The sequence below is a fragment of the Pseudophryne corroboree genome, chromosome 2 (genome assembly GCF_028390025.1).
Source record: "Pseudophryne corroboree isolate aPseCor3 chromosome 2, aPseCor3.hap2, whole genome shotgun sequence".
In the NCBI taxonomy this organism is placed as follows: Eukaryota; Metazoa; Chordata; class Amphibia; order Anura; family Myobatrachidae; genus Pseudophryne; species Pseudophryne corroboree.
In genome coordinates this window covers 116,245,707-116,534,064 of record NC_086445.1, presented here as the reverse complement: position 1 = coordinate 116,534,064, position 288,358 = coordinate 116,245,707, and the positions used below count along the sequence as shown (strand labels likewise).

Genomic DNA, 288,358 nt, shown 5'->3' with positions numbered 1-288,358 from the left:
CGCCGTAGCAGGTAAGTCACTGCTAGACCAGCAAGCACGATTTGTCTACATTATTACCATGTCAACATTTCATAAGTGTCGACGTGGATATCTCCAGGGTCAGTGTCATCACTGTGAACATGCTGACATGCTGTCATTATTCTCATGTTGACATCTGCATACATACACTACCAGACAGGCGACTGCCAATAGACGCTGGTGTCAGTGAATCAGGCCCTATAAGGCATACAGTACAGCATAGATTAAAGAATGTTATCCAACATGCAGGAAAATATTCATTGTATTGTTAGTACAGTGTTTATCAATAAAATAGGGAAATTTCCAGCCAGGAACAGAACTGTAATAGCTGGAATTGCCCCTGGGAATAAGATACAACTGATAACTACAACTTTACCCCTAGGAAGCCTGCTGTACACAGAGCACGGTGCTTCCATGGCCTGCTGTAACGGTTGAGTATATTTTCTCTTCGCCGTAAGGACGTGGTCTTTATGATGAAGAGAAATTATCTCAATCTATGCCAGTGGTTCCCAAACTTTTTTGAATCACGGCACCCTAGAGAATCAGAATTGTTTTCACGGCACCCCTAAGCCAATAGTTTCTTATTGAAAAATTTAGAAATAAATATTAAATTAAGTAAATTGTCTTTATATGTCATCCTTAGGGTACCTTATGTGGTGAGGGACAAGATTTGCTTCTGATTGTCAATATATTTTATGATTGGCAGCCATTAACACTGGTTTTGCTTTTTACATTGACCATGCAGAATTTGAATTGGCTCTGGACGACCAACCCAAGGCACCCCTCCAAGTGTCCCGAGGCACCCCAGGGTGCCACGGCACACAGTTTGGGAACCACTGATCTATGCAGAGCAGTCTACTTTACCTTCGTGATAAGGACCTTTTTGCCACCTAGTGGTCAGGTCCTGCACATGAAAGTAAATCATCCACTTCTACTAACACTTGGCTATTTTCTCTTCATGTAAAGGACTTTATTAGTTTATTAGCCCTCTCATGGTTATGTCCTTACGGCGAAGAGAAAATAGCCAGAATATGCAAAAATCAGCTATTTTCTCTTTGCCATAAGGACATTATGGTCACGTTCTTATCCGAAAGGACCTTATTAGCCCTCTCATGGTTATGTCCTTACGGCGAAGAGAAAATAGCCAGAATATGCTAAAATCAGCTATTTTCTCTTCGCCATAAGGACATTATGGTCACATTCTTATCCGAAAGGACCTTATTAGCCCTCTCATGGTTATGTCCTTACGGCGAACAGAAAATAGTCAGAATATGCTAAAATCAGCTATTTTCTCTACGCCATAAGGACGTTATGGTCACGTTCTTATCCGAAAGGACCTTATTAGCCCCATCTCATGGTTATGTCCTTACGGCGAAGAGAAAATAGCCAGAATATGCTAAAATCAGCTATTTTCTCTTCGCCATAAGGACATTATGGTCACGTTCTTATCCGAAAGGACCTTATTAGCCCTCTCATGGTTATGTCCTTACGGCGAAGAGGAAATAGCCAGAATATGCTAAAATCAGCTATTTTCTCTTCGCCATAAGGACATTATTGTCACGTTCTTATCCGAAAGGACCTTATTAGCCCTCTTATGGTTATGTCCTTACGGCGAAGAGAGAATAGCCAGATAATCCTAAAATCAGCTATTTTCTCTTCGCCATAAGAACATTATTGTCACGTTCTTATCCGAAAGGACCTTATTAGCCCTCTCATGGTTATGTCCTTACGGCAAAGAGAAAATAGCCAGATAATCCTAAAATCAGCTATTTTCTCTTCGCCATAAGGACATTATGGTCACATTCTTATCCGAAAGGACCTTATTAGCCCCATCTCATGGTTATGTCCTTACGGCGAAGAGAAAATAGCCAGAATATGCTAAAATCAGCTATTTTCTCTTCGCCATAAGGATATTATGGTCACGTTCTTATCCGAAAGGACCTTATTAGCCCCATCTCATGGTTATGTCCTTACGGCGAAGAGAAAATAGCCAGAATATGCTAAAATCAGCTATTTTCTCTTCGCCATAAGGACATTATGGTCACGTTCTTATCTGAAAGGACCTTATTAGCCCTCTCATGGTTATATCCTTACGGCGAAGAGAAAATAGCCAGATAATCCTAAAATCAGCTATTTTCTCTTCGCCATAAGGACATTATTGTCACGTTCTTATCCGAAAGGACCTTATTAGCCCTCTCATGGTTATGTCCTTACGGCGAAGAGAAAATAGCCAGATAATCCTAAAATCAGCTATTTTCTCTTCGCCATAAGGACATTATGGTCACGTTCTTATCCGAAAGGACCTTATTAGCCCTCTCATGGTTATGTCCTTACGGCGAAGAGAAAATAGCCAGAATATGCTAAAATCAGCTATTTTCTCTTCGCCATAAGGACATTATGGTCACGTTCTTATCCGAAAGGACCTTATTAGCCCTCTCATGGTTATGTCCTTACGGCGAAGAGAAAATAGCCAGATAATCCTAAAATCAGCTATTTTCTCTTCGCCATAAGAACATTATGGTCACGGTCTTATCCGAAAGGACCTTATTAGCCCTCTCATGGTTATGTCCTTACGGCGAAGAGAAAATAGCCAGAATATGCTAAAATCAGCTATTTTCTCTTCGCCATAAGGACATTATGGTCACGTTCTTATCCGAAAGGACCTTATTAGCCCTCTCATGGTTATGTCCTTACGGCGAAGAGAAAATAGCCAGAATATGCAAAAATCAGCTATTTTCTCTTCGCCATAAGGACATTATGGTCACGTTCTTATCCGAAAGGACCTTATTAGCCCTCTCATGGTTATGTCCTTACGGCGAAGAGAAAATAGTCAGAATATGCTAAAATCAGCTATTTTCTCTTCGCCATAAGGACATTATGGTCACGTTCTTATCCGAAAGGACCTTATTAGCCCTCTCATTGTTATGTCCTTACGGCGAAGAGAAAATAGTCAGAATATGCTAAAATCAGCTATTTTCTCTTCGCCATAAGGACATTATGGTCACGTTCTTATCCGAAAGGACCTTATTAGCCCTCTCATGGTTATGTCCTTACGGCGAAGAGAAAATAGCCAGAATATGCAAAAATCAGCTATTTTCTCTTCGCCATAAGGACATTATGGTCACGTTCTTATCCGAAAGGACCTTATTAGCCCTCTCATGGTTATGTCCTTACCGCGAAGAGAAAATAGTCAGAATATGCTAAAATCAGCTATTTTCTCTTCGCCATAAGGACATTATGGTCACGTTCTTATCCGAAAGGACCTTATTAGCCCTCTCATGGTTATGTCCTTACGGCGAAGAGAAAATAGCCAGAATATGCTAAAATCAGCTATTTTCTCTTCGCCATAAGGACATTATGGTCACATTCTTATCCGAAAGGACCTTATTAGCCCTCTCATGGTTATGTCCTTACGGCGAACAGAAAATAGTCAGAATATGCTAAAATCAGCTATTTTCTCTTCGCCATAAGGACGTTATGGTCACGTTCTTATCCGAAAGGACCTTATTAGCCCCATCTCATGGTTATGTCCTTACGGCGAAGAGAAAATAGCCAGAATATGCTAAAATCAGCTATTTTCTCTTCGCCATAAGGACATTATGGTCACGTTCTTATCCGAAAGGACCTTATTAGCCCTCTCATGGTTATGTCCTTACGGCGAAGAGGAAATAGCCAGAATATGCTAAAATCAGCAATTTTCTCTTCGCCATAAGGACATTATTGTCACGTTCTTATCCGAAAGGACCTTATTAGCCCTCTTATGGTTATGTCCTTACGGCGAAGAGAGAATAGCCAGATAATCCTAAAATCAGCTATTTTCTCTTCGCCATAAGAACATTATTGTCACGTTCTTATCCGAAAGGACCTTATTAGCCCTCTCATGGTTATGTCCTTACGGCAAAGAGAAAATAGCCAGATAATCCTAAAATCAGCTATTTTCTCTTCGCCATAAGGACATTATGGTCACATTCTTATCCGAAAGGACCTTATTAGCCCCATCTCATGGTTATGTCCTTACGGCGAAGAGAAAATAGCCAGAATATGCTAAAATCAGCTATTTTCTCTTCGCCATAAGGATATTATGGTCACGTTCTTATCCGAAAGGACCTTATTAGCCCTCTCATGGTTATGTCCTTACGGCGAAGAGAAAATAGCCAGAATATGCTAAAATCAGCTATTTTCTCTTCGCCATAAGGACATTATGGTCACGTTCTTATCTGAAAGGACCTTATTAGCCCTCTCATGGTTATATCCTTACGGCGAAGAGAAAATAGCCAGATAATCCTAAAATCAGCTATTTTCTCTTCGCCATAAGGACATTATTGTCACGTTCTTATCCGAAAGGACCTTATTAGCCCTCTCATGGTTATGTCCTTACGGCGAAGAGAAAATAGCCAGATAATCCTAAAATCAGCTATTTTCTCTTCGCCATAAGGACATTATGGTCACGTTCTTATCCGAAAGGACCTTATTAGCCCTCTCATGGTTATGTCCTTACGGCGAAGAGAAAATAGCCAGAATATGCTAAAATCAGCTATTTTCTCTTCGCCATAAGGACATTATGGTCACGTTCTTATCCGAAAGGACCTTATTAGCCCTCTCATGGTTATGTCCTTACGGCGAAGAGAAAATAGCCAGATAATCCTAAAATCAGCTATTTTCTCTTCGCCATAAGAACATTATGGTCACGGTCTTATCCGAAAGGACCTTATTAGCCCTCTCATGGTTATGTCCTTACGGCGAAGAGAAAATAGCCAGAATATGCTAAAATCAGCTATTTTCTCTTCGCCATAAGGACATTATGGTCACGTTCTTATCCGAAAGGACCTTATTAGCCCTCTCATGGTTATGTCCTTACGGCGAAGAGAAAATAGCCAGAATATGCAAAAATCAGCTATTTTCTCTTCGCCATAAGGACATTATGGTCACGTTCTTATCCGAAAGGACCTTATTAGCCCTCTCATGGTTATGTCCTTACGGCGAAGAGAAAATAGTCAGAATATGCTAAAATCAGCTATTTTCTCTTCGCCATAAGGACATTATGGTCACGTTCTTATCCGAAAGGACCTTATTAGCCCTCTCATGGTTATGTCCTTACGGCGAAGAGAAAATAGTCAGAATATGCTAAAATCAGCTATTTTCTCTTCGCCATAAGGACATTATGGTCACGTTCTTATCCGAAAGGACCTTATTAGCCCTCTCATGGTTATGTCCTTACGGCGAAGAGAAAATAGCCAGAAGTTGCAAAAATCAGCTATTTTCTCTTCGCCATAAGGACATTATGGTCACGTTCTTATCCGAAAGGACCTTATTAGCCCTCTCATGGTTATGTCCTTACGGCGAAGAGAAAATAGTCAGAATATGCTAAAATCAGCTATTTTCTCTTCGCCATAAGGACATTATGGTCACGTTCTTATCCGAAAGGACCTTATTAGCCCTCTCATGGTTATGTCCTTACGGCGAAGAGAAAATAGCCAGAATATGCTAAAATCAGCTATTTTCTCTTCGCCATAAGGACATTATGGTCACATTCTTATCCGAAAGGACCTTATTAGCCCTCTCATGGTTATGTCCTTACGGCGAACAGAAAATAGTCAGAATATGCTAAAATCAGCTATTTTCTCTTCGCCATAAGGACATTATGGTCACGTTCTTATCCGAAAGGACCTTATTAGCCCCATCTCATGGTTATGTCCTTACGGCGAAGAGAAAATAGCCAGAATATGCTAAAATCAGCTATTTTCTCTTCGCCATAAGGACATTATGGTCACGTTCTTATCCGAAAGGACCTTATTAGCCCTCTCATGGTTATGTCCTTACGGCGAAGAGGAAATAGCCAGAATATGCTAAAATCAGCTATTTTCTCTTCGCCATAAGGACATTATTGTCACGTTCTTATCCGAAAGGACCTTATTAGCCCTCTTATGGTTATGTCCTTACGGCGAAGAGAGAATAGCCAGATAATCCTAAAATCAGCTATTTTCTCTTCGCCATAAGAACATTATTGTCACGTTCTTATCCGAAAGGACCTTATTAGCCCTCTCATGGTTATGTCCTTACGGCAAAGAGAAAATAGCCAGATAATCCTAAAATCAGCTATTTTCTCTTCGCCATAAGGACATTATGGTCACATTCTTATCCGAAAGGACCTTATTAGCCCCATCTCATGGTTATGTCCTTACGGCGAAGAGAAAATAGCCAGAATATGCTAAAATCAGCTATTTTCTCTTCGCCATAAGGACATTATGGTCACGTTCTTATCCGAAAGGACCTTATTAGCCCTCTCATGGTTATGTCCTTACGGCGAAGAGAAAATAGCCAGAATATGCTAAAATCAGCTATTTTCTCTTCGCCATAAGGACATTATGGTCACGTTCTTATCTGAAAGGACCTTATTAGCCCTCTCATGGTTATGTCCTTACGGCGAAGAGAAAATAGCCAGATAATCCTAAAATCAGCTATTTTCTCTTCGCCATAAGGACATTATTGTCACGTTCTTATCCGAAAGGACCTTATTAGCCCTCTCATGGTTATGTCCTTACGGCGAAGAGAAAATAGCCAGATAATCCTAAAATCAGCTATTTTCTCTTCGCCATAAGGACATTATGGTCACGTTCTTATCCGAAAGGACCTTATTAGCCCTCTCATGGTTATGTCCTTACGGCGAAGAGAAAATAGCCAGAATATGCTAAAATCAGCTATTTTCTCTTCGCCATAAGGACATTATGGTCACGTTCTTATCCGAAAGGACCTTATTAGCCCTCTCATGGTTATGTCCTTACGGCGAAGAGAAAATAGCCAGATAATCCTAAAATCAGCTATTTTCTCTTCGCCATAAGGACATTATGGTCACGGTCTTATCCGAAAGGACCTTATTAGCCCTCTCATGGTTATGTCCTTACGGCGAAGATAAAATAGCCAGAATATGCTAAAATCAGCTATTTTCTCTTCGCCATAAGGACATTATGGTCACGTTCTTATCCGAAAGGACCTTATTAGCCCTCTCATGGTTATGTCCTTACGGCAAAGAGAAAATAGCCAGAATATGCTAAAATCAGCTATTTTCTCTTCGCCATAAGGACATTATGGTCACGTTCTTATCCGAAAGGACCTTATTAGCCCTCTCATGGTTATGTCCTTACGGCGAAGAGAAAATAGTCAGAATATGCTAAAATCAGCTATTTTCTCTTCGCCATAAGGACATTATGGTCACGTTCTTATCCGAAAGGACCTTATTAGCCCTCTCATGGTTATGTCCTTACGGCGAAGAGAAAATAGCCAGAATATGCTAAAATCAGCTATTTTCTCTTCGCCATAAGGACATTATGGTCACGTTCTTATCCGAAAGGACCTTATTAGCCCTCTCATGGTTATGTCCTTACGGCGAAGAGAAAATAGTCAGAATATGCTAAAATCAGCTATTTTCTCTTTGCTATAAGGACATTATGGTCACGTTCTTATCCGAAAGGACCTTATTAGCCCTCTCATGGTTATGTCCTTACGGCGAAGAGAAAATAGCCAGAATATGCAAAAATCAGCTATTTTCTCTTCGCCATAAGGACATTATGGTCACGTTCTTATCCGAAAGGACCTTATTAGCCCTCTCATGGTTATGTCCTTACGGCGAAGAGAAAATAGCCAGAATATGCTAAAATCAGCTATTTTCTCTTCGCCATAAGGACATTATGGTCACGTTCTTATCCGAAAGGACCTTATTAGCCCTCTCATGGTTATGTCCTTACGGCGAAGAGAAAATAGTCAGAATATGCTAAAATCAGCTATTTTCTCTTTGCTATAAGGACATTATGGTCACGTTCTTATCCGAAAGGACCTTATTAGCCCTCTCATGGTTATGTCCTTACGGCGAAGAGAAAATAGTCAGAATATGCTAAAATCAGCTATTTTCTCTTCGCCATAAGGACATTATGGTCACGTTCTTATCCGAAAGGACCTTATTAGCCCTCTCATGGTTATGTCCTTACGGCGAAGAGAAAATAGCCAGAATATGCTAAAATCAGCTATTTTCTCTTCGCCATAAGGACCTTATGGTCACGTTCTTATCCGAAAGGACCTTATTAGCAGTCTCATGGTTATGTCCTTACGGCGAAGAGAAAATAGCCAGAATATGCTAAAATCAGCTATTTTCTCTTCGCCATAAGGACATTATGGTCACGTTCTTATCCGAAAGGACCTTATTAGCCCTCTCATGGTTATATCCTTACGGCGAAGAGAAAATAGCCAGAATATGCTAAAATCAGCTATTTTCTCTTCGCCATAAGGACATTATGGTCACGTTCTTATCCGAAAGGACCTTATTAGCCCCATCTCATGGTTATGTCCTTACGGCGAAGAGAAAATAGCCAGATAATCCTAAAATCAGCTATTTTCTCTTCGCCATAAGGACATTATGGTCACATTCTTATCCGAAAGGACCTTATTAGCCCCATCTCATGGTTATGTCCTTACGGCGAAGAGAAAATAGCCAGAATATGCTAAAATCAGCTATTTTCTCTTCGCCATAAGGACATTATGGTCACGTTCTTATCCGAAAGGATCTTATTATCCCTCTCATGGTTATGTCCTTACGGCGAAGAGAAAATAGCCAGATAATCCTAAAATCAGCTATTTTCTCTTCGCCATAAGGACATTGTGGTCAGGTCCTTATCAGAAATTAATTTCTTAGTCCTCTGATGGTCATGTCCTTACGGCAAAGAGAAACTAGCCAGATTAATGAAAATAATGCTATTCTCTCTTCGCCATAAGGACCTCTTTGCTACTTATACCCCTTTCAGACATGCTCTAAATTCCCGGGGTTTTGCACATGAACGCTCATCAACCCAGGAATTTGGTATGTCTGAAATGCACCGACCCAGGAACGTGATCCAGGTCGCCAACCTTGCAATTAACCAGGGTTTTTCCCGGAACTCAAGTCCCGGGAAGACAACCCAGTTTAGATCTGAAAGGTGCTCCCAGGTCGCCCATGATTGGCGTGGCGGCCTGAAGGAGGCCGTAGTGAAGAGAGGGCGTGCGCCGGCTGCTGTAGTCCGTGCTGCTGGGAATAGTTGAAGCAGCCGGCGCAACCAAAAACAGGCCTGTTGGAGTGAGTGAGAGTGTGTGTGTGATTGAGTGTGAGTTTATGTGTATATATGAATTTGGCATGTGTGTATATATATATATTACATGTATGTGTGTTTGAGTGTGACATGTGTATGTGTAAGATGTGTGTAAATGTATGAGTGTGACGTATGTGTGTCTGTATATAAGACTCGTACTTTCCCGCCTGAATTGGAAACTCAAACGCGGCAAAACGTCATCATCCCACTGTCGGATTCTCACGGGATTTGGATTCCATATAAGGAGCCGCGCGTCGCAGCTATTTTTACTCCAGTCTCTGAGAGTTTATTGAGAGGACGTGTTCTCAGTGTCCAGTGTCTGTGCGGGGGCGGGAAAGTGGGGTGGTGAGTCTTGTGCTGTGTTGTGCTGCTCAGTCCAGTGTAGTCAGTGTATTATGCTGCATCAGTCCAGCCAGTCACAGTGTTGGTGTACTCTCCTGCCAGTGTAGCTGTATAAAGTGGTGCTGTGTTGTGCTGTCCAGTTCAGTGTAGTCAGTGTATTGTGCTGCATTTGTCCAGCCAGTCACAGTGTTGGTGTTCTCTGCTTCCATATATCCAGTGTAGCTCTATAAAGTTTTGTTGTGTTGTGCTACATCAGGCCAGTGGTAGTGTCCTGTTCATCACATCAGTCACTCCAGTGACGAGGCAGTCACAGTGGTATACGATGCTGCTATATGTCCATTGCTGCTATATAATAATAATAACAACAACAACCACAAGTCCCTTAAAGTGTTGTTGTGTTGTGCTGCATCAGACCAGTGGTAGTGTCCTGTTCATCAGTCATTCCCGTCATTCCTGTGCCGCATATTGTCTCATAACTCCCAAAAAATTTAGAGGATAAAATAGTGAAAGATCAAGAAGAAACACTTCCTCCTAGTACTGAAGCTGCTGCCACTAGCCATGACATAGACAATGAAATGACATCAACGTTGTCTGCCAAGTCCGATGCCCAATGTCATAGTAGAGGGCATGTAAAATCCAAAAAGCCAAAGTTCATTAAAAATAAAATAAAAAAATAATGAAATCGTCTGAGGAGAAACGTAAACTTGCCAATATTCCATTTACGTCACGGAGTGGTAAGGAACGGCTAAGGCTCTGGTCTATGTTCATGGCTACTGGTTCAGCTTCACATGATAATGGAAGCCCTCATCCTCCTGCTAGAAAAATTTAGAGTTAAGCTGGAAAAATCACAGAAAAGAACTGTGCGTTTTGAGATGGTATCACAAATCCCCAAGGAGAGTCCAAATGTGTCGGCAGTTGCGATGCCTGACCTTCCCAACACTGGACGGGAAGAGGTGGCTCCATCCACCATTTGCACGCCCCCTGCAAGTGCTGGAAGGAGCACCCACAGTCCAGTACCTGATATTCAAATTGAAGATGTCACTGTTGAATTACACCAGGATGAGGATATGTGTGTTGCTGGCGCTGAGGAGGAAGTTGACGATTAAGATTCTGATGTGGTTTGTTTAAGTCAGGCACCGGGGAGACACCTGTTGTCCGTGGGATGAAGAATCCCATTGTGATGCCTGTGCAAACTACCAAAAAATCCACCTCTTCGGTGTGGAATTATTTCTACACAAATCCGGACAACAGGTGTCAAGCCATCTCTTGCCTCTGTCAATCCGTAATAAGTAGGGGTAAGGATGTTAACTTATGTGCATTACTTTACACATATCTGTATTGAAGTGCATTCTCCATTTCGCTGCCCAAGCTTCTAATTTAACTAAGTCATTCTGAAGCGACTCAGCATCCCCCTCCGCATTTATAACTTTACACTGTCACAACTGAGGGCCTGAGCTGACGGGAGGCAGCCTCAGTTGTAGGGGCTGAGATGTACCGGAACCTGGGAGGTTGTATCAGACCCCTGGACATGTAAGTAACATGAATAATAACTGCCCGAAGGCGTGACCACGACAACTTGGATAAAAGTCAATGATGTTTATTATGACAACTCCGCAACACAGCAGCAGTAAAAGAAAACGTAAAAGTCAGCAAAGAATAAATACAGTTCCTGGGTACTACAGGATGGCAGGAGCCACAGGGCACTGGTAGTGTGAGATAGTTCTTATGATCTTCTAGATGGAAAGTCCTTACCAGGCCCGACTGTAGCAATGGAGATAACCCAGGATTGTGCCAGCTGGTGTTCCAGGAAAAGCTGGGTTGCTGAAGATAAAACAGCTGCTGTGGATACTGGCTGGAACCAGACTGTTGTTAGCACGGAGTGGATACTGGCTGGAACCAGTTAAATAATAAATGAACTTGGGAGCGATGAAATATGAACTGAAATGTAGAACTTGAGAGCGGAGAAATAATAATACCGGTGGAGAGTGGTAAAGTGTAGAAAGGACACCGGCCCTTTAAGGGAAGCTGTACTCTGCTGGAAGCTGAGCTGGAAGCAGGTAATGTTGTAGCTGGAAACAGATGAATCCACAATGGATTGGAGAGTCAGGCTACACCGCAGGTGGAATGCTGGTGCGGGTCTCTATGGTGGAAGTCTTGAGACAGGAGCTGGAACCTGGAAGACAATCACAGGAGAGAGACAAACAGGAACTAGGTTTGACAACCAAAGCACTGACGCCTTCCTTGCTCAGGCACAGTGTATTTATACCTGCAGCAAGGAAGGGATTGGCTAGGCAATTATGCAGATTATCAATACTGAGAACAGATTGGTGGAAATGATCAGCTGACAGAATCCAAGATGGCTGCGCCCATGCAGACACTTGGAGGGAAGTTTGGTTTGTAATCCATGTGGTAATGAAAACAGTAATGGCGGCGCCGGCCACCGGAGACAGGAGGCGCCAGGCTGACAGATGCACATCCAACCACGCGGACACAGCGGAGGCCGCGGCTGACGTAATCGCCACTCAGACACTCTGCATGCAGAAGTTCAGGGACGGCGGCGGAGGCCGCGGGAGACGCCATGCCAGGTGTAATATGGCGTTTACTGTGACAGCGTCCCAGAGTGACAGGAGAGGATACAGGAATGTACACATCAGGATAACAGATGGGATCCGGTCCTGGAGCGCTGAGCCAGCCTTAGGAGGCATCTGATGGGTAAGAAATGGCGTCCAGATACCCGGATCGTGACAGCACCCCCCCCTTTAGGAGTGGCCCCAGGACACTTCTTTGGCTTTTGAGGAAACTTGGAATGGAATCTCCGGACCAAGGCAGGAGCATGGACATCAAAAGCATTGGTCCATGAACGTTCCTCAGGACCATAACCCTTCCAGTCAATAAGATATTGTAGTTGACCGTAACGGTGACGTGAGTCCAGGATCTTGGCCACTTCATACTCAACGCCTCGTTGAGTTTGGACTTTCGGAGTTGGAGGAAGTGAGGAATGAAACCGATTCAAGATCAGCGGTTTCAACAGGGAAACATGGAATGTCCTGGGTATTTTTAAGAAGGGAGGCAACTGGAGTCTGTAAGCAACAGGATTGATGACTTGTTCAATCTTGAAAGGACCGATATAGCGAGGTGCAAACTTCATACTGGGAACTCTTAACCTCAAATTCTTCGTGGATAACCATACCCGATCACCCACCTTGAGAGCAGGAACTGCTCGACGCTTCTTATCCGCAAACTTCTTGTACCTGAACGATGCCTTGAGCAGAGCTGATCGTACGCTCTTCCAGATATTGGCAAACTGATGCAAGGTGATATCCACTGCGGGAACAGAAGTTGCTGGAAGCGGTTGGAACTCAGGGACTTTAGGGTGGAATCCAAAGTTAGTGAAGAATGGTGTTGAAGCAGATGAAGAATGATACTGGTTGTTATGACAGAACTCGGCCCAGGGAAGTAATTGAACCCAGTCATCTTGAGAGGAGGACACATAGATGCGGAGGAAGGCCTCCAAGTCCTGATTCACCCTCTCGGTTTGACCATTGGTCTGAGGATGGTAAGCCGTGGAAAACTTTAGCTTGACTTGGAGGACTTGACATAAACTTCGCCAGAATTTGGCTGTGAATTGAACTCCTCGATCTGAGATAATTTCTTCAGGAAGACCGTGGAGTCGGAAGATCTCTTGTATGAATACTTGAGCCAACTTGGAAGCTGACGGAAGACCGGTGAGAGGAATGAAGTGTGCCATCTTGGTGAACCGGTCAACTACCACCCAGATGGTATTGAACTTGTTGCACATGGGTAAGTCTGTAATGAAATCCATTGACAAGTGGGTCCATGGTCGACGGGGAACGGATAGTGGAACCAGTTGCCCCGCAGGCGACTGGCGGGATACTTTATGTTGGGCACACTTTGGGCAAGATGCAATAAACTCCAAGACGTCCTTTTTCAGAGTTGGCCACCAATAGGACCTAGAGATAAACTCCAGGGTTTTTTGGATACCTGTATGTCCGGCAAAACGGGAAGCATGGGCCCAATGCATGAGCTTCTTCCTTAGCATCGGCTTCACAAAACTTTTCCCTGATGGGGGCGTAGAGTCCATCCCTACCGTGGAGAATGCCAACGGATTTATAATAGGATGCTTGTCTGAAGACTCTGACTCATTTTCTTGCTCCCATGAGCGGGAAAGGGCATCGGCCTTGCGATTCTGAGAGCCCGGACAGAACTGGAGTTTAAAGTCGAACCTGGAAAAGAAAAGTGCCCATCTGGCCTGACGAGGGTTGAGACATTGTGCGCCCTTCAGGTATAAAAGGTTCTTGTGGTCTGTAAGTATGGTGATTGAATGAGAAGCTCCCTCCAACAGATACCTCCACTCTTCTAGAGCGAGCTTGATGGCTAGCAACTCCTGGTCGCCAATGGCATAGTTGCGCTCAGCTGGGGAGAACTTCCGGGAGAAGAAACTGCAAGGGTGTAAATGGCCATCTTTAGCCCTCTGAGATAACACCGCTCCTACTCCAACGGAGGAGGCATCCACCTCTAAGATGAAAGGAGAGTCGATGTCAGGCTGTTTCAGAACAGGCGCAGAGATGAACCTTTGTTTTAAAAGATGAAATGCTTGCATGGCTTCTTCAGACCACTTGGACGGGTTAGCACCCTTCTTAGTGAAAGCAGTAATAGGCGCCACAATGGTGGAAAAGTCTCGTATAAACTTTCGGTAATAGTTGGCGAACCCTAAGAACCTCTGGACCCCTTTGAGGGTTAAGGGTACCGGCCAATTTTGGATTGCTTGTAGTTTCTCAGGATCCATCTCTAGTCCGGAACCGGACACAATGTACCCTAGAAACGGAATGGACTTGACTTCAAAGACGCATTTTTCTAATTTGCAATAGAGATGATTGACACGGAGACGGGACAGAACCTCTTTAACCCAAAAACGATGTTCCTCTAAATCGTTGGCAAAAATGAGGATATCGTCTAGATAGACCACGACATGACGGTATAGAATGTCTCTGAAGATCTCATTGACAAAATGCTGGAAGACAGCTGGAGCATTGCTCAATCCGAAGGGCATGACGAGGTACTCATAATGTCCGTCACGGGTGTTAAAGGCGGTCTTCCACTCGTCACCCTCACGGATCCGGATGAGATTGTATGCACCTCGCAAGTCCAGCTTTGTAAAGATGGTAGCTCCGCTAACTCTGTCAAAGAGCTCAGTAATCAGGGGTAAAGGATAACGGTTCTTGATGGTAATGTCGTTCAAACCTCTGTAGTCGATGCACGGCCGCAGACCACCATCTTTCTTTTTTACAAAAAAGAAGCCTGCGCCGGCTGGAGAAGAAGAAGGTCGAATGAACCCCTTTGCTAGGTTCTCTTTAATATATTCCTCCATAGAATGCGTCTCAGGCAGAGACAACGGATAAGTTCGGCCTCGAGGTGGAACCTTCCCTGGAACGAGATCAATCGGACAGTCCCATTCTCTATGAGGAGGAAGGATATCAGCAGAAGCTTTACTGAACACATCCGTGAAATCTTGATATGGAGGAGGTGGAACATCAGACGACCTGGGGGAGGAAGAACAGACAGGCAATACTTTAAACAAACATGTCTCAGCACAGGAGGAACCCCATGCCAGGATTTGCGTAGTCGTCCAATCAATTGTAGGATTGTGAAGACGGAGCCATGGAAGGCCCAGGACCACAGGATGTGTGGCTCTTGGAATCACTAAAAAAGAAATAAGTTCGGAATGAAGAACTCCCACTCTCAGACGAACTGGTAGAGTCCTTAAAGAAATAACTGCATCAAAAATTTTGCTGCCATCCACGGCAGTTAAAGAAATGGACGAAGGAAGTCTCTCGGTGGGTAGGGACCACCGTTTAACATAGGCTTCGGTAATAAAGTTCCCAGCTGCTCCGGAATCAAGGAGGGCAATGACGTTCCGATAACGTTGAGCAACTTGAAGCGAGACTGGGAGATTACAATCTTGAGGAGATGGAGAGGAGATCATTACTCCTAGCCGGCCCTCTCCTTGGCGAGCTAGGATTTGGAGTTTCCCGGACGTTTGGGACAGGCATTAATGGTGTGAGACGGAGCTGCACAATAGAGACAGAGAAACTCGGAGAGACGTCTTCGGCGCTCAGCAGGAGTTAAACGGGAACGGCCAAGTTGCATGGGCTCATCTTTAGATGGTGACAGTTGACGAGGAGGAGGAGCAGAAGATTTTGGAGCAGATGATCTTCCACGCTCAGTTGCTCTCTCTCTGAAACGTAAATCAACTTTCGTGCAGAGTGAGATTAGCTCATCTAACTTAGAAGGTAAGTCTCTGGTAGCTAACTCATCTTTAATACGCTCAGATAAGCCATGCCAGAATGCAGCATACAGGGCCTCGTCGTTCCATGCCAGTTCGGATGCCAGGATCTGGAACTGTATCAGATATTGTCCTACAGTACGTGACCCCTGGCGTAAACGGAGAATCTCGGATGAAGCTGAGGTTACCCGGCCTGGCTCGTCGAAGATGCGCCTGAATGTTGACACGAAGGCAGTGTAGGAAGATAGCAGGGTGTCGGACCTCTCCCATAACGGTGATGCCCAATCAAGGGCTGAGCCACTGAGAAGAGAAATAATGTAGGCAATTTTTGTACGGTCACTGGGAAAATTGCCAGGTTGTAGCTCAAACTGAATCTCACACTGGTTGAGAAATCCCCTGCAGAATCTTGGAGATCCGTCAAATTTTGCTGGCGTTGGAAGATGAAGACGTGGAGCAGAAATGGGTAAGGTGGGTGGGGTTATAGCTGGAGTCACTGTGGTTGACGCACCAGACGCGCCTGATCCACGGAGAGTTGTCTGAATCCCATCCAGCCGAGTAGAGAGATCCTGGAGACAGCGGATGATGTGGCCCTGTGCAGCCTCCTGATGTTCTAGTCGGGCTGCCAGTTCTTGCATCGGCCTGGCCGCTTGATCCTGGTCTCCGGCTGGATTCATTAGGTCAGTGCTTACTGTCACAACTGAGGGCCTGAGCTGACGGGAGGCAGCCTCAGTTGTAGGGGCTGAGATGTACCGGAACCTGGGAGGTTGTATCAGACCCCTGGACATGTAAGTAACATGAATAATAACTGCCCGAAGGCGTGACCACGACAACTTGGATAAAAGTCAATGATGTTTATTATGACAACTCCGCAACACAGCAGCAGTAAAAGAAAACGTAAAAGTCAGCAAAGAATAAATACAGTTCCTGGGTACTACAGGATGGCAGGAGCCACAGGGCACTGGTAGTGTGAGATAGTTCTTATGATCTTCTAGATGGAAAGTCCTTACCAGGCCCGACTGTAGCAATGGAGATAACCCAGGATTGTGCCAGCTGGTGTTCCAGGAAAAGCTGGGTTGCTGAAGATAAAACAGCTGCTGTGGATACTGGCTGGAACCAGACTGTTGTTAGCACGGAGTGGATACTGGCTGGAACCAGTTAAATAATAAATGAACTTGGGAGCGATGAAATATGAACTGAAATGTAGAACTTGAGAGCGGAGAAATAATAATACCGGTGGAGAGTGGTAAAGTGTAGAAAGGACACCGGCCCTTTAAGGGAAGCTGTACTCTGCTGGAAGCTGAGCTGGAAGCAGGTAATGTTGTAGCTGGAAACAGATGAATCCACAATGGATTGGAGAGTCAGGCTACACCGCAGGTGGAATGCTGGTGCGGGTCTCTATGGTGGAAGTCTTGAGACAGGAGCTGGAACCTGGAAGACAATCACAGGAGAGAGACAAACAGGAACTAGGTTTGACAACCAAAGCACTGACGCCTTCCTTGCTCAGGCACAGTGTATTTATACCTGCAGCAAGGAAGGGATTGGCTAGGCAATTATGCAGATTATCAATACTGAGAACAAATTGGTGGAAATGATCAGCTGACAGAATCCAAGATGGCTGCGCCCATGCAGACACTTGGAGGGAAGTTTGGTTTGTAATCCATGTGGTAATGAAAACAGTAATGGCGGCGCCGGCCACCGGAGACAGGAGGCGCCAGGCTGACAGATGCACATCCAACCACGCGGACACAGCGGAGGCCGCGGCTGACGTAATCGCCACTCAGACACTCTGCATGCAGAAGTTCAGGGACGGCGGCGGAGGCCGCGGGAGACGCCATGCCAGGTGTAATATGGCGTTTACTGTGACAGCGTCCCAGAGTGACAGGAGAGGATACAGGAATGTACACATCAGGATAACAGATGGGATCCGGTCCTGGAGCGCTGAGCCAGCCTTAGGAGGCATCTGATGGGTAAGAAATGGCGTCCAGATACCCGGATCGTGACATACACAATTTGGTATCATCTGCAAAAATTTACACCATGCTCTCTAGACCTTCTGTTAGGTCGTTAATGAAAATATTGAACAATAGCGGTCCTAATACTGAGCCTTGCGGCACACCACTTAGTACTTCAGTCCAAGTTGAAAAAGATCCATTAACCACAACACGCTGCTCCCTATTATCTAACCAGTTTTTGGCCCAAGTGCATATTGTGCTTCCTAGCCCTGAATCTTGCAGCTTATAGAGAAGTCTCATGTGTGGTACAGTGTCGAACGCTTTGGCAAAATCTAAAAAGATTACATCCACCTCTTTACCCTGATCTAGGTTTACGCTTACTGTTTCATAAAAGCCAAGTAAGTTGGTTTGACAGGATCTGTCCTTCATAAACCCATGTTGATTCCTTTTAATGACCTTATTGACTTCAAGGAACTTCTGAATACTATCTCTTAGAATACCTTCCAATACTTTCCCCACTATAGATGTAAGACTAACTGGTCTATAATTACCTGGTTCAGCTTTACTTCCCTTTTTTAATATAGGCACTACTTCCGCTATACGCCAGTCTTTGGGAACCATACCTGATATTACTGAATCCTTAAAGATCAAAAATAGCGGTTATGCAAGTTCAGAGTGAAGCTTCATTAGAACCCTTGGGTGAATACCATCGGGACCTGGTGACTTATTAATCTTTAAATGTTTTAATCGGTCACAGACTATTTCCTCACTTAAATAAGTACCTATCAGTGGGATATTCTCATTATTGAGATTATGTGTTAGTCCCTGAATTGGGTCCTCTCTAGTAAATACTGTTGAAAAAAACTCATTTAGTGTGTCCGCTATGTCATTATCATTTTTGCTTAAGACTCCCAACTTGTCTTTTAAAGGGCCTTTACTCTCCTTCTTTAATCTCTTGCTATTAATGTATTTAAGATTTTTTTGGGATTCGCTTTGCTTTCCTTTGCTACTAGTTTTTCAGTTTCTACTTTAGCCTCTTATTTCCTTTTTACATATTTTGTTACATTCCTTATAGTGCTGAAATGACTCTGCTTCCCCGTCAGATTTGTATTTTTTTAAATGCTCGCCTTTTCTTGCCCATAAGTTTCTTAATCATTTTGTTAAGCCACATCGGTTTATGATTTTTATTCCTTTTTTTGATGCTGGTAGGAATAAATTTGAGTGATTTTTTAGCTAGCAGGAATTTTACTACCTCCCATTTCTCCGTAGTTTTTTTTCCTAAAAACAAACCTTCCCATTCAATATCCCTGAAAAATACCCTCATCTTTTCAAAATTCGCTTTGCTAAAGTTTAGAGTCCTAGTTGAGCCAGTATAGGGCTGTGTATGAAAACTGATATTGAATGTGACCATATTGTGGTCGCTGTTTCCTATGGGTTCTCCTACTATAATACCTGATACCAAATCCCCATTGTTTGTTAATACCAGGTCTAAGATTGCATTGTACCTAGTTGGTTCCTCAATTAGTTGGACTAAGTAGTTATCATTAAGTGTGTTTAAAAACATATTGCCCCTAGCTGTATCACATGAATCGTTTTTCCAGTTTATCTCTGGATAGTTAAAATCTCCCATCACTACTATGTCTCCTACTCCTGCTGCTCTTTCAATTTGCTTTAGTAACAATTCCTCATAAGATATGTTGATACCAGGCGGCCTATAGCATACACCCAATACTAACTGTTTTATTCCTTTTTCTCCGCATGTAATTTCTACACATGCTGTTGCTGCCGCTGCTGTTGTTGCTGCTGGGAGTGGATCGTCATCCCAGAGGGGAAGTTGGAAGACCACTTGTAATACTTCCAGTAAGCAATTGACTGTCCAACAGTCCTTTGTGAGGAAGATGAAATATGACAACAGTCATCCTTTTGCAAAGTGTATAACTGAGGCCTTCACAGCTATGTTTGTGTTAGATGTGCGTCCGGTATCGACCATTAGTTCAGTGGGACTTAGAGAATTGTTTGGCGGTACTGTGTCCCTGGTATCAAGAACCATCTAGGTTCCAGTTATCTAGGCAGGCGATACCGAGAATCTACACAGACATCAGAAAAAGAGTCACCAATGTCCTACAAAACGCGGTTGTATCCAGTGTCCACTTAACCATGGACATGTGGACAAGTGGAACAGGGCAGACTAAGGACTATATAAACTATAACAGCCCACTGGGTAGATGTATGGCCTCCGGCAGCAACAACAGCAGCGGCACCAGTAGCAGCATATCGCAAACGCCAACTTGTTCCTAGGCAGGCTACGCTGTGTATCATCGCTTTCCTTAAGAGGCACACAGCAGACAACCTCTTACGGAAACTGAGGAACATCATCGCAGAATGGCTTACCCCAATTGGACTCTCCTGGGGATTTGTGATATCGGACAACGCCACCAATATTGTACGTTAGTTACATCTGGCCTAATTCAAGCATGTCCCATGTTTTGCACATACAATTCATTTGGTGGGGCAGATTTTTTTGAAAAATGACAGGGGTGTGCAGGAGATGCTGTCGTTAGCCCGAAAAATTGCGGGGCACTTTCGGTATTCTTCCACTGCGTGCCGAAGACTGGAGCGCCAGAAAACACTCCTGAACCTGCCCCGCCATCAACTGAAGCAAGAGGTGGTAAAGAGATGGAATTCAACACTCTATATGCTTCAGAGGATGGAGGAGCTGCAAAAGGCCATTGAAGCTGACAATGCTAAATTCCCTTGTCGTATCCTTTATGAAGCTAAGAACACTGTACGCTGTTTACTTAAGAAGTACCGTAATGGTACGCTAGTTGCGTAACGATCGCTCAGCCGTAGGCGAGACGCTCAAGCGTCACGTTCGCTCACGGCCCAGCGATCACAGGACACGTTATTGGCTATGACTAGAGTAATGATTCGCTATGGCGTAGCGGACGCTCGAGACCACGAGGAGATCACCAGCGGCGCAGACGCTCACAACGCTATACCTTTATGTCTAAACCTTATACCAATGAAGTACACGGAATACCTTAATGTGAATACAGGGTGTAAGTGCAACCTTGTGTAACCTGACTAACTACAAAGCTGCTTGAGCGTCACCGACGCTCAAGTGAACACTTAACACTATAGGAAATACACAGATACTGGTTTAGGGTCCAAAGCCTATTAACTGTATTATATCTAGTATACTTGTAAAAAGGGGATAACAGTACAAATGATACACTACAATATAACAAAGACTTCCTAACCAAAATACAATACTATCTAATACAATACAATACTAGTCTAGGGGAGATACGAGAGAAAGAGAAGGGAAAGAGAGAGAGAGAGACGGAGAGAGATGAGAGAAATTGGCTCACAGAAAGACAATGATAACGGAGAGAAACTTACGCACAAGGGTAAACGATCGCATGCGCCTGGACATCCAGCACCCGATTTTCAGCAATGAGAACCGTTGAAGAGTGAGAGCTGGATGTGGTCGGCCTGCCTATTTATGCCCCACACACAATGCAATCCTACAGTCCCTACAATCCCATTGTCCATTGGACGTCGGAATTCGGCCCTGCATCATAACAAAAGGTCATAGGTTGATTCATACAGGTGGGCTGTGATGATTTCAAACAGCTCAGGTGGGTGGGGAACTAGGTTTCCCGCCGCATACCTGAGTATGAGTAAATAGTAGAAATGGACATAAACTTCTTATGTCCATAACTATTCGCACGAGCGATTAATACGCTCCAAACCAACACCGGAATATTGCTAATTAAATACTCTTCCGATGGGTACCAAACACTGCTGTATGATTCCTGTTAGACCCTTCGTACGATACAAAGAGGGATTCCTTAGCTCAGGGACCTTCTATATTAACCAAACTTTCAGAAACTATCAAAGGGACCATGATCTATAAACTACATTAATTGTGAAAATATGTAACGAATGAGTCGCACGCTACGACTACATAAACTCTACCGTAAATACGCATACCGCGCCTGCGAGTGCACGCTATTGCGGGTATGCGCCTTCACGGGAGAGCGTACGCATGCGCAGCACGGACCAGTGTGCGGTGCAAATATGGCAACGTGCATAGAGACATTTTTCTGACTTTGACAGTCCACCCTTTGGCAGTCAATAATAACTGCCACAAAACATTTAAGGAGAAAAATGCAAGTCAGGGGTTAGTTGATTTCCATGGTGGGGTAAGGAAGAAGAGAGGAGTAGGTGTGAAGAGGGTATGACCTAGTGAGAAAGTAGAAGCATGTGTGTATGAGTCCATGTTTGGAGGGTCATGTATCATCGTGCCGTACGTGTTGTAAATCAAGCTTCGAGGTATTGCGAAGTATACATTTGAATTCCTTCTTATCCTGTGGTACAGGTCTGTGGATGGGCTGTCAAACTTTACCGAGCTCTTTTCGGATTTTGAACAAAATGGGGAGCACATTTTAGTTGATGATACATGAATGGGGGAGGTATGTGATTGCTGATATCTGTGCCTGTATTCCCTATCGTCTATGTGTGTCATTACCTGAGGGTTGTAGAGATGAAGATAAAGAACACTTATGGAAAATGCAATGATATTCTATGTCAGGGAAATGTACATCTGTCGTCGAAGTTGTGTTCGGTATCTGTTGAGAGTCGTCTTCTTTGCGCTGTATTGCTCCTTGGGCATGAGCAAATAGCTTTGTCTGAGCCATCAGATTTACAAAAAATGTTGGGCTAGCGTGAGTTTAAAAGTACTAGGGAAACTGGGGATCCATGGCAAAGTTCATCAAGTGTCCATATTTAAAGTTGTCAAATCTTCTTCTTTGGTCAATCCGTTGTCTGTATACATCTCGTTTCGTCAGCTTCCTCGTCCAAGGGGGTCTTTGTATCTGGGAGAAAAGCAGAAAAACAGGTGAAAGAAACGGACCGTATAATCGCATTTTCATCACATCCTGGTTTCTATCATTGGGTCATAAATCAAATCCAGGTTAATTACTGTTTCCTCACTCCTCAAGCTCATCACTCTTGTACTTTGTTTGCACCTCATTAAAGCCTGCCCGCATCTAAATATCAATCCAATCGATATAACGACACCCAAGATACATAGTAGAAACTTTCCAACATCCATTATGACTCCTTGAGCCCAGTCTCCTAAACCGGAGAACCAATTTCGCGGGTTCAACCATGACACCCAACCAGTCAGCTCATTACCTACAGCAGCAAGGGTGAGATTGTGTTTTCGACGAAATTCCCACTTCAATTGGAGAATATCGTCCATCTTTTGGTCTATGACCTCTACCGGATCCTCGGTGCTATTCGTGATATAAGTGCAACACTTTATGCCGTACTGTGTTGCCAATGTAACACAATATCCGCCTGTTACTGCTGTAAGATAATTAAGAACCATCCTATGCTGAACTAGTTCTGTTTTATAAGCTTGAAGTTCTCTTCCAGTGTATCTAAACATGTCATCATACATTTCAGTGATATTATCTAACAAATTGGCGAGTGCGGAAATGTATCTATAATTCATCACTCCTCGAGCGGTGCGAGTGAAATCTAACGCTACCAGAACCTGAATCCCGGTGGATTCATGGATAAGATCGGAGGCCGGATGCTCTAACCTTTCTGACAGTTGTCTTTTAACTCGGTGCTCGTAATGAGTGTGAGTATAAGGAGCTTGGGCACCACGGTGTATGTCCTTCATTTTGTCATGTGTTACAGTCATCACTTCAGGCAATACTTTTCCAATATAACACAATCCTTCAGAGTTTGGGGCAAGCCACTTGTACGCCTTTCTCCCGCATATGAAATATGCGTCATCGGGGAGAACATATGGGACGGAGAAGGACATGACCATGTTACAAACCTTCCAGGTGAAATCTCCTGACCCTAATTCTTCCATCTGCTTAATGCACGTATCAGTTTGTACGATATGTGCACAGTATCCTGGTGATACCTCTCCAACTCTAGTAATCCTATTTCCTAAGGTATATCGATACCGAAAAGATTTTCCTCTACTGGCTATGTGGCGTACCAGCTCTGTATCTGTAGGCATTCTATCTGCTCTGTGTGAAAAGGTCATGGTAAGGTTGCTCCATGACACTTCCCAATTTCCCGGCTTACGGGGGTTGGAGATATTAAAACATAAGAGGGACCTATCCACATGGTATTGGTGGAGCTTCAAACTAGGAGGGCTGGAGATATTAAACCTCCGGTCCACCGGTCTCCCACCACTTAGCTCAAGTACCTCCCCTAACGTTAAAGGAAATGGTACTAGCCCTGATTTGCTATGACCCTGAGGTACTTGAGAGCATACCCAACAATCTGTTTGGTTTAACACATTACCCACTAACGAGTGATAGTCACTCAATGGATGCCGGTCTATATGGATATTAAAACTAGATTGGCATTTCTTTATGCATCCATCTTCAACCAGGTTATCACAGAGCCTACAGATACAATTTTCTTCAGCTAACAATCCATCACAATTTCTTCTATCGGATCGTTTTCTGATACTCGCCTTTGCTTGTTGGTTTGGTTGATCTTGGAAAACTACGCCTCCATCATCATAATCGGAACCCATTCCAGAACCTCTCTCGACCTCTATGGTACTCTCGCCGGAACAGACTGCTCTGGTCAACATCATGGTTAACATCAAAATCCGGATCACAGTCTCTTGGGGCAAGTCCATCTTTGAGGAGGAAATAGAGAAGAATGAGAAGGGGGAAAAAAGAAATTTCAAGGAAGAGGGGATGGGAAGTGGAGAAAAACAATAAAAGGGAGAAGGGAGTCGACAACTGCTTTCGGTCTTCAAGGCTCAGGTGCCGCCTCAGTCCTCCTGGAACAGACACTCCAGTGATACAACCTCTACCGTCTGTTCCTTATCACGGGACTTCTCTGGATCAGCAACCTTTTTGCAGTGGGATGAATGGACCCAAGTCTCTCTCTCAGCCACCTTCAATGCTGTGGTGCTAGTCAATAAGACCTGGTATGGTCCTTCCCATCTATCAATAAGACAACCTGAGCGTAGAAAATTTCGTATCATTACATAATCCCCAGGTTCAATGTCATGACAATTACTATCTGGTAAATCAGGAATCATCAATTTCAGATTATCATTTTGATTCCTCAACTGCTTACTCATGTTAATCAAGTACTTTACAGTTACTTCATTGTTACATTTCAAATCATCCTGGGGGTTAATCATGACATGCGGTTGTCGACCAAACAAGATTTCAAAAGGAGACAGATTAAGAGGGGACCTGGGAGTGGTTCTGATGCTATACAAAACAATGGGTAAAGCTTCTGGCCACGTCAATCCTGTCTCTGCCATTACTTTACTCAATTTATTTTTAATAGTGCTGTTCACTCTTTCGACCTTCGCGCTCGCCTGTGGACGGTACGGAGTGTGCAGCTTGCTATCAATTCCCATCAACTTACACATTCCTTGAAAGACATCACCTGTAAAATGGGTACCCCTATCACTTTCAATGATTCTAGGGATACCATATCTACATACAAATTCCTGCACAATTTTCTTAGCTGTAAACATAGCGGTATTTGTAGCTGCTGGGAAAGCTTCGACCCAATTCGAGAAAACATCTATACAAACAAGTACATATTTCAAATTTCGACATGGGGGTAATTGAATGAAGTCAATTTGTATTACCTGGAAAGGGCCGCCGGCAGGTGGGATATGGGATGGTTCTGTAGGTATTGCTTTTCCAATATTCTTTCTCAGACAGGTAAGGCATGACATTGCTCTTTTACTCGCATGAGAGGAGAATCCTGGGGCGCACCAGTATGCTCTTACCAATTTGCACATCCCCTCCTTGCCTAGATGAGTCAGCCCGTGAGCTGCTTCAGCCAGACATGGAAGGTATGCCCTGGGGGCCACTGGTTTACCATGTCCATCCGTCCAGAGCCCTGAGGACTCCTGGCCATATCCCTTTGCCTTCCAGACTGCTCTCTCCTGTGTGGAACACAAATTCTGCATCTCACACAACTTTTGTGTGTTGATGGTATTAAATACCATCAGTTGTGTGGTGTCTGTCTGTATGGGGGTAGCAGCTGCAAGCTTTGCGGCTTCGTCTGCTCGGCTGTTGCCAAGGGATATTGGGTCTTGGCTATATGTATGTGCTTTACATTTGATAACAGCCACTCTGTCGGGTTCCTGTATCGCTGTTAGAAGCCTTTTTATGTGAGCTGCATGCGCTATCGGTGTACCAGCCGCCGTCATGAAATTTCTGAGCCGCCATAGGGCTCCGAAATCATGGACTACCCCGAAGGCGTATCTAGAATCGGTGTAGATATTGGCTGACTTACCCTTAGCCAATTCACATGCTCTGGTTAGGGCGACCAGTTCAGCAACCTGGGCTGAGTGAGGTGGGCCTAGCGGTTCCGCTTCTATGGTGTCTTGGTCATCTACGACTGCGTATCCAGTACACAAGTCTCCCGAGTCTGACTGTCTATGACAACTACCGTCCGTGTAGAACGTGAGTTCTGCATCTTCCAGTGGGTTGTCACTGATGTCAGGCCTTGCGGTAAAATTTTGGGTCAAATATTCCATACAATCATGTGTATCCCCCTTTGCATTAAATCCTCCTTCCCCATCACTCTCACCTTCCACCCTTTGTGTCTGACCAGGCACACCTGGGAGAAATGTTGCAGGATTTAATGCACTGCATCTCCTTATGGTGATGTTTACTGGGGCCATTAATGCCAATTCCCATCTTGTAAACCTTGCTGATGAGACGTGTCTGGTTTGGGCAGAATTCAATAAGGCAGATACCGCATGCGGTGTATGGATTGTGAGGTTGTGGCCTAGCACGACGTCTTCGCTTTTTGTCACTAGCAATGCTATCGCCGCAACGCTACGCAAGCATGTGGGGAGGGATCGCGCTACCGTGTCTAGCTGGGCGCTGTAGTATGCAATTGGCCTGCTGGCGTCACCGTGTTTTTGGGTTAGTACACCTGCTGCGCACCCAGCACTTTCTGTTCCGTATAGTTCAAAGGGTTTCCCATAGTCTGGCATACCTAGTGCTGGTGCCTGCGTTAGGCACTGTTTGAGTCTCTCAAATGCTGTTTCGGATTCGTCTGTATGCGAAATCCGATCAGGTTTGTTTGAAGAGACCATTTCCTGCAAAGGTAACGCCAATATGGAAAACCCTGGGATCCAATTACGGCAATACCCACACATTCCTAAAAACGTCCTGATCTGTTGCTGGGTTTGTGGCAGTGTCATGTCTCTAATGGCTTGGATTCTATCAGCGGTCAGGTGTCTTAGTCCTTGTGTTAGACAGTGTCCCAAATATTTTACCTTAGTTTGGCATAATTGTAACTTGTCTTTGGAAACCTTGTGACCTGTGTCTGAAAGATGAAACAGGAGCTGTTTCGTATCCTTCAGAGATGCTTCCAGTGAATCTGAACACAGTAATAAATCGTCCACATACTGTATCAATACTGATCCACTGTCTGGTTGGAAAGACTGTAAACAATCATGCAAAGCCTGAGAAAATATACTTGGACTATCTATGAAACCTTGGGGTAGCCGAGTCCACGTGTATTGGACTCCTCTGTATGTGAATGCAAACAAATATTGGCTGTCAGGGTGCAGAGGTACCGAAAAGAAAGCGGAGCAGAGGTCAATAACAGTGAAAAATTTGGCAGTGGGAGGAATTTGCATTAGGATGACAGCTGGATTAGGCACTACGGGGAACTGACTCTCAACTATTTTGTTAATCCCCCTTAGATCCTGCACTAGCCTGTAACCCCTCCCCCCACTCTTTTTAACAGGGAAGATGGGACTATTGGCTGTGCTGGACGTTCTTACCAGAATGCCCTGTTGCAGCAAGCGTTCTATTACTGGGAAAACTCCTAACTCCACCTCTGGCTTCAGAGGATACTGTGGGATTTTTGGAGCTATCCTACCATCTTTTACTTGTACAACTACTGGAGCTACTTTTGCCATTAATCCAGTGTCCTGTCCATCTTTTGTCCAAAGTGACTCTGGTATCTGAGATGTCATCTCTTCTACTTGGGATGGGTTCCTATTTGTCATAATGGAATGTGACATTAATTTTGATGGGGAGTCTAACATGTCTCGTACCTCCTGAGCGTGATTCTCAGGAATGTCCAAGAATACACCTTCAGGAGTACAATAAATGACGCAACCCATTTTACATAGTAGGTCTCTCCCCAGGAGATTAGTTGGTGCCGATGCAGCCAGCAAAAAGGAATGCTTGGTATGCAAAGGCCCTATTGTAATCTCGGCTGGTTTGCTAACAGGGTAGTGCTGGACTACTCCTGTTACTCCCATGGCTGGAATTGTCCTACCAGTGGTTCTCATGCCCACTGTCGAATTTATCACTGACTTGGCCGCCCCTGTGTCTACAAGAAAGTTTAAAGTTTTACCAGCTACATTGATTGCAATCTCTGGTTCGCTTCCAAGACTGGCAATCAATTTAACTGGCTGCAGATTACAGGTGTGGCCACACCCCTATTGGGTATGCTGACCTCCCTGAATCCCATTGGCAGCAACTACTTGTGGGGGAGTTAGCTGGGAACTACCAGAGGCCTGCAAGTCTCTGTTCGGGGGATATCTTTTTGTTTCCCCTGTATGTGGCTCAAAACTCCGCCTCTGTGGACCCTGCTCCCAATGTCGTGTGTTGTGTTGTTGTCTAGGGGGTTGAAAAGATCTTTGTACATTCTTTGTTCTACATTCTCGTGCAAAGTGTCCCGGTCTGTTACAAGAAAAACATGTTATTACACTTGCCTTACCCACAGGATTCGGTGGTACATACGCAGGCTGCCTTGTGGTCAGCGCCTGTATACTTACGGACATCAACTTATCACTTTGCGACTCCCTGTGTCTAGTGATGTTTTTGTCGTGATCAACAGCAGCCTCTCTCAAGGTGGACACTGACAGACCTCGCCAACATGGTTGTGTGGTCTGTACCCTAGCCTTTAATGTTTCTTTCAAACCATCCATCAGTACAGATACTGCTACTTCTCGATGGTTTGGGTTGGTCTTAATGTCTTCTATACCAGTGTATTTTGCCATTTCTGATAGTGCCCGGTGGAAATATTCTGCTGCCGTTTCGGACTCCTTTTGCTTAATGGAAAATATTTTATTCCATTTAACAACGGCTGGGAAATACTCCTTTAGCTGTAAATTTATCCTTTTTACATTATCCTGGTCGTACACATCTGTAAGCGGTACATCTTTATCTAGTCCACAATCAGCCAAGAATTTAACTGAGTCGACATTGGAAGGTAAGCAAGCTCTTAGCACTATCTGCCAATCCTTATTATTGGGCTCTAAAGTGTTTCCTAGATCCCTGATGTATTTTTGGCTTGCCACTAAATCTTTTCTGGGGTCTGGGAATTCAGACACTATGGTCCTCAATTCCATTCTAGTGAACGGGCAATACATGGCAATGTTCCTGACGGGTGTGGCTCCTGATGCATCTGTTTTCCCATTGGGAACTACTATCACCTTTACAGGAGCAATTCTAACAGCCTCATTCTGCGTAGATTCTACAACTTGTGGTACAATTGTTTCAGTGTAGTGCATGGTGCCGTACTTACCCGTTGACACGACCTCACCTATCCCTCCGCTAGGGGCCTTAACTAATCTCGTGGGTGGTGCAGTTCCTACTGTGGTTTCTGATATGGTGGCCGCTAGAGAGAGCGCTGAAATTGTTGCCGAATCTTCTTCTTGATCACACTCCTGAGGAAGGTTCAAAACAGGGTACATCTTGCACGGGTTAATACTTGCATGAGTTATTTGGTTAACATCATTAACATTTACAGGGTTACTAAGAGTTTGTGTTTTACAACCCAGTGCGTTTCTCTCCGTAATCAACTTCTCTCCTGCAATGTATGGTGGAGGTGGAGCTGTGGCTATCAGCTTCCTGACTGCCCCAGATCCCGCCGCCAGAGCCAAACCTCTCTGTATCTCACCTTCCTGGTGCCATAACTGTAAGTAATCATGATGCTGAATTCGTCTCTTTGATGATTTTACGAGACATATCCTCCTCCTTAAATTTTGTAACACGTCTGGACTGAAGCTACCTATTCTTGGGAATTTGTCCCTGTCTTGTACAGTCATTCTCTCCCATTCATCACATAAAGATTCTGTGTGACTTCCGTATTTTTCACACATTACATATCGTGCCGACCCAACTGGTCGGTTCACAGAATCAACCTGAACCAGGGTTGATCGCCCCCTACCTGAGCAACTGGCCCCCATAGTCTGCAGGTGTTGCTTAGTCCTCCTTGGATTTCTGTATCAAGGTTTTCAGCAAGCCTTTACAGACAACCAAATTACTCCACAGTAGGCCGGCGGTGGCGGTTTACCGAGTACCCCACTCACTCGCCCACCTCGACCAATACGACCTGATCACACCGATATGGTGCTGGCGTACTCGATACAGGGCCCCTATGGAACCTTCAGTTTACTGGAACATATGAGGGTTACCCGCAGGACACTTACTCTTTCCAGTAAAGGTGGGGTTGTTAGATAGTTCCTGAGTGACCAGCGAACTTCCCTTCCAAAAATAAAAAATTACACAAATCACGTCAGAATGTACAGATAGCGTTTGTGACCACTTTACTCTAATGGTATTAGGTCAGATTACTAACTACTGCACACAATTACGTGTGGTCCAATCGTTCAGTACACAAGCACTACTTGTCATGTACTGAAAGATCAATGGAATCGATGTTTCCGGCCGCGATTCCTTCAGCAAGAGCTTATGGCCTATATGGGTTCTGCACCAACACCCCAGGCGTTGTGCCACTGGACTTTTATAGCGGACCTCTTAGTACCTTACGACCTCCTGGTCTTGTTACCTTCTGTTAATGACCTCCTGGTCTGTTACCTTATGGTCCGCTATACTCTAATGCTCAAATATTATTTAACCAGGGATGCCTCCCTAGCCACCGTATATGTCACTTACACGTGTGTCCCTTGACGAGTACCCGACTTTCCTTTTGGTTCCACCTTAAAGTTATATAAACTTTTGTATACAAAACCACACTCACTCAACACATGTACACTTTTGTTTCTATATCTATTTCTGCGCAGAAATTGTCTTCAGTCCAACAGTGTTACTAATTAGGAGCAGGATCTGTTAAGCTAAATTTCAGATTTTCCAAAAAATAGATTTGCGTTATTTACCGCGTCGCGTTATTTACCGCTGTGCGTCACTTATCGCCTTTGCGCTAATTATCGCTTTGCGCTAATTCAACTTTTCGTGACTTGAGCTACGTGGGCGTAACCAGACGCTACGTTGCGTAATGTACGCTGCGTGCGTCTGCCGTTTGGATTGCGTACGCAAGTCTTTTGTTAGGGACACGTGTACGCAAAACAAAGATCCACCGTAACACAATTTCTACCTTTATCAATGTAGGTGATCCCTGATCATCTACCGCACACCACACTGACTGTCTTATCTCCCAGACAAGCCGTGTGTTGGTCTATACTTTAACTATTACCTCTACTATGAAATAACAGCAAATCTCTTTTTGCACTTTCTATCAACTATAAAACTTGGCAAACAGGAATAGTGATATACGAAATTTGAAAAAGAAATGCAGATAAATGTATGCGTGCGTGTATACGCAAGACAGAAGAGAAATAAAACAGTTTTAAAAGACACAAGCGTTTTGTTCTTACTTCCGGTTCCCGGATTCCTTCAGCACTCTTTATCTAAGCGAAGCAGACGCTTATCCCGTCAGCACTGCGAGACAACCTCCCACCCTTTGCTGGGGGGATAATGTCTGCTGATCTACCTAGTGCAGATATGAGAAGGATAGGACGAGTCCCCAATTGACAATGCTAAATTCCCTTGTCGTATCCTTTATGAAGCTAAGAACACTGTACGCTGTTTACTTAAGAAGTACCGTAATGGTACGCTAGTTGCGTAACGATCGCTCAGCCGTAGGCGAGACGCTCAAGCGTCACGTTCGCTCACGGCCCAGCGATCACAGGACACGTTATTGGCTATGACTAGAGTAATGATTCGCTATGGCGTAGCGGACGCTCGAGACCACGAGGAGATCACCAGCGGCGCAGACGCTCACAACGCTATACCTTTATGTCTAAACCTTATACCAATGAAGTACACGGAATACCTTAATGTGAATACAGGGTGTAAGTGCAACCTTGTGTAACCTGACTAACTACAAAGCTGCTTGAGCGTCACCGACGCTCAAGTGAACACTTAACACTATAGGAAATACACAGATACTGGTTTAGGGTCCAAAGCCTATTAACTGTATTATATCTAGTATACTTGTAAAAAGGGGATAACAGTACAAATGATACACTACAATATAACAAAGACTTCCTAACCAAAATACAATACTATCTAATACAATACAATACTAGTCTAGGGGAGATACGAGAGAAAGAGAAGGGAAAGAGAGAGAGAGAGACGGAGAGAGATGAGAGAAATTGGCTCACAGAAAGACAATGATAACGGAGAGAAACTTACGCACAAGGGTAAACGATCGCATGCGCCTGGACATCCAGCACCCGATTTTCAGCAATGAGAACCGTTGAAGAGTGAGAGCTGGATGTGGTCGGCCTGCCTATTTATGCCCCACACACAATGCAATCCTACAGTCCCTACAATCCCATTGTCCATTGGACGTCGGAATTCGGCCCTGCATCATAACAAAAGGTCATAGGTTGATTCATACAGGTGGGCTGTGATGATTTCAAACAGCTCAGGTGGGTGGGGAACTAGGTTTCCCGCCGCATACCTGAGTATGAGTAAATAGTAGAAATGGACATAAACTTCTTATGTCCATAACTATTCGCACGAGCGATTAATACGCTCCAAACCAACACCGGAATATTGCTAATTAAATACTCTTCCGATGGGTACCAAACACTGCTGTATGATTCCTGTTAGACCCTTCGTACGATACAAAGAGGGATTCCTTAGCTCAGGGACCTTCTATATTAACCAAACTTTCAGAAACTATCAAAGGGACCATGATCTATAAACTACATTAATTGTGAAAATATGTAACGAATGAGTCGCACGCTACGACTACATAAACTCTACCGTAAATACGCATACCGCGCCTGCGAGTGCACGCTATTGCGGGTATGCGCCTTCACGGGAGAGCGTACGCATGCGCAGCACGGACCAGTGTGCGGTGCAAATATGGCAACGTGCATAGAGACATTTTTCTGACTTTGACAAAGCCTATACATCCACCTATGATATAGGCAAAGGAGGGGTAATGCAACTGACTCAAGCGCAGTGGAGAATGATTTCTGTCTTGTGCAAGGTTCTCCAACCCTTCGAACTTGCCACACGTGAAGTCAATTCAGACACTGCCAGCTTGAGTCAGGTCATTCCCCTCATCAGGCTTTTGCAGAAGCAGCTGGAGAGATTGAAGGAGGAGCTAAGATGGAGCGATTCCGCTAGGCATGTGGGACATGTGGATGGAGCCCTTCATTCGCTTAACCAGGATTCACGTGTGGTCAATCTGTTGAAATCAGACCACTACATTTTGGCCACCGTGCTTGATCCTAGGTTTAAAGCCTACGTTGTATCTCTCTTTCCGGCAGACACAAGTCTGCATATGTTCAACGACCTGCTGGTGAGACAATTGTCAAGTCAAGCGGAACGTGACCCGCCAACAACTCCTCCTTCATTTTCTACCGCCACTGGAGCTGCCAGGAAAAGGATAACATTTCCAAAACCACCCGCTGGCGGTGATGCAGGGCAGTCAGGAGCAAGTGCTGACATCTGGTCCGGACTCAAGGACCTGCCAACGATTACTGACATGTCGTCTACTGTCACTGCATATGATTCTGTCACCATTGAAAGAATGGTGGAGGATTATATGAGTGACAGCATCCAAGTAGGCACATCAGACAGTCTGTACGTATACTGGCAGGAAAGAGGCAATTTGGACGCCCTTGCACAAACTGGCTTTATTTTTCCTAAGTTGCCCCCCCCCCCTCCAGTGTGTACTCCGAAAGAGTGTTTAGTGCAGCCGGTCACCTTGTCAGCGATCGGCGTAGGAGGTTACTTCCAATAAATGTGCAGAAGATGATGTTCATCAAAATGAATTATAAATTCCTCCGGGAAGACCTTTGCCAGCAATTGCCTCCAGAAAGTACACAGGAACCTGTGATGGTGGATTCCAGTGGGGACAAATTAATACTCTGTGAGGAGGAGGATGTACAGAATGAAAGGGGTGAGGAATTGGAGGATGAGGTCGACATCTTGCCTCTGTAGAGCCAGTTTGTGCAAGGAGAGATTGATTGCCTCTTTTTTGGTGGGTGCCCAAACAAACCACTCATTTCAGCCACAGTCGTGTGGCAAACCCTGTCGCTGAAATGATTGGTTTGTTAAAGTGTTCATGTCCTGTTTATACAACATAAGGGTGGGTGGGAGGACCCAAGGACAATTCCATCTTGCACATTTATTTCTTCTTTGCATCATGTGCTGTTTGGGGACTATTTTTTGAAGTGCCATCCTGCCTGACACTGCAGTGCCACTCCTAGATGGGCCAGGTGTTTGTGCCGCCCACTTGTGTCGCTTAGCTTAGTCATACAGCCACCTCGGTGCAACTTTTGGGCCTAAAAACAATATTGTGAGGTGTTCAGAATAGACTGGAAAGGAATGATATGGAGGTTTATAATACCGTAGGTGCAAATTTACCCCCAAATTCTGTGATTTTAGCTGTTTTTGTTTTTTTCCCCAAAAATCATCCAGATCCAAAACACGAAAGGGTGGTTTTCCCAAAACCAAAACACTAACGTGGAATTAGAACCAAAACACGAAAAGTGTCCACCGGACATCTATAGCAGGGACGTGCAGTCAGGGGAAGCAGTGCCTCCCCTGTCATTACTGATTAAAATAAATAGAAGGAAGATACTTATGACACATATTCTGTGTCATAAGTATCTTCATTGTATTATTATATTCATTGTAAGCCCTGGAAGTAGGTTAGGAGGCACCGATAACAGTGCCTCCTGTTGTGAATGAGAATGAGGATAAAGTGGGGGGCGTGGCCAAGCACTGGGCTGTAAAAACCCATTGCAAATCGACGAGAAAGCGGCACTCTAATAAGTGCCTCATCTATAGGGCCAGTGTGATTGGACAGCGGATCCAGGGCTGGATCCGCTGGTCCAATCACCCATACGCTGAAGGATGAGTGCTCACCTCCATTACCCAAGGCGGCCACTTCCTGGTCAGCCACAGTCCCCCTCCTGCCGCATGTTTTCCCTCCTGTGTCTCTGTGTCCGCGCCGGTGGATTCTGAAATGAGCCGCTGGCAGACCTGCTCCCTCCGCCTGCAACAGAAGGCCACCCACACCTGATGCATGTTCCCCCTTCCTGTGCGTCTCTGTGTCCGCGCTGGGGTGTGCTGAAATGAGCCGCTTGCAGACCTGCTCCCTCCACCGGCAACAGAAGGAGCAGCTGGAGGCCGGAATCTACAGCTTCATCCAACGTGTGTGTCTCCCTCTCTCAAAACCTGAATTCTATCCTGAGTGTATAGGGAGGGAAGTCTTTTACAAAGCAAATTGTGTGCCCTCTCTCCTCTACAGGTACCCCTATGGAATTCTACTGGACAAGTGGACGTGATCGGCGTGGGATGTAGGTAAGTAATCTCTCATTTTTACAGGTACCCCTATTGGATTCTACATGGACAAGTGAACGTGATAGGTGTAGGTAAGTATGTGTGAATGCGTAAGTGTGTTTTAATAAATTTGTACTTTCAAGGTGTGTGAGTTGTGTTTTTATCTGAGTATTTTCTTTGTTATAGAACTACAGTTACCAGCGGGCCCGTTATTTCCCTGCATGCTGGTACTTGTTGTTCTCCAAGTACCAGCAAGCGGGGGATGCTTGCTGGGCCTTGTAGTTCCACAACAAAAAAACACACTTATGCCTATCAGCCCGGCACCCACCACCCAGGGGTGCTGAGGTCAGCCTCGGGATTCACTTCTGGCCCTTGGGTGCCTGGAGGGGGGGGACACCTTGATTAAAGGGGTCCCCACTCCTCTAGGGAACCCCAGCCAGGGGTGACTAGTTAGGGGGGGGTAATTCCATGGCTGCAGGGAACAATATTAAAGTGTCCCCCAGCTGTGGCATTATCTCCCTGGCTAGTGGAGCCAGGTGCTGGTTTTGAAAATATGGAGGACCCCTACATCTTTTGTCCCCCATATTTTTGGAACCAGGACCAGTCTAAGAGCCTGGTGCTGGTTGTCTAAATACGGGAAACCCCTCTCCATTTTTCTCCCCTGTATTTAAACAACCAGGACCGGCTCAAAGAGCCCGAGGCTGGTTATACTTAGGAGGGGGGACCCCACGCATTTAAAAAAATAAATAAAACTTTTTACCCATTCACACCCTTTTCCACAGATAAGCATGCACAAATCTCACTGATCCATGAATGACTATCACAACACGCCAGCAAAAAGCAGGTCTATTTGAAAGCTCCATTTTTTTACAAATTCCACGCTTTCCCGGCAGTGTTTGGCTAGTGTCGGCAGTGATTGAGAATACAAATTCTTAGTAAATAAAGAGTTCTATTAAATAACAGCCGTGTTTGACCGATGGTCTATTGATTCGTATTTGTGTGGTCGGCTGTGTATCTCAATACAAATAGCCCCAACACTGCCGAGATTGCTGTTTAGTAAATTACCGAGATCACACTTAGAAAAAAAAAAGCAAACTCAAATGAAATCGGGACCTTAGTAAATATACCCGTCAGTCCAGTCTGGCCAGAGGGGCCACGATCTCCCGCTTCTCTCACTCTCTCTCCCGACCCCAGATTCCTGTTCAGGCTGCTCTTGTCACGGGCGATCCCCGCAGTTCTAGGCCCATGTAAGTAAATACCAATATAATGGTAATTCACTGTCTGTTCCCATCACCCTTTACTTCTCTCTTTTATATTCTCACCCGCTGCTACCCTATCCCTGGCATCACCCTCTCCCTATCACCCACTACAGCCACCCTTTCCCCGGCATCACCCACTGCTGTCACCCTCTACCTGGCATCACCCATTGCTGTCACCCTCTCTCTGGCATCACCCTCTCCCTGGTATCACCCACTGCGGTCGCCCTCTCCTTGGCATCACCCACTGCTGTCACCCTCTCTCTGGCATCAGCCTCCCTGTCACCTTCTCCCTGGCATCACCCACTGCTGTCACCCTCTCCCTGCTGTCACGCTTTTCCTGTCACCCTCTCCCTGGCGTCACTCACTCCCTGTCACCCACTGCTGTCACCCTCTCTCTGGCTATTTTGTTGACCAGGACTTTCATTAACTTAATAGCGCTGCATCCATGGTGCTATTAAGTTAATCGAAGCCCTTGGCAACAAAATTGCATTCATGTCCTCCTCCCACTCCCTTCCCAGTCCCAAACACTAATTTTTATTTTTCTCTAAAAATGTACAATATATCACAAGTATGGTGAGTAGGCAGCGGGCATTGGCGGTAGGGGTCATCGGCAGGATTCGGCGGACATTATGGTTGCAGTGCCTCACCAGCCACTGACCTCACCGCACGCCACTGATCTATAGAGTGAAAATCCCAGGTCTGAAGCAGGGAAATTACCCGGGTCTTATGTCTGAAAAGGGTATTAGTGGTCAGGTCCTGCACATGAAGTGAAATTAACCAACCAAGCACAAAACATGTTCTTTACCCTTTGAGGAAAGGACACTTTTTACCCACCTGATGATTCTGTGCTTATGACTAAGGGAAACTAAGCAGCTATAAAGAAATGCTATTTTAACTTCAACCTTAATGATTTTTTTACACTCCCAAGAGCACAGGTTCTCAAACTCTAGAGCAGGGTTTCTCAAACTCTGGGGCAGATGTATTAACCTTGAGAAGGCATAAGGAAGTGATAAGTGCAAGGTGATAACATACCAGCCAATCAACTCCAATATGTAAATTAACAGCTTCGAGCTGATTGGCTGGTACATTTATCACCTTGCACTTATCACTAGTTTATCACTTCCTTATGTCTACTACAGGTTAATACATCTGCCGTTCTCAGGACTCCACACAGTTCATATTGCAGGTCACCTGGCAGATGCACAGGTGTTTGCATTACTCACTGACACATGTTAAAACATCCACAGCTGGAGAAAATTAGCGCTTTTGATTCTTTGGTAAAACATTAACTGTTTGTAGTCTTGCGGGCAGATTTTCAGAATCACTCTCCTAGAGGATCAGCTCCTACTTGTCAGGTTCTGAAGATGAATGGGAACTAGCTAGCTTCATTTGAAGGCCATTTTCCCTTCAATGTAAGATTTTTTTTTTAGAGCACTAGTGCTTATGTCCTGCATACCAAGGTAGAATGTCTGGCTACAATGTAAAACATGTTTCCAAGTCTCTTTGAACCCCAATATCTCCAGAACCAGGGGGTCTATAAAAATTCAGAGATATACGTTTTATTCAGCTGAGCCCAATCTTGAGTTTCCAGTACCCCAGGAACGTTAGATATTCCGTGTGACTTTTTTGTGGGGGGTCAGTTTTGGGGGGCGATTGGTCGGTCCAGGGGGGGTATATTGAAAATCCGAGATATACATTTTGTAGGGCACTCTTTGGGCTACCCTTGACCCATAGGGTTCTGGGTCAAAGGTTACGACCCCTGACCTGTTTAGCATTCCGAACGATTTGGACCCAATTTTGGGGCACCCCGAAATGTCCTGGAGCTTAACCCCCAATGTAACATAGGTAGCCCCAACTGTGGGCTACCCCAAAATGGTGACACCTAAGTCTCTAGACCCCAAATTGGTGAAACTTGGTAGGCTTGTTCAGATCACCCCTTCTGTCCACGTGCCAAATTTGGGGTCTCTAGCACCCCCAGAAACCATTAAACTCGACTTTGAGTTAGCACCATCTGAGCTAGAGTCAACCTGTATAGTCTGTCTCTGGGACCCCTGTGTTGGCTAGCGGTCAAGCCGGGGACCTCGCGCCCTGAGCCGGGTACCTAGCGCCTGTTTTCCCGGTCCACTTGAAACAAATTATCTTGCGAACCCGGGAACCCAGAAGCACGGGACCGGTGCCATACGGTAGCTTGGACCCTTGTCTCTCGGATGAACCCAGGAACCGGTCTTTGGGCCCAGCAGAACCAGAGATATAGTCGCCCCAACCGGGTGACCCCAAGCCCCAGTTGGGACTTTCGGAATCACCGGTGAATATCTCTGGTTCCTGTGTACCGATTCACCAACGAGAGCCCAGACACCCCTGTCCATGTGGTCAAAATTTGGGGTCAATCGGTTCACAGGAACCGGAGATATCGACCATTTAACCGGGGGCCCCTAGCCCCCATTCAAAGTCAATGGGCGAGTTGGGGTTCAATCGAACCCCGATATCTCCCGATCTAAGGGGTCTATAAAAATACCAAAATATACGTTTTGTTCAGGAGACTCTTCTCTTTCCAACGAGCCTATCCCCAAAATTAAGCATACTTGGGGGGGGGCTAGCTAATCCGTATGACTTTTTTAGGGGGGTCCGTTTTGGGGTCCAATTGCTCGGCCCCCTGATTTTTCATCAAAAATCCGAGATATACGTTTTGGAGAGGAGATTCTGAGCTACCCTCGGTACATAGGGGTCGGGGTCAAAGGTCATGACCCCTGACCTCTGGACGCTTCCAAACACTTTGATCCAAGTTTTGGGGGATCCCAATCCACTTTGCAGCTTAGACCCCAATGGGGCACAGGTAGCCCCAGCGATTCTGTACCCCAATACGAAATTTCTAGTGTTTGGGGTCAAAAATGGGGGTGCTGGCCTCCGGGGGACACTGCCCCCCACCTTATCCGGACCATGCACCCCAAAATTTTGAAACTTGGTGGGGTGATAGAGAAGAGACTCTTCTGTATGTCTGCCAAATTTGGGGTCACTGGCACCCCAGGAACAGAAAATATAGCTCCATAAGTGGACCACACTTGACCTGATCTCTTGCGGGAGAACACGTCTGGCTGGAAGTCATGGATCTCCGGTTACTGTGGAGCTATTTACACCCACTAGTAGATGAGTATCTTCTCTATATTTGGGCCAATTTTGGGGTGATTCGGTCCAGGGGAACCGGAGATATAGACCGGCAAAGTCATGAACCTGTACCCGGGCACTCCCGGGTAAACTAATGGCCAAGTACCGCTGACTGGAAGTCATGGTTCTCCGGTTCCTGTGGAGCTATTTACACCCAATTTGGTAGACTAGTAGAGGGGTATCACCTGCATATTTAAGCCAAACATAGGGTGATCCGGTATTGGAGAATCAGAGATATAGACCGACAAAGTATAAAATCTTTACCGGCGCTCTCCCGGGTAAAGAAATGGCAAAGTACCGCTGAATGGAAGTCATGGATCTCCGGTTCCTGTGGAGCTATTTACACCCATATTACCTCTATAAGTGGTCCAAATTTGGGGTCATTCGGTCCAGCAGAACCGGAGATATAGACCGTCAAACTCAAAAACATGTACCCAGGCACTCATCGGGTAAGTCCAAAGACCAAGTACCAGTGGCTGGAAGTCATGGATCTCTGGTTCCTGTGGAGCTATTTATTCCAAATTTGGTACACTAGTAGATGAGTATCCCCTCTATATGTGGGCCAAATTTGGGGTGATTCGGTCCAGCAGATTGGGGCACTGGCTTTCAACCGGTGTAGCTCCGTTTCCTCGGGAGCTGGTACTTGCCCAGAGAGGAGATCCAGACCTACAAAACGTATATCTCCAATAGTTGATTGACCCCCGGGAACCAGAGATACAACCGGCCAAAGTTCACCCAAATTCCCATAGACTATAATGGGACCCGTTAATTTCTGCCTGAACCCTGATATCTCAGCCGCCTTTGGACTCACATGCTCTGCTAGGATCTCACAAATTAGAGGGGACTCTCGGCTATCAGGGGGTACCAGAAGTTTTATTGTATCTACCCGGGAACCGGAGATATGACCGTTCAAAGTCGACCCCCATCCAAAGTCCACACTTTTTCAGCCTGACTTCCAAGTTGCTCCCCCTTCCACACCAAAATTATGCGGGCGGGGGGGGGGGGGGCTCGTTGGAAAGAGTGGATCCTGAGGATTCAGGAACCGTTGAGTTTCTAGCCCATCCAGAACCGGAGTTATTCTGGATCAAAGACAGAACCGCCATTCAAACATGACCTGGACTTTCAAACGGTCTAGCTCCGGTTCCATAGTCAGTAGAAATATGGGGGATGGCTCCCATGAAAGCCACGTTCCACCTCTGTATATCTCCTTTTTTTATACCGTTCTTGGAACCGGAGATATACCTGCTCAAACCCGGCCAAAACACTCCCATTGAGGCGGTATTTTGACTGCTCAACCGGGCATAACTTGTGATCCCGGGCAACGACAAACTTGGTTCCAAGTTCTCCTAAAAGCTGAGATATTCAGATTTCCAACGGTACCGGAACCAAGTTTCTACCTGCCTGGGAACCAGAGTTCGATTCCAGAAACTGAGCTCAATCCATACAATCATTTCCCAAACTGAAATCCATGGGAAAAGAGAGTGGCGGTAAGTTTAAAGGGGTATATCTCTGGTTCTGTTGGACCGAATCACCCCAAATTTGGCCCAGTGATAGAGGGGATACTAGTGTACCAAATCTCATAAATTGGGCTTTTCTGGAACCGGAGATCCATGACTTCTAGCCACCGGTACTTGATCACTTGCTTACCAAGGCTCTGACGGTTACAGGTTTTGGGGATTGGTCGGTCAATATCTCCGGTTCTGTTGGACCCAATGAACCCAAATTTGGCCCAGATATAGAGGGGATACTCTGCTAACAGTCTACCAAGTCCCATAAATTTGGCTCTTTGGGAACCGGAGATCCATGACTTCCAGGCACCGGTACTTGGTCACTTGCTTACCCAGGCTCAGACCAGGTAAAGTCATCACGGGTGACCGGACGGTTGACCTAGCTCCATACATCCAAAACACCCCAAAATTTGTGGAGATGTTCCCAGGATCAGGCTCCATAAGTGGTCAAAATTTGGGGTAAATCGGCCCCCAAGAAGGGAACCAGCCCCCCTCCAAAAAATATGGACTATTAAGCCCACCTCGACTGGCCCCCCTCCCCAGATTCAAGGCCCACCATCCACCGCCTGGAAGTTGTTGAGGCGCTGATTTCATTGCACTAAGTCTTGTTTCGGTACAAGTTCCCAGAGCACCGACTTATGGCCACAAATATCCTGGTTCCCGACCTGGGATTCACCAAAACGGCACCCACCGGGACAGGAGGGCCTCTTTAAACCCAGGGACCCTTCCATACACCCTGGATCCAAAACATCACTTCCACCGGTGGGGGCCATTATGGGGGCACATATTTTTTCTTTCTGGAGCCCTTTTTGGAGAGTACTTTATTGACAACGGCGCTGGTTGCAGCTCATCTCTGGTTCTTTGAACGGGACCAAAAGTTTCAAATTTGGGTCAAAATATCTCAGGTTCTGTTGGATCCAATGACCAATTTGGACCACATATAGAGGTGATATTCAGCTACTACTGTACCAAATTTGGGGTCAATGGCTCCACAGGAACCGGAGATCCATGACTTCCAGACAGCGGTACTTTGCCATTGTCTTACCCGGGAGAGCTCCAGTAAAAGTTGGGGGATTTACCGGTCTATACCTCCGGTTCTGTTTGACCCAATGACCCCAAATTATGCCCAAATATAGAGGGGATACTCTGCTACTACTGTAACAAATTGGGTTTAAATAGCTCCGCGGGAACCAGAGATCCAAGACTTCCAGCCAGCGGTGTTTTCCCATTGACTTACCCGGGTCTCTCCCGCAGGCGGAAAAGTCAAGTGGGGTCCACTTCTGGAGCTATAACTTCCATTCCTGGGGTGTCAGTGACCCCAAATTTGGCAGGCATACAGAAGAGTCTCTTCTCTATCAACCCAAGTTTCAAAATTTTGGTGTGCATGGCACGGAAGCGGTGGGGGGCAGTGTCCCCTGGAGCCTAGCACCCCCATTTTTGACCCCAAAGACTAGAAATTTCGTATTGGGGTAAAGAATCGCTTGGGCTGCCTGTGCCCCATTGGGGTCTAAGCTCCAAAGTGGATCGGGACCCCCCAAAACCTGGACCAAAGTGTTCTGAAGCGTCCAGAGGTCAGGACCTTTGACCCCTATATACCGAGGGTCCCCAATCAGTCCAAATTTCCAACCTGTGCCCCTCCAGATGCTGTGGAACAACACATCCCAGCATCCCCTGCCACAGTTTTGATATTAAGGCATGTTAAAACGTGTAGTTTCACAAAAGCTGGAGGGTCACAGATTGAAGACCTATGCAGTACAATCAAGCTATTTCCCCTTTGCCGATGTTACTTTTATTTCTATCTTCTAATTGGTCCGCTTCTGTGAATAAAAATAATTTTTATGATATATTGGTCATCTTATTTATTCAAATTACATATGTACTTTGAAGTTAGTTAATAATAGATATATAGCAATGGTTCTCAGACTCTGTCCACAGGACCACAAACCGAGCACATTTTAGAGATGAACTATCATGAACTTAGGTGTACTCATTGCTCACTGACATTTTAAAAGATCAACAGGTGGAACCAACTATTATTATTCTTTGTTTAGAACATGAACTGTTTGGGGACCCGAGGACAGAGTTGGAGTCTGTCCTAGAACTTGTATACAAACGAGAGGGTATAAATATTGTAAACTCCCCTGGGGCAGAGACTGATGTGAATTTTTATAATTTAAAAGGTCTGTTTAAAATACGTGCGTTACTTAAATAATGTTATTTCACATGAAAAAATATTCTGCTTGAAGCTAGAGTTATCTTCCTAGGACAATAGCAGTCCATAAATAATTCGAAATGATGGATGTATTTGATCATTTTCAATTTACAAAGTATAATCTGACAAGCCTGTGGCCTTCACAATTGAGGACCAATATTCCAAACTAGGAATAATTTTCAAGTTTGAAGAAGCACCAATACTGGAATAATAATCAGCCACAATGTAAAACTATTTTCATCTACAAGGTTCATTAATACATTTTCTCTGACGTCCTAGTGGATGCTGGGGACTCTGTAAGGACCATGGGGAATAGCGGCTCCGCAGGAGACTGGGCACAAAAGTAAAGCTTTAGGACTACCTGGTGTGCACTGGCTCCTCCCCCTATGACCCTCCTCCAAGCCTCAGTTAGATTTTTGTGCCCGAACGAGAAGGGTGCACACTAGGTGGCTCTCCTGAGCTGCTTAGTGAAAAGTTTAGTTTTAGGTTTTTTATTTTCAGTGAGACCTGCTGGCAACAGGCTCACTGCATCGAGGGACTAAGGGGAGAAGAAGCGAACTCACCTGCGTGCAGAGTGGATTGGGCTTCTTAGGCTACTGGACATTAGCTCCAGAGGGACCGATCACAGGCCCAGCCATGGAGCTCGGTCCCAGAGCCGCGCCGCCGGCCCCCTTACAGAGCAAGAAGACAGAAGAGGTCCAGAAAATCGGCGGCAGAAGACGTCCTGTCTTCCACAAGGTAGCGCACAGCACTGCAGCTGTGCGCCATTGCTCTCAGCACACTTCACACTCCGGTCACTGAGGGTGCAGGGCGCTGGGGGGGGGGGGCGCCCTGAGACGCAATAAAAACACCTTGGTTGGCAAAAAATGCATCACATATAGCTCCTGGGCTATATGGATGGATTTAACCCCTGCCAGAATACACAGAAAAACGGGAGATAAGGCCGCCGAGAAGGAGGCGGAGCCTATCTCCTCAGCACACTGGCGCCATTTTTCCCTCACAGCTCCGTTGGAGGGAAGCTCCCTGGCTCTCCCCTGCAGTCACTACACTACAGAAAGGGTTAAAAAAGAGAGGGGGGCACTAATTAGGCGCAGTATTAAAAATACAGCAGCTATAAGGGGAAAAACACTTATATAAGGTTATCCCTGTATATATATAGCGCTCTGGTGTGTGCTGGCAAACTCTCCCTCTGTCTCCCCAAAGGGCTAGTGGGGTCCTGTCCTCTATCAGAGCATTTCCTGTGTGTGTGCTGTGTGTCGGTACGTTTGTGTCGACATGTATGAGGAGGAAAATTATGTGGAGGCGGAGCAAATTGCCGGTAATAGTGCTGTCACCCCCTAGGGGGTCGACACCTGAGTGGATGAACTGTTGGAAGGAATTACGTGACAGTGTCAGCTCTGTATAAAAGACAGTGGTTGACATGAGACAGCCGGCTACTCAGCTTGTGCCTGTCCAGACGTCTCATAGGCCGTCAGGGGCTCTAAAGCGCCCGTTACCTCAGATGGCAGATTCAGACGCAGACACGGATACGGACTCCAGTGTCGACAGTGAAGAGACAAATGTGACTTCCAGTAGGGCCACACGTTACATGATTGAGGCAATGAAAAATGTTTTACACATTTCTGATAATACGAGTACCACCAAAAAGGGGTATTATGTTCGGTGAGGAAAAACTACCTGTAGTTTTCCTGAATCTGAGAAATTAAATGAGGTGTGTGATGTAGCGTGGGTTTCCCCCGATAAAAACTGATAATTTCTAAAAAGTTATTGGCATTATATCCTTTCCCGCCAGAGGTTAGGGTGCGTTGGGAAACACCCCCTAGGGTGGAAAAGCGCTCACACGCTTGTCAAAACAAGGGCTCTACCCTCTCCTGAGATGGCCGCCCTTAAGGATCCTGCTGATAGAAAGCAGGAGGGTATCCTAAAATGTATTTACACACATACTGGTGTTATACTGCGACCAGCAATCGCCTCAGCCTGGATGTGCAGTGCTGGGTTGGCGTGGTCAGATTCCCTGACTGAAAATATTGATACCCTAGATAGGGCCAGTATATTATTGCCTATAGAGCATTTAAAAGATGCATTTCTATATATGCGTGATGCACAGCGGAATAGTTGCCGACTGGCATCAAGAGTAAGTGCGTTGTCCATTTCTGCCAGAAGAGGGTTATGGACACGACAGTGGTCAGGTGATGCGGATTCCAAACGGCATATGGAAGTATTGCCTTATAAAGGGGAGGAGTTATTCGGGGTCGGTCTTTCAGACCTGGTGGCCACGGCAACAGCTGGGAAATCCACGTTTTTACCCCAGGTCGCCTCTCAACATAAGGAGACGCCGTATTATCAGGCGCAGTCCTTTCGTTCCCATAAGGGCAAGCGGGCAAAAGGTTCCTCATTTCTGCCCCGTGACAGAGGGAGAGGAAAAAGGCTGCAGAAATCAGCCAGTTCCCAGGAACAGAAGCCCTCTCCCGCCTCTGCCAAGCCCTCAGCATGACGCTGGGGCTTTACAAGCGGACTCGGGCATGGTGGGAGCCCGTCTCAAGAATTTCAGCGCGCAGTGGGCTCACTCGCAAGTAGACCCCTGGATCCTTCAGGTGGTATCTCAGGGGTACAAATTCGAATTCGAGACGTCTCCCCCTCGCCGTTTCCTAAAGTCGGCTTTACCGACGTCTCCCTCCGACAGGGAGGCAGTTTTGGAAGCCATTCACAAGCTGTATTCCCAGCAGGTGATAATCAAGGTACCCCTCCTGCAACAGGGAAAGGGGTATTATTCCACACTGTTGTGGTACCGAAGCCGGACGGCTCGGTGAGACCGATTTTAAATCTGAAATCTTTGAACACTTACATACAGAGGTTCAAATTCAAGATGGAGTCACTCAGAGCAGTGATGGCGAACCTGGAAGAAGGGGACTACATGGTGTCTCTGGACATCAAGGATGCTTACCTTCATGTCCCAATTTACCCTTCTCACCAAGGGTACCTCAGGTTTGTGGTACAGAACTGTCACTATCAGTTCAGACGCTGCCGTTTGGATGGTCCACGGCACCCCGGGTCTTTACCAAGGTAATGGCCGAAATGATGATACTCCTTCGAAGGAAGGGAGTTTTAGTTATCCCTTACTTGGACGATCTCCTGATAAGGGTAAGATCCAGAGAACAGTTGGAGGTCGGTGTAGCACTATCTCAGGTAGTGTTGCGGCAGCACGGTTGGATTCTCAATATTCCAAAATCGCAGCTGGTTCCGACGACTCGTCTTCTGATCCTAGGGATGATCCTGGACACAGTCCAGAAAAAGGTGTTTCTCCCGAAGGAGAAAGCCAGGGAGTTATCCGAGCTAGTCAGGAACCTCCTAAAACCGAGCCAAGTCTCAGTGCATCAATGCACAAGGGTTCTGGGAAAAATGGTGGCTTCCTACGAAGCAATCCCATTCGGCAGATTCCACGCAAGAACTTTCCAGTGGGACCTGCTGGACAAATGGTCCTGGTCGCATCTTCAGATGCATCAGCGGATAACCCTGTCACCAAGGACAAGGGTGTCCCTCCTGTGGTGGTTGCAGAGTGCTCATCTTCTAGAGGGCCGCAGATTCGGCAATCAGGACTGGGTCCTGGTGACCACGGATGCCAGCCTGCGAGGCTGGGGAGCAGTCACACAGGGAAGGAATTTCCAGGGCTTATGGTCAAGCCTGGAGACATCACTTCACATAAATATCCTGAAGCTAAGGGCCATTTACAATGCTCTAAGCTTACCAAGACCTCTGCTTCAAGGTCAGCCGGTGTTGATCCAGTCGGACAACATCACGGCAGTCACCCACGTAAACAGACGGGGTGGCACAAGAAGCAGGAGGGCAATGGCAGTGATAGCACTGTCAGCAGTATTCATTCCGGGAGTGGACAACTGGGAAGCAGACTTCCTCAGCAGACACGACCTCCACCCGGGAGAGTGGGGACTTCACCCAGAAGTCTTCCACATGATTATAAACCGTTGGGAAAAACTCGACAGGTATTGCGCCAGGTCAAGGGACCCTCAGGCAATAGCTGTAGACGCTCTGGTAACACCGTGGGTGTACCAGTCAGTGTATGTGTTCCCTCCTCTGCCTCTCATACCCAAGGTACTGAGAATTATAAGATGGAGAGGCGTAAGTACTATATTCGTGGCTCCGGATTGGCCAAGAAGGACTTGGTAACCGGAACTTCAAGAGATGCTCACGGAGGATCCGTGGCCTCTACCTCTAAGAAGGGACCTGCTCCAGCAAGGACCCGGTCTGTTCCAAGACTTACCGCGGCTGCGTTTGACGGCATGGCGGTTGAACGCCGGATCCTGAAGAAAAAAGGCATTCCGGATAAGCCATCCCTATCCTGATCAAAGCCAGGAAGGATGTAACGGCAAAACGTTATCACCGCATTTGGCGAAAATATGTTGCGTGGTGCGAGGCCAGTAAGGCCCGACGGAGGAATTTCAACTGGGTCGATTCCTACATTTCCTGCAAACAGGAGTGTCTATGGGCCTGAAATTGGGGTCCATTAAGGTTCAAATTTCGGTCCTGTCAATTTTCTTCCAAAAAGAACTAGCTTCAGTCCCTGAAGTTCAGACGTTTGTAAAAGGGGTACTGTATATACAGCCTCCTTTTGTGCCTCCAGTGGCACCTTGGGATCTCAATGTACTTTTTGGGTTCCAAAAGTCACATTGGTTTGAACCACTTAAATCTGTGGAGTTAAAATATCTCACATGGAAAGTGGTCATGCTGTTGGCCCTGGCCTGGGCCAGGCGCGTGTCAGAATTGGCGGCTTTATCCTGTAAAAGCCCTTATCTGATTTTCCATTCGGACAGGGCGGAATTGAGGACTCGTCCTTAGTTTCTCCCTAAGGTGGTTTCAGCGTTTCACCTGAACCAACCTATTGTGGTGCCTGCGGCTACTAGGGACTTGGAGGACTCCAAGTTGCTAGACGTTGTCAGGGCCCTGAAAATATATGTTCCAGGACGGCTGGAGTCAGAAAATCTGACTCGCTGTTTATCCTGTATGCACCCAACAAGCTGGGTGCTCCTGCTTCTAAGCAGACTATTGCTCGCTGGATTTGTAGTACAATTCAGCTTGCACATTCTGTGGCAGGCCTGCCACAGCCAAAAATCTGTAAATGCCCACTCCACAAGGAAGGTGGGCTCATCTTGGGCGGCTGCCCGAGGGGTCTCGGCTTTACAACTTTGCCGAGCAGCTACTTGGTCAGGGGCAAACACGTTTGCAAAATTCTACAAATTTGATACCCTGGCTGAGGAGGACCTGGAGTTCTCTCATTCGGTGCTGCAGAGTCATCCGCACTCTCCCGCCCGTTTGGGAGCTTTGGTATAATCCCCATGGTCCTTACGGAGTCCCCAGCATCCACTAGGACGTCAGAGAAAATAAGAATTTACTTACCGATAATTCTATTTCTCGTAGTCCGTAGTGGATGCTGGGCGCCCATCCCAAGTGCGGATTGTCTGCAATACTGGTACATAGTTATTGTTACCAAAAAATCGGGTTATTGCTGTAGTGAGTCATCTTTTCTAGAGGCTCCTCTGTTATCATGCTGTTAACTGGGTTCAGATCACAGGTTGTACGGTGTGATTGGTGTGGCTGGTGCGAGTCTTACCCGGGATTCATAAATCCTTCCTTATTGTGTACGCTCGTCCGGGCACAGTATCCTAACTGAGGCTTGGAGGAGGATCATAGGGGGAGGAGCCAGTGCACACCAGGTAGTCCTAAAGCTTTACTTTTGTGCCCAGTCTCCTGCGGAGCCGCTATTCCCCATGGTCCTTACGGAGTCCCCAGCATCCACTACGGACTACGAGAAATAGAATTATCGGTAAGTAAATTCTTATTTTTCCTTTAAAATTTAGTTGACGACATAGTGATAGGGTCTATATGATGGTTGCAGTTTGATAGACAGTGTCTTGTTAGACAGCCAATAGATAGACACCATATGTTAGACAGACATTAGGTCGACATGGTCAAAATGTCAACATGAAAATGATTGACCACTAAAAAATAGACACCCTGTTTTTTGCATTTTTGTGGTTTGTGTGGATAATTTTGTCAACTGGGACTCCAATTGTAGACTTACCCTCGCCTCACTTGCCACAAGGTTTATAACCAACTCTATGCCAACATGGATAGAGAAGGTATGAAATAGTCCAAATACATGTTACATTTAAAAATAAATAAAAAAGTAAGAATTTACTCACCGGTAATTCTATTTCTCGTTGTCCGTAGTGGATGCTGGGAACTCCGTAAGGACCATGGGGAATAGACGGTCTCCGCAGGAGACTGGGCACTCTTAAAAGAAAGATTAGGTACTATATCTGGTGTGCACTGGCTCCTCCCTCTATGCCCCTCCTCCAGACCTCAGTTAGGGAAACTGTGCCCGGAAGAGCTGACATTACAAGGAAAGGATTTGGAATACAGGGTAAGACTCATACCAGCCACACCAATCACACTGTATCACTCGTGATAACTATACCCAGTTAACAGTATGATCAAAAAACTGAGCCTCATTCAAAGATGGCTCATCAACAACAACCCTTAAGTTAAGCAATAACTATATACATGTATTGCAGAGAGTCCGCACTTGGGACGGGCGCCCAGCATCCACTACAGACTACGAGAAATAGAATTACCGGTGAGTAAATTCTTATTTTCTCTGACGTCCTAGTGGATGCTGGGAACTCCGTAAGGACCATGGGGATTATACCAAAGCTCCCAAATGGGCGGGAGAGTGCGGATGACTCTGCAGCACCGATGAGCAAACTCAAGGTCCTCCTCAGCCAGGGTATCAAACTTGTAGAATTTTGCAAATGTGTTTGAATCTGACCAAGTAGCAGCTCAGCAAAGCTGTAAAGCAGAGACCCCTCGGGCAGCCGCCCAAGAAGAGCCCACCTTCCTCGTGGAATGGGCTTTCACTGATTTAGGATGCGGCAATCCAGCCGCAGAATGTGCCAGCTGAATCGTGCTACAGATCCAGCGAGCAATAGTCTGCTTTGAAGCAGGAGCACCCAGCTTGTTGGGTGCATGCAGGATAAATAGCGAGTCAGTTTTCCTGACTCAAGCCGTCCTGGAAACATACATTTCAGAGCCCGGACTACGTCCAGCAACTTGGAATCCTCCAAGTCCCGAGTAGCCGCAGGCACCACAATAGGTTGGTTCAAATGAAACGCTGATACCACCTTTTGGAGAAATTGGGGACGAGTCCTCAATTCTGCCCTGTCCATATGGAAGATCAAATATGGGCTTTTACATGACAAAGCCGCCAATTCTGACACACGCCTAGCAGAAGCCAAGGCCAACAGCATGACCACCTTTCACGTGAGATACTTTAGATCCACGGTCTTAAGTGGCTCAAACCAATGGGATTTCAGGAAATCCAACACAATGTTAAGATCCCAAGTTGCCACTGGAGGCACAAAAGGGGGCTGAATATGCAGCACTCCCTTAACAAACGTCTGAACTTCAGGCAGTGAAGCCAGTTCTTTTTGAAAGAAAATAGATAGGGCCGAAATCCGGACCTTTATGGACCCCAATTTTAGGCCCATATTCACTCCTGACTGTAGGAAGTGCAGAAATCGACCCAGCTGGAATTCCTCTGTTGGGGCCTTCCTGGCCTCACACCAAGCAACATATTTCCGCCATATGCGGTGATAATGTTTTGCTGTCACATCCTTCCTAGCTTTTATCAGCTTAGGAATCACTTCATCTGGAATGCCCTTTTCCGTTAGGATCCGACGTTCAACCGCCATGCTGTCAAACGCAGCCGCGGTCAGTCTTGGAACAGACAGGGCCCCTGCTGTAACAGGTCCTGTCTGAGAGGCAGAGGCCATGGGTCCTCTGAGATCATTCTTGTAGTTCTGGGTACCAAGATCTTCTTGGCCAATCCGGAACTATGAGTATAGTTCTTACTCCTCTCCGTCTTATTATCCTCAGTATCTTAGGTATGAGAGGAAGAGGAGGGAACACATAAACCGACTGGTACACTCACAGTGTCACTAGTGCGTCCACAGCTATCGCCTGAAGGTCCCTTGACCTGGCGCAATATATTTTTAGCTTTTTGTTGAGGCGGGACGCCCTCATGTCCACCTGTGGCCGTTCCCAATGATTTACAATCCGTGTGAAGACTTCTGGATAAAGTCCCCACTCTCCCGGGTGGAGGTCGTGCCTGCTGAGGAAGTCTGCTTCCCAGTTGTCCACTCCCGGAATAAACACTGCTGACAGTGCTCTTACGTGATTCTCCGCCCAGCGAAGAATTCTGGTGGCTTCTACCCTCGCCACCCTGCTCCTTGTACCGCCTTGGCGGTTTACATGAACCGCTGCGGTCTGACTGGATCAGAACCGGTTGGTCGCGAAGCAGGATCTCCGCTTGACTTAGGGCGTTGTATATAGCCCTTAGTTCCAGGATATTGAAGTGAAGGCAAGTCTGTTGACTTGACAACAGACCTTGGAAATTTCTTCCCTGTGTAACTGCCCCCCACCCTCGGAGCCTTGCATCCGTGGTCACCAGGATCCAGTCCTGAATGCTGAATCTGCGGCCCTCGAGAAGGCGAGCACTCTGCAGCCACACACAGGAGAGACACCCCGGCCCTGGGGGATAGGGTGATTAACCGATGCATCTGAAGAGGTGATGCGGACCACTTGTCCAGTAAGTCCCATTGGAAGGTCCTCGCATGGAACCTTCCTAAGGGGATGGCCTCGTATGATGCCACCATCCGTCCCAGGACTCGAGTGCAGTGATGCACGGATACCTGTTTTGGTTTTAATAGATTCCTGACCATTGTCATGAGCTCCTGAGCTCTCTCTATCGGGAGATAAACCCTTTTCTGGTCTGTGTCTAGGATCGTGCCTAGGAGAGGCAGATGAGCTGTAGGAACCAACTGCGACTTTGGAATATATAGAATCCAGCCGTGTTGCCGTTTCACTTCCAGAGAAAGTGATACACTGTTCAGCAACTGATCTCTTGATCTCGCTTTTATGAGATCGTCCAAGTACGTGATAATAGTGACACCTTGCTTCCGCAGGAGCACAATCATATCCGCCATTACCTTGGTGAATATTTTCGGGGCCGTGGAGACACCAAACGGCAACATCAGAAATTGGTAACGACAATCCCGTACCGCAATTCTGAGGTACGCCTAATGAGGTGGATAAATGGGGACATGAAGGTATGCATCCCTTATGTCCCGATCCTTTTTAGGCTTGCACTGACCGCTCTTAGCGATTCCATCTTGAACTTGAACCTTCTTAGGTATATGTTCAGGGATTTTTAATTCAATATGGATCTGACCGAACCGTCTGGTTTCGGGATTACAACATGGTCGAATAATAACACCCTCTTGTTGAAGGAGGGGACCCTTGACCACCACCTGTTAAAGATACAATTTGTGAATTGCAGTTAACACTGACTCCCTCTCTTGGTGGGAAGCCCGCAGGGCCGTCTGTGAGGGGGCATCTTCTCACAGTACAGCTTGTATCCCTGAGACACAATATCTATTGCCCAAGGATCTAACAGGGAGTGAACCCACTTGTGGCTGAACTTACGAAGGCGTGTCCCCACCGGGCTGACATTGGTGGATTTTTGTAGAGGCCGGGGAGGACTTCTGTTCCTGGGGACTAGCTGTGTTGTGCAGCTTCTTTCCTCTGTCCCCGGCTCTGACAAGAAAGGACGCACGTCAGACTTTCTTGTTTGTTTATTCAAAAGGCTGCATTTAATAATGTCGTGCTTTCTTAGGCTGTGCAGTAATATAAGGCAAACTAGCAGAATTACCAGCTATAGCTGTGGAGACCAGGCCCGAGAACCCTTCTCCACACAATCCTCAACCTTCCATATGCCTCTTAAGTCGGCATCATCTGTCCAATGCATATTCTACAGGACACGTCAAGCAGAGATCAACATAGCTATGACTCTAGGACCCAGTATACTCATGTCTCTTTGGGCATGCTTTATAATTATATATCTTCACTTAAGACAGCATCTTTAATATATTTATATTAGGGTCTCAATCTGTGCTGATAAGGTACCTGTCCACGCTGCCACAGCGCTATAAACCCATGCCGACACAATCGCCGGTCTGGGTAGTATACTAGAATGTGCACGCTATCTGCAGGATCCCTGAGAATAGCTGTTACGACAGGGCTACCTTTTGTGACACCCTAGGGGAAGATTCTCAACACATCCTGGCCCTAGTGGGGAAAGGATACAGTCTGAGAATTCTCTTGTGGGAAGCTGCCGTCTCTTGTCAGGAGATTCACGCTCTTTTTCCTCATGAGAGGAGGGAAATTTACCTCAGCATTCTTCCCCTTAAACATGTGGACTCTCGTGTCAGGGACAGATGAGTCATCAGTGATATGCAAATCATGTTTCACTACAATAATCATATATTGAAAACCTTTTAGCCATCTTGGTTGTAACTTTGCATTATCATAGTTGACAGTGGAGTTAAACTCCGTGTCTATACCAGTGTTTGTTATTTTGGATAGTGAGCATTGTGAGACTCTGAAGGTCTCTGTGACATAGGGACAGACACAGGTAGATTTCCTGTCTGTTCCCTAACCTTTTGTGCAATGAATTCACCTTAGCACCTACACATATCCAAACAGGTGTCGGCGTTGTCGACGGAGACACCCTCTCACACACATCCGCTCTATCACCTCCTTAGAGGAGCCTTTTACATCAGACATGTCGACACACCACACACACAGGGTATGCTCTATTTGAAGACAGTTCCCCCACAAGGCCCTTTGGAGAGACAGAGAGAGTATGCTAGCACACACCCCAGCGCTATATAACCCAGGGATTACACTACAACTCAGTGTTTACCCAGTAGCTGCTGTATATTTAATTTTGTGCCTAAATTTATGTGCCCCCCCCCCCCCTCTTTTCACCCTTTGTGTATTTGGATACTGCAGGGGAGAGCCTGGGGAGCGTCCTTCCAGCGGAGCTGTGAAGAGAAAATGGCACCGGTGTTCTGAGGAAGATAGCCCAGACCCTTCAGCGGCGGGCTTCTCCCGCTTTTTTATATTGTTATTGGCGGGGGATTTTGCACATACACAGTTTATTAGACTGTATTATGTGCTTTTTTTTTTTGCCAGTAAGGTAATCTAATTGCTGCCCAGGGCTCCCCCCCAGCGCCCTGCACCCATCAGTGACCGGAGTGTGTGGTGTGCTAAGGGAGCAATGGCGCACAGCTGCAGTGCTGTGTGCTACCTTAATGAAGACAGGAGTCTTCAACCGCCGGTATTCAACTTTCTCTTCATTCTTCTGGCTCTGCAAGGGGGACGGCGGCGCGGCTCCGGACGATCGAGGTCGGGCCCTGTGTTTGAACCCTCTGGAGCTAATGGTGTCCAGTAGCCTTAGAAGCACAAGCTAGCTGCAAGCAGGTAGGTTTGCTTCTCTCCCCTCAGTCCCTCGTAGCAGTGAGTCTGTTGCCAGCAGATCTCACTGAAAATAAAAAACCTAACAAATACTTTCTTTACTAGAAGCTCAGGAGAGCCCCTAGAGTGCAACCAGCTCAGGCCGGGCACAGATTCTAACTGAGGTCTGGAGGAGGGGCATAGAGGGAGGAGCCAGTGCACACCAGATATAGTACCTAATCTTTCTTTTAAGAGTGCCCAGTCTCCTGCGGAGCCCGTCTATTCCCCATGGTCCTTACGGAGTTCCCAGCATCCACTAGGATGTCAGAGAAAATTTGTCTTATTTTTTTTGTCGACCACTTTCATGTCAACCTTTTGTACTGTCTAACATATGGGGGAGAATTCAAATGTTTGAAAAGTCAGTTGGGTGTCTGTTTTTTCATATCTAATTTTTAGCATAGCAGTGCTGCACAAGCGTTCACAGCACTGTCTATCAACCGGATACCCTATATGATGGCAGAGTAAAACTTGTGTTTAGGATATATGTTCTATTAGTTTCACCCAATATGGGCTAAGTAAAGTATCTTGAACCATTGCAGTAACAGAGTCCTCAAAAGAATGCACCTATACTATTTAAGTTAGGTATTGTACAATGACTGCAGTTTATATCTAAAAATGTTATCAGGCATTTGTTTCAGAATTATATGATTACATAGGCAAAATTAAAATAAAATTAAACTTGCTTAAGTGATGATGAACCGCTGGTGATGTCCAGGCATGTTAGCGGGTTGGCACAGAACAGTCATTAAGCACGTAATTCACACAGCGTGGTGGACATGAACTCCAAGGCACATTTGGGGGGGGGGGGGGGGGGGGGTCATTGCGAGTTGATCGCATGTAGCAACTTTTTGCTGTTCGTGCGATCAACCTGATGTCACCTATGGGGGAGTGTATTATAGCATAGCAGTGCTGTGAATGCTTGTGCAGCACTGCTATGCTAAAAATGTTTCTATCAAAACAAGACCCTGTGCGACGGATCCATCGATGAAGGTCCCAGTCCTGACGTCAGACATCCACCCTCCAAACGCCTGTGTTTGACTTACCACGCCTGGAAACCGGTGAGTATCCTCCCCGTAACGCCTCCCACTTGACCGTCTTATTGCTATAGCTGGTGCAATCACATTTCTTGTTGGCAGCGTCGTTGTCAAGCGACATCGTCTGTGCGCAATGCGGACACCCCGAATTTCCGCCCCGATTGGAATAACCCCCATGGTTGGGTAGAAGTATACCAATGTTTTATATAATATAATTGAGTATCCTTAGGGTGCAGTTTTCGTCTTCCCAATTCACTACTTTCCAAATTTCCTCTATTATGCCAAATTAAAACTGTTTTTATTCTGCTGTATTTGAACCTGAACAGTAAATTACATTTAAATTTGAAAAATCAATATATATTAAAAATAAAAACAATACAAATTTGCAATAAATAATTTTTATTTTTAAAACAAATTTAAAATCTAGAATAACATTTTTGTAATTTTGTAAACATTTTATATGTTTAAGGCATTTCACTGATACTGAAAAGTGCTGAACAGATCAGCAATAAATCCAACTTACGTTAAATAACAAACATAACCACTTCCTAACATGGACAGCTTTAATCATCATCTAAACTTGTGTGAGTATCAGGGGTGTAGACGTAGCACTCACTAGCATAATGCAGACTGTTCATAGAGGTACCACGCTCTGTAGTGATGAAATGGAAATAAAATAGTCTGCGTTCAGTCTCTGCAGGTGTTCTCACTAATATGGTAACTAACAAGGTGTACACAATAAAATATAGTAGTGCTGCAAATCCTTATTGTAGCAGATAGGCGCGCTGCTCTAAATACGGTTTCATTTGGGCGCTGAATGCCCATGAGAGCAGAAGTACATGGGACCCCTCGTTAGGAACGAGTGGTGGTAAGGGAATGTGGTTGTGGCACTTCTATAGCAGCTGCTGATAAACCCTTATCAATATTCAAAGTGCCAGATTTCATATATACATTTTTTAATTAATCCTATTGCCAAACCCTACCCAATACAGAGTGCATTAACACATTCAAGAAACAGGTATATTCTACAATTGCGTTTTGGGGGCGTTGCCGGACCATGTAGGTGGCGGGCCGCAGCGGCTGCGTGACGCAACATGTAGTTGCTGTGACCATGGGCAGCGACTAGCAACTCCCGTTCAGCCGCAGGAGCTGCGCTGGCCATGAGATGAGATGGCCGCTGTGAGATGCTTTTGTACTTGTGCGGGGGAGGGGGTGGGGCGGGCTAGCACTGTGCAGGGTGTCCACCCGCATGTCTGGGAACATGATCGTAGCGGTGCTAGATTTAGCACAGCTACGATCAACTCAGAACAACCCCCTTAGTACTATATCACCTACTATAGTTCAGGAGAGTGGGATACAGGGAGACTTAACCCCACTTCCAGGATCGATCAATACATTAACGCTGAATGGCCTCACCTGCCTGTCTTTTACACATATCTCTGATCAAAACTCACAAAATTTCCAGGAGTGTATACTGGTGCACCCGTGTATAATGCCCAGATGTACGCTTTGGCTCATATTGTGTGTGAATCTGGCTCTGGTGCTAGCCAGTGCCTCCTGAGCTATTTAGCTCACCACACATCCCTGGACTGTATCCAGACGCTATTAGGGTACACAATGGCCATGTGAACCTACAGTGAACACAAATGCCCAAGTGAACACCGACGCACTAGTCATACAGCGGACTATGCTGCGACTGGGTCTTTTCAGATACAGAGCCTCACAGATGGAAACTCTGAGGAAAAACTGGTCACGAACCGGGAAAGGCCAACCAGGAGAGTGTCTTACTCCCCACTGCGGACATCAACCCCAGTCTCAGACTAAAGGGCCCTACACACTGGCCGACATGACTGCACAAATATGAACAATCTCGTTCATTAATGAACGAGATGACGTTCATATCGTGCAGTGTGGAGGCTCCAGCGATGAATGGCACCGCGCTCGTTCAACGCTGGTGCCCCATCGGCTGTACATGCAGGCCAATAAGGACGATCTCGTCCATATTTGCCTGCACTTCAATGCAGCCGGGTGACGGAGGGAGTGAAGAAACTTCACTGCTCCCCCGCCGCAGGGTCACCCGTATCCGCCGTCGGGCAGCTCGGCCAGCGTGTAGGGCCTATCACCCTGGAGTTTATGATCCCTGAGGCCTAGTGCTGGTGCACCTGAGGTGGCAGCCCCGTCAGCAACTGTTTGGTAGTATCCATCCCAAAGCAGTGCTGCTGTGTCTAGTGTTTTCCCGCCTTAGCGTAACCTATGCCTTACCTTCTCCCCATGCTCCAGCCACAGCCTGGTAATGTCTGCAGTACCTACTAGTATATCCGACACAGATGCCCACCAAAAAACAGCATTGTTGTGACCCAGTGGAGAGTTGCTGGAGTGACTCTAAATGGTACGCATAGGACGTTTTAGAAAGATCACACCGAAAAAAATAAATAAATATATATACTATAAAAATAAAAAGCTTATGGCTGCTATAAAACCAGTAGTCCAATGACCATGGTCTGCCTCCTGCTGCTCCCAACAAACTGAATTACCTGAGAAAGGAGGAGGGGATATAGGGGGACTGGCCTGGTGCATTCTGTGAGGCCGAAAGCTTTGATCAATGGTGCCAATCTGCTGCCGATACATCATATCCCACTGTTTATCCTGTGTACCCTGCAAGAGAAAACATGGATAGCACCAGTAAAAGTGATTTCAGAACACACTTCAATCCCTGCCACATTTAACCTAAATGCAAGAGTTTACCGACTTACATGAGCAAATGCAAATGGCTAAAGGTTCACAATTACTTACCTGGCATACTAATCTGCCATTTAAAACAGCAAACACGTATAACACTTTTCACACAAAAAAGCCAGGTCCAACCTGGGCTTTCAGAGACTGTTACAACCATGACCCAAGAACGTTTACCCTGCACCCTGAACCTAGGTTATTCCCAGTTTGGCCCCATTTACACCGAGCCCGTGTCTGCCCTTCATGTCACTCACAGACAATCCCTTCAGGCAGTCCTCTGTATATACAGACAATCAACATCTTTTAAGCATAACTCAGGTCATGACGTTTACACAGCACACTTCCCCAGGTCCAATTCTGGTTGAGAACAGGCTGGGATTCACAGGTCACTGGAGTTGGGTTATTTTTAACTGACCCTTTTACACAGCAATATGCCAGGGTGGTGACTTCAGTGACACGTGCGTAGGTGGCACTTGAAGATGATCTCAAAGTGCCACCTCTTCTTATAGCGTAAAATTGTAACACGTTACATAGACCTGGCTTACCCGTTCACTCCTCAATGCAAGACAGGTTGAATTAGTGTTCAACCCTGGTAGCTACCAGACTTGACATACCATGTCGATCAACCATGAATTTTTCAACGGGCCCTTTTCAGACTGCACATCAACGTGTATTTATGTGCAGTAACCCAGATTTTTGTGGCAGACAAAGGGGTATTGCAATAAACCACAAGCCAGATAGATCAAACAATAAACAAGGTTACTGATGAAGTGGAAAAGGGGTCTTACATGGTTTACTTAACCTGAATGCAATTTGGTTCAGGGAACAATTAACTACTTGGTATACCAGTTACAAAGGGTTGGTGCCAGAATACTGGTGGTCAAGAGACCAACGCCGGAATCACAACTGAGAACGCAGCAAGTCCCCTTGCGGTATCGCTGCACGCATCAGGCACAGTGGCATGCTTCGCTAACCACACTCTTATTCCCCCTTGGGTGGTGGCATGGACCACCACATGAGTGGTAATATGGGGCAGCAGTAGGGATTCCAATTACATACCAGCCCATAATGGTGCCCATAAAGTTATGTGATCTCTCGCAACATCGCACCAGCAGTTCAGGTGCGACGAAATCACACCTGAACTGACAAAGTGATTACCATGCAATAGATCGCAGCACTTACTATCATTAGATTCGAGATTAGACCAGCGCGCCCGTGCGTCGCATGGTACCTTAAACGTGCATACAATCCTTCGATTGCTCTCACAGATGCAGTCGAAAACAGGATTTTAATACCTACCGGTAAATATTTTTCTCCTAGTCCGTAGAGGATGCTGGGGTCCACTTCAGTACCATGGGGTATAGACTGTTCCGCAGAAGCCATGGGCACGTTAAGACTTTTTCAGAGTGTGAACTGGCTCCTCCCTCTATGCCCCTCCTCCAGACCTCAGTATAGGAACTGTGCCCAGGGAGACAGACATTTAGAGAAAACGATTTACTTTTAATTTAACGGTGAAATTCATACCAGCTCACACCTCAACCATGCTGCACAACATGGCATTCAACATAACACATGCATGAACAATTTACAGCAACACGCTGAAAATGACCGTAACACAACACTTGTGTAACTACAAACTAGTGATGAGCGGGTTCGGTTTCTCAGAATCCGAACCCCCCACGAACTTCACCCATTTTACACGGTTCCGAGGCAGACTCGGATCCTCCCACCTTGCTCGGTTAACCAGAGCGCGCCCGAACGTCATCATCCCGCTGTCGGATTCTCACGAGATTTGTATTCTATATAAAGGAGCCGCGCGTCACCGCCATTTTCACCCGTGCATTGGAGATGATAGGGAGAGGACGTGCAGCGTTCTCAGTTTCTGTGTTCAGTGTGCTGCAAATATCTGTGCTCAGTGTGCTGCAAATATTTACGTTCTCTGCCTGAAAAACGCTCCATATCTGTGCTGCATTGTAGTATCTCCTATAGTGCAGAATTTTGCTGACCAGTGACCACCAGTATTATATAGCAGTAAGGTACAGTAGTCCACTGCTCTACCTACCTCTGTGTCGTCAAGTATACTATCCATCCATACCTGTAGTGCATTTTAGTTGTGCACAGTATTATATAGTAGGGAGGACAGTGCAGAATTTTGCGGACCACCATTATATAATATATAGCAGTATGGTACAGTAGGCCATTGCTATTGATACATTACTGGCATATAATTCCACACGTTAAAAAATTAGCAAAAATGTGGAGGGTAAAATAGGGAAAGATCAAGATACACTTCCACCTCGTGCTGAAGCTGCTGCCACTAGTCATGGCAGACACGATGAAATGCCATCAATGTCGTCTGCCAAGGCCGATGCCCAATGTCAGTAGAGAGCATGTAAAATAAAAAAAACAAAAGTTCAGTAAAATGACCCAAAAATCTAAATTAAAAGCATCTGATGAGAAGCGTAAACTTACCAATATGCCATTTACGACAGAGTGGCAAGGAACGGCTGAGGCCCTGGCCTATGTTCATGGCTAGTGGTTCAGCTTCACATGAGGATGGAAGCACTCATCCTCTCGCTAGAAAAATGAAAAAGAGTTAAGCTGGCAAAAGCACAGCAAAGAACTGTGCATTCTTCTAAATCACAAATCCCCAAGCAGAGTCCAATTGAGTCTGTTGCGATGCCTGACCTTCCCAACACTGGACGGGAAGAGGTGGCGCCTTCCACCATTTGCACGCCCTCTGCAAGTGCTGGAAGGAGCACCTGCAGTCCAGTTCCTGATAGTCAAATTGAAGAGGTCACTGATGAATTACACCAGGATGAGGATATGGGTGTTACTAGCACTGAGGAGGAAATTGACAAGGAGGATTCTGATGGTGAGGTGGTTTGTATAAGTCAGGCACCAGGGGAGACACCCGTTGTCCGTGGGACAAATATTGTCAAGCCGTGTGTTGCCTTTGTCAAGCTGTAATAAGTAGGGGTAAGGACGTTAACCACCTAGGAACATCCTCCCTTATACGTCACCTGGAGCGCATTCATCACAAGTCATCTACAAGTTCAAAAACTTTGGGTGACCGCGGAAGCAGTCCACTGACAACTAAATCCCTTCTTCCTCTTGTACCAAAGCTCCTGCAAACCCCACGACCAACTCCCTCAATGTCAATTTCCTCCTTAGACAGGAACGCTAACAGTCCTGCAGGCCATGTCACTGGCAAGTCTGACGAGTCCTCTCCTGCCTGGGATTCCTCCGATGCATCCTTGAGTGTAATGCCTACTGCTGCTGGCACTGCTGTTGTTGCTGCTGGGAGTCGATAGTCATCCCAGAGGGAAAGTCGGAAGACCACTTGTATTACTTCCAGTAAGCAATTGACTGTCCAACAGTCCTTTGCGAGGAAGATGAAATATCACAGCAGTCAACTGCTCTGCAGCAGGATAACGCAGCCTGGGTGGTGTTCAACGTGTGTCCGGTATCCACCGTTCATTCACAGGGAATTAGAAAATTTATTGAGTTGGTGTGTCCCCAGTACCAAATACCATCAAGGTTCCACTTCTCTAGGCAGGCGATACAGAGAATGTACACAGACCTCAAAAAGAGAGAGTCACCAGTGTCCTAAAAAATGCTGTTGTACCCAATGTCCACTTAACCACGGACATGTGGAAAGTGGAGCAGGGCAGACTCAGGACTATAAGACTGACAGCCCACTGGGTAGATGCATTGCCTCCTGCAGCAAGAACAGCAGCGGCGGCACCAGTAGCAGCATCTCGCAAAATTCAACTCGTTCCTAGGCAGGCTACGCTTTGTATCACCGCTTTCCATAAGAGGTACACAGCTGACAACCTCTTACGGAAACTGAGGAACATCGCAGAATGGCTTACCCAAATTGGACTCTCCTGGGGATTTGTGACATCGGACAACGCCACCAATATTGTGCGTGCATTACATGTAGGCAAATTCCAGCACGTCCCATGTTTTGCACATACATTGAATTTGGTGGTGCAGAATTTAAAAAAAAACGACAGGGGCATGCAAGAGATGCTGTCGGTGGCCCGAAGAATTGCGGGCCACTTTCGGCATTCAGCCACCGCGTGCTGAAGACTGGAGCACCAGCAAACACTCCTGAACCTGCCCCGCCATCATCTGAAGCAAGAGGTGGTAACGAGGTGGAATTCAACCCTCTATACGCTTCAGAGGATGGAGGAGCAGCAAAAGGCCATTCAAGCCTATACAGCTACCTACGATATAGGCAAAGGAGGGGGAATGCACCAGACTCAAGCACAGTGGAGAATGATGTCAACGTTGTGCAAGGTTCTCCAACCCTTTGAACTTGCCACACGTGAAGCCAGTTCAGACACTGCCAGCCTGAGTCAGGTCATTCCCCTCATCAGGCTTTTGCAGAAGAAGCTGGAGACATTGAAGGAGGAGCTAAAACACAGCGATTCCGCTAGGCATGTAGGACTTGTGGATGGAGCCCTTAATTTGCTTAACCAGGATTCACGGGTGGTCAATCTGTTGAAATCAGAGCACTACATTTTGGCCACCGTGCTCGATCCTAGGTTTAAAGCCTACGTTGTATCTCTCTTTCCGGCAAACACAAGTATGCAGAGGTGCAAAGACCTGCTGGTGAGACACTTGTCAAGTCAAGCGGAACGTGACCCGTCAACAGCTCCTCCTTCACATTCTCCCGCAACTGGGGCTGCGAGGAGAAGGCTAAGAATTCCGAGCCCAACCGCTGGCGGTGATGCAGGGCAGTCTAGAGCGAGTGCCAACATCTGGTCCGGACTGAAAGACCTGCCAACGATTACTGACATGTCATCTACTGTCACTGCATATGATTCTGTCACCATTGAAAGAATGGTGGAGGATTTTATGAGAGACCGCATCCAAGTAGGCACGTCAGACAGTCCGTACGTATACTGGCAGGAAAAAAAAAGGCAATTTGGAGGCCATTGCACAAACTGGCTTTATTTTACCTAAGTTGCCCCCCCTCCAGTGTGTACTCCGAAAGAGTGTTTAGTGCAGCCGCTCACCTTGTCAGCAATCGGCGTACGAGGTTACTTCCAGAAAATGTGGAGAAGATGATGTTCATTAAAATGAATTATAATCAATTCCTCTGTGGAGACATTCACCAGCAGCAATTGCCTCCACAAAGTACACAGGGAGCTGAGATGGTGGATTCCAGTGGGGACGAATTGATAATCTGTGAGGAGGGGGATGTACACGGTGATATATCGGAGGATGATGATGAGGTGGACATCTTGCCTCTGTAGAGCCAGTTTGTGCAAGGAGAGATTGATTGCTTCTTTTTTGGTGGGGGCCCAAACCAACCCGTCATTTCAGTCACAGTCGTGTGGCAGACCCTGTCACTGAAATGATGGGTTGGTTAAAGTGTGCATGTCCTGTTTATACAACATAAGGGTGGGTGGGAGGGCCCAAGGACAACTCCATCTTGCACCTCTTTTTTCTTTAATTTTTATTTGCGTCATGTGCTGTTTGGGGAGTAGTTTTTTGAAGGGCCAGCCTGCGTGACACTGCATTGCCACTCCTAGATGGGCCAGGTGTTTGTGTCGGCCACTAGGGTCGCTTAGCTTACTCACACAGCTACCTCATTGCGCCTCTTTTTTTTCTTCTTTGCGTCATGTGCTGTTTGGGGAGTGTTTAGTGCCGCCGCTCACCTTGTCAGCAATCGGCATACGAGGTTACTTCCAGAAAATGTGGAGAAGAAGATGTTCATCAAAATTAGTTATAATCAATTAATCCGTTGAGACATTCACCAGCAATTGCCTCCAGAAAGTACACAGGGACCCGAGATGGTGGATTCCAGTGGGGACGAATTGATCTGTGAGGAGGGGGGGGGGGGGGGGGGGGGATGTACACTGTGAAAGGGGTGAGGAATCTGAGGAGGTGGACATCTTGCCTCTGTAGAGCCAGTTTGTGCAAGGAGAGATTAATTGCTTCTTTTTTGGTGGGGGCCCAAACCAACCAGTCATTTCAGTCACAGTCGTGTGGCAGACCCTGTCGCTGAAATGATGGGTTTGTTAAAGTGTGCATGTCCTGTTTATACAAGATAAGGGTGGATGGGAGGGCCCAAGGACTATTCCATCTTGCACCTATTTTTTCTTTCATTTATCTTTGCATCATGTGCTGTTTGGTTCTAACTTTTTTAAGTGCCATCCTGTCTGACCCTGCAATGCCACTCCTAGATGGGCCAGGTGTTCGTGTCGACCACTTGGGTCGCTTAGCTTAGTCATCCAGCGACCTAGGTGCAAATTTTAGGACTAAAGATAATATTGTGAGGTGTAATAGACTGGAAAGGAGTGGAAATTATGGTTGAGGTTAATAATTCTATGGGATCAAAATGACCCCCAAATTCTATGAATTAAGCTGTTTGAGGGTAAAACAAAAAAAAAAAAAAAAAAAACACCCCAACACCACCACGAATCCAAAACATACCCGAATCAGACAAAAAAATTTCAGGGAGGTTTTGCCAAAACGCGCCTGAATCCAAAACACGGCTGCGGAACCGAATCCAAAACCAGAAAAATTTCCTGTGCACATCACTACTACAAACTAACAACTGCAGGTAAAGTACGCACTGGGTCGAGCGCCCAGCATACTCTAGGGACTAGGAGAAAAGGATTTACCAGTAGGTATTAAAATCCTGTTCTCATACGTCCTAGAGGATGCTGGGGTCCACTTCAGTTCCATGGGGTTATACCAAAGCTCCAGTACAGGCAGGAGAGTGCGTATGACCCTGCAGCACTGTGTGACCAAACTTGAGGTCCTCATCGGCCAAGGTGTCAAACTTTTAAAACCTTGCAAACGTGTTTGCCCCTGACCAAGTAGCTGTTCGGCAAAGTTGTAATGCAGAGACCCCCTTGGCATCCGCCCAGGACGAGTCCACCTTTCTAGTAGAATGGGCATTTACAGACTTCTGTATCTGCAATCCTGCCGTGGAATAAGAGTGATGAAACGTTCCTCTAATCCAGCGCGCAATGGTCTGCTTAGAAGCAGGACACCCAATCTTGTTGGGAGCATACAGGACAAACAAAGACTCTGAAGATTTATGTCGCTAGAGCAGCTCTAATTCGGAAAACAAAGCTCTAACCACATCTAGAGACACTTTGATTCAGTGAATGTGTCAGTAACTACTGGCACCACAATAGGCTGGTTTATGTGGAAAGAGGAGACCACCTTTGGAAGAAAATGTTGACAAGTTCTCAACTCTGCCCTATCTTCATGGAAGATTAGGTAAGGGCTCTTGTGAGACAAGGCCCCCAACTCAGACAACCGCCGTGCGGATGCTAATGCTAAAAGCATCACCACTTTCCAAGTGAGAAACTTCAACTCTCTCTCTCGTAGAGGCTCAAACCAGTTCGATTGAAGGAACTGCAACACCACATTAAGGTCCCATGGTGCCACTGGAGGCTGGATGTGAACCCCTTTCACAAAGGTCTGAACCTCTGGAAGAGAAGCCAATTGTCTTTGGGGTCAATCAAGGTCCAGATTTCGGCCTCGTCAATGTTCTTCCAATCGTAGGGCCGCCTCCACACCAGCCTGCAGAAAATGGAGAAAAATGTCCCAAGTGAAACTCTTCCGATTCACACCAAGTCACATTTTCTCCAAATATGGTGGTAATGTTTCGACGTTACTCCTTTCATGGCCTGAATAAGTGTGGGAATCACTTCTTTCAGCATACCCTTTCGGGCTAGGATCCAGCACTCAGCAATGCCGTCAAACATAGCCGTGGTAAGTTCTGATACACACACGGCCCCTGCTGCAGCAGGTCCTCGCAAAGAGGAAGAGGATCTTCTATGAGCAACTCCTGAAGATCTGGGTACCAAGCCCTCCTTGGCCAGTCTGGGGCAATGAGGATTGCTTGAATCCTTGTTCTTATGATCCTGAGAACTTTTGGGATCAGCGGAAGTGGAGGGAAGACATACACTGACCGGAATACCCACTGGGTCACTAGCGCATCCACCGCTATTGCTTGAGGGTCTTTCGACCTGGAACAATATCTCTGAAGCTACTTGTCGAGACGAGATGTCATCATGTCTATTTGAGGAACTCACAAAAGACTTGTCACCTCTCCTGGATGGAGATCGTGTTTGCTGAGGAAGTCTGCTTCCCAGTTGTCCACTCTCGGAATGAAAATTGCCGACAGAGTTCTTGCATGTCTTGCTGCCCAGAGGAGGATCTTTGTCACCTCTGCCATCGCTGCTCTGCTTTTCATTCCGCTATGGCGGTTTATGCATGCGACTGCTGTTACATTGTCCGACTGGATCTGCACGGGTTGATCTTAAAGATGCACCGCTTGTAGAAGGCCGTTGTAAATGGCTCTGAATTCCAGAACGTTTATGTGAAGATAGCTTCCAAGGAAAATGGTCGGGTCAGGAAACCCTTTTCTCTGTGCGACTGCTCCCCAGCCTAGGAGACTTGCATCCGTGGTTACTAGGACCCAGTCCTGAAACCCGAACCTGCGTCCCTCTAACAGGTCAGAACTGTGCAGCCACCACAGGAGTGAAATCCTGTTTTGGAGGACAGGATTATCTTCTGGTGCATGTGTAGGTGGGATCCGGGCCACTTGTCCAACAAGTCCCACTGGAAAACTCTGGCATGGAATCGGACAAACTGTATGGCCTGGTACGCCGCTACCATCTTTCCCAACAACCGAATGCATTGATGTATCGGCACTCTTGTTTGTTTCAAAATTGGTTTGACCATTCTCTGGATTTCCAGAGCCTTTTCTACTAGAAGAAATACCCTCTGTACTTCAGGGTCCATCCCCAGATGGGACAATATTGTCCGGAAGAGACATTGGCAAGGCCGAAATGAAAAAGTGGTGAGGGGGCATCTCCTGAAACTCCAGCCTGTATGCCTGAGACACTTTCTAGGACCCAAGGATCCAGGCCTGAGTGAACCCAGACCTGACTGAAGATCCGCAGACAGCCCCCCACCGGTCCGGCCTCCCCCAGGGGAGCCAAAGCGTCATGCGGTGGACTTTGTAGAGGTGGGGGAGGACTTTTGGTCCTGAGCGCCTGATACTGCAGGCGACTTTCTTCCCCATCCTCTACCCTTTGAAGCGAGAAAGGACAAGCCTTTTCCTTGCTTGTATTTATTTGGACGAAAGGACTGAATCTGCTGATGGGGTGCCTTTTTCTGCTGTGTGGGAACATAAGGAAGAAAAGATGACTTACCCGCAGTCGCGGTAGACACCAGGTCAGCGAGGCCGTCACCAAACAAGACACTACCTGTGAAGGGGAGAGCTTCCATAGCTTTCTTGGAGTCGGCATAAGCATTCCATTGATGGATCCACAGCGCCCTCCTGGCCGAGATCGCCATGTCATTGGCTCTTGATCCCAAGAGACCAACATCCCTCGCCGCATCCTTCAGGTAATCTGCAGCATCCTTGACATAACCTAGAGTCAAAAGAACATTATCTTTATCAAGGGCATCCATATCAGAAGCTAAATTATCAGCCCATTTAGCAATACTCACCCATACAGACGCCACAGCAGGTCTGAGCAATGCACCCGAATCAGCGAAAATGGCCTTCAGAGACGTCTCCAGCTTGCAATCCGCCGGATCTTTGAGAGCTGCCGTGTCAGGGGACGGAAGTGCCACCTTCTTAGACAAACGGGATAGAGCCTTGACGACATTCGGAGACGACTCCCATTTTTCCCGTCAGAGGGGAAAGGATACGCCATGAAAATTCTCTTAGGAATCTGCCACCTCTTGAATGGCGACTCCCAAGCCTTTTCACAAAGAGTATTCATTTCATGAGAGGGATGGTTGGGGGGGGGGGGGGGGGGGGCACGTAGCCGACACGTAGTACAGGCACACCCACACTGTCTCAGCTAGGGGACAGACTCACAAGGAAGCCCGGATAGAGAAAACAGAGTGAGTATGCCAGCTCACACCCCAGCACCCATATATCCCACCAAACGATATATGTGGAAAGCGCTGCTGTTAATTAGAATATATATATATGCACCAAATATCTGTCCGTCCCCCCCCCCCCCCCTTTGATTTCCTCCCTTTTACTTGAATTGGAGCTTGGAGGTCCCGGGCCAGCATCTCATGCAGCAGCTGTGGATGAGAGAAAATGGAGCTGGTGAGCTGTGTGGCTAAGCCCCACCCCTTCCCGACGCTCTTCAGTCCCGCTAAAATTTAAACTTGAAATGCTGGCGGGGGTACAGAAAATGGTGCCCGGGCACCGAAAATGCCTTCTGCCAGCCCTTAGAAGACCCAGTAACATGCTGCCCAGGGCACCCCCCCCCCCCCCCCGCGCCCTGCACCCGCAAGTGCCGTTGGTGAAGTGTGTGGGAGCATGGAGCGCAGGGCAGCGGTAGCGCTGCTACCTCGTTACTGAAGTCTTCTGTTGTCTGATGCCTTCGGATTTTCACATACTCACCCTGCTTCTTTCTTCTGTGAGGGGGGTGACAGTGCGGCTCCGGGAACAAGCAGCTAGGTGTACCAAGTGATCAAACCCTCTGGAGATAATGGTGTCCAGTAGCCTAAGAAGCAGAGCCCATAACTAAGTAGAAGTAGGTATACGGTATAAGCTCCCAATAATATATTTGTTATCACGGCTACGGCAGAGAGTTATTGTGATTATGATTCCGGTTCCCGAGGCACCAGAAGAGTAATCCACAATAATTGCCGGCATCGTAGCTAATATGATAGGCCGCGGCGCGTTGAAGTGTATACACAACTCATGCTAGGCATCTTCTTTCTCCCTGTGCTGATAAAGGATGATACTAACCCACTCCGTGCCAACATAGGGTGGCATTAACACACTAAGACATGAGGGGGCGGAGGGGGGGGGGCATTAACCCAGTCAGTGCAGACATGAGGGGGCGGGGGAGCCCATTAACCCAGTCAGTGCAGACATGTTGGGGTGGGGGGGGGGGGGGGTGAACCCACTCAGTGAGGGCATGAGGGCATTAACCCACTCAGTGAGGGCATGAGGGGACATTAACCCATTCAGTGAGGGCATGAGGGGGTCCATTAACCCACTCGGTGAGGGCATGAGGGGGTCCATTAACCCACTCGGTGAGGGGGTCCATTAACCCACTCAGGGAGGGCATGAGGGGGTCCATTAACCCACTCGGTGAGGGGGTCCATTAACCCACTCGGGGAGGGCATGAGGGGGTCCATTAACCCACTCGGGGAGGGCATGAGGGGGTCCATTAACCCACTCGGGGAGGGCATGAGGGGGGGGTCATTAACCCACTCGGGGAGGGCATGAGGGGGGGGTCATTAACCCACTCGGGGAGGGCATGGGGGGGGGGGGGGTCATTAACCCACTCGGTGAGGGCATGGGGGGGGGGCCATTAACCCACTCGGTGAGGGCATATGGGGGGGGGGGGGGGGCATTAACCCACTCGGTGAGGGCATATGGGGGGGGGGGGCCCATTAACCCACTCAATGAGGGCATATGGGGGGGGGCCATTAACCCACTCGGTGAGGGCATATGGGGGGGGGGGTCATTAACCCACTCGGTGAGGGCATGGGGGGGGTCATTAACCCACTCGGTGAGGGCATGGGGGGGGGTCATTAACCCACTCGGTGAGGGCATGGGGGGGGGGGTCATTAACCCACTCGGTGAGGGCATGGGGGGGGGGGGGGGGTCATTAACCCACTCGGTGAGGGCATGGGGGGGGGGTCATTAACCCACTCGGTGAGGGCATGGGGGGGGGTCATTAACCCACTCGGTGAGGGCATGGGGGGGGGGGGGGGTCATTAACCCACTCGGTGAGGGCATGGGGGGGGGGGGTCATTAACCCACTCGGTGAGGGCATGGGGGGGGGGGGGTCATTAACCCACTCGGTGAGGGCATGGGGGGGGGGGGGGTCATTAACCCACTCGGTGAGGGCATGGGGGGGGGGGTCATTAACCCACTCGGTGAGGGCATATGGGGGGGGGGGGCCATTAACCCACTCGGTGAGGGCATATGGGGGGGGGCCATTAACCCACTCGGTGAGGGCATATGGGGGGGGGGCATTAACCCACTCGGTGAGGGCATATGGGGGGGGGGGTCATTAACCCACTCGGTGAGGGCATGGGGGGGGGTCATTAACCCACTCGGTGAGGGCATGGGGGGGGGGGGGGGGTCATTAACCCACTCGGTGAGGGCATGGGGGGGGGGTCATTAACCCACTCGGTGAGGGCATGGGGGGGGGGGTCATTAACCCACTCGGTGAGGGCATGGGGGGGGGGGGGTCATTAACCCACTCGGTGAGGGCATGGGGGGGGTCATTAACCCACTCGGTGAGGGCATGGGGGGGGGTCATTAACCCACTCGGTGAGGGCATGGGGGGGGGGGGTCATTAACCCACTCGGTGAGGGCATGGGGGGGGGTCATTAACCCACTCGGTGAGGGCATGGGGGGGGGGTCATTAACCCACTCGGTGAGGGCATATGGGGGGGGGGCCCATTAACCCACTCGGTGAGGGCATATGGGGGGGGGGGGCATTAACCCACTCGGTGAGGGCATATGGGGGGGGGGGGCATTAACCCACTCGGTGAGGGCATGGGGGGGGGGTCATTAACCCACTCGGTGAGGGCATGGGGGGGGGGTCATTAACCCACTCGGTGAGGGCATGGGGGGGGTCATTAACCCACTCGGTGAGGGCATGGGGGGGGGGTCATTAACCCACTCGGTGAGGGCATGGGGGGGGGGGGTCATTAACCCACTCGGTGAGGGCATGGGGGGGGGGGGTCATTAACCCACTCGGTGAGGGCATGGGGGGGGGGTCATTAACCCACTCGGTGAGGGCATGGGGGGGTCATTAACCCACTCGGTGAGGGCATGGGGGGGTCATTAACCCACTCGGTGAGGGCATGGGGAAGGGGGGGTCATTAACCCACTCGGTGAGGGCATGGGGGGGGGTCATTAACCCACTCGGTGAGGGCATGAGGTATGAGGTGAGGGCATGGGAGGGGGGTCATTAACCCACTCGGTGAGGGCATGGGGGGCCATCAACCCACTCGGTGAGGGCATGGGGGGGCCATCAACCCACTCGGTGAGGGCATGGGGGGGCCATCAACCCACTCGGTGAGGGCATGGGGGGGCCATCAACCCACTCGGTGAGGGCATGGGGTCGGGGGGGGGGGTCCTTAACCCACTCGATAAGGGCATGGGGGGGGGGGGGGGTCATTAATCCACTCGGTGAGGGCACGGGGGGGTCATTAACACACTCAGTGAGGGAAAGAGGTATGAGGTGAGGGCATGGGGGGGGTCATTAACCCACTCCGTGAGGGCATGGGGGGGGTCATTAACCCACTCCGTGAGGGCATGGGGGGGGGGGGGGTCATTAACCCACTCCGTGAGGGCATGGGGTATGAGGTGAGGGCATGGGGGGGCCATTAACCCACTCCGTGAGGGCATGGGGGGGGGGTCATTAACCCACTCCGTGAGGGCATGGGGGGGGGGGTCATTAACCCACTCCGTGAGGGCATGGGGGGGGGGGGGGTCATTAACCCACTCCGTGAGGGCATGGGGGGGGGGGGGGTCATTAACCCACTCGGGGAGGGCATGGGGGGGGGGGGTCATTAACCCACTCGGGGAGGGCATGGGGGGGGGGGTCATTAACCCACTCGGGGAGGGCATGGGGGGGGGTCATTAACCCACTCCGTGAGGGCATATGGGGGGGGGGTCATTAACCCACTCCGTGAGGGCATGGGGGGGGGGGTCATTAACCCACTCCGTGAGGGCATGGGGGGGGGGTCATTAACCCACTCCGTGAGGGCATGGGGGGGGGGGGTCATTAACCCACTCCGTGAGGGCATGGGGGGGGGTCATTAACCCACTCCGTGAGGGCATGGGGGGGGGGGGTCATTAACCCACTCCGTGAGGGCATGGGGGGGGGGGGTCATTAACCCACTCCGTGAGGGCATGGGGGGGGGGGTCATTAACCCACTCCGTGAGGGCATGGGGGGGGTCATTAACCCACTCCGTGAGGGCATGGGGGGGGTCATTAACCCACTCTCCGTGAGGGCATGGGGGGGGGGGGGGGGGGTCATTAACCCACTCCGTGAGGGCATGGGGGGGGGGTCATTAACCCACTCCGTGAGGGCATGGGGGGGGGGGGGGGGTCATTAACCCACTCCGTGAGGGCATGGGGGGGGGGGGGGGGGGTCATTAACCCACTCCGTGAGGGCATGGGGGGGGGGGGGTCATTAACCCACTCCGTGAGGGCATGGGGGGGGGGGGGTCATTAACCCACTCCGTGAGGGCATGGGGGGGGGGGTCATTAACCCACTCCGTGAGGGCATGGGGGGGGGGGGTCATTAACCCACTCCGTGAGGGCATGGGGGGGGGGTCATTAACCCACTCCGTGAGGGCATGGGGGGGGGGGTCATTAACCCACTCCGTGAGGGCATGGGGGGGGGGGGGGTCATTAACCCACTCCGTGAGGGCATGGGGGGGGGGGGGGGTCGGGTCATTAACCCACTCCGTGAGGGCATGGGGGGGGGTCATTAACCCACTCCGTGAGGGCATGGGGGGGTCATTAACCCACTCAGTGAGGGCATGGGGGGGTCATTAACCCACTCAGTGAGGGCATGGGGGGGTCATTAACCCACTCAGTGAGGGCATGGGGGGGGGGGGGGTCATTAACCCACTCCGTGAGGGCATGGGGGGGGGGGGTCATTAACCCACTCCGTGAGGGCATGGGGGGGGGGGGTCATTAACCCACTCCGTGAGGGCATGGGGGGGGGGGTCATTAACCCACTCCGTGAGGGCATGGGGGGGGGGGGTCATTAACCCACTCCGTGAGGGCATGGGGGGGGGGGGGGGTCATTAACCCACTCCGTGAGGGCATGGGGGGGGGGTCATTAACCCACTCCGTGAGGGCATGGGGGGGGGGGGGGGTCATTAACCCACTCCGTGAGGGCATGGGGGGGGGGGGGGTCATTAACCCACTCCGTGAGGGCATGGGGGGGGGGGGGGGTCATTAACCCACTCCGTGAGGGCATGGGGGGGGGTCATTAACCCACTCCGTGAGGGCATGGGGGGGGGGGGTCATTAACCCACTCCGTGAGGGCATGGGGGGGGGGGGGTCATTAACCCACTCCGTGAGGGCATGGGGGGGGGGGTCATTAACCCACTCTGTGAGGGCATGGGGGGGGGGGGGGTCATTAACCCACTCCGTGAGGGCATGGGGGGGGGGGGTCATTAACCCACTCCGTGAGGGCATGGGGGGGGGGGTCATTAACCCACTCCGTGAGGGCATGGGGGGGGGGGGTCATTAACCCACTCCGTGAGGGCATGGGGGGGGGGGGGGGGGTCATTAACCCACTCCGTGAGGGCATGGGGGGGGGGGGGGTCATTAACCCACTCCGTGAGGGCATGGGGGGGGGGGGGGGGGGTCATTAACCCACTCCGTGAGGGCATGGGGGGGGGGGGGGGGGGTCATTAACCCACTCCGTGAGGGCATGGGGGGGGGGGGGGGGGTCATTAACCCACTCCGTGAGGGCATGGGGGGAGGTCATTAACCCACTCCGTGAGGGCATGGGGGGGGGGGGTCATTAACCCACTCCGTGAGGGCATGGGGGGGGGGGGGGTCATTAACCCACTCCGTGAGGGCATGGGGGGGGGGGGGGTCATTAACCCACTCCGTGAGGGCATGGGGGGGGGGTCATTAACCCACTCCGTGAGGGCATGGGGGGGGGGGTCATTTACCCACTCCGTGAGGGCATGGGGGGGGGTCATTTACCCACTCCGTGAGGGCATGGGGGGGGGGGGGGTCATTTACCCACTCCGTGAGGGCATGGGGGGGGGGGGGGTCATTTACCCACTCCGTGAGGGCATGGGGGGGGGTCATTAACCCACTCCGTGAGGGCATGGGGGGGGGGTCATTAACCCACTCCGTGAGGGCATGGGGTATGAGGTGAGGGCATGGGGGGGCCATTAACCCACTCGGTGAGGGCATGAGGGGGGGGGGGTCATTAACCCATTCAATTCAGGCATTGGGGGAGGCTTTAACCCACTTACCACTCACAGGACACACCGAGCAGATCCCATCCATAACACCTGGCCACGATAAGCTAACCCTGGGATAGGTCCGATTGCCACCAGCCAGTCACACAAAAAAAGCATTACATTCATCTTACTCTCCAGCAGCCTGAACGCAACAAGGTGCTAATCAAGTCCTGTCCTGGGATCCTGCTTACATAAACCAGCCCCGGACCGCTTCAATACCGCAGCCGCACTGCCCCTTCCTGACTACAATGCACTGCTATTTAAAGTTCCCGCGTACCGCGCGTACGCGCCGCGACGCTTCTATCGACTCCGCCCCCAGCACCGCCCACTGCCTGACGTGCACTAGGTCCTTCCGGCGAAGGCATCCTAGACGCTACCCTGCTGTAACCAGGTACCTGCTGTCACTCAGCCTCTGTTGTTGTTTACAGCCCAGAGAGGAAGGCCAGCCTGCAACGACGTCACATCTCTCTGCCATGTGCTTCTCTCGTAGCTCCGCCCCCGCCTACTGCGATTGGCTGACACTGGCAGAGGCCGTTCGCTTCTCGGTCGCCTGGCAACGGCGTGGGAGCGTGCTGCCCTCGGAAAACGAATGTCACGTGATTTGCTCCCGCCCTATCAGAGGAAGTCGGAGCGGTGCATTCTGGTACGGATTTTGCTTGGAGCTTTGGTTGGCATCAACAAAAACCGGTTACCGAAGTGCCAGCGAACACACAGCCGCCTCTGCTCCTGCAACAGGCCGTGCCCCGCTCCGTGCACACACAGGTAGGGAGACGCTTACAGAAACATCCCAACTAGTCCTAGCGAGGGGCTGGCATGCCTTTGCTGGGACTTGTAGTTCCACAGCACTTGGGAAGTCACCTGCTGCCTGTGCCTAATCTAAAAGCTCTAACCCACATGCATGCAACCAGTGCATCTATATAGAAATCGTATATGGCTCATCCTGAGATTTTATACGGTTCCCACTGCGGGGAACAGAGAGAAGGGAGTTGGGACAAATGCATCCGGGGTAAATGTGGGGGTGAGAGGAGAGACCCATCAGCCTGTCCGTTGCTGGTTCCACTATACTAGTTATAAATAATGAATTGATAAGCGGGTCACAGTCTTAGCACAGAGGTTTCCAAACTCGCTCCTCCAGGCACCTTAATGGTTATAATAATATCCATGCTTGGGCACAGGTGACTTAATTAGTACCTCAGTTAATTTGATATAACCATCTGTGCCCAGCCATGAATATCCTTAAAACCAGGACTGTAAAGCTGGGAACACATAGATCGATATTAATGAAGGACAGAACGATTATTGTTCTATCTTTCATTAGCATACATGGGGGGCTATTCAATTGTTTGTCCTAATGCGATAATTAAATGACACCCATTGTTGCTATTCAATTGTTTTGGGCTCCCTTTAATTATCGTATTTGTCGCACCCAGCTAAATGGGGTTTAGCCTCCTAAAGCTGCAAAACCTGTCTAAACTAATATGCGCAACAGGGAAAAGTCCTGTTTGCTTGCCCAAACAGCTGACTTTTCCCACATTTCAGCTTGCAGCCTCCGGAGGTATGAGCTGAGATTTGATTGCCGCGGGTAATGGGTGTCTGATCAGAGCAACAATTGAACAGCTCCAATAGACGCCCATAAGCTAAAACACTCGCCAACAATTGAATAGCCCCCATGGTATTACCAGCAATATTGTCAGTATTGATGTGCAGCACATCAAACCTGATGACGTCAGTAGGGACTGCGGGCACCCGTATGTCGGGCATCAGAGTTGGATTAACGACGGGGCAGAAGGGGCTGTCGTCCCAGGACCCCCCACACACTGTCCTCACAACTGCAAAAAAAATCTGAGTAGGAGTGCAGCATTTATCTGTGTCCTCTCTGTCCTCCTCGGCAGCTGAGACGTTCCATTACAGCTGCGTCCGCCGAGGAGCTTCACTCACGGCAGTGTGAAGTCTCGCGAGAAATGGCATTATCCCGCCAGACTTTACTCTACTGTGAGTAAAGCTCCTCGGTGGCCACAGCAATAAAGGAACAGCTCAGCTGCCGAGGAGGACGGAGAGGAGACTGGTAAATGCTGTACTCCTACTCCAATGTTTATTTTGCAGTTGTGAGGACAGTGTGTGGGGGCCCCACAAATTTGTTGCCCAGGGGCCCCCACAGACCTTAATCTGGCCTTGTCGGGCATACACATTGCCCACTAACATCAGAGTCTGTGGCGTTAGCCAGAAAATGACGACATTTTGCAGTGTGTAACACACATGTTCGTGTCTTCCTGTCACTTCTGTACAGTTATACAGCTCATCCGCTGATGCTTTCATGATGCAGCATGTTCATCTAGTACCTGAGGAGGAAGAAGAGGACTTGTATTCTGGTTACAATGAATATAATCCCACCTATGACACCGAGGTAATTTTAAATATGTACAAAACTTTTAATTGCATGCTTTTGCCTAAACAAAGTTGATATGTAGTGTGTCCTTGGACAAGTGCAGGACAACATCATCCTATATTTCTTGGAGCTTCATGTCCAGGAATATCCTGTCCTAAGAGGCCAGTAGCAGTAAAGTGACTCTCGTCTGCACAGAATAGCATGCTGTCTCTTATTTGTGTTGTGCTTTGCAGGACTTGGACAATGATGTGGCTTTTCAGCAAGCTGTCAAGACAAGCCATGGGCGACGGCCTCCGGTATGTATCTTATTACTCTATACTATAAATCAGTGGTCTAACCACAGCATGCGCATGCCTGTCAGATAGCCACACTTTGTGTAGTTATCTAAACATTACATTAAAAGAAAGATCTGTTAAGTTTGACTTCATGCACACAGGCGTTTTAAACTGTTCAGTGAATGTTATTAAACATCCTAAAACAATCTGGCACACTTACCTTTTAGAACATATCACTATTTTTATAATGAGACCTGCACCTGTAATCAGTAGTTTTCCGCTGTACCCATCACCCACCAACAGTCTCCCAACCTCCTTCTCTCCTTTCCCTTACTAACACTTCCGCACCATCCCCACCTCATCTTACCTCCGCTCTCCCCCTCTTCCTTTTCTCCTCTTCCTTCTCATTCTCCTCCCTTCACCCGGAATTTTGGTATTTTTCATGCCACAACTTTTAGCATCCTAATGTTTATGTATGTCGCTTTCAACATTGTGTGTTCACCTGGGAACCACTTACTTATTGCCCCACCCTTTTTATCTGTATGTTACTGCCTTCTGTAAAATCTCACAAAAAATGTACTTAATAAATAAATAAAACTCATAAGACTTATTGGGGCAGCATGGACGGTGTAATGGTCAGCATTATCTCTTCACAGCACTGAGATCATGCGTTCTATTCCCACAAAGGCCCTAACGATGTGGAGTTTGTATATTCTGCCCGTACTTGCGTGGGTTTCCTCCGGGTACTCCGGTTTCCTCCCACACTCCAAAAATATACCGGTAGGTTAATTGAATTCCAACAAAACAATTAACCCTAATATGTAAGTGAGTACATATACATGGGAAAACTACATGGGCCAAGTGGTTCTTATTTGCTGTCAAATTCTATGACGCTTCAGGCCTGTTTCGGAGATGTACGTACATCTCCGATGGTGGGGGCGAATGAGCAGGATCCATTCTGTGCATGTGCAGAACAGGTCCGGGGTCGCATGCGTGCCTCTAAGCTGCAGCCTGATATGGGGGCGGGGTTGGGCGGAGCTGGACAGCATTGCCCCATTTTCTGTGAGTGGGTTACTCAGCTGGCCGGCTGATGTCTATTAATGCATGAGAGCAAATGACAATCTTCCGTCTGCTCCCAAGTGATCCAGTCCAGCAGTGGATCACACAGGCATGCAGGAGACGTCTATTTACAAAAGATCACTCCTAAAGCTTTTGCATATTTTTGTCCAGCAGCTGCGTCCATCTCTAAATCGGGCCCGTTATTGCTGATAGTAGAAACCGTTATGTAAGTGAATGGAGCGCTTGACAAACATCTACTTTGTATTCAGATGTGTTAACGCTTATTGAAAACATAATTGGATGTTACTTCTTTATATAGCGCCACCAATTAAGCGATGTGGTACAGAGTGCATTTTTGTAATACACAAGCACTCGCATGAGAGTACATTTTTAGTCATTAGCCTGTAACCTATCAGTATGATGTTGGAGTGTGGGAGAAATCTAGAGTACAAACAGAACAAGTAAATTCCACACAGATAGGGCCCTGTCTGGTTATTTAACTGATTATTTTGAGACAGAAATGCCAACCACTGTGCCACCGTGCTGCTCCATATTATGGAGGACTAACATAAAGTTTATAATACGCTATTCAACAGGGAAGGTTTGATATAAATGAATGAAAGTGCTTTAAATATTCTGATAAAAGGGAGGACAAAGTATAAGTTTTTGTAATTTAACTCATGTATCCAATAGAGTAAGGCAACAATGCTAGCCACTGTGCTGCCCCATGTTATGTGGAATCTTATTAAGTACGTAATACACTATGCCACAGGAAAGTTTTGAGACTCATTAGTGAAAGTGCAAAGTGTTCAAATTGCAGACACAGTCCTTTTTTTATTTTTATTTTATTTTTTACCGTGGTGTAACAAGTGTTTTTTTCATTGTCCATGTGTGCAAACCCATAATCCGCTAACTGCATGGTAATATTATCTCATCTCTCGCAGTTAATCATTTACACTTTTTAAGTATTTATCTAGACTAGTTATGCCCTTGATATAATTTTATTTGGCTTGGCTAATCTGTTTATTAACATAGCTACGTGGTGCTTCCACAGAAGAAGCTGGCACACACATAAAGATCAATATCATTCCAACTAGCTGGCTGGTTGGAACGAAAATCTAGTAACGTATTGGAGCAAATGACAATGGGTCGTTTACTCCCAAACGCCGGACAACAGTCAATCAGGCAAGTTGGGTAAATCTGTTTGATTTAACCATCTTGTCTGCGCGACCGTTGTCCGGTGTATGAGAGCAAACTTATTGTTCACGCTAGGATTATTTTAAGCAGGGTATTGATCATGAGGAGGGCACAATTTTGGGCGTGACTTGGAGATGGGTGTAAAGTGGATGTCCAGTTTCTTTCAGTCTTAATAATGTAGTTAACTGTATTTTGTGTTTTACTGCTTAGCGCTGGGAAAGTCTCAAGCAGCAGGGCTGTAATAGTAAAAGCTCAGCATAGGACTTAGGGGATCTATTTACTAAGCCTTGGATGGAGATAAAGGGGGTAATTCTGAGTTGATCGCAGCAGGATTTTTGTTAGCAGTTGGGAAAAACCATGTGCACTGCAGGGGGAGGCAGATATAACATGTGCAGAGAGAGTTAGATTTGGGTGGGGTGTGTTCAATCTGAAATCTAAATTGCAGTGTAAAAATAAAGCAGCCAGTATTTACCCTGCACAGAAACAAAATAACCCACCCAAATCTAACTCTCTCTGCACATGTTATATCTGCCTCCCCTGTAGTGCACATGGTTTTGCCCAACTGCTAACAAAGTTCCTACTGCGATCAACTCAGGATTACCCCCAAAGTACCAACCAATCAGCTCGTGACTTCCTTGTCGACTTTCGTTTTTGTTGACTATCTGGGTTTGAAAATTGACAGTTAGGAGCTGATTGGTTGGTACTTTCTCTCCATCCACTTTACCTCCATCGATGGCTTAGTAAAAAGACCCCTTAATGTGTAAAGTATCCGCGGTATGCAGCACCATATGGGTAAAGCACAGAGCTGCATATATGTATAGTGCATATGAAAAGAGCTGTGCACATTTCTGCATGGGTCCATTGGACAGGCCGTCTGTGAGTGTGGCATTAGCACAGGCACATATAGTAAGACATCCATCAGCTGCCCACTACATGGGTGACACATGTACAACTACAGCCATCCACATACTATTTTTCCGGCTTTTGCAGAGACTCCATACATGCAGCAATCACTTAGTCTTTCTTCTATGGCTGAATTCTAAATGCTGCTATAGGGACATTGTGCATACAATAGAATATTCTGCAACAGTTGAGGTTGGTTGTCTAGGTTCCTAGGTCTCCAAATTTCCTCCAGGGAGAGCTTCTTCACTCATCTTGTAGCGGCTCCAGCCTCGGTGGGCTCCTGGCAGCTTATTCTTACTTTTGCATCCCCCATGGGTTATGGTGGGGAGGGGGAGCCTGTACCTCTGGGTGTCCCTTGGCTTGTGCGGCTGTGGCCTGCAGTCTGGAAGGAAGCACTGGGGTCCTTCCTCCTCAGTTGTGTGGGTGGTGTGCACTGTGCACCTCCTGGGTGCTGTGTGCACTGTGCTCTTTCCTGGTGCTGGGTTGCTGCTGGACAGCTGTCCAAACTGAGCGGCTGCTCCTGTCCCTCTGTGGCGGTTCACTGGTTGCGGTCTTCGTGTGTGTGTGTGGCGCTCCAAAATAGGGCAACAGCACATTTCTATATTTAAAACACTAGCAGGTGTGGCAACTTGCGAAAATAGCCTAGCAGGAAGACTAAAAGGGCTAATTGATGTTTGCTCCCATACATTACTGCTAACTAGTTGGATGGTTGCGGTGATGATCTTTAGGTGTTTGGCAGGATTAAGTGGCTGAATCAGAGTTTGGAGCATACAGGGTATATACTGGCTGCATTTGCATGTAGCCCACAAATGCTGGACCGCTTTGTTTTTACACTGCAATGTCGAATTCACCCAGACATGCCTGTCTAAACTCTGAATCTCTTTGCACCTTCAGTGCATCAGCAGCATGTTGCATCCCTTCAGGGGAACGCGCTTCCCCGCTCCATTAGACTCTCCCGGACCTTGCAAAGCTTCAAACGGGCACTGAAAACCCACCTATTTATCAAAGCGTACTTTTCCGATGCATAACCTAGTCCTGAGGCGGCTCCTCCATACCCCTGCCTCATGCCAGGAGGGCCCGGGATACTTACCCCCTGGGCTTCCCCCCCCCCTCCCCCCCCCCCCTTAATCCGGCTCTACTTTACCCGCATTTTCTCCTGCTGGTAAAGGCTCATCTCTATTTCTGCTGCATGGTACACTGGTCTCCACAAGTCTGGACAGTGGTGTAGAGTAGGATCTTGATCCGAGGCACCAACAGGCTCAAAGCTTTGACTGTTCCCAGAATGCACAGCTCCGCCTCCTCTATAACCCCGCCTCCCAGCACAGGAGCTCAGTTTGTCAGTTGGTGCTGCAGTAAGCAGGCACTTAACAGAGGGACTGCTCCAGGCAGCCCTAAGAAAAGCTTTCTATGAGGTAAAAAGTGAAGACTTCAAGGGCAGCAGCAGGGGTAAATGTCTTCTGACCTTCTCTGCTGCAGCTCCAGCCCTCCCCAGCGGCGCTGTACACTCCCGAGCCCTGGTTGCCGGGTACCTACAGCCAGAGCCGGCCCTAGGCATAGGCAAACTAGGCAATTGCCTAGGGCATCTGGTATGCCTAGGGGCACAAGCAGCTTCTGCTGATTAAAATGATATGCGGCATGCCTATATTCTGTGTGTAGCATTTCATATGCAGATACAGCCACAGTCGCACACAGTATATAGGCATGCTGCATATCATTTTAATCAGCAGAAGTTGCTTGTGCATTTTCATAAATTTGGAGCTGCCAGTTGACTCATGCCGGGAACTACATGTGTCATTATGTGTATAAGGGCATTAATAATGTGTAACATATGTGTAAGGGGCACTATGTGTGTCATTATGTGTATAAGGGCATTAATAAAGGTTGGCATAATGTGTAAGGCGCATTATGTTCATAAGGACATTAATAATGTGTGTCATATGTGTAAGGGGCATTACTGTGTGGTATTATGTGTGTAAATGCATTACCAATGTGTGGCATTATGTGTATAAGGTGCTCTACTGGGAGGTGATGGTGCTGGGAAAGGGGTGCAGGGTCAGAGTCGGAACTAGCGGTGGTGCTAGGGGGCACCAGCCAAAATCTTGCCTAGGGCATCATATTGGTTAGGGCCGGCTCTGCCTACAGCGGAGGCTCCGGTTTACTTCACGTTAGGCACACACGGCTGGGGCTCTCCAGGATCGCGTGGCCGCGCTTCGGGAGGTGGTAAATGGGTCCCGCTCGCGATCCGGCGCAGTCAGTGGGAGGCGGGTCGCGCGCGCTGGCGGTGGACACTGTGGATACAGGCGATCCCACTAGATCACCGGGGCATGGGCGCAGGTCAGGTTTTCTCTTAAAACCGATTTTAATATCGCCCACAGTACCCGGTGGTTTTGCCAGCAAGGGGGATAAGGCTTAGACCTGAAGCCCCTCCCCCAGCCCCAGGGTGCCATTTCCAGCAAGTGTTCCCGCCCTGGAGCTGCATCTCTCTTTTCTCACTCCCTGTCAGTGTCTGCGGCGCCATTACTCCTCAGCTCACTGCAGTGGCGTCACAAGGGGGGTGCGGCCCGCTCCCGGGTGTCACCCGCCGAGGGGTGACACCAAAATGCCGGCTCCTGCAGAGTGACAGAAGCCGAGTGCTGCACTGTTATATTATGTGCAGCACTCGGCTCCTGTCACTTTGTAGGAGCCAGCACTGCAGGGACAGCACCTCCCGAGAGTCAGCCCTCACCTCCCACACCCCCCAGTGAAAAAAAAAAGGGTGTCGGGACGTGAAGCCCCGCCCCTCCGCAAAGCCCTGCCCCCTTTGCGTGCCTGCAATGGTTTAAAAACGGGTTCCGCCCGCGAAGCCCCGCCCCTCTATTTAAGCCCCACCCATTCCCGCGAAGCCCCACCCCTTTTATCCTCTCTGCCGCACCGGGTGTCACAGAGGTGAGTGACGCCTCTGGCTCACTGTTCCTGGGACTGCTTGGGCAAATCCTCCTATGTAAAGCCGCCTGGTTGTCAGCGCTGTGACTTTACATGACACTTAAGTATTCTACCTGCCTTTTTAGTCAGTGTTAGTAAGAAAGAGTGCACTTAGTCAGGGGTTTCTAGTACAATTACCCTGTGATATACATCCAGTTTCTTACTGTGTAGTGTGATATCTATTGACTATATAGCTGTGTAAGCTAGTCCAGTGCAGTATTATTGTCTGTAATAACCTCTGCATTGTACAAACTGTGACTAATTGCGTGTGCATTGATAGCTGAGTGGTGTCTATCTCGTGTCTTTTACTTAACTTGCTATCCCTATATTCTATAACCGAGGGGGCTTGGTGCGTCAGGTGTTATTTAATATAGGATTTTCACAAAGATATACTGTATTACGTATTTTTCTCTGTGATTTAGTCACCATATCTCTCCTTTATCTCTGCTGGTGCTGACTACACTGCGCAGGGGTTTGGGTTTAGGGATATAGTGCTGCTAATAATTGTACTGTGTTACCTCATGCTGCAAGTTATATCATGTCTGCTTCTGAGGGTAACGGTTCTGGGGCAGGACACACTGCTGGTGTTGCTGAAGCCACAGGCACATATGGGGAGAATATAGCAGCTGTGGGCTCTGGTTCTGGGGGCTCCTTGCCCCCCAGTGGGACTGTGGCAACGGAGGCACATACTGACCCTCCGTGGGCCGCTTTTTCCACGCTTCTGCATACGCTAGTTCATAAACTAACACCCCCTATGGGACCCCCAATGCCGGTACAACCGTATGTGGTCCCTGCAGCTAACCCGCCGCGGGCGGACGATTTATCTGCTCAATTGAGGAAGTTGAACCAGTCCCTGATTACTAAAAAGTCGCCTAAGTCCAAGAGGTCCTCTAAGCGAGCGCTCGTCTCCTCATAATCCACTGCTGTCACTGACACCTCGTCTGATGAAGACAGCACATACACTGACCCCACAGGTTCTGACTCAGATACGGCTGATGGGGAGGGTAGTTCACATGTGGATGTTCCTGATCTTTTGGAGGCTATTAAGTTAATTCTGCAGATTACGGATGATCCCGAGCCATCCGTCCCTCCTAAGAAAGCAGATAGGTTCAAGCGTCAGAAGGTGGTTAAACAAGTTTTACCTCACTCTGACCACCTAGTGGATATACGTCAGGAACCCTGGCAAAGCCCGGGTACGAAGTTTGTGCCTCAAAAGAAGATGCTGGCTCGCTATCCCCTCGCGCCAGAGCTGTCTAAGAATTGGGAAACGCCTCCTCCAGTAGACTCACAAGTGGCTAGGATGGTGGTTTCCTCAGCTCTACCTGTCACTACCGTCACGTCTCTAAAAGAGCCTACGGATAAACGTGTCGAGGGTTGTCTAAAAGCGATTTACACCCTCACGGGTGCTGCACAAAGGCCCACTATTGCAGCTACATGGGCGAAGCAGAGGCTATTGAAGCATGGGCCTTGGAGTTAGAGGCTGAAATCTCCTCTGACCATGCTAGACAATGCTTGTCCTATATTGTCACAGCTTCTCGCTATATTAAAGAGGCGGCTTCTGATGCCGGTATCCTAGCAGCCAAGACCTCTACTACGTCAGTCCTGGCTCGCAGGATATTGTGGCTGAGATCCTGGTCTGTGGATCTGGACTCTAGAAAAACCCTGGAGGTACTCCCTTTCAAGGGGGGATATTCTGTTTGAGGAGGACTTAAATAAGATAGTGGCTGACTTGGCTATTGCCAAAACTGCCTGTCTGCCTAATACAGCTCCTTTTGTGTCGAAGGCCAAAGGCACGTCCTTTCGCCCCTTTCGTCCTTCAGGTAAAGCAAAAGGTCAGGCGTACCATAAGCAGGCCCATACTTCCAAACCTGGTAAGCCGAAGCCCAAAAGAGCCTGGGCTGCCCATCAGCCAGCAGCCAAGACCGATAAGCCTGCCGCATGACGGGGCGGGCCTCCCCCTGGGGGATCCCAGGGTGGGGGGGCCGGCTTCAAGGGTATACCCAGGAATGGTTGAAGACCACTTCAGATGCCTGGGTACGGGAAGTCGTCACTCGAGGTTACGCCATAGCCTTCAAAAACCGACCCCCTCATCGATTTTGCCAGACAGACGTCCCGTCGCACCAGACAAAGGCAAACACTCTGCATTCGGTGGTACAGACCCTCCTGGATACAGGAGTCGTAGTACAGGTGCCTCTTGCTCAGAGGGGCCGGGGGTACTATTCTCCGCTGTTTCTAGTCCTGAAACAGAATGGGTCCTCCCGGCCCATTCTCAACCTCAAGGCACTGAACAAATTTGTGAAGGTTTCCAAGTTCCGTATGGAAACCCTTCGCTCTATACGTCTGGCCTTGGAACCTGGGGACTACATGGTCTCCCTGGACATTCAGGATGCTTACCTGCATATTCCTATAGCAGTGTCACATCAACAATACCTGAGGTTCGCTATTGGCAACCTCCATTACCAGTTTCGGGCGTTACCTTTTGGTTTAACAACGGCTCCGCGAGTCTTCACCAAAGTTATGGCGGTGATGACGGGGGTACTCCGCCGTCAAGGGGTCAGGATACTGCCGTATCTGGACGACTTGTTAATCCTGGCAAATTCCCCACATCTTCTCCTGTGTCATCTGGATATGACGGTCCGGTTTCTACAAGCCCACGGGTGGCTCATCAACTGGAAGAAATCCTCCCTGGTCCCTGCTCAGAGCATGGTGCATCTGGGAGCGCTGTTGGACACTCGCAACCAGAGGTTGTTCTTGTCTCAGGAGAAAGTCCTGAAACTTCAGGACAGGATTCGTTGCTTCCTTTCTCGTCCGCAAGTGTCGATACATTCGGCAATGCAGGTGCTGGGCTTCCTGGTGTCAGCATTCGACATGGTGGAGTATGCTCAAATCCATTCTCGCCCCTTCCAGAAGCTGATTCTAGCCAAGTGGGACGGCCTGCCTCACCGGATCAGGTCTCACATGATCTCTTTGACTCCGGAGATCCGTCTGTCGCTGCTCTGGTGGCTCCTGGACTGACAATTGTGCAGAGGCCGTCCCTTCTGGATATCCAACTGGGTCCTGTTGACGACAGATGCCAGTCTAAGAGGTTGGGGCGCGGTGCTGGAGCAGCACTCCTTGCAGGGTCGGTGGACCAAGGAGGAATCTCTCCTCTCGATCAACATTCTGGAATTGCGGGCGGTCTTCAATGCGTTGAACCTAGCCCAGCATTTGATTCAGAACCGTCCTGTACAAGTACAGTCGGACAACTCCACCACAGTGGCTTACATAAATCATCAAGGCGGCACTCGAAGTCGTTTGGCAATGAAGGAAGCCTCACGGATCCTACGTTGGGCAGAACGCCATCTACCGGCAATATCGGCAATATTCATTCCGGGAGTCCTGAATTGGGAAGCGGACTTTCTCAGTCGTCAGGACGTGCATGCCGGCGAGTGGGGCCTCCATCCAGAAGTGTTTCAACGCCTCATGGAAAGGTGGGGTCTTCCAGATGTGGATCTGATGGCGTCTCAACACAATCACAAGATTCCGGTCTTTGGAGCAAGGACAAGGGATCCTCAAGCAGCATTCGTGGATGCGCTGGCAGTGCCGTGGAGGTTTCGGCTGCCGTACGTGTTACCTCCGGTGTCACTCACCCAGGGTAATTCGGAAGTTCAAGCAAGAAAAAGGAAATCTGCTTCTCATAGCTCCGGCGTGGCCCAGACGGCACTGGTTCTCAGACCTCAGACCTGCAAGGCCTATCGTCAGAGCGTCCACTTCTACTTCCACAACGCCCAGACCTCCTCGTTCAGGGCCCCTGTGTCTACCAGGACCTAGCCCGGCCGTCTTTGACGGCGTGGCTCTTGAAGCTTCCGTCTTAAGAGCTAATGGTTTTTCTGAAGAGGTCATTAAAACTATGTTGCGGGCCCGGAAACCGGCCTCTGCTCGTATTTACCATCGGGTCTGGCATTCCTACTTTGTTTGGTGCGCATCTAACTATTATGACGCTTCCAAGTTTAGTACAGCCAAACTTTTGGCTTTTCTACAGTAGGGCCTAGATTTAGGCCTGCGTCTAGCCTCCCTCAAGGTTCATATTTCTGCCTTGTCAGTGTGGTTTCAGAGAAAAATGGCGACTTTACCTGATGTTCATACTTTCACTCAGGGTGTGTTGCGTATCCAACCTCCCTATGTCCCGCCTGTGGCTCCTTGGGACTTGTCGGTGGTTTTGGAGGCGTTGCAGGAGCCTCCATTTAACCTCTTGGTTCAAGCTGACCTTAAGTGGCTTTCCCTTAAGGTGGTGTTCTTGCTAGCTATTGCCTCTGCTAGAAGAGTGTCGGATTTGGGTGCCTTGTCTTGTAGTTCCCGATATCTGATTTTTCAACGTGACCGGGCGGTTCTTAGGACTCGCCCCGGATGTTTACCTAAGGTGGTTTCTTCGTTTCACCTTAATCAGGAGATTGTGGTTCCAGCTTTTGTTTCTCCTGATTTGTCTCCCAAAGAGTGGTCTTTGGATGTGGTACGGGCTCTCCGTATCTATGTGAAGAGAACTGCTTCTTTTCGAAAGTCTGATTCTCTCTTTGTTTTGTTTGGATTTCACAAACGTGGCTGGCCTGCTCACAAGCAGCCCCTGGCCAGGTGGATTAGAATGGTGATTGCGTATGCTTATGTGAAGGCTGGTCTGTCAGCTCCGTTCTACTCGGCTTGTTGGACCTTCTTGGGCGGCCCAACGTGGTGTGACCCTTGACCAATTGTGCAAGGCGGCTACGTGGTCCTCCGGGAACACGTTCATAAGGTCCTATGCCTTCGATACTGACGCTTCCCAGGATGCTTCCTTTGGACGCCGGGTTCTTGTGCCCGCTACAATGCGTCCCCTCCCATAAGGAACTGCTTTAGGACATCTCCATTGTCCAGACTTGTGGAGCCCAGTGTACACCGCAGCAGAAAACGAGTTTTATGGTAAGAACTTACCCTTGTTAAAACTCTTTCTGCGAAGTACACTGGGCTCCACAAGGCGCCCACCCTGACGCACTGAGCTTCTTTGGGTTGATATGGCATTAGCCGCTGACACTTCTCTTGTCGTGAGAGTGTGGTGTATGTGGCTACTAACCGTTGTCGTCTCTTTTCCTGCTACTGCATTGGGCTGGTTAACTAAACTGAGCTCCTGTGCTGGGAGGCGGGGTTATAGAGGAGGCGGCGCTGTGCATTCTGGGAACAGTCAAAGCTTAGAGCCTGTTGGTGCCTCGGATCAAGATCCTACTCTACACCATTGTCCAGACTTGTGGAGCCCAGTGTACCTCGCAGAAAGAGTTTTAACAAGGGTAAGTTCTTACCATAAAACTCGTTTTATGGCTGCCAGCCACTAGTAGTACGCTGATTACTCCCTTGCCACTTACATCTAAGGTGTATTATGTATTAAGAATTGTGGTGCTCTTTGTTACCTGTACTTTATTTTTGTTATTTATTTACTGTAATGTTAAATTCTGTCTCCATGTATTGTTCTATTGTATGCTCTTTGTACGGCACTGCAAAACACTTGTGGCGCCTTATAAATAAAATGTAATAATAATAGTTTTTCGGAGTCGCAAAAGTTACTCCTGTGTTTGCTTTGAACTCTGAATCCCCAAGGTTTTTTTTTACAAAGTGTTGGGTTTAAGACCTGACCCTTCTGAACGTGTTTATGCCTAATATTTAAAAGGGTAATGATTTTTACTGGCTGTGTCTTGCTAGTAAAAGCATTGCCCTTTTAAAGAATGCTCATAAGTGTCGGGTTTTATAACCCAACTTTTCTTAAATAAACCCAATGTATTTCCCTAGATGCTAGTGCAAATGTTACCCATAGTCTGGAAAAAGGGAAGAGAGAGAAGGGATTTCCGCACCAGATCTTATATGAATTAGAAAAAATATATATTGATCTATTTGATGGACTCCGGGTAATTAAACATACTATATGTATTCCATTGATAGTACATCAAACCATAGATCAAGTGCAACCCTCCAATATACTGCAGAATATGGAGAAAAGAGGAAAATAATTGGATTTCAATGGGTGCACACTTTTTCAATTATTAAAATAAAAAATAACTTTTATTAACCTTATATCATTAAAATTTTCTCAGCAATTCACATACTCTAAGCCTGTCTGGCTGATATATTCTATATTTACAAAATAACCCACTCAGAGGCTAACTAGAGTGAAATATCAGTTAAGTGTGAAAAGTGTAGTGTAAGGTGAATAAAAAGATGTGTTCTGTGAATAAAAAGGAAAAATATTTTAAAATATTTGATGCGTTCTGTCTTTATTATGTTAACACATATATGTATTGTAACTGATCTGTTCAGTTTTCATAAGCTTGAGCAGATCTAGTATTACATTCACCACTGTAGTAGTATATCTTAGCTACAAAATGGTTACACTTTTAAAGAAGGGGAAGAGATATATTTAGAAATGTTTCTAGTAAGCCAAATGTATCTTTATTAGTTGCTCATATAAAGGTTTCCCTGACTTGTGCATAGTGGGATTTTATACAATAGCCATTGTTCATCAAATAATCATAATATCAGCCTGCTTGTTTAGAATATATCTATACAGATATTGTGGTTTGTGATACACTCATAAGAACTATTCCCAGATAATATGATTTGCTTTTATTTAATCATATGCAATAAATTTAGTGTGCGGTGATCTGGATGCATGTAAATGAATATGTGTGCACCTTCAAATCATGGGAACTGAGTCTTTATTATATTCAGATGTCCCCTATTCACAAACAATATTTATTCAATACCTATTTTGATGCACATGTTTGTATCCATCATGTCGTGATTGTATTATTCATGGGAGCTTAAAATGTCTCATGAATTGGCAGGCTTATGATTAATTAAGGATCAGTGTCTTATCAACATCTCATAGTATTTGTTTCGGGTTCAGTATGGTATGCCGGCGGCCGGGCTCCCGGCGACCAGCATACCGGCGCCGGAAGCCCGACCGCCGGCTTACCGACAGTGTGGCGAGCGCAAATGAGCCCCTTGCGGGCTCGCTGCGCTCGCCACGCTATTTTATTCTCCCTCCGGGGGGGTCGTGGACCCCCACGAGGGAGAATAAGTGTCGGTATGTCGGCTTTCGGGATTCCGGCGCCGGTATACTGTGCGCCGGGATCCCGTCAGTCGGCATACTGAAGACCACCCATTTGTTTCATATGCAAAAATCCTTTGTTATACTATGTCACAAAATGCTAAGGCATCCCACAGTGTGCATAAATTGGTGAGCCTCTGTGTCCTTCTGTTTAATAAGCTATGCACTGTAACAGTGCTTCTTTAATAATAATTAAATAATTTTATGCATAAAATAATCAATGCTTATCCCCACATAATATTCCTGCAGACAGGGTGAGCGTCCCCTCCCTGTATCAGGCAATAATACGTTTTTTGAACAAGATTCAGTCTCTACTGCCTGCTGGTGTCTTTTATGCTATGGCTGTATCTCCTATAAGCAGCACCATGAGAGCCTGTAGTGCACTCGGTTACAAAGGCTCCTTCCCCTATTTACATAACAGCTACTAGTACATTACATATTTTTAGTGTATTGTTTTACAGGACGCATCATTTGCTGATGCGCATTTCACTTTTTATAAGCTTCCTCAAGTCTCATGATATTTCACTCTAGTTAGCCCCTGAGTGGGTTATTTTGTAAATATAGAATATACAGGTTGAGTATCCCTTATCCAAAATGCTTGGGACCAGAGGTATTTTGGATATCAGATTTTTCCGTATTTTGGAATAATTGCATACCATAATGAGATATCATGGTGATGGGACCTAAATCTAAGCATGGAATGCATTTATGATTCATATACAGCCTGAAGGTCATTTTAGCCAATATTTTTTATAACTTTGTGCATTAAACAAAGTGTGTGTACATTCACACAATTCATTTATGTTTCATATACACCTTATACACACAGCCTAAAGGTCATTTAATACAATATTTTGAATAACTTTGTGTATTAAACAAAGTTTGTGTACATTGAGCCATCAGAAAACAAAGGTTTCACTATCTCTCTCACTCAAAAAAGTCCGTATTTCGGAATATTCCGTATTTCGGAATATTTGGATATGGGATACTCAACCTGTATCATATCAGCCAGACAGGCTTAGAGTATGTGAATTGCTGAGAAATTTTAATGATATACTGTTAATAAAAGTTTTTTTTTATTTTAATAATTGAAAAAAATGTGCACCCATTGAAATCCAATTCTTTTCCTCTTTTCTCCATAAATTACCCATAGTCTGCCTACACTGAACCCCTTTTGTAGTGTATAAAGTAAAAGGTTTGAAAACTTTCCATATAGTACAGCAATCTTGGGTTATTTTCTTTTTTTTAACTTATTTTTAACAGGACTTTACAAATCCCAAAAGCTAAAATGATTAATAGTTAAGGGGTGTACTCACGGAGCGATATTCTAAGCAATCTGACTAGATTGCTTAGAATTTAAGCAGGATTGCTCTGTGTGTACCCCCTACAGTGATAGCGATGCGCAGCCCCGCACATCGCTATCGCTGCTGCTAGATTGGCCTACCGTGCAGGCCAATCTAGCGGGTCGCTCACTTCACCCACTGGGTGAAGTGAGCGGCCCCCCCGTCCTCCCCCCGCACGCTCAGCACAGATTGTGCTGAGCGGCGAAAGAGATGTGTGCTGAGCGGTTCGCTCAGCACACATCTCTCCTGCATCGGCCCGTCTATATGGGCCTTTACTGTGTACTATTATTTGGACAGTGCATACATATTTACACAGTATTGTACACACACTTTTTCCAACACAGTTTCCCTTAAAATAATTTTTGGTGCCTCAATCGAATAAAGTGAGTTCACGGTCAGAAAAACATATTGATAAGTTAAATAAGCCCTTTTATGTGTTCTCTGGTGTAGAGTTGGCTACTCATGACCACAAACTTGCTGCAAATGTGGATGGTTTAAAGCAGCCTTTTTCAACAGGTGTGCCGCGGCACACTGGTGTGCCGCGAACAGTTTCCAGGTGTGCCGCCTGCACACAGACCCGCTGCAGCCTACATACAGACCTGCCGCCGACCGCACACAAACCCGCTGCCGCCGACCGCACACAGACCCGCTGCCGCCGACCGCACACAGACCCGCCGCCGCCGACCGCACACAGACCCGCCGCCGCCGACCGCACACAGACCCGCCGCCGCCGACCGCACACAGACCCGCTGCCGCCCGCCACACAGACTTGCCGCAGCAGCCAGCCAGATATGCCTAGTTGCCGGGCAGCGCTGAACTTCAATGACAGCCGGCTCGTGACCTATGGTGACTCATAGGTCACGCACCGCACGTCTCGTTCCCCCGTTTGCAGTGCACAGTACACTCGACACTCACTCGCTACTGCTCCTCCTCAATGCAGCCTCGTCCCAGTGCTCCTCACTTCTCCCCACAGACAGGGCAAGAGTTAAGGTTGCTATATATATATATATATATATATATATATATATATATATATATATATATATATATATATATATATATATATATATATATATATATATATATATATATATATAACATTAATGTGTGAGGAATTACTATGGCGTTGGGAGGTGTGTGGAATTACTATAGGGTGGGGAAGGTGTGTGGAATTACTATAGGGTGGGGAAGGTGTGTGGAATTACTATAGGGGGGAAGGTGTGTGGTATTACTATAGGGGGGGAGGTGTGTGGTATTACTATAGGGGGGGAGGTGTGTGGTATTACTATAGGGGGGGAGGTGTGTGGTATTACTATAGGGGGGGAGGTGTGTGGTATTACTATAGGGGGGGGAGGTGTGTGGTATTACTATAGTGGGGAAGGTATGTGGTATTACTATAGGGGGGGAGGTGTGTGGTATTACTATGCGGGGGTGCAGGTGTGTGTGTTTTATTACTGCAGCCCCGAAAAAAAAGATGGTGTGCCTCGGCAATTTTAAAATCTTGGTTAGTGTGCCACGAGTTTAAAAAGGTTGAAAATCACTGGTTTAAAGCAATGCCGAACATTAAAATAAAGTTTACCAAGTAAGAAGTTCTCCACTTGTCCCTTTCTGGTACAACATTTTGCATATTTGTCTGAGACTTTCATTTTTAATTTGCCTAAGGGATATCTTAGGTACTTTTATTTATGTGTCGATATCCCTTTTAATTAATGAAAGCTATTTCAGCACGGTTAGCATAGTGGTTAGCATGACTGCCTCAAGTTACTGAGGTCTTGGGTTCAATTCCCACAAAGAACCTAACAATGTGGAGTTTGTATGTTCTTCCTGTGCTTGCGTGGGTTCCCAGTGGGTGCTCCTGTTTTCTTCCACACTCCAAAAATATGCTGGTAGGTTAATTGGTTACGGACAACATAAAAAAATATCCCTGGTGTGTGTATGTGTGTATACGTGTGGTAGGGAATATTGATTGTAAGCACCATTGGGGCAGGAACTTGGGAATGGTCAGATATTCTCTGTAAAGTGCTTCAGAATATGTGTGCACTATAGAAATAACTGTTTAAATTAATAAAGATATTTTAGAAATTATTCTTGATTTAGACTTGGGGGTATATTCAATTGAGGTCGGATCCATTCCGACATGCATTTGTCGAAATGGATCTGACAAGCGCTATTCAATGCCCATCTCAATTTCGACTTTAAAAAAGTCGAATTGAGATGAGGGACCGGAGAGGGGGGAGACCAGCATGGAGACTGGGGACAGCCGCGGGTAGACGGGGGACAGCAGCGCTGCAGGAGTATGTGGCACGGCCGCCAGACCTCACGGCAGTGTCCACCCGGCTCCAGCAAGCGTGACCTCACTTGCTGGAGCCGGGTGGACACTGCCGTGAGCGGCGGATGTGCCACATCCTCCTGCTGTGCTGTAGCGCTGCTTTCCCCGGTCTGCCTGCGGATCTCCCCCCTCCCCCCCTTCTCAGGTCCCTCATCTCAGTCCGACTTTTTTTTAAGTCGGACTGAGATGGTCAGAAACGGAGCCAAAACTTGTCGAATTTGGCCCCGTTTCCCTCAGAAGCACGCGAATCGGCAGCTATACCACGGATTCACGTACTATTCGACAAGTCAAATTCCCCGACTTGTCGAATAAAAAAAGCTGGGGACTGAATAGGTCGGATCCCCCTTCCGACCTGAATAAGTCGAAAACTGCCGTCTTTTCGACAAGATGGCAGTTTCAACCTTAATTTAATATACCCCTTGGACCTCCCCACAATTTGATGATTTGGGAAATGAATGTTGTTCATTCCCAGCAAGGCCAGATAACAACTAGATTTTTGTGTGTGTTGGGGGGATGATATCTGGGCAAAGCTGCGATGATTTTGCTCCAGAGCCAATTGAGGTTCCCCAGGCATATGCCTATAGTACCAAGTTGCAGTTTTAGACCACAATGCAGACTGGCTGTGGAACTAAGTGTGTAAGCTATATGATGCTGTGTAACAGAGATCTACAAGGCATGAGTGTGTGTCCTCCCACAAAACACACTACACAACTCATGACGCACCTGCTTGTACATTGTCTTCACTCCAGAGGCCATGACTTAGCTACAGGCATTCATCCTTTCACTCACCTCTGCAACCCTGTGTTCCCAACAGCACTGTATATGGCTTAGTAAGGCGCATGGGATGTGGGTGTTTTGCAGTCCAGGACTTCATCATGTATGGCAGAGGTTCCCAAACTGTGTGCCGTGGCTCCCTGGGGTGCCTCAGGACACTTGCAGGGGTGCCCTGGGTTGGTGGTCCAGGACCAATTCAAATTATTCATTGTCAATATAATACGCAAAACCAGAGCTGGTGGCTGCCAGTCATAAAATATGTGGCCAAACAGAAGCAACTCTTGTCCCTCACCACACAACTGACCCTAAGGATGACATATAAACGCCATCTACTTACTGTAATATTTCTTTCTAAATTTCTCAATAAGAAATTTTTGGCCTAGGGGTGCCGTGAAAAAAAATCTGATATTCTAGGGTGCCGTGATTCCAAAAAGTTTGGAAACCACTGATGTATGGTGAGAAGTGAGAGGCTATCCTGAAAGAACTACATTGACAACTTGCTTCTAGACAATCTCTGTTTAGGCAAATTATCTTTGCAGTGATACTGTACAGCTAGCAAATCCCTCTCATGTATTCACAGTATGCTTCTTCCACTGCATCCCCTTACACTGACCTTTCCATCAACACCTTTCTATGTAAAAAATTACACACATTGGGGCAGATGTATTAACCTGGAGAAGGCATAAGGAAGTGATAAACCAGTGATATGTGCAAGGTGATAAAGGCACCAGCCAATCAACTCCAATATGTAAATTAACAGTTAGGATCTGATTGGCTGCTGCCTTTATCACCTTGCACATATCACTGGTTTATCACTTCCTTATGCCTTCTCCAGGTTAATACATCTGCCCCATTGTTCCTTACGTAATAGTGAAATAGAATCATCCTATTCACACAGAGAGCCTGGACATTACTCGTGTACATAAGATTAAAGACGTGCTATAAATAATGTATCTGTAATATTTTAGTACATTATATAGATGGATTATACCCATTGTTTTGCATTATATAGCCCACTTAATTAACATTATATATATATATATATATATATATATAATGTATCTATAAAATATCCGGCACTCCTGATATAGGAAAAAATAGTGACCTGGGTGCCCGTGCTGTGTTTGAATAGTCCCTCTATTGCTGAATAAGCAAATGGCACGTCACTCCAGGTTACTGAAAAAAGGATTTTAATAGTACATGACAGATTCCATGGTCAAGCAATAGTTAAATGTGCAGCATGGCAAATTTTCAACGGCTCGTTTCAAGACCTAGTCTCGTCTTCAGGATATATTGCCGCTGCATGTGTACTACATGGCTGAAAAGAGCATTAAGTGCTGCAGAAAGCAGAGTGAGAAACTCACTCTGCTTTCTGCAGCACTTAATGCTCTTTTCAGCCATGTAGTACACAATTATATATATATATATATATATATATATTCACGAAGCGGCGGCGGCACTCATACATACGTGATGTGCTGTCCCTGACGACGGGGTTTATCCCCGAAACGCCGTTGGAAAATAAATCTACAAATTTTATAAAGCTTTGAGCAAGTCTGTATGAGTGCCGCCGCCGCTTCGTGAATACATGGGGTTTGTGCTACCAACCCACGGAGGGCACCGCAGCAAGTATTGCTTTTAATCCCTTATTGGAGTGCCGGGTAATAACATTACTCTCTCTCTCTCTCTCTCTCTCTCTCTCTCTCTCTCTCTCTCTCTCTCTCTCTCTCTCTCTCTCTCTCTCTCTCTCTCTCTCTCTCTCTATATATCTATATATATATATATATATATATATATATATATATATAATTATATATGTGTGTTGTGTAGTGGATTATAGTAACAACAAAATAATAATTTTCGAATTTTTTGCAAAATATTGGGACACACAAGCCGGGCACATACTTGGGAAACATTTTGTTGTCACAAATATTTTGCGGTTTGTTTTTAAACATAGTTGACACAAATGTTTGACCAAATATTTGTTCAATATAAGTTATATTTTCCTTACCAGACAAGTTTTTTGTTGTACATATTTTATTGTGTAATATGTCTCGTATATTGAAACTTATGTGGACAGCTACTGCTCCCACCTGCTCCCCAGACCTGATCGCTAGGGTGCGTTTTTTGCATCCCTGCGATCGGGTAGTCGCCACCTACAGGGGGAGGGTATTGCTTTTGTGCTGGTGTGCGATCGCATTCGTTGGAGACCTGCGCAAACATAAGTTTGTGCGGTCTCTGCACTGCCCAGGACTTACTCAGCCGCTGCGATGATCAGGGCCGGAGCGGACGTCAGAAACCCTCCTTCAAAACGCCTGGTCCCTCCTGCGTTTTCCCGGACACTCCGACAAAATGGTTAGTTGCCTCCCACAAACGCCCTCTTCCTGTCAATCTCCTTGCAAGCACCGGTGCGTTTGGAATTTTCACACCATCCCATTGCTGTCCGCCGCTCCCCGTTGCTGCGGTCCGTCACGCCTGCACATAGCGGTGCATACACATGTGCAGTTCAGATCTGATCGCCCGCTGTGAGAAAATGCAGCCTAGCAATCAGGTCTGAATTAGCCCACTCATCTCCTAAGTCCCTTGAGGCTGCTTTACCAATGCAGATTCCTATCCTTCCATACCTTTGTTCTCCAGTGATATGCTAGGAAATGCAGGATAAACCAGCGTTTATGATTTTACTCCGTTATTTAGAAAATTAATTGTAGAGTGCTGCTGATGTTTTGGTGTCACATTTATAGTAAAGAATCCTGCTAAGAAATACTAACTGAAACCCCAACAACTCTGGGTTTGGACACCGAAGGGTGTGGAATATGCTGTAATGTTCTGTTCTTTAGTTTCCTTTTATTGCATTTCTTGTTTGTTGTACTGCATTGGGGGTAATTCCAAGTTGATCGCAGCAGGATTGTTTTTTTAGCAATTGGGCAAAACCATGTGCACTGCAGGGGAGGCAGATATAACATGTGCAGAAAGAGTTTGATTTGGGTGGGTTATTTTGTTTCTGTGCAGGGTAAATACTGGCTGCTTTATTTTTACACTGCAAATTAGATTGCAGATTGAACACACCCCACCCAAATCTAACTCTCTCTGCACATGTTATATCTGCCTCCCCCTGCAGTGCACATGGTTTTGCCCAATTGCTAACAAAAATCCTGCTGCGATCAACTTGGAATTACCCCCATTGCTGGTCTCTTTGGGATAAGCTTAAACTGTGTGCAGAAGCACTGCTAAAGACATTCACATTTATTATTAGTGGACTAATTAATTTGTGTGCTTTTAAGATTACAGCAAAAATCCCAGGTACTGCTGCCGTGCGCCCCGTTGGAACTGGATTTGGTGTAAGTATATCTTTCAATTAAAAGATCTATCCAGGCACAAGTTATTTTTTACTTTCCAGTCCACTACCTTTTATTAGCAAAGTTGTGAGGGTACTGTGGCAGATAATCCCCCCTCCCTCTCTGTATCAGACCATTCCTCACTTTGACTCTGCAGGAGTACTGTATTCTAACAAGAGCACGGATTGGCTAGAGCTGACACTCTAGTCATTGTCTTTGTGTGAAACTGGTACAGTCATGAACTTTGGGGCTGCGGGGCAGATGTATTACGCCTGGAGAAGTGATAAAGCAATGATAAGTACAAGGTGATAACGCACCAGCTAATCATTGTAAACTGTAAATTTACATATTGGAGCTGATTGGCTGGTGCGTTATCACCTTGCACTTATCACTGCTTTATCACTTCTCCGGGCTTAATACATCTGTATCTCCATGTGCTGTTCAGATGGTGCTGCAGCCTTCCAATCACTGCTTTCAATAGGAGGTGTTAAGATCACAAAAACTTACAAGTCATGTCCTACCTGTAGCCAGGGAATGTGGCCATTATATGGCTGTACGTCAGCAATTTAGGGAAAAGGTGGGTGGGGAGTTACACCATATTCTTATGTGTAGCTGATATTCTTCCTAATTCTCATGCTTCATTTAATTATTTGGTAGATACAAAGATGAGCTTAATCCTGCCTAGTAATCAAAACACTGCTTTAATATATACACTGCTCAAAAAAATATAGGGAACACTTAAACAACACAATGTAATTCCAAGTCAATCACACTTCTGTGAAATCAAACTGTCCACTTAGGAAGCAACACTGATTGACAATCAATTTCACATGCTGTTGTGCAAATGGAATAGACAACAGGTGGAAATTATAGGCAATTAGCAAGACACCCCCAATAAAGGAGTTGTTCTGCAGGTGGTGACCACAGACCACTTCTCAGCTCCTATGCTTTCTGGCTGATGTTTTGGTCACTTTTGAAAGCTGGCGGTGCTTTCACTCTAGTGGTAACATGAGACGGAGTCTACAACCCACACGTGCCTGGATGACCTCCCTACAACCCACAAAAGTGGCTCGGGTAGTGCAGCTCATCCAGGATGGCACATAAATGCGAGCTGTGGCGAGAAGGTTTGCTGTGTCTGTCAGCGTAGTGTCCAGAGCATGGAGGCGCTACCAGGAGACAGGCCAGTACATCAGGAGACGTGGAGGAGGCCGTAGGAGGGCAACAACTCAGCAGCAGGACCGCTACCTCCGCCTTTGTGCAAGGAGGAACAGGAGGAGCACTGCCAGAGCCCTGCAAAATTACCTCCAGCAAGCCACAAATGTGCATGTGTCTACTCAAACGATCAGAAACAGACTCCATGAGGGTGGTATGAGGGCCCAACGTCCACAGGTGGGGGTTGTGCTTACAGCCCAACACTGTGCAGGACGTTTTGGCATTTGCAAGAAAACGCCAAGATTGGCAAATTCGCCACTGGCGCCCTGTGCTCTTCACAGATGAAAGCAGGTTCGCACTGAGCACATGTGACAGACGTGACAGAGTCTGGAGACGCCAAGGAGAACGTTCTGCTGCCTGCAACATCCTCCAGCATGACCGGTTTGGCAATGGGTCAGTAATGGTGTGGGGTGGCATTTCTTTGGGGGGCCGCACAGCCCTCCATGTGCTCGCCAGAGGTAGCCTGACTGCCATTAGGTACCGAGATGAGATCCTCAGACCCCTTGTGAGACCATATGCTGGTGCGGTTGGCCCTGGGTTCCTCCTAATGCAAGACAATGCTAGACCTCATGTGGCTGGAGTATGTCAGCAGTTCTTGCAAGACGAAGGCATTGATGCTATGGACTGGCCCGCCCGTTCCCCAGACCTGAATCCAATTGAGCACATCTGGGACATCATGTCTCGCTCCATCCACCAAAGCCACGTTGCACCACAGACTGTCCAGGAGTTGCTTTAGTCCAGGTCTGGGAGGAGATCCCTCAGGAGACCATCTGCCACCTCATCAGGAGCATGCCCAGGCATTGTAGGGAGGTCATACAGGCACGTGGAGGCCACAGACACTACTGAGCCTCATTTTGACTTGTTTTAAGGACATTACATGAAAGTTGGATCAGCCTGTAGTGTGTTTTTCCACTTTAATTTTCAGTGTGACTCCAAATCCAGACCTCCATGGGTTAATAAATTTGATTTCCATTGATAATTTTTGTGTGATTTTGTTGTCAGCACATTAAACTATGTAAAGAACAACGTATTTAATAAGAATATTTCATTCATTCAGATCTAGGATGTGTTATTTTAGTGTCCCCTTTATTTTTTTGAGCAGTGTATATAAACGTGGGAAAGATCTATACTGTGAATCTCTTTGAAGTGACTGTAGCCATACGAGGTGTGTGTGTGGAGCTTGTCACGGATTTTCGTGTTCAGAAATGATGAATACTGTGTTATATACCTAGTAAATTGTTCTGTTATCCTCCCTTCATCATGAGTCAGTGTTTCCCGGCCCGCAGTAACTACCTGCTTGTATTAATGTCCCTTCTATAACCTACAGGTTTAATAATCAATCTGGAGTTTGTTCTCATGTAAATATGTTGGTTGTCCTTAAAATCGTGAGTTCACACAAACACACATCTGTTTTACACTGTACAAGTATCTGACTTTTCTTTGTGTGTTTTGTTACAGCCCAGAGTCAACCTCTCTTCCTCCATGGGGAGACCTATGACAGGAGCTGTACAGGTAGTGTATACAAGCCCCTAATTACAAGTGACGCACATAGGAATCTTACAGACTGGTGTCACATTGTGTGCTGTATATTACAGGCATGGAGATATCTCACTCAGAAGATTCAGATGTCATTCTATTGTGACATAATATTCATGCAGAAATCCTGAATTACTTTTGCGCAGTGTCACTTAAATAATAGAAGTAGATAGGATGAGCAATCCTATGCAGCTAGTATTCAGTATTTCTCCTGCATTTAACAATGGGTTGGATATGTGAGTTTGACAGTTAAAATGTTGACAATCAGAACAGCGACAGTGAGGTCCGTATGTACTAAACCTTGGAAAGACATAAAGTGGTTCGGAGATAAAGTACCAGCCAACCAGCCCCTAACTATACTATCCAGGAACTGCCGCCATGTTGATGGTGTGCTGAGCTGTCTGGACCGGAGATTAATCTTCAGCTCTGGTCTCAGCAGCCTACACACTGCAGAGTGGATCAGCTGGTCGGCTGTCAGGTCTCCTGGTTGTTCAGCATGTTTGAAAACCAGGAGACCCTACAGGTGACCAGGATCAGGTGAACGAGTCAGTCGGCGGAGGGTACACACTAGTCGGACCATCTGGTTGATTGGGTGGTAATTCTGCCAAGGATTGGAGAAGTGTGTACTGCACTTTAAGCACCACCCAGTCAGCCTTAACTATAATTTCTCTTACGTCCTAGAGGATGCTGGGGACTCTGTAAGGACCATGGGGTATAGACGGGCTCCGCAGGAGACATGGGCACCTATAAGAACTTTCTAGTATGGTGTGCACTGGCTCCTCCCTCTATGCCCCTCCTCCAGACCTCAGTTAGATCTTGTGCCCAGAGGAGATAGGGTGCATTACAGGGAGCTCTCCTGAGTTTTCTGTAAAAAGAATTTTGTTAGGTTTTTTATTTTCAGGGAGCTCTGCTGGCAACAGACTCCCTGCATCATGGGAGGAGAGAAGCAGACCCACTTCTTAAGAGTTAAGGGCTCTGCTTCTTAGGCTACTGGACACCATTAGCTCCAGAGGGAGTCGGAACACAGGTCTCACCCTGGGGTTCGTCCCGAAGCCGCGCCGCCATCCTCCTCACAGATGCCGGGAAAAAGAAGCCGGGTGAGTATGACAGATCATAAGAAGATGCCAGGCGGCAGAAGACTTCAGATCTTCATGAGGTAAGCGCGCAGCAGTTAGCTGCGCGCCATTGCTCCCACATACACACACACACACACACACACACACACACACACACACACACACACACACACACACACACACACACACACACGGCACTGATGGGTGCAGGGCGCGGGGGGGGGGGGGGGGGGGAGGGCAGCAATAAACCTCGTTTTTAGGCAAGAAGCATGTAGTTAGGCTGCGGGGCAGTAAACTACGAATCCCCGCCATTTTTTTCAAAATATCGAGCGGGACCAAAGCCCGCCGCGTGAGGGGGCGGAGCTTGATCACTCGGCACTAACCAGCGCCATTTTCTCCACAGAGGCTGCAGAGAACGCTGGCTCCCCGGACTCTCCTCTGCTGAGCATCAGAGGGCTGAAAATAAGAGAGGGGGGCACATGTTTAAAGCGCAGTGAGTAGGGAATTCTGTATATATTTATATGTAAAACCGCTATCTGTTTTTTTTTTTTCCATGGGTCAGTTGGCGCTGGTGTGTGCTGGCATACACTCTCTCTGTCTCTCCAAAGGGCCTTCTTTGGGGAATTGTCCCCTTATAGTTATATCCCAGTGTGTGTGTGGGGTGTCGGCATGTCTGAAAGGCTTATCCAAAGAGGAGGTGGAACAGATGAGTGGTGTGTCTCAGTCGGCGGTGCTGACTCAGGATTGGATGAATATGTGGCATATGTTAAATGCTAGTGTAGCTTCACTGCATGAAAGACTGGACAAAGCAGAGTCCAGAGCGTCGGCAGGTAATCAATCTACAGATTGTGCCGACTCACAGGACCCGTCGAGGTCTCAGAAACGTCCATTCTCACAAATAAGGGACATAGATACCGACACGGACTCTGATTCCAGTGTCGACTATGATGAAGTAAGGTTGCACCCCAGGGTGACAAAAATAAGAATTTACTTACCGATAATTCTATTTCTCATAGTCCGTAGTGGATGCTGGGGACTCCGTAAGGACCATGGGGAATAGCGGCTCCGCAGGAGACTGGGCACATCTAAAGAAAGCTTTAGGACTATCTGTGTGCACTGGCTCCTCCCCCTATGACCCTCCTCCAAGCCTCAGTTAGGATACTGTGCCCGGACGAGCGTACACAATAAGGAAGGATTTTGAATCCCGGGTAAGACTCATACCAGCCACACCAATCACACCGTATAACCTGTGATCTGAACCCAGTTAACAGCATGATAACAGAGGAGCCTCTGAAAGATGGCTCACAACAATAATAACCCGATTTTTGTAACAATAACTATGTACAAGTATTGCAGACAATTCGCACTTGGGATGGGCGCCCAGCATCCACTACGGACTATGAGAAATAGAATTATCAGTAAGTAAATTCTTATTTTCTCTAACGTCCTTAGTGGATGCTGGGGACTCCGTAAGGACCATGGGGATTATACCAAAGCTCCCAAACGGGCGGGAGAGTGCGGATGACTCTGCAGCACCAAATGAGAGAACTCCAGGTCCTCCTCAGCCAGGATATCAATTTTGTAGAATTTTACAAACGTATTTGCTCCTGACCAAGTAGCTGCTCGGCAAAGTTGTAAAGCCGAGACCCCTCGGGCAGCCGCCCAAGATGAGCCCACCTTCCTTGTGGAGTGGGCATTTACAGATTTTTGGCTGTGGCAGGCCTGCCACAGAATGTGCAAGCTGAATTGTACTACAAATCCAACGAGCAATAGTCTGCTTAGAAGCAGGAGCACCCAGCTTGTTGGGTGCATACAGGATAAACAGCGAGTCAGATTTCCTGACTCCAGCCCTCCTGGAAACATATATTTTCAGGGCCCTGACAACGTTTAGCAACTTGGAGTCCTCCAAGTCCCTAGTAGCCGCAGGCACCACAAATAGGTTGGTTCAGGTGAAACGCTGAAACCACCTTAGGGAGAAACTGAGGACGAGTCCTCAATTCCGCCCTGTCCGAATGGAACATCAGATAAGGGCTATTTCAGGATAAAGCCGCCAATTCTGACACGCGCCTGGCCCAGGCCAGGGCCAACAGCATGACCACTTTCCATGTGAGATATTTTAACTCCACAGATTTAAGTGGTTCAAACCAATGTGACTTTTGGAACCCAAAACTACATTGAGATCCCAAAGTGCCACTGGAGGCACAAAAGGAGGCTGTATATGCAGTACCCCTTTTACAAACGTCTGAACTTCAGGGACTGAAGCTAGTTCTTTTTGGAAGAAAATTGACAGGGCCGAAATTTGAACCTTAATGGACCCCAATTTCAGGCCCATAGACACTCCTGTTTGCAGGAAATGTAGGAATCGACCCAGTTGAATTTCCACCGTCGGGCCTTACTGGCCTCGCACCACGCAACATATTTTCGCCAATTGCGGTGATAATGTTTTTGCGGTTACATCCTTCCTGGCTTTGATCAGGATAGGGATGACTTCATCCGGAATGCCTTTTTTCCTTCAGGATCCGGCGTTCAACCGCCATGCCGTCAAACGCAGCCGCGGTAAGTCTTGGAACAGACAGGGTCCTTGCTGGAGCAGGTCCCTTCTTAGAGGTAGAGGCCACGGATCCTCCGTGAGCATCTCTTGAAGTTCCGGTTACCAAGTCCTTCTTGGCCAATCCGGAGCCACGAATATAGTGCTTACTCCTCTCCATCTTATCAATCTCAGTACCTTGGGTATGAGAGGCAGAGGAGGGAACACATACCCTGACTGGTACACCCACGGTGTTACCAGAGCGTCTACAGCTATTGCCTGAGGGTCCCTGGACCTGGCGCAATATCTGTCGAGTTTTTCCCAACGGTTTATAATCATGTGGAAGACTTCTGGGTGAAGTCCCCACTCTCCCGGGTGGAGATCGTGCTGAGGAAGTCTGCTTCCCAGTTGTCCACTCCCGGAATGAATACTGCTGACAGTGCTATCACATGATTTTCCGCCCAGCGAAGAATCCTTGCAGCTTCTGCCATTGCCCTCCTGCTTCTTGTGCCACCCTGTCTGTTTACGTGGCTGACTGCCGTGATGTTGTCCGACTGGATCAACACCGGCTGACCTTGAAGCAGAGGTCTTGCTAAGCTTAGAGCATTGTAAATGTCCCTTAGCTTCAGGATATTTATGTGAAGTGATGTCTCCAGGCTTGACCATAAGTCCTGGATATTCCTTCCCTGTGTGACTGCTCCCCAGCCTCGCAGGCTGGCATCCGTGGTTACCAGGACCCAGTCCTGAATGCCGAATCTGCGAAAATATGTTGCGTGGTGCGAGGCCAGTAAGGCCCGACGGTGGAAATTCAACTGGGTCGATTCCTACATTTCCTGCAAACAGGAGTGTCTATGGGCCTGAAATTGGGGTCCATTAAGGTTCAAATTTCGGCCCTGTCAATTTTCTTCCAAAAAGAACTAGCTATGTTTCTCGTAGCCTTTTTTTATGTTATGTATATGTTCTGCTATCCTGATCTTAAATGCCCTGATCGTGCGTCCAATATATTGAAGTCCGCATGGACATGTAATGAGGTATATGACCCCTTTCGTGTGACATGAGAGCTCTTCCTTCACCATGTATTTTTGTCCTGTGGTGTTTGAGGAGAATTCTGTAATGCTTTTGGTAGTTCAGGACAAAAATACATGGTGAACGCACGATCAGGGCATTTAAGATCAGGATAGCAGAACATATACATAACATAAAAAAAGGCTACGAGAAACATAGCGTATCACAACACTTTAAAGAGAAACATGGGCAAGACCCCACACACATACATTTCATGGCTATACAACAAATAGCCAAGAACTGGCGAGGAGGAGACTACATAAAAAAAATCAATAAGGAAGAACTTAAATGGATCTTTACTATGAAGACCCTCACACCAAAAGGTCTGAATATAGACTATAACATCACCTCAGTCATGCTATAAGGTGGAACCTCATTGATCACGGATTCCTCTCCCCCCTCTTCCACCCCCCCCCCTCCTTCTCCACCCCATCCACTGCCGTCCACCCCACATTATGCCCCACCCACTCACATAAATAAGGGGGTTTAATTTGTACATAGTGGGGGACATCAGGGCCCTTAGTCCCAATTTAATGGAGGATACATTACAATGTGAACAGGCATCATCATTTAGGGACAACCCAAGGTCATATTAGAAGACCAGTCCCAACCATTTATGTGAGGGACATTAATCGATCACATAACCATTAGATCTCAGGCATGTTAGAGCTCATAAATTTACCCTAGGACATGTGCTAACGTTTACATCGCCCACATACACTTTTCAGATATTCATGATTTTGCATAAGAAAAGGGTTTGCAAATCACCACACCTCCTGCGGAGGCTATACATACATTTTGCACCCTTTTCAAATAATCATACCCATATTTCCCAATATGTACACAATAAGATTCATGTAATCAATTGGACATTCAGACAAACGGGATACATTTTGCAGGAATCACAGTGAACTTTATTGACAACTGTGAATAAGGAACATTTCATTGACAAAGAGGGCGGCACCAACCAGCAACCAATCACGGGACAGACATTGATTTAAAAGCAATCTAAAGCATCAGGGTTGTAATCCTAGAAAAAGGCACGTATGCTGAAACGCGTTGGAGACCCACCACACACCACACTATAGACCCCTTTTTCCTCTACCATCACATTGCAGATCCCCCTTTCAGGCCGGGGAGGGAGAGTGCATGAATTGGGACACCTTGTCCGCTCACGTGACCAAGCACGTGACGCGAGTAACCAGGAAGCAGACGGGACCCGCGAACAGGAGTAAGAGAGCGGCGCCTGCTACTGAACCGGGGACCGGAGCTGCAGACAGACACTACCGAGGCAGTGCAGGACGCGGGACGGGACTGCAGAAACCGGCGGCAGACACATCCACCTGCCCCCGGCGGTAAGTGACATCTATACAGCCGTACACCCGCCACCTCTAGCCGAGCAACACAGGAAGAGTCTGACAGGCGGGACGCCGCCACTGTCACACCCATTCCATATCAAACTTACGGAGAACATTCAGAGATACATAGGCAGACCACACCTATGGTAAAGGTGACCCCTTACCAGGGCACACCTGACATTGAACCCAGCGGGGGTTTACTCTGAACAGGGTATACCATTGGGAGGGTATACAAATAAAGGGTAGTCTGCTATGACACACCTGATAGTGGTATTTTAGACTATTTGACCACCCACATCTGGGCAATAGTGCACCGCTCAGGAGGGTACATCCAATAAGGTTATCCTATACTACAAAACTGGAGAGGGTTGTACATAAACCCTAACAATCAACAAATAAACAAATAAATACAATTCATTGCGCCTCACCTCATTATTACACATACAGGATCTACATCCATCATTCAAATTACGTAGAAGCAGAACACTGCATCTCTTTTTTTCCCCGTCTCCCCACCTACCCCCATCCCTGCCCCCCTCCTGGCATCCCTATCCCCAAGTGCGCTGTCCATTTTCTTTTCCTTCTACAATTATAAAGGAGGCAGGACACCTCCAGGTCTAGCGGCACTCATCCCATTCTCCCTTAGTGAGCGCTCTCTCTCCCGAACACAAAACTATGAGACGTCTGGACAGGCACAAGCTGAGTAGCCGGCTGTCTCATGTCAACCACTGTCTTTTATACAGAGCTGACACTGTCACGTAATTTCTTCCAACAGTTCATCCACTCAGGTGTCGACCCCCTAGGGGGGTGACATCACTATTACAGGCAATCTGCTCCGTCTCCACATCATTTTTCTCCTCATACATGTCGACACAAAAGTACCGACATACAGCACACACACAGGGAATGCTCTGATAGAGGACAGGACCCCACTAGCCCTTTGGGGAGACAGAGGGAGAGTTTGCCAGCACACAGCAGAGCGCTATATATATACAGGGATAACCTTATATAAGTGTTTTTCCCCTTATAGCTGCTGTATAGTTAATACTGCGCCTAATTTGTGCCCCCCTCTCTTTTTTAACCCTTTCTGTAGTGTAGTGACTACAGGGGAGAGCCAGGGAGCTTCCCTCCAACGGAGCTGTGAGGGAAAATGGCGCCAGTGTGCTGAGGAGATAGGCTCCGCCCCCTTATCGGCGGCCTTATCTCCCGTTTTTTTATGTATTTTGGCAGGGGTTAAATGCATCCATATAGCCCAGGAGCTATATGTGATGCATTTTTTGCCATCCAAGGTGTTTATTATTGCGTCTCAGGGCGCCCCCCCCAGCGCCCTGCACCCTCAGTGACCGGAGTGTGAAGTGTGCTGAGAGCAATGGCGCACAGCTGCAGTGCTGTGCGCTACCTTGTTGAAGACAGGACGTCTTCTGCCGCCGATTTTCCGGACCTCTTCTGCCTTCTGGCTCTGTAAGGGGGCCGGCGGCGCGGCTCTGGGACCCATCCAAGCTGGGCCTGTGATCGTCCCTCTGGAGCTAATGTCCAGTAGCCTAAGAAGCCCAATCCACTCTGCACGCAGGTGAGTTCGCTTCTTCTCCCCTTAGTCCCTCGATGCAGTGAGCCTGTTGCCAGCAGGTCTCACTGAAAATAAAAAACCTAAACTAAAACTTTCACTAAGAAGCTCAGGAGAGCCCCTAGTGTGCACCCTTCTCGTTCGGGCACAGAGATCTAACTGAGGCTTGGAGGAGGGTCATAGGGGGAGGAGCCAGTGCACACCAGATAGTCCTAAAGCTTTCTTTAGATGTGCCCAGTCTCCTGCGGAGCCGCTATTCCCCATGGTCCTTACGGAGTCCCCAGCATCCACTTAGGACGTTAGAGAAAAGTATTCAGTGCATGATTATTGCAATAAAAGATGTGTTACATATCACTGATGAGCCCTCGGTGCCCGACACGAGGATACACATGTTTAAGGGAAAGAAACAGGTTATAAACTTTCCTCCTTCCCATGAAATTAATGAGTTATGTGAAAAAGCTTGGGAAACTCCAGATAAGAAACTGCAGATTCCCAAAAGGGTTCTTATGGCGTACCCTTTCCCTACACAGGACAGGGTACGTTGGGAATCCTCTCCCACAGTGGACAAAGCCTTAACACGCCTTTCCAAGAAGGTGGCGCTACCGTCCCCTGACACAGCGGCCCTCAAGGACCCTGCGGACCGCAGGCAAGAGACTACACTAAAGTCGATCTACACTCATACTGGTACTTTGCTTAGACCGGCAATTGCGTCGGCATGGGTATGTAGTGCAGTAGCAGATTGGACAGATACACTGTCAGCTGACCTTGATACCCTAGATAGGGATACAATTTTGTTAACATTAGCTCATATTAAGGACGTAGTCTTATATATGACGGACGCTCAAAGAGACATTGGTTTACTGGGTTCAAGAGCCAATGCTATGGCTATTTCGGCAAGAAGAGCCTTGTGGATCCGCCAATGGACGGGGGATGCAGACTCAAAAAGGCATATGGAGGTTTTACCTTACAAAGGTGATGTATTGTTTGGGGACGGCCTCGCGGACTTGGTCTCCACAGCTACTGCGGGTAAGTCGACCTTTTTACGTTTTGTTCCCCAACAGCAAAAGAAACCCCCACAATATCAGATGCAGTCCTTTCGGTCGCATAGATCCAGAAGAGGTCGGGGCTCCTCTTTCCTCGCCAGAGGTAAGGGTAGAGGCAAGAGGACACCTGCTGCGGCTGGTTCCCAAGAGAAGTCCTCCCCGGCTTCCGCTAAGTCCACCGCATGACGCTGGGGCTCCCCTGCGGGAGTCCGCTCAGGTGGGGGCACTCCTTCGACTATTCAGCCAAGTCTGGGTTCAATCAGACGTGGACCCTTGGGTGATAGAAATAGTCTCCCAGGGCTACAAGCTGGAATTCGAAGAGGTGGCCCCACGCCGATTTTTCAAGTCGGCCTTACCATCTTCTACTCCAGAGCGGAAAGTAGTGCTAGCTGCAATTCAAACGCTGTGTCAACAGCGAGTGATTATCAGGGTTCCCCTGAGCCAACAGGGAAAAGGGTATTATTCAACCCTATTTGTGGTCCCGAAGCCGGATGTTCGGTCAGGCCCATTTTAAACCTAAAATCCCTGAACCTGTACCTGAAAAGATTCAAATTCAAGATGGAATACTTGTATAATGGCGATATACTGAAATCCTTCCTGCAACTCCAACAGGATTACAATGTACCCTCTTACTATTTTTACCGCTACCTGCAATTGAGACATGCGATTAATGCACAGTTTCCCAATATCCCTCCGGTGCTTATAGACTCCCCAGTCAAGTCCCTGTTATTGAGCTTAGGGAATGGACATTTGGTATCCAACATTTATACAAGTGTGCTTCTGTCTCACTACTCTGACCCTCTCTCCCTTCTTAGAAATAAATGGGAAACTGACCTGGGATCAATTTCAGATGAGATATGGGAGGGTGCTTTAGGCTCTCCGAGACTATCCACTACCACCACTAGATATCAACAAATTCAACTGTTTATTATACACAGAGTATATATGACACCAGTGCGACTATGTCGTATAGGGGGTACTCACTCTACCAGATGTCCTAAATGTGGCAGTTTAGATGCAGATTTCTGGCACATTCTCTGGCTTTGCCCCAAGATTGCTGCATTCTGGTCTGGTGTCATTGGTGCCCTGGTGTCGACTGGAATTCCATCTGTTGTGTGCACCCCGGTGACTTGTGTGTTATCAGCTATTAAGGAGGACGCACTGGACGCCCCTACCAGACGTTATGTAATTAATCTTTTTGGCCTGGCCAAGGTGTGTATCGCCAGACTCTGGTTGGCCAAGGATGCTCCCACATTACAATCTTGGATGTCACTTGTTAATGATACGGCCTCTCACGAGAAATATGTATACTTAGCCAGGAAAGCAGGGAAAAAATATCACGACTTATGGGGTAGATGGCTTGAGTCCCCGTATTCAGTAAGCCGGAATGTCTGAATATTCGCTACTATGCGGTTGATATCTAGGTGAGTGGAGGATTGCGATGCGTGCCAGTAGGTTGTCTGGGATTATAGTAGCTAGATCTCCATCGGGAAAGTTGCCTCTTCTTCGTATGTGTTGTGTTTTGTTTTTTTTGATACCTGCGACCAGCCACTCCTCTGCCCGTACCTGTGACCAGCCACTCCTCTGCCCGTACCTGTTGATATGTATTGTAATGCACAGTTATGCTTCGTGGCTATACACTTATATATGTACTGTAGTTCGGCAGCCATTGATGACAAAAATCTATGCTGATTTTTGTATGTTAGTTTGGAAGTATAAGCATGCACATCTTGGAAGCTGTGTTTAGGAATTGATAATGTTGGGAATCTGCGCATTCCCCTAGTCTTGCAAACGTATTGTACTTATTGTTTTGTTTTTTGTTTTATTGGAAAAAAGAAAGACAATAAAAGATTACTGAATTTAAAAAAAAAATTCAAGATGGAATCGCTCTGAGCGGTGATAGCCTGCCAGGAAGGGGGGGATTTTATGGTGTCACTGGACATAAAGGATGCTTACCTTCATGTCCCCATATATCCCTCTCATCAGGAGTACCTGTGATTCGCGGTACAGGATTGTCATTACCAGTTTCAGACGTTGCCGTTTGTGCTGTCCACGGCCCCGAGGATTTTTTCCAAGATAATGGCGGAAATGATGGTGATCCTGCGCAAGCGAGGAGTCACAATTATCCCATACTTGGACGATCTCCTGATAAAAGCGAGATCAAGAGAGCAATTACTGGAGAACGTGGCACTCTCTCAGAGAGTGCTTCAGCAACATGGGTGAATTCTCAATCTACCAAAGTCACAGTTGGTTCCGACAACTCGACTAGCCTTCCTTGGCATGATACTGGGCACGGAACAAAAGAAAGTTTTCCTCCCGTTGGAAAAAGTCCAGGACCTCCAGAGCATGGTCCGAGAACTACTGAAGCCGAAAAGAGTGTCAGCTCATCGATGCACTCGGGTTCTGGGGAAAATGGTGGCAACTTACGAGGCCATTCCCATCGGCAGGTTCCATGCAAGGACGTTTCAATGGGATCTTCTGGACAAATAGTCCGGGTCCCATCTACAATTACATCAAAAAATAACACTGTCCCCCAGGGCCAGGGTGTCTCTTCTATGGTGGCTGCAAAGTGCTCACCTTCTAGAGGGTCGCAGGTTCGGCATTCAGGACTGGATCCTGGTAACCATGGATGCGAGCCTCCGAGGATGGGAAGCAGTCACCCAAGGAAGAAATTTTCAGGGACTATGGTCAGACCAGGAGTCCTGTCTACACATCAACGTGTTGGAGCTAAGGGCCATATACAACGGCCTTCGACAAGCGGAGATTCTTCTACACAACCTACCGGTTCTGATTCAATCCGACAATGTCACAGCAGTAGCTCATGTGAACCGCCAAGGCTTGACAAGAAGCAGAGTCGCGATGGCGGAAGCCACCAGGATTTTTCGCTGGGCGGAAAATCACGTAAGCGCTCTGTCAGCTGTCTTCATTCCGGGAGTGGACAACTGGGAAGCAGACTTCCTCAGCAGACACGATCTCCAGCCAGGAGAGTGGGGACTTCATCAAGAAGTCTTTGCAGAGATAACGGATCTCTGGGGAGTTCCTCAAATAGACATGATGGCGTCACGCCTCAACAAGAAGCTTCGGAGGTATTGTGCCAGGTCCCGGGACCCTCAGGCAATACCAGTAGACGATCTGGTAACACCATGGGTATTCTAGTCGGTCTACGTGTTTCCTCCTCTTCCTCTCATCACAAAAGTGTTGAGGATCATAAATCGAAAAAGAGTACAAACAATACTCATTGTTCCAGACTGGCCTAGAAGGGCCTGGTACGCAGATCTTCAGGAGATGCTCACGGAAGATCCCTGGCCTCTTCCTCTAAGGGAAGACCTGTTACAGCAGGGGCCCTGCATGTTCCAAGACTTACCGCAGTTACGTTTGACGGCATGGCGGTTGAAAGCCGGATCCTAGCGGAGAAGGGTATTCCGGAGGAGGTCATACCTATTCTAATAAAGGCTAGGAAGGAGGTGACGGTAAAACATTATCACCGTATCTGGCGGAAATATGTCTCTTGGTGTGAAACCAAGAATGCTCCTTCGGAAGATTTCCATCTGGGTCGTTTTCTCCACTTCCTACAGACAGGAGTGGATATGGGCCTAAAGTTAGGCTCTGTTAAAGTACAGATTTCGGCCTTGTCAATATTCTTTCAGAAGGAATTGGCTTCTCTCCCAGAAGTCCAGACGTTTGTAAAAGGAGTACTACACATCCAGCCTCCTTTCGTGCCCCCGGTGGCACCATGGGATCTGAACGTGGTGTTGCAGTTCCTTAAATCACACTGGTTTGAACCCTTTAAAACGGTGCAGTTGAAATTTCTCACCTGGAAGGTGGTCATGTTGTTAGTCTTGACATCTGCGAGGCGTGTGTCAGAATTGGCGGCCTTGTCTTACAAGAGCCCTTACTTGATTTTTCACGTAGATAGAGCGGAATTGAGGACTCGTCCTCAATTTTTACCCAAGGTGGTGTCTTCATTTTATATGAACCAACCTATTGTGGTGCCTGTGGCTACGAGTGACTTGGAGGATTCCATGTCCCTGGATGTAGTCAGGGCCTTAAAAATGTATGTCGCTGGATCTGTAACACGATTCAGCAGGCTTATGTTACGGCTGGATTGCCGTTACCGCATGTAATGCCGTTACCGCATTCAGTAAAGGCCCATTCCACTAGGAAGGTGGGCTCTTCTTGGGAGGCTCGGCATTACAGCTTTGTCGAGCAGCAACTTGGTCGGGGTCAAACACTTTTGCTAAATTCTACAAGTTTGATACCCTGGCTGATGAGGACCTAGCATTTGCTCAGTCGGTGCTGCAGAGTCATCCGCACTCTCCCGCCCGATTGGGAGCTTTGGTATAAACCCCATGGTCCTTACGGAGTCCCCAGTATCCTCTAGGTCGTAAGAGAAAATAAGATTTTAAACCTACCGGTAAATCTTTTTCTCCTAGTCCGTAGAGGATGCTGGGTGCCCGTCCCAGTGCGGAAAATCTGCAAGACTTGTATATAGTTATTGCTTACATAAGGGTTATGTTACAGTTAGACTCGGTCTTGGACCGGTACTGTTGTTTGTTCATTCTGTTAACTGGTTATGTGTATTCCAGGTTACATGGTATGATTGGTGTGGGCTGGTATGAATCTTGCCCTTAGATTAACAAAATCCTTTCCTCGTGTTGTCCATCTCCTCTGGGCACAGTTCTCTAACTGAGGTCTGGAGGAGGGGCATAGAGGGAGGAGCCAGTGCACACCATACTAGAAAGTTCTTTTAGGTGCCCATGTCTCCTGCGGAGCCCGTCTATACCCCATGGTCCTTACGGAGTCCCCAGCATCCTCTACGGACCAGGAGAAAAAGATTTACCGGTAGGTTTAAAATCTTATTTTTTCAAACACCGCCTGTAACATGAGGGTGACGACCTGATTGGTTTATCTCTGTCCACTTTATCTCTCTTCAAGGTTTAGTACATAGACCCCACGATTTGGGTATGGGTGACCGGCGCTTGGGATCCAGCCGGTCACCATACCAATGCCGGGATCCCAGGGAATAGAATGCAGGCGGGGTTGAGCGCAACAAAGCCCCTTGTGGCCCCAGTGGCGAGCTGGGCTCCACAGGTTCTATTCCCACTCTATGGGTGTCATGGACACCCACGAGTAGGAATAGTCCCCGTTAGTCGGCATACTGACTGTCGGGATTTTAGGGGGTGGGATGTAGGTGTAGGTATTGTGACTAGCGGTTTTCTGGCCGCCGGTCACATAACTACATCCCGACCCCACTGTGAGGTTGAGCCCAGCACGCTGATGTGTTAATGCGAGTGTAAGCATTTTAATAGTGTCGGCTTTACAACTTTAAACATGATTGTAAAGTATGGGAAATAAAAAATAAAGCTGTGTAGGAGAAAAGTAGGACTATAAATAATACCGATGACATTTAAAACATCTAATACATTTATTATAAAACATACACATATAAAAAAAGGCTAGCAGCCACCAATGTAAATTAGGCGCAAATATATATATCAATAGTGTTAATCGCATAAACCAACATACTGCAGACATTGAAAATTAAGTTGAAAAATCAGTCTTAGCCATCATAAGATAATAGTAGTAGTTACTAAGCCTTGATGTTTACCTTTTATTTATAGCTGAACCTTGGGGTATATACTGTACATAGATCTTCCCGTCCTGTCCTGCAGGCTGGGTTCTCTCCGAACGAGGAGTAGATGATGGTAAAGCATCGTGTTTGAAGTTGTAAAGGTGACACTGTTAAAATGTTTTAAATTGCTTTATTAACATGTCGGCATGCTGGAATTGACCTTACGCTGTCGGCATTCTGATCATTAACATTTTAATTGTTGAGGTCACCATTACATCTTTTAACAACTTCTGTGTTGAGCCTATGTTGCCTCTTTTGGACAAAGAACAGTCCAACTTCAGGATCAGGGATTTATTTTAATCAGACCTAGAATGCACAGCAGTTTTTGGGATGTGGTGCAATTATGGAAACTTATTTCATATGTTTTTTTCTTAAACAAGTTGAAAAGAAGGAATTATCATACCTTTCTGAATAGCTGCCGGTCTCTACGAGGGTGGAAACCCATTAAAAAAAAAAAAAAAATTGATTAAATTGCCCATTTGTGTTCCTGACACCCCCTGCAGTTCACTACTACTGTGCTGCCGCTGAAGGACTGCCAGCTTGAGAGGGGTATGGCCAGCCACCAGAGGGGCAGAAGGAAAGCAGAATAACTGCCCAAGTTACTTCACCTGAGTGACTTATTTGTAACTGGCACAGTCAAAGGGGTGTGCTTATCTTTTCAGCCAATGCAAGGTCACTCTCCGAACCCTTCACAATCACTTGTTATACATAATGCAGTGAGCACTGCTGAAAGGTGAAAGCAGTTTGTCCTTCACAAGAAGAGCAGTATGAGGCAGGACATACTTCCCAACTGTCCTTGCAGTGATAACAAAGTCCTGACTGAGCAGGCCAGTCTTGTAAAACCAGTGCTCTCCCACCGGAATAAGGACCGTTGTCAGACTGTCCTGCCCTCTTTTACCCTTTCTGCAGACTCCACTACAGTACCTTAGGCCTCCTGTATGGATTCTGGAAGTTGCTGAAATTCGGAAAGGCTAGCATTCGGTAATCCCTCTAGGCCTCCCTAGCCCAAACCAGCCACAATGGTAAATCAACAAAACTCAAACAGCCCTGACAGTACTTCCATTTTAATAAATAAACCCATTTCTCCAAGACTAATATACATACGATATCCCGGCAGACAGGATGCCTGTTGTCAGTATCCCGGCAGTGGAATCCCGTCTACTGGAATACCGGCAGCGAGACAGACAGTGAATCCCCATGGTGGCTCGCTGCGCTCACCATGCTTTTGGTTCCAGTGGCGAGCTTAGCTCGCCATAGGTTCTATTCCCACTCAGTTGATAGAGTAGACCCACTAACCGAGTGGGAAATACGGGCGGGTGTTGGGATGCCGGCTGTCGGTTTATCTGCGGGTGTCGGGATTCCGGCGTCTGTATCCTGAATGGCGGGATCCCGATAGCCGGTAAACTAACTGCTTCCCCTTCAAATCATTAAATAAACTGCTATTATAAATTAATAGCTATTACTGTTAAATGGCTAGCCCAAGCTTTCACCATTAAATTAATAACCTACACCCACCCCTCACCACCATTATTAAAATTTCCCCCACACTTACCTTCTTAATTACACTAGAATACCTGCTTGTTTCCAGAATCTTCTAGATTACATGTTACTCTGCACTATGTACCACTTGGATGTGGATCAAAAGATCGACAGCATATAGACAGTCAATAGGTCAATACCAGATGGTCGACAGTCAAATGATTGACATGGACTTAGATCAACGTGCAAATGGTCGTCACTTTAAAAAAAAATTTTTATTTGAACCCTAACCCAGCCCCGAGATGCCTAATCCAACCCCCCACCTTCTGCAGCCTAACCGTCATCCTAAAAAACATGTCGATCTAAGTCCATGTGAACCATTTAACTGTCAAACTTTTGACCCTGTTGAGCTATTGACTTTTGACAATTTGGTGTCGAACTATTGAATGCCTATCTATTTACTGACTATCTTCCATCCAGATACCTTACCATGTGACTGCTGCAGTCACATGACCTGATGACATAAAAATTCAAGTTCACCGAAGGAGAACTAGAAGCCAGTACTGTCTGGGGCTGGACTCCAGAACCGTGCAGTGTTTTGACCCTGCCAACCTTTGGAAGGGGTTGAGACTCTTAGGCAGTGGGGCCCGCCAAGGATTTACCCAGGCCCTCACTGGGCCAGTCCTTCCCTGAAAGCAGGCCATTTAGGAAACAAAATAACCTAATACATCAAATGATGAGTCAATTGCCTTTCAAACGCAAACCTGAAATGACAGTCGTTTCCTAGAGATGATGCTGTAGATAAGTTTTCATTTACAAAATTAAAGTGGGACAAACGGCTGAAAAGCCAGGAGTTAAATAAATAGTTGTTGGGAATTGGACACCGCTCTTGTCTCGGTTCATGTTTGTGTTCATGTGTTTGCAGGATGGAGTAGCTCGTCCAATGACAGCCGTTCGGGCAGCTGGGTTCACAAAAACAGCTTATCGAGGTATAGTCTCATTATGTGTGTAATGTGTTTCATTGATCTTTAGACTTGGACAAGTTGCTTCTTTATATATAGGCTTGTCATAATTTATAATATATTGTAAATGATGCATTTAAAAATGACTGATTTTGTAACGGTATTTGTTATATGCATTTTTATTGATTAAACATTATTGTAATATATGTCTACAGTTTTATATAAACTTATTAATAATCTACAATGTTGTCTCCATAAGCGCTGTTCTCCTTTTGTGATAGTCATAACATCCTTTCATTCCGAGACGCCTATGAACTAGCCAGCCACAGCACCTCTGTAAATCTTAGGTGTCCCGGATTAATGGCATTTTATGGTAAGTCTATTTATGTAGGACTCTGCCTTTCCTATTCAGGTTCCAGTTTTGATCCCCTGGGCCAGTCCCGAGGTCCTGCACCTCCTCTGGAAACTAAGAATGAAGACACGTGAGTCAGTGTTTGGTTTCTTACCAGTAATATACTGTAAAGCGCCAGGTACATATATTGTTGTGGCCATCTCACTATCTGACTACGGCAGCCAGTATTGATAAACAAGCCAAGCATCAGGTTTTTGCACCCTACCCACCTACGCCAGTTGCGGACTTCCCACTGGGCCCGTGAGGCATGTGCCTAGGGGCGCCACAACAGGCTGCCCCTCTCCCCACTGACCGCAGCATCTGAGCAGTCGGCTTTTTTATTTTTAGTAGGAGAGGGAGCAGAGCTGCACGGGCCTGAGCAGGGGGCAGAGCTACATAGGACTGAGCAGGGCCTGCTGTTAAGCTGGGTACACATTAGACGACCAGCAAACAATGCTATGCTGTTAACTATTTCCCTTGAATTCCTGGAAAACAATATAGGCCCTCATTCCGAGTTGATCGCTCGCTAGCTACTTTTTGCAGCCGTACAAACGCATAGTCGCCGCCCACGGGGGGAGTGTATTTTCGCTTTGCAAGTGTGCGATCGCATGTGTAGCCGAGCGGGACGAAGACGTTTTTTGCAGTTTCAGAGTAGGTCTGAATTTACTCAGCCCTTGCGGTCACTTTAGCCTGTCCGGTCCCGGAATTGACGTCAGACGCCCACCCTGCAAACACCTGGACATGCCTGCGTTTTCCCTACCGCTCCCAGAAAAAGGTCAGTTGACACCCATAAACGTCCTCTTTCTGTCAATCTCCTTGCGATCACCTGTGCGAATGGATTTGTCGCTAGAAGCATTGCCCAGCAACAATGCTGTTTGTACCCGTACGACGCGCGTGTGCATTGCAGTGCATCCGCATGCGCAGTAGTAACCTGATCGCTGCGCTGCAAAAATCGGCAGCGTGCGATCAACTCGGAATGACCCCCATAGTACATACACACGGTGCCAACTTGCAAAAGATACCATCAGTGGCCATATCCAGGAGTATGCTATCGTTGACGACATTGTCAGGTTTTGTGCCATGCAGATACGACCAGAAGGCGTCACTGACGAGTGTGGAAATAGTGCGTACACACTGGACGATTTAAACGATTTGTGATTCCGATTCATCGGAATCGGACAAATCATTAAAAAAAAATGTCTAATGTGTACCCAGCTTTAGAGTCTACAGAAAGAGAGGTAATTCCTTGTCATTTGTGTATTCGATCCAGTGGCTTTTCTTTGATCATCTTCAACAGGCCAGGCCAAACTGTGGCTCTCTAGCTGTTATGAAACTACAAGTCCCAGCATGACCTGCCACAGTTTTGCTATTAGGGGATGATAAAATGGTGGCAGGGCATGCTGGGATATGTTGTTTCACAACATCAGGGGAACATTCTTCAAATGAAGAGAAGCAATAGGACACGAGGACATGCACTGAGACTGGAGGGGGGAGGTTCACGGGAAATTTGAGAAAAAATTACTTCACAGAAAGGGTAGTGGACAAGTGGAGTAGCCTCCCATCAGAGGTGGTAGAGGCTAAGACAGTAGAGCAATTTAAACATGCATGGGATAGACATAAGGATATCCTTACAAAGAAATGAGGATCAAATAAGGTTCGAGATAAAAAAAATATGGTAAAAAAAAAATGGGGGGCAGACTAGATGCGCCAAGTGGTTCTTATCTGCCGTCAAATTCTATGTTTCTATCTGGAGAGCCACAGGTTGGCCAGGCCTGATCTGCAATAACTCCTATTTGATTACTTGGTATAACTCCCGTACTTGTTTAATTATGAGAATGACCACTTTGCTATTTAAAAGGGAAGCGCGCTTTTTTTAATTTTTTTTAAAGAACTTTATGACCTTCTTTATAACACTATCTAGTAAATGCGGGTGATGCTCCCTCAGGTGCACTACGACCTTTAGCCAGAATGCGCCTGGAGTCAATCGCACTGCAGGCTCACTGCACAGGGATGGGGAATCTGTCCCGCCTTTAAAAAGTGAACTTCCCCCTTAAAAAATCTCAATGTGAACTACGTTTTACTGATCAGAAACGTCACTCATTGTGCCGTAATGTCTTACAGGCCTGACGAAAAGATTAGACAATTAGAGAAAAAAGTGAATGAATTAATAGAAGAAAGCTGTATTGCCAACAGTAACGGAGATTTAAATCTGGTGAGTGTTATATTTACATTGGGTTTACAAGCCATTTGTTGTACGTTTATATGGTCATCCTACTCCTATATTATAATGGTATCTGTGTCTTAGGCCCTGGAAAAAGCTAAGGAAGCTGGGAAGAAGGAGAGAGCTTTGGTGAGACAGCGAGAACAAGTCTTGTCCCCAGAGAACATTAATTTGGACCTTACGTATTCGGTAGGTACAGTTATATTGCCACATTAAATCTTAATACAGATGTGTCTTCACACACCGTGCCCTTGATGCCATTTGGCGTGAGTGAGCCGCGCCTGCTGTAGCAGTGTGCCGTCTTTTTCACCTGCATGTGTGTCCTAATCGCAGTGCAATGCGATAAAACCGCTTTACGAGACTGCACTGATTGTTTGTTATCTGTGTGCGACTGAGTCTTAATCTGTATAAGAAGCACAACGGAACTAGGTGTGTAAAAAGCTGCGGTCGCACACAGGCATTCAAGTGTTGTATATGAAATGAATCACTGTATCATGAAGCAGTTATGTCCCATTGTCAGTAAGACACACACTTGCATGAAAAACACGTTCAGTGCACGGGACCTTAAGGTAGGGTTCACACTGAAGGGGCATGTTCTCTGTCAAATAAATATATTTAATAAAAAACATTTGGGAGGTTGTGAGAGTGCCACTGTCTGCTAAAAAAAATTGCTATGTACAGACACAAACCTAACGGTTTTCTCCTTCATCAATCTGGGGGACGCTGCGCACATACTAATGGGTCAGAGGGCGTGGATATGGAATTGGGTACAGAATCTATCAAAACTAACTCCTCCCTCTTCTGACCCCTCCTATGTACAGTCTCTCCACAGACCTAGCCTCAGTTTTAGTTTTGTGCCTTGGAGGACAGGCACCGTTTCTTTTGCTGTTAGATTTTAGTTAGGTTTTTGTTTCCTATCTGTTTTGTATTTATGCTTAGACCCTGTATACAGGCGACAAGCATATTATGAGTGGGGTTAGGTATGTTAGGGGCGGCTGTGCGCCCTATGTCTCACTCAATCAGCCTCTAGAAAGTCACCATGCCAGAGGTCTCTGGGGCTTTCTGTTTGCCGGACACAGCACCGAGGAGGCACTGTATCAGGTAGGACAGTCACAACCTGCCCTGGCAGTGTTGGACCGAGTCCCATTTACCTCATTCTCCATCACCCATTTAGCGGGTGACTGCAGTGTCACGCAGCAGGGTACTTGGGAGCAGCCAGATTGAGGGAGCGCTCCGCTTACAGGACACCGGTTGCCGCACACCGCTGCTTCGGATCCTGCTACTGCCCTTTTCTGATCACAGGCGGCGGGGCTGTAGCCTCGGCCGTACGTTCTCTGAAGGGGGTTTACGGCTGCGACCGGCCATTCTCCTGAAGGGAATTTCGGAGTGTGGGCGGTGTCCAGCTTCCCACCGAGCTCTTCCCACCGAGCTCTTCCCACTCTGTTTTGCCCATCACTGTCTGTAGGGGCTAACTCGAGCAGCAGGCGCCATTTTCCTGCCTCTCTCGCTCGCTCGCTCTCTCGCTCTCTCAGCGCTGTCTGACCAAGTTACGTTGCTCAGCACACTGAGGAGAATATTTGGCAGAAAACTGACTCACCCTGATAAGTATACAAGCGGGGTTCAGGCAATACACTGTTTTAGAGCTAGGTCAGAAGTCTGCATCAGCCCTTTTTCCTTTCTGCATATATCTATATATGTAGTTTCACTATAACACAGTTATCTCTTGTCTCACCCTGTTTATTACACAGGCGAGGAACATATCATACCAAGTGTTGTTTTTTTCTAAATATACAGTGAGCATAGACACCATTTCTTTACCTGTACTATTGTTTACAGATATTGTTTTTGTACCATGGCCAGTAAACCAGACAAATCTGCTAAACGGAAGGCAGGTTCAGTTGTTTACTTTGCCTGTTCGCAATGTGGCTACAAACTTCCAAAGGGTAGCACAGACCCAAGTACTCTCTGTACCCCATGCTCCGGGACACCAGTTGCGGAGCAACCGGGAGGTTCCACGGATCAGTCTATAGGTGGGTACACACTGACAGATATATCTGCCGATCAATTGCGCGGCAGATATATCTATGGACGGATCGGGCAGTGTGTTGAGCATACACACTGCCCGATCCGTCGGGGACTGACGTCATGAACTGGGCGGGCGTGTACACACGCCCTCCCAGTTCAGCTGTCAATCACTGCCGCCCGCTGCAGCATGTGTACGGCGGTTGGTCGACCGTCCGTACATACACAGCGACGCGCCAATATATCGGCCGTACACACTGGCCGACGGACCCGCGATATATCGGCCGTTCAAGAGAACGGCCGATATATCGTCCAGTGTGTACCCACCTTATGTCTCTATGGGCCAGGAACATGGCAGATTCCATGGCTGACCTGCGCCAGTCCCAATCGGGTACGCCGTCTGAGGAACTACCTTGGGCCAGAAATATGGGTAGGCGTCTCGCATTTCTCTAACGTCCTAGTGGATGCTGGGAACTCCGAAAGGACCATGGGGAATAGCGGGCTCCGAAGGAGGCTGGGCACTCTAGAAAGATTTAGGACTACCTGGTGTGCACTGGCTCCTCCCACTATGACCCTCCTCCAAGCCTCAGTAAGATTTTGTGCCCGGCCGAGGTTGGATGCACACTAGGGGCTCTCCTGAGCTCTTAGAAGAAAGATAGTCTTAGGTTTATTATTTTCAGTGAGACCTGCTGGCAACAGGCTCACTGCAGCGAGGGACTAAGGGGAGAAGAAGCGAACTTGCCTGCTTGCAGCCGGATTGGGCTTCTTAGGCTACTGGACACCATTAGCTCCAGAGGGATCGACCGCAGGCCCAGCCTTGATGTTCGGTCCCGGAGCCGCGCCGCCGTCCCCCTTACAGAGCCAGAAGCAAGAAGATGGTCCGGAAAATCGGCGGCATGAAGACATCAGTCTTCACCAAGGTAGCGCACAGCACTGCAGCTGTGCGCCATTGCTCCTCTCACACTTCACACTCCGGTCACTGAGGGTGCAGGGCGCTGGGGGGGGGGGGCGCCCTGAGGCAGCAATAAAAACACCTTGGCTGGCAAAAATACCTCAATATATAGCCCCAGGGGCTATATATGAGGTAAATACCCCTGCCAGAATCCAGAAAAAAGCGGGAGAATAGGCCGCGGAAAAGGGGCGGAGCTATCTCCCTCAGCACACTGGGCGCCATTTTTCCCTCACAGTTCCGCTGGAAGGAAGCTCCCTGGCTCTCCCCTGCAGACTACTCTACAGAAAAGGGTAAAAAAGAGAGAGGGGGGGCATTTAATTTGGCGCAGTATATAGTTTATATTAAAAAGCAGCTATAAGGGACATAACTCAGTTAGTCCTTGCCTTATATAGCGCTCTGGTGTGTGCTGGCATACTCTCACTCTGTCCCCCCAAAGGGCTTTTGTGGGTCCTGTCCTCTATATTGAGCATTCGCTGTGTGTGTGGAGTGTGTCGGTACGGCTGTGTCGACATGTTTGATGAGGATAATGAGGTGGAGGCGGAGCAGATGCCTTTAGAAGGGATGTCACCCCCTGGGGGGCAGACACCTGAGTGGATGTGCTTATGGAAAGAAATGAGTGCACGTATAGACTCATTACATAAGAAATTTGACGACATGCCGACTGCGGGACAGCCGAGTTTTCAGCTCGTGCCTGTCCAGGTGTCTCAAAAGTCATCAGGGGCTCTGAAACGCCCGCTATCTCAGATGGCACAAGTAGATGTCGACACGGATACTGACACCAGTGTCGACGAGGAGGAGTCAAATTTAATGCCCATGAAGGCCATTCACTGCATGATTGAGGCAATGAAAGAGGTGTTAAATATCCAGGTACCACAAAAAAGGGTATTATGTTTGGGGAGAAAAAACTACCTGTAGTTTTTCCCCCGTCAGATGAATTAAATGAAGTGTGTGAAGAAGCGTGGGCTTCCCCTGATAAGAAATTGGTAATTCCTAAGAAGGTACTAATGGCGTTCCCTTTCCCGCCAGAGGATAGGTTACGTTGGGAAACACCTCCTAGAGTGGATAAAGCGCTCACACGTTTGTCTAAAAAGGTGGCACTACCGTCTCAGGATACGGCCGCCCTTAAGGAACCTGCTGATAGAAAGCAGGAGGCGATCCTGAAGTCTGTATATACACACTCAGGCATTATACTTAGACCAGCTATTGCTAACAATTGACCATATCAAAGACTCAGTCTTATATATGAGAGATGCACAGAGGGAAGTCTGCCGGCTGGCATCTAAAATAAGTGCATTGTCCATCTCTGCTAGGAGATGCTTATGGACTCGCCAGTGGACTGGAGATGCAGATTCCAAAAGGCACATGGAAGTTTTGCCTTATAAGGGGGAGGAATTATTTGGGGATGGTCTCTCCGACCTAGTTTCCACAGCAACGTCTGGGAAGTCAGCATTTTTACCCCATGTCCCCTCAGCTAGCAGCGATTCACAAGCTGTATTCCCAGCAGGTGATAATCAAGGTACCCCTACTTCAACATGGCCGGGGTTACTATTCCACACTATTTGTGGTGCCGAAACCGGACGGTTCGGTGAGACCCATTTTAAATTTGAAATCCTTGAACACATACATAAAAAAATTCAAGTTCAAGATGAAATCGCTCAGGGCGGTTATTGCAAGCCTGGAGGAGGGGGATTACATGGTATCCCTGGACATCAAGGATGCTTACCTGCATGTCCACATTTACCATCCTCACCAGGAGTACCTCAGATTTGTGGTACAGGATTGCCATTACCAATTCCAGACGCTGCCGTTTGGACTCTCCACGGCACCGAGGGTATTTACCAAGGTTATGGCGGAAATGATGATACTCCTTCGAAAAAAGGGAGTTTTACTTATCCCATACTTGGACGATCTCCTAATAAAGGCACGATCCAAGGAACAGTTGTTAGTGGGAGTAGCACTATCTCAGGAAGTGCTGCGCCAGCACGGCTGGATTCTGAATATCCCAAAGTCACAGCTGGTCCCGACGACACGTCTAATGTTCCTGGGAATGATTCTGGACACAGTCCAGAAAAAAGTGTTTCTCCCGGAGGAGAAAGCCAGGGAGTTGTCTTCTCTAGTCAGAGACCTCCTAAAACCAAAACAGGTATTGGTGCATCACTGCACGCGGGTCCTGGGAAAGATGGTAGCTTCTTACGAAGCAATTCCATTCGGCAGGTTCCATGCCAGGATTTTTCAGTGGGACCTGTTGGACAAGTGGTCCGGATCGCATCTTCAGATGCATCGCTTGATAACCCTGTCCCCAAGAACCAGGGTGTCTCTTCTGTGGTGGCTGCAGAGTGCTCATCTTTTGGAGGGCCGCAGATTCGGCATACAGGACTGGGTCCTGGTGACCACTGATGCCAGCCTACGAGGCTGGTGGGCAGTCACAAAGGGAAGAAACTTCCAAGGACTATGGTCAAGTCAGGAGACTTCCCTTCACATAAATATTCTGGAACTAAGGGCCATTTACAATGCCCTAAGTCAAGCAAAATCCCTGCTCCTACACCAGCCGGTGCTGATCCAGTCAGACAACATCACGGCAGTCGCCCATGTGAATCGACAGGGCGGCACAAGGAGCAGGATGGCAATGGCAGAAGCCACAAGGATTCTCCGATGGGCGGAAAATCATGTACTAGCACTGTCAGCAGTGTTCATCCCGGGAGTGGACAACTGGGAAGCAGACTTTCTCAGTAGGCACGACCTCCACCCGGGAGAGTGGGGACTTCATCCAGAAGTCTTCCAAATGATTGTAAATCAGTGGGGTCGTCCACAGGTGGACATGATGGCGTCCCGCCTAAACAAAAAACTAGAGAGGTATTGCGCCAGGTCAAGAGACCCTCAGGCGATAGCTGTGGACGCTCTAGTGACACCGTGGGTGTACCAGTCAGTTTATGTGTTCCCTCCTCTACCTCTCATACCAAAGGTATTGAGAATAATAAGAAAGCGAGGTGTAAACACAATTCTCGTGGTTCCGGATTGGCCAAGAAGAGCGTGGTACCCGGAACTTCAAGAGATGATCTCAGAGGACCCGTGGTCTCTGCCGCTCAGACAAGACCTGCTACAGCAGGGGCCCTGTTTGTTCCAAGACTTACCGCGGCTGCGTTTGACGGCATGGTGGTTGAACGCCGGATCCTGAAGGAAAAGGGCATTCCGGAGGAAGTCATTCCTACGCTTATTAAAGCTAGAAAAGAGGTTGCAGCAAATCATTATCACCGCATATGGCGGAAGTATGTTGCATGGTGTGAGGCCGAAAAGGCCCCAACAGAGGAATTTCAACTAGGTCGATTTCTGCATTTCCTGCAAGCAGGAGTTAATATGGGCCTAAAACTAGGCTCCATTAAAGTACAGATCTCGGCTCTGTCGATTTTCTTTCAAAAAGAACTAGCTTCAGTACCTGAAGTTCAGACATTTGTGAAAGGAGTGCTGCATATTCAGCCCCCATTTGTGCCTCCTGTGGCACCTTGGGATCTCAACGTGATGTTGAGTTTCTTAAAATCACATTGGTTTGAGCCACTAAAAACCGTGGATCTGAAATATCTCACGTGGAAAGTGGTCATGTTATTGGCTTTGGCTTCAGCCAGGCGTGTGTCAGAATTGGCGGCTTTATCATGTAAAAGCCCTTATCTGATTTTCCATATGGATAGGGCAGAATTGAGGACTCGTCCCCAATTTCTCCCAAAGGTGGTGTCAGCGTTTCACCTGAACCAGCCTATTGTGGTGCCTGCGGCTAGTAGGGACTTGGAGGACTCCAAGTTGCTAGACGTTGTCAGGGCCCTGAAAATATATGTTTCCAGGACGGCTGGAGTCAGAAAATCTGACTCGCTGTTTATCCTGTATGCACCCAACAAGCTGGGTGCTCCTGCTTCTAAGCAGACTATTGCTCGCTGGATTTGTAGTACAATTCAGCTTGCTCATTCTGTGGCAGGCCTGCCACAGCCAAAATCTGTAAATGCCCATTCCACTAGGAAGGTGGGCTCATCTTGGGCGGCTGCCCGAGGGGTCTCGGCTTTACAACTTTGCCGAGCAGCTACTTGGTCAGGGGCAAACACGTTTGCAAAATTCTACAAATTTGATACCCTGGCTGAGGAGGACCTGGAGTTCTCTCATTCGGTGCTGCAGAGTCATCCGCACTCTCCCGCCCGTTTGGGAGCTTTGGTATAATCCCCATGGTCCTTTTGGAGTTCCCAGCATCCACTAGGACGTCAGAGAAAATAAGAATTTACTCACCGGTAATTCTATTTCTCGTAGTCCGTAGTGGATGCTGGGCGCCCATCCCAAGTGCGGTTTATCTGCAATACTTGTACATAGTTATTGTTAACTAAATCGGGTTATTGTTGAGCCATCTGTTGAGAGGCTCAGTTGTTTCATACTGTTAACTGGGATTCATATCACGAGTTGTACGGTGTGATTGGTGTGGCTGGTATGAGTCTTACCCGGGATTCAAAATCCTTCCTTATTGTGTACGCTCGTCCGGGCACAGTGTCCTAACTGAGGCTTGGAGGAGGGTCATAGTGGGAGAAGCCAGTGCACACCAGGTAGTCCTAAATCTTTCTAGAGTGCCCAGCCTCCTTCGGAGCCCGCTATTCCCCATGGTCCTTTCGGAGTTCCCAGTATCCACTACGGACTACGAGAAATAGAATTACCGGTGAGTAAATTCTTATTTTTTTTATTTTGCAATCAATTGTTACTAGTTTTCAGATAAACAAAGAGCAATCACAGGTTACAAGCATCATAGTAAGAAAGACATTGCAGAAAAACAAAATTTCTCTGACGTCCTAGTGGATGCTGGGGACTCCGTAAGGACCATGGGGAATAGACGGGCTCCGCAGGAGACTGGGCACTCTAAAGAAAGAGTCAGGACTATCTGGTGTGCACTGGCTCCTCCCCCTATGACCCTCCTCCAAGCCTCAGTTAGATTTCTGTGCCCGGCCGAGCTGGATGCACACTAGGGGCTCTCCTGAGCTCCTAGAAAGAAAGTATAGTTTAGTTTTTTTATTTTACAGTGAGATCTGCTGGCAACAGACTCACTGCAGCGAGGGACTAAGGGGAGAAGAAGCGAACCTACCTAACTGGTGGTAGCTTGGGCTTCTTAGGCTACTGGACACCATTAGCTCCAGAGGGATCGAACACAGGACCCGACCTCGTCGTCCGTTCCCTGAGCCGCGCCGCCGTCCCCCTTACAGAGCCAGAAGCAAGAAGGTCCGGAAAATCGGCGGCTGAAGACTTCTGTCTTCCTCCAAGGTAGCGCACAGCACTGCAGCTGTGCGCCATTGCTCCTCATGCACACCACACACTCCGGTCACTGATGGGTGCAGGGCGCTGGGGGGGGGGGGGGGGCGCCCTGAGCAGCAATAATATACACCTTGGCTGGCAAACTAACACCATATATAGCCCCAGGGGCTATATAGGTGTAAATTAACCCCTGCCAGACGTTATGAAATAGCGGGAGAAAGCCAGCCGAAAAAGGGGCGGAGCCTTCTCCCTCAGCACACTGGCGCCATTTTCCCTCACAGCTTCGCTGGAAGGATCGCTCCCTGGCTCTCCCCTGCAGTCCTGCACTACAGAAAGGGTAAAAAAGAGAGGGGGGGCACAATGTAGGCGCAGTATACAATATATATGCAGCTATAAGGGAAAACACTTTTATAAGGTGATATCCCTGTGATATATAGGGCTCTGGTGTGTGCTGGCATACTCTCCCTCTGTCTCCCCAAAGGGCTTTGTGGGGTCCTGTCCTCTGTCAGAGCATTCCCTGTGTGTGTGATGTGTGTCGGTACTGCTGTGTCGACATGTTTGATGAGGATAATGATGTGGAGGCGGAGCAAATGCCTGTGAATGTGATGTCACCCCCTGCGGGGTCGACACCTGTGTGGATGGACTTATGGAAGGAATTACGTGACAGTGTCAGCTCCTTACATAAAAGGTTTGACGACATAGGACAGCCGGCTTCTCAGCTTGTGCCTGTCCAAGCGTCTCAAATGTCATCAGGGGCTGTAAAACGCCCGCTACCTCAGATGACAGATACAGATGTCGACACGGATACCGACTCCAATGTCGACGACGATGATACTAGTGTACCCTCCAATAGGTCCACCCGTTACATGATTGAGGCAATGAAAAATGTATTACACATTTCTGATAATACCCCAGGTACCACAAAAAAGGGTATTATGTTTGGTGAGAAAAAACTACCAGTAGTTTTTCCTGCATCTGAGAAATTAAATGAGGTGTGTGAGGAAGCGTGGTCTTCCCCAGATAAGAAATTAATAGTTTCTAAACGGTTATTGGCAGCGTACCCTTTCCCGCCAGAGGATAGGTCACGTTGGGAAACACCCCCTAGGGTAGATAAAGCGCTGACACGCTTATCAAAAAAGGTGGCACTACCGTCTCCGGATACGGCCGCCCTAAAGGAACCTGCTGATAGAAAGCAGGAACATACCCTAAAAGCTATATACACACACACACCGGCATTATATTGAGACCCGCTATTGCATCGGCTTGGATGTGCAGTGCTGCAGCTGCGTGGTCAGATTCCCTGTCGGATAACATTGATACCATGGATAGGGACAATATTTTGCTGACTATAGAGCATATAAAAGACGCCGTCTTATACATGCGTGATGCACATAGGGATATTTGCCGGCTGGCATCAAAAATAAGCGCTATGTCCATTGCCGCCAGAAGGGGGTTATGGACTCGGCAATGGTCAGGCGATGCCGACTCGAAGCGGCACATGGAAGTTTTGCCCTATAAAGGGGGTGGAACTTTTTGGGGATGGTCTGTCAGACCTCGTTTCCACAGATACTGCTGGGAAATCGACCTTTTTGCCACAGGCTACCCCACAGCAAAAGAAAGCACCGTATTATCAGGTACAGTCCTTTCGACCCCAGAAAAATAAGAGGGCTAGAGGCTCATCCTTTCTGCCGAGGGGCAGAGGTAGGGGGAAAAAGCTGCAGCACACAGCTAGTTCCCAAGAGCAGAAGTCCTCCCCTGCGTCCGGTAAGTCCACAGCATGACGCTGGGGCTGCTCAGGCGGACCCGGGTACGGTGGGGGCCCGTCTCAGGAATTTCAGCACACAGTGGGCTCTCTCACAGGTGGATCCCTGGGTCCTTCAAGTAGTGTCTCAGGGGTACAGGCTGGAATTCGAGACGTCTCCCCCCTGCCGTTTCCTAAAATCTGCCTTACCGGCAACTCCCTCTGCCAGGGAGGCAGTGTTGGTGGCTATTCAAAAACTATATTCACAGCAAGCGATTGTCAAGGTACCCCTCCTTCAACAGGGAAAGGGTTACTATTCCACAATGTTTGTGGTACCGAAACCGGACGGTTCGGTGAGACCCATCTTAAATTTAAAAGCCTTGAACACTTATATCAAAAGGTTCAAGATGGAATCGCTCAGGGCGGTTATTGCGAGCCTGGACGAGGGGGATTACATGGTCTCCCTGGACATCAAGGATGCGTACCTGCATGTCCCTATTTACCCTCCGCACCAGGAGTACCTCAGATTTGTGGTACAGGACTGTCACTATCAGTTCCAGACGCTGCCGTTTGGGTTATCCACGGCACCGAGGGTCTTTACCAAGGTAATGGCCGAAATGATGATACTCCTTAGCAAGAAGGGAGTTTTAATTATCCCATACTTGGACGATCTCCTGATAAAGGCGAGGTCCAAAGAACAGTTGGTAGTGGGGGTAGCACTTTCTCGGGAAGTGCTACAACAGCACGGCTGGATTCTCAATATTCCAAAGTCACAGCTGGTCCCGACGACACGTCTTCTGTTCCTGGGAATGATTCTGGACACAGACCAGAAAAGAGTGTTTCTTCCAGTGGAAAAAGCCGAGGAGTTGTCATCTCTAGTAAGAGACATCCTAAAACCAGGACAGGTGTCGGTACATCAATGCACACGAGTCCTGGGAAAAATGGTAGCTTCGTACGAAGCAATCCCATTCGGAAGGTTCCATACAAGGACGTTCCAGTGGGACCTGTTGGACAAATGGTCCGGGTCCCATCTCCAGATGCAACAGCGGATAACCCTGTCGGCAAGGACCAGGGTGTCGCTGCTGTGGTGGCTGCAGAGGGCTCATCTACTAGAGGGCCGCAGATTCGGAATACAGGACTGGGTCCTGGTGACCACGGATGCCAGCCTTCGGGGCTGGGGTGCAGTCACACAGGGAAGAAATTTCCAAGGACTGTGGTCAAATCGGGAGATTTCGCTTCACATAAATATTCTGGAGCTAAGGGCCATTTACAATGCCCTAAGCCAAGCAAGGCCCCTGCTTCAGAACCAGCCGGTACTGATCCAATCAGACAACATCACGGCGGTCGCCCCATGTAAACAGACAGGGCGGCACAAGAAGCAGGATGGTGATGGCAGAAGCCACAAGGATTCTCCGATGGGCAGAGAATCATGTGTTGGCACTGACAGCAGTGTTCATTCCGGGAGTGGACAACTGGGAAGCAGACTTCCTCAGCAGGCACGACCTCCACCCGGGAGAATGGGGACTTCATCCAGAAGTCTTCCAAATGCTGGTAGACCGTTGGGAAAGACCACAGGTGGACATGATGGCGTCCCGCCTCAACAAAAAGTTGAAAAGATATTGCGCCAGGTCAAGGGACCCTCAGGCGATCGCTGTGGACGCTCTAGTGACACCGTGGGTGTACCAGTCGGTTTATGTGTTTCCTCCTCTGCCTCTCATTCCCAAGGTACTGAGAATAATAAGAAAGCGAGGAGTGAAAACTATACTCGTGGTTCCGGATTGGCCAAGAAGAGCATGGTACCCGGAACTTCAAGAGATGCTTGCAGAGGACCCTTGGCCTCTGCCGCTCAGACAAGACCTGCTGCAGCAGGGACCCTGTCTGTTCCAAGACTTACCGCAGCTACGTTTGACGGCATGGCGGTTGAACACCGGATCCTAAAGGAAAAGGGCATTCCGGAGGAAGTCATCCCTACCCTGATCAAAGCCAGGAAGGATGTCACCGCAAAACATTATCACCGCATTTGGCGAAAATATGTTGCGTGGTGTGAGGCCAAGAAGGCCCCGATGGAGGAATTTCAGCTGGGTCGATTCCTGCATTTCCTGCAAGCAGGGGTGACGTTGGGCCTCAAATTGGGGTCCATTAAGGTCCAGATTTCGGCTCTGTCGATTTTCTTCCAAAAAGAACTGGCTTCACTGCCTGAAGTTCAGACGTTTGTCAAAGGAGTTCTGCATATTCAGCCTCCTTTTGTGGCCCCAGTGGCACCTTGGGATCTCAATGTGGTTTTGGAATTCCTGAAATCACATTGGTTCGAGCCACTTAAGACTGTGGATTTGAAATATCTCCCGTGGAAAGTGGTCATGTTGTTGGCCCTGGCGTTGGCCCTGGCTTTGGCCAGGCGAGTATCAGAATTGGCGGCTTTGTCTTGTAAAAGTCCTTATCTGATTTTCCATATGGATAGGGCAGAGTTGAGGACTCGTCCTCAGTTTCTCCCGAAGGTGGTCTCAGCTTTTCACTTGAACCAACCTATTGTGGTGCCTGCGGCTACTAGGGACTTGGAGGATTCCAAGTTACTGGACGTAGTCAGGGCCCTGAAAATGTATGTTTCCAGGACGGCTGGAGTCAGGAAGACTGACTCGCTGTTTATCCTGTATGCACCCAACAAGCTGGGTGCTCCTGCTTCTAAGCAGTCTATCGCGCGCTGGATTTGTAGCACTATTCAGCTGGCGCATTCTGCGGTGGGATTACCGCAGCCTAAATCAGTGAAAGCCCATTCCACAAGGAAGGTGGGCTCATCTTGGGCGGCTGCCCGAGGGGTCTCGGCTTTACAACTTTGCCGAGCTACTACTTGGTCAGGGGCAAACACGTTTGCAATATTCTACAAATTTGATACCCTGGCTGAGGAGGACCTGGAGTTCTCTCATTCGGTGCTGCAGAGTCATCTGCACTCTCCCGCCCGTTTGGGAGCTTTGGTATAATCCCCATGGTCCTTACGGAGTCCCCAGCATCCACTAGGACGTCAGAGAAAATAAGAATTTACTCACCGGTAATTCTATTTCTCGTAGTCCGTAGTGGATGCTGGGCGCCCATCCCAAGTGCGGATTGTCTGCAATACTTGTAAATAGTTATTGTTACTATAATCGGGTTGTTATTGCGAACCATCTGTTCAGAGGCTCCATTGTTATCATACTGTTAACCGGGGTTCCTATCACGAGTTATATGGTGTGATTGGTGTGGCTGGTATGAGTCTTACCCGGGATTCAAAAATCCTTCCTTATTGTGTCAGCTCTTCCGGGCACAGTTCCTAACTGAGGCTTGGAGGAGGGTCATAGAGGGAGGAGCCAGTGCACACCAGATAGTCCTGAATCTTTCTTTAGAGTGCCCAGTCTCCTGCGGAGCCAGTCTATTCCCCATGGTCCTTACGGAGTCCCCAGCATCCACTACGGACTACGAGAAATAGAATTACCGGTGAGTAAATTCTTATTATTTTTGGAATCCCCTTTGTTATAAATGTCCATACAATTTGCTCAATAAACCACAATATAACCAAACCTAAGAGAAAGGTAGTAAGAAAGAATACAAAAAGAAAAAGAGAGAGGAGGAAATAGGAAGAAAGATGAGAAAGGAAGTAAAAGTTGAAGGGGAAGGGGTCCTCTGTTCCTAGAAAAACAATATCATCATAAGCTTTAGTTAGAAAACATATAAGTTATATACACATTTGTCATTTTGTACTCTAGCCATGAGAACCAGGTGGCCATAAATCTAGTTAACTTATCAGGTGAGGTGTTAGGATATCCTCTATTGACAGGAAATCGTCTAGCTTGTTAAACCAATCTCTACGGCAAGGTGGAACTGAAGATTTCCACAAAACTGGAATCTCAGCACGAGCTGCATTCCCCAAATATTTGAGAAGAGAGGATTTATATTCTGGGAAAGGAACATGGGAATGTTTAAGAAGCCAAAAAGCTGGGTCTGAAGGCACCGGAAACTGTAATATTTGCCAAGTGACATCAATTACATCCGACCAGTAAGCAGTCCGTTTGGGGCAGCTCCACCAAATGTGCTTTAAAGTCCCAATGTCAGGTAGACACCTCCAACACGTATTAGGAACACAAGGATAAATTGCATGTAGTAATGAAGGGTGTCTATACCACCTCATAAGGATTTTGTATTGCGCTTCCCTTATGGTAATACATGAGGAGCTGTAGTGTGGCAACGTATATACTTGAAAACAATCCGTGTCGGATAGGGAAATTCCCAGTTCCTTCTCCCAGTATCTGGTCCATGAGGGTTGAAGAGAATCTTGCTTGTACAATAGCATTTTATACAAAATAGAAATTCTATGGGGACAGGTAGTAGAGGCTATATACCTTTTCTCAAAATTAGTGAGTTCTCTTTTAGCTAAATTCAATCTATAGTATTGAATCTGTATAAATTTCCAAAAGTCAGTTTGGGGAATATTCCACTTTTCACGAAGCTCTTCAAATAGTCCTGAAATAGTTACCAGCTGGCCTACCCTAAAGAGCCCCTCCCCAGCCCAAGTGGAGAAGTGAGACAAGTGCAGACCTATATGAAAAGATGGATTAACCAAAAAAGAAGTCTGAGGACCAAACGTAGAGGAGATATTTGCTGCATTTCTAATCAATTTTCCAGATTGTCAAAGTCAGGGCAATAGTTGGAGGAGGTGGGGAGTGTTTACAAATAGTAGGAAGCCAAGGCAGAATTTCTACAGGTGTTTTCATGAAGCAACTCTCCAAGGCCACCCATTGTTTAATTTCTCTATCCCTAATCCATACAGAAATTCTATTTATTTGCGTGGCTTGGTAATACAGTTTAAAATGCGGAAGCTGAAATCCACCCGCCAACCTGGATCGAGTCAAAAAAGATAATCTGATTCTAGGATATTTACTAGCCCAAACAAATTGCCACACCAATAAATTAAGAGATTTGAACCTAGCATCTGGTATCTGTATGGGTAAGGTCTGGAATAGGTATCAAAGTTTAGGGAGCGTGTTAATTTTGAGTGCATTTATCCTGCCCAGCCAGGAAAGTTGTTTCAGATTCCACCCCGAATATTCAGACCTAAGTAAGGCAAACGGGGAAAAAATTCACAGAAAAAAAGCTGAGAAAGGTCCCTAGTAATTTTTACTTCCAGATACATAGAAATATAGAATTTGACGGCAGATAAGAACCACTTGGCCCATCTAGTCTGCCCCTTTTACTTTTTATCCTTTAGGTAATCTCAACCCTTTTTGAACCTTAATTCTTTGTAAGGATATTCATATGCCTATCCCAAGCAGATATGTAATATATGAAGAATGCCAAACAAATGGAAAGGCTATTTTCAAACTCTCTATAATTTTTTAGGGAGCAGAAATATTTAAAGCTGACGGTTTAGAGAAATTAATTTTAAAGTTAGAAAGAGATCCAAACTTATCAAATTCCAGCATAAGATGAGGCAACGAGGTTACAGGGTTTGAGATAGCAGCAAGGAGATCATCTGCAAATAAAGCAAGTTTATATTAAAAACCATCAAATTGCGTCCCTGAAATTTGAGAGTTGGATCTTATTGCAAGGGCCTCAATGCATAACACAAATATTAGATGGCGTATAAGGGGCAACCCTGACGGGTACCATTACTCATCGTGAAGGACTCAGACAGGAAGCCATTGACCTTCACTCTCGCTGATGGTGTGGAGTAAAGGGACATCATTCTATGTAAAGAAATTGGACCCAATCCCAAGTGTTCCAACCCCAACCTCATAAAAAATCCAGTTTATCCTATCGAAAGTCTTTTCAGCATCTGTAGATAAAAGGATAGTGGGTGTGTCCTTCTCAGAAATATGTTGATTCAGATTAATTATTTTAGTTGTATTATTTCTTGCTTTACGTCCGTGCACAAAACCAACTTGATCACTATGAATCAAATGGGGAAGGAGAGAATTAAGTCTATTGGCTATTATTTTGGCATACAATTTAAGGTCCACATTAAGCAAGGAAATAGGCCTATAGCTGGAACACAAGGAAGGGTCTTTACCTAATTTATATATCACTGAAATGTGTGCTTCTAAGGATTGTGAAGAGAAATGTGAGTCACTGGAGACCTCATTAAAAGCTTTCAGTAACATGGGGGTAATATATCGTTAAACGTTTTGTAATATCCTATCGTAAATCCATCTGGACCTGGACCTTTACCCGAGGGAGAAGTTGAAATAGCCATATCAATCTAACTTCAGGTAAAAGGCTGCTCCAGAGATTCTCTGTCGTCTCTTGAGATGGTGGGAAAAGAAATAGAGGAAAGATAGTCCAGAACATTTTGTGAGGACGGAATTGGTAACATTTCAGAGGAAGAGTCGGATAAATTGTATCAAGAGTGATTGTATTTCTGAAACGAAGAAGCTATTCTGGAAGTTTCCGAAACAGTCACACCAGAGCTATCCTTAACAGAGTGTGTAAATCCAGCAGCTCTCTTGGCTCTAAGAGTGCACGCCAAGAGTCTGCCAAGCTTATTCCCCCATGAATAAAATCGACTTTTACATTTTGCCAAAGAGAGTTTTATCTTATCAGGATCTTATTGAGAGAGGTGCGTGCTTCTGTCAATTTGAAATATGTTTCACTAGATAAAGTCTCCTTATGTGAGGATTCCAGAAGTGCAATCTGATGGCGCAAAGCTGCAATTTGAGCAGTGTTTTGTTTTTTAATAAAAGTACCCAAACGAATAAAGGCACCCCGGAGAACACACTTGTGAGATTCCCAAATGGTAATCTGAGACATAACCGGGGTTTCATTATGTTTCAAAAAATCTATAAGGGTAGAAGTAATTTCAGATTTACAGTAATCATCCAGCAAAAGGAGCTTGTTAAGCCTCCAGGTCCACTGTTTGTGAGAAGTCGGGAGAAATAGCGTTAATAAAATTGGTGAATGATCAGACCAAGTAATTGATCCTATGGTGGCGTCTGCCAGCAAATGCTGGTGCCTATGACTAAGAAAGAGGTAGTCCAAACGGGAGTAACTGTTGTGAGGGTGAGAATAAAAAGTAAAGTCGTTATCGGATGGGTGAAGGACCCTCCAGGAGTCGGCCAGCTGGTGTTCGTGAAAGACCTTCCTAACCTTGGAATATTTAACTGACGAGAATTTAGGCGAGTTAGAGGAGGCATCTATAGAGGGATTGAGGCCCCGTTGAGGTCACCACCCAACACTGTGATGCCCTGAATCAAGGGAGCAGTCATGTCCAGTGCAGTTTTAATAAAGGTCAGTTGTGATTGATTTGGTACGTACATATTAATTATTGTGAAGGACTGACGGAATATCGTACAAGTAATCAAAAGAAACCTCCCAGGGATCAGTCTATGAACCTTAACATCCAAAACAGGAAGCAGACTTGCAAATAATATAGCTGCTCCCTTAGACTTCCCATCTGGGTTGTTACTATAAAAACCTGTGGGAAAGCGGTGATCTCGGTGAGGGTGGGGATGGAGAATTGATTTAAAATGCGTCTCTTGAATCAGAGCTACATCGGCCCTGCTGGCCCAAAGGGATCTTAGCAGTTTGGACTTTTTCTCTGGTATATTCAGTCCCCTGGCATTGATTGATGAGACTACAAGTTTAGTCGGGCTAGACAATCAAAAACAAAAAAACAAAACTGATCATGGCTCAAAAAAGAATCCCATGTATACAGAAGAGAAAGGGTACAGTAAGATCTGAATGTAGAGCAGATAAAGAAAAAGTGGGAAGTAAAGAAGAGAAAGAGAAGTTCTAAACATAACATCAAGCGATATACCCACAGTAGAGAATGCGGAACCTAAGGAAGGTCCCAACATCTCAAGCAACGGTGTGGGACATGGGTATGTGGGTGAAGGGGGTCAATGTCACATAACATCACCAAATAGTAACAGCAAGAAACATAGCATAATTATAACACTTCAAAGTTATAAGTAAACAACTGAACCATATTAAATCATGAAAAGGAAAATCATCTCAGGTAAATATCAGAGAGAGACATAAATCACAGAGATATACTTATCAACATTGTCGCTGGTCAAGAAGTAGGTCTGATGATCTCTCGCTCCCAAAACGGTATACACAAAAAAGGGAATTCAAGGTAAATCAACGTCCCAGAGTACAGTTTCCTCAAAGGGGGCGGGCAACGCAGGGCTCCGAGAAAGATGAGGAGTCTTCGGAACTGTCTGCCATGACAATTTATTCTCAAGGGACTTCGAGAAGTCCAATTGGGCTAGTGGATCCTTCCAGTCAGGTACGTCAATCAGTGGAAGGCCTAAAGTCTTGCAAAAGGACGGAAGATCCGAAGGTGTATGAAGGAAGCAGGGTTTTCCCGAAAAGTACACTTGTAAATTAAACGGGTAACCCCATCTGTACTTCATTTGATGCTTGCGTAGCTCATCTGTCAGAGGGCGTAGTGCTCGTCGTTGCTGTAAAGTGTACCAGGACAAATCTTGATAAATCTGTTTAGTGACTCCATTGAAGTCTACACCATCCAGTTGTCGGGCTTTCTGCATTATCTTATTCTTTTGAGAGTAATAATGCAGTCTGCAAATTACATCTCTGGGTTTATCTGAATGAGTACCTCGAGGTCGAAGCTCTATGAGCTCGATCAAAGATAATTTCCTCACCGGGATTGTTTTCTAGAATTTTGTTGAACACCTTCGTCAACGCAGGAATCAGATTAGCTGGTTGAAAGTCCTTAGGGAGGCCCCTAATTCTTATATTGTTTCTCCTCCCCCTGTTATCCAGAGCCTCAATCCTAGCTTTCATGAGCCTCAGTTCAGAGTTTTGAAGAGCTACAATGTCAGATAGTTCAGTGAAAGCTTTGTTCGCTGATTCCCTACCGTCTTCCAGCTCTGTAAGGCGCTCAGAGTACCGTTAACTCTTCTTTGACTGACACGATTTCCTGTCTAATAGTGGTTTGAAGATCTTGTTTGTTAGGTAAAGCTTTGATGTAGGTCAAAATTTCTTGCAGTTCTTTACCCGTACCAGCAGTCATGTGAGAAGACGAGTCCGTCATCGTGGAAGGACTTGGAGGAAAAGACTGGGTCGGAGAAGAGTCTGGTCTATCAGGACTGGTGTGTAGAGCTGATTGGTGAGGGAGAAAAAAGGGTCTCAAGTCAGTTTGAGAGGTTTCCGTTTTGGGACAAGGTTTAACTTTCTTACGAGATGATTTTCCAGTCCTGCCCATACTTCAGTGCATCATTACGGAGATCAGAGAACAAGGTCAGCAGGCTAGTAGCGACATAGTAGAGGTATTGAAGTGTTAAAATAGGGAGACATCAGCGAGCATGGATCCCCAGTGGTCAACGGTTACACAAGCATCATGAGATCAGTAGGTTACGGATAGTAATAAGAAGATGCCATCCTCAAAGGGCAAAATAACATATAGGAGCTAGCAAATGGATCCCGCTACAGCCCTGGACATATCGGCTGCTGCGCCGCAACTGAATTGATGCCCTAAAAGCTCCAATTGGGTACAGTGATGAGCGAGGGAAGCAGATAAAAAAAACACAAAAAAAAACCCCACAACAACAATGGCAAATGTGTACGGAAAATCACAGCAGCAGACAGATAGTGTGGAAGATGTAGTCATCACAGTCTGCCATCGGAGGGTGCCCACATAATAGAAGCGAAGGCCAAGTAGTAGTAATAAAAGTACTGTAAACAGCTATTCATGACCCAGGTAGGGCTACACCAGCAGAAATCCCTGCTGGAAATTGCTCAGTCTGAACTCCTTCCTTCTGGGGCTTTGTTGTATTAATAGCAATACTGGGAGAAATAAGTAAATGAGGTGGATCAGAATCAAATAGATTCTGGCTTGCAGGCCAGGTACATAGTCATGTATAAGTGAAGGTAGCACAGAAGCCAGCATCCAGGACACAGAACACAGCCCCCATCAAACTCACCCCCCCTCACCTGCCACGACAGAGTAGACAAGTAGGACCCGTAATGGAGCCATGGGGATGTTGCAGCCTGAAGAACCCACCAGGATGATGGTGGGCACTGTGTATGCAGCGTGTAGTGAGCTCCCCCCTCTGCCCTTGCCGCCACGCTCTCTGGCCGTCACAGCGGGAACGGCCACAACAGGTATCGGAGAGGAAGAGACAGAGCCGGGCAGCACTATGTGTGTGGTCCCTGGCAGCAGCCCTGGCGCTCCCTCCGGACCTCCCAAGCGGCTGCAGGCGTCACCACAGGTCCCGGCGAGTGAGGGGAGAGGAGGCAACACAGCGCGGCTATTGTTCGGGGAGGTAGGCAGATCCGGGCTCCCGCGGAAATCCAGCTCCCAGCTGCAGCGGTATGTACAGGCCTCAACCCTGAAGGAAGCCCCCCTCCCCCGGCTCTGAGACTGTGGACACTAGGTCCAGGTAGGATGCGGATAAGATGTACGGCGTGGAGGGAGCTTGGCGTAGTCTGAGAAAGGGCTAATTAAAGCTGCTAAGATGCAATGGCCTGGAGCTCCACTCAGACACGTCCGTCCTGCTTGTCCGTTAAGCCACACCCCCAGGTGTCTCTGATTTAGCACAATCTTTAAATAAAATTGTGACCTCCTTCAGGGTCCAAGGCTACTAAGCGGTTACAGTCACCACCCACTTTAACAATCCCGGAGGAGGAGGAGCTTGATTCGGCAGAATTTCCTCTGGAGGAAGGTGAAGTAGACCCTGAGTGGGAGGACACGTCTGAGAGTTCGACCTCACTTTTTAAGCGACAGAAGAGACAGTTTGCTCTGTTTCCATCATATTCACATTTTGGGGATATTTTGAAGGAGGCCTGGCTTAAACCAGACTGTAGGTTTTTGGCTCCTAAAAAGTTGAAATATCTGTACCCTTTTGCAGAAGAAGACACAAACAATCTTGGGAGACTTCTCTTAAGGTTGATGCCCCTATCACGCCTCTTGCAAAGTCTACGGTTATTCCTTCCGTACAGTCAGTGTCGTTAAAAGATGCTACGGATAGGAAGACTGATGCGGTCCTTAAATCCATATTCACGTTCTCAGGTATTTCTCTACGACCTATACCTGCAGGTGCTTGGGTCCTTAAGGCTGTGGATGACTGGTTAGCACGGGTGGTGACCGGAATGCAGTCTGACGATCCATCTGAGGCTATTCAGTTAGCAGAACAAATCTCAGAAGCGCTCACATATGTTGGCGAGGCCCTATTGGATTCTGCCTCACTCCAGTCACAAGTATCTGCTCTAGCTATAATGGCTAGAAGGTCTCTTTTGGCTTCGTGTTTGGAATGCTGACTCTGATTCAAAGCAGACCTTGACAGCGGTTCCCTTTGAAGGGGAGTTCCTATTTGGTTCAGAATTTACAAAGATTATTTCTAATACCACTGGGGGCAAGAGTCCATTTCTTCCAGTTGCTGCTCAAAAACCGAAACCAACAAGGTTTCGGTCATTTCGTACCCAAGGCAGAGGAAGTTTCAGTCCTTTCGGAATTTTTCTAGATTTCCATGCAGAGGGGCATTCAGAGGTGGAGGAACTCAGGGAACCCGTAGACCTGCCGTCAAACCTACCGAATGACGGTTCGAGGCTTACGGAGGTATCGCTGGTGGTTGGGGCATGCCTACTTCGCTCAGGGAAAAGTGGCTTCAGTCGAACACAGATTGTTGGGTGATTGGGGTCCTTTCTCGAGGTTATATTCTCGACCTCAAGGAACTACCTCCCAAACCGATTATTTTTTATCACTCCCCTTCCTTGTGATCCTTTCAGACGACAGGCCCTCATTCAAGCAGTTTCCTCGCTTTTAGAAAACGGAGTAGTTCTTCCAGTTCCCAGACACCAACAGGGTCAGGGCTTTTACTCCAGTCTTTTTCTCGTTAACAAACCGGACGGTTTGTTCTCAACCTAAAGTGTCTAAATCCGTATCTTTCTGTGAAAAAATTCAAGATGGAATCCACTTGTTCCATCACCAGTTCCATGGAGACGGGGGAGTTCTCCAGAGACCTAAAGTACGCATACCTACATGTCCCCATTTGGAAAGATCACCAGAACCTTCTAAGGTTTGCGTTAGGCCATTGGCATTTTCAATTTCGGGCTCTTCCATTCAGCTTGTCCATGTCACCACGAGTGTTCACAAAGATCATGGCTCACATGGTTGCGGTACTGAGACATCACGGGGTCAACATCACTCCTTACCTGGATGGCCTGTTACTGAATGCTCCATCACAGTTGCTCCTTCAACAGCACTTACAACTCATGGTGAATACCCTTCAGTCCTTTGGGTGGATAGTGAATCTTCCCAAATTATCCCTCCTTCCTTTTCAGAGGATGATATACCTAGGTCTCCTGTTTGACACCAGGAATCAGAAAGTTTTCCTACCCCAGGACAGGGTTCAGGTTCTGCAATCCAGGATACGATCTCTGTTACAATTACCTTGGGTCTCAGTCCTCGGGTGCATGCAGGTGGTAGGCAAAATTGGTGGCGGCGTTCGAGGCAGTGCCGAACGCAAGGTTTCATGCTCGACCCCTTCAGGCTCAGATTCTCAGATGTTGGTTGAGAACATGACCAAAGATATGCAACTTCTTCGTCTGTCGGTTCAGACACGACAGTCTCTGCTTTGGTGGCTTTGGAGCTCCAATCTGTCCAGTGGTGCTCCCTTCGCCATTTGGTCCTGGATGGTGGTTACCACGGACGCCAGCCTCATGGGTTGGGGGGCGGTGTTTCAGTCTCATCATTTCCAAGGCCTCTGGAGCAGTCAGGAGTTGTGTCTTCAGATCAACATTCTGAAATTGAGAGCAATCCGATATGCACTGCTTAAGGTGCAGCTTTTTGTCCAGGAACATCCGGTTCGCATTCATTTGGACAATACCACCGCAGTTGCATATATCAACAAACAGGACGGAATGCAGAGTTGGAGTGCCATGAAAGAGGTCTCTCATATCCTCCGTTGGGCGGAGTGCTGGGTTCCGGTCATCTCTGCTGTCCACATCCCAGGAGTGGAGAACTGGGAAGCGGATTTTCTTAGCCACCACACAGTTCATCCGGGAGAGTGGGAACTTCATCAGGAGGTGTTTCTCGCACTTGTGTCTCGTTGGGGAAATCCCAACATCGACCTCAAGGCATCTCAACAAGAAACTGCATTGGTACGGGTCTCGATCCTTGGATTCTCAGGTGTTTCTAATCGATGCCATGACAGCTCCTTGGAGGTTTCATCTGGGATATGTGTTTCCGCCATTTCCTCTCATTATGCGTCTACTTCAGCGGGTTTGACGAGAAGGTCTCCCAGTCATTCTCATAGTGCCAGATTGGCCTTGGCGCCAGTAGTACACTCTTCTTCGCACCATGGTTACCAAGGCTCCTTACCGCCTACCGATGCGTCTGGATATTCTTCTTCAAGCATCTTGTCGCCACCACGATTTACCTCGTCTGGCTTTGCCGGCATGGTCCTTGAATCCCACATCTTAAGGGCGAAAACGGTTTATCTCGTTCTGTGCTGAAGACTATGCTCCAGGATAGGAAGCTGGTCACTTCTCAGATTTATCACAGAGTATGGCGTATCTTGCATTGCTTGGTGTGAAAAACGGTAGGGTTACGCCTACTGTTTTTCGCTTGTCACCTCTCTTAGCCTATCGTCAAGATGGTCTGACTATTGGACTTCGGCTCTCATCACTCAGGGGACAGGTTTCGGCCTTATTCGTTCTTTTTCAGAAAAGGTTGGCTACCCCACAGGAGGTTCACACCTTTCTCCAGGAGGTTCTGAGAATTCAGCCTCCCATATGTTCCTCCGGTCCCGCCTTGGGATTTGAATTTGGTTCTTACGGCTCTTCAGAAACTTCCTTTTTGAGCCTCTAGAATCTGTTGAGTTGCAATTTCTTACACTTAAGGTGGTTTTTCTGTTGGCTATCGCTTCAGCTCGGCGTGTTTCCGAACTGGCAGCCCTTTCTTGCAGACCACCCTTGTTAGTTTTCCATGATTGGGTAGTTTTTCGTACTAAGCTTTCTTTTCTACCAAAAGTAGTATCTGCTTTTCATCTCAATCAAGACATTGTACTTCCTGCCTTTTTGGTCCAGATTTATCCGGCGCAAATAGTCACTTGGCTTTGTTAGGGCTTTGCGCATTTATATTTCCCGTACAGGCGCCATTCGCCATACGGACACGTTATTGGTTCTTGTTGACTCGCCCAAGCGAGGTTGGCCGGGCTCTAAGAATACGGTGGATTGTTGGGTCACATCAGCTATTCGTCAAGCTTATGTTTCATCTGCTGTTCCAGTTCCTGACCCACTACGGGTTCATTCGACTAGAGCTGTTGGTGCCTCCTAGGCTGTTCACGGGGGTGCTTCTGTTGAGCAACTCTGCAGAGCGGCGTCCTGGTCGTCCGTGCATACCTTCACATACCTGCACATACGGCCCCTACAGTGTCTGGACTACCGACAGAGAGCCGACCTGCATGTGCAGGAAACTGTCTCTGCCCTCCATTTCTATCTGGAGCTCCAAGCCAGAGCTGTGCTTAAAGGATTCAACCAGCAGCCGGGAGCATCCTAATAAGGAGAGGTATATGTGTAGTACCTATGGACACTGCAAGATAAAGAGCCTTTTATTATCACTATGTTGTGAGATTTCCAGCTTGAATATTCTCTCTGTGCACAGAGTTATAACACTGAAGCACTGCAGTCGCAAGTGAACCATCAGAATCCGCATTAAAGTGATTAATATTTGCTGCTATATGGACAAATCCTTGAATTAGCCTCCTGGGGAGTGGTGTTTTATATAAAAGATCATACTGTATATAGCACTTTATATGTTGTGGGTTTTTAATATGTTTTGTGGACTGTGGGGTATATGATATTATTATTTTAATAAATTGAATTTGTGATTATTAATACTTTACAAGCGCATGTGTCATTGAATTCTTTCTGATTTATGTCTGTGGAGAGATTGCACATGGGAGGGTATAGAGGGGGGAGGAGATAGTTTTGATAGCTTATGTGCCAAACTCCATATCCACATGCTGTAACCCGTTTGTAAGTGCGCAGCGTCCCCCAGATGGACTCGGAGAAAGAGATTGTACGGTGAGTAAAAAAATCCTATATATTTTTTTTTTTTTTTTTTATATGTATAGATTGTTCCATGTCTATTTTGCAGACCAGCTAGCTACCAGAACAGGACCTTATTTACATTTGGATGTTAACGGAAGTTGTGGATTTTTTTACCTGCAATACTTGCTCTTTTTTTGTATCGCACATGGGCGTCTTTTTGTCTTGGCTACTCGGTCATGTTTTGCACTTTTAGCGCACTATGAGGGTAATTCCAAGTTGATCGCAGCAGGATTTTTTTTAGCAGTTGGGCAAAACCATGTGCACTGCAGGGGAGGCAGATATAACGTGCAGAGAGAGTTAGATTTGGGTGTGGTGTGTTCAATCTTCAATCTAATTTGCAGTGTAAAAATAAAGCAGCCAGTATTTACCCTGCACAGAAATAAAATAACCCACCCAAATCTAACTCTATCTGCAAATGTTATATCTGCCTCCCCTGCAGTGCACATGGTTTTGCCCGACTGCTAAAAAAAATCCTGCTGCGATCAACTTGGAATTACCCCCAATGCCAAGGGAGCTAAGACTGGTTTTGCAGGGTGTACAGTATATAAAAGCAGAAAAATTACAGTAAGGGTGTGTCGATGGGAAATGCATCCCAACATAGCTCCTGTTTGACAGAGAAAGACTTGAAGATACACGACCCTTGGTGCAAGTTGGGAGATGATGATGATAATGATGACCACTGACCATGTCTGATTTGCTAAACATATCTGATGCTGGGCATACACTATACAATTATCTGGCAGATCCACCAGATTTCGGTGGATCGGCCAGAAAATTGTACACTGTATTTGCATGACTGATTGGTAATTATCGGTCTGTCAGACATGCAAACTCAACCAGCATGTCCAGTAGATCTGATGATTTGTCAGTCTCATCTGGTAGTGTATGCATTGCCGCAGCCAGCCTCCTGATATTTCCCTTGTTCCTTCACAGAGGAAGAGCTCCGATATTGTGGCCATACACTGTGATATATCTCACAGTGTATGGCCATGATATTTGCTGGGTGTCGGGCTGTCACGTATATTGTCTGTTGGTTGACAGACATTTTATCTGACAGTGTATGCCTGGCATAAGATACAACTAGTTATGTGAATATAGTATAAGTGTTGCAGAACAGTTATACTATATAGCAGAATTACAGCGTACGGAACACTTTATTTTAAAAAATAAAACCCGATTCCTACTGTGTTTGAGAAAGGTGAGGTCTCTCTATTAATGTGGGCTATAACCACTTAACAGCCTATATTATTTTTTGCCTAAAAGCCCCCAAAATTGACATTTTTTATTTTTTATTATTATACAATGATGTAATAGCTACTTAATCTTGATTTCAATTTTACTTTTGTTAACAAATATACATATTTGTTAATAGAATTATACTGAATCAGGTTTAAGTAACTACTCTTTTTACATAAGTTTGTGATAAAAATCCTCATAGGTTAATTGGCTTCCTGACAAAAAATGAATCCTAATGTGTACATGTATTTAGGGCAGACTAGATGGGCCTGGCGTTTCTTATAATCAGTAATGAATCCATTAATAGAACCTGGTGAATCTTTGTCTAGGTTCTGCATGTGTGCCCAGAGTTACCTGGGACTTCTATAATTGTGATAATCCGATGAAACAATTTTTATTCCACAGGTCTCAGTCAGCACAAGATTCTTTGGAATTTGTTGCTGGGTGAAAGAATCTGCATAACTCTTACCCTTGTCTGGATATGTTGTTTTACTCCATCCTGTATCATTCACATTTTGTGAAATGTGCTTTTACTTTTTAAAAGTTTGAGTACCATTAAGGGCCCTACACATTGATCGATCCGCCACCGAGCTGCCTGACGGCGGATATGGCCGACGGGCGGCGGGGGGGCAGTGAAGTTGCTTCACTCCCCCCATCACCCGGCTCCATAGAAGTGCAGGCAAATATGGACGAGATCGTCCATATTGGCCTGCATGCACAGGCGATGGAGCACCAGCGATGAACGAGCACGGGGCCACGCATCGTTCATCGCTTGTGCCTCCACACTGAAAGATATGAACGGTATCTCGTTCATTAATGAACGAGATCGTTCATATCTTTCAGTCAGATCGACCAGTGTGTAGGGCCTATTAGAGTGATTTTTGGGAACATTGCAGAAGGTTCAGACATTTGTGAGTACATGGTTATATTATGCAGTCAATCCAAGAATTGTCTGGCATGATCGCATCAGATATGACCACACCAGGCTGGGCTTTCCCTTATATGGTCGCATATGGGGGGGTCATTCCGAGTTGATCATAGCTGTGCTAAATTTAGCACAGCTACGATCATCTTCCCTGACATGCGGGGGGACGCCCAGCACAGGGCTAGTCCGCCCCGCATGTCAGTCTGGGTCCCCCCCCCCCCGCACAGGTACAAAAGCATCGCACAGCGGCGAATAACAGCGCAGCTCCTGCGCCTGGCCGGGAGTTGATAGTCGCTGCCCCTGGTCGCAGCGGCTGCGTGTGACGTCACGCAGCCGCTGCGGCCCACCCCCGCACAGTCCGGCTACGCCTGCGTTGGCCGGACCGCGCCCCCATAGTGGCTGCCAAACGCCGCGGTGCCGCCCCCTCCCTAGCGATCGCTAGGGAACGACGGCCTTCCGGCATGCGCCAGCACACTGCGGCGCCGGCGCATGTGCAGTTCTGACTCAATTGCTGCGCTGCGATAAATTGCAGCGATCGATCGGGTCGGAATGACCCCCTAGATGCGACCAGTCAGAAAGCTCACTGTGCAGCAGCAGGAAGCGAAGCTTCCTGCAATTGCTGCTCTCAGAGGGACCTCCGACCCCGCATTCCTGGTTTCCTCCCCCTTCACTGCCTGCCGTGCTGCAGATCACTGCTGATCGGTCAGCCCGGCAGCACCCCCCTGCTAATGTCTGCAGCCACTGGGGAAATGTAAAAAAAAACAGCCACTCTCCTTCCTGATGGGCTCCAGGGGCTACTGAGAGGATCTGATGCCTGAAACAGGAAGTCTCGATTTTCACGATGTTCCGTTCATCAATGGTCATGATGACACGGCCATCAGTGTTTTACTGATGTTTTGGTGGGAGTTTAAAAAGAAAAAAAAAATTATGTTGGTTTTGGGGGGTTTTTTCTTCGTTTTTTTTTTAAGAAAATCGTTTTGGACAAACTTTATTTAAATAGCCTTAACCTAATTCAATCATTAACAAAAAAATGACAATTTTATGAGCGTTTTTTGTAAAAAAAAATATTTGTCAGTTAAGTAAAGAGATTTAAAGAGACTGTGTTTTTCCATAATCTGCTTCTCCTTGTGGTTGTGACGAATTTCAGAGCTGCCTTCAGTTGTGTGCGCCAGTAATTTATTCCCTGTAAAATAATTAACAGGTGCTGCTAAACCTGGCCACCCAGTACTCCGCCAATGAAATGTATTCAGAAGCACTCAGCACCTACCAAGTGATTGTGAGAAATAAAATGTTCAGCAATGCAGGTATGTACGCTACATGTTTTATCTGTCTGCCTGTTTTTCTAGTGGCGGAACTTTTGAGTGGTGGGCCCAGATGCAAAAAAAAAATTTGGGCCTTCCAACTCCACCCCACCCCAAGTTAACAAGATGCCACATAGCAGTGGGTGACAGCGTAAGGCAGGGGGAGGCAGGGTTTGACATAGAGAGGCAGAGGGTAACAGTAGGAGGCAGTGGCAGGTCCCTCAGGCAGTGGGGCCCAACCTGCTCTCTGTACTGGGCTATTCAACTGACGTTTCTCAAAATGGTCTGCGGGGGGTCCAGTGGATAACTCATTGGTGGTCTGGGCAGCAGTGGGCCCCTTAGTCCTCATGGGCCCCGGTGCAATGCACTTGCTGCACCAATGGTAGTTCCGCCTCTGTCCAGACAGAAACATATGTAGAAACTTACATGGCTGACGTCTTAAAATGACATTTATATTATTAAGTTTTGTCAGGAATCGCGCTTACAGGCCAGTAGAATGCACTTTGTTAGGCTCATTTAGAATGGTCAGAAAAGAAGCAGTACCAACATTTAACAAGGAAAACTAAAACCCACAGAATTATGGACATGCAAACCTTATATTTCTCTTGCTAAAGTATTTGAAAGGGTCAAAAACACACACTGGGTGATATATCGGGCTAGGAACACACTGGGTGATATATCGTCCGTTCGAGCGAACAGGCGATAGAACACTAGTGGGGCGACAAGTGTTTACACCCAACATATCTGTGAACAATGTTGTTCAGACATATCACATCGGCTGTGCGGCACAACCAATGGCCAATATATCTGTGCATCTGGCTGTGTGTTTGGGGAGTCCGCACACCAACTATACACTTGCTGCGGGATCTGAAATCACAGCTGGGGCGGACAAATTCTAATGCCCGCCCAGCTGGATGTCAGTATGGAGATATTGAGTAACTGATCGGTAAGTGTATATACTTTCATGAATCAGCCTCTCTCTTGGTGCGACTGCATGTGCGCCAACATCTATGTCCAGTTTGTACCCAGGTTAAGACAGTGGTTCTCAAACTCTGCCCTCAGGACCTGAAACAGTTAATGTTTTCCAGAAATCCTGTGGATCTTTATACTGTTATAGTTGGTCAAACACCTTTGCCCATTTACATATATTGTATTAACTATTCTGGTGTTTCTTAACACCAGTCCTTAGGCTGGGCACACAATTGTCCAATTCTCAGGAGATCTGACTCCCAACTGACCGGTATGTCCGACATTGGACTAGTGTGTACCCGCCGTGGCACCATTTAAAAAAAAAAAATTCAAGATGGCTGCGGCGAGGTGTCAGTCCGGAAGAGGAGCAATGAACAGCTCCTGAATATAGAAGGTGTTAGAGGAAGACTGGTGGGCGGCAGCCATGAAAAAGAGCTTACATGCCGCTGCCTCCTGGTGGAGATTGAAGAAGACGATGATGCTGAAAGCCCTGGGGAGTCGGTAGCCATGCTAAAGAGCTTAAAGGCCACCACCCCCCAAATGAAGATCAAAGAAGAAGACGCTGCAAGTCCTGGGGGAAGTGGCGGCCACGCAAAAGATCTTAAAGGACGCCGCTCCACAGGTGAAGGTGCTGTATAATAAATCATTACCACATTAGGTGTGTTGTCTTTATTTTTATATTTTCTTTGCAGGCGGACTACAGGTGCCAGTTGGCCTTTAATGTCTGGTTATGCTCTCACTTGTGGTTCTCCAAGTGCCGGTATACTGGAGCTACCATGCTGTTATCTATAGGCCGTCTGTAAAGAACAATATTACCGTACCATGAACCCTGCACCCACTGCCACCAGGGGTGCGGGGCATAGCCTAGGGATGGTTGTAGCTCGGGACGGGACACCATTTCTATTTTTAGAGGCGTCCACTTTCCGAAGAATTACTGCTGTGGGCTGACCAGTTTTGGAGCTAGTGATGGCAGGGGGACCCCACACTGAGGATTCTCCTGCTATGGCATTATAGCCCTGCTGGTTTTCTGAAAATGGGAACCCACTCAGTTTTTTCTCCCTAATTTCCATTACCAAATCAGCCTGATGGGTCCAGGGCTGGTTCACTATTGTTTTTCTTTTTTCTTTACATTTTATGCTTTGAAATGGTAAACATCATTCACATCCGTTAATATTCTCAACCTCCCATTCACCATTGTTATTAATAAGTTCCTCCCTTTCCTCCACCATGTTATCCTTAATAAATATCCTTCCCACATAACCAAATGTATTTCTCTTACGTCCTAGAGGATGCTGGGGACTCCAAAATGACCATGGGGTATAGACGGGAGCTTGGGCACACTAAAAAGACTTTAACTGGGTGTGAACTGGCTCCTCCCTCTATGCCCCTCCTCCAGACCTCAGTTAGACTTTGTGCCCAGGAGTGACTGGACACACACTAGGGGAGCTCTACAGAGTTTCTCTGGAAAGACTTTTGTTAGGTTTTTTTATTTTCAGGGGACCTGCTGGCTACAGGCTCCCTGCATCGTGGGACTGAGGGGAGAGAAGTCAGACCTACTTCTTCTTAGTTAAGGGCTCTGCTTCTTAGGCTAATGGACACCATTAGCTCCAGAGGGTTCGATCACTTGGTTCGCCTAGCTGCTTGTTCCCGGAGCCGCGCCGTCACCCCCCTCACAGAAGCCAGAAGAAAGAAGTCGGGTGAGTATGAGAAGAACCGAAGACTTCAGTGACGGCAGAAGACTTCAGTAACGAGGTACAGCGCAGCGGTAGCACTGCGCTCCATGCTCCCACACACATAACCAACGGCACTTGCAGGGCGCTAGGGGGGAGCGCCCTGGGCAGCAGTTACTGGGGTCGTGGCTGGCAGAAAACAGACTATACGGTGTCCGGACACCGTATAGATTACCCCCGCCAGTGTGCAGATTTGAATTTTAGCGGGCTACAACGCGCCGGGAAGGGGCGGGGCTTAGCCGCACATTGCTCACCAGCGCCATTTTCTTCTATCTCTACAGTGCTGCAGAGACGCTGGCCCGGACCTCCAAGCTCCCGCAAGTAACAGGGAGGCAAAACGGGGGGAGGGGGCGGGGGGCACATAAAATTTGGTGCTTTCATGTATGTTAACAGCGCTGATCATATATACTAGTTTTTTGTTAGTGTATGGGCGCTGGGGTGTGAGCTGGCATACTCCCTCTGTTTCTTCCTAAGGGCTTCTCTGTGGATCTGTCCCCGTGCTTGTTGCCTATGTGAGTGTGGGTGTGTCGGCACGAGGTGTCGACATGTCTGAGCCTGGATGTTCCTCCCCGGAGGAAGTTATGGGAGGTGCAGAAAAGGATTTAAGTATGGCTCTGTCGGCACAGCCGACTGCTGATTGGATGACTATGCCGAGTACGCTGAATGCGAATGTGGCTTTATTGTCTAAAAGACTGGCCAAATCTGATTCTCAGACACAAACATGGAGACAGTCAGTGGAGGACGCTTTGTCTCCGGTGCAGACAGTCTCAGGATCACAAAAACGTGCCTTTAACCAGATGGCAGATACAGGTACCGACACGGACTCTGACTCTGACGTCGATTTGAATGAGGCTTCTTTGCATCCACGGGTTGTCAAGAGTATTCAGTACATGATTATAGCCATTAAAGATGTTTTGCGTATATCTGAGGAACCTGCCGTTCCTGACACAAGGGTTTGTTTATTTAAAGGGAAAAGACCTGAGGTAAAATTTCCCCCCCTCTCATGAAATGAATGAGCTTTGTGAAAAGGCTTGGGAGTCGCCTGAAAAATGGTGGCAGATTCCCAAGCGGATTTTGATGGCATATCCTTTCCCCTCTGATGATAGGGAAAAAGGGGAGTCGTCTCCAAATGTGGACAAGGCTTTCTCGCGACTGTCCAAGAAGGTGGCGCTTCCGTCTCCTGACACGGCTGCTCTCAAGGATCCGGCGAATCGTAAGCTGGAGACGACATTGAAGTCCATTTTCGTCAATACTGGTGCATTGCTCAGACCTGCTGTGGCGTCTGTATGGGTGAGTAGTGCTATTGCTAAGTGGGCTGAAAATTTGGCTTCTGATATGGATGCTCTTGATAAAGATAATATTCTTTTGACTCTTGGTTATATCAAGGATGCTGCAGATTACCTAAAGGATGCAGCGAGGGATGTTGGCCTCTTGGGATCAAGAGCCAATGCCATGGCGATTTCGGCCAGGAGGGCGCTGTGGGTTCACCAATGGAATGCTGATGCCGACTCCAAGAAGAATATGGAAGCTCTCTCTTTTAAAGGTAGTGTCTTGTTCGGTGACGGCCTGGCTGACCTGGTGTCGACCGCTACGTCGGGTAAGTCATCTTTCTCTAACGTCCTAGTGGATGCTGGGGACTCCGTCAGGACCATGGGGAATAGCGGGCTCCGCAGGAGACAGGGCACATCTAAAAAAGCTTTTAGGTCACATGGTGTGTACTGGCTCCTCCCCCTATGACCCTCCTCCAAGCCTCAGTTAGGTTTTTGTGCCCGTCCGAGAGGGTGCAATCTAGGTGGCTCTCTTAAAGAGCTGTTTAGAAAAGTTTTTTTTTAGGTTTCTAATCAGTGATTCCTGCTGGCGACAGGATCACTGCAACGAGGGACTTAGGGGAGAGACTTGCAACTCACCTGCGTGCAGGAGGATTGAAGTCTTAGGCTACTGGACACTGAGCTCCAGAGGGAGTCGGAACACAGGTCAGCCTGGGGTTCGTCCCGGAGCCGCGCCGCCGATCCCCCTTACAGACGCTGAAGAACGGCAGAACGGAGGTCCGGAAACAGGCGGCAGAAGACTCCTCAGTCTTCATGAAGGTAGCGCACAGCACTGCAGCTGTGCGCCATTGTTGCTACACGGCTCACTGATCTCGGTCACGGAGGGTGCAGGGCGCTGCTGGGGGCGCCCTGGGCAGCAATATAGATTACCTTAGAGGCAAATAAATACATCACATATAGCCATTAAGGCTATATGTATGTATTTAACCCAGGCCAGTTTTCCTAATAACCGGGAGAAAAACCCGCCGAGAAAGGGGCGGAGCTTATTCTCCTCAGCACTCAGCGCCATTTTCCTGACCAGCTCCGCTGGTGAGGAAGGCTCCCACTCTCCCCTGCACTACAGAAACAGGGTTAAAGAGAAGGGGGGCATAAATTGGCGATATAATTATATATTAAGAGCGCATATATATAGAAACAACACCTTCTAGGGTTGTTATATACATTATGGCGCTTTTGGTGTGTGCTGGCAAACTCTCCCTCTGTCTCCCCAAAGGGCTAGTGGGTCCTGTCCTCTATCAGAGCATTCCCTGTGTGTGTGCAGTAGGTCGGTACGTGTGTGTCGACATGTATGAGGAAAATGTTGGTGAGGAGACGGAGAAAATTGCCTGTAATGGTGATGTCACTCTCTAGGGAGTCGACACCGGAATGGATGGCTTATTTAGGGAATTACGTGATAATGTCAACACGCTGCAAGCCGGTTGACGACATGAAACAGCCGGCGGACAAATTAGTATCGGTCCAGGCGTCTCAGACACCGTCAGGGGCTTGTAAAAACGCCCATTTACCTCAGTCGGTCGACAGACACTGACACGGACACTGACCCCAGTGTCGACGGTGAAGAAACAAACGTATTTTTCCTTTAGGGCCACAAGTTACATGTTAAGGGCAATGAAGGAGGTGTTACATATTTCTGATACCACAAGTACCACAAATAAGGGTATTTTGTAGGGTGGGAATAAACTACTTGTAGTTTTGCCTGAATCAGATAAATTAAATGAAGTGTGTGATGATACGTGGGGTTCCTCCGATAGAAAGTTATGGGCGGTATACCCTTTTCCCGCCAGAAGTAAGGGCGAGTTGGAAAACACACCTTAGGGTGGATAAGGCGCTCACACGCTTATAAAAAACATGGCGTTACCGTTTCCAGATACGGCCACCCTCAAGGAGCCAGCTGATAGGAAGCTGGAAAATATCATAACAGTATATACACACATACTGGTGTTATACTACGACCAGCAATCGCCTCAGCCTGGATGTGCAGCGCTGAGGGGGCTTGGTCGGATTTCCTGACTGAAAATTTTGATACCCTTGACAGGGACAGGATTTTATTGTCTATAGAGCATTTTAAGGATGCATTTCTATATATGCGTGATGCGCAGAGGCATATTTGCATTCTGGCATCAAGAGTAAATGTGATGTACATATCTGCCAGACGAAGACACGACAGTGGTCAGGTGAGGCAGATTCCAGACGGCATATGGAAGTATTGCCGTATAAAGGGGCGGTCCATTGGATCTGGTGGCCATGGCAACAGCTGAAAAATCCACCTTTTGTTACCCCGAGTCACATATTGGCAGAAAAGGACACAGTCTTTCAGTCTCAGTCCTTTCGTCCTCATACGGGCAGGCGGGCAAAGCCCAGTCATATCTGCCCAGGGGTAGAGGAAAGGGAAGAAGACTGCAGCAAGCAGCTCATTCCCAGGAACAGAAGCTCCTCACGGCTTCTGCCAAGTCCGCAGCATAACGCTGGGGCCGTACAAGCGGACTCAGGTGCGGTAGGGGGTCATCTCAAGAGTTTCAGCAACACTCGCAAGGGAACTCCGGGATCCTACATGTAATATCCCAGGTGTACATTGGAAATTCGAGACGTCTCCCCCTCACACAATTCACAGGCTGTATTCCCAGCAGGTGATAATCAAAGTACCCTTCTTACAACAAGGAAGGGGGTAGTATTCCACGCTATATTGTGGTACTGAAGCCAACCGGCTCGGTGAGATCTGAAATATTTGAACACTTACATACAAGCGTTCAAATCAAGATGGAGTCACTCGGAGCAGTGATAGCGAACCAGGAAGTAGGGGACGATATGGTGTCACTGGATATCAGGGACGCTTACCTACAGGTCCAAATTTGCCCTTCTCACCAAGGGTACTTCAGGTTCCTGGTACAGAACTGTCACTATCAGTTCAGACGCGGCCGTTTGGATTGTCCACGGCGCCCCGGGTCTTTACCAAGGTAATGACCGGAATGATGATTTTTCTTAAAAGAAACATGGACGCTTTCCTGATAAGGGCAAGGTCCAGAGAACAGTTGGAGGTCGGAGTAGCACTATCTTAAGTAGTTCTACGACAGCACGAGGGGATTCTAAATATTCCAAAATCGCAGCTTTTTCCGACGACACGTCTACTGTTCCTAGGGATGATTCTGGACACAGTCCAGAAAAACGTGTTTCTCCCAGTGGAGAAAGCCAGGGAGTTATCCGAGCTAATCGGGATCCTCCTAAAACCAGGAAAAGTGTCAGTGCATCATTGCACAAGAGTCCTGGTAAAAATGGTGGCTTATTACGAAGCAATTCCATTCGGCAGATTTCCCGCAAGAACTCTTCAGTGGGATCTGCTGGACAAATGGTCCGGATCGCATCCTCAGATGCATCAGCGGATAACCCTATATCCAAGGACAGGGGTGTCTCTCCTGTGGTGATTACAGAGTGCTCATCTTCTAGAGGGCCGCAAATTCGGCATTCAGGATTGGATGCCGGTGACCACGGAGGCCAGCCTGAGAGGCTGGGGAACAGTCACACAGGGAAAAAAATTTCCAGGGAAGTGTGATTAAGTCTGGAGAATTCTCTCCGCATAAATAAGCTTAGAGCAAATTTATAATGTTCTAAACTTAGCTAGACCTCTGCTTCAAGGTCAGCCGGTATTGATCCAGTGGGATAACATCACGGCAGTCGCCCACGTAAACAGAAAGGGCGGCACAAGAAGCAGGAGGGCAGTGACAAAACTGCAAGGATTTTTCGCTAGGCGGAAAATCATGTGATAGCACTGTCAGCAGTGTTCTTTCCGGGAGTGGACGACTGGGAAGCAGACTTCCTCAGCAGGCATGACCTCCACCCGGGAGAGTGGAAACTTCATAGGGAAGTTTTTCAACATGATTGTGGACCGTTGGCAAAGACCAAAGGTGGACATGATGGCGTCCCGCCCGAACAAAAAACGGGACAGGTATTCCGCCAGGTCATGAGACCTTCAGGCGATAGCTGTGGATGTTCTGGTAACACCGTGGGTGTACCAGTCAGTGTATGTGTTCCCTCCTCTGTTTCTCATAACCAAGGTATTGAGAATTATAAGACATAGAGGAGTATGAACTATACTAGTGGCTCCGGATTGGCCAAGAGGGACTTGGTACCCGGAACTTCAAGAAATGCTCACAGAGGACTAAGGGCCTGGGGAGCTAAGAAGGGACTTGCTTCAGCAAGTACCATGTCTATTCCAAGACTTACCGCGGCTGCGTTTGACGGCATGGCGGTTGAATGCCGGATCCTGAAGGGAAAAGGCATTCCATAAGAGGTCATACCTACCCTGGTCAAGGCCAGGAAGGAGGTGACCGCACAACGTCATCACCACATGTGGTGAAAAATATGTTGCGTGGGTGAGGCCAGGAAGGCTCCACGACGGAAATTCAACTAGGTCGATTTCTACACTTCCTGAAAACAGGAGTGTTTTGGGCCTCAAATTGGGGTTCATTAACATTTAAATTTCGGCCCTGTAGATTTTCTTCCAGAAAGAATTGACTTCAGTTCCTGAAGTCCAGATTGTAAAGGGTGTATTGCATATACAGCTTTTTTGTGCCTCTAGGGGCACCGTGAGGTTTCAACATAGTGTTGGGATTTCTTAAAATCATATTGGTTTGAACAGCTCAAATCTGTGGATTTGAAATATCTCACATGGAAAGTGACCATGCTGTTGACCAATATCTCACATGGGAAGTGACCATGTGTTAGCCCTGGCCTCGACCAGGCGATTGTCAGAATGGGCGGCTTTGTCTTACAAAAGCCCATATTAAAATTTTCCATTTGAACAGGGCAGAACTGGGACTCGTCTCCAGTTTCTTCCTAAAGGGGTGTCAGCGTTTTCACCTGAAACAACCTGTTGTGGTGCCTGCGGCTACTAGGGACTTGGAGGACTCCAAGTTACTAGACGTTGTCAGGGCCCTAAAAAAAAAAATATATATATATATATATATATATATATATAGTTAGGACGGCTGGAGTCAGAAAGTCTGACTTGCTGTTTATATTGTATGCACCCAACAAGCTGGGTGCTCCTGCTTCTAAGCAGTCTATTGCACGCTGGATTTGTAGTACAATTCAGCTTGCACATTCTGTGGCAGGCCTGCCACAGCCGAAATATGTAGATGCCCATTCCACAAGGAAGGGGGCTCATCCTGGGCGGCTGCCCGAGGAGTCTCGGCATTACAACTTTGCCGAGCAGCTACGTGGTCAGGGGAGAACACGTTTGTAAAATTTTACAAATTTGATACTCTGGCTAAGGAGGACCTGGAGTTCGCTCATTCGGTGCTGCAGAGTCATCCGCACTCTCCCGCCCGTTTGGGAGCTTTGGTATAATCCCCATGGTCCTGACGGAGTCCCCAGCATCCACTAGGACGTTAGAGAAAATAAGAATTTACTTACCGATAATTCTATTTCTCGTAGTCCGTAGTGGATGCTGGGCGCCCATCCCAAGTGCGGATTGTCTGCAATGCTTGTACATAGTTATTGTTACAAAAATCGGGTTATTACTATTGTTGTGAGCCATCTTTTCAGAGGCTACTTCATTTTGTTATCATACTGTTAACTGGGTTCAGATCACAAGTTGTACGGTGTGATTGGTGTGGCTGGTATGAGTCTTACCCGGGATTCAAGATCCTTCCTTATTGTGTACGCTCGTCCGGGCACAGTACCTAACTGAGGCTTGGAGGAGGGTCATAGGGGGAGGAGCCAGTACACACCATGTGACCTAAAAGCTTTTTTAGATGTGCCCTGTCTCCTGCGGAGCCCGCTATTCCCCATGGTCCTGACGGAGTCCCCAGCATCCACTACGGACTACGAGAAATAGAATTATCGGTAAGTAAATTCTTATTTTTCTTCCCTGTGTTCCCACACAACAGAAGAAGCCATCCCATCAGCAGATGCATTCCTTTCGGCCTAATAAATACAAAAGAGGCAAGGGCTCGTCCTTCCTCGCTTCCAAGGGTAGAGGAAGGGGAAGGAAGTCGCCTGCTGTGTCAGGCACCCAGGACCAAAAGTCCTCCCCTGCCTCTACCAAGTCCACCGCATGGCGCTGGGGCTCCCCTGGGGGAGTCCCTACTGGTGGGGGGCCAACTCCGATTCTTCAGTCAGGTCTGGGTTCGTTCGGCTCTGGATCCTTGGGTACAGACTGGAGTTTCAGGAGATGCCCACCAACCGGTTTTTCGTGTCGGCCTTGCCAACTTCTCTTCCCGAAAGAGAGGTGGTAAGGGATGCAATACAAAAGTTGTGTCAACAGAGGGTCGTGGTGCCGGTTCCCCCGTCAGAACGGGGGAAAGGGTTCTATTCGAGCCTCTTTGTGGTGCCGAAACCAGACGGTTCGGTCAGACCGATTCTGAACCTAAAATCCCTCAATCCATACTTGAAAACTTTCAAGTTCAAGATGGAGTCTCTTCGAGCAGTGATCTCCAGCTTCGAAGGGGGGGATTTTATGGCGTTAGTCGACATAAAGGATGCTTACTTACACATCCCGATTTTCCCTCCTCATCAGGCCTTCCTGAGGTTCGCGGTACAGGATTGTCCTTACCAATTTCAGGCGTTGCCGTTTGGGCTTTCTCTGGCTGGGTCCACAGGATTATCCACAGGATAACATTGGGATATTGTCGAGCGACAGCGAAAATGGCACCAACACGGTCACGAGCTTTCTGGCCTCCCAGGATGCATTTACCATATAGTCCCGCCCACTGACTCAGTCAGATCAGTTTTTTGCTTGGTGCGGCAGGAAGCCGCATGGTCGCAGGGCTGCTGTGGAAGCAGCCTCAAGCTTTTTGTTATTTTATTTTTATAGACTTACTATATTGTTGTTGTTGTTTTTTTTGAGTGACTGCTCTTAACAGCGTCTTAAACGCATACTAGAAAGAGTCGCTCCAACAACTCCCCACCGGGTCGCGACAACGCTTACCTTCGGGTATCAGTGCTGTCTCGACGGGCGTCTGTGTCGGATGTTCTAGCAGGTCCAGCAGACGTAACCAGGCTGTGGCCGGAGCATGGGGAGACTGTGAGTCTATGGACTTCCTCTTACTAGAGGGGTCAGGACACAGCTACACTGATTTTGGTGGAGACTACAAACAGTGTGTTGATGCGCCGAACATCTAGAATGCGACAGCGCTACGCTTCGGGGATCATAGGCGCCAGGACTAGGTAGAGGCCGCGATCCTGGGAGTTTAAGTCAACAGGGGGATTCAGACGCTCTCCTGGCCGTCCCTCCTCCGAGTTCATGGCCAGTTCCCGCGGGTGTCTCGTTTCATGAACTGAATGACCTCACTTCCGGCTCAGACGCTACAACGAGGGTACTCTGTCGCAGCTTAGACGCTGCGGTTGTGTACACTGGAGATAAACCCGCCGAGACCGAGTCGCAGGCCTTAGCGTCTGCATACACGTGGAAGTCGCTCAGCGTCCGTGTCCGTTATCAGTTATCAAGAGCGGCAGTGTACACCAGTAGCATCTGAATCCACTCAGCGTCTTACGAGCGTATTTGCTTGGATATGGAAGTGTGGTGAGTCTCCCTGTATCCCGCTCTACGGAGGCAGGGTATACAGTACTAAAAATTCTCTCTACTTCTTAGTATGCATTGTTAATTTTTAGTACCTATTGCATATGAGACCTGTATATTACTGTTTTCTGCATGCTATGTTGAAAAAAGAACCAGTTTAAAACAGAAGTACAATTTTCCTACTTATGTATAAGTTGTTATGGAGGTTGTATTCTCATATGGCAATGTCTAATGCTTTAACATGTGACTGACTGCTAGTATGTGTGCAGACTTTTCTGTGTAATGTCAGTCCGGTTCTGACCCTCAAATCAGGTGCACTGTGGTCAGATTGATTTCACCTCGATATACTGACATATAGGGTGATTTTCAGTCACAAATTGTGTAGTCAATATCAGGTTAATACCATGTCTGTGAGCGGCAAAAGTGATGAGGAGAATTTACCAAGCACTCCTATAACCCTAACATGCTTATCTTGTAAGTCAGGGGTAATTGATCTGAATCAATTGGTCACTTATGTGGAATATGTTCGCAAAGACTCTATCTTCAATAGCGAACAGGTTAACTCCGGTAGCACCACCTCAAGGGATAGGTTACACTATGAACCCATACATGCAGCTCCCTTCCTATGGTTTGGTTCCAGTAGCCTCTACAAGCAACCAAGGGACAGGTAAGACTAAGACAGATACGTCTGTGTGGCAGACTAAACAAGATGATACATCGGATGATGATGATACAATAGATTCAACTCCGTATGATGATCAGTCGCAGAGCTTTAGTTCAGAAGATGTAGCTGAACTTATTAATGCTGTGAAGGCTGTTCTCTCGTTGGAAGAGCCAGCCAAGACAGTGTTAAAAGCTAAAGCACCTGTATTTAAACGAACAAAGTCAGTGAAAGCTGAATTCCCAGCGTCAGATGAGCTGACGGAAATGATGGATGAGTCTTGGGCAGCGCCCAGTAAAAAGTATAAGATTCCTAAGAGATGGGATTCTTATTATCCATTTCCTGCTGTGGATTGTTCGAAGAGAGAAGTTCCTCCAAAAGTAGATGCACATGTTCTGTGACTCGTGCATAAATCTGCTTTACCACTGTCATCTACCTCATTGAATGATGTCACAGACAGAAGGGTAGAGAGCCTGTTGAAAAATATTTTTTCTCTAGTAGGAGCAGTGGTAAGACCTGCTATGGCTTCGGCCTGGGTAGCAAAGGCAATGGGCGAATGGATAGAGGACTAGATAATTACATCCCTTCTCCTACTAGGGAGCAAGAGGATCGTTTTTGCCGTTTAAGACAATCTGCCCAGTATTTGGAAGAAGCAGCAATTGATGTAGGTACAGTTGCTTCTAAAGCTTCAGCCTTGACAGTAGTCGCTCGCAGAGCAGTTTGGCTACGTACCTGGAAGGCAGATGCGGAATCCAAGAAAGAATTGGAAGCATTGCCTTTTGTCGGTAATATATTATTTGGAAAACCTTTATCGGATATCCTAGAATCAGAGGCTGAATCGAAAAAGGTCAGATTTCCGGCTGCTTATAACCCTAAGTCCAAGGGTTTAAAATTTCGCTCATTTCGTTGGCAAAAGCGAAAGCTAAAGAGGAGCCTAAGCAACCCCAGTTTAAATCCAGGGCTAGGAAGCAGTGGGCTAGCAAAAAGCCAGCTTCCAAACCTGAACAGAAACCGTCAGCCTGAAGAGACGGGCCTCCGCCTGGAGGATTCCAGGGTTGGGGGCCGACTCCTTCTTTTTGCACACATATGGCAACAGTCAACAGCAGATGCTTGGGTGCAGAAGGTAGTATCTCAGGGGTATGGGTTCCCATTCAGGGGGCAGCCTCCTCAAAGATTTTTTTGCACCAGCCCGTCTCGTATAGAGTCGAAGGCCAATGCCCTGCAAGAAGCAGTCCAAAAACTACTGCAGTCAGGTGTGATTGTCCCAGTACCTCCATCACAAAGGGGACAGGGGTTTTACTCCAATCTATTTCTAATCCAGAAGCCAAATGGGTCATATCGACCAATTCTAAATCTGAAAATGTTGAACAGATACATATGGATCCCGAAGTTCCACATGGAGACGTTACGCTCCATAATGTTGGCTATGGAACCGGGAGATTACATGGTATCTCTGGATGTACGGGATGCTTACCTGCATGTGCCTCTAGAACTGTCGCATCAGTGTTACCTCAGGTTTGCCATCCTCCAGGAATATTTCCAGTTCCAAGCTCTGCCTTTCGGGCTAGCTACAGCACCCAGGGTGTTTACCAAGATCATGGTGGTTATGGCAGCTTGTCTGCGCAAACAGGGGATAAGAATATTTCCATACCTAGACGACCTGTTAATCAAAGCACCGTCGCAAGATTTACTGTTGAGCCATCTTCAACAGACGATAGTTTGTTTACAGAGACACGGGTGGCTCATAAATTGGGAAAAGTCGTCCCTGAATCCGTCACAGCGGATGGTTAATTTGGGAGCCATATAGGATTCAAACCTACAGAAGGTTCTCTTACCAGAGAAAAAGATAGTCAAGGTGCAGGTCATGGCTCAGGAAGCGTTGCAAGCCCAGACAATGTCAGTCCATGCAGCAATGTGACTGTTGGGTCTGATGGTATCAACTTTCGACATTGTGCAATATGCGCAATTCCACTCCAGACCGTTGCAGCACCTTATTCTGACCAAATGGAACGGAAATCATCAGACGATAAAGAAGCAGATGATAAAGATTCCGGTAAACGTAAAAAGGTCTCTAGCGTGGTGGCTACAGACAGACCATTTAAACAAGGGGAGACCCTTTTGGATAAAAGAGTGGCAAGTCCTGACAACAGATGCCAGCCTGCAGGGCTGGGGGGCGGTACTCGGAAGCCTATGGTTCCAAGGAAAACGGACCGCAAGGGAAAGTCGCCTGCCAATAAATCTGTTAGAAATAAGAGACATTTACTTGGCTCTGGTTCAGGCAAAGGACAATCTACAAAGAAGACCAGTCCAGATCCGCTCAGACAATGCGACGGCAGTAGCATACCTCAATCATCAAGGAGGAACTCACAGCAAGAGATTGATGGAGGAAGTAACTCCCATTCTAAAATGGGCAGAACTCCATCTCCCGGCATTGTCAGCAGTATTTGTCCCGGATGTACTAAACTGGGAAGCGGACTGTCTCAGCCGGCACACCATTCAGGAAACCGAATGGGCACTACACCCAGAAGTGTTTCAGACACTGGTGAACAGATGGGGTCTACCAGAGATAGACCTTATGGCATCTCGTCTGAACAACAAAGTTCCAAGGTATGGATCGAGAACAAGGGACCCAGGAGCGGTCCTTGTAGACGCACTGTCAGTAGAATGGAGGTTTCAGCTGGCGTATCTGTTCCCTCCAATATCTCTGTTACCCAGAGTAGTGAGAGAGATAAAACAGGCAGAAGGAGCAATCATTCTAATAGCTCCAGCTTGGCCAAGAAGGCATTGGTACACAGATCTGTTGAGAATGTCCATGGAAGCACCGATACTGCTCCCTCAACGTCCAGATTTGCTTATGCAGGGTCCTTGTTGTCACAGTCATCTGGATCGCCTGTCTTTGACGGTGTGGCTGTTGAAACCTCTATCTTAGAGGCTAAAGGATTTTCGAAGCAAGTAATCCAAACTATGCTTAGAACAAGAAAGCCTTCTTTGGCCCGTGTGTATCATAGAATATGGCAAGCCTATATTCACTGGTGTACTGGAAAAAATTTCAATCCGAGATCTTTTAAAGTAACTAGGATTTTGGATTTCCTTCAGGCAGGATTGGATAAAGGGTTGAAAATTGCTTCCTTGAGGGTTCAAGTTTCAGCGCTAACTGTATAATTTCAGCAGAAGATTGCTGATTTACAGGATGTACGTAAATTTTTTCAAGGAGTGGTACATATTCAACCTCCATTTGTTCCTCCTGCAGCTCCCTGGGATTTGAATTTAGTTCTTAAATTTCTCCAGGGTCCTCTGTTTGAACCACTTGAGAGAGCAGATCTTAAGTGGTTAACGGTTAAAGTTCTTTTTTACTGGCAATGGCGTCAGCCAGAAGAGTGTCAGATTTAGGAGCATTATCTTGTAAGTCTCCTTTCCTAAGTTTTTTTCCAGACAGAGCAGTTCTCAGAACGAGATCTAGCTATCTTCCAAAGGTGGTATCAAAGTTTCACCTGAATGAAGAGATTGTAGTCCCAGCTTTTCAGGTATCGGGACTATCTGCGGGAGAAGCGTCGCTGGACGTGGTCCGAGCATTAAGAATCTACATAGATCGTACTAGTGCCATCAGGAAAACAGATTCTCTCTTCATCCTCTACGGATTCCATAGAAGAGGATGGCCTGCTAGTAAACAGACACTGGCGAGATGGCTCCGAATGGTAATATCAGAAGCTTATTCTCATGCAGATCTCCCTATTCCGGCTAATGTCTCTGCACACTCTACACGTAAGGTAGGTCCTTCTTGGGCAGCACAACAGGGTGCTTCAGCAGAACAGATATGTAGGGCAGCCACATGGTCTTCCATAAACACATTCATTAGACATTATGCCTTGGATACTTTTGCCTCTCATGACGCAGACTTCGGGCGAAAGGTCCTCCTGTGCAATCAGGAGCGTCCCCACCACTAAAATGGCTTTGTGAATCCCAATGTTATCCTGTGGATAATCCTGTGGACCCAGCCAGAGAAATATACGTTATGGTAAGAACTTACCGTTGATAACGCGATTTCTCTTATGTCCACAGGGATCCCACCCTGACGCATCTGATTTGAGGATCTAGACAATCACTAAAACCTCTTCCTTCTTGTATGGAAGGGTGTGCATGTGTGTTCTTATCGCCTAAACAGGTCTCTGCCTGATGTTCCTTCCTAAAATCGCTGTGGAAAGAACTGATCTGACTGAGTCAGTGGGCGGGACTATATGGTGAAGGCCCCAATGCATCCTGGGAGGCCAGAAAGCTTGTGACCGTGTTGGTGCCATTTTCGCTGTCCCTCGACAATATCCCAATGTTATCCTGTGGATACCTGTGGACATAAGAGAAATCACGTTATCAACGGTAAGTTCTTACCATAACGTATATTTCCATGGACCTGAGGGTTTTCACCAAGGTAATGGCGGAGATGATGGTCCTCCTTCGCAAGCAAGGGGTCACAATTATCCCGTACTTGGACGATCTCCTGATAAAGGCGAGGTCCAAAGAACTGTTGTTAAGAAATCTGGATCTCTCCCTGTCGGTTCTGCGACATCACGGTTGGATACTAAATTTGCCAAAGTCTCAGCTGATCCCGGCCACTCGGCTGCCCTTCCTGGGCATGGTCCTAGATACGGAGATACAGAGAGTGTTTCTTCCGGAGGTCAAAGCTCTGGAAATCCAGACCATGGTCAGGGAGCTTCTGAGGCCGACAAGTGTGTCGATTCATCAATGCACTTGGGTACTAGGGAAGATGGTTGCGGCTTACGAAGCCATTCCGTTTGGCAGGTTTTATGCCTGGGTGTTTCAGTGAGATCTGCTGAAAAAATGGTCCGGGTCTCACCTGCACATGCACCGGAAAATAAGTCCATCTTCCAGGGCCAGGATTTCTCTCCTGTGGTGGCTCCAGGGCTCTCACCTTCTGGAGGGACGCCGATTCGAAATCCAGGACTGGGTCCTGCTGACTACAGATGCAAGTCTCCGGGTCTGGGGCGCAGTCACGCAAGGAAGAAATTTCCAGGGAAAGTGGTCAAGCCAGGAATCTTGTCTTCACATAAATGTTCTCGAGTTGAGAGCCATTTACAATGGCCTGCTGCAAGCAAAGAACCTTCTTCAGGGTCTCCCTGTCCTGATCCAGTCGGACAACATAGCAGCGGTGGCGTACGTAAACCGCCAAGGCGGAACAAGGAGCAGGGTGGCAATGGAGGAGGCCACAAGAATCCTGCGCTGGGCGGAACAGCACGTGAGCGCTCTGTCAGCAGACTTTTTCTCCCGGAAGTGGACAACTGGGAAGCAGACTTCCTCAGCAGACACGATCTCCACCCGGGAGAGTGGGCTCTTCTTCATCAAGAGGTATTTGCAGAAGTGACAAAACGTTGGGGAATTCCTCTGATAGACATGATGGCATCTCGCCTCAACAAGAAGCTTCCGAGGTATTGCTCCAGGTCAAGGGACCCCCAAGCCAGTGCAGTGGACGCCCTGGTGACTCCGTGGGTTTTTCAGTTGGTGTATGAGTTCCCTCCGCTTCCTCTCATTCCAAAAGTGTTGAGGATCGTTCGACGAACAAGAGTTCAGGCGATACTCGTCGTTCCAGATTGGCCACGGAGGGCCTGGAATCCGGATCTTCAAGAATTACTAGTGGAAGATCCCTGGCCGCTTCCTCTAAGAGAGGACCTGTTACTGCAGGGGCCCTGCGTGTTTCCAGACTTACCGCGGCTGCGTTTGACGGCGTGGAAGTTGAGCGCCAAATCTTAGCCCGGAAAGGTATTCCCGGGGAGGTCATCCCCAATCTCCTTAAGGCTAGAAAGGAGGTCACGGCGAAGCATTATCACCGTATTTGGAGAAAGTATGTTTCGTGGTGTGAAACCAAAGCAGCTCCGGCGGAGGAGTTTCACTTGGATCGATTTCTCCTTTTTTTGCAGGCAGGCGTCGATGCAGGCCTGAAATTGGGTTCCATCAAAGTGCAGATTTCGGCTTTATCTATTTTCTTTCAGAAGTAATTGGCTGTCCTTCCGGAGGTTCAGACTTTTGTGAAGGGAGTACTGCATATCCATCTTCCATTTGTGCCGCCGGTGGCGCCGTGGGATCTTGAAGTGGTCTTGCAGTTCCTTATGTCTCACTGGTTTGAACCTTTGCGTAAGGTTGAGTTAAATTTTCTCACTTGGAAAGTGGTCATGCTTTTGGCTCTGGCGTCTGCCAGGCGACTGTCGGAGTTGGCGGCCTTGGCTCACAAGAGCCTTATTTGATCTTCCATTCGGATAGAGCGGAATTGAGGACTCGTCAACAATTTCTGCCGAAGGTGGTTTCTTCGTTTCACATAAATCAGCCTATTGTGGTGCCTGTGGCAATGGATGCTGTGGCGGTTCCAAAGTCTCTTGATGTTGTGAGAGCTTTGAAAATTTACGTCGCCAGAACGGCTCTTGCCAGAAAAACAGAGGCTTTGTTTGTCTTGTATGCTTCCAACAAGATTGGAAATCCTGCTTCTAAGCAAACTATTGCTCGCTGGATTTGTGATACGATCCAGCAAGCTCATTCTTCGGCTGGGCTACCGTTGCCGAAGTCAGTAAAGGCCCATTCTACCAGAAAGGTGGGCTCATCTTGGGTGGCGGCCCGAGGGGTCACGGCTCTTCAGCTTTGCCGAGCAGCTACGTGGTTGGGTTCAAACACCTTTGCTAAGTTTTACAAGTTTGATACCCTGGCTGATGAGGACCTCATGTTTGCTCAATCGGTGCTGCAGAGTCGTCCGCACTCTCCCGCCCGTTCTGGAGCTTTGGTATAGACCCCATGGTCCGTTTGGAGTCCCCAGCATCCTCTAGGACGTAAAAGAAAATAGGATTTTAATACCTACCGGTAAATCCTTTTCTCCTAGTCCGTAGAGGATGCTGGGCGCCCATCCCAGTGCGGACTGTTACTTGCAGTTGTATTATTACTGGTTATATTTGTTTACACATAGGTTGTGTATTAGTTATATTCAGCTTGTTGCAGTTGTTTATTCATACGGTTATCTGGTTTCATGCTACTCCAGTTGTACGGTATGTTTGTGGTGTGGGGTGGTATGTTTCTCGCCCTTAGTTTAAACAAAAATTCTTTCCTCGAAATGTCAGTCTCCCCTGGGCACAGTTCCTATAACTGAGGTCTGGAGGAGGGGCATAGAGGGAGGAGCCAGTTCACACCCAGTTAAAGTCTTTTTAGTGTGCCCAAGCTCCTGCGGATCCCGTCTATACCTCATGGTCCTTTTGGAGTCCCCAGCATCCTCTACGGACTAGGAGAAAAGGATTTACCGGTAGGTATTAAAATCCTATTTTTTTCAGCAGATGCAGATTGTAGGCCTGCTGGAAAATGGACAAGTGTGTACTGTAGGTATGGATTGGATGTAGAATCTGCTAGCAGGTCTGCAGTGGGATTGTATAAACAGTCTGATCTGCCAAGGATTAGACAAGTGTGTACCCAGTTTAACAGATAATGGGGCAGATGTATTAAGGCTGGGGTAGTGATAAAATGGAAGGCGATAAGGCACCAGCCAGTCAGCTCCTAACTCCTTATCAAACCTAGGGGTAAATGTATGATCTCTCGTTATACATAGTAACATAGTTAATGAGGTTGAAAAGAGTCGAAATGCCCATCGGTTCAACCTGTATTCTGTATTAGGGAGTGCACATTATAATGCACCAGACGGAATAATGGTATCGTACCAACTGACAACTATATTTTGTATCACTCCCATATACTTAATGTCAATATATTAAATGCTATAGCCTTGGATACTTTTTTCAGCTAGAAAACTGTCCAATCCGTTTTTAAATGCATTTTACAGAGTCCGCAATTATTACCTTCTCCGGCAGGGAGTTCCAAATCCTTATTGCCCTTACGGTGATCCTCAGTGAGTGCCCACGTGTCCTATACAGAGTTCTATTAATAAACAAATGCCCTGCTAACTCTTTGTATTGACCATTTACATATTTGAAGATATTAATTATGTCACCTCTTAGTCTCCTCTTTTCAAGTGAGTACATATTTATTATTTATTTTTTTATTAACAGTTTCTTATATAGCGCAGCAAATTCCGTTGCGCTTTACAACTAGACACAATTAGAAGACAAAACTTGGTAAAAACAAACAGTCATAGAGGTAGGAGGGCCTTGCTCGCAAGCTTACAATCTATGGGGAAATAGGCATTGATACACAAGGATAGGTGCTACCTATTGCATAGTTGTCCACCAGATGGGGACTGTACTGTGGGGATATAATTGGATAGGAAAGCTATGAAGGTAATGTGAGCGGTTCTGGAATTTGATAAGCTTGTCTGAATAGGTGAGTTTTCAGGGAACGCTTGAAGGTTTGAAGACTAGAGGAGTCTTATTGTATGTTGTAGGGCATTCCACAGAGTTAGTGCAGCCCAAAGAAAGTCCTGTAATCGTGCATGGGGACAAGTAATGAGTGTGGATAAGAGATGTAGATCTTGTGAAGAGCGAAGAAGCCAGGTGGGGAGATATTTTGAGATAAGCGAAGAGATGTATGTTGGTGTAGCATGGTTAATAACCTTGTGTGTGAGTAACAGTATTTTATATTGAATACGGTAGAATGCAGGTAGCCAATGGAGGGACTGACTAAGAGGGTCTGCAGATGATGAATGTCTAGCGAGGAAGATTAGCCTCGCAGCTGCATTCAGAATGGATTGTAATGGTGAGAGTCTCTTCTTAGTAAGACCAGTAAGAAGACTATTGCAATAATCAATGCGGTAGATAATGAGAGCATGGATTAGGGTTTCTCTAACGTCCTAGAGGATGCAGGGACTCCGTAAGGACCATGGGGAATAGACGGGCTCCGCAGGAGACATGGGCACTTTAAGAAAGACTTTGACTCTGGGTGTGCACTGGCTCCTCTCTCTATGACCCTCCTCCAGACCTCAGTTTGAGACTGTGCCCAGAGGAGATGGGTGCACTGCAGGGAGCTCTCCTGAGTTTCCTGCTAAGAAAGTATATTTGTTAGGTTTTTTATTTTCAGGGAGCACTGCTGGCAACAGACTCCCTGCATCGAGGGACTGAGGAGAGAGAAACAACCCTACTTCTCTGAGTTTCAAGGTCTTGTTTCTTAGGCTACTGGACACCATTAGCTCCAGAGGGAGTCGGAACACAGGTTCGCCCTGGACGTTCGTCCCAGAGCCGCGCCACCGTCCTCCTCACAGAGCCAAAATAAAAAAGACGGGTGAGTATGAGAAGAAAGAAGGCTTCAAGAGGCGGCAGAAGACTTCGTGAGCTTCACTGAGGTAACGCACAGCACGGCAGCTGTGCGCCATTGCTCCCATGCACCTCTCATACTCCGGTCACTGTAAGGGTGCCCCTGCGCCCTGGGCAGCAATATAAACCTCTCCTATGGCATAAAGATATATATACATGTACAGTTGGGCACTGTACATGTATATAAAAGAGCCCCCGCCGTGTTTTGAATATTTTGAGCGGGACAGAAGCCCACCGCCGAGGGGGCGGGGCTTCTCCCTCAGCACTCACCAGCGCCATTTCTCTTCACAGCACAACGCTGAGAGGAAGCTCCCCGGACTCTCCCCTGCTTACAAACGGTAACAGTGGGTTTTCAAGAGGGGGGGGGGCACATAATTGGCGGTAAACAAGTATTTCAGCGCTACTGGAGAAACATACTGTGTTTTTTTCCTGGGTTTATAGCGCTGGGGTGTGTGCTGGCATACTCTCTCTCTGTCTCTCCAAAGGGCCTGCGGGGGAACCTGTCTTCAGAAAGAGATTCCCTGTGTGTGTGGAGTGTGTCGGTACGCGTGTGTCGACATGTTTGACACTGAGGGCTCACCTAAGGAGGAGGGGGAGTGTATGAATGTCAGGTCGCCGTCGGCAGCGCCGACACCGGACTGGATGGATATGTGGAATGTCTTGAGTGCTAATGTGAATTTATTACATAAGAGATTAGACAAAGCTGAGGCTAGGGAACAGTCAGGTAGTCAGACCATGCCTGTCCCAGTGGCACCAGGACCTTCCGGGTCGCAGAAGCGCACATTATCCCAAATCACTGACAGAGATACCGACACGGATTCAGATTCCAGTGTCGACTATGAGGACGCAAAATTACAGCCAAAAGTGGCTAAGGGTATTCGTTATATGATTATTGCAATTAAAGAGGTTTTGCATATCACTGAGGAACCCCATGTCCCTGACACGAGGGTACACCTGTATAAAGAAAAAAAAAAGAAAGAAAAAAAAAAAGCCTGAGGTTACCTTTCCGTCCTCATTTGAGCTGAGCGAACTGTGCGAAAAGGCCTGGGAATCTCCAGACAGGAGACTGCAGATTCCCAAAAGGATTCTTATGGCGTATCCTTTCCCTTAAAAGGACAGGATACGATGGGAATCTTCACCTAAGGTATATAAAAGATGCTGCGTTATATATGAGGGATGCTCAAAGAGACATTTGTTTACTAAGCTCCAGAATAAATGCTATGTCTGTTTCTGCTAGGCGACTCTTATGGACCCGGCAGTGGACGGGGGATGCCGACTCAAAACGGCATATGGAGTCGTTGCCTTACAAGGGGGAGGAGTTGTTTGGGGAAGGCCTCTCGGACCTTGTCTCTACGGCTACAGCAGGTAAATCGAATTTTTTGCCTTATGTTCCCCCACAACCTAAGAAGGTGCCTCATTATCAAATGCAGTCCTTTCGTTCACATAAAAGCAAAAAGGTACCGGGATCGTCCTTTCTTGCCAGAGGTAAAGGCAAGGGGAAAAAGCTGCACACGGCTAGTTCCCAGGAACAGAAGTCCTCCCCTGCGTCTGCAAAATCCACCGCATGACGTTGGGGCTTCCCTGGGGGAGTCAGCTCAAGTGGGGGCGCGTCTTCGATTTTTCAGCCACGTCTGGGTTCACTCGCAGGTGGATCCCTGGGCAATAGACATTGTTTCTCAGGGATACTAGCTGAAATTCGAAGAGGTGCCTCCTCGCCGGGTTTTCAAATCGGCTCTGCCAGCTTCTCCTTCAGAGAGGGAGTTAGTGTTAAATGCAATTCAAAAATTGTATCTTCAACGAGTGGTAGTCAAGGTTCCCCTTCTGCAACAAGGAAAGGGGTATTACTCAACCCTGTTTGTGGTCCCGAAACCGGATGGGTCGGTCAGACCCTTTTTGAATTTAAAATCCCTGAACCTATATTTTAAAAAGTTCAAATTCAAGATGGCATGGCTCAGAGCGGTCATCGCCAGCCTGGAAGGGGGAAATTGGATGGTTTCCCTGGACATAAAGGATGCATACCTTCATGTTCCGATTTTTCCTCCTCATCAGGCGTTCCTGAGATTCGCGGTACAGGACTGTCATTACCAATTTCAGACGTTGCCGTTTGGGCTTTCCACAGCCCGAGGGTTTTCACCAAGGTAATGGTGGAAATGATGGTGCTCCTGCGCAAGCAAGGTGTCACAATTATCCCATACTTGGACGATCTCCTCATAAAGGCGAGATCTCGGGAGAAGTTACTGGACAGCGTGTCACTGCCTGTGAAGGTGTTACAGCAGCACGGCTGGATTCTCAATATTCCAAAGTCACAGCTGGTTCCTACGACGCGTCTGACATTTTTGGGCCTGATTCTGGACACAGACCAGAAAAAGGTTTTTCTTCCGATGGAAAAAGCTCATGACTCTGGTCAAGCACCTATTGAAGCCAAAAAAGGTTTCAGTGCATCACTGCACTCGAGTCCTGGGGAAGATGGTGGCATCTTACGAGGCCATTCCCTTCGGCAGGTTCCATGCGAGGACTTTTCAATGGGACCTACTGGACAAGTGGTCCGGGTCTCATCTACAAATGCACCAAAGGATCACCCTGTCTCCCAGAGCCAGGGTATCTCTCCTGTGGTGGCTGCAGAGTGCTCACCTCCTAGAGGGCCGCAGGTTCGGCATTCAGGACTGGATCCTGGTGACCACGGACGCAAACCTCCGAGGTTGGGGAGCAGTCACACTGGGAAGAAATTTCCAAGGTCTTTGGTCAAGTCTAGAGACTTGTCTCCACATCAACGTCCTGGAGTTGAGGGCCATATACAACGCCCTCTGTCAAGCGGAGGCATTACTTCGCGACAAACCAGTTCTGATTCAGTCGGACAATGTTACGGCAGTGGCTCATGTAAACCGCCAAGGCGGCACAAGGAGCAGGGTGGCAATGGCAGAAGCCACCAGAATTCTTCGATGGGCGGAAGGTCATGTAAGCGCGCTGTCATCAGTGTTCATTCCGGGAGTGGACAACTGGGAAGCGGACTTCCTCAGCAGACACGACCAGCATCCGGGAGAGTGGGAACTTCATCAGGAAGTTTTCGCACAGATCGCGAGTCGGTGGGGACTGCCTCAAATAGACATGATGGCGTCCCGTCTCAACAAAAAGCTAAAAAGGTATTGCGCCAGGTCGAGGGACCCTCAGGCGGTAGCTATAGACGCCCTGGTGACACCATGGGTGTTCAGATCGGTCTATGTGTTCCCTCTTCTGCCTCTCATACCCAAGGTGTTGAGAATAATAAGACAAAGAGGAGTGAGAACAATCCTCATTGTTCCAGATTGGCCACGAAGGACTTGGTATCCGGATCTGCAGGAGTTGCTCACAGAAGATCCGTGGCCTCTTCCTCTACGACAGGATCTGCTGCAACAGGGGCCCTGTTTGTTCCAAGACTTACCGTGGCTGCGTTTGACGGCATGGCGGTTGAACACCGTATCCTAGCGGAAAAGGGTATTCTGGATGAGGTCATTCCTACCCTGATTTAGGAAAGACGTGACATCGAAACATAATCACCGAATATGGCGAAAAAATATGTTTCTTGGTGTGAGGCCAGGAATACTCCTACGGAGGAATTCCATTTGGGCCGTCTCCTTCACTTCCTTCAAACGGGAGTGAATTTGGGCCTAAAATTAGGATCTATAAAGGTTCAAATTTCGGCCTTATCCATTTTCTTTCAAAAAGAATTGGCTTCTCTTCCTGAAGTACAGACATTTGTGAAGGGAGTACTGCATATTCAGCCTCCTTTTATACCTCCGGTGGCGCCTTGGGACCTTAACGTGGTGTTAAGTTTCCTTAAAGTCGCATTGGTTTGAGCCACTCAAAACGGTGGAGTTGAAGTATCTCACCTGGAAGGTGGTCATGTTGTTAGCCTTGGCTCTTCAGCAAGGCGAGTTTCGGAATTAGCGGCTTTATCGCATAGAAGCCCCTATCTGGTTTTTCATGTGAGATTTACCGGTTGGTTTAAAATCTTATTTTTAGCAGTGTCTTGTGTAAGATATGATCGTATTTTGGATATGTTTCTTAGATGTATGTAACATGATTTTGAGACAGATTGAATGTGGGGAGCAAAGGACAATTCTGAGTCTAGTATGACTCCGAGGCAGTGAGCTTGTGGTGTAGGGCTGATTGCTGAGTTATCAACAGTGATAGAAATATCAGGTTGGTAACTGCTATTGGCCAGTGGAAATATAATTAACTCTGTTTTGGAAGTATTAAGTTTGAGGTGGCGAGATGACATCCAAGATGAAATGGCAGAGAGGCATTCAGTGACCCGGCCCATACAGATAGAGACAAATCTGGGGAGGATAGTTAGATTTGAGTGAAATCCAAAATAGCTGATTAGTTTCCCAAGAGATGAGGTATAGATCGTGTCAAACTAACTTAATTAGCTTCTACTAGTAAGTGAGCGATAATCTTGACTAGGGCAAAGCAGTGGATGTGGTATTTTTTAGATTTTGCAAAAGCCTTTGATACAGTGCCTCACAGGAGACTGATCATCAAATTAAGGGAACTTGGCCTAGGAAATACTATTTGTATATGGATAGGTAATTGGCTGGATAACAGGGTACAATGAGTAGTGGTCAATGGGATGTTCTCCAGCTGGGCACCAGTAGTCAGCGGAATACCGCAAGGGTCTGTACTTTGCCCACTACTGGTGGAAGATTCAGTCTTCAGATGCCGCCTGTGTTATTACAGGTTGAGTATCCCTTATCCAAAATTAAAAATCACACATTTTTGGGTCCCCTACTGAGATAATATAAAACAAAAAAAAAAAATACATACATACATACATACATACATACATACATACAGTGGGGCAAAAAAGTATTTGGACAGCCACCGGTTGTGCAGGTTGACCTACTTAAAAAGATGAGAGAGGTCTGTAATTTCCATCGTAGGTACACTTCAACTGTGAGAGACTGAATCTGAAAAACATCCCCAGGAAATCACATTGTATGATTTTTAAACAATTTACTTGTATATTCTTGTGGAAAATAAATATTTGGACACCTACCAAGCAGCAAGATTTCTGGCTCTCACAGACCTGTTACTTCTTCTTTAAGAAGCTCTTCTATCCTCCACTCGTTACCTGTATTAATAGCACCTGTTTGAACTGGTTATCTGTATAAAAGACACCTATCCACAACCTCCAACAATCAGATTGCTACCTTTCCACCATGGCCAAGACCAGAGAGCTGTCGAAGGACACCAGGGACAAAATTGTAGAGCTGCACAAGGCTGGAATGAGCTACTCGACAATAGGCAAGCAGCTTGGTGAGAAGAGATCAACTGTTTGCGCAATTATTAAAAAATGGAAGAAATACAAGATCACTGACAATCTCCCTCGACCTGGGGCTCCATGCAAGATCTCCCCTCGTGGGGTATCAATGATCTTGAACGGTGAGGAATCAGCCCAGAACTACACGGGGGGACCTGGTCAATGACCTTTAAGAGAGCTGGGACCACAGTCACAAAGGTTATCATTATTAATACACTACGTTGTCATGGATTGAAATCCTGCAACGCCCGAAAGGTGCCCCTGCTTAAGCCAGCACATGTCCAGGCCCGTCTAAAGTTTGCCAGTGACCATCTGGATGATCCAGAGGAGGATTGGGAGAATGTAATGTGGTCAGATGAGAGCAAAATCAAACTTTTTGGTATAAAATCCTCTCGCCGTGTTTGCAGGGAGAAGAATGATGAATGGCATCCCAAGAACACCATACCCACTGTGAAGCATGGGGGTGGAAACATCATGCTTTGGGGCTGCTTTTCTGCAAAGGGGATAGGACGAGTGATCCGTATTAAGGAGAGGATGAATGGGGCCATGTATCGTGAGATTTTGGGCAAAAACCTCTTTCCCTCAGTAAGAGCATTGAAGATGGAACATGGCTGGGTCTTCCAGCATGACAATGACCCCCAAAACACCGCCCGGGCAACTAAGGAGTGGCTCCGTAAGAAGCATTTCAAGGTCCTGGAGTGGCCTAGCCAGTCTACAGACCTTAACCCAATAGAAAATCTGTGGAGGGAGTTATAAGTCCATGTTGCCCAATGACAGCCCCAAAACATGACAGATCTAGAGAAGATCTGCATGGAAGAGTGGGCCAAAAGACCTGCTACAGTGTGTGCAAACCTGGTCAAGAACTACAGGAAACGTTTGACCTCTGTAATATAACCTTGGTTGGCAATTACAAAGTATTGAGTTAAACTTTTTGATTCTCCAAATATTTATTTTTTCCGCAAGAATATACAAATAAATTGTTTAAAAATCATACAATGTGATTTCCTAGTTTTTTTCTTCAGATTCTGTCTCTCACAGTTGAAGTGTATGATGGAAATTACAGACCTCTCTCATCTTTTTAAGTGGGTTAACTTGCACAATCGGTGGCTGTCCAAATACTTTTTTGCCCCACTGTGTGTGTGTGTGTGTGTGTGTGTGTGTGTGTATGTGTATGATATATATATATATATATATATATATATATGTATATATATATATATATACACAGCAAGCGTGGCACTCCAAGTGACTCGGGTATATACCTGAGGAAAATGCCTAACTAAAATCGGCATTGAAACGTCGTATTTGCATTACCTGCCTGTGTAAGAGTCTTTATTGACCAAGTCACTTGGAGTGCCACGCTTGCTGTGTATCTATTTCAAGAAATTACGGAGGCACCAAGTGCAGTAATCAGACTACAGGAGAGCCGGATCCATGGGACGATATATATATATATATATATATATATGGTAAAGTAAAGGGCGGCACTCCAATGGTTTTGGGAAAAAAAACAGCTCACTAGGCCAGCTTAGATTCAATCAACGTTTCAGGTGTCTTTATTAGCACCTTTCGTCAGGATATCAAAATACAAACTTACATACCTTAAATAGCACCAGCGTGTACAGCAAGCCACGTTCCCCCTGCTTCCGGCACCCGGAACCGACGTCACAAACGCCGTCCCCTACTGTGACGTATGGTGTGGGCGGGATGGTAATCATGGCAACGGCCCTGGGCGTAAGAAAATCACAACAAAGTTCCACAGGCCGCGCTCGCCACGCCTAATGGGCGCGGCGGTTACCATGACAATAAGCTAAACAAAGCGCCCGGTTACCAGAGCAGGGAGCCCAAGGCAACACCGTGTGATGATACCGCATAGTATAGCGGATTTTTCCCATATGGAGCATAAAGGACTGAGAGATATTTCAAACAGTCACAAGCACTCCAATGGGGATAACAAAGTGACAAAACATTTATACCACCACCAGGAGGGACAAAAAAATATATATAGTAAAGAGCAGGTTTTTACGTGGCTATGAGAATAGTAGTAGAACCATAGTACAACGCACAACATATAGCATGCAAAGAGGGTTGCCTTATGGATGTATAGTGATACACTGACCAAAAAGACTAGAATCACTATTTTAGAAATAAACCAAAATATTATCTAATAGGCTGGTTACTGATAAACAACAGGTTATATGTGCACAGACACTCACAGGCCATGGACCCAACCATGTAGAAAAGAAAAAATATATTTTGAATGCAGGTAAAAAAATATACATAGAGAAAAATATGTATTTCAAGGAATTCAAATCCAAAAGGCAAGCTCAAGATAATAGACAGGTACACTGAGGCCACACAGATCGTAGACAAACATATCATAAATAACAAAGGAGGGAAAGATTTTCATTCAGTCCCAAAGGGGCCACAGTATTGAGCTCGAAGATCCAGCGTGCCTCCAGCTGTAATAATTTCCTGTTCCGATCGCCTCCTCTTGATATAGGGGGGACATGATCTATGAGCTTGTATCGCAGAGCAGCCATCGTATGTCGTGCCTCTCTAAAATGTCTGGCGACAGGCTGTTCCATCTCCTTCCCCTCCAAGGCCTGCCTTATAGCTGATCTGTGTTGCGCTGCCCGTTCTCTGAAGGTACAGGAGGTCTTGCCCACATAAGCAAGGCCACAGGGACATTTGATGATGTATATCACGTATTTGGATGTGCAGGTCAAAACATGTTTGATGGGAATTTTCTTCCCCGAATGGGTAGTTATAAGGACAGCCGATAAGGGTGGGGCTATAGTGTTACAGGATCTACCAGCATACAATGCAGAGGTGTACCGTCAACTAAACGATCAGGCTGTGTATTGCAAACTGGGCGCAGACCCAACGATCAGATTCAAACAAGAGATCGATATGATCCTGATGCAAGCCCATCAGAATGCCATAATAGATAAGCAAACACTGAAGGCTTTGACGGTGGATTACCCTGTAACACCACTCCTGTATACACTGCCAAAAGTCCACAAAAACCGGGACGCCCCCCCAGGACGCCCTATTATCTCGGCACGGGGATCCCTTTACAGCAACATTTCTAAGTATCTGGATAGCTTTCTTCAGCCTGTTATTCAAGCACAACCGACAGTTCTTTTAGACACCACTCAGCTTCTTCTATTATTACAGAATCTCACACAACTTCCGGAAACATGCACACTTGCAAGTGTTGACGTAGTGAGCCTTTATACGAACATCCCACATTCGGAGGGGATTGAGGCCGTGAGAACTCTACTATCACGTAATTCTATCTACACAGGACCAGATGTGGAATTTTTTCTTGCTTTACTGGAAAAAACACTCACACGTAATTTCTTTTATTTTGACGGACATTTTTATTTACAGCGGCTCGGCTGCGCCATGGGGAGCAATGTAGCCCCGGCTTTTGCAAATGCCTATATGCTAAATGTAGAGAGGCGCTTATTTCTTCAAAATCCATCTTTTTCAGAACGGCTTCTTCTCTTCACACGCTACATTGATGATCTGCTACTCATTTGGGCAGGCACTCCAGAAGAATTTAAAGATTGGATGCAGACAATCAATCATCTGGATGCCAACATTAAATTTACGTTTGAATGTAGCACTGACGTTATCCACTACTTGGATGTACAGATCACAAGACATGGGAACCATCTACAGACATCAGTGTATCATAAGTCTACGGACAAGAATACGTTATTACATGCCAAAAGCTTCCATCCCTTTGCGATGAAAAAGGGACTACCGTTCTCGCAATTTCTTCGTGCCAGACGCATCATCAGTAACCAGGATGAGTGCGAATTAGAATTAGATGGAATGATCGGGAAATATTTAGAGAGAGGGTATCCGTTGAAGGACCTTGAGAGTGCAAAAAGAAAAGCTTTGGCACTTCCACGCACTCAATGTCTACAGCGGAGAGAAAAAACCCCAGAAAAGGTAATACCGTTAATTACCACCTACAACACTGCAAGTACAGTAGTGAGAAAAAAGGTTAGAAAACTGTGGCCAATCATCAAGACTGATAGATCTCTACCATCCCTTAACCAATACAGAGTGTTGAATTGTCACCGGAGGGGACGTAATCTGAAAGATTGGTTGGTACACAATGACACTACGACAGAGAAAATGGAGTTACGCTCCCATTTTTTAACTAAGAAACCTGGCTCATACAAATGTCTAGGTTGTACTACTTGCAGGTACTTAGAGGTAGGTCCAGTGTTATTACACCCCCATTCGGGGAAGAAAATTCCCATCAAACATGTTTTGACCTGCACATCCAAATACGTGATATACATCATCAAATGTCCCTGTGGCCTTGCTTATGTGGGCAAGACCTCCTGTACCTTCAGAGAACGGGCAGCGCAACACAGATCAGCTATAAGGCAGGCCTTGGAGGGGAAGGAGATGGAACAGCCTGTCGCCAGACATTTTAGAGAGGCACGACATACGATGGCTGCTCTGCGATACAAGCTCATAGATCATGTCCCCCCTATATCAAGAGGAGGCGATCGGAACAGGAAATTATTACAGCTGGAGGCACGCTGGATCTTCGAGCTCAATACTGTGGCCCCTTTGGGACTGAATGAAAATCTTTCCCTCCTTTGTTATTTATGATATGTTTGTCTACGATCTGTGTGGCCTCAGTGTACCTGTCTATTATCTTGAGCTTGCCTTTTGGATTTGAATTCCTTGAAATACATATTTTTCTCTATGTATATTTTTTTACCTGCATTCAAAATATATTTTTTCTTTTCTACATGGTTGGGTCCATGGCCTGTGAGTGTCTGTGCACATATAACCTGTTGTTTATCAGTAACCAGCCTATTAGATAATATTTTGGTTTATTTCTAAAATAGTGATTCTAGTCTTTTTGGTCAGTGTATCACTATACATCCATAAGGCAACCCTCTTTGCATGCTATATGTTGTGCGTTGTACTATGGTTCTACTACTATTCTCATAGCCACGTAAAAACCTGCTCTTTACTATATATATTTTTTTGTCCCTCCTGGTGGTGGTATAAATGTTTTGTCACTTTGTTATCCCCATTGGAGTGCTTGTGACTGTTTGAAATATCTCTCAGTCCTTTATGCTCCATATGGGAAAAATCCGCTATACTATGCGGTATCATCACACGGTGTTGCCTTGGGCTCCCTGCTCTGGTAACCGGGCGCTTTGTTTAGCTTATTGTCATGGTAACCGCCGCGCCCATTAGGCGTGGCGAGCGCGGCCTGTGGAACTTTGTTGTGATTTTCTTACGCCCAGGGCCGTTGCCATGATTACCATCCCGCCCACACCATACGTCACAGTAGGGGACGGCGTTTGTGACGTCGGTTCCGGGTGCCGGAAGCAGGGGGAACGTGGCTTGCTGTACACGCTGGTGCTATTTAAGGTATGTAAGTTTGTATTTTGATATCCTGACGAAAGGTGCTAATAAAGACACCTGAAACGTTGATTGAATCTAAGCTGGCCTAGTGAGCTGTTTTTTCCCCAAAACCATTGGAGTGCCGCCCTTTACTTTACCTTGTCTGCTGGGCCTTGTAGTGCCACGGGAGGGCACCCTGGTGTTTATCCTTTGCTGTAGGAGTGCCGGTCGTATCCAGAGATATATATATATATATATATATATATATATATATATATAAATACATCTATAAATACACATAATATATATATATATATATAAAATTATCTAAGTAGGGGACCTGTAGCATATTTTTACATTGCTGCAGCATCCAAAGACAAAGCAGTGGTGCAAATATCGTCCATCTCCGATTCCTGTCTATGGCGCTAGTATGGCAGGCCTGTGTGGTTCTAGCTGTTACTGGGAGATGTTCTGCATGTCAGTCAGCACATTGTTTCCATCATTTCAGGTTCATGTTGATGAACTACTGGGGCACAGTTCAGGTTCCAAGACAGGAAAGCACAGAGTTAGCAGTGTGTGTGTGTGAGGCTTGGAAGCACTCCGCGTCTCAGCCTCAGGAATGTGACTGACGCAGGGACACAGGGCAGGGCTTGTGTTCCATCTATGGGTCCTATTTACTATGCAGACCAGAGAGCACATAGCTTGCTCGTGGCACTATGCGCTGCTTTTTAGGTACGCTTTGTCCGATCTTCTTATTTCACACTCTACTAATAAACCATAAACCACATTTCTAAAAACAGGTTAGAACACGTTTTTTATGCCGAAAAGAATTTATGTAAACATGGAACATACAGTACGTGGATGTACATCCGTGTCCTGTCCTCAACCAGAGCACTACAAGGGTATTTTGAAATAATTTCTAGCAAGTTTCTATATTAGCTTTGTGTCTTGTTGTTCTTTGCAGTCCTGGATAATGAATGTATGATATACGATTACTTATTAATAAAGTGTAAAGTCAAAGGGGTATATTTACTAAAGTGCAGGTTTATAGAAGTGGAGATGTTGCCCCTAGCAACAAGTCAGATTCCAGCTATTATCTTCTAGAAGCTGCTAGATAAATGATACGTCTCCATTTCTATAAATCCACACTTTATAACTATACCCCCAAAATGCCCATTGTCTGCATAGGAAATACTAAAGGTAATTTACAAGCCACAAATAGGCAAATTTGGTTGCCTTATACACTCACACTTTCTGTGTTTGGTGATTGTCCCACCCAAGCTCTATGCTGGGCCGTATGCTGATTTGCAAGCACACATGGCAATGAAATAAGTAACTTTGGGGCAGATGTATTAACCTGTAGAAGGCATAAGGAAGTGATAAACCAGTGATATGGGCAAGGTGATAAAGGCAGCAGCCAATCAGTTCCAATATGTAAATTAACAGTTAGGATCTAATTGGCTGGTGCCTTTATCACCTTGCACATATCACTGGTTTATCACTTCCTTATGCCTTCTCCAGGTTAATACATCTGCCCCTTTGTTTCGTAGCCATGACTAGTTGAACTTTTGAACCACCCCATTAATTGGTTACAGTTTTGTCATTTTACTGCTACAATATTGTCCAAGCCTCAATTAGGTCTTTGATTCATGTGTCACTTTTTTAAATCCTTTTATTACCACTGTTTGGTTTACTCCTGTAAATGCACTTTCCCGTATAATGTACAAAAGGTGTCCCGATGACTGTGTAGACCAACTCCACAAATATTACTATAATTTTTATTGTCCTTTATGGACGTAGCTCCACAAATTTAGAGAATGTCATTTATATTAGTCCCTTCCTTAGTAAATCTTAGTCTAGAATGCACACTTGTCCAGTCCTCGGCAGACCAGACCGTTTATACAATCCTACTGCAGACCTACTCGCAGATTCTACAATCCTTGCTACACATTTGTCCAATCTGTGTCTGCTGAAAAAATAAATTTGGCTTAAGGAGGAAGGGGGATTTGTTAATGAGGAATTTAATAACCATGGTGGAGGGGGGAGGTGGAGAATCAATAACATCATTGGGTATGGGGGACAGGATTTTAATATTTATCCCCCCAAAAATAGTGCAGTCTCCCCAAAAAAATGAATAACCAGCCCTGGACCCCTCAGCCTGATTTGGTAATGGAAATTAGGGAGGAAAAAACACAGTGGAGTTCCCTCTATTTTCCAAAAACCAGCACCAGGCTGAACCAGTCAAGGGGGTAATGCCATAACAAGGCCACACTCAGTGTGGGGTCCCCCTGCCATCACATTAACCAGCCCCAAAACTTGTCAGCCCAGGGCTTGAACTCCTTGTAAAGTGGGGACCCCAGAAAATAAAATGGGGTTCCCCCTCCCAAGTAACAACCGGCTATGCCCTCACCTCTGGTGGTGGTGGGTATGGGGTTCATGGCAATTAACTTTAAAATTGTTCTTTACAGGCAGCCTACAGGTCCCAGCAGGCCAGCCCTGACATGCTGACACTTGGAGAACCACAAGTGTCAGCATACCCAGACATGGAGGGGTGGAGGGGCGGAGCCCTTTCTGCTATTTTGTACGGCTGACGCCAGTACAGGACTTTCACGGTATCTTCACCTAAAGGGCAGTAGTCTTTAAGTTCTTTTACATAGCCTCTTCTATAATCAGGAGGGCTTCATCACTCCTTCTCCGCCATTAAACTGACACCTGCTGCCTCATGCTGGGTAATATTAGCCGGCACAAGGAGGCGGGTTGATGATGCGGCATCTTGTTTTTTACAACATTTTTGAAAAGGGAACCGCCACCATTGTGCAATCTGCCTGCTGCCGAACTCTGTATGAGGGTAAAGAACACCAGTCCCATCGCCATGCCCACCACCACCACCTGCCACCACGTGAAGCTGTGTCCTGCAGAAGCGGCTGATAGTGCTGGGAATACCCAGGAGCCAGCACCACCGCCACGCTTATGGTGTGCTGGGCTGTCGGGACCAGAGATCGGTCATGAGCTCCATCTCCGGTCTTAGCCTACACCAGAGGTTCTCAATCGTGTTCCTCAAGGCACCCCAACCATCCAGGTTTTTAGTTTATCCATGCTTGGCTACAGGCGACTTGATGAGCACCTTAATCAGTTTAATGTAACCATCTGTGCTGACCCATGAATATACGTAAAAACCTGGACTGTTGGGGTGCCTTGAGGACCGCATTTGAGAACCTCTGGCCTACACATTAAAATATTGGTCAGCATGTTTAAAAACCTGGAGACTTGACAGGTGACCAGGATCAGGGAAAGAGATTAATCGGCAGAGGGTACACACTTTGACAGATTTGTCGGTCGGGAGTCGGCTTTATCAAGGATTGGACAAGTGTGTATCCAACTTAAGATGGAGATTTATCAAAGCAGGACAAGAGATAAATTACCAACCAGTCAGCTCCTGTCATTTTCAAACAGCCTGTAACATGGAAGTTAGAAGCTGATTGGTTAGTACTTTATCTTTCTCCAAGCTTTGATAAATCTTCCCCTAAGTTCCTACACACACACACACACACACACACACACACACACACACACACACACACTCACTCACTCACTCACTCACTCACTCACTCACTCTTTCTCTCTCTCTCTCTTTCTCTCTCTCTCTCTCTCTCTCTCTCTCTCTCTCAATGTTTTCTGTCCGAATCCTGCAAGTAACATGCCGGTAGGTGTTTGGAGTGTGGGAGGAAACCAGAGCATCTGTAGGAAACTCATGCAAACATTGGAAGAACATATAAACCCCGCACAGACCAAGAATTGATCTCAGTTCTCTTAGGCCAGGGGCAGATTGGCCATAGAGCTCACCAGGAAGATTCCTGGCAGTCCGACGTGTCTTTGGGGCCTGTTTTGTGTGTTGTTGTGTGGCCCAACCCCCCACATGACAGGCAGCCCACTGCGTTGTCCCCATTCATTCTGTTATTCCATCTCTGCAGTACAGCACCTCTGCAATCCAGTGATTCTGCCATGGCTACATGGAATGTTATACCTCTTGTGCTGCCCATGTCGGTCCACTTCTACAAAATTTTACAGGGCCTCTTTTAGTTCCCAAATCTGCCCCTGATCTCAGACACAATTACAGCAAAAGACACAAGCAAGGCCACAGTTACGTACAATCAAACCCCATGAGGAGGGATGCGCCCCCCCCCCCCCCCATCCTTCCCCCTCATCAGACCGCACCCCCATTAGGGCTGCTTCCATAAATTTCCCAGGCTGGTTTTCCATCCCAAACCGCCCCTGTCTGAGGCAGAATTTGTACTAGTCAGGTCATTTTGAAAGGAAAAATAGGTTCTGCAACAGCTGGCAAAAAAGGGAACTACAAAACAAAATGCAGAGTCCTCTCCCTCATGCTCATTTAAATATATTGTGTCACAAAGTCTTGTCACTGTCCATAGAAGTAATATGAGGTGGATTGCTGGTCCTAGTACACAATAACAGAGAAAGGCCTTGATCCATCCAGTTCCTCCTATAAGAAGAAGCTACATTTTGCTCCCTAGCAGTTGGTCAGTTATTCCATACGCTGTCCTATATAAATGGGGGCGGTAGCACACACACTGGCACACGTTACATAATGGAATATGTGCCTAAGGCACCAGTTTCTGGTGTTATAAATGAAGTGGTTGTATACAAGTAAAGTGGATGTAATAGTCACTTGTACAAATCTTCATATACTGTATATGCAGATTATTAAATGTACAACTTTAATATGTGCCTTTGTGTGACTCCCATGCTATGGAATATTCCATTCAAGAAGTTTACCTATTTACTACGAACCTTAACATCATTTAAACACTGTTAATTGCAGTAAAAAAAATCTTACTTCATAGACAGCAGAAATTAAATATGAGGCATAATGCAAATAATTATATATTGAACAGTTCCAGTAACGTAAAAATGTTGTTGTTTTTTTGCTACTTGGACAGGCCGCCTGAAGGTGAACATGGCAAACATTTATTTAAAACAGAAAAATCACTCTAAAGCCATCAAATTTTATCGTATGGCTCTTGATCAAATCCCAGGTGCCCATAAGGAGATGAGGTGAGTTCTAATTTCCTTTCATTACAGATAAAATCGGTGTTGGGAGCCTCGTGGCTTCTGATCTAATGGAGTTATGTATCCCATGATGCTCAGTAATTACTCAGCTGGCTGTACACCATGCAGGATGTCATTCTACAACCTCTGGAATACAGGAACTCCTCCTATAGCGGCATCTATAAACAGATGTGCACAACCTCTGGCCTTGTTATATGCGCTCAGCATGAAGGATCAGCCCGCTGGTGCTAGACCAACAAATTCAGTACTGAAATAAGACCAATGTGAGCAGTGCTGCTTAGCAGTCGAGTTGATCGCTAGCTGCCGTTGTTCGCAGCGCAGCGATCAGGCAAAAAATCAGCTGTTCTGCGCATGCATATGGGCCGCAGTGCGCACGCGCGAAGTACTTTCACACAAAACTATGCAGTTTTACACATGGTTGAGCGACTCTTTTCAGTCGCACGGGTGATCGGTGAGTGATTGACAGGAAAGGGGGTTTCTGGGGGGTTACTGACCGTTTTCCGGGAGTGTGCTAAAAAACACAGGCGTGTCAGAAGATAACGGAGGCGTGCCTGGGGAAACGGGGGAGTGGCTGGCCGAACGCAGGGCGTGTTTGTGACGACAAACAGGAACTAAACAGACTGAAGTGATCGCAAGGTAGGAGTAGGACTGCAGCTAGTCAGAAACTGCATGAAAAATTTTTCGAGCAGTTCTGCTAACCTTTCGTTCGCACTTCTGCTAAGCTAAGAAACACTCCCAGAGGGTGGCGGCTTAGCGTTTGCACTGTGCTAAAAGCAGCTAGCGAGCGAGCAACTCGGAATGAGGGCCAGTATTCCCATTGTTCAAGGTTCCCAGCCAGCAGCTCTGATTACTCCAGAGCATAGGTGGGAGTCACTAGTCCCAGCAAGGGAGGGATGTAGGCGGTACAGGGGTGAAGGGAGAGCATGTCTGCCAGTTACTCCTGTCGCTAGCTGCTCCACCCGGTGTGACGTTGCACACCTTCCTAACTCTGCATACTCAGCCCTTTGTATGTAAGAAGGGGCTATATCACACATCTCATCTAATGCAGGGCTGAGCAATAAGTGGCACTCCAGCTGCTATGGGACTACATATCCCAACATGCCCTGCCACAGTTTTGCTGTCAGGGTATGCTAAAACTGTGGCAGGGCATGCTGGGATGTTTAGTTCAACAGCAGCTTGAGGGTCGCTTATTGCCCACCACTGCTCTACTGACCTGTCTACTGGACAAAACCTGTCACGCAGACAAACTGGTTATATCACGGATTTAACCAATTTGTATGAATAACAGTTGTGCATTTTCCAGTGTTTGGGAGCAAATGTTCGACTGTCATTTGCTCCGATTCATTACCAGATTTTCTCTGACGTCCTAGTGGATGCTGGGAACTCCGTAAGGACCATGGGGAATAGCGGCTCCGCAGGAGTCTGGGCACATCTAAAGAAAGCTTTAGGATCACCTGGTGTGCACTGGCTCCTCCCCCTATGACCCTCCTCCAAGCCCCAGTTAGATTTCTGTGCCCGACGAGAAGGGTTCACACTAGGGGCTCTCCTGAGCTCTTTGTGAAAGTTTTAGTTTAGGTTTATTATTTTCAGTGAGACCTGCTGGCAACAGGCTCACTGCATCGTGGGACTAAGGGGAGAAGAAACGGACTCACCTGCGTGCAGAGTGGATCGGGTTTCTTAGGCTACTGGACATTAGCTCCAGAGGGACGATCACAGGTTCAGCCTGGATGGGTCCCGGAGCCGCGCCGCCGGCCCCCTTACAGAGCCAGAAGAGCGAGGAGGTCCGGTGAAATCGGCGGCAGAAGACGATCCTGTCTTCAGATAAGGTAGCGCACAGCACCGCAGCTGTGCGCCATTGCTCTCAGCACACTTCACACTCCGGTCACTGAGGGTGCAGGGCGCTGGGGGGCAGCGCCCTGAGACGCAATAAATCGATAAAAACCTTATATGGCTAAAATAAATGCATCACATATAACTCCTGGGCTATATGGATGCATTTAACCCCTGCCAAAACATACAGAAAAACGGATGATAAGGACGCCGAGAAAGGGGCGGAGCCTATCTCCTCAGCACACTGGCGCCATTTTCCCTCACAGCTCAGTTGGAGGGAAGCTCCCTGGCTCTCCCCTGCAGTCACTACACTACAGAAAGGGGTTAAAAAAGAGAGGGGGGCACAAATTAGGCGCAGTATAAACAATACAGCAGCTATAAAGGGAAAAACACTTATATAAGGTTATCCCTATATATATATATAGCGCTCTGGTGTGTGCTGGCAAACTCTCCCTCTGTCTCCCCAAAGGGCTAGTGGGTCCTGTCCTCTATCAGAGCATTCCCTGTGTGTGTGCTGTGTGTCGGTACGTTTGTGTCGACATGTATGAGGAGAAAAATGATGTGGAGACGGAGTAGAGTGTCTGTAATAGTGTTATCACCCCCTAGGGGGTCGACACCTGAGTGGATGTACTGTTGAAATTGCGTGACAGTGTCAGCTTTGTATAAAAGACAGTGGTTGTCATGAGACAGCCGGCTACTCAGCTTGTGCATGTCCAGACGTCTCATACAGGGGCTCTAAAGCGCCCGTTACCTCAGATACAGACGCCGACACGGATACTGACTCCTGTGTCGACGGTGAAGAGACAACCGTGATTTCCAATAGGGCCACTCATTGCATGATTGATGCAATGGAAAATGTTTACACTTTTCTGATAATATGAATACCACCAAAAAAAGGGGTATTATGTTTGGTGAGGAAAAACTTCCTCTAGTTTTCCTAAATCTGAAAAATAAAATGAGGTGTGTGATGATGCGTGGGTTTCCCCCCGATAACAATTGATAATTCTAAAAAGTAATTGGCAGTATACCTTTTCCCGCCAGAGGTTAGGGTGCGTTGGGAAACACCCCCTACAGGGGATAAGGCGCTCACACGCTTGTAAGAACAAGGGCTCTACCCTCTCTTGAGATGGCCGCCCTTAAGGATCCTGCTGATAAAAAGCAGGAGGGTATCCTAAAATGTATTTACACACATTCTAGTGTTATACTGCGACCAGCAATCGCCTCAGCCTGGATGTGCAGTGCTGGGTTGGCGTGGTCGGATTCCCTGACTGGAAATATTGATATCCTAGATAAGGACAGTATATTATTGCCTATAGAGCAATTAAAAGATGCATTTCTATATATGCATGATGCACAGCGGAATATTTGCCGACTGGCATCAAGTATAAGTGCGTTGTATTCTACCAGTAAAGTGGTCAGGGATTCCAAACGGCATTTGGAAGTATTGCCTTAAAAAAAAGGGGATGTACCTTAGGTCGCCTCTCAAAATAAGACGCCGTATTATCAGGCGCAGTCCTGGTTGGCAAGCGGACAAAAGGGTTCCTCTTTTCTGCTCGTGACAGAGGGAGAGGAAAATGGCTGCAGAGATCAGCCAGTTCCCAGGAACAGAAACCCTTTTCCGCCTCTGCCAAGCCCTCAGTATGACGCTAGGGCTTTACAAGTTCAGGCACGGTGGGGGCCCGTTCTCAGTGAATTTCAGTGCGCAGTGGGCTCACTCGCAAGTAGACCCCGGGATCCTTCAGGTGTTATCTCAGGGGTACAAAATTGGAATTCGAGACGTATTCCCCTCGCCGTTTCCAAAAAGTCTGTTTTACCGACGTCTCCCGCTGACAGGGAGGCAGTTTTGGAAGCCATTCACAAGCTGTATTCCCAGCAGGTGATAATTAAGGTACCCCTCCTGCAACAGGGAACGGGGTATTATTCCACACTATTGTGGTACCGAAGCCAGACGGCTCGGTGAGACCGATTTTAAAATCTAAAATCTTTGAACACTTACATACAGAGGTTCAAATTCAAAATTGAGTCACTCAGAGCAGTGATTGCAAATGGAAGAAGGGGACTACATGATGTCTCGGGACATCAAGGATGCTTACCTTCATGTCAAAATTTACCCTTCTCACCAAGGGTATCTCAGGTTATGGTACAGAACTGTCACTATCAGTTCAGACGCTGCCGTAGGGAGGGTCCACGGCACCCCGGGTCTTTACTGAAGTAATGATCGAAATGATGATATTCCTTCAAAGGAAGGGAATTTTTAGTTATCCTTTACTTGGACGATTCCCTGATAAGGGTAAGATCCAGGGAACAGTTGGAGATCGGTGTAGCACTATCTCAGGTAGTGTTGCGGCAGCACGATTGGATTCTCAATATTCCAGATTCGCAGCTGGTTCCGACGACTTGTCTTCTGTTCCTAGGGATGATCCTGGACACAGTCCAGAAAGAAGGTGTTTCTCCCGGAGGAAAAAGCCAGGGAGTTATCCGAGCTAGTCAGGAACCTCCTAAAACCAAACCAAGTCTCAGTGCATCAATGCACAAGGGTTCTGGGTAAAAATGGTGGCTTCCTACGAAGCAATCCCATTCGGCAGATTCCACGCAAGACTTTCCAGTGGAACCTACTGGACAAATGGTCCGGGTCGCATCTTCAGATGCATCAGCGGATAACCCTGTCACCAGGGACAAGGGTATCCCTCCTGTGGTGGTTGCAGAGTGCTCATCTTCTAGAGGGACGCAGATTCTGCATTCAGGACTGGATCCTGGTGACCACGGATGCCAGCCTGCGAGGCTGGGGAGCAGTCACACAGGGAAGGAATATCCAGGGCTTATGGTCAAGCCTGGAGACATCACTTCACATAAATATCCTGAAGCTAAGGGCCATTTACAATGCTCTAAGCTTAGCAAGACCTCTGCTTCAAGGTCAGCCGGTGTTGTTCCAGTAGGACAACATTACGGCAGTCACCCACGTAAACAGACAGGGTGCCACAAGAAGCAGGAGGGCAATGGCAGAAGCTGCAAGGATTCTTCGCTGGGCGAAAAACCATGTGATAGCACTGTCAGCAGTTTTCATTCCGGGAGTGGACAACTGGGAAGCAGATTTCCTCAGCACGACCTCCACCCGGGAGAGTAGGGACTTCACCCAGAAGTCTTCCACATGATTATAAACCGTTGGGAAAAACTCGACAGGTATTGCGCCAGGTCAAGGGACCCTCAGACAATAGCTGTAGATGCTCTGGTAACACCGTGGGTGTACCAATCAGTGTATGGGTTCCCTCCTCTGCCTCTCATACCCAAGGTACTGAGATTGATAAGATGGAGAGGAGTAAGCACTATATTAGTGGCTCCGGATTGGCCAAGAAGGACTTGGTAACCGGAACTTCAAGAGATGCTCACGGAGGATCCGTGGCCTCTACCTCTAAGAAGGGACCTGCTTCAGCGGGGACCTTGTCTGTTCCAAGACTTGCCGCGGCTGCGATGACGGCATGGCGGTTGAACGCCGGATCCTGAAGAAAAAAGGCATTCCGGATGAAGTCATCCCTATCCTGATCAAGGCCGGGAAGGATGTAACCGAAAAACATTATCACCGCATTTGGCGAAAATATGTTGCGTGGTGCGAGGCCAGTAAGGCTCGACGGAGGAAATTCAACTGGGTCGATTCCTACATTTCCTGCAAACAGGAGTATCTATGGGCCTGAAATTGGGGTCCATTAAGGTTCAAATTTCGGCTCTGTCGATTTTCTTCCAAAAAAGAACTAGCTTCAGTCCCTGAAGTTCAGACGTTTGTTAAAGGGGTACTGCATATACAGACTCCTTTTGTGCCTTCAGTGGCACTTTGGGATCTCAAGGTGGTTTTTGGGTTCCAAAAGTCACATTGGTTTGACCCACTTAAATCTGTGGAGTTAAAATATCTCACAGAAAAAGTGGTCATGCTGTTGGCTATGGCCTGGGCCAGGCGCGTGTCAGAATTGGTGGCTTTATCCTGTAAAAGCCCTTATCTGAGTTTCCATTCGGACAGGGCGGAATTGAGGACTCGTCCTCAGTTTCTCCCTAAGGTGGTTTCAGCGTTCACCTGAACCAAACCTATTGTGGTGCCTGCGGCTACTAGGGACTTGGGGGACTCCAAGTTGCTAGACGTTGTCAGGACCCGGAAAATATATGTTTCCAGGACGGCTGGAGTCAGGAAATCTGACTTGCTGTTTATCCTGTATGCACCCAACTAGCTGGGTGCTCCTGCTTCTAAGCAGACTATTGCTCGTTGGATTTGTAGTACAATTCAGCTTGCAGATTCTGTGGCAGGCCTGCCACAGCCAAAAATCTGTAAATGCCCACTCCACAAGGAAGGTGGGCTCATCTTGGGCAGCTGCCAAGGGGTCTCGGCTTTACAACTTTGCCGAGCAGTTACTTGGTCAGGAGCAAATACGTTTGTAAAATTCTACAAATTTGATACCCTGGCTGAGGAGGACCGGGAGTTCTCTCATTGGGTGCTGCAGAGTCATCCGCACTCTCCCGCCCGTTTTGGGAGCTTTGGTATAATCCCCATGGTCCTTACGGAGTTCCCAGCATCCACTAGGACGTCAGAGAAAATAAGAATTTACTTACCGATAATTCTATTTCTCGTAGTCCGTAGTGGATGCTGGGCGCCCATCCCAAGTGCGGATTGTCTGCAATACTGGTACATAATTATTGTTACCAAAAAATTCGGGTTATTGCTGTAGTGAGCCATCTTTTCTAGAGGCTCCTCTATTATCATGCTGTTAACTGGGTTCAGATCACAAGTTGTACAGTGTGATTGGTGTGGCTGGTATGAGTCTTAGCCGGGATTCAAAATCCTTCCTTATTGTGTACGCTCGTCCGGGCACAGTATCCTAACTGAGGCTTGGAGGAGGGTCATAGGGGGAGGAGCCAGTGCACACCAGGTGATCCTAAAGCTTTCTTTAGATGTGCCCAGACTCCTGCGGAGCCGCTATTCCCCATGGTCCTTACGGAGTTCCCAGCATCCACTACGGACTACGAGAAATAGAATTATCGGTAAGTAAATTCTTATTTTCTTTCCAACCTGCCAGATCTGGCAGATTATCTGCCAGATAATTATATAGTGTATGTCCAGCATAACCCTAACCCTCTTCCTAGTGCTTAACCCAAACCCCAAACCCCTATACTTACCTCCGGGATGAGTCAGGATTCTGGCCGTCGGAATCCTGCTGTTTGTATTTTGACTGCATTCTCTCAAGATAGCACATAGCTGTAGCCTTGGACCAGTACAGAAATGAGCGTTTACACTGATAGGACCATTATGATAGCTGTACATGTCACTAATGTACAGTATATAAGAGAGATGTACTTTGGTTAAGATGGTTTTTTTGCAAGCTGCAGAAACAGCCATTACAACACCTCGTTCCTTGTTGTAGGTGAGCTTAAAGATACTGTGTTTTAAAAAATGAAAGAACTCCATACAATGTAAATGAGCTGTTTTCTTACACTGTTATGTTTCCAATGGATTCCACCTGCTCTTATATATTGGCTGATCAACTTTCCATGGGTGTATGGGATCCTGATAGTCAGGATACCGGCGGGCAGAAACAGACAGCGGCATCCAGACACATTTTAGTAACTTTGCTAACCCTTCTCCTTACCCTCCCCCTAACCCTCCCACCCCACAGCCTAACCCCAACCTCTCCATCCTGCAGCCTAACCCTCCCTCTAGTGCGTAACCTGAACCTACCATCCTGCAGCCTAACCCTAACCCTCCCTCTAGTGCCTAACCCTAACTTCTTCCTCCTGCAGGCTAAACCTAACCCTCCCTCTAGTGCCTCACCTGAACCTCCCACCCTGCAGCCTAACCCTAACCTCTTCCTCTTCCAGCCTAACCTGAACCTCCCACCCTGCAGCCTAACCCTAACCTCTCCCTCCTGCAGCCTAACCCTCCCTCTAGTATGTAACCTGAACCTCCCACCCTGCAGCCTAACCCTAACCTCTTCCTCTTCCAGCCTAACCTGAACCTCCCACCCTGCAGCCTAACCCTAACTTCTCCCTCCTGCAGCCTAACCCTAACCATCCCTGTAGTGCCTAACCTGAACATCCCACCCTGCAGCCTAACCCTAACCTCTCCCTCCTGCAGCCTAACCCTCCCTCTAGTGCCTCACCTGAACCTCCCACCCTGCAGCCTAACCGTAACCTCTCCCTCCTGCAGCCTAACCCTCCCTCTAGTGCCTCACCTGAACCTCCCACCCTGGAGCCTAACCCTAACCATTCCCTTCTGCAGCCTAACCCTCCCTCTAGTGTGTAACCTGAACCTCCCACCCTGCAGCCTAACCCTAACTTCTCCCTCCTGCAGCATAACCCTCCCTCTAGTGCCTAACCTGAACATCCCACCCTGCAGCCTAACCCTAACCTCTCCCTCCTGCAGCCTAACCCTCCCTCTAGTGCCTCACCTGAACCTCCCACCCTGCAGCCTAACCCTAACCTCTCCCTCCTGCAGCCTAACCCTCCCTCTAGTGCCTCACCTGAACTTCCCACCCTGCAACCTAACCCTCCCTCTAGTATGTAACCTGAACCTCCCACCCAGCAGCCTAACCTTAACCTCTCCCTCCTGCAGCCTAACCCTCCCTCTAGTGCCTATCCTGGACCTCCCACCCTGCAGCCTAACCCTAACCTCTCCCTGCTGCAGCCTAACCCTCCCTCTAGTATGTAACCTAAACTTCCCACCCTGCAGCCTAACCCTAACTTGTCCCTCCTGCAGGCTAACCCTCCCTCTAGTGCCTAACCTGAACCACCCACTCTGCAGCCTAACCCTAAATTCTCCCTCCTGCACCCTAACCCTCCCGGGCATGCTTACGTACAGACTGCTGACTGTCAGGATTCCGGTTCCAGTCTTCTGACCACCGACATCTTGACTGTTTAATGCCAACTACATCCCCTGACCATGTAGTGTCATATGTAAAGGCATCCCATGTAATATGTCTATCATACTCTTTTATTTAGGATCAAGATCATGCAGAACATTGGGGTGACATTTGTCAGGACCGGCCAGTATGCGGATGCTATCAACTCATTTGAGCACATCATGAGCGAGTCTCCGAATCTCAGTGCCGGCTTAAATTTAATCCTTTGTTACTTTGCCATTGGGGACAGAGATAAAATGAAAAAAGCATTCCAAAAACTGATTGCAGTACCGCTAGGAATTGACGATGAAGACAAGTATGTTTCCCACAGTGTAAGTGCTTTCCGTCATCTTGCAGCATCAGCAGCAGGAATTTTTCCTGTTATTTCCTGAGTAGGGTTCTTATGTTCGAGGAAACACCAAATGAGCGATATGTCATCTGATCCGGCGGATTGGACCAACATATCGCTCAATTTAGCGCATATCGGGCAGGGTGTATGCATGATATTTGGGTGACCGCGGTTGCTAGTGATGCCAAGTTTGATGTGCTGCAAACCTGACGATATTGCTAGTGACACCATGTAGGCTAATGAAGGATGGAACAGTGATTGTTCCGTCCTTCATTAACATCACTCAATGTGCACCCAGGTTCGGATATGTCAGCCCGTCAGGCAAACCTATCGGCTGGGTACACAACGCCCCAGTGGGTACCCAGCATAAGATGCCACAACTGTCTTATTTTTGTTATTCCTATTTATGTTTTAGGACGATCCTCACACAAACTTAGTGATGGAAGCTATTAAAAATGACAGTCTTCATCAAATGGAACGCGAAAGGTATCTAAACATGTTTCATTATGTGTGTATATATACTGATATATATACGCACGCACGCACGCACATATATATATATATATATATATATATATATATATATATATACACAGATATATATATTTATACACTGTATGTGTATATATATATATATATATATATATATATATATATATATATATATATATACTTCCAGTGAATAAGCTGCTGAGTGTATCGCTACAGTTTTGTAACTCACAATTATATTCTCCTCCCCTGTATTAGAAAAGCAGTGGCTGAAAAATACATTATGACGGCAGCAAAGCTGATTGCACCAGTTATCGAAACCTCTTTTGATGTCGGCTACGACTGGTAAAAATATTTGTTTGTGGAGTTAACAGGATGTGTGTGTGTGTGTGTGTGTGTGTGTGTGTGTGTATGTGTGTATCAGAATCAGCTTTATTGGCCAGGTGTACTCGCGTACACTAGGAATTCTTTGTGGTACAATGCATCGCCAAGCAGCAACAAGAAGGGGGAATACATGGCATAAGAAGGGGGTAAAAACATAGCATACATTACAAATATTACACATATGAGCTCATACTGCACATTGCAACTGTACAATAGACTCGACATATTATACATGTAAGACTAAAAACGAAGGCTGTTTGGCAGAGCAGCACCGAGGCAGCCATCCGCGGCGCCAACTAGAACTCAAACAATGCACATAGTACAGAAGATTTAAGTATTACACATCAAAAGATAAACCACACAGACAAAAAAAAGACACAGAAAGAATAATGCATGATTGGTGTATTCCACCCTCACAGGGTACCAGGTGCGGCAGCCATCTTCGGCGCACTGCGTAGGATTACCCTGGGTGGAGTAGTCCATCCTTTGCGGGGTAGGCCTGTAAGGTACTACTGATGTTCTCTGCCAGAAGGTTAGTGGGCATACTCCTGGTGATTTCATTTCAGAGGTTTGATGAGTCCACATAATGTCCTGGATTTCTTTCTTGATGTTGTTCAATGTTTGTTCAACTGGTTTTTTTTTAACTGTTAATTTTCAAAACGCTTTGAGTATTGGAACGCACAGCTGTGCATGGCTGAAGCTACAGATATACTATGGTAAATTGACACAACTACAGCTGAGGCAAATGTCCCACTAATCAAAGGAGCTAAATTACCCAGTGTTTGACTAAGCAAACACCAGCCCAGTCTGCCTTTATTAAATATGCAGCACTGACCAAACTTTGAAACACATGTATTTTAAATTACAAACAAAACCAGAAATCACAAAACTATCTAACAAGAGATTTGAACATACATTTAGAATAGAGATGTTTTGCTGAGGTTCAGATTGCAATAGCAGATTACAGGGTGAGATTTGAACATACATTTAGAATAGAGATGCTTTGTTGAGGTTCAGATTGCAATAGTCGATTACAGAGTGAGATTTGAACATACATTTAGAATAGAGATGTTTTGCTGAGGTTCAGATTGCAATAGCAGATTACAGGGTGAGATTTGAACATACCTGAGGATGAGAAGAAAAGGAAGATGGTTAAGTCCAGGCCAATGCAGGAACTGTTTTTTTAACTGTTAATTTTCAAAACGCTTAGAGATGGGAACGCTTTGAGTATTGGAACGCACAGCTGACACGCACAGCTGTGTATGGCTGAAGCTACAGATATACTATACTATGTGTGTGTGTATGTAGAAATGGTGAAGGAAATGAGTGATCCCCGCACAAGATAATTAAATAATACTGCTTAATAGTAGTAATAGGCAATGTATGTTCTGTGTAGCTTCATGCTTGTCACTTTGCTTATTACAGGCTTATACTGTTGGTGTGTCTTGTCTTTATTTCTACCATTATCCGTGATGTAGGTATCTGTAATTCTCTAATAACAGTAAATGGCTTTTGCTGATGCACAAGTCTAGAACGGGGTTTTGTTTGGTCTTGTAGGTGTGTGGAAGTTGTCAAGACATCGCCGTATGTGGAATTGGCAAATGATTTGGAGATCAACAAAGCCATTACCTACCTGAGGCAGAAGAACTTTACACAGGTACACGCTGCTTGCTGCTACCACCTCCTCCTATATACTGTATGTATAACTAGAAACATCTTCAGGGATTAAGCGGTGCATACTCTGATCTATATCTCCAGGGTCCCTATTCCTTACAAACCATTCAGACATTTATGTAAATCTCCAGTGTTTAATGATGTACCCATGTGCAGATCAGGTCCTGCAACTTTGGTCACATGGCCTCAAGAGCCGTAGCGTGATTGACATTCTGCTGACGTCTGAGGACGGTGACTGGGCCTACCAGATTATGGAGGTGTATCTGCCCTGATTTTTAGGCATGCCAAAACCAGTGGCTGCATCCTTCACTGACCCCAGCGGTGTGATTTTACTGTTACCCCGATGATCACGCAGAGTTATTCCGAGGCTGCATAATTGGATCACAGAAGCTGGCAGTGGGCATTCTGTTGCTTAATTCGCCTCCTGCTGCTTTCACATATTTTAGCACAGCCGCTGCACACAAAGACACAGTGGCCGGGTCACTAACAAATCTCCGGGTACCCGTTATCCATGGTTCAGGGTTTAATAATGCATTTCCTTTTATTACTTTACTCTTAACAATTGTGTTATAAACATGTAACGAATAGGAAATTGTCTGCTTATACATAACATAGCATTAATCATGTTTTATTTTTTTATCAGTTGATGGGACAGAACAGGGGAATGTAGCCTGTGGCACTCCAGCTGCCGTGGAACTAAACATCCCAGCATGTTCTGCCTCACTTGTAGCATGGTCTAACAGCAAAACTGTGGCAGGGCATGATGGGATGTGTGGTTCCACAGTAGCTCGAGTGCCACACGTTGCTTACCCCTGGTACAGAAAATTCCTATAAAGAGAGATCGTGAGGACCCAGCCGAAATTACTTGTACATATCATCCCACACTTTGGGTCCTGAGCCACAGGTTACATTCATATAATCCCAGTATCCAACTTGGCAAAACAAAAAATTGACTATAGCATACATTATGAAGAACAGGAGACGGATAGTTTAGGTGTATTATTATGTACACTATTACATACAAGATGCTTACCATAAAACATACAATAAAAATTAGCTTGAACATTGCTGTAAAATAAAATCCCAGGGTTCTATTTGTATGTACAGTATGTCCCAGTATTTCTAGAGTGTATATAATGTGACTGTGGTATTTTATACCTATATTCTCTCCTATAACAACGCTGTTTCTTTTGTCTTTGTACGATTTGCTTTACCCTGTAAGTATGAAGTGGTACGTACTGTACTTTCCCATCCGTAGCTTATAGCTTAGCAGTAGAGGGGAGCAGGCCACCTTCTGCTTTGGTTTTACAGGACCAGGCTGGTGTTTTGCTTTTTGGATTTCACCTAAAAATGTACATTTTATGGAAAATGCTATAAATAGAGCAAAATATTTTTAAGATGAATGATGTTCCCTTCAGTGATACAGTATGCATTTATCCTAGATTACTGCTACATGTCTTATCGCTCAAGAATGTCTACTTGTGTCACTTCTTAAAACGGCCCCATAAAATTCAGAAACACAAAAAAGTGCAGCTTCCTTCATTACACCACCAAGCCGATTGTTTTGGAATTTCTTGGGGGAAAAATGGGTAGCGCAACAATTGTAAAGTGTATTCAAGTTTTATAAAACATAAAACATCTGTCACATATATCAAACGTTAAAATCAATCAGCATGGAACAAGCTTGCAATAGCCACCAGTTTCCGAGAACTGGTTTGGAACTTGCTTCCAGGTAAGGTACACTGACTGTAGCCGTCAATCCATGGACCACCCGGGCACACTCCTGCTGGTCAGAACACTTCTCCAGTTGTGCTTGTTGTTTAATTAGCAGACAGGGAATTATTCTGTGGCTGTATGTATGTCAAACAGCATTCCCAGGACCCACAAATGTCACTGCATTACCGTATATGTACCACCCAAACGTGTAGGTACTGTGTGGCGCGTGCAAAAACAATTGGTGTGGCCAATGAAAATGGGAGCGTGATACACATATGGGGGGAGAGGGGCAGATACACATATGACCCGAATAGTACCAGATACCCCCCACCGTGCCAGATATGCCCCCATAGTGCTAGATGCACAAATGCCCCACGGTGCCAGATGCACAAATGTCCCACGGTGCCAGATGCACATTGCCCCAGAGTGCCAAATACACATTGCCGCAGAGTGCCAGATACACATTGCCCCACGGTGCCAGATACACATTGCCCCACGGTGCCAGATGCACAAATGCCCCACGGTGCCAGATGCACAAATGCCCCACGGTGCCAGATGCACAAATGCCCCACGGTGCCAGATGCACAAATGCCCCACGGTGCCAGATGCACAAATGCCCCACGGTGCCAGATGCACAAATGCCCCACGGTGCCAGATGCACAAATGCCCCAGGGTGCCAGATGCACAAATGCCCCAGGGTGCCAGATGCACAAATGCCCCAGGGTGCCAGATGCACAAATGCCCCAGAGTGCCAGATGCACATTACCCCAGAGTGCCAGATGCACAAATGCCCCACGGTTCCAGATGCACAAATGCCCCACGGTTCCAGATGCACAAATGCCCCACGGTTCCAGATGCACAAATGCCCCACGGTGCCAGATGCACAAATGCCCCACGGTGCCAGATGCACAAATGCCCCACGATGCCAGACCGGCTGGAAATTTCTTACTGGTACGCCATACCGCCCCGTATCACCATACTTGCAGCACTGGTTACTTGTGAACTTCGTCCACAAGTTACATTGTTTCTGTCTATGTATAATCTGTTCCTATTTTTTCTATTCCTTAAACTGGGCATACATTGTCAGATAAAATGCCTGTCAGACTGACATACACTTTGAGTTCTGTTACAGTGCATGTCACTTGGGAGGAGTCATTTTCCTGTTCCTTCTCATGTAAGATCTCTCTCAGCATGTCACGTGATATCTATGCTCCGCCCCTGGAGAGTAGACATTTCCCTGTTCCTTCCCATGTAAAGGAACAGGGGAATGTCTGTCGGTCGGCTGTGGTAGGGCATACACTGCCCATTGCGGCTGACATGACACTTTGAAAATATTGAATCGGACACGCATGCTGGACGATCTGGCATGCCTGACCGATCGATATTTGCGGGTCGGTCAGCCACATAAGCGCTGCAATTATCTGGACTAGAAAATATTCAGCGCTGCTTTTTACTACTCCTCTTTTTAAAAAAATGTAACATGAGTTTATATATAATAAAACGGAGGCCCCCCCCCCCCCCCCCCTCCCCTCTCTGTGTGGAGCTGTAATTCGTTTTGCAATGTCTTGTGTGCGTAAGCTCCTGTAGTCATGTGACCAATCAGAACCAGGATGTTTCTCATAAGTTCAGTAACAATGACGGAGATGTATGAATTTTTCTAAAGAGTGAAGTTATCCATAGCAACTAATCAGCATCTACCGATCGATCATTGTAAGAATGTGCTTGATAAATGGTAGCTAGAAGCTGTTGTTATGGGCAACGTCTCCTCTTTAGAATGTTTGATACATTTCCCCCAGTGTTTGTCAGTACATGGAATGGTCACAATCTTATTTATAGTGATATACATAACTCCCTTATAGCAGGCTAAGTTCATGCAATCATGGCAAAATGTGCATTTTAAAGGGGATGTAGTTATATGACCGCTGCCGGGATACCGGTAGATGTATGCTGACGGCCGGTCTCGCATACCACACCCTTTTAAAGACATTATACAGCTGCCACGCACATATAATTAAACAGAGTCAATGTCAATTGTCTATTTTGACATCTTAAATTTAGTTGTAGCTCTTCACAGGAGACTGTAACATTTATTTATCAAACTGGATATTACAGTATTTTGTGGGTGTCCCACTGTAACGTTTATTATTGGGTGATCGTAAGCATTAAATCTGCCAAAACCTCAATTTCAGATTTGGTAATACAGTATAACCCAGCAACCTGCAGTTAGAGTCTGAGCTTTATTAAGCTCAGGGGCCCCATTTAGCAACGAGTGATAGAACTCGCTGCATGTGATAAATAGTGCTTCAGCCAATCAGCCACTGACTCACTTTTCAAACATGTGCCAGCAGTGGAACACATGACAGATGTGAGCTGATTGGCTGGAGCACCATTTATCCTACATAACAAGTTTTATCATTCACAACAGAGTTTTATCACTCGTTTATAAATGCCCCTTCGTGTAATCTAGAGACCGGTTGCAGTCATAACACCTACTGCATCTATTATAAGTAGCAGTAATACATGCGATTTAGTAATGTTTATATTACAAGAGTTGTGAGACCATTTCTGTCTTTTAGGCTGTAGAAACCTTACAAATGTTTGAGAAAAAAGACAGTAGAGTAAAGAGTGCTGCAGCGACCAATCTTTCCTTCCTCTTCTTCCTGGTAAGTGTAGCTGTGTGTAATGCGGGCTGTTTATATACTCTGTGTATATACCTGTTCTGTGCCCATTGTACCTGGACTTAGCGGTAAGTGCACCAGATTGCAGATCATTTTGTGACTGAGCAGCCTCCTCTTAGGGAGGATGGATTTTGGGGCAGATATAGGCAAGCAGACACTGCTGCAAAGAGACTATGGGGTATATTCAATAAGTGTTGGAAGCTGCCGTCTTGTCGGAAGGGGTTCCGATCTATTCATTACGGCCCCGTTTTTTCTGACAAGTCGGGAAACAGCAGCGGGGGAGAGCAGGAAGCCGGGCAAGACACCGGGAGCGGCCAAATCCGACAGTCTTAAATTGTGGGGATTAGCAGTTACTATGCCCTGATCAGAGTAACACTAATAGTCTCCATCTTCAGCTATGAGCTGCACTGCTGAGCATCCAGCCAACCACCGATAGCCCATCCCCCTCACTGCACTAAGTGACTGCTATGTGCAGACATTTGGGTTCTGGGGGGGACTGCAAGCTTTTGGTCAGGGGCGTAACTAGAACTTTGTGGGCCCCATAAGAGAATCTTGGAAGGGACCCCCAGCCTTTGGCACTACAATGCCCCTTAGAGGCAGTAGAGAGAGGGGAGTGAAAGAGAGAGAGGAGCGAGTTACGGAGAGAGAGAGGGTTTTCATGGAAGAATGAGGGAATGAGATAAAAAGAGAGACCGTGTCAGAGAGAGAGAGAGAGTAGGGAAAGAGGGAGAAGGAGCGAGCAGGAGAGACACTATTTGACTACAGCAGAAGACGGTGGTGGAGGCATAGATGGACGGATGGGGGCATAGACAGACGTTGGCGGCATTGACTGACAGATGGACAGACAGAGCACAATATGAACGGGAGGCATGGGGGGCATGGACGAACGGGAGGGGTCATAGACAAACAGACGAACAGACAGAGCACCATATGGTGGTATGGACGGACGGGAGGGGGCATAGATGGACAGAGGAACAGACAAAGCACCATATGGGGGTATAGACGGATTTACAGGAGGAGCATACACAAACTGACAGATAAAGCACCATATGGGGCAGACATTGCCGGACCCTCTAACTATACAATGTACAGGGGATGCAACTGTTATCGGCCTTGGCAGCTGGGGGGGGGCTCAAAGACAATCCAACTGCACCCACAGGGCCCGGCAGTATGCTTACTGGTATGGAGGAGGGAGGCGCCCCAAACCCGGTGCGACAGCAGTGAGTAAAAATAATAATAATTAAATAATGATACATTTTAGAGGGTGCAGTGGGTTTGCCTTTGAGGCCCCCCTAGCCGCCATGCCTCATAGCAGTTGCATCCCCTGCACTCTCTATAGTTAGTTACGCCACTGCTTTTGGCTAAAGCCAGGTACACACTGGAGTGATATTGATCCGATGTGTAATTTCCGTCCGAATCGGAACGACATAGGGCATATCGAACAGCGTGTATGCCCAATATACGGGTGCCCATGGTCGCTAGTGATGTCGCCCAGTTGGCCCTGCTGCTCGGCCAACCAGACGATGGCGCTTACGATCTAGTTCTATGTAAATGAAGGACAGAGCCATTTGTCACTCCGTCCTTCATACATCGTTCTGGTGTGTACCCAGAATCCCATGTGTTGGCCACCGGGCCGACATATTGTCTGGGTACACATCGCTCAGTATGTAACCATTTTGGCAGGAGGCTTTAAGCATAATACAGCCCTCTGCAGGCCACCACGTCACACATTCTAAACTAAAATATAAAGCAGTATATTCTCATCATAGCGATTCATTGTAATGTTCCACCGAAGGCGTAATTCCTTTGCCACATGGAATGCCATGCCTGTTGTAGCACTCAGCGGATGTCGTGCTGCAGATTAGTACTGATCTACACTAGCTGTGTTGTTGGACAAATCCGTTTGATGTAGCGCTGCACCCCATCAGCATTACCACTGCCTGGGAAGTAGGTCTAGCTGTTTATAGTACCCAGTAGCGATACTGCCCACAAAACCAGATCTCTGATACCAGATATTCCCCTGGCAGTACCGCTACTGGGCATGATCTTTGGGGCTGTAGTGCCCAGCAGAACATCTAGCCACTGGAGCACATTCTCCATTTACTGCTCCCACACTACACTCCTGCATCCACAGGATGGGATACATATGATATCCCAGCAGATGGATGACTGCGGTCACATGACCGACACTGGCATCCCGAAGCAGAGAATCCTGTGTTCGGGTAGTATGTTTACCCTTAACACCTTAACCCTAACCTTCCCCGATGATGCATAAGCCCCCCCCTCCCCCCTTGGCTTACCAATGATGAGTCCCGGCAGAGGTTGATCGGGATTACAGCGTTTGGGATCCCAGCGACGGCATTTCGATTCATGTTGGGATGCCGGCGTTGACATTCAGAGCAGTGTCGAGATTCTGGCTGCCGGGATGCTGAACGTCCGTATCCTGAACGGATACACGCAATTCTGTTCCAGTGATGTGCAGTCAATGGCGGAGGAGGCAATGGCTAATTTAAAGACAAACAAACGTTGGGTCACCCCCAAATCAGTAACCAGGCCCGGACCTCTCAGCCTGGTCTGGTATTGGAAAATAGGAGGAAAAACTGGTGTGGGGTCCACTCTGTTTTCCAATAACCAGCACCGGGTTGAACCAGCCTGACGGATAATGCAAGAAACATACAGCGTGGGGTCCAGGGGCTGGCAGGCAACTTTTAGGCTGGGGGCAAATGCTGTGAAGTGGCCCCAGCTTTTCTACTGTGTGTGTGTGTGTGTGTGTGTGTGTGTGTGTGTGTGTGTGTGTGTGTGTGTATATGTGTGTATGCGTGTGTGTATGTATGTATGTGTGTGTATATATATATATATGTGTGTGTGTGTATGTGTATATATATATATATAGTGGGTACTTGAAATAAGGACTCGGAAGGCATACACAGGCTTGGGCCTGGTTACACGGGTATATACAGAAAATAAATACACAAACATGAGTCCTAGCACTCCTTGTGCTCAATAGATAGTGGCAGCCACACATACCATGCTGTCCTGGCACAGTCAAAGTCCACAGTCCCTGGCACTACAAACTGTTCCCTGCTAACTGGCCTCTAACGGGCATCAGCACCCTGTGTAGTGGGTGAATGAGACTTTTAAACTCTCCTGCTTCTGACTTTCTGTTGTCCCTGGGTGAGCTGGAAATCCCGGACTTCTGTTTTTCCAGTTGCAGCTGTGCAATCCAGAAAACCCAGTTATAAATCTCCACTGCAGGTGCAGAATGTGCAGGTCTTGTGTACTTCACCCTTGGAGCGGGCTGATCCCACCAGAATGTGGGCAATTGTGGTGAGAGACAAGCCCTCTCGCTACAAAAAAAAAAAAAAAAAGGTGTGTGTATGTATGCATATGTATATATATATATATATATATGTGTGTGTGTGTGTGTGTGTGTGTGTGTGTGTATGTATGTGTGTGTGTGTGTGTGTGTGTATGTATATATATATATATATATATATATATATATATATATATATATATATATATATAGTTTCTTTCGGGGGTGCCTATTTTTATTTTTTAATAGCTATCTACAGGTTAGTACCTTACAAATGTCTCACACATATAAAAATACGAAGTTTGTTCAAAGTACTGCGACAGATTGTTTATTGAGTACAACCGGAATCAATCTTTACAAAAGGTAAGTATATTTATTAAAATTGTTCATTAAAATTTCAAATAAAATGACAAGACAATACTTGTGCCAATACGTATGTCCAGTAGAATTCTTAACATATATTTGAAAGACAGTTCTTTTCCTTCATTTTGGAGCAGTGAATCACCAACGTGTTTCGTCATTAATGACTTCATCAGGGGTATTCTATGGCAATAAATCAGTAATAGTGGAATTCCAACTGTGAGATCCTTTCAATGGACTGTTTCCTCAGGTTGATAGTAATTGTTGTTACTTATTAGTCAGAAATCTCATACTATCCAGACGACAGCTGGACTAGCTGATTTGGGATACAACCCTCTGGTGACTGTTCTCCTTAATAAGGGCCCACTAAGATTAGTTGTCACAGTCAATAAGGAAGAGAATGATGGTCACAGAGTAGTGCCCTCTTTGACCTTACTAATGTGTTCCTCCTTCTTGATCCTTCCTATTCAGCTGTCTGTTAGACAACTTAGATTGTCCAACAGACAGCTGAACAGGAAGGATCAAGAAGGTGGAACACACTAGTAAGGTCAAAGAGGGCACTACACTGTGAGAAAGACGCAGGTAAGAAGGGCATACTTGAATGCAGGGCGTTCAAAACGACATACAGAAAGGCAGGTGGGGTAGGCTTGGGACACGCAGGGTGTTATAGAGGTGTTGTAGAAATACAGGTGGGTAGGGAAGGCATAGGGAAATGCAGATTATATATGACTATACCCCTCCCCCTATATATAATATCACATATACAGTGTGTGCTGGGGGCGTATCCCTGCTTATATATAACTATACACCCCCCTAATATAAGATCACATACTCTGTGTGTGTGGCGGGAGCTTATCCCTGACTATACTCACCCCTGATATAATATCACATACTCAGTGTGTGTGCTGGGGGCTTGCCCAGCGTTAGCAAATGAGTCACAGATCTGGGCAAATATATAGGAGATATTAAATGTAATATATAATAAATATAATATAATATAAAATGTGTGTGTTATATTCTCTCTCTCTTAAAAAAAGATTGTCAAACTGCAGCAACACAGGATTCCGCCTTTGTCTTATGCCAAAAGATTCATTTTCTCTATTGTGTAAAACGGGATGTGGTTAGAATCCCGGGGCACTGGATGCCAGTGGTTAGGTGACCAACGCCGGAATACCAACACCACTCGTAATCCCGCTGCCGGTACCCCGACTGACGGCATCCCGAAGGTAAGTATTGGGGTGAGGGTTAGGGGGGTAGCTAGGGTTAGGCACTATGGGGGGGTTAGCCGTAGACGCCACTCAAGTGCCTTAGCCCTAGCAGCCACCCTAGGACACACACACTATTTTAGCCCTAGCCGCCACCCCAGGAGAGTTAGGTGAGGGGTAAATGAATTACTCCATCTCCTGTCTGCATTCTAAAAGTTGGGATGCTGATGGCGGTCTTGTGACTGCCGGCATCCCTAACGTCGGTATATCATTTCTCTAACGTCCTAGTGGATGCTGGGAACTCCGTAAGGACCATGGGGAATAGCGGGCTCCGAAGGAGGCTGGGCACTCTAGAAAGATTTATGACTACCTGGTGTGCACTGGCTCCTCCCACTATGACCCTCCTCCAAGCCTCAGTTAGATCTTGTGCCCGGCCGAGGTTGGATGCACACTAGGGGCTCTCCTGAGCCCTTAGAAAGAAAGTATAGATTTAGGTTTTTTATTTTCAGTGAGACCTGCTGGCAACAGGCTCACTGCAGCGAGGGACTAAGGGGAGAAGAAGCGAACTCGCCTGCTTGCAGCCGGATTGGGCTTCTTAGGCTACTGGACACCATTAGCTCCAGAGGGATCGACCGCAGGCCCAGTCCTTGGTGTTCGGTCCCGGAGCCGCGCCGCCGTCCCCCTTACAGAGCCAGAAGCAAGAAGAGGTCCGGAAAAACGGCGGCAGAAGACATCAGTCTTCACCAAGGTAGCGCACAGCACTGCAGCTGTGCGCCATTGCTCCTCATGCACACCACACACTCCGGTCACTGATGGGTGCAGGGCGCTGGGGGGGGGGCGCCCTGAGTAGCAATATAAACACCATGGCTGGCAAAAATACATCACATATAACCCCCAGGGCTATATGGATATATATTAACCCCTGCCAGATTCCATAAAAATGCGGGAGAAAAGTCCGCGAAAAAGGGGCGGAGCCTATCTCCTCAGCACACTGGCGCCATTTTTCCCTCACAGCTCCGTTGGAGGGAAGCTCCCTGGCTCTCCCCTGCAGTCTACACTACAGAACAGGGTTAAAACAGAGAGGGGGGGCACTAAATTTAGGCGCAGTATAAATTATATAAAAGCAGCTATAGGGGACATAACTCATTTAGTCCCTGCATTATATAGCGCTCTGGTGTGTGCTGGCATACTCTCACTCTGTCCCCCCAAAGGGCTTTTGTGGGTCCTGTCCTCATTGGAGCATTCCTTGTGTGTGTGCGGTGTGTCGGTACGGCTGTGTCGACATGTTTGATGAGGAGACTTATGTGGAGGCAGAGCAGATGCCGATAAATGAGATGTCGCCCCTGTGGGCCGACACCAGAGTGGATGGATAGGTGGAAGGTATTAACCGACAGTGTCAACTCCTTACATAAAAGGCTGGATGACGTAACAGCTATGGGACAGCCGGCTTCTCAGCCCGCGCCTGCCCAGACGTCTCAAAGGCCATCAACGCTCCCTCAGATGGCAGACACAGATGTCGACACGGAGTCTGACTCCAGTGTCGACGAGGTTGAGACATATACACAATCCACTAGGAACATCCGTTACATGATCCCGGCAATATAAAATGTGTTACACATTTCTGACATTAACCCAAGTACCACTAAAAACAAAGTGTTTTATGTGTGGGGAGAAAAAGCAGGCAGTGTTTTGTTCCCCCATCAAATGAGTGAATGAAGTGTGAAAAAGCGTGGGTTTCCCCGATAAGAAACTGGTAATTTCTAACAAGTTACTGATGGCGTACCCTTTCCCGCCAGAGGATAAGTTACGCTGGGAGATATCCCCTAGGGTGGATAAGGCGCTCACACGTTTGTCAAGGTGGCACTGCCGTCTTAGGATACGGCCACTTTGAAGGTACCTGCTGATAAATAGCAGGAGGCTATCCTGAAGTCTGTAATTACACACTCAGGTACTAGACTGAGACCTGCAGACTGCTGCAGCGTAGTCTGTACCCCTTTCAAACAGGGATACTATTTTGCGAACATAAGACGTCGTCTTATATATGAGGGATGCACAGAGGAATATTTTGCCGGCTGGCATCCTAAATTATTGCAATGTCCATTCTGTCAGGAGGGTATTGGAGACCCGACACTGGACAGGTGATGCTGACTTTAAAAGGCACATAGAGCCTTATAAGGGTGAGGAATTGGTTGGGGATGGTCTCTGGGACCTCGTATCCACAGCAACAGCTGGGATGAAAATATTTTACCTCAGGTTTCCTCACAGCCTAAGAAACGCACTGTATTATCAGGTACAGTCCTTTCGGCTTCAAAAAAGCAGGCGGGTCAAACGAGGGAAGAGGGAAAAAGCTGCACCAGCAGCCAGTCCCCAGAATCAAAATTCTTCCCCTGCTTCCTCTGAGTCCACCGCATGACGCGGGGGCTCCACAGGCGTAGCCAGGTACGGTGGGGGGCCGCCTCAAAAATTTCAGCGATCAGTGGGCTCGCTCACAGGTGGATCCCTGGATCCTTCAAGTAGTATCTCAGGGGTACAAGCTGGAAGTCGAGGCGTCTCCCCCCCGCCGTTTACTCAAATCTGCCTTGCCGACAACTCCCTCAGGCAGGGAGGCTGTGCTAGAGGCAATTCACAAGCTGTATTCCCAGCAGGTGATAGTCAAGGTGCCCCTACTTCAACAAGGACGGGGTTACTATTCCACACTGTTTGTGGTACCGAAACCAGCCGGTTCGGTGAGACCCATTTTAAAATGGAAATCCTTGAACACTTACATAACAAAGTTCAAGATGGAATCGCTCAGGGCGGTTATTGCAAGCCTGGACGAGGGGGATTACATGGTATCCCTGGACATCAAGGATGCTTACCTGCATGTCCCTATTTACCTTCCTCACCAGGAGTACCTCAGATTGTGGTACAGGATTGCCATTACCAATTCCAGACACTACCGTTTGGACTGTCCACGGCACCGAGGGTGTTACCAAGGTAATGGCAGAAATGATGATACTCCTTCAAAAAAAAGGGAGTTTTTATTTATCCCATACTTGGATGATCTCCTTATAAAGGCAAGGTCCAGGGAGCAGTTACTGGTCGGAGTAGCACTATCTCAGGAGGTGCTACAACAGCATGGCTGGATTCTGAACATTCCAAAGTCACAGCTGGTTCCTTCCACTCGCTTACTGTTCCTGGGGATGATTTTGGACACAGAACAGAAAAAAAGTGTTTCTCCCGCAGGAGAAAGCCAAGGAGCTGTCATCTCTAGTCAGAGACCTCCTAAAACCAAAAAGGGTATCGGTGCATCGTTGCACACGAGTCCTGGGAAAAATGGTGGCTTCATAAGAAGCAATTCCATTCGGCAGGTTCCATGCGAGGACCTTCCCGTGAGACCTCTTAGATAAGTGGTCGGGATCGCATCTTCAAATGCATCAAATGATAACCCTGTCTCCAAGGACCAGGGTGTCTCTACTGTGGTGGATGCAGGGTGCTCATCTTCTAGAGGGCCGCAGTTTCGGCATACAGGACTGGGTCCTGGTGACCACGGATGCCAGCCTTCAAGGCTGGGGAGCAGTCACACAGGGAAGAAACTTCCAGGGCCTATGGTCAAGTCAGGAGACTTCCCTACATATAAATTCTGGAACTGAGGGCCATTTACAATGCCCTAAGTCAGGCAAGACCCCTGCTTCAAAACCAGCCGGTACTGATACAGTCAGACAACATCACGGCAGTCGCCCATGTGACCCGACAGGGCGGCACAAGAAGCAGGATGGCAATGGCAGAAGCCACAAGGATTCTCCGATGGGCGGAAAATCACGTACTAGCACTGTCAGCAGTGTTCATTCCGGGAGTGGACAACTGGGAAGCAGACTTCCTCAGCAGACACGACCTACACCCGGGAGAGTGGGGACTTCATCCAGAAGTCTTCCTGCTGTTGGTAAACCGTTGGGAAAGGCCACAGGTGGACATGATGGCGTCCCGCCTCAACAAAAAGCTAAAGAGATATTGCGCCAGGTCAAGGGACCCTCAGGCGATAGCTGTGGACGCTCTAGTGACACCGTGGGTGTACCAGTCGGTTTATGTGTTCCCTACTCTGCCTCTCATACCAAAGGTACTGAGAATAATAAGATGGCGAGGAGTAAGAACGATACTCGTGGTTCCGGATTGGCCAAGAAGGGCTTGGTACCCGGAACTTCAGGAAATTATATCAGAGGACCCATGGCCTCTGCCGCTCAGACAGGACCTGCTTCAGCAGGGGCCCTGTCTGTTCCAAGACTTACCGCGGCTGCGTTTGATGGCATGGCGATTGAGCGCCGGATCCTGAAGGAAAAGGGTATTCCGGAAGAAGTCATTCCTGTGCTTATTAAAGCCAGGAAAGATGTTACGGCAAAGCATTATCACCGCAGGTGGCGGAAATATGTTGCATGGTGCGAGGCCAAAAAGGCCCCAACAGAGGAATTTCCACTAGGTCGATTTCTACATTTCCTGCAAGCAGGAGTGAATATGGGCCTAAGTCTAGGCTCCATTAAAGTACAGATCTCGGCTCTGTCGATTTTCTTTCAAAAAGAATTAGCTTCAGTACCTGAAGTTCAGGCATTGTGAAAGGAGTGCTGCATATTCAGCCCCCGTTTGTGCCCCCTGTGGCACCTTGGGATCTCAACGTGGTGTTGAGTTTTCTTAAAATCACATTGGTTTGAGCCACTAAAAACCGTGGATCTAAAATATCTCACGTGGAAAGTGGTCATGTTATTGGCCTTGGCTTCAGCCAGGCGAGTGTCAGAATTGGCGGCTTCATCATGTAAAAGCCCTTATCTGATTTTCCATATGGATAGGGCAGAATTGAGGACTCGTCCCCAATTTCTTCCTAAGGTGGTGTCAGCGTTTCACCTGAACCAGCCTATTGTGGTGCCGGCGGCTACTAGTGAATTGGAGGACTCCAAGTTGCTAGACGTTGTCAGGGCCCTGAAAATATATGTTTCCAGGACGGCTGGAGTCAGAAACTCTGACTCGCTGTTTATCCTGTATGCACCCAACAAGCTGGGTGCTCCTGCTTCTAAGCAGTCTATTGCTCGCTGGATTTTAGTACAATTCAGCTTGCACATTCTGTGGCAGGCATACCACAGCCAAAATCTGTAAATGCCCATTCCACAAGGAAGGTGGGCTCATCTTGGGCGGCTGCCCGAGGGGTCTCGGCTTTACAACTTTGCCGAGCAGCTACTTGGTCAGGGGCAAACACGTTTGCAAAATTCTACAAATTTGATACCCTGGCTGAGGAGGACCTGGAGTTCTCTCATTCGGTGCTACAGAGTCATCCGCACTCTCCCGCCCGTTTGGGAGCTTTGGTATAATCCCCATGGTCCTTACGGAGTTCCCAGCATCCACTAGGACGTTAGAGAAAATAAGAATTTACTCACCGGTAATTCTATTTCTCGTAGTCCGTAGTGGATGCTGGGCGCCCATCCCAAGTGCGGATTGTCTGCAATACTTGTAAATAGTTATTGTTAACTAAAGGGTTATTGTTGAGCCATCTGTTGAGAGGCTCAGTTGTTTTCATACTGTCAAACTGGATATAGTATCACGAGTTGTACGGTGTGATTGGTGTGGCTGGTAAGAGTCTTACCCGGGATTCTAAATCCTTCCTTATTATGTCTGCTCGTCCGGGCACAGTATCCTAACTGAGGCTTGGAGGAGGGTCATAGTGGGAGGAGCCAGTGCACACCAGGTAGTCATAAATCTTTCTAGAGTGCCCAGCCTCCTTCGGAGCCCGCTATTCCCCATGGTCCTTACGGAGTTCCCAGCATCCACTACGGACTACGAGAAATAGAATTACCGGTGAGTAAATTCTTATTATCACACCCATGTAACACATATATGTCCTCTTCTGCAAAGTCTACAAATGGGGCAGCATGGTTGGTGTAATGGTATGCATCACTGTCTCACCTCACTGAGGTCATGGGTTCGATTATCATAGCCCTAACAGTGTTGAGTTGGTATATTCTCCCCGTGCTTGTGTGGGTTTCCTCCAGTTTCCTCCCACACTCCAAAAATATACTGGTATAGATGGAGCCACTCTCATTGAGCGTGGCTGCATCGCAGATGGGGGCGCGTGGCGTGCCTAGGCACGCGTGCGCCTGGTCTCGCCAGCCAGCGTAAAGAGATGCTTCCATTCACTTTGAATGGGGCGCGTGTACGAAACACGCGCGTCCCATTCGTTCCCGGGAGTCGCGCTTCGCCGGGCGCACTGAGTCGCAGACGGAGCCACGATTAGCGTGGCTTCATCTGTAGGTTAAGTGATAGTGTGTATGTGTGTGTACATGTGGTAGAGAATAAAACTTCTAATCTCCGCTGGGTCAGAGACTGATGTGAATGGACAAATGTTCTGTGTGCGCTATATAAATCACTGTTAATAAATAACTAATAATAAATGTCAATAATAGTAATGACCGCTCAGTATTATTTTCTTTAAGTTAATGTCTGTCTACTCCATGGTTTGTTAGTTTTCCTTTTGCGCACTGAAATGTTATATCTCCTATATCCCGCTGGCTGCTGTTTTACCTGTCTTCATTTCCTGCAGAAAAACGAGCCCTCCCAGGCGGACCTGTATGCGGATTTAGCCGTATCCGCCGATCGCTACAACCCATCAGCACTAACCAATAAAGGCAATGCTGTGTTTGTAGGCGGAGACTATGAAAGAGCAGCTGAATATTATAGAGAAGCTCTGAGGAACGATTCGTCCTGCACGGAGGCGCTGTATAACATTGGTGAGGGGGCTTAGCCCTGGCTTATGCTGCGGTGTAGGGTCTATCTACTTTTAGTTATTTGTGTTTGGAACATAATTAGTTACCTATGTTCGCCAATAAGTTGTGGAACTACAAGTCCCAACATGCACTGTCAGACATTTTTTGTACAATTAAATGGTATAGATTGTTTGGAAATAGGTGTGATCCATGCACTAGAACTGATCAACATTAACCCTTCTCTTCCTGTCAATCCCCAATCCCTTGGCAGAGCAGCTGGGACTTGTAGTTCCATAGTAACTTGACATCTGCAAATTGAATTCCTCTGAGCTAGAATGACATGAGTCCAGCATTTCTAATGGCCGCTGCGGTCTCTCTTGCTATCAGTATCAGAGCTCTGACCTGTGAGGTCAGATTGCGTTGCATGCATAACTGTGTAATGAAATATGGAATTTTTCCCAGGTTTAACATACAAGAAATTAAATCGCCTGGAGGAAGCTCTGGATTTCTTTCTTAAGCTCCACGCCATCCTCAGGAACAGTGCCCAGGTTCTCAGTCAGATAGCAGACATGTATCCTCTGTACAGTAAGACACCGGTGATGTGTGGTGTCAGACCTGCTTCTAGTGTATGTACAGAGAGACGGCCTTATAACAGCATATCGCAGTGTCTAGTTTCTCCTCTCCGACTCTTCTGTTACATCAGCTACCGGTCATTAAACTATAATAAAAATTAAGAGTTGCAACTTTTTATTATAAATTTTAATGCTTTTTGTTACTTCATCGCTCATTCCACACCTAAAGTAATGGCACTTATTTTATCGCAGTCACTTCTGCTCCTGTGCTGGCCTGGAAGGCTGCGTCTACACTCTACCACATAAACACAGTGCTGCTATACCAGTACAGTGCCATCAGAGCAAGAGTTGCACCTGCAATCAGGTGTGTGCCCCAGTACTAACTAGGCTGCAGTCTGTCTTATACTGAAGTCAGACCATCCTATAGATACAAACTCATCCCATATTATTATTATTATTATCATTATTAATAACCGTTTCTTATGTAGCGCAGCAAATTCTGTTGCGCCTTACAACTGGAAATAACAATGATATAACAAAACTGGGTAATAACAAACAGTCATAGAGGTAGGAAGGCCCTGCTCGCATGGTTACAATCTATAGGGAAATAGACATGGATACGCAAGGATAGGTGCCATCTACTGCATAGTTGTCCACCAGATTGCAAAGGTTCTTGGTGGGCTGTATGATATGGTCACACAGCAATGATGAACCAGGGTTGGGAGGAAGGGAAAGTGAAGAATGAGAAGACGTGAGGATGTGTGGACTGTGCAGAGTGGATGCAATTTGATAGGAAAGTTTATGAAAGTTATGTGGGCAGTTCTGGCATTTGATATGTTTGCCTGAAAAAGTGAGTTTTCAGGGAATCCTATAGATACAAACTCCTCTTCTCCTGAACTTCCTACTTAATTTACTTATTACACTCACCTGGGGATCAGTACGAGATCCCGCCGGACGGGATCCCGCCGGTTGGAATACCGACACCGGGATCCCGACCGGCACAATCCTTACAGGAGGGCGAGCGCAACCCCTTGCGGGCTCGCCACGCTGCGGGCACGGTGCCTCGCTACTCTCGGCACATTAATTTATTCTCCCTCTATGGGTGTCATGGACCCCCACAGAGGGAGAATATGTCGGGATTGTGCCGGTCGGGATTCCAGTGTCGGTATTCCGACCGCCGGGAATCCCGGTGGGATCTTGACCGCATCCCGTCACCTGTGTTGACGTAAATAATCTGTGTTGAATGAATAAAAAAAAACCTTAATTCAGCAAATTAAGTGGCCTATGTATTAATCGCTGCACTACTGCGATTATACATTTCATTTATTTTATTTTAAACAGTTCAATCACTTTTGTCTGCATAGTGTATTATCATTTCATATTGTTTAGTTTCCCTTAACAAAGTTTATTTAGATATGAAATGCTTGAGGATCCTAACCAGGCAATTGAATGGCTCATGCAGCTTATCAGCATCGTACCTACGGACTCACGTGCCCTTGCTAAACTTGGAGAGTTATATGATATGGAGGGTGACAAGTCACAAGCTTTCCAGTACTACAGTGAGGTACTTATTATATTTACTTTTACTGAAAGTCTACCGGTGGAGTGAATTATTGCTCTACTCCCAATTCATTGGATTATTTAGAGCAGGCCTGGCCAACCTGTGGCTCTCCAGATGTTGTGAAACTACACATCCCAGCATGCCCTGCCAGAGTTTTAGCATTCCCTAATAGAAAAACTGTGGCAAAGCATGATGGGACTTGTAGTTTTACAACAGCTGGAGAGCCACAGGTTGGCCAGGCCTGATTTAGAGGATACATTGGTTAGATAATGAGGTTTGCGTTTCAGCAGGTAATACAGATGTGTAATAGATGGTCATTCCACCTCCATCTCCCTGCATGTTCCCTTTCTCCACCATCCCATCATATGGCCCAATCCGATCATTCCCACCTTATCTCCCTGCCTGTTCCCTCTCTCCTCCATCCCACCTTATCTCTGTCCATTCCCTTTCTCCTCCATTACAACTTATCCCTCTCTCCTCTTTCCCACCTTATGCCTCAGGGGGTCATTCCGACCCGTTCGCACGCAGCGGTTTATCGCTGCGGTGCGAACGGGTGTGAAATGAGCATGCACGGCGGCTGCAGTGCGAAGTGCGCGACGCTGCCCGGCAACAGGGGTCGTCGGGTTAGGTCGCGGCTTAAGAAGAAAGTGGTCGCAGGACGGACCGCAAAGAAGATTGACAGGAAGAGGGCGGTGCAGGGCGGATCCAGACCGTTTCGAGCCGTTTTCGGGGAGTGGTGAGTGAAACGCAGGCGTGCCCAGGAGAACGGAGGGCGGAGGAGTGACGCCAAAGCCGAGCCCACCATCGCTGGATCCATCGCACAGGGTAAGTATGTCTAGGCCTTGTCTTGTTTTGTGTGAAATTTTTTTAGCTTAGCAGGGCTGCACAAGTGATCGCAGTCCTGCTAAGCTAAAATACACTCCCCCATAGGCGTGAGCTAGTTGATCGCAGCAGCAGCAAAAAGTTGCTGGCTGCGATCAACTCAGAATGACCACCTCTGTCCATTCCCTCTCCTCCATCCCACCTTATCCCTCTGCCTGTCCCCTCTCTCCTCCAACCCACCTTATCACTGTCCGTTCCCTCTCTCCTCCATTACACCATATCCCTCTCTCCTCTATCCCAACTCACCTCTCTGTCCGTTCGTTCTCTCCTCTGTCCCACCTTTATGCCTCTGTCCATTCCTTCTCCTCCGTCCCACCTTATCCCTCTGCCTGTTCCCTCTCTCCTCCAACCCACCTTATCTCTGTCCGTTCCCTCTCTCCTCCATTACACCTTATCCCTCTCTACTCTATCCCAACTCCCCTCTCTGTCCGTTCGTTCTCTCCTCTGTCCCACCTTTATGCCTCTGTCTATTCCTTCTCCTCCGTCCCACCTTATCCCTCTGCCTGTTCCCTCTCTCCTCCAACCCACCTTATCTCTGTCTGTTCCCTCTCTCCTCCATTACACCTTATCCCTCTCTCCTCTATTCCAGCTCACCTCTCTGTCCGTTCGTTCTCTCCTCCTTCCCACCTTATCCCTCTGTCCATTCCCTCTCCTCTGTCCCACCTTATCCCTCTGTCTGTTTCCTCTCTCCTCCAACCCACCTTTTCTCTCTACCTGTTCCCTCTCTCCTCATATGCCCCTGGGGCATTTTCTTACTTTCACTTCACATACATTTTTTTTCCCCTTCAATACAATCCGTATGAAGAGTGAACATACAGAATACACAATACAGCAAAAACAAGTTTGACATATGACTAAAACAATGTATACAGTACAAGAAGTATCGATATTGCATAGGGACAATATGAAAGAAGCATTATCCACGTATTTGATAAACCCTGAAAATGACTAGACTCAGACCGGCATATCACAGCCACCCAGAGTGGGAGTAGTAGCAGTAGTAATTGGGGGTCTTGGAAGTGGGATCCGGTCTCTAGGTCGACACTGTCTAGGTCGACCACTATTTGTCGACAGTAATTAGGTTGACAGGTCAAAAGGTCGACATGGGTTTTTCACAATTTTTCTCTAACGTCCTAAGTGGATGCTGGGGACTCCGTCAGGACCATGGGGAATAGCGGCTCCGCAGGAGACAGGGCACAAAAATAAAGCTTTAGGATTAGGTGGTGTGTACTGGCTCCTCCCCCTATGACCCTCCTCCAAGCCTCAGTTAGGTTTTTGTGCCCGTCCGAGCAGGGTGCAATCTAGGTGGCTCTCCTAAAGAGCTGCTTAGAAAAAGTTTTTAGGTTTTTTATTTTCAGTGAGTCCTGCTGGCAACAGGCTCACTGCATCGAGGGACTTAGGGGAGAGAATTTCAACTCACTTGCGTGCAGGATGGATTGGATTCTTAGGCTACTGGACACCATTAGCTCCAGAGGGAGTCGGAACACAGGTCTCACCCTGGGGTTCGTCCCGGAGCCGCGCCGCCGACCCCCCTTACAGATGCTGAAGATTGAAGGTCCGGAAACAGGCGGCAGAAGGCTCTTCAGTCTTCATGAAGGTAGCGCACAGCACTGCAGCTGTGCGCCATTGTTGTCACACACTTCACACCAAGCGGTCACGGAGGGTGCAGGGCGCTGCTGGGGGCGCCCTGGGCAGCAATATTTAATACGTTTATGGCAAAAGAATACATCACATATAGCCATTGAGGCTATATGTATGTATTTAACCCATGCCAGATATCTAAAACTCCGGGAGAAAAGCCCGCCGAAATAGGGGGCGGGGCTTATTCTCCTCAGCACACAGCGCCATTTTCCTGCTCAGCTCCGCTGTGAGGAAGGCTCCCAGGACTCTCCACTGCACTGCACTACAGAAACAGGGTAAAACAGAGAGGGGGGGCATTTTTTGGCGATATTTTGATATATTTAAGCTGCTATAAGGAACAACACTTATATAAGGTTGTTCCCATATATATTATAGCGCTTGGGTGTGTGCTGGCAAACTCTCCCTCTGTCTCCCCAAAGGGCTAGTGGGGTGCTATCTTCGATAAGAGCATTCCCTGTGTGTCTGCTGTGTCGGTACGTGTGTGTCGACATGTATGAGGACGATGTTGGTGTGGAGGCAGAGCAATTGCCGATAATGGTGATGTCACCCCCCAGGGAGTCGACACCGGAATGGATGGCTTTGTTTATGGAATTACGTGATAATGTCAGCACATAACAAAAATCAGTTGACGACATGAGACGGCCGGCAAACCAGTTAGTACCTGCCCAGGCGTCTCAGACACCGTCAGGGGCTGTAAAGCGCCCTTTACCTCAGTCGGTCGACACAGACACAGACACTGAATCTAGTGTCGACGGTGATGAAACAAACGTATTTTCAAGTAGGGCCACACGTTATATGATCACGGCAATGAAGGAGGCTTTGCATATCTCTGATACTGCAAGTACCACAAAAAGGGGAATTATGTGGGGGGTGAAAAAACTACCTGTAGTTTTTCCTGAATCAGAGGAATTAAATGATGTATGTGATGAAGCGTGGGTTAACCCAGATAGAAAAGTGCTAATTTCAAAAAAGTTATTAGCATTATACCCTTTCCCGCCAGAGGTTAGGGCGCGCTGGGAAACACCCCCTAGGGTGGATAAGGCGCTCACGCGCTTATCAAAACAAGTGGCGTTACCGTCTCCTGATACGGCCGCCCTCAGGGATCCAGCTGATAGGAGACTGGAAACTACCCTAAAAAGTATATACACACATACTGGTGTTATACTGCGACCAGCCATCGCCTCAGCCTGGATGTGCAGTGCTGGGGTCGTCTGGTTGGATTCCCTGACTGAAAATATTGATACCCTGGATAGGGACAGTATTTTATTGACTATAGAGCAATTAAAGGATGCTTTCCTTTATATGCGAGATGCTCAGAGAGATATTTGCACTCTGGCATCGAGAGTAAATGCGATGTCCATATCTGCCAGAAGGAGTTTATGGACGCGACAGTGGTCAGGTGATGCGGATTCCAAACGACATATGGAAGTATTGCCGTATAAAGGGGAGGAATTATTTGGCGTCGGTCTATCGGATCTGGTGGCCACGGCAACTGCCGGAAAATCCACCTTTTTACCTCAGACCCCCTCCCAACAGAAAAAGACACCGTCTTTTCAGCCGCAGTCCTTTCGGTCCTATAAGAACAAGCGGACAAAAGGACAGTCATATCTGCCTCGGGGCAGAGGAAAGGGTAAGAGAGGGCAGCAAGCAGCCCCTGCCCAGGAACAGAAGCCCTCTCAGGGTTCTGCAAAGCCCTCAGCATGACGCTGGGGCCTTACAAGCGGACTCAGGAGCGGTGGGGGGTCGACTCAAGAATTTCAGCGCACAGTGGGCTTGCTCACAGGTGGACCCCTGGATCCTGCAGGTAGTATCTCAGGGTTACAGGTTGGAATTCGAGAAGTCTCCCCCTCGCAGGTTCCTAAAGTCTGCTTTGCCAACGTCTCCCTCAGACAGGGCGACGGTATTGGAAGCCATTCACAAGCTGCTTTCTCAGCAGGTGATAGTCAAGGTACCCCTCCTACAACAGGGAAAGGGGTATTACTCCACGCTATTTGTGGTACCGAAGCCGGACGGCTCGGTAAGACCTATTCTAAATCTGAAATCTTTGAACCTGTACATACAAAAATTCAAGTTCAAGATGGAGTCACTCAGAGCAGTGATAGCGAATCTGGAAGAAGGGGACTTTATGGTGTCCCTGGACATAAAGGATGCTTACCTGCATGTCCCAATTTGCCCTTCACATCAAGGGTACCTCAGGTTCGTGGTGCAAAACTGTCATTATCAGTTTCAGACGCTGCCGTTTGGATTGTCCACGGCACCTCGGGTCTTTACCAAGGTAATGGCCGAAATGATGATTCTTCTGCGAAGAAGAGGCGTATTAATTATCCCTTACTTGGACGATCTCCTGATAAGGGCAAGGTCCAGAGAACAGCTGGAGGACGGAGTAGCACTAACCCGACTAGTGCTGCAACAACACGGGTGGATTCTGAATTTTCCAAAATCTCAGTTGACCCCGACGACACGTCTGCTGTTCCTGGGAATGATTCTGGACACGGTTCAGAAAAAGGTGTTTCTTCCGGAGGAGAAAGCCAGGGAGTTATCCGAACTTGTCAGGAACCTCCTAAGACCAGGGAAAGTGTCTGTGCATCAATGCACAAGAGTCCTGGGAAAGATGGTGGCTTCTTACGAAGCGATTCCATTCGGCAGATTCCACGCACGAACTTTTCAGTGGGATCTGCTGGACAAATGGTCCGGATCACATCTGCAGATGCATCAGCGGATAACCTTATCGCCACGGACAAGGGTGTCTCTTCTGTGGTGGTTGCAGAGTGCTCATCTGTTAGAGGGCCGCAGATTCGGCATACAGGACTGGGTCCTGGTGACCACGGATGCCAGTCTGAGAGGCTGGGGAGCGGTCACACAGGGAAGAAACTTCCAGGGAGTATGGTCAAGCCTGGAGATGTCTCTTCACATAAATATACTGGAGCTAAGAGCGATTTACAATGCTCTAAGTCTGGCAAAACCCCTGCTTCAGGGTCAGCCGGTGTTGATACAGTCGGACAACATCACGGCAGTCACCCACGTAAACAGACAGGGCGGCACAAGAAGCAGGACAGCAATGGCAGAAGCTGCAAGGATTCTTCGCTGGGCGGAAGATCATGTGATAGCACTGTCAGCAGTATTCATTCCGGGAGTGGACAACTGGGAAGCAGACTTCCTCAGCAGACACGATCTACACCCGGGAGAGTGGGGACTTCATCCAGAAGTCTTCCACATGATTGTGAACCGTTGGGAAAAACCAATGGTGGATATGATGGCGTCCCGCCTCAACAAAAAACTGGACAGGTATTGCGCCAGGTCAAGAGACCCTCAGGCAATAGCTGTGGACGCTCTGGTAACACCGTGGGTGTACCAGTCAGTGTATGTGTTCCCTCCTCTGCCTCTCATACCAAAAGTACTGAGAATTATACGGCAAAAGGGAGTAAGAACGATACTAGTGGCTCCGGATTGGCCAAGAAGAACTTGGTACCCGGAACTTCAAGAGATGCTCACGGAGGATCCGTGGCCTCTACCTCTAAGACGGGACCTGCTTCAGCAGGGACCGTGTCTATTCCAAGACTTACCGCGGCTGCGTTTGACGGCATGGCGGTTGAACGCCGAATTCTAAGGGAAAAAGGCATTCCGGAAGAGGTCATTCCTACACTGGTAAAAGCCAGGAAGGAGGTGACTGCACAACATTATCACCGCATTTGGAGGAAATATGTTGCGTGGTGTGAGGCCAGGAAGGCCCCCACGGAGGAATTTCAACTGGGTCGATTCCTACATTTCCTGCAAACAGGATTGTCTATGGGCCTCAAATTGGGGTCCATTAAGGTTCAAATTTCGGCCCTGTCGATTTTCTTCCAGAAAGAATTGGCTTCAGTTCCTGAAGTCCAGACTTTTGTAAAAGGAGTACTACATATACAGCCCCCGGTTGTGCCCCCGGTGGCACCGTGGGATCTTAATGTAGTCTTGGATTTTCTCAAATCCCATTGGTTTGAGCCGCTCAAATCGGTGGAGTTGAAGTATCTTACATGGAAAGTGACCATGCTACTGGCCCTGGCTTCAGCCAGGAGAGTATCAGAATTGGTGGCTTTATCATATAAGAGCCCATATCTGATTTTCCATACGGACAGGGCAGAACTGCGAACGCGTCCTCATTTTCTGCCTAAGGTGGTGTCAGCGTTTCACCTGAACCAGCCTATTGTGGTGCCTGCGGCTACTAACGATTTGGAGGATTCCAAGTTGTTGGACGTGGTCCGGGCATTGAAAATATATATTTCAAGAACGGCGGGAGTCAGAAAGTCTGACTCACTGTTTATATTGTATGCACCCAACAAGATGGGTGCTCCTGCTTCTAAGCAGACGATTGCTCGTTGGATTAGTAGCACAATTCAACTTGCACATTCTGTGGCAGGCTTGCCACAACCTAAATCTGTCAAGGCCCATTCCACAAGGAAAGTGGGCTCATCCTGGGCGGCTGCCCGGGGGGTCTCGGCATTACAACTCTGCCGAGCTGCTACTTGGTCAGGGGCAAACACGTTTGCAAAATTCTACAAATTTGATACCCTGGCTGAGGAGGACCTTGAGTTCTCTCATTCGGTGCTGCAGAGTCATCCGCACTCTCCCGCCCGTTTGGGAGCTTTGGTATAATCCCCATGGTCCTGACGGAGTCCCCAGCATCCACTTAGGACGTTAGAGAAAATAAGTATTTACTTACCGATAATTCTATTTCTCGTAGTCCGTAGTGGATGCTGGGCGCCCATCCCAAGTGCGGATTGTCTGCAATACTTGTACATAGTTATTGTTACAAACAAATTCGGGTTGTTATTGTTGTGAGCCGTCTGTTCAGAGGCTCCTACGTTTGTCATACTGTTAACTGGGTTCAGATCACAAGTTATACGGTGTGATTGGTGTGGCTGGTATGAGTCTTACCCGGGATTCAATATCCTTCCTTATTGTGTACGCTCGTCCGGGCACAGTATCCTAACTGAGGCTTGGAGGAGGGTCATAGGGGGAGGAGCCAGTACACACCACCTAATCCTAAAGCTTTATTTTTGTGCCCTGTCTCCTGCGGAGCCGCTATTCCCCATGGTCCTGACGGAGTCCCCAGCATCCACTACGGACTACGAGAAATAGAATTATCGGTAAGTAAATTCTTATTTTTTTTCTTAACCTTTTCATACTTAATGATCCACGTGGACTACAATTGGAAACGGTAACCTGGCGAGCCATGCGAGGGGACACGGTGCACTAATTGGGGTTCCCGGTCACTCTACGAAGAAAACGACACAAAAAACCCATTAAAAACTCATGTCAACCTTTTGACCTGTCGACCTAGCACATGTCGAACTAGAGACCCTGTCGACCTAGTTACTGTCGACCAATAGTGGTCGACCTAGACACTGTCAACCTAGTTACTATCTACCTTCCATACCACACCCCTTGGAAGTACCTGCATGTTCATACTACAGTGTACCTCGGAAACATTTCCATAGTTGTTCCCTAAGTATTTAAATGCTATAAGTTGGGGAGTTTTTTTGTTATACATTTTGTATATCATCAACTTTAGCACAAAAACATAGCAGTAGTTTCATAGCTTGACAACTGTGAGCTGGTAAAGGTCCCTCTCCCTGAGCTTGAACACATTGGCTCCATTCATATGTGACTAATTGCTGGCAATCTCAGACTTAAATATTTACATGGTCCAGATTTGCCGGAAATGCAGGAAAAGCTGCTGTTTATTACTGACATTTTGTTTCTCTCACTTCTCATATTTTGTCAGTCCTATCGCTATTTCCCCTCAAACATTGAAGTCATTGAATGGCTGGGAGCCTACTACATTGAGACACAGTTTTGCGAAAAAGCCATTAGGTACTTTGAAAGAGCTGCTCTTATTACGTAAGTAGAGCCTTTTATTCAGTATCTAAAGCTTGTTACAGGCATTCCTCAGCGGTCCTCTTCCAATACACAGTTGATATAAATATAAAAATATAATGGTTGAAGTAGCTTCTTTACTCCATCTTTTGTTGTACTAGAAGCCAACACCTTTACTCCCTCTTTTCTCTTATGTCCATTTAGTACCAAGGGGTCCTCCACTAGGAGCCATGGGCACTTTAAGAATTTGATAGTGTGGGATGGCTCCACCCTCTATGCCCCTCCCACCAGACTCAGTTTAGAAAATGTGCCCGGAGGAGCCAGTCACACTTATGGAAGCTCCTGAAGAGTTTTCTGCATTTATTTTATCTGTTTGTTATTTTCAGGTAGGATTGGTTGGCACCAGCATGCCTGCTTCGTGGGACTTAGGGGGGGCCCAATCTCTTGAAGGGTTAATGATCCCGTTCCCCGCTGACAGGACACTGAGCTCCCGAGGGACCTATTCGCAAGCCCCACCACGGCGAGCGTACAGTCCCGCAGCACGCCGCCACCCCTAACAGAGCCGGAAGAATGAAGAGTGGTGAGTACTGAGCCAGCGCCCCCCGGCTAGCGGGGCGACAGCCATTGTGGCGGCATGAGGGTATGGAAACACACGGCTTCTACACGGGCAGAATGCGTCTCCGGACACAGTACACGACTCCGTCCCCGTACAATGTACACAGTACCCATACTGGCACAACAGCCTTAAAATGGTTTTCTCCATTATAAACACCAGTTTCCCCGCAGCCAGTATAAAAAAGGCGGGTAGACCGCGCGCCTTTGAAGAGGCGGGGCTTCACTATGAGAGGATCCAGCAGATCACCAGTGCCATTTTCCCTCTGCAGTGGACAGGGACGCGCAGCTCCTCCAGTGTGACTCCAGATTACCTCAGCGGTACCAGGTCATAGCAGGGGGGAGCTATTATTGGTGTACTAAGTCCCCTATCAAGGTACTTGGTCTGTGACCTGGCTAAGCTTGGCATTAGCGATAAGGGCACGGTGGGGGCTGGCTCCAAACAACTCTGTGTCTCCCTGAAGGGTTCTTTGTGGGTTAATTGGTGCTTAACCTTTCCTGTGTGTGTGTGCTGTCACATTACATTATGTCAAGCAGAGAGTGCGTGTCTTGTACTGCAGAGTGTTCCTCTTCACCGGGGGGGCTCACTACTGGGTACACAGGGTTCACAGGCTAGCGAGGCTGAACCGGAATGGTTTAATTCTCTTAAGGAAATGATCCCATCTCTTTCTACAAAATTTTTCCGCAATGAGAAAGAGACGCAATACTTAAAACAAACTGTGGATGAGTTCATGAACAGAGACTCAGTCCCCAAAACAGCGTCTCAGTCACCTCCCATTTGTCCACAAAAGCGAGCTCCGGCCCATATCCTGCAGTCTGACTCTGACAGGTCAGACATGGAGGAGGGAGAGGTGGACAAGGAGGAGGGGGGGGGGGGGGGATTCAACTCTGTCACAGGGAATAGAGGCTCTTATAGAGGCTATCAGAGATGTTCTGCATATTCCCGATAAGGTATCAGAAGAGAGTGGGGAATCTTATTGTAATGTAAAAAAGAAGTCCTCAGTCACTTTTCCTGCGTCAAAGGAATTGAATACCCTGTTCGAAGAATCATGGGTTAATCCTGATAAGAAGTTTCAGACCCCTAAACGGTTGCTCTCATCTTTTCCTTTTCCTCTGGAGGATAGGAAAAAATGGGAAAATCCACTGATAGTGGACACATCAGTCTCTAGGCTGTCGCGTAAAATTGTATTGCCTGTTCCTGGTGCAGCCTCCCTGAAAGATACGGCTGATCGTAAAATTGAGACTACACTCAAATCATTGTACACAGCTGCTGGGGTGGCCCAAAGACCCACTATTGCATGTGCGTGGATCACTAAAGCCATTGCAAAATGATCAGGTAACCTTATTGAGGGGTTGGATTCCTTATCTAGGGGGGATGTTGTCTTACTCCTGCAGCATATACAGGACTCTGCGAACTTTATGGTGGAAGCCATAAAGGAAATAGGAGTGCTTAACGCACAGACCACCGCTATGGCAGTGTCGGCACGCAGGGGCATATGGCTACGCCAGTGGACTGCTGACGCGGATTCCAGGAAAGGCATGGAAGGCCTACCATTCACAGGAGAGGCCTTGTTTGGAGATGAATTAGACAAATGGATCTCCACAGCTACTGCGGGTAAGTCTACATATCTTCCTTCCGCAGACCCCCCAACCAAGAAGACTTATTCAGCTTCTAAGTTACAGTCCTTTCGGACGGCCAAGTTCAAGGGCAAATCCAGAGGTGCTTCTACGTCCTCCAGCGGCGCAAGAGGTAAACCACGCAAACCAGCAACAACAGGTGCTCAGGAACAGAGCTCAGGCTCTGCTTCCTCAAAGACTTCAGCATGACGGTGGACCGCAATGCCTGGAAGGCTATCAGGTGGGAGCACGCCTACAATTCTTCAGTCAGATCTGGTCAAATTCGTGCCAGGATCATACATCTTATTTCCCAGGGCTACAGACTGGCGTTCTAAGAGCTCCCACCTCAGATTCTTCAAATCAGGCTTGCCAGTTTCACAAGAGGCAAGTATAATTTTACAACATGCCATCCAAAAACTGGTACAGACTCGCGTCATTGTTCCAGTTCCACGTCATCAGTTAAACAAGGGGTACTATTCCAACTTGTTTGTAGTGCCGAAACCGCACGGTTTGGTAAGACCGATTTTGAACCTCAAGTCGCTGAACCCGTACTTACGAGTGTTCAAATTCAAGATGGAGTCTCTGAGAGCGGTGATCTCAGGTCTGGAGGAGGGGGAATTCCTAGTGTGTCTGGATATCAAGGGTGCGTACCTTCATATATTCCGATCTGGCCGCCTCATCCGGCCTATCTACGGTTTGCACTGCAGGACTATACCAGTTCCAGGCCCTGCCATTTGGTCTCTCCACGGCACCGAGGGTGTTCACCAAGGTGATGGCAGAGATGATGTTTCTACTCCGCAAACAGGAAGTGAACATAATTCCATACCTGGACGATCTCCTGATAAAAGCATCCTCCAGGGAAGGGTTGCTGGACAGCATTGCTCTCTCAACCAAACTTCTCCAGGATCATGGGTGGATTCTGGACCTTCCGAAATCTCACCTAGAGCCAACACGGAGGCTTCCATTCCTGGGAATGATACTGGATACGGAGTCGCAGAAGGTGTTCCTTCCATTGGAAAAGGCATTAGTAATCCAGTTGATGGTTTGGGATGTCCTGAAGCCAACCTGGATATCGGTGCGTCTATGCATACGCCTTCTGGGGAAAATGGTGGCCTCTTACGAGGCTTTTCAATACGGAAGGTTTCACGCAAGACCCTTCCAGCTCGGTCTGTTGGACAGATGGTCCAGATCGCATCTTCGCATGCACCAGACGATCCGTCTGTCGTCAAAAGCCAGGATCTCCCTTCTGTGGTGGCTACAGACTTCTCACCTCGTCGAGGGTCGGAGGTTCGGAATTCAGAACTGGATTCTGCTAACCATAGATGCAAGCCTCATGGGCTGGGGAGCAGTCAGGGAGTGCAGTTTCAAGGAAGATGGTCAGGTCAGGAAGTCGTCCTTCCAATCAACATTCTGGAACTCAGGGCTGTATACAATGCCCCTCTGCAGGCTTCACATCTTCTTCAAGATCGGGCCATTCAAGTCAAGTCGTACAGTGTGACGGCAATAACGTACATAAACCGACTGGGCGGAACGAAAAGCAGAGCAGCAATGTCAGAGGTGTCAACACTTCCTCTGATCCCAAGAATTCTAAAAAGAATAAAAAGGGAAAAGGTTCAGGCAATTCTAATTGCTCCAGACTGGCCAAGAAGGGCCTGGTATGTGGACCCTCTGGAGATGCTCCTCGAAGATCCGTGGCCTCTACATCTTCGCGAGGATCTTCTGCAACAGGGCCCGTTCATCTATCAGGACTTACTGCGGCTATGTTTGACGGCATGGAAGTTGAACGGCTGATTCTAGCCAGGAGAGGGATCCCTAACAAGGTTATCCCGACGATTATCCAAGCCAGGAAAGGGGTTAACGTCTAAGCATTACCATCTTATTTGGAAGAAATACGTCTCTTGGTGTGAGAGAAAATTTTCTGTGGTGGAATTCCATCTGGGACGCTTCCTGCTTTTTCTACAAGCTGGAGTGGATGTGGGCCTACGTCTGGGCTCCATAAAAGTCCAGATTTCGGCCTTGTCCATTTTCTTTCAGAAACAGTTGGCTTCTCTCCCTGAGGTCCAGATGTTCTTGAAAGGTGTTCTACACATCCACCCTCCCTTCGTGCCTCCCACGGCACCTTGGGATCTCTATGTGGTGCTGCATTTCCTCCAATCGGACTGGTTTGAGCCGTTACAGGAGGTGGACGTAAAATATATTACGTGGAAGACTATCACACTGTTGGCCTTGGCTTCAGCAAAACGTGTGTCGGAGATGGGAGTTTTGTCTCACAAAAGTCCCTTGGCCAAATGTAATAGAGTGAGAGTTTCAGAAAGTGAGAGATTTGGTAAGGTTTTTCAGGGTTTTTTAAAGTGGCCATCATGTACACTGCAAAACCAGGTTGATCTTGCTGTGTAAACGATTTCCATTTAAAAAAAAAAAGTGAAACCTTACCAATTCTCTCACTTTTTGAAACTCTCACTTTATTACATTTGGCCCCCTATTTGATTTTCCATGAGGACAGAGCTGAACTCAGAACTCGTCAGCAATTTCTTCATAAGGTGGTGTCTGTGTTTCACATTAACCAACCTATTGTGGTTCCGGTTGTCACCGACACCTCCGCTACTTCAAAGTATTTGGATGTTGTGAGGGCTTTGAAGGTGTATGTGAAAAGAACAGCTCATCACAGAAAGACGGACTCGCTGTTTGTTCTTTATGATCCCAATAAGATTGGGGGTCCTGCTTCTAAGCAGACAATTGCACGCTGGATCAAACTTACTATTCAGCATGCTTATTTCAAGGCAAGTTTGCCATGTCCAAAATCTGTACAGGCCCACTCTACTCTGTCAGTTCTTCCTGGGCGGCTGCCCGGGGTGTATTGGCTTTACAGCTCTGCCGAGCAGCTACTTGGTCAGGTTCGAACACGTTTGCTAAGTTCTACAAGTTCGATACTTTGGCCTTTGAGGACCTTCAGTTTGGTCTATCAGTTCTGCAGGAACCTCAGCACTCTCCCACCCGGTTTGGGAGCTTTGGTACATCCCCATGGTACTAATGTGGATCCCAGTATCCTCTAAGACATAAGAGAAAATCGGATTTTAATTACCTACCGGTAAATCCTTTTCTCGTAGTCCATAGAGGATACTGGGTGCCCGCCCAGTGCTTCGTTCTTCCTGCACTGTTACTTTGTTAAGTAATGTTGGTTCAGCCGTTGTTGTTCTTATTTCAAGTTTGGTTAGCTTGGCTTTCCTCTTGTTGTGTGTGCTGGTTTGGAATCTCACCACTATCCTTTATCAAAGTATGTCAGTCTCCTCTGGCATAGTTTCCTAGACTGAGTCTGGTGGGAGGGGCATAGAGGGAGGAGCCAGCCCACACTATCAAATTCTTAAAGTGCCCATGGCTCCTAGTGGACCCGTCTATATCCCTTTGTACTAAATGAATCCCAGTATCCTCTACGGACTACGAGAAAAGGATTTACCGGTAGGTAATTAAAATCCTATTTTGTGGTGCTAGAAGCCAGCACCTTTACTCCTTCTTTTGTGGTACTAGAAGCCAGCACCTTTACTCCCTCTTTTGTGGTACTAGAAGCCAGCACCTTTACTCCCACTTTTGTGGTGCTAAAAGCCAGCACCTTTACTCCCTCTTTGATGGTACTAGAAGCCAACACCTTTACTTCCACTTTACTCCCAGCACCTTTACTCCCTCTTTTGTGGTGCTAGAAGCCAGCACCTTTACTCCCTCTTTTGTGGTGCTAGAAGCCAGCACCTTTACTCCCTATTTGGTGGTACTAGAAGCCAGCACCTTTACTCCCTGTATTGTGATACTAGAAGCCAGCACCTTTACTCCCTCTTTTGTGGTTCTAGAAGCCAACACCTTTACTTCCACTTTACTCCCAGCACCTTTACTCTCTTTCGTGGTGCTAAAAGCCAGCACCTTTACTCCCACTTTTGTGGTGCTAGAAGCCAGCACCTTTACTCTCTCTCTCTTTTGTGGTGCTAGAAGCCAGCACCTTTACTCTCTCTTTTGTGGTGCTAGAAGCCAGCACCTTTACTCCCTCTTTGGTGGTACTAGAAGCCAGCACCTTTACTCCCTCTTTTGTGGTACTAGAAGCCAGCACCTTTACTCCCTCTTTTGTGGTACTAGAAGCCAACACCTTTACTTCCACTTTACTCCCAGTACCTTTACGTTCTCTTTTGTGGTGCTAAAAGCCAGCACCTTTACTCCCACCTTTGTGGTGCTAGAAGCCAGCACCTTTACTCCCTCTTTTGTGGTGCTAGAAGCCAGCACAATTACTCCCACTTTTGTGGTGCTAGAAGCCAGCACCTTTACTCCCTCTTTTGTGGTGCTAGAAGCCAGCACCTTTACTCCCACTTTTGTGGTGCTAGAAGTGGAGCTGTGTAATGTTTTGAAGTTTTATTAATTGAAGATGTTAAAGCCCAGAACAAAAACATCTTTCATACTTTTTTCTGCAATTACTCACTATAGCTACTTGCAGGCAAGCTTTAATGGGTATTCATTTTTGAATAATATATGTATATATAAAAACTGCTGCTTCATGACGTTTCTTGGTAAAGGTCTGAATTAAGTTATTTAATGATACAAAACTAGTTTCTGTTTTTTCTACAAGTGTAATGTGACATGTTCACTTCAAAACAGCTCGACCTGTACACAGAGGTCTGTGTGTAGCCAGAGCTTGTGAGCTCTCCAGAGGGATTTGTGTAAACACAGATACATTCTCACAGATTGGCACAGCTAGTGTCTGTTGGTGCATAATGGTGAATGTGTCTGGGTATATATCTAAGTCACATAGGTCCATAACCAAGAGAAACAAAGGCAGTTTGTGTTTCAGTGCTGAAAGCAAAATGGTTTATTACAATAACACCATACTGCCATACTGTATAACAGCAGAACTGACCCCCAGTATTCCCTGTGTGTATGTTACATTTTATCCATATAACATACGTCTACAGAAAGAGCATATGGGGTTCTGCACCTGATAATATTACATTAATATCTCTTATGCACGTTTCACTTTTTGGCAAAAAAAGTAACTGCCATTTTTGTGTGTGTATATATAACGTATATAATGTGTGTGTTATATTTATTATTTTGCTGTTTCTGCAGACCGAATCAGGTGAAGTGGCAGCTGATGGTGGCGAGCTGCTATAGAAGAAGTGGTAGGTGTCTGGTTACATTTATTTTGCTTGTTCTTTTTGTGTCTGTGTGAATGATAAATGCATCTTTCTCAGAATAGCCGTACTGATCCTGAGTAGGATACAAGTGGAAATGTGGACGGCTGTCGTGGATTTTAGCATAATGCGCATTCCACACAAAGAGTGGGACGGACATCGCTAGTGTGTACAGATTGATCCATCCATCCATGGACCACACTTTCTGTAAATGGGCGGTAACTGGGCAGTGAGCAAATGCTAGCAATACTGGCTAGGTCACACCGTCTTTATGGATAGTAAAGCTAATAAATTTGTCGAATACGCACCACTGAAAAAACATGCACGCATAGTGTCGTTTCCTAATAGCTGCAAACACAGCAATACATTTACACCTGAAAAATTTGTTTACATATCACCTTTTCCTTTAGTGCAGTAGCTCTAGACAAAATGTTGAAAGAATACAGTGGGGTAAATTTACTAACATTCGTAATTTTCCGTTTGAGGTCAAAGTTCAATCACGAATGACATCAAAAGTGTAAATATGCAACTTTTTGAATTGATTACGACTAATTTACTAAGCTGCCGTATTCTGCATTTTCGGTTTTTCCGATGTCGATGTCATTCGTTTTTTTAGGCAGTGTTTTACGTGAGTGACTTGTAAAACACTGCCGACTTTAATACAATGAATCTCGGCGCAGAGATCCGTGCTGGGCTTCATTGTGCACCTTGTAAAAAAAAAAAAAAAATGTTTAAACTTTAAAAAAAATTGCGTGGGGTCCCCCCTCCTAAGCCAAACCAGCCTCGGGCTCTTTGAGCCGGCCCTGGTTGCAAAAATATGGGGAAAAAATTGACAGGGGTTCCCCCATATTTAAGCAACCAGCACCGGGCTCTGCGCCTGGTCCTGGTTCCAAAAATACGGAGGACAAAAAGCGTAGGAGTCCCCCGTATTTTTTAAACCAGCACCGGGCTCCACTAGCTGGACAGATAATGCCACAGCCGGGGGTCACTTTTATACAGCGCCCTGCGGCCGTGGCATTAAATACCCAACTAGTCACCCCTGGCCGGGGTACCCTGGAGGAGTGGGAACCCCTTCAATCAAGGGCCCCTCCAGCCACCCAAGGGCCAGGGGTGAAGCCCGAGGCTGTCCCCCCCCATCCAATGGGCTGCGGATGGGAGGCTGATAGCCTTTTTGTCAAAAAATGAATATTGTTTTTAGTAGCAGTACTACAAGTCCCAGCAAGCCTCCCCCGCAAGCTGGTACTTGGAGAACCACAAGTACCAGCATGCGGCGGAAAACCGGGCCCGCTGGTACCTGTAGTAGTACTACTACTAAAAAATACCCCAATAAAGACATAACACACACACCTTGAAAGTATAACTTTAATGCATACATACACACCACCATATACACATATTTACCTTATGTTCACACGAGGGTCGGTCCTCTTCTCCATGTAGAATCCATGGTGTACCTGTTGAAAAAATTCTACTCACCAAATCCAGTGTAGAGGGCTCCTCGGGTAATCCATTTGTAATCCACGTACTTGTAAAAATAAAAAAACGGACACCCGACCACGAACTGAAAGAGGCCCCATGTTTTCACATGGGACCCCTTTCCCCGAATGCCAGAAACCCCCTCTGACTTAAGTCTAAGAGGGTTTCTTCAGCCAATCAGGGAGCGCCACGTTGTGGCGCCCTCCTGATCGGCTGTGTGCTCCTGTACTGTATGACAGGCGGCACACGGCAGTGTTACAATGTAGCGCCTATGCGCTCCATTGTAACCAATGGTGGGAACTTTGTGGTCAGCGGGTGACCGAAAGTAACCTCACCGCTGACCACAAAGTTCCCACCATTGGTTACAATGGAGCGCATAGGCGCTACATTGTAACACTGCCGTGTGCCGCCTGTCAGACAGTACAGGAGCACACAGCCGATCAGGAGGGTGCCACAACGTGGCGCTCCCTGATTGGCTGAAGAAACCCTCTTAGACATAAGTCAGAGGGGGTTTCTGGCATTCGGGGAAAGGGGTCCCATGTGAAAACATGGGGCCTCTTTCAGTTCGTGGTCGGGTGTCCGTTTTTTTATTTTGACAAGTACGTGGATTACAAATGGATTACCCGAGGAGCCCTCTACACTGGATTTGGTGAGTAGAATTTTTTCAACAGGTACACCATGGATTCTACATGGAGAAGAGGACCGACCCTCGTGTGAACATAAGGTAAATATGTGTATATGGTGGTGTGTATGTATGCATTAAAGTTATACTTTCAAGGTGTGTGTGTTATGTCTTTATTGGGGTATTTTTTTAGTAGTAGTACTACAGGTACCAGCGGGCCCGGTTTTCCGCCGCATGCTGGTACTTGTGGTTCTCCAAGTACCAGCTTGCGGGGGAGGCTTGCTGGGACTTGTAGTACTGCTACTAAAAACAATATTCATAACTTACAACAAAGGCTATCAGCCTCCCATCCGCAGCCCATTGGATGGGGGGGGACAGCCTCGGGCTTCACCCCTGGCCCTTGGGTGGCTGGAGGGGGGGGACCCCTTGATTGAAGGGGTTCCCACTCCTCCAGGGTTCCCCGGCCAGGGGTGACTAGTTGGGTATTTAATGCCACGGCCGCAGGGCGCTGTATAAAAGTGACCCCCGGCTGTGGCATTATCTGTCCAGCTAGTGGAGCCCGGTGCTGGTTTCAAAAATACGGGGGACCCCTACGCTTTTTGTCCCCCGTATTTTTGGAACCAGGACCAGGCGCAGAGCCCGGTGCTGGTTGTTTAAATATGGGGGAACCCCTGTCAATTTTTCCCCCATATTTTTCCAACCAGGACCGGCTCAAAAAGCCCGAGGCTGGTTTGGCTTAGGAGGGGGGACCCCACACAATTTTTTTCCAAAAAATTAACACTTTCCCATCCCCTTCCCACTGATAAACATGCACGGATCTCATGGATCCCTGCATGCCTATCCAAACACGGGATAAAAAAGCAGGTCTGTTTTTTTTTTAGCACTTTTTTACGATTTGTATTTCTGCACGGCAGTGTTTGGCTATTGTCGGCAGTGTTATTGATTTGCACTTTTTAGTAAATTCCCGATTTCTACCAAATTGCAGGCGTATTTGACCGATGGTGTATTGATTCGTGATTTTTTCCTAGGACTTCCAAAATATTACGAATGCCCTCATCACTGCCGTGATTTTTGCTTAGTAAATTACCGAGATGACACTTTGAAGAAAAAACGGCATCTCGGTCAAAATCGGGACCTTAGTAAATATACCCCAGTGTCTGTTAAAATCCATACTCTTCATATCTCATTGATGGTTAATAAGTAATTATCAATACAAAGAATTCTGTTTAAAAACTTTATTCCATGGAGAGTTTTGCTGCAATTCAGACTGAGGAATAAATATATATTTTTTCTTTGTCTCCTTCACATCCTAAATAAATTATTGGGACCTCATTCCTACCCTCCTTTCCTTCATTTTCTGTCTTTCCCTCCCTTCCTTCCGTTTTTCTTCCTTCCCTCTCTTCCTTTTCCTTCCTTTTTTCTTTCCGTTACTCCCTTAATTTTTCTTCCTTCCCTCCATTCCTTAATCTTCCCTCCCTTCCTTTTCCTTCTCTCCCTTCCTTCCTTAATCTTCCCTCCTTCCTTCCTTCCTTCCTTCCTTCCTTCCTTCCTTCCTTCCTTCCTTCCTTCCTTCCTTCCTTCCTTCCTTCCTTCCTTCCTACGTCCTAGTGGATGCTGGGTACTCCGTAAGGACCATGGGGTATAGACGGGCTCCGCAGGAGACTGGGCACTCTTAAAAGAAAGATTAGGTACTATATCTGGTGTGCACTGGCTCCTCCCTCTATGCCCCTCCTCCAGACCTCAGTTAGTATCTGTGCCCGGCCAGAGCTGGATGCACCCTAGGGGCTCTCCTGAGCTTCCTAGAAAGAAAGTATTTGTTAGGTTTTTTATTTTCAGTGAGATCTGCTGGCAACAGACTCACTGCTACGTGGGACTGAGGGGAGAGAAGCGAACCTACCTGCTTGCAGCTAGCTTGGGCTTCTAAGGCTACTGGACACCATTAGCTCCAGAGGGATCGAACACAGGCCCAGTCCTCGGTCGTCCGGTCCCGGAGCCGCGCCGCCGCCCCCCTTGCAGAGCCAGAAGAACGAAGAGAAGTTGAAAATCGGCGGCTGAAGACTCCGGTCTTCATTAAGGTAGCGCACAGCACTGCAGCTGTGCGCCATTGCTCCCTTAGCACACCACACACTCCGGTCACTGATGGGTGCAGGGCGCTGGGGGGGGGGCGCCCTGGGCAGCAATTAGATTACCTTACTTGGCGAAAAGCACATAATACAGTCTGATAAACTGTATATGTGCATTAACCCCCGCCATTAAAGTACATAAAAGGACAGAAGCCCGCCGCTGAGGGGGCCGGGCCTTCTTCCTCAGCACACCGGCGCCATTTTCTCTTCACAGCTCAGCTGGAAGGAAGCTCCCCAGGCTCTCCCCTGCAGTATCCTGGTACACAAAGGGTAAAAAAGAGAGGGGGGGCACATAAATTTAGGCGCAAAACTGTGTATATAAGCTGCTATAGGGGAAAAATCACTCAGTATAGTGTACATCCCTGTATTATATAGCGCTGTGGTGTGTGCTGGCATACTCTCTCTCTGTCTCTCCAAAGGGCCTGGTGGGGGAACTGTCTTCAAATAGAGCATCCCCTGTGTGTGTGGTGTGTCGGTACGCGTGTGTCGACATGTCTGAGGTAAAAGGCTCCTCTAAGGAGGTGATAGAGCGGATAAGTGTGTGGGAGGGTGTCTCCGTCAACAACGCCGACACCTGTTTGGATATGTGTAAGTGCTGAGGTAAAATTATTGCACAAAAGGTTAGGGAACAGAAAGGATATCTACCCTGGTCTGTCCCTATGTCACAGAGTCCTTCAGAGTCTCTCTATGTTCACTATCCAAAATAACAAAGTATCGACACGGAGTTTAACTCCACTGTCGACTACGATAATGCAAAGTTACAGCCAAGAGGGCTAAAAGATATTCAATATATGATTATTGGAATAAAAGATGATTTGCATATCACTGATGACTCATCTGTCCCTGACACGAGAGTACACATGTTAAGGGGAAGAATGCTGAGGTAAATTTCCCTCCTCTCATGAGGAAAAAGAGCGGGAATCTCCAGACGAGACGGCAGCTTCCCACAAGAGAATTCTCAGGCTGTATCCTTTCCCCACTAGGGCCAGGATGTGTTGAGAATCTTCCCCTGGGGTGTCCTGTTTGCACAGACGGTAGCACTTGCTATTCTCAGGGATCCTGCAGATAGCGTGCACATTCTAGTATACTACCCAGACCGGCGATTGTGTCGGCATGGGTTTATAGCGCTGTGGCAGCGTGGACAGGTACCTCATCAGCAGAGATTGAGACCCTAGTATGCATATAAATATTTTAAGATGCTGTCTTAAGTGATAGATATAGAATTATAAAGCATGCCCAAAGGGACATGAGTATACTGGGTCCTAGAGACAAAAGCTATGTCGATTTCTGCTTGACTTGTCCTCTAGAATATACATTGGACAGATGATGCCGACTTAAGAGGCATATGGAAGGCTGAGGATTGTGTGGAGAAAGGTTCTCGGGCCTGGTCTCCACAGTTATAGCTGGTAATTCTGATATTTTGCCTTATATTCCTGCACAGCCTAGGAAAGTACGACATTATTAAATGCAGCTTTTCGAATAAAGAAACAAGAAAGTCTGAGGTGCGTCCTTTCTTGTCAGAGCCGGGGGCAGAGGAATGAAGCTGTACAACACAGCTAGTCCCCAGGAACAGAAGTCCTCCCCGGCCTCTACAAAAATCCACCGCATGTCGCTGGGGCTCCACAGGCGGAGCTAGGCCCGGTGGGGACACGCCTTCGTAAGTTCAGCCACAAGTGGGTTCACTCCCTGTTAGATCCCTGGGCAATAGAAATTGTATCGCATGGATACAGGCTGGACTGTGAGAAGATGCCCCCTCACCGAGGACCAGGCGGGCTTCCCCCCAAGAGAGGGAGCCAGTGTTAACTGCAATTCGTAAATTGTATCTTCAACAGGTGGTGGTCAAGGGTCCCCTCCTTCAACAAGAGGGTGTTATTATTCGACCATGTTATAATCCCAAAACCAGACGGTTCGGTTAGACCCATATTGAATTAAAATCCCTGAACATATACCTGAAAAGGTTCAGGTTCAAGATGGAATCGCTAAGAGCGGTCATTGCATGCCTGAAATGAATCGGGACATAAGGGATGCATACCTTCGTGACCCCATTTATCCACCTCATCAGGCGTACCTCAGAATTGCGGTACGGGATTGTCATTACCAATTTCACCAAGGTAATGGCGGATATGATGGTGCTCCTGCGGAAGCAAGGTGTCACTATTATCACATACTTGGATGATCTCCTCATAAAAGCGAGATCAAGAGAGCAGTTGCTGGACAGCGTATCACCTTCTCTGGAAGTGAAACGGCAACACGACTGGATTCTATATATTCCAAAGTCGCAGTTGGTTCCTACAGCTAATCTGCCTCGCCTAGGCATGATCCTAGACACAGACCAGAAGAGGGTTTATCTCCCGATAGAGAGAGCTCAGGAGCTCATGACACTGGTCAGGAATCCATTGAAAACCAAAACAGGTGTCAGTGCATCACTGCACTCGAGGCCATCCCCTTCGGCTGGTTCCATGCAAGGACAATGGAACTTACTGGACAAGTGGTCCGGATCACATCTTCAGATGCATCGGTTAATCACCCTATCCCCCAGGGCCAGGGTGTCTCTCCTGTGGTGGCTGCGGAGTGCTCACCTTCTCGAGGGCCGCAGATTCGGCATTCAGGACTGGGTCCTGGTGACCACGGATGCAAGCCTCCGAGGGTGGGGGGCAGTTACACAGGGAAGAAAATTCCAAGGTTGTGGTCAAGCCAACAGACTTGCCTTCACATCAATATCCTGGAACTAAGGGCCATATACAACGCCCTAAGTCAAGCGGAGTTCCTGCTTCGCGACCAACCGGTTCTGATCCAGTCAGACCGCAGGGGCTCATGTAAACCACCAGGGCGGCACAAGGAGCAGGGTGGCGAGGGTAGAAGCCACCAGAATTCTTCGCTGGGCGGAGAATCAAGTAAGCGCACTGTCAGCAGTGTTCATTCCGGGAGTGGACACGACCTCCACCCGGGAAAGTGGTGACTTCATCAGGAAGTCTTCACGCAGTTTTGCAAATTGATGGAAACTGCCTCAGGTGGACTACATGGCGTCCCACCTCAATAAAAAGATAAAAAAGGTTTTACGCTGGGTCAAGGGACTCTCAGGCGATAGCTGTGGTCGCACTAGTAACACCGTGGGTGTTCCAGTCGGTCTATATATTCCCTCCTCTTCCTCTCAGACCCAAGGGCTGAGAATTGTAATAAACGGAGGAGTGTGAACAATATTCTTTGCTCCGGATTGGCCAAGAAGGACTCGGTACCCGGAACTGCAAGAAATGCTCTCAGAGGACCCATGGCCTCTGCCTCTCAGTCAGGACATGTTGCAACAGGGACCCTGTCTGATCCAAGACTTACCGCGGCTGCGTTGGACGGCATGGTGGTTGAACGCCGGATCCTAGCGGAAAAGGGCATTCCGGATGCAGTTATTCCTACGCTGATAAAGGCTAGGAAAGACGTGACAGCAAGACTTTTTCACTGTATATGGCGAAAATAGGTTGCTTGGTGTGTGGCCGGGAAGGCCCTACAGAGGAATTCCAGGGGGGTCGATTCCTGCACTTCCTACAGTCAGGAGTGACTATGGGCCTAAAATTAGGATCCATAAAGGCCAAGATTTCGGCCCTATCCCTTTTTCTCTCAAAAAGAACTGGCTTCACTGCCTGAAGTTCGGACGTTGTTACAGGGGTGCTGCATATTCAGCCCTTTTGTGCCTCCAGTGGCACCTTGGGATCTTAACGTGTGTTGGATTCCTAAAATCCCACTGGTTTGAGCCACTTAAGACCGTGGAGCTAAAATATCTCACGTGGAAAGTGGTCATGCTTTTGGCCTTAGCTTGGACTAGGCGTGTGTCAGAATTGGCGGCTTTGTCATGTAAAATCCCATATCTGATCTTCCATATGGAAAGGGCAGAATGGAGGACTCGTCCCCAATTTCTCCCTAAGGTGGTATCATCGTTTCATTTGAACCAACCTATTGTGGTGCCTGCGGCTACTAGGGACTTGGAGGATTCCAAGTTGCTGGATGTAGTCCGGGCCCTGAAACTTTATGTTTCCAGGACGGCTAGAGTCAGAAAAACTGACTCGCTATTTATCCTGCATGCACCCAACAAGCTGGGTGCTCCTGCTTCAAAGCAGACTATTGCTCGCTGGATCTGTAGCACCATTCAGCTTGCACATTCTGCGGCTGGACTGCCGCATCCTAAATCAGTAAAAGCCCATTCCACGAGGAAGGTGGGCTCTTCTTGGGCGGCTGCCCGAGGGGTCTCGGCTTTACAACTTTGCCGAGCTGCTACTTGGTCGGGTTCAAACACTTTTGCAAAATTCTACAAGTTTGATACCCTGGCTGAGGAGGACCTTGAGTTTGCTCATTCGGTGCTGCAGAGTCATCCGCACTCTCCCGCCCGTTTGGGAGCTTTGGTATAATCCCCATGGTCCTTACGGAGTACCCAGCATCCACTAGGACGTCAGAGAAAATAAGAATTTACTCACCGGTAATTCTATTTCTCGTAGTCCGTAGTGGATGCTGGGAGCCCGTCCCAAGTGCGGACTCTCTGCAATACATGTATATAGTTATTGCTTAACTAAAGGGTTATTGTAAGAGCCATCTGTTGAGAGAGGCTCAGTTATTGTTCATACTGTTAACTGGGTATAGTTATCACGAGTTGTACAGTGTGATTGGTGTGGCTGGTATGAGTCTTACCCTGGATTCCAAATCCTTTCCTAGTAATGTCAGCTCTTCCGGGCACAGTTTCCCTAACTGAGGTCTGGAGGAGGGGCATAGAGGGAGGAGCCAGTGCACACCAGATATAGTACCTAATCTTTCTTTTAAGAGTGCCCAGTCTCCTGCGGAGCCCGTCTATACCCCATGGTCCTTACGGAGTACCCAGCATCCACTACGGACTACGATAAATAGAATTACCGGTGAGTAAATTCTTATTTTTTCTTCTTTAATCTTCCCTCCCTTCCATTTTCCTTAATTTTTCTTCCTTCCCGCCCTTCCTTTGCTTCATAGAAACATAGAATTTGATGGCAGATAATAACTACTTGGCCCATCTAGTCTGCCCCTTTTTTTTTATCATATTTTTATCTCAAACCTTATTTGATCCTTATTTTTTCTTTTGTAAGGATATCCTTAGGTCTATCCCGTGCATGTTTAAATTGCTCTACTGTCTTAGCCTCTACCACCTCTGATGAGAGGCTATTCCACTTGTCCACTAACCTTTCTGTGAAGTAATTTTTCCACAAATTTACCTTGAACCTCCCCCCCCTCCAGTCTCAGTGCATGTCCTTGTGTCCTGTTGCTTCTCTTCATTTGGAGAATGTTTCCCTCCTGGACTTTGTTAAAACCCTTGAAGTATTTGAAAGTTTCTATCATCTCCCCCCTTTCCCTTCTCTGCTCCAAACTATACATATTGAGATTTTTTCTTCTTTCTGGGTATGTTTTGTGATGTAGGCCATGTACCATTTTAGTTGCCCTTCTTTGTACAGTCTCTAATGTATTAATAATATTCTTTTGAAGATATGGTCTCCAGAATTGAACACAGTATTATAGATGAGGCCATACCAATGACCTATACAATGGCATTATTACTTCTTTATTTCTGCTGCTGATTCCTCTCCCAGTGCAGCCAAGCATCTGACTAGCCTTCCTCATTGCTTTGTTACATTGCTTACCTGCCTTTAAGTCGCCTGAAATAGTGACTCCTAGATCCCTTTCCTCCTCAGTAGTTTCCAGTATAGTGCCATCAATACTATATTTAGCCTTTGGATTTTTGAGACCCAAGTGCATGATTTTGCATTTTTTGGCATTAAACTGTAATTGCCACACCCTTGACCATACCTCTAGTCTACCTAGATTTTCAATAATTTGTTTTACCCCTCCTGGTGCGTCTGCCCTGTTGCATACCTTTGTGTCATCTGCAAAAAGGAATACTTTCCCTTTAATGCTATTTGCAGTGTCACCAATAAAGATATTTCTCTGACGTCCTGGTGGATGCTGGGAACTCCGTAAGGACCATGGGGAATAGACGGGCTCCGCAGGAGACTGGGCACTCTAAAAGAAAGATTAGGTACTATCTGGTGTGCACTGGCTCCTCCCTCTATGCCCCTCCTCCAGACCTCAGTTAGATTTCTGTGCCCGGCCGAGCTGGATGCACACTAGGGGCTCTCCTGAGCTCCTAGAAAGAAAGTATATTTTAGGTTTTTTATTTTACAGTGAGACCTGCTGGCAACAGGCTCACTGCAACGAGGGACTAAGGGGAGAAGAAGCGAACCTACCTGCTTGCAGCTAGCTTGGGCTTCTTAGGCTACTGGACACCATTAGCTCCAGAGGGATCGACCGCAGGACCCGTCCTTGGTTTTCGTTCCCGGAGCCGCGCCGCCGTCCCCCTTACAGAGCCAGAAGCATGAAGATGGTCCGGAAAATCGGCGGCAGAAGACTTCAGTCTTCACCAAGGTAGCGCACAGCACTGCAGCTGTGCGCCATTGCTCCTCTGTACACCTCACACTCCGGTCACTGATGGGTGCAGGGCGCTGGGGGGGGGCGCCCTGAGCAGCAATATAAACACCTTGGCTGGCAAAATAATCACAATATATAGCCCCAGAGGCTATATATGTGATAATTACCCCTGCCAGAATCCATAAAAAAGCGGGAGAAAAGTCATCCGAAAAAGGGGCGGAGCTATCTCCCTCAGCACACTGGCGCCATTTCTCCCTCACAGCTTCGCTGGAAGGAAGCTCCCTGGCTCTCCCCTGCAGTCTGCACTACAGAAAGGGTAAAAAAGAGAGGGGGGGCACTAAATTTAGGCGCAGTATAACTTATAGCAGCTATAAGGGGACATAATTCAGTTAGTCCCTGCATTATATAGCGCTCTGGTGTGTGCTGGCATACTCTCTGTCTGTCTCCCCAAAGGGCTTTTGTGGGGTCCTGTCTCCTGTTAAGAGCATTCCCTGTGTGTGTGCGGTGTGTCGGTACGACTGTGTCGACATGTTTGATGAGGAGGCTTATGTGGAGGCAGAGCAGATGCCTATAAATGTGATGTCACCCCCTGCGGGGCAGACACCTGAGTGGATGGACTTATGGAAGGAATTACGTGCAAGTGTCGACTCCTTACATAAAAAATTTGACGACATGCCAAATGCGGGACAGCCGGCTTCTCAGCTCGTGCCTGCCCAGACGACTCAAAGGCCATCAGGGGCTCTAAAGCGCCCACTACCTCAGATGGCAGACACAGATGTCGACACGGATACTGATACCAGTGTCGACGACGAAGAGTCTAATTTAATGTCCACTAGGGCCATTCGTTGCATGATTGAGGCAATGAAAGAGGTATTACACATTTCTGATATAAACCCAGGTACCTCAAAAAAGGGTATTATGTTTGGGGAGAAAAAACTACCAATAGTTTTTCCCCCATCTGAAGAATTAAATGAAGTGTGTGAAGAAGCGTGGGCTTTCCCCGATAAAAAAATTGGTAATTTCTAAAAAGTTACTAATGGCGTTCCCTTTCTCGCCAGAGGATAGGTCACGTTGGGAAACACCCCCTAGGGTGGATAAAGCGCTCACACGTTTATCAAAAAAGGTGGCACTACCGTCTCCGGATACGGCCGCCCTAAAGGAACCTGCTGATAGAAAGCAGGAGGCGATCCTGAAGTCTGTATATACACACTCAAGCATTATACTGAGACCAGCTATTGCTTCAGCATGGATGTGCAGTGCTGCTGCTGCATGGTCAGATTCCCTGTCGGAAAATATTGACACCCTAGACAGGGACACTATATTGCTAACCGTAGAGCATATAAAAGACTCAGTCTTATACATGAGAGATGCACAGAGGGAGATCTGCCGGCTGGCATCTAGAATAAGTGCATTGTCCATTTCTGCTAGGAGAGGCTTATGGACTCGGCAGTGGACAGGGGATGCAGATTCGAAAAGGCACATGGAAGTTTTGCCTTATAAGGGTGAGGAGTTATTCGGGGATGGTCTCTCAGACCTAGTTTCCACAGCAACAGCTGGGAAGTCAGCATTTTTGCCCCATGTCCCCTCACAGCCTAAGAAAGCGCCGTATTATCAGGTACAGTCCTTTCGACCCCAGAAAAACAGGCGGGGAAAAGGCGGGTCCTTTCTGTCTAGAGGCAGAGGTAGGGGAAAAAAGCTGCAACAAACAGCAGGTTCCCAGGAACAAAAGTCCTCCCCCGCTTCTTCCAAGTCCGCCGCATGACGGTGGGGCTCCACAGGCGGAGCCAGGTACGGTGGGGGGCCCCCTCAAAAATTTCAGCGATCAGTGGGCTCGCTCACAGGTGGATCCCTGGATCCTTCAAGTAGTATCTCAGGGGTACAAGCTGGAATTCGAGGTGTCTTCCCCCCCGCCGTTTCCTCAAATCTGCCTTGCCAACAACTCCCTCGGGCAGGGTGGCTGTGCTAGAGGCAATTCACAAGCTGTATTCCCAGCAGGTGATAGTCAAGGTGCCCCTACTTCAACAAGGACGGGGTTACTATTCCACACTGTTTGTGGTACCGAAACCGGACGGTTCGGTGAGACCCATTTTAAATTTGAAATCCTTGAACACATACATAAAAAAAATTCAAGTTCAAGATGGAATCGCTCAGGGCGGTTATTGCAAGCCTGGACGAGGGGGATTACATGGTATCCCTGGACATCAAGGATGCTTACCTGCATGTCCCCATTTACCATCCTCACCAGGAGTACCTCAGATTTGTGGTACAGGATTGCCATTACCAATTCCAGACACTGCCGTTTGGACTGTCCACGGCACCGAGGGTGTTTACCAAGGTAATGGCAGAAATGATGATACTCCTTCGAAAAAAGGGAGTTTTAATTATCCCGTACTTGGACGATCTCCTTTATAAAGGCGAGGTCCAAGGAGCAGTTGTTGGTCGGAGTAGCACTATCTCGGGAAGTGCTACAACAGCACGGATGGATTCTAAACATTCCAAAGTCACAGCTGGTTCCTTCCACACGCCTACTGTTCCTGGGGATGGTTCTGGACACAGAACAGAAAAAAGTGTTTCTCCCGCAGGAGAAAGCCAAGGAGCTGTCATCTCTAGTCAGAGACCTCCTGAAACCAAAACAGGTATCGGTGCATCACTGCACACGAGTCCTGGGAAAAATGGTGGCTTCATACGAAGCAATTCCATTCGGCAGGTTCCATGCAAGAACCTTCCAGTGGGACCTCTTGGACAAGTGGTCGGGATCGCATCTTCAGATGCATCGGCTGATAACCCTGTCTCCAAGGACCAGGGTGTCTCTGCTGTGGTGGCTGCAGAGTGCTCATCTTCTAGAGGGCCGCAGATTCGGCATACAGGACTGGGTCCTGGTGACCACGGATGCCAGCCTTCGAGGCTGGGGGGCAGTCACACAGGGAAGAAATTTCCAAGGACTTTGGTCAAGTCAGGAGTCGTCCCTACACATAAATATTCTGGAACTGAGGGCCATTTACAATGCCCTAAGTCAGGCAAGGCCCCTGCTTCAAAACCAGCCGGTACTGATCCAATCAGACAACATCACGGCAGTCGCCCATGTAAACCGACAGGGCGGCACAAGAAGCAGGATGGCGATGGCAGAAGCCACAAGGATTCTCCGGTGGGCGGAAAATCACGTCGTAGCACTGTCAGCAGTGTTCATTCCGGGAGTGGACAACTGGGAAGCAGACTTCCTCAGCAGACACGACCTACACCCGGGAGAGTGGGGACTTCATCCAGAAGTCTTCAAACTGTTGGTAAACCGTTGGGAAAGGCCACAGGTGGACATGATGGCGTCCCGCCTCAACAAAAAGCTAAAGAGATATTGCGCCAGGTCAAGGGACCCTCAGGCGATAGCTGTGGACGCTCTAGTGACACCGTGGGTGTACCAGTCGGTTTATGTGTTCCCTCCTCTGCCTCTCATACCAAAGGTACTGAGAATAATAAGAAGGCGAGGAGTAAGAACGATACTCGTGGTTCCGGATTGGCCAAGAAGAGCTTGGTACCCAGAACTTCAAGAAATTATATCAGAGGACCCATGGCCTCTACCGCTCAGACAGGATCTGCTACAGCAGGGGCCCTGTCTGTTCCAAGACTTACCGCGGCTGTGTTTGACGGCATGGCAGTTGAATTCCGGATCCTAAAGGAAAAGGGCATTCCGGAGGAAGTCATTCCTACGCTGATAAAAGCCAGGAAAGAAGTAACCGCAAACCATTATCACCGTATTTGGCGAAAATATGTTGCGTGGTGTGAGGCCAGGAAGGCCCCTACAGAGGAATTTCAGCTGGGTCGTTTTCTGCACTTCCTACAGTCGGGAGTGACTATGGGCCTAAAATTGGGTTCCATTAAGGTCCAGATCTCGGCTCTGTCGATTTTCTTCCAGAAAGAACTGGCTTCAATGCCTGAAGTTCAGACATTTGTAAAGGGAGTGCTACATATTCAGCCCCCTTTTGTGCCTCCTGTGGCACCTTGGGATCTCAACGTGGTGTTGAGTTTCCTGAAATCACATTGGTTTGAGCCACTTCAAACTGTGGATCTGAAATATCTCACGTGGAAAGTGCTCATGTTATTGGCCTTGGCTTCGGCCAGGCGTGTGTCAGAATTGGCGGCTTTGTCATGTAAAAGCCCTTATCTGATTTTCCATATGGATAGGGCAGAATTGAGGACTCGTCCCCAGTTTCTCCCTAAGGTGGTATCAGCTTTTCACTTGAACCAACCTATTGTAGTGCCTGCGGCTACTAGGGACTTGGAAGATTCCAAGTTACTGGACGTAGTCAGGGCCTTGAAAATTTATGTTTCCAGGACGGCTGGAGTCAGGAAAACTGACTCGCTTTTTATCCTGTATGCACCCAACAAACTAGGTGCTCCTGCTTCTAAGCAGACTATTGCTCGCTGGATTTGTAGCACAATTCAGCTGGCGCATTCTGCGGCTGGATTGCCGCATCCTAAATCAGTAAAAGCCCATTCCACGAGGAAAGTGGGCTCTTCTTGGGCGGCTGCCCGAGGGGTCTCGGCTTTACAACTTTGCCGAGCTGCAACTTGGTCAGGGGCAAACACGTTTGCTAAATTCTACAAATTTGATACCCTGGCTGAGGAGGACCTTGAGTTCTCTCATTCGGTGCTGCAGAGTCATCCGCCCGTTTGGGAGCTTTGGTATAATCCCCATGGTCCTTACGGAGTTCCCAGCATCCACTAGGACATCAGAGAAAATAAGATTTTACTCACCGGTAAATCTATTTCTCGTAGTCCGTAGTGGATGCTGGGCGCCCATCCCAAGTGCGGATTGTCTGCAATACTTGTATATAGTAATTGCCTAACTAAAGGGTTATTGTTGAGCCATCTGTTGAGAGGCTCAGTTATATTTCATACTGTTAACTGGGTATAGTATCACGAGTTATACGGTGTGATTGGTGTGGCTGGTATGAGTCTTACCCGGGATTCAAAATCCTTCCTTATTGTGTCAGCTCTTCCGGGCACAGTATCCTAACTGAGGTCTGGAGGAGGGGCATAGAGGGAGGAGCCAGTGCACACCAGATAGTACCTAATCTTTCTTTTAGAGTGCCCAGTCTCCTGCGGAGCCCCGTCTATTCCCCATGGTCCTTACGGAGTTCCCAGCATCCACTACGGACTACGAGAAATAGATTTACCGGTGAGTAAAATCTTATTTAAAAAGCACTGGTCCAAGTACAGATCCCTGGGGTACTCCACTAGTAACATTTCCCTCCTGTGAATGCACTCACTCTCTGTTTTCTATCCTGCAGCCAAGATCCATTCAATAATCCTAGTATCCAATCCCAAACTTTCAAGTTTATTGAGCAGTCTGCGATGTGGAACAGTGTCAAAAGCCTTACTAAAGTCTAGATAAGCTATATCCATGGCTCCACCTTTATCCATCACTTTTGTCACACAGTCAAAAAAGTCAATAAGATTTGTTTGACATGGACTTCCCCCAGTGAATCCATGCTGTTTGGGATCCTGTAAATTGCTGGATTTGAGATAATCTACAACTTTTTCTTTTAAGACTGATTCCATCAGTTTCCCTACTACTGATGTAAGACTCACTGGTCTGTAGTTGTTTGCCTCTTCCTTGCTTCCACTTTTGTGCAGTGGGACTACGTTCACTCTTTTCCAGTTCTCTGGAATTACTCCTGTAGCTAATGACTGGTTGAATAATTCTGTTAATGGTGCTACCAGCACCTCTTTAAATTATTTTAGTATCCTTGAATGTGCCCCATAGATTTGTCCACTCTCAGCTTTGAGAGTTCTGTTAGGACCTTCTCCTTTGTAAATGTACTTGTTTAATTTTCCTTCCTTAATCTCCCTCGCTTCATTTTTCTTCCCTCTCTCTCTTCCTTAGTCTTCATCCTTTAATTTTCCTTCCTCCCTTCCTTAATCTTCCCTCCCTTCTTTACTCTTCCCTCCCTTCCTTAATCTTCCCTGCCTTCCTTTTCCTTCCCTACCTTCCTTAATTTTCCTGGTCATGTACATTCATGTTCTTTTTTCTTTACCAGTATTTACCAGTATTGTAGAGTTTATGCAGTATAATGACCTTTGTCATATCTACAATACAAATGTGTTACATACAATATACAGGATTTGTGACATGTCTTTTACCTTTTCTATCTCTTCTCTCTATTTGTAACTGCAAACATAAACACCTGCAAAACACCTTACGAGATAATTTTTAAAGAATGCTAATTATATAATGATATTTTGTCATGTAAAATGTATATAACAGTGGTTACAATGTATAGTCACTATAGCAATCTTGTTGGAGACAGAGTGTGACTTCATGGTGCTCACCAGATGTGGTCTTGGATAGAAACCAATCCTGTTGTTTTATCCATTAATCATGTTCTGCTGATACAATTAACCCATTCGATACTTCAAGCTGATTTGTTGAGTAGTTCAGGTTGTGCCCATTGATGGTAACAAGGTCATTGCCACTTCATATTTTTGAACAATGTACCGTATATACTCGAGTATAAGCCGACTTTTTCAGCACTTTTTTTTGTGCTGAAAAAGCCACCTCTGCTTATACTCGAGTCAGTGGCAGTGCAGTGTGAAGGAGGGACACGGAGCGCACAGCGCGCGCCTCTCCTGTGTCCCTCCTGCATCTCCGGCGGCAGCGGCGGGTCTATTAAAGGAAGTACCCGTTCGTGACCTCTGATCACGAACCGGCACTTCCTTTAATAGACCCGCCGCGGCCGCCGGAGATGCAGGAGGGACACAGGAGAGGCGCGCGCGGTGCGCTCTGTGTCCCTCCTTCAGAAGACAGCGCGGGATCGACGGAGGGGTAAGTAACAGGCACTGGGGGAGCATATTTGGCACTTGGGGAGGGGGCATATGTGGCAGCATGAGGGGCATATGTGGCAGTATGAGGGGCATATGTGGCAACATGAGGGGCATATGTGGCGAGGGGCATATCTGGCAGCATGATGGCATATCTGGCAGCATGAGGGCATATCTGGCACTGTGGGGCATATCTGGCAGCATGAGGGCATATCTGGCAGCATGAGGGCATATCTGGCACATCTGGCACTGTGGGGCATATGTGGCACATCTGGCACTGTGGGGCATATTTGGCAGCATGAGGGCTTATCTGGCACATCTGGCACTGTGGGGCATATTTGGCAGCATGAGGGCATATCTGGCACATCAGGCACTGTGGGGCATATCTGGCACTGTGGGGGCATATCTGGCAGTATGAGGGCATATCTGGCACTGAGGGCTGTGTACGGCTAGAGCTGCATTTCCCACCCTAGGCTTATACTCGAGTCAATACGTTTTCCCAGGTTTTTGTGGTAGAATTAGGTGCCTCGGCTTATATTCGGGTCGACTTATACTCGAGTATATACGGTACTTTTAAATTAACTTCTTCAATTTTCTCCATGAAAAATTTGCCTGTGTGGTTGAAAATAGAAACAGACTTGAAAGGGTTAAACACTATGCTACAATATTCTAACATGCGGGGGAATGTAATAACTGCCAGATATCCAAACTTTTACGATTTTGACGATTTACAGGGAGCTACAAACACCTGCAGATAGACTGTAAGTGGGCACAAAATCTCCAGAAACATACCAAAAGTAAGCACGCCTCACCAGCCCAAATTCTCCGGAAATGTGCCAGGAAAAGTCATCCCACACCCCTTCATCCCATGTAATGCTAATTATCATGGGGCTTTTTACCCTACGACAGTGGTTCTCAAACTGTGTGCCATGGCACCCTGGGGTGCCTCAAGACACTTGCAGGGGTGCCCTGGGTTGGTGGTCCAGGACCAATTAAAAGTGTTTATGGTTAATGAAATAGGCAAAACCAGAGCTGGTGGCTGCCAATCATAAAGTATGTGGACAATCAGAAGCAAATCTTGTCCCTCACCGCACAATTCAACCTAAGGATGGCACAATTAAACACAATTTACTTAAAAAAAAATTCTAAATTTCTCAACAAAAAACATTTGGCTTAGGGGTGCCGTGAAAAAAATTCTGATACTCAAGGGCGACGTGATTCAAAAAAGGACTATGGCTTTTCCCCCACCCACGTAGCAGGGGGCGTGGAGACAATTATTGTAATTAATAGATTTATATGTTTAATTATTGTTGCACTCTAGGTCCCAGCAAGCCTTGCCATGCCTAAATGTAATGGCTGCCTAGGTCCCACTAGCACCTATAAAAATATAAAACATTACCTAAAAACACAGGCACATGCTGTTGTAAAAGTCCTTTACTGAAAAATATTACCCAACACATTCCCTCTTTTTCCTATATATTACTCGGATGGAAGGGAGAGTCCCTCTTCGTTTCAAGTAACTTCCAATTCCTGGCTTGGCAAGAAAAGAAAACCATATAGAATGACGCTGCACTTGTCCCCCACGTGAATCACAGGCATATTTAGCGCCTGTTATTTCTATTCAAATTAATGACTTCACTCTGATTGGTCAGAGCATGAAAACAACAATTCTGATGGGCTAGTATATTAAACTGCCCATTAATTTCAGTGCGTATGCTAAAAATACTGCTAGCGTCACTTAGGTCTCAAACTTATAATTTGAGTGAGGTGCTTGAGAATTCACGTAAGCAGAAAGCGGGTATGTGCACACTCCTGCAGATCAATGAACGCCCCTGTAAGTGTTTCCTAACCACCCCTTTTAGCTTTTTTTATATTATTAAACTGCCTCGCAAAGTGGAGGGTTTTTTTTCATAGTACGGGTATATTTTTGATAAACAATATTCAATAAACATGATAAAATTTGAAATTAGTGTTTTAGGTTTGGGGTTTGGTTCCACCGTGCATCTATTCATTCCTATTTCTAGTTTTGTTGTCTGTTAGACTTAGCTGAAAGTGAGCAGCTGTGAGTTATGCGTTGTTTGGTATTGAATAGTCACTGTTTCCATGGGCTTTTTTTATTTTTTTATTTAGCTATTGTATTAACTCCTTTTTGTCTTATTTTTATTCTTTTTTGTCAGGTAACTATCAAAAAGCCCTTGATAAATATAAGGATATTCACCGGAAATTCCCGGATAATGTTGAATGTAAGGATTGTTTTTTATTTATTTACCTTGCATTGTGTATTGTAAGTAAACAATATAAATTACTATTACAATAGAGATAACCCACCTTAATTTGCATCTACATGAAACTGCTGTATATTCATATGCTTGGCACGTGCAATATATAACACTCCTTGGGATGAGATTTCTGCTGTTGTCATCGTTTAGTTTTAGCTGCCAAGTAATGCTGAGTGGGCTATGCCTTACCTTTCACCCCCACCGCCTGCCCCTTGCACCCTCCCCAAGGCTCCTCCATACAGCAGATGGATATCCCTAAAGCCCAGTACAGCTGTGTGGTGTGTGATGGACTTAGGGAGGATGGGCTTTGTTGCATTTAGTCTAACAATTGGCTTCTGGCACTATTGGGGTTCCTGGTAGTGGATCCCCAATCACTGTCACCAATGGAGGCAGGCTTGTTTGATAAGGGGTTATCCAAATGTGAACTGTTATATTATTATGATCAATTTGCTTTAATAAATCAATTGGTTCTCCTATAAAATGTCTGTGGTGTTCAATCACCCACATACAGGCCTGCGGTACCTGGTGCGGCTGTGCACAGATACTGGGTTGAAGGAAGTGCAAGAATATGCAACAAAGTTGAAGAAGGTTGAGAAAATGAAGGAATTAAAGGAACAGGTAAACGTGTTCTCCAGCCAGGCAGGTTGTCATGTTAGAAGGGTGGAGCGTCTCTAACTAGCATCACTATGGGGTAGGGCAAGTTCCTGATTTGGCATCTAGCTTGGTATAGTCTGGCCACATCTAACTGATGTAATATGCATTGTCCTGAATGATGGGGAAGGGAGAACACTCCAGCTGTTTTTGGGCTATGTAAAGTTAATGTTGAATTTTAGGTTTAGTTAACTAAACCAGATGACAGAGGTTCAGGGCCAGATTAACAATGGAGCGGATGGAGCTACAACTTCAGGCCTCAACATAAACATAGGTCTATCATCATACATATACAAATTGTACTTCTAGTTCTTGCACATAATGATGCTACAGCACAGGTCACAGCTCCTCCCTTCTCAGTCCAGGCCCGTGATGCCCTTAATCTGGCCCTGTAGGGGGCAATAGCTTGTGCTGTGGTACATTGTAATTAAGTAGTGGTGAAGAGAGTTGGGTGGTGTGATACTGGTAGTACAGTGACATGTGGTTCCAGGGCAGACACCTGGGGGGGGGTCACAGTGTAGAGAGAATGAGGGGAGGTGTCGGGGGCGTTTTAAGAGAGGAGGTGGCCCGTGTGCAGCCTTCTGCATCAGGCGATCCCTTCTCTCTGACTGATGCACAGGTTTTAATACTTACCTCTCCGGAGTCCCCCTGCGGTACCATCCTTCTCCGCAGCGGCAATAGAGTCTGAGCACAGACTCTTTTGTATATGCACAAACCTCTGGGAACATGGTGCGGTGGCCGTTTTCCCGAACATTTTCTTAATGCGCATGCACGAAACTCCGGAAAGATGGCCATCGTGCCACCTTTCCGGAGTTTTCACCAGGCGCAATAGCGTTTGTTCCCCCTAGTGTTCAGACTCTATTGCGCTGCTGAGCAGGGATGGGTCCGATGGGGGACTCCAGAGAGGTAAGTATTAAACAAATGGGGCAGTGTGTACGGGGGTGGCCCCCCCTGGACCGCGGGCCCGTGTGCCCTGCACACACTGCACTCATTATAGATACGTCCAGTGGGAGGCGTGTCTGAAAGGAACATCCTTATAAAGATTTCTGAGCTGCAATACAACGGTCTCATCGCTGCCTTGTTATCGCACCCATGACTCTGACTAATGTAAAATGAAGGGTTATACGTGTGCAGCGCTCTACTGAAGAAGGAATCCAGGTCACCACATTTCAGCCAAGAATTGTATTTTCATTGTAAATTCCCATCATATTTCTGACAATTGTTTCATATTAAGGTTTAGACAGATGCTTTCAACAAACCTATTTCCTCCTCCAGACTGCATTGTTCTGCCAAGTATATCTCCTGGTTCTGAGACCAATATATATCTGCAATATTTATTATGTGATCTAGAACAAAATATGTGCAGAATGAAGCTTACATTGTATTCCCCAAATGAAACCTTCATATGTAAAAACATGGGGAGAGGCTGGCGGATCTGTGCCATGTGTATGATATATGTTCACCTCTTACAGCTGGCATTAATAACCATTCCCTATTGCCTTTGCAGCGGGTAAGATCTGGCAGAGACGGGAGCGGCCGTAGTCGGAGAGATGGCAGAGAGGGCAGCGCAAGCAGTGGTAAGGCCTGTGGTGACCACATAAATGTTTTTGCCAGTACAGTACAGAAGCTGGTATTTAGGCAATGCCGCCATCGGTGACCCAGCATCCCAGTCCTTCCTTTCTCCTGTCCTCCTCAGACTAGCATGCCTACCCATAGGCCAGTATGGAGTGCAGTTAGCAGGACATGGAGGTGCTTACTATAGGATGACCATCAGGATTTGTATCTTGTGCAGGTTCAAGTAACCTATAGTTCTCCCAAGTGTGATGGATCTACAAATCCCTGCCTGTGTTTGCTTTAGTGTAAATGTTTTACTACCTGCCCTTTCTAAAGGAGTCATGGGCAAGCTGTGGCACCACAAGCCTCAGCATACACTGCCAGCTTATGGCAGGGCATGTTAGGATTTGTAGTTCCATCAAGACTGGATTTACAGGTTACTGCAGCCTGTTATACATAACTGCATACTAATATAATAAGAGTAAGAAAAAGCATCCAGAGAGGTCGTAACGTTATAAAAGAATAGTGGCAATAAGAGATGATATTTATCAGAACAGAATGCCCCTCAATCCTTTAATAAAACCCCTAATGATACTTTTGTGAATAGATGTAATGTGCTCCAACCCAGTGAAGCAAGTATAAAGTTACCAAGGTGTGCACGTGTCACCGTTCTATGACATAAGCCACTTACAGTAAGTGGTGTCATTCTGTTATGCATTAGGTGAGTGACACAGCCATGGTAACCAGATTACAGGAAAGAACTCAGCTGCTGTTACAGTTCTGCCACATTCAGGATATAGTGCTACTAATGCTTATAGATGTGAAATATTCCCCTATGGGGCAGATGCAGTTACACGTGAGCTGCCTGCCGGACTGGCTTCTCTTGCTTGTTTCTGCGCCTAGGGGATGAGTGTAGAACTCCTTACAATAATGACTGTTACATACACATGTAGCAAAGCTTCTTGCATGTAACTGAATCTGTCCCTGTGTCTGGTAGCAGTGATTAACGAGTTCTTTCTGCCAGGTAATTTTTCTTCTTAAAGACTTTTCATTTTGATCCATTTCACCAGGAGTGTGGGCTAAGCTAGGTACACACTATACAGCTGTCGGGCCGACCTGACAGATTGTTTATTGTGCGTCACTGCACCAGGGACCGACAGTCCAGATTGTGTAGTCTGCTCCCGATATAGCGTGTGCTGCACACACACTATGTCATTCCTGTCTGTGTACGGACCCTGGCCGATGTCTACTGTATGGAGACACTATTGGTGAGATGATTTGAAATCAAAGGGAAAATGATTATTGGGTAGTGTGTATATGCTGTACATCAGGATCGTTTAGGTCAGTCTGAATCTGTCTACGTTGGGCGAAATCTTATAGTGTGTACCTGGCTTTAGACCATGCGTTGGATGGATTTAATTTGGTTGAGGGGAGGGGGGGTGTTTGTCACATATAAACATACCTGTAATGTATGCAATATATGTATGTGCTGGCTGTCTGACCCCAGGGATCAGCGCTATGTGTTTCACAGCTGCCGCCGCTGCTGCACTCGGGACGCAGCACTTAGCTTGGCCTTCATGGACCAGCTTTAACCCAGTGGATGTAAAGGACATTGCTGAAATTGCTCGGATTTTGCGTCCTACCACCTGTGATCTGGACCCTGCCTCAACCAAGCTTCTAATAGGTTGTATGGATATAATTGGTCCTGTCTTTGCAGACAGGCATTTTTCCTGGACCCCTAAAGGAAGCAATTGTTAGACCTCTTTTTAAAAAACCTAATTTAGATCCCGACTGCATGACCAACTACAGACCGGTATCAAACCTTCTTTTTCTAGGAAAGGTTATTGAGAAAGTGGTTGCAAATCAACTGGAAACCCGCTTGACAACCCAAGATATTTATGATCCATTCCAATCAGGATTCAGAAGAAGACATAGCACTGAAACAGCCCTGGTGTGTGTGTTAAATGATCTTCTGATGGCAAGAGACAGAGGTGACTGTTCAATATTAATCCTTCTGGATCTCTCTGCAGCATTTGATACCGTGGACCATGGGCTTCTGATTGAGCGACTGATACATTTTGTGGACTGGATGGCACAGTCCTAAGCTGGTTCAAATCATTTCTCACAGGTAGGTCACAGAGAGTACCGTCTGGAGTATACTCATCACCATCAGTGCCATTGCCATGTGGTGTTCCACAAGGTTCTATACTATCCCCCATGCTTTTTGCAATATACATGCTCTCGCTGGGTGAAATAATCAGGCGACATGGGCTGATCTACCACTGCTATGCAGATGATACACAACTGTACTTGTTCTTTGCTCCGGGCACTGATAACCCAATAGCAACCCTAAATGGCTGTCTAGCTGAACTCCAGGAGTGGATGAGTGCCAGTTGGCTGTGACTGGATAAAACAGAGGTCCTTATGATAGGACCGCAACATCAAAGGACAAGACTGCAACATAGCCAACCAACTGGACTTACACTCGGGGATTCAGAATTACAAACCACTGATCGTGTGCGGAATCTTGGCGTTGTCCTGGATGGTGGCTTGACACTTAAACATCAGATATCAGCCGCAATCAAATCCTCATTATTTCACCTGAGGATCATAGCCAGAATCAAGCACTTAATTCCCTCAGATGATCTGCCAAAAGTCATACATGCATTTGTATCATCTCGATTAGACTACTGTAATGCCCTCTACCTTGGTCTCCCATCAAAAGAATTGCACCGCTTACAGCTGGTGCAAAACACACTGCCATGCTGTTAACCGACCAGCCCCGTTCTAGCCACATAACACCCATCCTCTGCTCCCTTCAGTGGCTGCCTGTAAGATGGCGAATCATCTTCAAGATTGGCTTATTGAGTTTCAAAGCATTACATGACCAGGGCCCAAGGTACCTGAAGTAGCTTCTGACCCCATACTGCCCCACTCGATTACTGCAATCTGGGGGTCGAGTTTTTAGTCATGCGTCTCCGACTCTATAGAACTCACTTCCCTGCACAGTGCGAGAGGCCCCAACTATAGAATCCTTCAAAAGTAGACTCAAGATTTTCCTGTTTACTCAAGCATTTCCATAATGTCCCTTTAGTATCTTCATGCTTCTGTATTTTATGAAAAGCTTCTGTACTTCATTATTTTCTGTACTATATTATGCTTTGTATCTGTTAAGCGCCTTGAGAAAGAGTGCTATATAAATAAAATTATTATTATTATTATTATTATTATTATTATTATGTATAAGCATCGATGACAGAGAACCAGATGGTTTTCCATCATTTATGATGCACAAGCAACTAATTTTTTTTTTTTTTAATAAAGTGTCAGGACACTGAGCTTAACCCCGCCCCCGTCACTCCCACGAAGCTCCGCTCCTGGTCTCTCATTGGCCCACATCCTACTGAATTGTAACGTAGGGTGTCCATCGGTGGGTGGAACCATTGATGGATCCCTTGCAGATGGTTTCACACTATTGATGTTACTCATTGATGGTGACCATCAATTGATAACCTACCAAAGGTCATCCCTAGCATAAGCCCAACCTCCAAGACCCCTATTGGCTAATTTGACAGGAGTCTGGGGGGCGGGTTGCGGCAGTGGCAGCTGGGAAACACACAGACAGTGCTGATCCCCGGGAGCAGGCAGCCAGTACGTATATTACATGCAACATTACAGGTATGTGTATGTGTTCACTTCCACCCCTCCATGTTCATACGTGAACCTATCGGCTACACTATGTGGAGTCATTTTATGGGCTAAACGAATATTTATGAGAGTATAGCCTTAAATAGTGGACCAGACCACATAGATGTGCTCAGTCAACTTTTAATTTTGAGAGAAGTTATTGAAATGGTTCAAATGCTTAGGTTTCTGCTGCGGGGTACACTGGGCTCCACAAGGAATGGACAGTGGGGTGTAGAGTAGGATCTTGATCTGAGGCACCAACAGGCTCAAAGCTTTGACTGTTCCCAGAATGCATAGCGCCGCCTCCTATATCACCCCGCCTCCCTGCACAGGATCTCCGTTTTGTAGTTGGTGCTGCATTAGCAGGCACTTAACAGAGGGGCTGCTCCAGGCAGCTCAAGAAGAGCTTTTTTCTGAGGAAAAAAGTGAAGACTCCAAGGGCAGCAGCAGTGTTACATGTCAGTGGACATTCACGGCTGCAGCTCCGGCTCTCCCCAGCGGCGCTGTACACTCCCGAGCCCTGGTTGCCGGGTACCTACAGCAGGAGGCTCCGGTTTTCTTCTTGTCAGGCACACACGACGGGGGCTCTCCGGGATTGCGTGGCCGCGCTTCGGGAGGTGGTAAGTGGGCGACCGGGACCCGGTCTTTATCGCGATCCGGCGCGGTCAGTGGGAGGCGGGCCGCGCGCGCTGGCGGTGGACACTGTGGCAGTACAGGCGATCCCACTAGATCACCAGGGCATGGGACAGGTCAGGTTTTCTCTGTAAACCGTTTTATTAGAGCCCGCAGTACCCGGTGGTTTTGCCAGCAGGGGGATAGAGTTTGGACCTGAAGCCCCTCCCCCAGCCCCAGGGCGCCATTTTCTGCAAATGTTCCCGCCCTGGAGCTGCATATCTGTCTCTCCCTTACTCCCTGGCAGTGTCTGCGGCGCCATTATCCCTCAGCTCACTGTTCCTAGGAATGCTTGGGCAAATCCTTCTATGTAAAGCCGCCTGGTTGTCAGTGCTGTGACTTTACAAGACACTTAAGTATTCTATCTGCCTTTTTTAGTCAGTGTTAGTTAAGAAAGAGTGCACTTAGTCAGGGTTTCCTAGTACAATTACCCTGTGATATACATCCAGTTCTTACTGTGTACTGTTATATCTATTGTTATATAGCTGTGTAAGCTAATCCAGTGCAGTATTATTGTTAGTAATTACCTCTGCATTGTACAGACTGTGACTATTTGTGTGTGCATTTGATAGCTGAGTGGTGTCCATTTCGTGTCTTTCATTCAACCTGCTATTCCTATATTCTATAACCTGAGGAGGCTTGGTGCGTCAGGTTTTATCTAATATAGGATTTTCACAAAGATATACTGTATTACGTATTTTTCTCTGTGATTTACTCACCATATCTCTCCTTTATCTCTGCTGGTGCTGACTACACTGCGCAGGGGTTTGGGCTAGAGGTATTGTGCTGCTGACAAATTGTACTGTGTTACCTGATACTGCAAGTTATATCATGTCTGCTTCTGAGGGTAACGGTTCTGGGGCTGAACACACTGCCGGTGTTGCTGAAGCCGCAGATACCTATGAGGAGAGTATAGCAGCTTTGGGCTCTGGTTCTGGAGGCTGCTTGCCCCCCAGCGTGACGGTGGCAACGGGGGCAAATAATGACCCGCGTGGGCTGCTTTTTCCACGCTTCTGCATACGCTAGTTCATAAACTAACACCCCCTATGGGACCCCCAATGCCGGTGCAACCGTTTGTGGTCCCTGCAGCTAACCCTCCGTGGGCGGACGATTTATCTGCTCAAATAAAGAAGTTGAACCAGTCCCTGACTACTAAAAAGTCTGACCGTTGCTCGCCTACGTCCAAGGGGTCCTCTAAGCGCTTGTCTCCTCACAATCCACTGCTGTCACTGACACCTCGTCGGATGAAGACGGCACTTACACTGACCCCACAGGTTCTGACTCGGATACGGCTGATGGGGAGGGTGGTTCACATGTGGATGTTCCTGATCTTTTGGAGGCTATTAAGTTAATTTTACAGATTACGGATGATCCCGAGCCATCCGTTCCTCCTAAGAAACCAGATAGGTTCAAGCGTCAGAAGGTGATTAAACAAGTTTTTCCTCACTCTGACCACCTAATTGATATACGTCAGGAACCCTGGAAAAACCCGGGTACGAAGTTTGTGCCTCAAAAGAAGATGCTGGCTCGCTATCCCCTCGCGCCGAAGCTGTCTAAGAATTGGGAAACGCCTCCTCCAGCGGGCTCACATGTGGCTAGTATGGTGGTTTCCTCAGCTCTACTGGTCACCACCGTCACGTCTCTAAAAGAGCCTACGGATAAACGTGTGGAGGGTTGTCTGAAAGCGATTTACACCCTCATGGGTGCTGCACAAAGGCCCATTATTGCAGCTACTTGGGCTGCAGAGGCCATTGAAGCATGAGCCTTGGAGTTAGATGCTGAAATCTCCTCTGACCATGCTGGACAATGCTTGTCATATATTGTCACAGCTTCTCGTTATAGGAGGCGGCTTCTGATGCCGGTATCCTGGCAGCCAAGGCCTCTACTACGTCAGTCCTGGCTCGCCGGATATTGTGGCTGAGATCCTGGTCTGTGGATCTGGACTCTAGAAAAACCCTGGAGGTACTCCCTTTTAAGGGAGATATTCTGTTTGGGGAGGATTTAAATAAGATTGTGGCTGACTTGGCTACTGCCAAAACTGCATGTCTGCCAAGTACTGCTCCTTCTGTGTCGAAGGCTAAAGGTACTTCCTTTTGCCCTTTTCGTCCTTCAGGTAAAGCAAAAGGTCAGGCGTACAACAAGCAGGCCTGCACTTCCAAACCTGGTAAGCCTAAGCCCAAAAGAGCCTGGGCGGCCCGTCAGCCAGCTTCCAAGACAGATAAGCCTGCCGCATGACGGGGCGGGCCTCCCTCTGGGGGATCCCAGGGTGGGGGGCCGGCTTCTAGGGTATACCCAGGGATGGTTGAAGACCACTTCAGTTGCCTGGGTACGGGAAGTCGTCACTCGATGTTACGCCATAGCCTTCAAAAACCGACCCCCTCATCGATTTTGCCAGACAGATGTCCTGTTGGACAAGACAAAGGCAAACACTCCTGTGGACTTCATGGTCTCCCTGGATATACAGGATGCTTACCTGCATATTCCTATAGCAGTGTCTCATCAGCAATACCTGAGATTTGCGATTGGCAACTGCCATTACCAGTTTCGGGCGTTACCTTTTGGTTTAACAACGGCTCCGCGAGTCTTTACAAAAGTCATGGCGGTGAAGACGGTGGTACTCCGCCGTCAAGGGGTCAGGATACTGCCGTATTTGGACGACTTGTTAATCCTGGCAAATTCCCCAGAACTTCTCCTGCGTCATCTAGATGTGACGGTCCGGTTTCTGCAAGCCCACGGGTGGCTCATCAACTGGAAGAAGTCATCCCTGATCCCTGCTCAGAGCATGGTGCATCTGGGAGCACTATTGGACACTCACAACCAGCGGTTGTTCCTGTCTCAGGAGAAAGTCCTGAAACTTCAGGATAGGATTCGTTGCTTCCTATCTCGTCCGCAAGTGTCGATACATTCGGCGATGCAGGTGCTGGGCCTCATGGTGTCAGCATTCGACATGGTGGAGTACGCTCAATTTCACTCTCGCCCTCTCCAGCGGCTGATTCTAGCCAAATGGGACGGCCTGCCTCACCGGATCAGGTCTCAAATGATCTCATTGAGTCCGGAGGTCCATCTGTCGCTGCTCTGGTAGCTCCGGGACCAACAACTGTGCAGGGGCCGTCCGTTCTGGATATCTGACTGGGTCCTGTTGACGACAGATGCCAGTCTAAGAGATTGGGGCGCGGTGCTGGAGAAACACTCCCTTCAGGGGCGGTGGACCAAGGAGGAGTCTCTCCTCTCGATCAATATTCTGGAGTTGCGGGCGGTCTTCAAGGCCTTGAACCTAGCCCAGCATTTAATTCAGAACCGTCCTGTTCAAGTACAGTCGAACAACGCCACCACAGTGGCTTACATAAATCATCAAGGCGGCACTCGAAGCCGTTTGGCAATGAAGGAAGTCTCACGGATTCGACAGTGTGCAGAACGCTATCTACCGGCCATAGCGGCAATATTCATTCCGGGAGTCCTGAATTGGGAAGCGGACTTTCTTAGTCGTCAGGACATGCATGCCGGCGAGTGGGGCCTACATCCAGAAGTGTTTCAACTCCTAGTGGAAAGGTGGGGCCTTCCAGACGTAGATCTGATGGCGTCTCAACACAATCACAAGGTTCCGGTCTTCGGAGCAAGGACAAGGGATCCTCAAGCAGCATTCGTGGATGCGCTGGCGGTACCGTGGAGGCTTCGGCTGCCGTACGTGTTCCCTCTGGTGTCACTCCTGCCCAGGGTAATTTCGGAAGTTCAAGCAAGAAAAAGGAATTGTGCTCTCATAGCTCCAGCGTGGCCCAGACGGCACTGGTTCTCAGACCTGCAAGGCCTATCGTCAGAGCATCCAATTCTACTTCCACAACGCCCAGACCTCCTCGTTCAGGGCCCCTGTGTCTACCAGGACCTAGCCCGGGTGTCTTTGACGGCGTGGCTCTTGAAGCTTCCGTCTTAAGGGCTAAAGGGTTTTCTGAGGCGGTCATTCAAACTATGTTGCGGGCCCGGAAACCGGCTTCGGCTCGGATTTACTATAGGGTCTGGCATTCTTACTATGGCCCTCATTCCGAGTTGTTCGCTCGCTAGCTGCTTTAGCAGCATTGCACACGCTAAGCCGCCGCCCTCTGGGAGTGTATCTTAGCTTAGCAGAATTGCGAACGAAAGATTCGCAAAATTACGAATAGAAATTTCTTAGTAGTTTATGAGTAGCTCGACACTTACTCTGCCACTGCGATCAGTTCAGTCAGTTTCGTTCCTGGTTTGACGTCACAAATACACCCAGCGTTCGCCCAGGCACTCCCCCGTTTCTCCAGCCACTCCCGCGTTTTTCCCAGAAACGGCAGCGTTTTTTCACACACACCCATAATACAGCCAGTTTCCGCCCAGAAACACCCACTTCCTGTCAATCACACTACGATCACCAGAACGAAGAAAAATCCTCGTAATGCTGGAGTAGAATACCTAACTTTTGAGTAAAATAACTAAGCGCATGCGCTCTGCGAACCATGCGCATGCACAGTAAGCGACTAATCGCAATATAGAGAAAATCGGCAACGAGCGAACAACTCGGAATGAGGGCCTTTGTTTGGTGCGCATCTAACGATTATGACGCTTCCAAGTTTAGTATAGCTAAGTTATTGGCTTTTCTTCAGCAGGGCCTGGACTTAGGCCTGCGTCTGGCCTCCCTCAAGGTTCAAATATCTGCCTTGTCGGTGTGGTTTCAGAGATAAATTGCGACCTTACCTGATGTGCTTACCTTTACTCAGGGCGTGTTGCGTATCCAACCTCCCTATGTCCCGCCTGTGGCTCCTTGGGACTTGTCGGTGGTTTTGGAGGCGTTACAAGTGTCTCCGTTTGAACCTCTTGGTTCAGCTGACCTTAAGTGGCTTTCCCTTAAGTTGGTGTTTCTGCTGGCTATTGCTTCAGCTAGAAGAGTGTCGGATTTGGGTGCCTTGTTCTGTAGGTCCCCATATCTGATATTTCACCGTGACCGGGCGGTACTTAGGACTCGTCCCGGCTATCTATCTAAGGTGGTTTCTTCGTTCCACCTTAATCAGGAGATTGTAGTTCCGGCACTTGTTTCTCCTGATCTGTCTCCCAAAGAGCGGTCTTTGGATGTGGTACGGTCTCTCCGTATCTATGTGAAGAGAACTGCTCCTATTAGGAAATCTGATTCTCTTTTTGTTGTGTTTGGGTTTCACAAACGGGGCTGGCCTGCTCACAAGCAAACTCTGGCCAGATGGATTAGAATGGTGATTGCACATGCTTATGTGAAGGCTGCTCCTGATCACATTAAGGCCCATTCTACTCGGTCTGTTGGACCTTCTTGGGCGGCCCAACGTAGTGCGACCCTTGAACAATTGTGCAAGGCGGCTACGTGGTCCTCTGTGAACACGTTCATAAGGTTCTATGCCTTCGATACTGTCGCTTCCCTGGATGCTTCCTTTGGACGCCGGGTTCTTGTGCCCGTCACAGTGCATCCCCTCCCATAAGGAACTGCTTTAGGACAACCCCATTGCCCATTCCTTGTGGAGCCCAGTGTACCCCGCAGCAGAAAATGAGTTTTATGGTAAGAACTTACCTTTGTTAAAACTCTTTCTGCGAGGTACACTGGTCTCCACAAGGCGCCCACCCTGACGCACTTAGCTTCTTTGGGTTGGTATGGCATTAGCCGCTGACACGTCTCCTGTCGCGAGAATGCGGTGTTGTGGCTACTAACCGTTGTCGTCTCTTTTCCTGCTACTGCATTGGACTGGTTAACTAAAAACTGAGATCCTGTGCAGGGAGGCGGGGTGATATAGGAGGCGGCGCTATGCATTCTGGGAACAGTCAAAGTTTTGAGCCTGTTGGTGCCTCGGATCAAGATCCTACTCTACACCCCATTGTCCATTCCTTGTGGAGCCCAGTGTACCTTGCAGAAAGAGTTTTAACAAAGGTAAGTTCTTACCATAAAACTCATTTTTTTTCTGCTCCAAACACAAAGTCCTTGTTTCATGAAGCCACATGGTGAACATGGGATAACCTGTTGGTAACACATAGGCTAAAATGGACCATGAGCCTTTCTGTCCTGTATTGTATAGGCACTGTTGTCCAGTGACCACTATGGGTGATCATGATGCAGCAGTTACCATGCTGATATACGGTAACACCGGCTGCTCACAAGCCCATCCTGAGCGCTAGGCATTCACAAAGCTGATTTATAGAAGCAAATAATACCAGACCGTAAAGGACCGCCAAGCTAAAACATACTGTAGCTGCCATATATAAACTACCAGCAACAGTCGCAATTCAAAGTTTTTAAAGTGAATTGTAAATGTACGTCACGTGTGATATGGCATTCCCAGAATATATGGACAGTATACAGCTGAAATCTCCTAGGGATAAGAAGTGGTATTGCCACATGGGCAGTTACACTGCCAGAGAGGGAACAATGCATCTGTTATTGCTGAAATGTGAAAAAGTCTTTCCAGATGTCTGTCCTAGAGGCTTGTGGAATTGGTACCCGCTGCATGCAGATACAGTATGAGCGCGGAGAGAGGAGACATCCAGCGCAGCCTGACTGATGTAGGCCCAGGAAATGTTGCTGCATAGGAGAAGCAACATTTACACACGTGCAGATAGATCTATGGGGAATAATTATAAAACATTCTAAACAACAACAATAAATGCTAAATGTCCCACATTTATAAAACGCAAAATCCTCTTATTCCATATGCTGAATTCCGTGTTCTGCCCTAATACTGTGTCTGTTGTAGTGTTATTTGAGAGTGGGAGCTTACATGTATGTAGGCCATGGGTGGGTAGCATCTAAAAGGATCATCAATTGCACTTTAACCTCTAAAATGCACTTTGCTCCATTTGCCTAGTACCCCTTTGTCTGCCCCAATAATAACACACTAGCTCACTGACGCTAGGGTTAGGCCACATCCCCAAGCAAATTTGTGTTAATGTTCTGTGGAAAGGCCATTCGAGCCTCATGTGGATGAATGACTTTATGTTGCTCATTTAGGTTTTGCAGATGCCCCCTAAACATTGACGCATTAAGAAACCGCCTAGTTTCACCTTACGGATAGAGCCGCTATGATTGGAAGACAGGTCTGGGAGGAGACCATGGCATTATGGGACAGATGTAAAAGTAATATATATGTGTTGTGAATAGTATGTCCTTCCAGCCGGAATGTTACCACCTCTATAAATAAGGCTATCATAAATAATGATGTCCTATCACATTACATTTCTCATCTCGTAATGTAAACATTAAACAAATCTGCTGTAATTATTAATGGCGCAGGTTAGTGTGCGTGTAAATATAACGTGTAAGTGATGCTCACAGGCAGTGGTACATGTGGAAAGGATAATGGCTGCCTCTTTACAAATGTAGATGAACAATTGTAGTGAAGGGGTTAACTTTCCATAACTGCAGCTTACACCCATTTATGCCGGGAGATTTATATGAGCTGCCTGGAACACAAGCTTCATTCAGGTTCCTGCATGTAACGTTTCAGGGCAGCGTTCCCAGTCCCTCTATGTATTTGGATGCTGAGATCACACCCTATTTAAAACACCTTAATATGTAGGAAATGTTTTATTACTCTCCATGAAATACAGCAACTATATGTAGACAACCCGTGACTTTGGTCTACCATGGTGGTATTTGTAGTTCCTTAACCGCTAGAAAGCCACAGGTTGATCAAGTCTGATTTAAACAAGTATTCGGCATATGATTCGGGTGTGAAACCTGATGTGACCCACAGAACCCACTTGCTCTCACTCTGTAACTTGCACTAGAAGTAAAAGCTTGTTACTATGGTTCAGTGTAAGTGAGAGCTATAGACTGGGTCATAACTAGGAATAAAGGGGCCCATAGCAAAGTATGAGGGGCCACCTCCGAACACACCCGACAATGCTATATGCCGCTGTCCTGCATATAGCAGGCAGGGTAAGCTGTATACTCCTAGCACCCGATCACTGATTTGTGCTGAGAATATAGCAGCTGCGTGCACAGAGCAGTCCCGCACTCTTCTGTCAGGAATATAGGATTTATAGTGTGCGCTATGAGCTGGGAAACAGTGTGATAGCACAGAGCTCACTAGGCTACTATACATGGGTGAGCAAAGCTCACATAGGGCCTAATTCAGAGTTGATCGCAGCTGCAAATTTGTTAGCAGTTAGCAAAACCATGTGCACTGCAGGGGGGGGCAGATATAACATTTGCAGAGAGAGTTAGATTTGGGTGGGTTATATTTTTTCTGTGCAGGGTAAATACTGGCTGCTTTATTTTTACACTGCAAATTAGATTGCAGATTGAACACACCACACCCAAATCTAACTCTCTCTGCACATGTTATATCTGCCTCCCCTGCAGTGCACATGGTTTTGCCCAACTGCTAACAAAAATCCTGCTGCGATCAACTTGGAATTACCCCCCCATGTGCACTGCAGGGGGGCAGATATAACATGTGCAGAGAGAGTTAGATTTGGGTGGGGTGTGTTTAAACTGAAATCTAAATTGCAGTGTAAAAATAAAGCAGCCAGTATTTACCCTGCACAGAAACAATATAACCCACCCAAATCTAACTCTCTCTGCAAATGTTATATCTGCCCCCCCCTGCAGTGCACATGGTTTTGCTAACTGCTAACAAATTTGCAGCTGCGATCAACTCTGAATTACCCCCATAGACTGCCAGCTCCAATCTCACAAGGCCTCTCATTGTAGGTCCAAGGATAGTAAAATTCAGTATCTTGTGTGAGAGAAGTCTCATTTTTTGATCTGCATCATGAAATGTGCTCACAAGCAGTCATGTGACAAAGTGTACGTATTGTTCAACCCTTTGACTTACCTGCCTCTATGGCAAATAAGGGGAACACCTGCCACCTGTCTGGGATCGATATATAAAACTTGACTAAAATAGATCAGAAGTTTGGTGTGTTGAGAGTCTGTAATGGAAGGATCAGTAGAATAGTCTTTGGAACTGGACTTAGAACTAGGCTTTGAAATGGGACTAATGAAACTGGACACCGGGCTGGAGCCGGCTGGGACTGGTATTGCTTGGAACGGAATTGCTTAAAACCAGACTGGAACCAGAATTGCTGGGATACGGGCAATGAGCACTGGATACAAGATGGAGACTCGGAGAATGAATGCTGAGGAGCACAGAGGGTGTGTCCACAGAACATGCTGTGAGAGACATTGCACTGAAGTCCCAACGGTGCCCAGATCAGTAAGTGATGAGGTCAATGGCTGAGGCCTCCAGAACATTTTGTGACTATTGGTTACACAAATGCTGGCCCCACACATGACACAGTCATCATATGTATGGGCTCCATCAAATTCAAATTGGAGAAACGTTTGGCAGTGAAATGCCATCCAAGTGCAATGTGCCACTTTCCAAATTGTCTTTCAGACTGCCCCCTGCACGGACCAAATTACCCATCTGCTTTCTTAAAAAGAAAAAATTAAAACTTGCCTGTTCTTCCAATTAGAGTCTGTGAGGGATTTCTCCTTCATCCACTAGGGGCCACTGGAGTGTAGTTACAATGGGGAGATAGTAGGTGGTATTGGTAGCTGGCACTTTAAAAATTCTCACACTGTGGCTAGCTCCTCCCCTACTATCTCCCCTCCAAGCCAGTCTTAGTTAAGTGCCCGAGGTAGCTGGTTCACTTGGGTTTAGCTGAAGAATTTTCTTCTTTTTTCTTTATTATTTTATTTTTCTTACACACACTCACAGACTGGCAGCTCTGCCACTGCCAGTCTGCACCGTGGGAGCTGCCGGCGGGGTCCCATCGCAGCTGCGTGCGGCTAGGGATGGGCCCCGGCTGAGGGAGACACTGAGCTCTCCTGAGTTGGCGGACACCGCTGCGTGCGGCGCGTGTCGCGGCCACTCCATCCAGCAGAAGATTCCGGCAGCATGGCAGCGGTGAGTATCAAAAATGGTCGGACACCGCTGCGTGCGGCGTGTGTCGGGACCACTCCACCACAGAAGATTCCGGCCGGACGCCGCTGCGTGCGGCGTGTGTCGGGGCCGATCCACCAAGAACACAGTGGTGAGTGAAGTGTACTTTATTTGTGGTGGCTATGTATGTTTTTAGAGCAATGCACTGTGTATTGTTGTACAACCCACTCCAGAAGGGCTCTCTGGGGCTGTAATGTACTTTATTGTATCCTTACCTGTCCTCCTTATGGAGAAACAGACAGGATGATTGGGGGAGACTGAGTATGTGTTTATACAACCCTGACTGAAAAACGGGTGTGTGTCATTCTGATAACCCTCCGCTCCCCCAGCTCCCCGCATCCCCACTCAGCGCGACTCACAGAGCCGGCACAGGGATCCCGCTCGAGCGCAAAGCAATGTTTAAATTTGGCGCCTTGTACGGAGGGGGCGGAGCTAAGTCCCGCTCTGTAGAGCGGGCTCAGCGCAACACTCCCCGGCGGCGGCTAGCAGATACAGGGCTCTACTAGCGCTGTATAGCGGGCTCAGCGCTCCCCGCTCCCCGGCGGTGACTCGCAGGCCCAGCGGAGGGTACAGCTCGCTTCCCGCTTAGTTTTGCAATAAGGCGCCATAGCCGGGGGGCGGAGCTAACTCCCGCTTTGTACAGCGGGCTCAGCATTCTCCGCTCCCCGGCCACTGTTATAGTGTAATAGGCATTTATGTGAGTTTAATGCACATGGTGCTGGGGAGAATGTGATATAGTCAGTGGCTCAGCACTAATCCAGTTATCCACTATATAGATTTTATCGCATAGCCCAGAGGAGTTTCACTCTGGCGGCCATTTCCTCCCTGCACAGACCTGGTTTCATATTTGCAGTGTCTCCTATAGCCCAGTGGGCTAATCTTGCATACTCAGAGACAAATACAAATAAAGTCCCAGGTATATTAACAGATAACCCGCTTTACTCAGCGGGCTCCCAGGTCTCCCCGTCGCTAGGCAACAGACCCTGTCTCTGGGATTTGTAACTTTTCGATACTTCAGGCTGCTGAAATATAGATACATTCCTCCTGCAGTAGAGTCCTCTACCCAGCATTTCCCTACTTGCAAATCAGGGAACCTGCTCTATTACAGTAGCTGGGACTCAGCTCAATAATAATTAAAAGAATCTACTGTGCAGTATTTATTTACCTACGGTGTGTGTGTATATATACATATATAGTTATGTTTGTGCATGTATATATATAGATATATATATTTAAGTGCGTGTAGGTATGTATATAGATATATCCATAAAATACCAGATATAGGGGATAAAACAAAACTTCCGCAATGTTTTCTAATAACATCTTGCACATAACATTTTCCCCCATCTTTCTCACAGGCTGGTCACCATTTTGAAAAGCCAGCGGAACCTCCGAGAAACATCTGGTGCACCTTAATTAGCGGTGCACTAAATACAGGGCGGGGTGTTGCCTTCCCTTTATTATTCCTTGGTGTCACTAGTTACTAATGCTATTTGTAATTGTGGAATGCGTGTAAGGCATCAGACAGATAGCGCTGCGGCTCAGTACGCTAGTAGCGGGTATCTGAACAGGGGTTTGAATCCAAACAAAACTTTAAGGAGAACTCCTATAGCCTAGGGCTAAGACTCCTGTCCCACAGCGCAGCGTTACTGGTTCAGGTCTCCGCTGCTCCAGAAAGTTTATTTTAATCGTATCGGTCACTACACATTATAGTGCAGACCTTACGTAGGGCTCTGTTTATTTAACCCACCTTTTCTCCTTTCGTTTGTCTCTCCTGGGATAGTCGAAGAATTCCCTCTGAGGTGTGAAGTATGCGGCGGAGCCATCTGCTTCGCCCTCCACGCACCTGCACACCCCTGTTTGATCAATGATGCAGGTAATGTCACTATTAACCAGACAATAGCTCATCAGGTAAGCCCTTGGACTTTGGTTTCCAAGGTCACAGGATCAAATCACAGCGGGACCAAACACACCTTTCCAAAAAGAAACTTTGCTAACATTCCATGCATTACTGATGTCTGTTTTCTGTGGATCTGAACCAGTGTCTCAGAATATACAGGTACATAATACAGCAGTTCATCTGATACTGCAGGTAAAGGAGGAGGACACGTCAAGTCCATCAGAGTTCCACGCCATTGACGAAAATGACAGCGACTGGTTCAGTTTCGGATGAGGGCTCCGGTAGGCGGCCGACAGACACCCGAATACACAATATCAGGTATCAAACAAGGTTTGTTTTCCTATCTTTTCCCCGCAGATGGCAGGAGATGGTATCAGAACCTCTCTAGGGTATACACCTCGGTGTATCGCCGGTCCATCAAGCCGCCGTTTTCCTGAGGCAACCTTGCTCAGGGATCCATCGACATATGCGGCAGCATGGTTCTACCGTGTCCGGAGCAGGTAGGTTGGGGAACAATTGTCCTCTAGGTTACAGGATGCTTCGCATCAGGATCAATTGATACTTTGATACAGGTCAGAATCACGATTCTGCTTTATGTTCCTTGGAGGTCTCCATGTCTACAGACTCGGACCCTGCATCTTCGCTTGGGCTGTCTTAACCCGACGACCTCTGGGGCTGCGACAGTGACAAGTAAACATGAAATCCTACGGGGCAGATGGTTCTGGGGAAGGAACTTTCTGCAGGATTTCTTGAACCAATGGAGGTAGGTCCACTTTGATTTCTCCTACTACTGCCCCAGCTCCAAGACAGACCTTTACTGGTCTTCCCTTTAGATTTTTCCGTGCCCTTTCAGGCTTTTGACTCCACACGGGTGATATCTTCGTCCCCAGGGGTTCTCAGGGTAAAAAGGCTGAAGCAGAGGTTCAACATCCTCGGTCCAGTCTGATTTTATGTCATCCTATACACCCATTACACAGACTTTTCTACCACCTGCAGGGTCCCAGGGTAGGCGCAGGTCGATGGGAGAAGGCTTGGGCGGTTACAACCGTCTCAGGAGTCCCTCGGCATGGGTCGGCTGATTTACGATGACAAGAGAGTCATACTGCAGGCTGCGCTCCATAGGTTTCTAACCGCAAAGGGTGTTGATCCCTGTTTTTCACATATCATTTGAATTAGGACAGTTCTCAGGCCTTTGTTTTCTTTTCACGTTCCGAAGCCAAGTGGCTCGGACAGGCCTATTCTGGCCTTACAATCCTTTTAGTCTGTGATTGCTAGTTTAAACAAGAAAGGGAGTTTTACGTGTCCCTTGTCTTCAGAGATGCCTCTTTACTGATTTCCGTTGGACAGGCTTTTCTCAGATTCCCCCTTAACAGGATTCTCATTTTCACTGTAAGTCCTTTACTCTTCTCTCTTCCGCTCCCACAGAGTTTAGGAAGATAACAGAATAACTCTTTTTCAAGGGCAGTGGGTGACGTTGGTTCCCTAATGGGACAATTTACTGCTACTATCCCACTCTGTACATTAGGTGGCTTCTGAATATCCGGAGGATCCACGAGCTTCTGATTCGACACAGATCCAATTTATGCTCCGCATAGACGTTTCTCAACACGGTCCGTCAGAGGATTTTTCATTCCTCGGCACCAGAGACTCTATTTCTTCAGTCAAGTTGCGACGCAATGAGTGGTCGCCTCCATTCCTCTCGGAGCGGGGGACAACAATCTTGTTTCCAGATCAAGCCACCAGGTCAGACTCCTGGGTGAGGGAACATGCCCCGGAGTTTTTGTCAGCTGGTCCGCTGTGGGCGGAGATTTCGGATCGACCTCAGGGCGTTCTGACTGACTCTTTAACCCTTTATTACTCTTGGACGGCAGTAGCCGTGGAGGCCCTCAGGGCTCCGGGGAGTTTTCTGGTTATTCTATCCTGCCTCCTTTTCTATTTCTACTTCATGTTCAGTAACACAGGAGGGGATTATGCGTGCTAGTCCTCTCGGTGGCGCTGGTTGGGCCACGCATGACTTGAAGATACAGATACGCCTGTTGTCAGTAGAGGAGCCTTGGCTCCTACCTCGACTGGACTGTCTACTTCAACAGGCTCCTTTTTTCTCCTTGTTCAATTTTACACTGGTTTCGGTTACCCGTGTGACTGTTCACGAGACCTCAGAAGGGAGGAGTTCCCTAGTTCGGTTAGGCCTACTGGGCCCCGATTTCAGAAATCTGTTACCTCTTCTCGCTTTTGCCACTTTGGGAAAACTTTATGGGACATAATGAAGATAAAAGGGGTTTTTCCCCCTTCTTCCAGTTACCATTCATCTTTGGTTTCTCTGGGAGGTTTTTTTTTTTTTTGCTCCGCTGCGCTTCAAACCACACTGACCGGAATTTTAGGTCTCTGCCTTTTTCGCTTTTCTTCCAAATGATATTAGCCTAGCGGCCGTAAGTTCGGCCTCTTGTTCAGGGAGTACTCTACTGGCAACTACCCTGGCTATGCTTCGGCCTCAGCGGTCGTTTCTTCCAGAGGGGATGTCCATTTTTCATATAAATCTGACACTAGTGGTTTTCAATCCTCTCTGAATGTTGTCAGGGCTCGTCAACTCTCTCTACAGAGGTCTCAGGCTATTTGATGAAGTGTTTTTTTCTTCTTTGCTCTGGACGATGCTCCCGTACTAAATAGCCGGGGTCCCAGCATATGCTGGACAGTTGGATACATCTGATCATCAGACAGTCTTCTTGGCGGTTACTAGGGAGCCTCCGTTTTCCATTTCAGCGCGCTTTACGCGCATTGTAAGACCTTCGTGGGCAGCCGCCCGCGGGGTCTCCATGAATATTTTGTCGGGCGGCTACTTGGTCAAACCGACATTCGTTTTGTCAAATTCTACAAGTTTGACACTTTTACGGCCTCTGCATCACTGTTTGGCCGAGCAGTTTTTACAGGACTCTCAGCGCTTTCCCACCCGTTTTTTGGGAGCTCTGGGACGTCCCCATTGTAACTACACTCCAGTGGCCCCTAGTGGATGAAGGAGAAATCAGGATTTTGGTACTTACCGATAAATCCCTTTCTCCGATTCCACAGGGGCCACTGGACGCCCGCCCAGCGCTGTTTCTCCTGATTTTTGTTTGATTAACGATTGCAGATCACCATATGACTGCTTGTTGGGTTCAGGCTAGCCTGGTTTTTGTCAGGTTCTGTTCCAGGTTTAGTTTGTGTTCGCCTGGTTTACAGGGCGTCGCTAACCTCCTCTACCTTACGGTTTGTTTATTACAGCTCTCCTCGGGCACAGTTTAACGTAGACTGGCTTGGAGGGGAGATAGTAGGGGAGGAGCTAGCCACAGTGTGAGAATTTTTAAAGTGCCAGCTACCAATACCACCTACTATCTCCCCATTGTAACTACACTCCAGTGGCCCCTGTGGAATCGGAGAAAGGGATTTATCGGTAAGTACCAAAATCCTGATTTTTCAAAAACTATGCACTAATAAGGTGGGTTCCTGAGAGAACAATTCAGATGTCAGTACCACAGACGTCACTGCTTCCAAGCTCTTCCAGATGTTCTACTATCGAATGACAGTTCTCTATTTTCTGTTCACGCTCAATGGACAGCTATTTCCCGTCATGTGGACACATTGACACAAGTGCCAGTCGTGTTTAGGTCTATGTTGAGGCACGGTCTGTGAATGAAACCATATGGATGTTAATGTTTTCCTCAAGAGGTTTCAGATAGTGGTAGGAAACATTGTAACATGGAGTTTGCAACATGACTCCATGTTTAAAAAGACAGTTTCTGCTGAATAAATTGACTTTTTACAGTTATTCTGTTACAGTCTTGAGCGCTGTACTTTGTACATTGCGACCATCAGTCAAGCAACGTCGCTTTGTAATCTTTGTGTAATGCATTGCGTAGATGGTGGTGTGATGAATGATATTACAGGTCGGAAATAATGAGTTATGTATGGGAGTTTTGCAGTAGTCTGACATATTATTTAATACTACAAATTTATATATATATGTGGCGGGCGCAGCAAGCTGCTGTGTGCGCAGCATGGCGAGCGCGGCGAGCCCACAAGGGGCTTACTAGCCCTCTCCCCACTGCCGGCATACTGGTGGCCGGGATGGCGTTGTCCGTATACTGACAGCAGGCATCTCGGCCATCGGTAATTCATACCGAACCCGTTGGAAGATAGTACTGCATAATAAAGACACCATAATAATTTATCTTACGTCCTAGTGGATACTAGGGTTCTGTACTTTAGTACCATGGGGTATAGATCGGGTCCACTGGAACCTGGCAGTGGACCCGATCTATACCCCATGGTACTAAAGTACAGAACCCCAGTATCCACTACGGACTAGGAGAAAAGGAATTACTGGTAGGTGTTAAATTCCCATTTTCCCTACAGGAATTGTAATGTTCAATTTTATTTCATTTTAACTAGCATAATAAAACACATTTTGTATACTGTTAGATTTTAAGATGAAACATGATGGGTGCCATATCTTCAGAAGGATATTAATACATTAGAGACTGTACAAAGAAGGGCAACTAAAATTGTGCATGGCCTACATCACAAAACATACCCAGAAGGACTAAAGGATCTTAATATGTATATTTTGGAGCAGAAAAGGGAAAGAGGGGACGTGATAGATACTTTCAATATTCCAAGGTCCAGGAAGGAAACCTATTTCAAATGAAGAGAAATATTAGAACACGAGGACATACGCTGATACTGGAGGGAGGCAGGATCAGGGGAAACTTGAGGAAAAAGTACTTCACATAAACGGTAGCAGATGAGTGGAATAGCCTCCCATTAGAGGCGGTAGACGCTAAGATAGTAGAGCAATTTAATCATGCATGGGATAGACATAAGTATATACTTACAAAGAGATAAGGATCAAATAGGGTTTGAGGTAACAATTTGGTTAAAATAGGGACAAACTACATGGGCCAAGTGGTTCTTATCTGCCGTCACATTCTATGTTTCTATAATACAAATATTGGTATTTTTGTATTGTTACAGACAGTGGGCAGAGCAGTGGAACCAGTGCTAAAGGAGAACGTCTTAGTGCTAAACTGAAAACCCTACCAGGAGCCAATGACCCCTATGAGACCAGCGCTAATAGAGATATCGGTGAGAAACTTCTAGCCTCATACCTTTCAGTAGTTGGAATAGATTTTCCCTTTTGGAATAAATCGCCATACAGCATAAAATATGTATTCATGTATTTGTGACTTACAAAATGTACTTTGTACACTGATATTTGTTGCTACTCCAATCACAAGGAGTTACTATGGGGGTAATTCTGAGTTGATCGCAGCACCAAGTTTGCTAGCAATTGGGCAAAACCATGCAGGGCCGTCTCAACAGCAGTGTAGGCCCCTGGGCACAGCAATGCACTGGGGCCCCTACCCATCCTCCAGCAGTAGGGGTGGGGGGGTGCTATCAGCGGCAGCTTTGATGTCCCGCGGGCGGTAGGGGGTGTTCTATCTTCCGCTCAGCATGTAGGACCTGGAGCAGTCATTTCTGCTAATTACTCCTTTACTGCACAGATAGGGCTAAACTGTAGAAGCGGACATTGGGCTGAATGAAGGAGCCCTGGTACATGAGTTTTAGGGTGGTAGGGGGTGTTTAATACGTTGGGTAGGGGTGGATAGTGGAGTGGGCTTAATATTTATCATTTTCTGGTGGGAAGGCAGCTTGTTAGACTGCAGATATCTCAAGTTCCTGAAAGAATATTTCTTAGCTTTGAAAACACTAGAGAGTCCCACCTATCAGGAGGTTCTGGAGACTTGGGGATCAGAGTTCAGGTGCCAGAGCAAACCACCGACGAAAACCTAAAACTGCATATTAGGCGTGTGGAGATGGAGCAGGGACCAGATGCTGGAAGGCTGATATCTCTGGTTCTGGGCATAGTAGAGACAAGCTGCCAGTGTATACCAAGAGGGGAGAGTCCCAGCTTTTGGATTATACCCTCAGAAAAACTCAAAGTCAGACAGAACCCAAGATATCTGGCTGGGAAGAGCAATTAACAGGCTTGAATAGGGACCACTGCTTTGAGGTCGGATATCTCCGGTTCCCAAGGGCCGATTTTCAAATATCTGGTACCCCTGGAAAGAGGGGACCCTCAGCTATTAGCCTAGGGCCCTTATACTCCTGGGGCCCTTGGGCAAGAGCCCATTGAGCCCATACGAAAAGACGGCCCTGAAACCATGTACACTGCAGGGGGGGGGGGGGGGGGGGGGGCAGATATAACATTTGCAGAGAGAGTTAGATTTGGGTGGGTTATATTGTTTCTGTGCAGGGTAAATACTGGCTGCTTTATTTTAACACAGTAATTTAGATTTCAGTTTGAACACACCCCACCCAAATCTAACTCTTTCTGCACGTGTTATATCTGCCTCCCCTGCAGTGCACATGGTTTTGCCCAATTGCTAAAAAATTTCCTGCTGCGATCAACTTGGAATTACCCCCAATGTTCACAAACCATTCCTACACGTGACTTTTCTCTTTCTTTACTGTCCTGATGAAGAATTGCTTGGTGTCATCACTGATTAAGTATTATTCTAGAACCCAGAAAATACTAAGATATAGTAACCTCTTTGTATGTTTCCATTTAGATGTTTCATATGTAGACCCTCTGGGCCCCCAGATAGAGAGACCGAAAACTGCTGCACGGAAACGAGTGGAAGAGGAAGAGTTTGCAGATGAAGAATTAGGAGATGACCTTCTCCCTGAATAATTAGTTAATGATTAACTTATGTTTGTGCCTGTTACGGTTCTGTATCTCGTGATCCTGAATTTGTGACTTAATAGATTTATACTTGTTTACTACACTTCTATTGTAAATGCTGGACATTAAATATTTATGTATGTCAAGATACCACAAATTTGTTGTACAGTGTGACATTAAAAAAGATTCTGTCACTTTTATATTTCCCAATTCATTGCTAAGTTACTTTTGTTTTTCTACTGGCACATGTGTATGGAGAAAATAAAGCACTTACCAAAGCTGATTTAAAGTACACACATTCAGATGACTGAATACACTTACATACAGGGCCGAATTAAAAATTATCACGGCCGCCGGCTCTGTGTGACAGCACCGGCTCTTCTGCCATTTGCCAGAAGTGCCAGATGGGCAGTCCAGCCCTGGCTGTGAATGATGGCGTTCAGACATATCAGGTCGGCCTGCAGCATAGCCAATGCAGATATATCAGTATATCTGGCTACCTTATACAGCCAACCAACCAATATGCCAGCCCAGGAGCCTCTGACAATGACGTCACTACTGGCTCCCGTGTCCAGACCATACTTGCCTACCCTACCGGAACGGCCAGGAGGCTCCTGAAAAGAGTGGCTAAGTCTCCCGCAGCTGCCTGCCACCCGGCGGCTGGTGACGCACCCATGCTGAATCGCGCCATTGTAGTCCCTGCTGTACAATGCCGGTATTCTTGGGGGCATGACCATGATAATGTGATCATGTAGCCATGCCCCCACCCACAGCCTCCTGCCCCCATTATGCCCCTATGCCAAACCATGACCCCACATTGCCCACTGCTGTGCTGACCTGGCTGCCCCCTCCGAAAGTATTGGTAAGTGTGTATACACAATTTAGTTTCTGCTATACACTTACCAAATCGTTGGATTGGTCGGCACGTAGTGCAGATGGCCGATTCATCGCTGAGGTGTGTACCCAGCCTTAGGGCCTATATTCTTTGTTGCGCTTAATGTGGTTGTAAACCCTGTTATCAGAAGTCCCAAAGGAACATATACCGGCATACAGAGTGGGGAGGATCGATGTGACCTCACCGCCTCTAGCGCTGATTAGCACCTGTCCCAGACATAGCATTAGTGCAGGGGATCTGAGAGGTTTCTGCTGTCAAAGTCGAAAAATATTGTAATACACACACCACGTACTAACCACACACACACATGCCCGCTGCGCGAGCACTTGTTACGCCGTGCGTGCACATATCCGCAATTTGCGTATGATCGCTCCCGCGGTCGTGCGCGTGGTATGGGTATTTACGGCAGAGTTTGTGAGCGCATAGAGGGTTATCAGAACATTACATATTTAACCCAAATAGTGCACATTGTACACATAGCCCCCCTGCACCACATCAGCAAGTATCAACAGTTTAAATGATTCCAGGACTAAGGGATTCACCTTTGCATGATAGGAAGGGACAGACTAAGATTATAGGGTGATGTCTAGTATCCAGCTGTAGGGTATTTTAAGGGTAACATTCCGGTGTTGGTTAGAGGAAGATCGCATGTTCCTGCGTATAGTTATGTGCAGAAGTAGAATATAGATATAAACTGTATTTATTGTATATTATGTATGCGGCGGGAATCCAGAGGAGACCACCCACTAGAGCAGTTGGGAAAGACCGCCCACCTTTTCAAATCAACCTATGACCTCTCCTGTAATGTAAGGGGGATCCGGTCTGAAGATCGACAAGTATCTAGGTCGACAATGTTTAAGGTCGACCGTCACTAGGTCAACATGGATGGACGGTCGACATGTGCTAGGTCGACAGGTCTAAAGGTCGACATGAGTTTTTCACATTTGTTTTTCTTTTTTTTTGAATTTTTTCATACTTAACTATCCACGTGGACTACGATTGGAACGGTAATCTGTGCCGAGCGAAGCGGTAGCGGAGCGAAGGCACCATGCCCGAAGCATGGCGAGCGAACGCGGTGCACTAATTTGGGATCCCGGTCACTTTACGAAGAAAACGACACCAATAAAAAAAAAAAAAATCCTCATGTCGACCTTTAGACCTGTCGACCTAGAAACCCTGTCGACCTTCCATCCATGTCGACCTAGTGACTGTCGACCTACAGTGGTCGACCTAGATACTGTCGATTTGATGAACCACACCCAATGTAAGGATGCATCTCTGTGTCCAATGGACAAAGGGATTACAGTGACAATTGTATTGTTATCAGGAAGTAGTGTATAAAAAGCCTGTTGCTGCCTGGCCGGTCAGAAGACTCTGAACGCTATCTACCTGATGAGTGGAGGACTGGTCCAGGTTGCGTAAGCGAATATTCTCACGTATGTACAATTGACTGTAGCCATTTTACTCTGATGTATTTTGTAGTGTATAAATTGTATTGTTATCCCCTTCCAGATATATACACTGAGGTTTCGGAGCCCAGTGTTTAACTACAAATCGGTGTTGTGTCCTCTTTTCCCTGCTAGGGTTTAAAGCGTATTACATTACCTAACTGTATAAGGTTTAAGAGTGTATTGATAAGGTGTGTACGCACTGCGGGTACTTTATACCGTCAGCGCTGCGTAAGGTTTAAGGTGTAACATTATTGCATTGCATTACTAATAAGGTTTAAAGTTTATCAAGAGTGTGTGCGCGTGCTGTGTGTACTTTGTACCCCCAGCGCGGCGTCTGTACGCTAAGTCCGTACAAGGTACGGGACTCTGTACGCAAATAGCGTACAAAGTGCGTAGCGTGTGTATTAAGTCTAGCGGCCGCAGCGGCTCCATGGTAAAAGTGTATTTAGAGGTATAGCTTTATGGTTTAAGATAATATCGACATTATCAATTGGGGGCATCGTCCGGTTTTTCCTCATACCCACAACCTAGCAGGTTAAAGCAGGCTTTATATATCAGCAAAGGGCGGACAGGTATCCCACGTAAGCCTTCTCCTGGTTGGTGGATACACTGGTAAACCCTATCTCATTGCTGATAAGATGGCGTCTGCTCTGCATGGTTTGTAGGGATGCTGGTGGGATCCGTAAGGTAAATACGCAAAGCTATTTTTAAAGTCTGTGAATTTCTGTTTGGCGCCAAATGCGCACACAACACAAGCATACACCTGTACTTTGTATTTGTATACCTGCTCGCATTGTTGCCATAAGTATTGATTATTAGTTCATTTTGACCTGTGCTGAGAAATGTGTTGCTATTTAGTTAAAACATAGACTAAATATTAAGGAAGTAAACGTAAAACACAAATACAGTCTGGCCTAGTTAAACAGGTTTATACAGAAAGATACTGTGTTATGTTAAGTAAACGATTATAGGTAATATCGCTTACATTTATAGAAGTGTGGGATTTGTGCTATTGCGGACGTACGGTCTTTGCACACGTGTCTCGGACAAAGTACGGGACTGCGTACGCAACGTAAAGACATACGCACGGTCGCGTGTTTACGCAACGTGCATAAGGGTACGGCCGCTAAGTACAAATTACACAATAGCATTGTTTAGTTTAGGCGCGGGACGGTAGCCACGCGACAATAGCACAAATTGCTCAGTTTCCAAGATTTAGTTTAAATAAAACCTTTTTTACTGTATTACCTCTGGTACTAAGGCTGTTTATCTGAATGAAAGTTAATTTTCTGTACAGAAAAACCAAAGTGTATTTGAGTGAACGAGCGTGAGTGTGCAAACATAATAAAGGTTTTGTGGACCCAGGGAATTCGGGATCCCGTAGGAGACCACACCAGGTGAGTGAAGACTTGGTGGCGTGAGAATAGCTTGCTCACGTTAATATAAATTGAAGTACAAAGGAGCAAGGTAGCAGATACCGCAGGCCAGAAGGTCAGCGAAGGTTTAGAGTACCGCGGATCAAAGGTCAGCGAGGTTTTTGTTTAGAGTACCGCAGCCCAGGGGGTTAGCGAAGATACCCATATAGGCCTTTTGATTGATACGCTCCGGCTGAGGTTTCGCAGCCTAAAAAAAATCGATTCCATTGGTTGTACAGCGGATAAGTAACAGTTACCTATACGCTGTGCGATTGGACTGCGCGTTCGTGGGTGCAATACTTAGCGCAACGTGATACCCTTTTTACGAGTTTTGCGTAAAATCGCGGGATCATTAGCGCTGGATATAGCATACGCAAGCGTGATTCGTGTATAATAAAGGTAAAGGGAGTTTCGCTGGTCACTCAGGAAATCTCCAACAACCAATATTTACTGGAAAGGGTAAGTCACTCCCAGATACTTCCAGTAAATAGAGGTTACATAGGGGCCCTAGGTTGGGTACGTACCTTCACTGACGACAGTGTTTGGTAGTATTGGCCAACGTGGGCGGTGAGTGGGTGAAAGCACTCGCAGAACTTTCACCGTTGCCTTATATTGAGTATTTTGGTTTTTTGTAGGATTAGCCGGGACGGCAATACCTGCAAAATATGGGGGCCAGTTGCTCAAGTAAGGGACGTTCAACCAGGGTTCAGGTTGACATTCCGCGACCCAAAGGGTCAGCGAGGTACATAATGTGTGAGAAGCATGGACCACACTCAGAAATTTTGTGCAATGAATGGGAACGTATGACTGCGGAAGATAGGGAAACATTCCCTAAGGTAGGCAGTTTTGAACCAGAGGTATTGCAGAATTTAAGGGCTGGGATATGTCTGATAAAATCCCAAAAGAAAAGGGTCAGACACACAAACTGTTTAAACTTATGGCAGCAAGAGGGCGATATGCAAGAGAAATTAACATATGCAGCCTGTTCCAAACCTAGCGGGAATGAGAACACAAACACACCATTATCGACACAGGTCGAAGGGGAACAGAAGGCTACAGTCAATGATACATACGTAAATGATAGTAATATGAAAGAGCTTTTTGAAGTTCCAAGGTTTTAGGTCACAGGGAGATGAAGGATTCAGCCAAATCGCAGCTCTCCTCCAGGCAGTCACTTTGCAGGAAGCTCAGGTGGGACCTGTCCAACCAGGTAGCACAGTAACAATATTCTCCAATGAAAGAACTGGTGAGGTCACAGCTACCGGTAAGTATGAGACAGTTCATTGCACAGAAACAACAACACCACACAGTAAACAGATTAGGAACGGAATGGTAGGATTACACCCTGTCTTGGAAATAGTAACTCCCAATGGGGGAACCGATAGTCAGGAAGTAGTCCTCACCAAGAATAATGCAATGTATTGCCCGTGGCCCAGAGATGAGCTGCGATCAATCATTTCAGAATTCCCCGACCCTCGGAAGCATTTACCAAATGTCAAAAGTTTATCAGAGATCTGGGTAATGCGTATGAACCGACAAACCAACATTGGTGGACATTTTTGAAAGCATGCCTACCCCCTAATATTGACACCCAAAAATTTACCACTGATTGTAGACTAGAGTCGGATAGTCCTATGACTGACAGAAACAATCAGGAAAATATAGAACGAATTAATAAGCAACTAGAGGTGTCTTTTCCCACTGAGTGGAGAAGAATTTTCTCCATAAAACAGAGGAAAAATGAAATGACATCTGAATATTTCCACGAGCACTGCAGGAAATGGATAGATAAATGGGGGTATCCGATACAGGGAACGATACGAATTACAGGAAGGTAGCTGTGTCTGTGCTAATGGACGGACTCGATCAGACCGTGAGGGACAGAGTACAAACATCTTTGCCTAATTGGAGAGGGGTCACAGTAGCTTGCCTTAGAGAGTGCGCAATTGAACACCATAGGAATATTGCTAGGCGTAGAAAACTGCAAGAGGAGAGGCTGAGGATTGAAAGTATGCAGGCTCTTACACCAAAGTCTCATCAGCCCAAACCCCAAAACCCTAGTAGTAACAAAAGACCGAGAATATGTTATCTGTGTAAAAGGGAAGGGCATTATGCCAGCAATTGTAACAGCACACAAAAATTCAGACCCCCTAGACAAGAAAACAAGCCACGTTATTAAACACATAGACGGGATCAAGGGACATATAGTAAGGAATCACGATACAGTATAGAAAAACACAGATTCGGTTAATGGGAAGAACAGAATAAATGCAACTTTACCCTTTTTACAGAATTTACGGAGATTAGGAGGAGGCTTCTAAACTTCTGCTTCTCTCTCTCTAGCAGAAGTGACCTCTAAGTAATTTAACAGGAGTTTTGTTAGAGATGGTATACATATAGAGTGCTCCCACCCAGGAAGCACAAAATATGTTAAAATACCCACGAAGACTAATATTGCATTTCACTGTCACAGGTAGAGGAAATTATCTCAAAATTACCGGGTTCCCTATGAACTTAGAATGGACAAGACACTGGATTGATGGCTAAGATAGTCCCAGTAGAGATATAACACACATAAAACATTTTTTAAAGGGGAACAGACCGATTAGGGAATCATTCCCCGTAGTGCCCAATCCAGATGTCAAACTTTGTAAAATCCTCTTTGCCTTTATAAACTTATCTATTACTAAACCCTGTGATTCGTCTTCAAAGTTTCCTCTTCATCCTCTTACGTTGACTGACAGGATTATAGTTCAAACGTCACATGCCTACTCGGTCTGTCAGAGCTCTGCCTAAATCCAGTATATCTCACTAGCATAGGGACACCAGTATCAGTGTGCCTGGTCATGCACAAAGCGTGGAGAATGGGAATACTGGTGAAGGTAGACTGTGCATAGATACCAATATACATGATGGTGTGACAGCCTGATGGTGAACGCAAATCTGACAAATTTTCTTTTATTGTTTCCCCTCTCTTCTCACTTCCCAAAGATCACATAACTGATAATACACAACAGTTAAACAGATTTCTCTGACGTCCTAGTGGATGCTGGGAACTCCGTAAGGACCAGGGGGATAGCGGCTCCGCAGGAGACTGGGCACAAAAGTAAAGCTTTAGGACTACCTGGTGTGCACTGGCTCCTCCTATGACCCTCCTCCAAGCCTCAGTTAGATTTTTGTGCCCGGCCGAGAAGGGTGCACACTAGGGGCTCTCCTGAGCTTCTTAGTGAAAGTTTAGTTTTAGGTTTTTTATTTTCAGTGAGACCTGCTGGCAACAGGCTCACTGCACCGAGGGACTAAGGGGAGAAGAAGCGAACCTACCTAAGTGGTGGTAGCTTGGGCTTCTTAGGCTACTGGACACTATTAGCTCCAGAGGGACCGAACACAGGCCCAGCCTCGGAGCTCGGTCCCAGAGCCGCGCCGCCGGCCCCCTTACAGAGCCAGAAGCAAGAAGAGGTCCGGAAAAATCCGCGGCAGAAGACATCAGTCTTCAACAAGGTAGCGCACAGCACTGCAGCTGTGCGCCATTGTTACTCAGGCACACTTCACACTTCGGTCACTGAGGGTGCAGGGTGCTAGGGGGGGGGCGCCCTGAGCAGCAATGTAAACACCTTGGCTGGCATAAATACACCACATATAACCCCCAGGGCTATATGGATGTATTTTAACCCCTGCCAGAACTCACCAAAAAGCGGGAGAAAAGGCCGCCGAGAAGGGGGCGGAGCCTATCTCCTCAGCACACGGGCGCCATTTTCCATCACAGCTCCGCTGGAAGGACGTCTCCCTGACTCTCCCCTGCAGTCCTGCACTACAGAAAAGGGTAAAAAAGAGAGGGGGGCACTAATTTGGTGCAGTTTTAATACTAACAGCAGCTATAAAGGGAAAAGCACATTTTATAGTGGTATTCCTGTCTATATATAGCGCTCTGGTGTGTGCTGGCATACTCTCCCTCTGTCTCCCCAAAGGGCTAGTGGGGTCCTGTCCTCTATCAGAGCATTCCCTGTGTGTGTGCGGTGTGTCGGTACGATTGTGTCGACATGTTTGAGGAGGAAAATGAGATGGAGGCGGAGCAATTGCCTATTATAGAGTTGTCACCCCCTAGGGAGTCGACACCTGAGTGGATGAGCTTATGGAAGGAATTGCGTGACAGTGTCAGCTCTTTACGACAGACAGTTGACGACATGAGACAGCTGGCTACTCAGCTTGTGCCTGTCCAGGGGTCTCAAACGCCATCAGGGGCTTTAAAACGCCCGTTACCTCAAATGGCAGACACAGACACGGATACTGACTCCAGTGTCGATGATGAGGAGACAAACGTGACTTCCACTAGGGCCACACGTTACATGATTGAAGCAATGAAAAATGTATTGCATATCTCTGATAATACAAGTACCACTAAAAAGGGTATTATGTTTGGTGAGAAAAAACTGCCTGTAGTTTTTCCTGTATCCGAGGAATTAAATGAAGTGTGTGATGAGGCGTGGGTTTCCCCCGATAAAAAACTGATAATTCCTAAAAGGTTATTGGCATCGTACCCTTTCCCGCCAGAGGATAGGGCACGTTGGGAAACACCCCCTAGGGTGGATAAAGCGCTCACACGCTTGTCTAAACAGGTAGCACTACCCTCTCCTGATACGGCCGCCCTAAAGGAACCTGCCGATAGAAAGCTGGAGAATATCCTAAAATGTATATACACTCACACGGGTGTTATACTGCGACCAGCAATCGCCTCAGCCTGGATGTGCAGTGGTCGGATTCCCTGACTGAAAATATTGATACCCTAGATAGGGACAGTATATTACTGACTATAGAGCATTTGAAGGATGCATTTCTATATATGCGTGATGCACAGGGGGATATTTGCCGACTGGCATCAAGAGTTAGCGCGCTGTCCATTTCTGCAAGAAGAGGTTTATGGACGTGGCAGTGGTCAGGTGATGCGGATTCTAAAAGGCACATGGAAGTATTGCCTTATAAGGGGGAGGAGTTATTTGGGGTAGGTCTATCAGACCTGGTAGCCACGGCAACTGCTGGAAAATCCACATTTTTACCCCAGGTAGCTTCTCAACCTAAGAAGACGCCGTATTATCAGGCGCAGTCCTTTCGGCCCCATAAGGGCAAGCGGGCAAAAGGCGCCTCATTTCTGCCCCGTGGCAGAGGGAGAGGAAAAAGGCTGCAACAAACAGCCAGTTCCCAGGAACAAAAGCCCTCTCCCGCCTCCGCAAAGTCCTCAGCATGACGCTGGGGCTTTACAAGCGGACTCAGGCACGGTGGGGGCCCGTCTCAAGAAGTTCAGTGCGCAGTGGGCCCACTCGCAAGTGGACCCCTGGATCCTTCAGGTGGTATCTCAGGGGTACAAATTGGAATTCGAGACGTCTCCCCCTCGCCGTTTTCCAAAGTCTGCTTTACCGATGTCTCCCTCAGACAGGGAGGCAGTATTGGAAGCCATTCACAAGCTATATTCCCAGCAGGTGATAACCAAGGTACCCCTCCTACAACAGGAAAAGGGGTACTATTCCACACTATTTGTGGTACCGAAGCCGGACGGCTCGGTGAGACCAATTTTAAACCTAAAATCCTTGAACACTTACATACAAAGGTTCAAATTCAAGATGGAGTCACTCAGAGCAGTGATTGCAAACCTGGAAGAAGGGGACTATATGGTGTCTCTGGACATCAAAGATGCTTACCTACATGTCCCAATTTACCCTTCTCACCAAGGGTACCTCAGGTTTGTGGTACAGAACTGTCACTATCAGTTTCAGACGCTGACGTTTGGATTGTCCACGGCACCCCGGGTCTTTACCAAGGTAATGGCCGAAATGATGATACTCCTTCGAAGGAAGGGAGTTTTAGTTATCCCTTACTTGGACGATCTCCTGATAAGGGCAAGATCCAGGGAACAGTTGGAAGTCGGAGTAGCAGTATCTCAGATAGTGCTGCGCCAGCACGGTTGGATTCTCAATATTCCAAAATCGCAGCTGATCCCGACGACACGACTTCTATTCCTAGGGATGATCCTGGACACAGTCCAGAAAAAGGTGTTTCTCCCGGAGGAGAAAGCCAGGGAGTTATCCGAACTAGTCAGAAATCTCCTAAAACCAGGCCAAGTCTCAGTGCATCAATGCACAAGGGTCCTGGGAAAGATGGTGGCTTCTTACGAAGCAATCCCATTCGGCAGATTCCATGCAAGAACCTTCCAGTGGGATCTGCTAGACAAATGGTCCGGGTCGCATCTTCAGATGCATCAGCGGATAATCTTGTCACCAAGGACAAGGGTGTCTCTCCTGTGGTGGTTGCAGAGTGCTCATCTTCTAGAGGGCCGCAGATTCGGCATTCAGGACTGGGTCCTGGTGACCACGGATGCCAGCCTGAGAGGCTGGGGAGCAGTCACACAGGGAAGAAATTTCCAGGGCTTGTACTGTGTCACTTTGGCAACTCAATATGGTGTGAAGTGCTGCACGTATATTACAAACAGCACTGATGACCCAACCGAGATCATCGATCAAAAGATGGACGATATCTTGCAGTTGAAGTGGGAGTTCCGAAGGAGACACAACCTTACCCTGACTGCTGCGAGTAATGAACTGACCGGCTGGGTCTCATGGTTGAACCCACGCAATTGGTTCTCAGGTTTAGGAGAATGGGCTCAAAATGTTATTATGAGTGTGGGAAAGTTTCTCCTTTGTATCCTGGGAGTCGTCATAATTATTGGCTTGATATTTAGGTGTGTTCGAATTCTAATGCGGCGCAAGCACGGCACAAATTTGATGAGTTTAAGGAGCGGGGGCATTGTTACAGCAGCAGATTTGAGTTACGAATTATCCATAGAGACAATGTTATAAGGATTGCAAATGAATTCCATGGCCCGTTTCTTTCACCCGTTTTTCCTTTGTCTCCCCCTTTGCCCAGATACATCGATCCGGAAAAGACATCAACTACACCCAAGAATGATTACGAAAATGTTATGTGATTGTATTTTAGATATGTGTCTTATCTTTATCTCTACAACCTTCAGTTAGTGACACACATAGTCGACAGGTGATATCCACATATATTAGCACTCACATATGTTCCCCCTCCATGTATCATCAACTAAATGTGCACCCCATTTGTTGGAACAAGAAGTCGAAAAGAGCTCGGTAGTGTTTGTTGGCCCACTTACAGACTCTTAATACGGGATAAGAAGGATTTAATGTATACTTCGCAATACCTCGAAGCTTATCTAGAACATATACGGCACGATGATACATGCCCCTCAGACATGGATTCATACATACATACATGCTTTTACTATCCCACTAGGTCATACATTTCTCACCTACACCTCTCCTCCTACCATCTAATCATTTGTAGATATTGTATTGTATATTTCTCTGACGTCCTAGTGGATGCTGGGTACACCGTAAGGACCATGGGGAATAGACGGGCCCTGCAGGAGACTGGGCACTCTAAAAGAAAGATTAGGTACTATCTGGTGTGCACTGGCTCCTCCCTCTATGCCCCTCCTCCAGACCTCAGTTAGAATCTGTGCCCGGCCAGAGCTGGATGCACTCTAGGGGCTCTCCTGAGCTTGCTAGAAAAAGTATTTGTTAGGTTTTTTATTTTCAGTGAGATCTGCTGGCAACAGACTCACTGCTACGTGGGACTGAGGGGAGAGAAGCGAACCTACCTGCTTGCAGCTAGCTTGGGCTTCTTAGGCTACTGGACACCATTAGCTCCAGAGGGATCGAACACAGGCCCAGTCCTCAGTCATCCGGTCCCGGAGCCGCGCCGCCGTCCCCCTTGCAGAGCCAGAAGAACGAAGAGAAGTTGAAAATCGGCGGCTGAAGACTCCGGTCTTCATTAAGGTAGCGCATAGCACTGCAGCTGTGCGCCATTGCTCCCTCTGCACACCACACACTCCGGTCCCTGATGGGTGCAGGGCGCTGGGGGGGGGGCGCCCTGGGCAGCAATTAGAGTACCTTACATGGCTAAATAGCACATAATACAGCTAATATACTGTATATGTGCATAATCCCCCGCCATAAAGCATATAAAAAAGCGGGAGAAGTCCGCCGAGAAAGGGGCGGGGCTATCTTCCTCAGCACACAGGCGCCATTTTCTCTTCACAGCTCCGCTGGAAGGCAGCTCCCCAG

General features: G+C 47.2%; 1 protein-coding gene across 1 annotated transcript; it reads left to right on the top strand.

The window, feature by feature from the left end:
- The first annotated feature begins 75,240 nt into the window (after window positions 1–75,240).
- Window positions 75,241–276,657, top strand: IFT88 (intraflagellar transport 88). Its single transcript, XM_063951641.1, has 26 exons — window positions 75,241–75,420; window positions 76,946–77,062; window positions 77,278–77,340; window positions 98,272–98,328; window positions 100,996–101,049; window positions 117,743–117,806; window positions 118,192–118,261; window positions 120,292–120,382; window positions 120,476–120,580; window positions 148,779–148,881; window positions 185,976–186,090; window positions 194,911–195,142; window positions 195,575–195,645; window positions 195,907–195,993; window positions 197,590–197,689; window positions 201,999–202,085; window positions 213,541–213,727; window positions 214,166–214,274; window positions 215,689–215,839; window positions 224,124–224,239; window positions 231,545–231,597; window positions 251,253–251,318; window positions 251,866–251,972; window positions 253,513–253,582; window positions 274,749–274,859; window positions 276,347–276,657. Exons 2-26 carry the CDS (start codon window positions 76,973–76,975, stop codon window positions 276,466–276,468), a joined length of 2,481 nt encoding a protein of 826 aa, XP_063807711.1. The 5' UTR covers window positions 75,241–75,420; window positions 76,946–76,972; the 3' UTR covers window positions 276,469–276,657.
- Window positions 276,658–288,358: the final 11,701 nt, after the last annotated feature.

Coding starts and splice junctions, on each gene's coding strand:
- IFT88 (XM_063951641.1), top strand. CDS start 76,973: ATGATGCAGCATGTTCATCTAGTACCTGAGGAGGAAGAAGAGGACTTG. Junction 214,275..215,688: donor CTCAGTCAGATAGCAGACAT/GTATCCTCTGTA, acceptor AAGTTTATTTAG/ATATGAAATGCTTGAGGATC. Junction 215,840..224,123: donor CTTTCCAGTACTACAGTGAG/GTACTTATTATA, acceptor ATATTTTGTCAG/TCCTATCGCTATTTCCCCTC.